This window comes from Hesperophylax consimilis, chromosome 18 (assembly GCF_061612785.1).
Source record: "Hesperophylax consimilis isolate HC1 chromosome 18, BYU_Hcon_1.0, whole genome shotgun sequence".
Lineage (NCBI taxonomy): Eukaryota > Metazoa > Arthropoda > Insecta > Trichoptera > Limnephilidae > Hesperophylax > Hesperophylax consimilis.
The window spans coordinates 2,225,992-2,514,349 of NC_142853.1; the positions used below are offsets into that span (position 1 = coordinate 2,225,992).

General features: G+C 34.6%; 5 protein-coding genes across 5 annotated transcripts; 2 read left to right on the top strand and 3 right to left on the bottom strand.

Annotated features, from left to right (window-relative positions):
- The first annotated feature begins 2,558 nt into the window (after positions 1–2,558).
- LOC149415227 (putative methylmalonate-semialdehyde/malonate-semialdehyde dehydrogenase [acylating], mitochondrial) lies at positions 2,559–18,684 on the top strand. The gene is made up of 9 exons (XM_089642394.1): positions 2,559–2,832; positions 10,197–10,333; positions 12,021–12,131; positions 12,587–12,693; positions 13,083–13,196; positions 13,599–13,765; positions 14,430–14,550; positions 15,911–16,201; positions 17,272–18,684. The coding sequence occupies exons 1-9, from the start codon at positions 2,797–2,799 to the stop codon at positions 17,754–17,756; spliced, it is 1,569 nt and encodes a 522-aa protein (XP_089498520.1). The 5' UTR covers positions 2,559–2,796; the 3' UTR covers positions 17,757–18,684.
- A 9,309-nt stretch (positions 18,685–27,993) lies between these two features.
- On the bottom strand, positions 27,994–184,677 carry Unc-76 (fasciculation and elongation protein Unc-76). Its single transcript, XM_089642395.1, has 7 exons — positions 184,186–184,677; positions 40,803–40,911; positions 38,089–38,220; positions 36,928–37,051; positions 35,173–35,423; positions 34,201–34,276; positions 27,994–32,830 (listed from the first exon to the last, which is right to left on the bottom strand). The coding sequence occupies exons 1-7, from the start codon at positions 184,641–184,643 to the stop codon at positions 32,748–32,750; spliced, it is 1,233 nt and encodes a 410-aa protein (XP_089498521.1). The 5' UTR covers positions 184,644–184,677; the 3' UTR covers positions 27,994–32,747.
- A 518-nt stretch (positions 184,678–185,195) lies between these two features.
- On the bottom strand, positions 185,196–189,637 carry LOC149415229 (peptidoglycan-recognition protein LE-like). The gene is made up of 4 exons (XM_089642286.1): positions 189,634–189,637; positions 188,407–188,502; positions 187,279–187,498; positions 185,196–185,701 (listed from the first exon to the last, which is right to left on the bottom strand). The coding sequence occupies exons 3-4, from the start codon at positions 187,452–187,454 to the stop codon at positions 185,476–185,478; spliced, it is 402 nt and encodes a 133-aa protein (XP_089498412.1). The 5' UTR covers positions 187,455–187,498; positions 188,407–188,502; positions 189,634–189,637; the 3' UTR covers positions 185,196–185,475.
- Positions 189,638–194,732: 5,095 nt separating this feature from the next.
- Positions 194,733–196,463, top strand: LOC149415230 (uncharacterized). Its single transcript, XM_089642828.1, has one exon. The coding sequence runs from the start codon at positions 194,733–194,735 to the stop codon at positions 196,461–196,463; it is 1,731 nt and encodes a 576-aa protein (XP_089498954.1).
- Positions 196,464–219,573: 23,110 nt separating this feature from the next.
- LOC149415231 (peptidoglycan-recognition protein LE-like) lies at positions 219,574–229,439 on the bottom strand. Its single transcript, XM_089642249.1, has 4 exons — positions 229,203–229,439; positions 227,726–227,836; positions 223,610–223,826; positions 219,574–221,718 (listed from the first exon to the last, which is right to left on the bottom strand). The coding sequence occupies exons 1-4, from the start codon at positions 229,243–229,245 to the stop codon at positions 221,511–221,513; spliced, it is 579 nt and encodes a 192-aa protein (XP_089498375.1). The 5' UTR covers positions 229,246–229,439; the 3' UTR covers positions 219,574–221,510.
- Positions 229,440–288,358: the final 58,919 nt, after the last annotated feature.

Genomic DNA, 288,358 nt, shown 5'->3' on the forward strand with positions numbered 1-288,358 from the left:
AGAATAATACCACCATAATATTATTATAATAGGTTACTATGTTTACTGCATGCAATACTTAAATCGTCGATAATTTTAAGTATCTACCTACCTCCCTGACGTAAGGAAAGATGGCATGGAACTGAAATGAGATTCCTGAGGCACACGAGCGTAAATCCGTGTTTGACCTAAAGCGTAGGTATATAAGACGTATATTATATAAAGGGTTTAGGGGTTTCAACCCCTCTCCCATCGGCCTCAGTATTGCGTAGAAAAAAGGTAATAGTTCTTGCAAATTTAATTTCAGAAAAATACAACAGTATTATTTGTACCATCTCTTTTGTCAATGTCCCCCAGAATAACCCCCCTCCCCTGGGGTTGAAACCCCCCCCATGTGAAGAATGCAAGGCTAATATAAGCGTAATGTATGGCTAGCATTACACTTTTAAGTTTTTTCGTAAATTTACAACTTCTAGCTAATGGGCGCATTGGATTTTCAAAATGCAAGATGCCCATTGGCTAGAAGTCGTAAATTTACGAAAAAACTTACAAGTGTAATGCTAGCCTATAAGATTATAAAAAGTTTATAATAATATGTACCTATACAAGTGAATGGTAGAATAAATTGGGAACGCTCGAGAAAGACGACAAAACAAATATGAGACGATGTATGCATGTGAATGAATCTGAATGAATATGAGTGTGTGCCAAGGCAGTGTTTTGTGTATGTTCATTCTTTATTTAAAGTAGTCTCGTAAAATGTATAGTATTCTATGTAGGTACCTACTTTATCACTTGTCTGGTTTTGAAATGATTATTTTTTAAATTTGATAATGTTCACAACAATACACATTATTATTATCAGTTTCAAATTTGAAAATGTCACACTCGTAACTAGTAAGCAGCAAACATAAAATTGTTAATATTATATATTGTGTATCTATCGATTCAGGCTTCGGACCCTGGTTTTTCACCGCAGAATGGTGATGAAGGGTGCTAGTTACGTACTCTACCGGTCAAATGAATAAATAATTTAAAACTTTGTTATAAAAGCGCGTCGGTAAAACAGAAAATTCCAACCTGTTGAATTTAACGCAGTTCGTACAACGGAATAATAACATTAAATTCATTTACTTGTATTTAGTGCCTAGCTCGTATTTTTATTTATTCTTAATTATTTTAACTTTTATTCAAATTGAGAGCTTAGATAAAACGTTTAGTGGGCATATAAACATAATCGGATATTTGTCTGCCCGGCCTATTAACATTATGTAAATTATCTAACAGCCAAAATGTTAGGGGTCAATATGGCTTCATTTTACTTTATAATGAAACTTCGTTACATCCAATTCATTGACGAACTACTCTTTAGATTTTATTTGATGTAATAAAACTCATATTCATACTGCAATATAGAAGTAGAGATGGTCGATATATCTGTCGCGGTTATATGAAGCCGGTTCCTTTGCTGTCACTGGAACCGTCGATATTATCTCGCTGAGAATAGTATACAAGAAAAATATTAGAAAAATTGTAAAACGCGAATCAGAACACGAAAATATTATGCGGAACCGGTTAACTTTTCTTAGAATGTTTCTAGCCACTCTCCGCCCCAAGATTAAAATTTTTCGGTATTTAAAGATTCTCTAGCAGACCCTCATTAGTCATTACTTTTATTTTAGAGAAACCAACCGGTTACAATAGTAACTGAATAAATAACACATCTGTCTCGGAACCGCTTTCAGGTATCAACCATCACTAATTTCTAATAATAATTATGAAACAACTTTTTCTTTTAACTTATTTTAAACGTTATTCCTATCAATGAAATATATCATCGAGGAAGAAGATAATACTACTAAATCTAAACGACACATGAAACAGTACAAGACACAGAAAAATTAAAAGATAACGGTCGCAACTAAGAATCGAACCAAATATCTCCTTTCTTACCGGGACAGTAATTGGTTTATTGGTTAAGACGCCTGTCCGGTTAAAACAAGAGATCTTGGATTCGATTCCTAGTTGTAACCGTTATCTTTTTATTTTTCTGTGTCTTGTACTGTTTGATGTTTCGTTTTGATTTTTTAGTATTTTCATCTTCTTCAATGATCTAATCGTTATTATTACAAGTGCGTATTTTTTACGTCGCGTTATCAATGATTTAAATTTTCAAGGGCATCATAAAGCGCGGTATTTCAAAAAGCATCAGTAAAATAACTCATCTCTTTCTAATGCACATCTTGATGAGAGCTTAGAAAGAGACAAGTAGCCTAACAAAAGTGTCCACAAATTTTCACAATCCAACCCTTTGGAATAACGAAGCTCCACAGCTATCTCATGCGATAATAGACTCTACAGAAAAAGGGTAAAGTCTATTATTCCATAACATTAAACTCCTTTGAATAACAAAGTAAAATCTTATACAGATATTCCATGCGATAATAGGCTTTAAACTCATGTATTTTAAGTTTATTATATCATGACATTGTTGTGTCGGATGGAACTTTTTTTATTAGAAACGGTCGAAACGTCAAAGTCAAACGTCACAGATAATTTTTCTAACCTCTACAATCTACAGGTTAATTTGTTTGCTGGTTTTTGTTTTTGATGAACACGCCGGGCGGCTAGCGATAGTAAATTGATAGCGCGAAGCGTACAATTTACTTATCTTCGCGATATATTATATTCGCATATAATATTATGCAAACGTAACGGGCCTCCGCTTTATCGGTTTTATCAGGCCATCGCCGTCATTACAATATTCAGTTGGACATTTGCGTATCGCGGGCTGGACTGTCGAAAACTATCCGTGACATGGCTTCATCACTTTTACGCGTTCTCCGCAAGGAAGTAAGTACATTTTATGGAAATTACACGACTTTTGACTTAAATGAAGACAATTCTGCATAGATTTAACCTTTGCCATTATTTTATGATCTTATTATTCGTGTTTTTTGTGCAAGCTTAGATTCCCACAACGCAGTTTGGTTGATTTGTTTACCACCTACATATCTAACTATAAACGTGTAAAACTATATAAAATTATTTTCTTTTTACTTCAGGAGCCACGTTTATTTTGTTTATTATAGTGTCATTCGACAACAAAACTAATAACTTAATATGTTCATAAGAAGTCCATCTGTCAAAAACACTATGTAATAAAAAGCAATTTCAATAAATAAGATTCTACTGCCAAGAGAAATTTTATATTTTAGTTCCTCCGGTAGTAAAATATTGTAGTATTATGAGCAAGTATTAAGTTTTTTTTGATAATTCCTCAAATCACCGTAATCTAGTGGCCATCACATCATAACAAGCTCATAAAACATTATTTGATTAATTTAAGTTACTAAGATTACTTGACTTTACGAACCCACTCTCTGCTGTCGGCAGTAGAACAAGAATTTGAATAATTTCAGTGCAAACCTTTTACTGTTGGTATTTTTATATATTTTCTTTTTTACAAATAAAGAAAAACATTCCCACGTCACAAATATCATGAATATATTTGAGTCCCTCCTACTCCCTTCGTTATAGTGAGAAAATGTTGGTTGTACAATGATGTAGGACTTAGCTGCCAGAGGGTAAATCTCACAACGCTTGGGCGGGAACCCAACTCTTTAGAATACTCGACCTACTAACTAAACAGGTTTGATTACATAAAAAGTTTAGGTTAATTAAAAAATAAATGAAAAAACTAGCCTAAAAACATATTTTATTACCGTGTCCCACTTTTCTGTATAAACGGTATATCCATGAATACACATACTTGGCTTGTTCAGAGAATTCACGGACTGCTACAAGCTGTCGATGCTAACAGCTTCAAGCAGTCGATGCTGACAGCTTCAAGCAGTCGATGCTGACAACTTCAAGCAGTAACTCCACAGTTCTCATAGAAAAAAAACATTGCAAAACAACACCGCAGTTTGTATTATTATTTTTTTTACACTCCACACAGGAAAATAATTTTCCTCAGGGTCTGTGTCGTCTTTGGGGATGCTGTGTGAGGGGTCTATTTGAGGAGAGGAAGGAGTGAACATGGGTCTTGAAGAAACCCATATTGTAGGGGGGAGGAAACACAGAGGCCGGCAAATCGTTCCACAGCCGAGCTGTTGAACTCAAGAACGGGTCATAGAAACAACCCATTCTCACGTGACAAATGTCATTCGTGTACTTGGGCATATGTTTGGCATGTTTCTCGACTAAACACCATTGCCGAAGCGATCACTGACGCGTGTATCTCGATATTGACCGCTTGTAGCAGTCTGTGTATTCAAGGGCTATATCGCTTGCTACATGCTTTTTATATCTAATGCCGAGTTGTTGTTACTAATCAAAGAAGTAGATATGAAGAACTAAATTTTAAGATAAGATTTAGTTAAGCATGATAGATTGACTTATAATGTTCACAGGGGGGCATTAAAATATAATATATATGCGGCAGTTTAATGATTGACGAGCCGGTTTTACGAATGAAGATGTAATTCGTAACGTGTTGCCTCCGTAAAGAGATAACATTTTTAAGATAATTTTGCCAAATACCGTGTTTGTCTAATGATAAAACAAAGAACACAACATATTTTTGTAAATTCAAGGCCGATTTTATGCTAATATAATTTAAAATTAAATTAAATTTACTTAATAACGGGAAGTCTCGGAATGTTTTTCGTTCCGATCGATATTGCCATATGATCTGGACTTTTTTGGCTCTAGAAATGCAAAATCAGATTGGCTACAACCGCAACACATTTTTAAAGCAAGATGGAAACATTTTCCACATAAAAAATGACTCCTTAGCAGCTCCTCACGATTTATTCCCTGAAAGAGTAATTAGTCGCTGAGGATCAACTGGCCACCGAGGAGTCCAGATTTAACGCCTGCTGATGTTTTTTTCTATGGGGCTACTTAAAAAGTAAAGTTTTCAACCCATCAACTAACTTGAATGTTTTAAAATGAAGAATCACAGACGAAATCAATCCAATTTCCCAGAACAATTTCTCCAGCAAGTAAAATTGTTCTAGACTTAACAAGTGTGAATTAGTAGATGGTGCCCATTTATGAATGTTTGTTTTTCATATATAAAAATTCTAAAACTGCTGTGTAATTTACCAGTAATTAAAACGAGTTTGAATCCATTATGGTGTTTTATTTTTAAGTAAAACCAAAAACATTCTGAGTCACTGTTACAAAAGAATTTAATTATAAAAAAATATTTGTTTTCAGTTTTCATGCCCTTTGAATGATTTTCAAATGTCTGCAATGACTTTTAAATGACTGTTGCTTTAATTTTATTGTTTCTTGTGACTTGAAAAATATGGTAAATTATTCAATATTTGCTGTTCGACATACCTTCTTCAATATGGCCTGCTTTTTATTGACCTATTAACTGAATTACAAAACAGAATGAAGGCACAGTGATACTTCACCGATACCAACTTAAATTTCCTTTAAATACCACTTTACAATGCTACAAAATAACTTAATACTTCTATTTTATAACTTTTTTTCAATAAATAGTTGAACAAACGCATGCTACGAATAACCTGACGATGTTTGAATTTCTCGTACTGTTATCAAATGTGAATAAACTAATAATAAGACACGGAAGATATAAAATTAATGTGAGCCCAGCAATTAATCTAATATATAATAAATCATTATTGTAGAGAATTCAAGAACTATGGGATAGCTCTGAAATAATTTTTTTACTAACTTTTTCAGTGGCTGCTTGAGCACTTTTCGCCTAAGTTTTTTTTACTGAAATCTCACTACTCAAATTATATGTAAAATTTCTCAAATAAAAATGTTCATGGACAAGTCATGCGTCAGATCTGACGTCTAAACACAAATAAATTGAAATCTATTTGTAGGTATAGATCAATTTATATAGTATGATAAAAAATTAAAGTTTTTTTGTTATAATAAATCTATTTTAAAACTAGAAAAAAAAAACTTAGAACCTTCCTTTCCAGAGACTGGAGTCAACCACGCTAACAACCTCTCCAAATGCCGATCGGGTAGGACTGACATTTATTTCGTATTAACTTCTGTAATGTCATCCGATTTTAGAGAAATGCGTATATGTCTGCCTGTTTGTAAGTGATTGCCATCAAAAGTTGTCGTCGACAACGAGTCTATATGGCGAGTTTCAGCTCGATCGGATGTTGGGAAGTGGGTTAATTTCGACTCGCATTCATTAATTCCCAAAAACAAGTGAATTTCCAATATATTCATTTAAAAATAATGCAATGTCTTGCAAGATTATCATGGAACTTAATTTAAATGCATACAATTCCCGCCCAAAACTAAAAACCGGTCCAATAATTAATTTGTCACAAGGGGATTAAAAAGTTTGTCCCCAAGTTTTATGAAATCTACATACAAATACGCACGCGTGGTTTTGCGAAGGACCTAGGAGACATACTCAAAGCACTTAAAAATATGAATTTCAAATAAAAAAGTTCAATGACGTCCCCTGTCTGCATAACGCAGACAGTCACTTGAGGACTCGGGCTCAAATGTGTCGTCCATAAGAACTGTTCAAATTTCGAGCTAAAAAATGATCCTAAATTAATTTTTATATTATATTCTGCAAATTTTAATTGCTTTATGTTTAAAGAATTCATTTATTTTGATGGAAGATCGGAAAAATCAAAAAAAAAAAAATGGAAAATCGCCACTGCTACTATTTATTTGCCCTTTTGAAGTTATGATTTGTATACAAATATTGTTTCAAAGACAAAACTTCTTTTTAGCTTTGATAAAACTGATTTAGAAATAAAGCAATTGATATATAATTCCGAGTCTATAAATAAATCGCACAGTAAGCGTTCATTTGGCGTTCACGGAGAGTTTCCTCTGAAATAGCTGGAAGTGTTTAAAATGCTTCCGGTGAAACTAGGGAAATTTATTCAACAAACCAACGGATATTCAAATGATGGAAAGTTAAAAAATATATTCTTTGTTCATTCAAGATTATTTTTAAATCATTTATGTATCCCGCATATTACGACATTTGGTTTAGCATCCAGTTCCGCATTAGCATCAGATGTTTGAATTATTTATGGAGAAAAGTGTTGAATGTCTTTGTTTTGCCCATATTATCTTTCACATCACATTTGGCATAATATGTATATCATTCATGAAACTGTTATTGCGTAATTCCTATTTCAGTTGTGATACTTAGCATAATGGAAATATATCAAACACAAGAATAATTAGCAATCGTTGCCATGCAGCGTCAAGTTAGCCTCGCAGATGCTGGGCGTACTGTACAGAGCCCTCGCATACTTTAATAGTACACAACTGTTAACCCTGTACAAATCGCAAGTGCGCCCCACTGTTGAATTTGGCGGCCACCTCAGTTCTGGAGCCCCAAAATACTTGAAAAAACCCCTGACTCTGTGCAGAATGGGCGGTGCGTTTGTTAGATTCCCCTGTCTTAACAAACAGATTGCAGATCTTTAGACCACAGGCGTCAGTTAGGTATGCTGTCCTTGTTCTACCGGTATTACAATGCAAGATGCTCTGACGAACTCGCACATACTCGGGAAACACGCCAAACGCGCGCCTATCATATGTACATGGTTGACATTTGTCACATGAGAATGAGTCTCTTATACGAGTCGTTATTGAGTTCAACAGCTCGGCTAAGTAACGATTTGCTGGCCTCTGTGTTTCCTCCCTCCTACAACATAGGTCTCTCCCGTGTTCACTCCTTGCTCTCCTCAAAAAGGCCTTCCACACAGAAATTATTTTCCTCGGGGCAATTTTTCTGCGTAATGTTAAGAAAAAATGTATCTGATAAATCAAACACATTGCTGAAAAGTCCTGCTTTAAAATTATCACCACAATGTTTAATTTCTTTTTTGTTTTGGCGAGTTTTTATATAATTATAAATTACATAATATTTTTAAATACCTCAAAGATTGTGTTTCATCCTTTATGTATTTGGAGAGCACTAAAATGTTTAGTGTTTGCTGAAATGCACAATATATGGCATTGCAGTGTCCCTTTGGATAAATTAACTCAAGCAATGATTGCTATGTATATTTTTAAGATTATCACTTTCTTGTTAGATTCTTATGCGCCAGTTCAGCATTGGTATAGTGCGATTATAAGTAAGGGGGCTAATGATTAAACTATGGTTTTATTATAATTAAGATTTAATTAATTCGGTTATCTGTAACTTGTATTGCTCTTAGCAACAGGAAATGCCACCACAATCATGATAATTTTTCCTAGACTCTGTTCTGTAAAAATATCTATATTTTTTCTTCATTCATTTACTAACTCAGTGTCTTATAAAACTTATCTTCAAGGTGCTTTTGTGTTTATGCTGTCTTTTAATTTCTGTGTGTTATCTCATTTTGCCTAAGTTGCAGATTATAAATATATTATGCATTACTATATTCAATTGTAATTAATTAACAAATCATCCACTGATTCTCCCCTCGGATAGTCAGAAAGGATTGATCGCCACACATACTCTGTCTCAGTTCATACTCCTTTATGACATCCTGACTTCTTCCATCCACTTATATTCTCGTGACTATCTAACCATCACTGTCAACTGTGGATGGGACACCGGAGTCCTCCATTCAAAAATCGATGAAAATTTTTTAAGCGGTTTTAAGTCTTATGTACAAAGGAACTGTATGAAAAATAAGTTAAAAATATTACTTTACAAAATACTTTTTATTAGATGTATGTAGTTTCTCTGACGGTTTTGAAATAAATTATCTTCTATTTTTTCTCAAGGTCATAATGCGTACATCGCTCTTCTAATTTTTCATAACTTTGATACGGTCTTACTTTCCTTACACATAGTTACGCCTCATCTTGTTTGTCTTCTTGTCACCAGCCATGTCTTTCTGCAACATTCCTTTACCTGAGGGAGTATGTCTACTACCCGTGGCTCTATCCTACTGACTTTCTATTGGGGATGCTCAGTATGAACCATCTACGGGTCAGAAGAGATGATCAAACTGATTCGTGGATGGTTTTAAAATCTGACTATCATGGAGAGTATTAGTCTATATCAGAGGTTCCCAAACTTTTTTGCCCCGTAGACCCCCTGCCTGCCGAATATTGAATTTTCCTAAAACTATTAACGTCCCATGTGATAATCATTTATTTTTTTCGTAAAAAGATTCCCTTCCCTTGCCTGTCAAACAACCGGGTGGCGGTATAGTTCCTCTGTCTTTACACTGTGCAGACAGGGGCGCCCTTGTGAGGTATTACACCAAATGAAAATAAAGCAGAATAAGCAATGGGAATTTCTTTCTGTAGCTAGCCCTACAGAAATGCCCCTTAAGTTCTTTGACAGTGCTTATTCCGATCAGTTCTTCTTGTCACATGATAACCGATTCTTCAATGTTCCATTTCCATAGTCAAAATGTCCTCAAACTTAGTTTTGAAGTCTGTGTGAAGTGCATTTAAATGTTGAACGTCATTATTACCCTGGACGTTTTTCAAAAACAAGTTGGGGAACTAGGAAAATTTGCGGCTTCCAATGTGCAATGTTTTGCTTGAATATATTAATTCTGACTAGAAAAGGAACGTGGATTCTATTTGTATACCTCAATTAACAACTTTAGGAAATATAAAAATACAAAAATCAAATAAGTAATTTCTCAGTCTATTATATTTGTGTTAATTCTATTGTGTCATTTACGGAACTCCTAAATGTTGACTTCAGGTAAATGGAGGTTCGCTCGTATGTACCCCCATTTGAATTTCATGGACCCCCAAATTTTTTTCTCGCTGACATAGACCCCCAGCATGCCGATATCGACCCCTGGGGGTCTATATAGACCACTTTGGGAACCTCTGGTCTCTATGTTCCTGATGGTTATCTCCGTCACCGACAGCATAGACTGTTTTATCTCCCGTCTGCAGGACTAACTTGCCTGCAGGTCATGCCGGTGGGGAGAGCAGTCTTGCTGTTGAACAGAATCAATTCAGATATCGACGTATTTAGCATCGGTGAATCTGCCTTTAAAAGGCAAGCTCTATTGATGCTGGTATATTTGATACACCGCTTACTTATTATGTAATACCATTTTACAAATGTACTTAAAAACAAATTAAAATGTAATTTTGCAATGTTTTTAAAGGAATAAACAAATTGTATTGAATTCCTAACTTCTTCCATCTACACTTAATGTAATTATGTAACAATGTCTGAATATTGTAATAATTATTACTTGCAGGTCCCAAATGCACTCCGCAGGCCTTATTCCAGCTCCGTGCCGACCACGAAGTTGTTCATCGATGGACAGTTTGTGGAGTCCAAGGCTACAGAGTGGATAGACCTGCACGACCCGGCCACCAATGAGATCGTCACCAGGTTATTATACTCACTTCTTGTATTTCTGATATGCCAATATACATTGAGATGATTCATTAACTAAACACATAATTTTGAATTTGTTTTGCATGAACGAATGCAAATCTTGAAATTGGAAATTAACACACTTCCCGACATTCGATCGAGCTGAAAATCATCAGATAGACTCGTTTTCAATGACAATGCATTCTATCTACTTTTGATGCCATTCACGCATACGCATGCGGACATATACGCATGTCTCTGAAATTGGTTGACAATACAGCAGTTCATAAATGAAATAAATGCCTACCCAACATAAATATATAAAAAAGTTCTACCAAATCGAGATTTGGCGCAGTTGTTGGCGCGGTTGACTCCATTCCCTGGAGTTCAAAAAAAAATTCCCTGGAGTTCTAAAAGTTCGCATCGGTTCAAGAGCCAGTCCCTGGGGAGGAAGGTTCAATCCTCAGTCAAACCAAAAAAAAATCATCTTTGTAATTGGCTACTAGCTGGTTCAAGAGATGGACCAAGTCGAAAATTGAAAATAAATGTATTATAGTAAATAAATCTTTTTTTTTTTAATTGATGTTGTTCCGCAACATGTCTCTTCAGAGTATCTAAGCCATAAGCCTTCTTCCCATCAAGACAAAGCATTGCCACCATAGACGAATCTTAAACTCTTTGTCCTCTCCACATTTTATCGTTGTCAGGGAACGTATGTCTAAATGTTTGAAAGAGACAACCTAGTACATTAGTGGGTATAAAAGACTATGCCTGTTGTGTCGCATCATCTTTATTACCCTACCTTCCCAGCATGTACTTATGTACTTCTTGTAGTCTTACAACAGTTAAATTCTACCCACTAGAAGTATTATTCTCTATCTATCAACAATTAACCCAAGAAGAACAATCGCCACAATAGTTATTGGTGCTTTCCATTCCTAGCTGCTGCATGTGTCTCTAGAGGCGGCATTGTTCCGCTAATAGTCCTACTAGCGCCCTCATTGATTAGTTATTGATATTTGAATTATAAAACCGTTTTTAAAACAATAATGAAATGAATTGTTTTTAATCATCAAGTGACCTATGTTCTGGTGAATTGAAATACGTACCCACTACTTCGCATTATTAAGTTTGAATGTTGTAGAAATGAGATATGTGTGGTAAAACCGTGTATGATCATCTAAGAAATGTGGAGATCCACACAGAATGCAAGGCTGATTTTAGCACAATGAGTAAGATTAAGAAAGGGACCTTCAGATGGTTTGGGCATGTAGAGCGAATGAACAAAGAAAGAATAATATATAACGCAAATGTGAATGGTAGAAGAAGACGAGGACGCCTGAGGAAGACATGGCACAATCAAGTAAATCAGATACTTGAGTCGGACCATGTCAAGAGTCAGAATAATATAAGATAATGTATGAATGTGAATGAGGCAAGTGTGTGCCAAGACCGAGTTGTTTGGCGGTCCGTTCTCTCTGTCTACCCCTGCGATAAACGGCGTGATGGTTAGTTAATTAATTATGAACTTATTCTAGCTCATTCGATGCATACCTCATGCTCATGCTGTCTGGACTAAGCTAATGTACCTTATAGGTTATCTTCTAGTTTCATTATAGCATTATGTATTGCTATTAGGTGAAACTGTAAATTTAACAAAGTTTTCTTCTAACAAATGAATGCTTTTTTTTTTTCCTTCCAGGGTACCAAAAAGCACCCCGGGTGAGATGCAGGCCGCGGTAGACTCTTGCAAGGAAGCATACAAGTCTTGGAGCCAGACCTCTGTGCTTACCAGGCAGCAGGTGATGCTCAAGTAAGTACCTTCAACTTTTTTGTAAAAAAAATGCAGCCAAATAAGGATGCCATGTGGTCACATTTGCAAGACAAGTTTATATCAATTCCATAAGTTAACAGTGTATAAAGCCTCGAATGCACATTCATTCTTACTCATCGAGGCGATGTCCACATACAAGCTTTTACTCAACAAGATTGGCTCGATGTTTAGTGTATTGCGAAAAGTTTGAGCCTTAGCGTGTCTACAACATGGAAGAAGCAATGGCTTTGTTGAGCGAGTCTCTCACAGTCTCACACTCTAGACCCCGGTTCGGTGGCTCGATGACGGTAAGTATGAAAGAAATTAGGAGTTCCAAAACGCTGTGAGCCGCACAAAGCGAGCCATGAGTTTTGCCATCCACACGATGATACTTACTCAAAATCAAGTAACAACAAATGTGTGTACTAGGCTTAATGTTTGTTTTGTTTTTTCAGATTGTCCCACATCATCAGGAATAACATGGGTCTGCTGGCACAGAACATCACCAGGGAACAGGGTAAAACCCTCATCGATGCGGAGGGAGACGTGCTCAGGGGACTGCGTAAGTTATTTTAGCATTGTTACCTTTCAGATAATTTTTAGTTGACTTCCATCTTGAGTTGCCATTGTCATACAATTTGGCTCAATTGGAGCAGTACACTACGGGCTCCAAGGAGCCACTGATAATACCTAACATCTAATACAGTGCTCTTCGGGAGTTTTTCAGGGCCAGCCCTGACAAGCACTTTGTTGATCCCTTGAGTAATCACTGTCATTTATTTTGTATGACAAGCACATCATTCACACTTTGAGTCATTACTGTCTCATCACTAATTGACAAGCACATTGAGTTCTCGCTGTCACATAATATTTTCGTTTAATAATGCCAGATTACTGAAGTGCCGGATCAGTAAGATTTTACTGTACTTATGAATATTTGTGTATTTGCAGAGGTGGTGGAGCACTGTTGCAGCGTGACTTCTCTGCAGATGGGAGAGTCCATGCAAAACATTGCCAAGGACATGGACACACACTCCTATAAGGTGCCACTCGGTGTGACTGCTGGTGAGTTCAAACAACCCTACAAATATTTCATCTCTGTTATTATTGACGGCTGTTTAACCCTTGGAATACCAAGCTAAAATGCCGAGCGGCCCGCTGTGTGCCATTTTTCAAAATGACATTTTTATAAATTGTACCATCTTTCTTGATAATGTTTTAATATATTTAAAAACTTGTATGTATACTGTTTCTTATCTATGGGTAATTTTATGTTTCTATTTCCCGACCAATGATACGATCCGATGGCATTGAAATTCCAACGGTCATCTTTAAGTAGTGCTATGTGAATAGCATATTCCCGCTCGAGACTGAAGATTTTGTCGGCCTCCTTAGACTTGCTCCTTATCTACTCGTCTTTCTATCTTGCTAGGAAGTTAATTTCAAACACACATTTTTGCTTTCTAGGAATCACCCCCTTCAACTTCCCGGCCATGATTCCCCTGTGGATGTTCCCTGTGGCTATGGTTACTGGCAACACCATGGTCATCAAGCCCTCTGAGCGGGATCCCGGGGCGACCATGATCCTCATGGACATGCTTAACGAGGCTGGGGCCCCCAAGGGAGTTGTCAATGTGAGTCACCTTCTATCCCTCATCTGTGGGTGACTTCTAATTCTCTTTCCTATACAAAAGTGTCATCTTTTACGCCACATGTCTAGCATAGTTCAAATGCAATGTGAGCCAAACAAATTATAACCCAAAAAAGTGAAAGATTTATTATTTTCTCCCCCACTCTTTTTTTTTTCCTCTCCTCACAAGAGCGCTCCTGTCTGTTTAGTTTAAAGGCAGGGGAACTATGTCGCCACCCGGTTGGGCAACATTGTGAGGAGGATTAAGGTAGGGGCTTTAGGAAGGAATTTATTAATGCGGGTCTTGAAGAGGCCCGGATAATCCTGGATATGAAGGATGAAAAACAGACGCCGGTAGCTCGTTCTTATACAAAAAACGAGTCGAAGAAACGGCCTGATTTCACGAAGCCAACATTAACTGTGAACGGGTGTCCGGTGCACCGGGGATCAATGCTGCTAGCTCTATTAAAATACCTGTAGAACAGACTCCGCACACAGCACGCCCGCATCAGTCTGATAACAATGACTTGTTCTTCTGCTTTTTACCTTTGAAAGTTATGACATTTTATCTCTTTGTGCAGATTGACACGAGCTTTCACCTTTTCCTAGCTAATAATAATGCTATTTGTTTGGATCATAATAAAATCTCATAATATATTTGTCTGCAGGTGATCCATGGTGCTCAGGATTCTGTCAACTTCATCTGCGACAATCCAGACATCCGGGCAGTCTCGTTCGTAGGCTCCGACCAGGCAGGCAAACACATCTATGAACGTGCCAACAAAAATGGTATGTATAATTATTGCAATGGTGACTCCATAGTCGACCTAACTAGGGGCTGGCTAAATGAGATCTGAAAACACCAAGTTTGTCTGGGAGCATTCTCACTGGCCCTGGCGACTACTGGCCACTAGCTGCCATCTTGCGGACTTCCATGCAAGCTCTTTGCACTGCCATCTATGAGTGCATCTGTGAAGCTCTTAGCTAACTTACTTCCCAACACATAGTAACAATTACATAAACAGTTTTTCATTACTTTTTATACATAACTGAAATGCCCCAGTAACAGTCTTTTGTATTTATTTATTGATAAATTGAAGACCACCGACTCGGCATAATTATTTCCCTCCATTAGTATTCTGCTATACTTGTTCTTCTACTATTTCCATGGAAAGTGATTCGAAGAGCTAATGTCATTGATCCCAATGCATGTAAATATTTGTTGACAGCTGGTCCTTTTTACGACTCATTCCTATATGTACTCAATGGCTCGGATGTGGAATGATTTGCCGTCTTCCTATTTGTTTCCTCCCTAATGCAACCTTCCTATCCTTTAAAAGAATCCACTCAGCATCACCAGATATTAGGTAGGCTTTGAGAGTAAAAAATCAATTTGAAAAAAAAAATTATTAACAGAGTGATAATAAATATGTAATACATATTGATAGAAGTAAGTAAGAACATCAGTAAGTGTACAGCAGACAGAGGGTTAATAATAAGAAAATTAAATTAAGAAGTTATAACGAAGTATATACACGGTGTCCGGAAACTCGTAGTACAAGCGGAAAACTGGAGAATCTACACCACATGGGGAACCCAAAAAAACATAAAGTTTTTTGATTTGAACATTTTCAAAAAAAAAAAAAAAACCAAAAAAAAATATTTTTCGGCTATTTTAGGGTTAAAGTTTTTTCTGGTGTTTAGGGTTGAATAACAGATGTTTTAACCCTGCAGAGCAGAAATATTTTATGATTACACCGGGTTAAATGAAGGGTGATTTCAAAATAATGCTTCAAATCCGAGTTTCTTCATTTGTTTTACTTTCAAATAGTTTTAATTAGTTGGGTACTTTGATCTTCAGTAATAATTTATAAGAATTTGATTTAAAAAAAAAAAAAAAAAAAAAAAAATCAACTTCAAACTCGATTTACTCGATAACGAAAGCTCAAATAAAAAAAAAATATACTACAAAATCGACTCCAAATGTGATGTAGATTCACCAGTTTCCCGCTTGTACTACGAGTTTCCGGACACCCTGTATACCAACCGTCCAATGACGGCGTACAACAGTATGCTATTTCAAACTGTTAATTAATACCTCCCTAATTGAGAATAACTATTATCAATGTTCATTTCTCTTCTTTTTCAGGCAAGCGTGTTCAGTCCAACATGGGTGCCAAAAACCACGGCGTTATCATGGCGGACGCCAACAAGGAGAATACCCTAAACCAGCTGGCCGGAGCGGCGTTTGGCGCGGCAGGGCAGCGCTGCATGGCGCTCAGCACGGCTGTGTTTGTAGGCGAGGCGCGCCACTGGATCCCCGACCTGGTCAAGCGGGCGCAGGCCCTGAAGGTCAACGCGGGCCACGTGCCCGGAACGGATGTTGGCCCCGTCATCTCGCCGCAGTCCAAGCAGAGAATCCTCGGATTGGTGCAGTCAGGTAATAGTGTACACCGGTTAGTGGCTGAGTTGACGAACAAGTCTGGTTCCCATTCAGACATAGTGCGTAACATCGCTTTATGATGTTAGTAGCAGTTTTCCAAATATTGTCAGGTTAGGTTAGATTAAGCTGTAATTCATATTTTATTGCGGCATCTAGAAATACTATCCCAATTCAATTTACATCAAATTTTCTGTTTACGAAAGGAATAAGCAGAAAAACTTAGTTTTGCGTTATATTCAAAGTAGCCCTTATATACATGACTTGCAAGGAAAAATTATAAATTTTATCCTGTTCATCCTGACCAAGAAACATTGGTTTTGAAGCATGTCGATTATTTTGGTTAAATAGTGGTGTATGCAAAGTTACTTATTTTCAATTTAAAATAAAAAATTATAAGGCGGAAATTAAAATCATGTGGAATTTCATTGAAGCAAATGACATATTATGCTCCATATACACTTGCGAGCTGAACCACAAATTATGAGAAAGGAACGAACCAACCGCAAGCCTTTCCCATAATTCACGATTCGGCTCGCAAGTGTACACGCAGCGTCACACAGTGCAGTATTTCAAAACCATTTTTTTTTAAATATTTGAAGGACAATTTCACATAACGTACTTAATCATTTTGACACATTTCTGAAGCTCAAACTGAAATATACCATAACCTCATCCTTCTATGGGATCTGTGAAGAAATGACTATGCATCCAAGACTATATAAAATGTAGTTGTTATTCTAAGGCACACTTAGAAAATGATTATTTTAGCACAAAGCTTTCATATTTGTAAATGACAATAAAATTGAATTTGACAGGAGTTGTAATCCAGCATTTTTTATAGGTGGGTAGTAGACAGTTCATTATTCTAAAAAAATTATCCTTAAACAATGATTACATACTATTTTAGAATTATAAAATTTTAGGAAACAAAAATGGTATTGATCATTTTAACACTGCAACTCAACTCTCTTTGTATGCTCAAATTAATGACACCAATGTTAATGTTGTCTGTACACAAAAAAGTCCCGAAAATTTCACTTGACTTATCTTGTTCACTTTGTTTCTAGGTATCGATCAAGGCGCCAAACTGGTTCTCGACGGCCGCGATATCGTTGTAGCAGGCTACGAAAAGGGAAACTTCGTTGGCCCCACCATCCTCACCGACGTACTCCCCTCCATGAAGTGCTACACCGAGGAGATCTTCGGTCCTGTCCTAGTCTGTCTTTCTGCCGAAACCATCGACGATGCCATCGAGCTCATCAACAAGAACCCCTACGGAAACGGAACCTGCATCTTCACAACTAACGGAGCGACTGCCAGGAAATTTGTCCAGCAAATCGATGTGGGACAAGTTGGAGTCAATGTTCCCATCCCCGTTCCTCTTCCAATGTTCTCTTTCACCGGATCGAGGGGCAGCTTCCTTGGAGACTCGCACTTCTACGGAAAGCAAGGAATCAATTTCTATCTGCAGACCAAAACCGTAACGCAGCTGTGGAGAGAGAGTGATGTGAGCCATGCGAAGGCTTCTGTCGCCATGCCTACTATGAATTAAGCCCGTCATTGATGACAAAACAGAAATCCAATATTATGCCGACAACTACAAACTCAATTCACGTCTATCCTAGTTTTTAAAAACGTACCAAAACTTTGGCATATCTACGTAATAACGTTGTATGCTATTTTTTTTTTATGAAAATATATTATGTACATATATTTAAAGAGTTAATAAAAACAGTAGATTAGTTTTCGATATTTCCAAAAATGATGAACTGATGAGCTTTCGAAGTGAACATTGGTAACATGTATGCCATTGTGTCTCATTACTGATAATTATAATATAATCATACTCATAATTCGAATGGCAGTGCCGCAGTGTTGCCGTGCATGTCCCTCGATATCACACGCTTCTGAATGATGACTTATACCTTCGGTACTATTTGGTATTTTAAAAAAATTATAAAAGTTCAAATATTTAGCGTACTCTAAATTATATGATACATTTTGTAAATAATGTGAAATTTCGCTGCAGGAGACGACCACATTGTTTTGTCCCATATTTTGACTTGTGAATACATATCTTTTTGGGCTATTGAATTATTTAGAAGAAGTACTACAATTTCTACAATGTTGTTGAATTTTGAAGAATATATAAATAAATACGTTATTTACTTCGTAATTATGAATACCGTGAAGGTGTTAATATATTATACGTACTTTTTAAGTATTTATGACAGATTTATCCTTTTTCGTTCAACACGATTTTTTTACAAAGCCATTTCCGCTAAACGCAGCTTGAATATTTAAGATTTGATAATGCCTTTTAGAATTGTATTTATAATAAGAATAAATAGCTCATTTCTATAAAAAATATTTATTTACGTTGAGAAATGTTGTGATCAAAAAAAATTTACCAAAAAAAAAAAAAAATAGTATATTTATGAATACAATACATAATGCCTGATGATGTCTTCCAATATTGTTGCCATAACTTTGTTACTCGATTTATGTAATAAAGAAACTATACATATGTTTTTTATTAATTTGTTTCATTTGCTCATCGACCCTGGATAGCAGGTAACTTGGTATAGCAGCAGTCACAAAAGCTATGTGTTACTACCATAGAATGAAGAAGAATACAAGAAATGCAATTCAGGCAAGTTTCTTGATCCAAAAGTTTTATTACGGATTAGACCGGTTATTGGACCCCGGTTACATACAAATACGAGGCGTATCCAGAAAGTAAGTGTACTGAGGCTCTCACGACCGAATGAATTTTATTTTCGACATGTTGGCTACATTTACGTGTAGCCTGACTCTTCCCCTCTGCAACGAGACCGGTTCAAGGTCAGTACGTTGAGAAGTGTCTACGCGACAACACGTTTCGTGAAAAATGTCAATCCAATCTCCCGCCAAATGCGAAATACGCGGCGTCATCCGTTATCTCGTTTGGAAGGGAAAACCTCCGTTTGAGGTTTATAATGAGGTGAAAACTGCATATGGTGATAAAGCTATGAATCGTACAAGTGGTATCGCGAGTTTAAAAACGGTTGTGTACGTCTGTGCATGATGATCAGAGGAGCGGAAGACCTTCAATTGTGATTGACGAAATTGTGGAAAAAACGCTCCGTGACGATCGCAGATTGACTGGAAGAACTTTCTGCGATGTTTCTGCAAATCTCCAGATCTCTACTACACGAAACCATCACAGAAACCCTCGGATATCGGAAACTGTCCGTGAGGTGGGTCCCAAAACAGCTGACAGACCAACACAAGTTGAATCGAGTGGAATCCGGACAAGAGTATTTGAGGCGCTGCAAACTCCATGGAGATGAATTTCTCCGCTCCATCGTTACTGGAGATGAAACTTGGGTTGCACACTACACGCCTGAAACCAAAAGGCAGTCTCAACAGTGGCGTCACACCTCTTCACCCTCCGCCAAAAAGTTCAAAACCACAATTTCAGCCAAGAAAATCATGGCATCCGTGTTTTGGGACTGTCAAGGCATTATTTTGATTGAATATCTGCCTCAAGGGGAGACCATCAACTCTGCAAGATACTGTGAGACCCTAAAAAAATTGTGGAAGGCGATTCAAAACAAGAGGAGAGGCATGCTGACAAAGGGAGTCAGCCTGCTGCACGACAATGCCAGACCACACACGGCCAACGCCACGAAGGAACTGCTTGCCTCGTTTAAATGGGATGTCCTGAACCACCCCGCGTATTCCCCTGACCTAGCACCTTCAGATTATTATCTCTTTACCTCCAGGTTTTTAACCAACGAGGAGGTAAAAGAGGAGGTGGAGAAGTGGACGAAGGGGTTGGCGGGAAACTACTTCTAGGAAGGCATCAAAAAGTCGATACACCGCTTCACCACCTGCATTGAGAGGAATGGCGACTATGTCGAAAACTAGCTTACATATGTACTACGGTAACCATGTAATTTTTTTGGTTCAATAAAAAATTTAGTAACCTACAAAAATTCAGTACACTTACTTTCTGGATACGCCTCGTATAGGGGGGAATCACAAATTTCCTAGCTAGCCGTTAACAGCTGAGACTCTGGGAATCCAGTAGCATAGTGACAGGATTGTGGTTCAGACTCACAGCAGCGGAGAATTCTGTAAGATGGCGAACAGATCGCAGCTCGTGAGTTCAATTCAACATTCATAGCTTCACTATAGTTTCTATAATTGGTTTACCTTTCCATTAAATTTGTTCATGACTATTATTTGTAAGAACTGGCGCCCTTTTTAAATGGTTTAAGCATCATTCTTATTCTATTTACCGATGGTTCTCCTACCCACTTAAATTTAAAGTTAGGAATAACAATGATGACTCAAATTTTTATGTAACTATCTATTTTATCTTAGAGACTAGACACCCCTGAGTTTTTATTTAAATATTTTCTAGAGCCGGAGGATAGTGTAAAATTTGAATTAAAATAAATAGATTCATACTGGTTGAAATCCGTCTTTTAATTTACACTTTTGTCACTTTGCAGATGACCTTTTTTTTGCATTTGAATTATAACAGAGACCTTTAACCTTCCAGCGGGCGCACTGTCGTAAAATTTACGACAGACGCGCCTTATCGCTTCCCCCACTCTTACCACTTAGTCGTAAGCGTCGAGCTTCGAGATATGCTAGAGTCAAATCAAATGTCAATCATTTACCGCAATATATAAGTGCTGAATTACGGGATCAAAGTGAATTACGGTCGGGCAGTTGAACCGATAACAGAAGAAGAAAATAGAAGCTTTCCAAAAGGCGGTGTTTGTCGGTTATGTTCACTGGATAAGAAAAGATACTCAACATCAATGAAGTATTGCCGTAGCCAGTCCTTTACATGCAAGAACCATTATTCAGATGAGGTGGTTTGTAACAATTGTAAGAATGAGAATTTTGATTCTGACTAAATAAGTCGATAAAATATTTGTTTTGAAATATTAACATGTTTAGAGTGTTGCTTCGGTTTTTTTGAGAAAGTAAAATAATTTTTGCGAGAAAGTAAAATAAAGTGCTGCCTATTATCATTTGTCATAACCTTAAAGAAATTCCCTAACATTTGTATAAAGAAAACACCACTTACATGGAGAAAACTCGATGACGTAAAATTTACGACAAGCGCCCGCTCAAGGGAAATTTCTCAACGCGCAGGCTGGAAGGTTAAGTAATCTATGGATGCCTGAGATTATTGTGTTAAAGTCTGACCGATAAATACAGAACTGTGATTTATCATCATTATGAAACTATTTTCATTTTGAAAAAATGTAATACATATTTAGTGATTTAGAGGTATACGATGTCAGGCAGAGTAAGAAAAATAGGACGTGTGCTAAATGGGCTAGAACCAAAAGGTACAAAATCAGTAGTGAGGAATTCAAATATTATCGAGGTTATTCGTAACCTTTTAACGTCTGTACTTTTATTTTTTTTATTTTTGTTAACATAATAATTATTATCACTTTGTCGCTACGTCGACAAGAGTGCAGTTAGTTTATGTGCAAGGTTATTTTTATGCAAGCGAAAAAAAAGAGTAACCATTTAAATTGAGCCATGGTATGGTTTACCGGGAGGCACACTCATGAAGGACTCATCGCTACTACCTAGGCTTTGACAAGGGGCGTCAAAATTGTTCTCGCTCCAGGGCCCAGCTGCCGTTTGGCTCAGAGCCGGCCCTGCTGAGGTTGGAAGTAGGTACCAAGGCCAATTGGACACATTTTATGAGTAGGTAGGAGAGTATGGCCAGGTCTAAACTACAGGTGTATGTTTTCTTGTACTTAAATAAAATTCATTATTTTGGTTGGCCTGGATTGTATGTTTGTTGAGGTTGACTATTTAGTTGTCTATGATTAAAAATATCACCATAAGATTAAAAATATCTTCTTACTATGTGGAAAGGATTAATTTGGCAGCCACCTCTGGTGTGGAGCCCCTAAATATCTAGAAAAAAACCCTTGACTTTGGGCAGAAACAGGCGGTCCTTTTGATAGATTCCCCTATCTTAATAAGCGGATTGCAATCTTTAGAGCACAGGCATAAGGTAATCTCTTCGGATTAAGGTTCAAAATATGACAGACAACTAAAAATGTTTAATATTTTTTTTTTTTTTTTTTTTTTGTAATTATTTTTTATTTTTAATAATATGTTTACATAGTACATAATTCATTTTACATCTTGGGTCTTTTTACTACTCTTCCATTGAAAGCATTTGCTTGTGTATGGAAGGGGAGTGTACATAAATGTTGTTGTTAGTTAGTACTTAAATAGTTCATTGTACATACATGTATGTTTTCTGTAGTATTTTTTGATAATAGTGAAGGATAATATATTAAAATAATAAATTTAAAAAAGAAAGGAAGTTATGGAAAACTAAGGATATTTGTGAGATTAATTAAGTGACAGTAGTTTTTTTTTCAGAATATTTTTAAAGTGTCTCTTTACAGAGAGCGGTATTTGGGTTTTATCATTAATGCTTCTGATTTCTTCTGGTAGACGATTGAAAAAGGTTCTTCCCTGGTAAGTATAATGATGTTGTGCAAGAGACGTATTTAGTTTTGGGCATAGAAAAACATGTCTAAGTCGCGTTCTGTTTTCATTTAAAAATTGATATTTATCTTTTTCTTTTATAATTTGGATTATTGAGTTTTTAATATATAGGTCTTTAAATGTAGGTACTTGAAATTCTTCAAACAGGCGTTCTGTTGGGTAGTCAAAGGGTTTTTTTAATATAATTTTAATAATTGTTCTTTGTATAATTTCAATTGGAAGAAGGTTACATTTATACGCGGATCCCCAACTAATAATAGCGTATTGTAAAGTGGATTGAACTAAGGCATAGTAAATTAAATATAGATTTTTTATCGACAGAAAGTTTCTAATTCTTAAAAATATATATATGAATTTTCTAATTTTGTTTACTACTTGACATATTTGTTCCTTCCATTTCAGATTTTTATCAATAATTACTCCTAGATATTTAATTTTATTTGTTGTTTTTAGTACTGTACAGTTTGATTTGCAATAGTTTTGGCTGTGAATTTTAGTATTATTATGTATGACAATGTTAAAATTTTTAGGAGTATCATTTGTATGGATTGCAAATGGAATTACAAATGTCTTTTCATTATTAAGTGACAGTAAATTAGTGTCGAAAAAATTCTTGAGCGTGTTGATGTCTTCTGTGGCCTTTAACTCTACTTTTTCCCAAGTCTTATCACTTATTATTAATACTGTATCATCAGCGTATGACGTAATTTGACCATGTAAAGGTTGAAAAAAAATATCGTTTACATATATAGTAAATAAAATTGGTCCAAGCACTGTACCTTGGGGGATTCCAAAGCTTGTAATCTCTTGATCACTATTAACACGATTGATTTTTACTACTTGAGGACGGTTTTTTAAGTAGTCGGTGATCCATTTAATCGCGTTGCCTTTTATGCCGATATTATTCAATTTTTTTAATAGCATCTCATGGGATATGCTATCGAATGCCTTTCTTAGGTCAATAAATATACCCGCACATTTTTTACCTTTATCTAATGATTCGTAAATGTATGAAGTTACGTTAGCAATAGCATCTTGTGTGCTGAGAGATTTTATAAAGCCAAACTGGTTTTTGTGTAATATTTTATTATTATCTAGAAAATTTACCAATTGTTTTTTTACTATTTTTTCAAAGATCTTTCCTATATTAGAAATTAGACATATTGGGCGATAATTCGTTGCTTGATGTGGATCTCCAGATTTGTAAATAGGTGAGATTATTGTGGTTTTGTAGTTCATTGGAAAAATTCCAGTTGTTAAACTTAAGTTTATTAAATGAGTGATAGGTTTTATTAAGTGAGGTTTCATAGTTTTTAACATGTGTGTTGTAATAGAATCAAAACCGGGAGACGAACCTCCTTTCATATTTTCTATTATTTTCGAAATTTCACATTCTGTTGTTGTTTCAAACATTGAAAGTATATTACGTTTCTGTATATTTTTATAATTATGGTTTGCTTGGTTTGAAGGCTTATGAATATTTTTCGCAAGATTTTTCCCAACATTTGCAAAGAAGGAATTAAATATGTTTGCACATTGTTTAGGCTGTATATTGGCATCTATAATTTTTTTATCATGTTCAATGTACTTAATGTTTTGTGTTTTTTTTGTATTTTCTATGGCGAAATTAACAGTTTTCCACATTTGTTTATGGTTATTTTCTGAAGATAATATTTTATTTTTAAAATACTCTTCTTTATTTTTTTTAATATAAGATGTTAATTTATTTTTATATTTTTTATAGAAAATATATGCCTTTTCATCTTGGGGATTTTTTAAAGTTATTTTGTAAAGTTTTTCTTTATTTCTGATAGATATAATAAGTCCTTTGGTAATCCAAGGCTTTAAACATCTTAATTTTGATTTTATGTGTGTTGTTATCTCAGTTGTCGAATTTTTAATGTGTTGTGACATAATATTTTCGAAGTTAGTTGAACAAATTTCAGTATCATCACTGTTTAAAACATTATTCCAACCCTCCTTTTTTAATTTTTCAGAGAGCATAGTCATATCTATTGTTGATTTTTTGGTTATTAAATTATGTTTTTTATGTTTAATATTATTATTATACAGAAGTAAGCATGAGTGATGATCAGTTATGTTAGTTTTCCAAACAATTGATTTTATTTTGTGAAGATCTTTAATGTTTACATTTGTCCAAATGTGGTCTAAACAAGATGGAGTATGTTCTTTTATTTCCCTTGTATTTTTATTTATGCAAGATATAAAATTTTGTTCAGTCATACAATTGATGTATTCATTTTTGTTATTATTTTCTATTTTTTCATTAATATTAACGTTAAAATCTCCTACGATGAAGCAAAGTTTATTTTTTAATTTTAATAATATGTATTTGAGGTCATTTATAAACGTAATAATACTCGAGCCATGCGTTCTATAGATAGCTATTAGATAGTATATTGATTTGCCGAGTTTGAATTGTACTTCGATGCAGTTTACTAAGTGTATTGGATGTTCTATTATGTTAACAATACTAAATTTACTGCTTGCAAATATTATTATTCCCGAATTTTTATTGATGTCTACTTTGGTAGAAATATAGTTGTACTCCGGTAAGTGATAAGACGGTGAGTCAGCGTTCGTAAATGTTTCGGATAACACTATAAAGTCCGGTTTTTTAATTAAACTATTTATTTTTAGAATTAATTCATCTAAATTTTTTTGAACGCTACGGATGTTTATGTGCATAATAATTATATCATTGATGTTTTTAGAAATAATTTTGTTACACGAATCGGTACATATACATTCGTATTCTTGAATTTTAATATTTAACTCTAATTCGTTACTTAAGAAATCATCCATTTAATGCATTTTCGGTTGTATTTTACAAAATTATTTATAAGATTTTTATTCAATGTCGTAGTTAATTCTTTCTTTGGCTAATTTAAGCATGTAAGATCGGAACTTACATGTTTCGCTGTTTGTTCGGTGGTCTACTTCATTCATTTTACTGTTCAAGGAGTTTATTTCTTTCTTCTTGTTAGCTGAGTTGCAGTTAGCGCATTTGGGTGGCAGTTCCAGGGATTTACACTCGGAGATGGGATGATCTTCTGAACAGTGCTTGCATGTTGGTTTATTCATTCTATTGTAGCATTTTTGTGCTGTGTGTCCAAATCTTTGACAGTGGAAACATTGGGTAAGAGGACTGCAGTCTTCTACATAGATTCTCATGAATCCTAGATGAATTTTTTTTTTATTAATAAGATGTAGTCTCATTTCGGGATTTGTTTGTAGTATTAAGTTTTTGCTGTTAGTTTTTTTGTTTGTAATGATGGCCTTAACTTGTAATATTTCTTTGTCTTGGTATTTTTCACATATCATTTTGATGTCGTTGTTTTGTTCAATGATGTCTTCTAAGAATTCTTTTTCGGTATAGTCTTTGTCAAGACCTTTGAATATTACGCATGGATCCGTTTTCAGAAGTACCTCCGCTATTATGGTTTTGTCGACTTCATTTATCTTATCTTTTAATTTTTTTGCGTCTTCTTTTTCTGGGCATGTTATTATAAGGTTTTTTTTTGTTTTTTTAATTTCGCATACTCGAATTCCCAACTGCGATATTTTAATCTTTTGTATTTTCTCTTTTATTTTTTCAGTGTCTTCTTCTTTTAAGCTTTTAATTATTATGGGAAATCGTTTTTCTTGCGTTTGTGATATTAAGTTTTTTACTGCAGAAGAGTATGAAAATGGGTATTTTTGTGCTTGGTTTTTTTCTTGAATATCACACTTTTCTTGTAATTTAGCTAATTCTATTGCCATGTGCGATATCATTTCCATGATGTTATTTATTTCTTTCATCATTTTTGATTTGGTTTCTTTAGTAAGTTTATTTTCTTCTATGATTGTATGTAAGTCACTTATGTTTTGTTTCGCCTTTGTTATGAAGGCATGCGGATCAACCGCTTCCTCCATTTTTCCAGGTTAAAAAATATATATTTTCCGTAAATTTATGTATTTATATAATTTGTCTTGGATTGAAGGTGTTATTTTATTTATTCACCGCTTACGGCGCTCACTCGCGTCCAACACCGTTGGAGGTTTGGGCGACACTGATTATATGTGTGTAATACGTATGTAATATTTATGTATGTAGGTACTGCAGGAATTTGCATTATTAATCCCATTTCATCCCACATTGAATTCATAAAACATACCTACAACACAATCTAAAAAAATTGTGTTTGTAATTTTATTTCATTTTTGTAGCGCACTTAGTTCATAATAAAGAACTTATTTTCCTTTAAAAATCTTTGGAGGGTTTTAACAACGATAAAATTTTATAAAAAGAACATTTATTCGACTTTTCATCGATAAATTTGAATGTTATTTGCATAGATATGGCACTTATCTATGTTTTGTTTTTTTCGACACATTTATATGTGCAGTTTCAGTATCGAGGCGTCGCCAGCTTCCAAGCTAGGGAGGGGCAGCTTAATTTATTTTATAGAGCTTACGGGGAAGAAACAAAGAAGTAGTTAGTATAAACTATAAATATTTACATACAAGCATACTTGTACCCAGTGTTGTTCGGGGCTATGAACAGGGCCGTTTTTAGCCTTGAAGGGGCCCAAAATATTATTTTTCGTTGGAAAGGTCTAATAAAAATTGTATTTATTGTTTTTGTGGAGATTACCAAAATAGATATAAAAAAGACTTAGAAAAAAATTTCGAATACTGCATTAAGTCCCAATTCCTCAATGATCTCGGAGCCCTACGGTACTATGACATTCCCAAAGCACTGCCTGTGCGTGGGTAATATAAAAAAAAATCGAATAATACTTAGATTATTCGATTAATAATACTTAATTTTGACCGGTCAGTGGTTGAGTGGGCATAGCGCTTGGGTCTCACCCGAGCGTCGCGTGTTCGATTCCTCGGCTGGCTAAGTCCTCCATCACAACACAAGCAACATTTTCGGCTTTCTGTGGTGGTAGTAGGAGATTTTCAAACATTGTTGGGTTATTCGTAACCCGGGAATGTTTGTCTTTCTTTTAAAAAAAATATATAAACATAATAAGACAAGAATTTATACTTCCATATCTATCTCCTCTCGTATCCCTCGTTTTCTTCAGCCTTACTTTATTTTTATATCCTCCAATTGGTATGCCATAGTTCCAATGGCTACGGACAGTTGGCACTCTTGCGGTATCACGTAATATTTAATTTTAAAGAATACAGAAGGGAATACAGAAAGAAATTATAAAAAAGTCAAGAACTCTCAGAGAAGCATATTTATTTTTATAAACAGCAAGCTGTTGCATTTACAGGATAATTTAAATTCATATAGACAATCTTACATTACACAATTCGTAGACTTAAGCGGTGACATTAGACCGCCCTTAAGAGGTGTTCTTTGATGCGTGTGCACTTTCCTTAATATTATGACTTCTTAATCCTAAAGGCAAGATGAGAACAATGAAAGACAGGGTGCTTTAGAACAGTCGCATTAAGCTGCATTGGGTAGCTACTTCCATGGCACACACTGTTGGTAAATTCATAGATAAAATAAAGAAAAAAACAAAACATAGATAAGTGCCATATCTATGCAAATAACATTCAAATTTATCGATGAAAAGTCGAATAAATGTTCTTTTTATAAAATTTTATCGTTGTTAAAACCCTCCAAAGATTTTTAAAGGAAAATAAGTTCTTTATTATGAACTAAGTGCGCTACAAAAATGAAATAAAATTACAAACACAATTTTTTTAGATTGTGTTGTAGGTATGTTTTATGAATTCAATGTGGGATGAAATGGGATTAATAATGCAAATTCCTGCAGTACCTACATACATAAATATTACATACGTATTAGATCTCTGAGAAATACCAATGAAACGACTTTCTAATTATTATCTGTTTGGAGGAGAGCTGAATTATTATTATAACTTTATGATTCCTCAAATTATCAAATAGTTTTTTCCACGTATTACAATAAGATGCCTTAATTAATTGCTACAATTTTCTACCAAAAGCATTTGAATCATTTTTAGATGTATGACTCTATTTTTAAGTAAAAAAGAAAATGGATATTTTGAATTATTTTTAAAACCTGTTTCATTTATTTTTTAAGTGTCAATAATATGTAGATACAAATCCTTTTGGTAGGTAAATATAAGGTACACTAAGTGAAAAAATTATCATGTAAGACTAGAGACATATTACACATTCGCCACACTTTATTAAAAAGGCAACGAACTTTGACAACTAAGCCCTACTAAATTAATGAATTAATTAAAGGTTGTAAATTCAATCCTCTTCCATGATACATTTGACAATTTAACCATTAATATGTGTATACATAGTTCACATTCATTAAGCATACAATAGTTACATAGTCATAAAAAATATATAGATTTGAATCAATTCAATCATTTTGCAAACTGTGCTGCGACATTAATAACATTACTGAAGAGATAAACGTGTTTTAGTGTGAAATTAAAGACCCAGGGGCGGCCCTGAGTCAAACGGCAACTGGTGCGAGTAAAATTTTGGCGCCTCTTATATGCCTAGGCTCCAGGATGATTTGTATTTTTGTGTAGCGCGATTTTTATGAAAATTAATTTCAAAGGCGATGTGTTAGGTTAGGTATTATCAGCGCCTTGGAAATTAGACGCCCGGAGCGGACTGCTCCAATTGCGCCTGATCCTGTCGAGACCTATGAGTGGATAGGTCGTTTATACATAAATTGATATGAGGTGTGAATCATGCAAAATTTGCGTACAAGTGCTGACAAAATTGCCCGGTTTTATAGTTATAACTGGAAAATTGTGGGCTTACAAAGCAAAAAGATGAATGTCACAAAATATCAATTTCATGGTGGGTTATCACCTCGATCTATTCTTTGATCTAATTCATGTAATCTAAGAAATAGAATAGTGATAACAGGCTATCTATGCCGTAGAACGCCCAACTACAACTTTCGTTTTATTCTATATTGAATCGACCATAGAATAGAGCAAGTGTGAATGCGCAACAATTCCTTTCAATTTTTAAACAGTTCGTTCTATAAAATAGACCATAAAATAGATCGGGTGGAATACATAAGAGCAATGTTTAGAATTAATTTACAGTACATACATTGCATAAAAATCCTCAATTTTTTTGTAATTGTGACTTTTTAAGACAGTCCTTTGAAATTTTTGAATTTTTTAGTTTGCAATAAATAGCTTTACTGTATTTGTAATCCATTTAAAATATCAAATTTAAAATGATTAAAACCAAATGAGCTAATTAATGCCATTTTCAAAATGCTTAATATTTATAATTCCCTATCGTCATATCCTATGTTATAATGGCAGTGTCGATTCTGGTTTTCTTTAAACAGTTTACAAAATGAGGAGATTTTATTAAGCTATGCATCACAATATGCCATAAAACATTTACAACTTAAAATGTAACCTTAGCAAAAAATAATGTACATAAGAACTTATAAATTAACACATTCACAGTAATGTTGAAGAAGGAAAAATTGCAGAACTGGCTCTGGGAAGCTATATCTATTGCTAAAAATACAATATATTGTATAATGCTATATTTACATTATCAAAGAGAATCGCTTGCTGTCAATTGCGTTGATCAAAAACAGTGCAAAAGGATTAACATGATTATGATCTTGAAAAACTATGCTCACCTTCCGTTGAAATAACGGTAGAATAAACATCATTAAAAAATAAAATAAGAGCTAACTTTTCAACTCCCGATCTCAGCATCATTCTGGTGAAAGACCACTATTAATCGAAAAGTTGTTTGAAATGGCTTTAGCCGTGTTCGGTGACCACATCTGAATAGCCAGGCACTTCCCCATCTCCTTCCCCTCCTAGCAATTTTAAGCCTCACAACATACCGATTAGGAAGTCATAGTCTGGATTTAAATGGTTTAGAGTTGTTGGTTCTTTTTGAAATATTCACTTTAAAAAAAATGAACTGCGCAATAGGGCATTTTCATGTTAAACACTTTTCACTGTTTCAATTAGAGTATTCCAATTCTTTTATCTTTAAGTTGCCGTTAAAAATGCAATGCGTCTGCCGTCTAATCTAACGGAAAAGACTTAATTAAATAGTAGCTATACTCGCTCATACAAATTAACATATACATATTTACAAAAAAAATTCATCAAACAATTATACAAATGAACACATCATCATGATGTTGTTTCATCAAATGATTATACAAATGAACACAACATCATGATGTTGTTTCATAAAATGATTACATATACAAATGAACACATCATCATGATGTTGTTTCTTTAATTGATTATACAAATGAACACATCTGATGTTGTTTCATCAAATGATTATACAAATGAACACATCATGATGTTGTTTCTTTAAGTGATTATACAAATGAACACATCATCATGATGTTGTTTGGTTTGCAATAAAAAGCAATAAATAAATTTAAAAAATACTATAATCATATAAAAATATCAGATCTCAAACTTTCATATCACTTCATAGCTAATGACATTCCAACGCCATCTATAATCAATTTACAATAATCACTCCCGATTCATTCTTTCCAATATTTTAAACAATACTCTGTTCACCGAGAAGGAAAAACACAAAATAATTGATGATCAATATTCCGTTAAACTTTTACCACTGTTGTAGATGTATCACAATGTTGCAACATCATTTAGGATGCGTTCGTTTCACAGAATTTGAACAATTCATCAATGTTGATTTTCAAGCTCTGAAAATGTTCTATTTAAGTTCTGAGAAATATTTCAGTTTTGTGAAACAACTGCCTAATAAAGATATGAAAACAGGACTTGAATAGAACCTTCACAGAACTTGACAATCAACTTTGAAATTTGATGAATTGTTCAAATTTTTCGAAACAACCCGTCTTTAGTTTGTTTTCTTCTCGGTGAATAGAGTACAGAATTATCATAATGCTTCTTATTAAAAGTAGGTTACAATAATGTGAGTAGGTAATAGGTAATTGTCACTAAATTACAGGTAGCAACCAACAAAACTTTGAAGGGTAAAGGCCAAAATAGAAATTGAAAGAAAATTTCTTTGCTGTTGTGTGGAGATCTGATAAGTGGAAAGTAATTTGTATGATTTTTAAACAATTTTTAGTAATATAAAACAACATTAAACACATTCAAAGCAATCTAAAGATGCTGTAGCATCCTTTGATAGCATGAAATTGATCTAACTAATAATAAAATTATTAAAAAATGATAAATTCATTCACTAATCTCAGAGAAGAAATAGTTTCAAATGTCTATCGTTCAGCAGTCACAATGTTGAATAAATTAATATTATCTTGATCAATTTTTGAGTTATTATGCCGTGTTGCGTTTCCTGCTAATCTAGCCAGAGTTTCGTCGGCATTACAGTGTCTATCATCAGGGCGGATGAGTATATGTGCTACACGTTTTACAAGCGTTAATCAGCTTAATGTTGTTTTCTGTACATATTAGGTAAACAGACAATTCAGTCAAATATACACATATGCCCTCATGATGGACATTGTAACTCTGTCCGAATTGTTGGCTAAAGACGGAGAAAGTGCGACACGGCACTTTTGGCCGTGAAAATCTCAATATATCATAATATTAAATAAATATTAATTCATATAGTTAAGTATGTTATTTATATTTCTACCCATCGGTGGTGTTATATTATTATGTTTGGAGTTTATGCTTTAATAATATAATATTGCTGTTTTGAGATAGTGAAATGCCTCTCAATGATTGCCATCTTTTATAAAGGAAAAATTAAATATAAATCTTAACATATTATTGTTAATCATTTTCTACTGTTAGCCCTAAATATTAATTTTAAATAGAGTAGTATGTTTAAACCACATCATAAAGAGCAACGGGATACAGAAGTGGTTGTCTGGTGTGAATGAGGTGGGATTGGGTGGTATTATTGTAAGGGAAATGAACAAGGAGAGAGTGTGGCGATTGAAATAATTAAAGTAAATTGTATTGGTTTAAGTTAGCGCACTCCTTATGTGGGACAGAGCACTTTGAGGATATAGTCCGTCAGGAGGGTTGGAACTGTGGGACTGTCTTCATTTATTGCCTTCAGAACTGGAAAAATAAAATAACAACACATTAACATAATTGTAAATAAATGTTTAAAAAATAATGACTGACCGTAGCCTGTTTTAAATCGACCACTGTACATTTCGTCTGTTTTATTTCCTGTTCAAGATGGTGGCCATTTTAATGAGAAATTTGCAAGAAGAGGTGAAAAGAATAGCCAAGAAGAGCCAAGAAGAGACGAGCAGAGACAAGAAGACGCTGTAATACGTAAGAATATACAAGAAGAGACGAGATGAGCGAAGAAGGGGTGAGAAGGTGCAAAAATATACAAGAAGTTCCAAGGCAAGCCTAGAAGAGGCAAGAAGAGACAACAAAAACTAGAAGGAGCAAGAAGAGACGAGATAAACCGGGAAGAGGCAAGGAAATGTAAGAAGAGGCAAGAAGAACGAGAAAAATAAAATAATGCTCAAATCAAATCCCATATTCCTGCCCAACCTAAATTCCAATATTGGCTTTTTAGGTTGTCGGTATGTATACCGGTTGGTTAAACTCCAACCTTCTTCCCATCCTAATAGCATGTATTCCAAGTCCTAACAGAACAGTGCCCCTGGTGTACCGGTCGCACCGGGACAGGAGTGCTCCTGGCTGGGGTGCTACAATCGTATTATAATGTATTGTATAAATATGTAGTATTGTACCTGGTTAAAATCTCATGACTTCAGAGTATGTATAATAGAATAAGAAAGTTCAAATAAACAATAACTATTTCAGATTTGAAAAATATATTTTTAGTGAACCATTAAAATGATCACCATCATGTTCTGTTGAGGAAATTTTCAGAGTTTCCAAAAGTATTGGAAAAATTAGGAGAAGAATCTATGAACTACAACAAAGACCCAGTTTTTCTAGGAAATTCAAATATAGTATTGTGAACAAAATGTTAACTGTTGAATGAAATGCCGATTTTTGTGATCAGCAAAAGAGGACAACTATCATGTTAGGCCAGTCAGTGGCTGAGTTAGCATCGCATTTAGGTCCCACCCGGGCGTAGTGTGTTCAATTCCTCGGCTGGCTAAGTCCTCCATCACAACACAAGCAACATTTTCCGCTTGCATACTTGTCAGCTTATTACAATTTTATAGAAAGCTGAAACGCACCTAACAGGGATTTTTCAAATGTCCAAAAAAAACTGTTAGTCCACTTGCTCACGAGGCAACTGAAACTGGTTGGCAATAGAGCTTCTCTCACGGCGCAACTCAAGTTTACAATTTCACAAATTATCTAAGCTTGTTTAACCATAGAATGAAGAAGAACACTTCAGCTGTCATCTGTCACTATCATAATGCGTTAAAAAATTATACATAAATGCAGTATCTACATATGCTAACAAAACATATATTTGAGTAGAGACTTACTTTTGATGAGGACTTGCAGCGCCTGATTGTCAGGTGGTCCGCTGTCCAGGTGATAGGGGATCACGGTAGTCAGGTACTGCAATAATACAATAAATTCAAGTTAAGTACTGACTATATACCATCACCCTTACTAATAAAAAAACACCTATTAATAAACGCATTTTAGAGACCGTAGTTAAAAAATATTGTAGCCTGGCAACGGTGCTTTTGGCGAATTATTTCAGCGAAAACAATTTGAGAGTCAACACTAAAACACAGCTAAACAAGCCTTTTCTGCTGTGTGAGCAATGTGTAACTTTCCATGAGCTCTATATATGGCTGTTAAACATCAGTTGAGTCTACGTAACGATTATTAGTTAGGTTAAATAAACGATTGTTTATTAGTTTATGTGAGATCATTAATCTAAATTATGGAAATCAAATATTGGCCTCACTGGGTTGTTTACCCGTGGGGGCCTCAGCACGGGTAAACAACCCAGTGAGGCCAACATTACTAAATTGAAATATAAAATATTGTAAAAAAAAATGTATCAATAATAAAAAAAAAAAAAAAAAAAAAATTACATTGGGTCAATAATATAAATCAGAGGTTCCCAACTTTACCTTTATTTTTTTTTAATGTCTCTCTCCGTTAAAAAAAGTACAACAGCATAAATCTAAAAAACTCCACGAACAAAAAATTGTTGAAGTGAAAATTACCTGTTTTGAAATATCACGACCAACCGGTTGGTAGCGTGGTAGTTATTGGTTCCCACTCGGGGGTTGCGTTCGATCGTCTACTAGTTTAGTCCTCCATTATTGCACAAGCCACATTTTACGCTTATAGTGGGTGGATTTTCAACACTCTGAGATTATTTGTAACCTGGAAACGTTTCACCGCCCCTGGTAGCCTTTCATTGTCCCCCATGAAATAGATGATTAGCCTCAGAACTATTGTGACACTCAGACAATGTCAATATGAGTCTGGCTCACCTTAGGATCGCTTCCCGGATTGGGTTTCCCGACAATAGCCCCCTTGGTCCTCTTGCGCTCCACGTGGTGCTGGCGCCGCTTGTTCTGCACGGCCAGCAGCAGCGAAATGAAGGTGTTCTTCAGCTCCTTCTCGTACTCCAGCTCGTCGCGCAGGGCAAGCTCCGAGATCAGCGTCTCGCTGAACTCGCGGATCAGCACCTCCAGCTCCAGGTATAGCTCGTTGAGCTGGGCCAGGGATAGGGTCTTGAGTTCTGGAAACAAATAACATAGGTAATTAATAATTTGTCTATTCTGTGACCTACCATTATATTATGTTATAATGTATGAGATTTTGACTTGCATTGACAGAGAACATGCCAAACTCTTTTTTAACATTAAAATTAAATAAATGTTTGCAATTCCTACGGTTTTACCCTAGTGTACATACAATGTCATGCTTCTCTGCTAAAATTGGTTTTACCCTAGTGTACATACAATGTCATGCTTCTCTGCCAAAATTGGTTTTACCCTAGTGTACATACAATGTCATGCTTCTCTGCTAAAATTCGGACTATACCAAGTGCCCAAAAACATTTGTTGTTATTTTGAAACGAGTTTTTATTTATTACTAGCTGTACCCCGCCACGCTTTGTTGTGATTGTCTGTATGTGCAGATAGAGAAACAATAGCGCGTATTGCTTTTACGTCCAACAGATGGCGCTATTTTTTCAAAAAAACGTGTTTTTACCTGCCACAGGTGACATCTATATAATGTACGTATGTAAAACACACACACATATTAAAATAAAACATTGTGCAAAAATTTCAAAGCAATCGGTGAAGAACTTTTGGGGATTTAAGATTTTGAACAAACGAACATTTTTATTTATATAGATAGATTATTATTATTTAATGAGCAAGCAGAATTCTGCTGATACACTCACATACTCATACATCCACCATTCTATTTACATTAAGAAATTTCCTAGGTTTGGATGCAAAAGGTATTTTGTTCATTTTTTTTCTTGAATACCGGGGTAACTGTTATAATGTAAAGATAAAATTTTGAAAGTCTTAATTAAGACATCTTCCTTTTATTGAATATAATTTTAGTTCCTCGAGTCTATCTTCGTCTATCGTAGTCTATTGCTTGTCTTTCAAAGCTCTAGGTATTTTTGTGAATTGTCTCTGGTCTCCCTTACCGTAATAGTTAGAAATATGAACTAAACAGCGTTAGAAAGTGAAAACATTAAGCTTTATATTCAAACATAGAAGTTAACCACAGAATAAATAAAACGTACACCTTATTCGAAACCAAAGATTCCGACCGCAATTTGAGAAAAATTTAAGAATTTTTTATTAATTATTTTTATATGAAAGGACAAAAAGTGAGGTGGCAGTAATGTTTATAATACATTTGTCTAATAAACTAGTTTAACTAGTTTTTTTGTTGTTGTTATCAGTAATTTTATTCTAGTGTTTAGATTTAAAAAAATACGTAAGGTGAGCGATTAAAACTTTTTATATTTGATTTAAAAATTTTAGTATTTCAAAAAGTAGATGTGTATAATAAAATTTAAAAGTGTATTTCATCACTTTCAAAAACAGTTTTCATTTTTCAGATACGTTCAGAAATATCCCATTTATTTGGATTTAATTGAGAAGCGGAAATACAAACAGATTTTCCGACTTTCTGACAGCATCTTTAATAAATATAACAGTCAATATGCCAGAAGCCTGATGGGTTAAAAACGAAAAGGAAGTGCTGTGACTCACTGTCTTCGTATAAAGGTGAGCTGAGGACCTCCTTCCCTTTTTCCAGTGCCTCATTGTGCTCCGTCATTTCCTCATCACAGCTCGGGGAGGAGTCCTGCATCATGTCGTCAATCTCTTGAATTACCTAAGGACACAAAATAGACCAGACATTCATTCTATATTCACCTGGTAATTTATTTTAAAATATTTTTGCTGCTTTATCAAAAGCAATGTCTGCCCTGATGACAGACCCTGTAACGCTGCCCGAAACTTTGGTTAAAGGAGGAGGAAGCACAATATAACACAAAGAATATTCACGCTAATACTTTTTGCCGTGAAAATCTCAAATCAGCTTTCTAGGATGTTAACACACTTCAGCCGGGGAAGGTAGTTCTACCCGTTCGGTTGATTGATGCAAACAGATTGAACAGCGGGAAGGGTAGTTCTATCTTTTGCGTCAGCCTCATTTCAATGACAGAAAAGACAGAAATATTTAATGTTTTTATATGAATATTGTATACCAATCTCTCTGTAAAGGTCCAAACTATGTGTACATAATTATCTAATCGTAATGCAAGTCTTCTTTTTATATTTATCGTCGTGTCTTTTGTTTACATCAGTATTTCAACAAAAGGATAGTATATTATTTGTTATTGTAATAATGCAATTCCTGGAATGAGGGTTTTTATGACCGTGAAACCCGATTTGAATCTCTATCTCTGTTCCGCCCCACTCAACTCCTATGTGCAAGAAAGCGAGTAATAAAAATATAACAGGGTTAATTAAGTTGCATTTCAAATAATATTTGATTTTCGTTTAGTACTTTTATAGCTTGGGTATGCTGAGTTACTGAGTAAAAAAATTTATTAAAATATTTGAATTATTTTCGAAGATATAGTGATTTAAAACAAATTTAAGAAATTCGGGAAGGATCTTTATTTTCGCCCAGAGACAGCGTAGCGCCAGCGCAAAAAATACCCTTCAGAAATGTGTTAAGATCAAACCTAGAGAAATTGAATAAAAATAGTGGTCCATATAAAGTCTAGGGATACCTCAGTTGTAACCTCTTCCACTTTTAACTGATTTCATATATAGTCATAGAAAGAAGTGACAAAGGAGCACTAAACGGCAGGTGAATAGTCACCATGTCAATGGTAGAATAAAGTCTGATGAGTTAGTTACCTCATCAGCTGTTTTAACGGGGCACTCGTGGTCCAGGTGCAGCCCCCCCAGGATGAGAGCGTGCATGTCCAGGTCGCTGGCCACAGCCTCATCCTCAGAGCTCAGCAAGTCGTCTTCTGGGGTCTGACCGTCCTGAAATAAGAGGTCAGGAGGTCATTAGTCATCTGTTTGCAATACGGGAAACAGGATGTGGGGCAAGCATCAATTCGAAAAACATGAATAAATTGTTGCATAAAAATGTGCAACTTAAAATTTGTCTGAAACATTGGCTAAAGAAGAAGAAAGCGCAACTTAGAATAATAATAATAACCCGAAAATAATCTCGATAATATTTTTGGCCATGAAAATCTTAAATCATTTCAAATAGATAAATTCATAGTCTAATTAAGCCTAAAATTTTCAAGCTCTGATAGATTATAATCTCTTGTTATGATGTTATATGTTTAATATTATGGTTCTCCCAAAAGAATCCAATTGCGATTATTTATGTTGGGTATGTGTTTGTCACTGTGTATTTATGCTGGGCATGTGTTTGTCAGTGTGTATTTTATGTTGGGTATGTGTTTGTCACTGTGTATTTATGCTGGGTATGTGTTTGTCATTGTGTATTTATGCTGGGTATGTGTTTGTCACTGTGTATTTATGCTTGGTATGTGTTAGTCACTGTGTGCTGGGTATGTGTTTGTCAATGTGCATTTTATGCTGGGTATGTGTTTGTCATAGTGTGTTTTTTTTTTTTTTTTAAAGAAAGACAAACATTCCCGGGCTACGAATAACCTGACAATATTTGAAAATCTCCTACTACCACCACAGTAAGCAGAAAATGTTGCTTGAGTTGTGATGGAGGACTTAGCCAGCCGAGGAATTGAACACACTACACCTGAGTGGGACCCAAGCGCGATGTCAACTCGGCCGCCGACCGGTGTTTATGCTGGGTATGTGTTTGTCACTGTGCATAAATAAGTGGTTATGATATTAATAACAAGTGATTGAGAGTTGAAGAAAAAATGCCAATCTCAACTTTACCACCAAAGAAGAAGAATATTTATAAAAAGTTTCAGTTTGGAGAAAAATACATTTAAATATGGTTCATATTTAATGACATGATTCATTTTCAAAATCTTGCATTAAAAGTGCACATATTACTAGTGAATTTTCTAATATTTCCCAGAGGTATTATCACCAATACTGATCACCTAGCTTCAGCCATTGAACCCTGCCCAGTGTAAGTTGATATGACACAGCCATTATCACTTATAAGTATAAGTTATAGGCCTAACCACATAGAAATTACATGTGGCCTTGATATCAATATGGAAGTCTGCTTCACGTTTCACAAACAATCAGCCATCAACTAATGTGAAAATAATCATTTTATATAATATTAGTGAGGGCAGGAATTTTTTATAACAAAACCTGAAATTCACTATTTTTTTTTACCAGATTTAACAAACTCAAATTTGCTATGAATGTATCATTTTTTTAATTTTCAAATAGTATCTTTGTTTTCAGTGGTGTATCGTGTATGGTGTAAATAGTATCGTGGTTTTCAGTGATTGGAAAATATGACATTATTGATGTTGTTGTAGGTGAAAATTTAGATTTATTTATTTTATAAATTCAATTTTTTATATTAAGATTCTCAGGATTCTTCCAGTGTAAGGAAGAACAGCGTCCCCAAAATGAAAAATCTTCATACCCAAAATTTATAACAAATTTCTAAAAAAAAAACAAACACATTTTCAACTACAACATCAGAAATGTTGTATATTTTAATCTTACCACTCTAGCTTACTGAAAAGTTACGGACCGCCACTGCTAAAAAGTATTTTATTTTATTATTTTAATTGGCGTTTTCAAAATAGGTACTGATTTGTCAACAATTCAGACCATCCTGTGATTTTTCACGGGTCTGCGCTAGTTATCGTCAAAATTTTAACAAGAAGAGAAAATAAAATCTAAAATGGTAGACATAGCTTTTTGAAAAATTGTTTTCTAATATACATCACCATCTAATTGTTACCTAAATACAGAATTCGATTTTTTTATTCGAATAAGGCACAAGAGTCCCAACTGCTCCTAACCGTCTAAGCCAGTGAGACTATTGCATCCCCAATTGGGGTATGTTGTGAGACTGATGGTAGGAAGGGAAGAGATGGAGAAAAGGAAAGTGGGGGAGTGCCTGGCTATTCAGATCTGGTCATTTCAAGCGACGTTTTAATTCTGAATGGTGGTCTTACACCAGGGCGATACTGAGAGTATCTTCCACTCTGGAACGCGCCACAACTATACTATATATTTTTTTAAATGAATAAATTGCTTGCAGAGAGCCTTACCCCTTGACAACACAGGCCGTCAAGTTACTATCTTAAGTTGCAAATACATAAGACAAATCTGTTTGCATTCACACTCACTGTTCTTTATGAAACTAAAGAGTAACTTATTTTAACAGTAAAACCACTGAAAAGATAAACTAATATAATTTAGTGCATTGTGTATTTTTTCTCATTTCTAGTGAAATTGATTGAACAATCTTTCTTGAAAAGAAAGCCATTTTCATTTGCCCGATTGGAGCTTAGGAGTAGAAAGGTTTTCTGTTAATTGGCGACAACTGTTTTCTTTCAAAGTGGTGTAGATCACACTTCTAGGTATTTTTGTACAGTGGATAAAACTTTGACAACATATGGAGAGCAAGATTTGGGAAACTGTCTTACCTTCCTCTCGCTGAGATTGAGCGCTGGCATGTGCATCTTCCTGGAGAAGGACTTGGTCCAGTCGATGGGGAGGATGTTGCCAAAGTTGCCCGTGATGGTCCACCACATTCTGGAAGAAAAGAAATCGATAAGAAAAAAGGTTCAGAAAAAAACCAGGTGAGCAATGAAGTAAATAAACGAAAAAAAATCAAAGACTTAAAAAATAAGTAATGTAAAAATTGAACTAGAGTTCAAAATGCCAAAAAGCCAGTGGGAATATGATATCCCCAATTTGTTGTAGACCAGTGCTGGAAAGGCCCAACACGCATGGACCGAGCCTAATTACGGAGACAATTGAAATCCACATAACCCCATAAATATTAATAAGGACGACGGGGATAAGCTTAATAGTTGTCCTGTATTAGACGGCTACACCAAAACTAAACCCAGAAAACCACATTAAGAGGATTAATGCTTGCAACATGTTATCACTTATACATACTTAAAATATACTTCACACAATTTACAAATCTTCCTTGATGATGGATACTGTATTGCTGTCCAAAATAATATTATTATCGTTTGATAATTATTATTTTTAGGTTGATTGAAATTTTAGGAGTGTGTTTCTCCAACGCTCCTTAGAGCTAGCCGCCACTGATTCTGACTACAAACTAACAAACAAGAACAATAATCAAAGGCAACCAACCTAATAAAGCTAGGATTAAAGTTGTCATTTAATCTCATTGAGAGAGAGAGAAGGGTAATTTAATTAAAAATTAATTGATGGTTTCGTTGGAGGAAGGCTTAGTTAAAGGCTGTCAGGGTTAATTAATGACACAGGATGAGGGGAAGTTGAGAACAATGGGATGTCACTCAAGATGGAGAGTGGCAAAATTTTGGAAAATGCGAGAGGAAAATCAGTAAATAAATTGGTCCATTGAAAAACAAACAATTTTGTCTGTAACATCTTCATTATATCAACTAATGTAACAACTAGATAGTTAAAACGATACGATAAATTTTTTCAGGAATATATTTAACCATTTTTGTCCACTTTCAAAAGATTATGAAATAATGACATCGCGAAACTATGAACTATTGTAATACTTAATAGACCTTATATACTCATCGCAAAGAGTGCAAGGCGATTTAAGCGTAATGAGTAAGATTAAGAAAGGGACGCTTAGATGGTTTGGGCATGTAGAGCGAATGAGCGAAGAAAAGAGTGTAAAGAGAATATATGACGTGAATGTGAATAGTAGAAGAGGTCGGGGACACCCAATGAAGACATGGCACGATCAAGTAAACCAGATACTTGAGTAGGGTCATGACAGAATAATAGAAGAGTATGTATGAGACAATTTATGTATGTGAGTAAATTTAGAATAGTGAATTTAGATTTTTAAAAATAGTTAGTCAATGAAACTGGCAAACAATAATATTAGGAATAAATAGAAATATGAGATTGATTAAAATGACTGAAAACAATTAGATGGCAATAGGTCAGTAGTTAGAGTGTTGTCCTGACAAAACAGAGGAGCTAAGTTCGATTCCCAGTTGCGAGTGTTACCTTTTCTGTCTTTTTCTGATTATTTTCATGGAATATTTAGTTAATATTATTATATTCTTCAATGACTATTATAATGAGGTTTATAAGTTTCAATGGCTGTACCCCGCCAAGCGTTGCTGTGGCACAGTCTGTGAGTGCAGATAGAGAAACAATAGGGCGTTACTTCCAACAGATGGCGCTGTTTTGTCACAGGTGACAATCTGTATATAAAACACACGCTTATTCGAATGCAAAGTTGTGTCAAAATTTGAAAACAATCGGTGAAGATTTGAATCAAACTTTAGGAGATTTAAGACTTTGAATAAAGAACATTTACATTATTATTTAAATAGATTAATAGTTTCAAGAAAACGTGTTATGCCGATGGTAGGAAACAGGCGCTCGATACACATATTACATATTAGTGTTACGAGAATTGCCTATAAAAAGGCGCCAAGCGAGTTTGCGTGTAGAGCGGGAATTAAAATCGACATACGGACAAACGGACATGCCAGATACGCAAAAATATACCAGACGAAGAAAAGTATAGGCTTTAGTATATTATAAGATTTAAAAAAAATTATCTACGGAAAAACTGCAGATAATACGAAAAAAAGTATGTTTAAATCGAAATTTCCCCTCAATTTAAAGGCATTCCGTTAGTAATTCCTTTGTAACTTCTCCATCTTTTTTTCAATGATCGATTAAAATGTTTTAAAAGATAGGAAAAAATAAACTGAAAATGAGGTTACCGTGGATCACTCGGTGGTATAACCTTAAGGCTATATTCGTTAAAAATCATCACACAAGATCACAGATCGGATTGAACGACAAATAACTATGTAAAAACAAACACTATATTAGTGCCAACCCTTACGTAATTCGAATCACCTGACAATAAATTTTGACATTACTTGAACTGAACATTTGACCCGAGAATTTTTTCGTATTTCTTTTTAAATTTTAATTGGATTCACTTGATCGTGCCACGCCTTTCAGAAGAGTCCCCAACCCCTTCATATATTATTCTCTTCACACTCCAATGTCCATTTATAAGTTGGTCATACATGATTTTACAACACATACGCCAAATCCTAACACAAAACCATATTTGTGTAATACAGGGTTTTCCGATAAGAGGTGTTATTTTGAATAGCCCGCTATTTCGGTAGATATTACTTTTAAAGCTGTAATTTTTGACATTTGACAAGTAGAAACTACGCCATTAATAAAAATGGAACGATACACGCTTCAACAATGCATTGAAATTATTAAAATTCACTTGAGTGAATCAAATGCAAATCATCTTGAGTGATGAGGCCCATTTCCACCTCGGTGGCTTCAACAAGCAAAATTGTCGCATCTAGGGCTCGAAAAACCCAAGAGTTATTGTTGAAAAGCCTCTCTATCCTCAACGTGTGACTGTTTGGTGTGGTTTATGGTCAGGCGGAGTCATTGTACCTTACTTTTTCAAAAATGAGGCTGGAGCAACAGTTACGGTGAATGGATTGCGCTATCGAGAGATGATTAATGATTTTTTATGGCCGGAATTGGATGGTATTGATTTGGATAACGTTTACTTTCAACGTGCCACACAAGCAACGAAACCATTGATCTTTTACGATTGAATATCAAAATAACACCTCTTATTGGAAAACCCTGTACATCGCTATTCATATATAAATGCATTACTAAAATTACTTAGAGGCTCTAAATAACGTTCTAATATTATGCGCAATCTTAAATTCTCACATAATAATGCGCATAAATGTATGTAAATGCTAAAATGTTATCGTAAAGACGTGTGTTGTGAAAAATTAGCATCGCCGACGGGTCTATAATGGGGAGAATAAGGAGATAACCACAAGTCACAAGGCACACTACATTATACTTAACCCAGTTTCATTATGAAACATAAGTGCCGTTTAATCAACCCAGTGTTTCTCAACTATTCATATTAATAGAAAATAGTACGTTTAATAAAAATACAAAAGTCTAAGCAATACATACTGAACCTAGTGTGGTAGTTGAGAAAGTCACCAAAATTGCAATTTTTCAATATTTATAAAATAAACTCAAGCTTTTTAATATTTTCTTAACAAATAACTAATTAAGAAAAAATTTAACTCCTAGAAATAATCGCTTCGGTGGTTAAGAGGAAGCTACAAACCAAAATTGTGTATATTCTTGGTAATAGGCATTAAAATCGCTTGACAAACGTAGCTAGAAACGTTCGATTTCAAGCACAAAACTGGTTTTTATTTATTTAGCAAATAATTTAATAAGAAAGCAAAAAAGTTAATCAAGTGAAACTGTCACAGATAATCTTAGCTATAATACTGTATTTTAAAAAAGTTATTTCCTTTATACGTTCATACATTTCTATTGAAAAAATATTTTTTTAAGTAGTTCACATTTATATTTTTTTATAGATTAATTTATTTTTTTATTTGTATTCTACTCAAGCGAAACGATAGGAAAACCTTCAATTTATCTAAAGCATATTTTTGGTATTCATAAAGTACACCAATTCTTTATAAAGATTAACCAAAATAGTGATTTGGCATTAAGCTTCGCATTAAGTAGGTTAACAAAATAATTAAGACGTTATATTATTTATAAAAATTATTATTATTATATCAAATATCTTTTAATATTCATCGAAGCACGCTAATAGGAACGAATTCACGAAAAAGATTAACCTAAAAAAAACAAGTTTGTATAAAATATTGTGTAAGTTTGAGCGAATATATTATTCGCTATCGTTTTTGTAATTTACGAAACAGACCGTTTTTAAACTGGTTTATTTGAACGAACGTAGACGAATCGTAAGTCCGATAACTTTCGATTGGGAAACCAATTTACATGGAATTATTGTCGCCCTAATTAGAATTATGGTGTTGGAAATGGAAACCAGATATATAATATAAACACCATAAAAGGCCCTTATCGTAATTTATTGAGCAATAAACTGATTAAACTTTTGCTCAATCAATAAGGAAGTTGAGTCCATTTTTTTTATTTTTTTTTATCAATGTTCGCATTCAAACTTAAATACTGGTATTTTTTTTTTTTTTTAAAGTTTGTTTTCATAGTTAAATTAATTCTCAAAGTTTAAATTTTATTAAGCCCGCCAAAACGAGCGGAGTCCGAGCGGTAACAGGCGGGGTGTAGTGTGACGTCATTAGAACTGTGAAAACCACGTCGCTTAAGCATTATGTATGGAAAAAAATTTAATTCTTCAACAAGGAATTCCAGTAATTTTTTTACCAATGTTAACCGTCTATTATAATTGATGTTATTAAAAAAAAAAGAAAATTGATTAAGATTTCATAGTTAAATTAATATTTTAAGTTAGAATATTTGCTTTTCACGCCCGATACGGTACTTGTACGGTATCGCCGTCGCTACTTGTTGACGTTCCCCGCGCGAATTCAGGACCACCGCGCAGAAAAGTAAAGACCAAAAGTAAAATAACGGTTTACAGCCCAGTTCACTGTGAGACTTTTCTGAGCGGCCGGCGGCCTGAAGTGTATCACATGCTTTGTGACATGTATAATAATAAAAACATCTAAGTTATGCAATAAACAACATATTATTATAAAGCACTATACGAATATGTATCTTTAGAAATCCATTTCATATAATAATAATAACAAATACGTACATATATTTGACAAACCCAAATAAACCTTTGGCCTATACACCTCTCTCGTCTAAATCGACCATCTCTCATGTAATAGAAAGAGATGCACCATAGGTGTTCCGTTGTACGTACAAGTCACGACACATGTGACGACAGAATTCTTTCGACCAATCGTGGAGCGTATACAGTATATTGCTATTGAATGCTTTTTCAAGAACGTTTAACTAATTGTAAGAATAATAATATAGAAATATATTTATATATTTAGAATCGATATTTTTTGATCTACATGAACATATTTTTTATAAGTCAAAATATTTTTCACTCAACTTCCTTATTCCATGCATTAGTGGTTCGAGTAAAGTAGGCCTATCCGTAGTTAGTATAGTTCTGTTTGAGCCCCTCAGGACTCTGGCATTTTGAGTCACAGATACACTGTGATTTTTTCATACCTGTAACACGTTAAATAAGAGAATACAATGTGTTTTTAATAATTTTCGGATAACAATTTGCTTTTTTTTTTCCTATCGAAGGAATTTCATATAATTACAGTTACGGCTCTACAAATGTGTAGACATTATCTTCATATTTAATTTTTAAGAACTTAAAAAGTTAAATTGTTATTGAGAAATTAACTCGACCGTTTTGCAATTCGTCTGTCTGTAAATTTGTTTGTGCGTTCCGTTTCCATTTTCAAAATCTGCAGCATCCACTTTCTTATTCAAGCAAGCCTCACTTTGTCTAGATGGTAATTTTGTCTAGATGGTAATTTTGTCTAGATGGTAATTTTGACTAGGTAGCTAACTTTGACTGACTTTTTCAATATTACGGTACCTACCTGCCTGAAGTTTGAGAAAATAAGTTTTTTTATTGAGGTAGTGACGAATCTATGGATAAATTGTATAATTCCTTAATTGAAAATAAAAAAGCACAAAACTTACAGGGCTTATAATTAAATAGGATACCTACTTACAAATCTTATGATTTAAGAAAAAAATTTAATATTGATTTGAATTTAATGTTTGGTGAACAGATTCGAATAGCCAGATAATCCCACACCTTCCTCTTCCCCATCTCCTTTCTCGCTCCACTACATTCAGCCTCACAACATACTCCAATTGAGGATGCCATAGTCTCACTGGTTCCACAGACGGTAGTCCTCTATTATTGCACAAGAAACAATTTCAGCTTTGCATGATGGGATATGTTGATATGAATATGAATGTACCTTTTTCTACTATAATTTCTTAATGTTTCACAAAAACAGCGCTATATAAATTATCCACTTATAACGATGATTGTAAGCTATTACATCTCCTGACATGGAATGAACTTAACAATAAAAGCAGCAACAATTCTGATTGCTAACAATGCTTCCCAAATACTTCTAGACTCAATAGTACTTAATTGTGACAGGAAAATCAAACTCAGGCTATAATATATGACGCCTGTTTCAGGCCGAGACCTTATCGGACCCAGGCTTTATGAGGCCCAGACCATATCGAACCCATGTCAGCACGGCGACGGCCTGTGCTATTGTGATGTCAAGGCGGATTTAATAACCTGTCAGGAGATGAATTTCTGGTTCAGTACTCCATCATCTCTCCGAGTTGGGAAGAGATAATTGAGAAGATATCTGAGATCGATTAATGAGACGTATAAAAATCATTCAGTCATTCCGTTTAGAAATTGGAGGTCAGAGAGCAAAACCATTTATGGGATCAGCTTTACTATTACACCTAACTTTAAAGTATCGGATCGATAGACGTAACTACCGATTATTTTATTCCAATTTCCTGAGCACGGTTGCGCTGTTGATAGCCAGAGCGATATTAAAAATGCAAATCGATATACGCTGGTTACACTGGCGCATTTGTTTATAAATTGACTTTCCTAAACGACCGACGGCTCCGTAGAAGTTAAAAAATACAAATAAATTGACAATGTCGAATTGAAATAATAACTTTAATATACAATGGCAGTCCGCAAGTACTTTTTGACACTAAAAAAAGGAGTAAATTAATTCATGAGATCTTTAGTCATCATAACTAACATTTTTTTCTCCACACAGGTGCTGAATCAATTGAGTGAATCAATTAAGTATATGGGTGGTGTATACGATTTCTTTCAATTCTAAGAGCTTAGTTAGTTCACCTCCATTCATTAATAAGCCAGTTATTTTGCATAACGAATGACATTATCCAAAAAATGTGCATTTTGACAGCATATCCGTCACCTTGGAGGCCGCACTAAAAGCAGCGGCTTTTGTCTACCGACTGTCGGAATTATATTCTGACCGTGCTCGCAAATATCGCTAACTGACCATAGATGACGGATTTCATCAATATCGTATTGACATGTGGCTTTATTGATCGTCCTCCAGGGTTGGTAAAATAACTTCATTATAAACTGGCAGACTGCTGCGAAACTTTGTATTAGCGTCTATTGCCTTCCTAGTAGGTACTAATTGAATTTCTTTGAGCGAGGATAATAATCAACCTTTGCATAAAAATCCAACATTTATACTACTTCCTAAATAAACCCTACTTATCCACTAGTTCCAAAGATTCACAACAATATCACATCGTTTTATTTTCCTCTCTTTCAAACACAATGACTTTGAACGTACTTGATTCATAATCATTCGTCTTAGACACGAGATTGCAGATATAATACAGCCTTATCAGTCTACAACAAGCAACATAATTTAAGATTATTAATTTCCGTTCCTAGAAATACCCTTTTTTTATGGAATTTTTAGTGGCAACTTGGTCGTTTTCTTTTGTAATTCGAAAAAAGCACAGAAAATTTTCTGATTTTTAACAGATACTTATCTGTTGACACGCGCGAAGGGAAAACAGATAAACATGTTTCATTAATTTTCTGATTACATTAATATTATGGCGAAATACAAAGCAGGTAAGTTAAGAAAATAGATTACTGATCAAATTAAATTAATTCACGGTAGCGAGCACGATAGAGCGCAGACAGGTTCGCGTGTTTTGCATAAAACTTTTCATCATTATGAAAAGTTGAAAGATGTGTCGTGTAATGTTCGAAAGGGAAGGGATCCATACACGCCACGGCAGACGGTAGTTTTACGTAATTACGATAATTGTATCGCTTCACGGAAAACTGAAATTCACGAGAGACCAGAGCTGGTGGGGTAGTGATCAAATGTATTGAAGTGTGAACACGGAATGTACCATGTAAATATAACAAGTGTTTACGGAATGTAATCACGGATTTTACAAGGAAGGAACAGTATATCGTTATATATATTCTGAATTCTGACCCAATATTAACAGAAAATATCATGACATTCTTCACTGTACAGATTTTCATGAGATTATCAGAAGTCATGGACAAAAGCCAGGAGGTTGCCAAGTTCGAATTAAATCCAGATATAGTAAAGCTTAACTATATCGTCAATTCTTCTGCCGATTTGGGTTTGCCCCTCCACCCCCGCTTTATAACTCTTCTCCTAACGTTAATCTATATTTAAGAGGAAGCTACATGACAAAAATGTGTATATTCTTGGTATACCTTATATTGTAGGTAATATGCATTAAAATCGCTTGACAAACGGAGTCTAGAAACGTTCGATTTCAAGCACAAAACTGGTTTTTATTTATTTTGCAAATAATTTCCTAATAAAACAAAAAGTTAATCAATTGAAAATGTCACAGATAATCTTAGCTATCGTACTATATTTCTTTAAGATGTTTCATTTGCGCGTTTATACATTTTTATTGAAAAATATATTTTTTAGTAGTTTACATTTATATTTCTTACTGAGTAATTTATTTTTTTATTTGTATTCTACTCAAGCGAAACGATAGGAAAACATTCAATTTATCTAAAGCTTATTTTTTGGTATTCATAATGTACACCAATTCCTTATAAAGATTAATCAAAATAGTGATTTAGCACTAAGCTTCGCCTTGAGAAAATAAAATTAATAATAATAATAATACTTGGATGACTTGTATAGCGCCGTTTTTGTGCAAAAACACCTCAAGGGCGCTGTACAAACTTATAATACATTTGTACAGTGGTCTATGTTATTACTTAACTATTTATGGAGAAAATATACAGTTCAATACTTACCTGATAGGTCACTTGAGATTAACACTTAATTAACATTATCTAATTGTTTATTGGCGAAATTTAGATACAGGATTAAAATTGTTCTCGAAATATGAAGATTTCGTATAAAATAAAGTGGTGTAAACAAAGTAATTTTATTTAATTCATTAATTGACCGAACACAGCGAATTCCCGTTTTAACTCGAGAGCTTTGCACTTCGTCTGTCCGGAAATTTGTTCGTGTGTTCCATGTCCGGTCAATCCTATAAGGATGGTAGCCGTGTTAGATAGTACATTTTTACTCCACCAGATTTCGCATGGGCAATAGAGTCAATAATAGATATAGAGTAGACCTCGCGTAGTTATATTACTGTTCACAGAACTACTAGTCATGTCATCACAGAGTAAAAACCTACGTTTAGAAGAACTATTCTTAGAAAAATTCATTTCATACATTCGCCATATTTAAATAACTTCATCGTGTCATGTTTTCCTGGTATAATCGAATTCATTTAATGTTTTTCTATAACAACATTCAAGAAGCCTCCATTAAGATGCGATTAATTCAAACATACTGCCGTAATGGCACCGACATACACAGATTTGTTAAAAGTTCGCTGCAAATCAAGCTCCAAAAGTTCCCTTGCTCTAAGGTCAAGGATATGAGTAATGTGGGATCACTGCACCGCTGCTCTGTAATAACTGCACTTAAACCAGTTTAACACATGAAAGCGCCAGCTCCGTACCATAATATGTATTATATACCATAATACACTGCTGCATATGCACTGTATGCAGGTCGAGCCGGACTGCATTCTGCCTGCATGATTGTTACCTGCATATTATGTGCAATCAGGGAATCTTACAAATAACAATTATTATTCTGAACAAAGAAATGCAACAGAGACCTTGAAGTTGAGCATTTGTAAACATCGCCTAACTAGCTACGTGAACAATGAAGACATGCATTATATACAATGTATCGTTTTATGTTTCCTAATCATCGTTTTCAAAACAATTATAATATTACTTGCCACAAAGCGAAACGTTGGAAGAAAGTAGTTTAAATAACTTGCTACTCATAATGTAAAGTTAGAATTCCATTCAACTTATTGTCCATTGATTTAAAGTTGCGATGTTAGATGAAGAATGTAGATTATTTTAAAAACATGTGCAATTTATAACAGAAGAGGAATAACTTTTCTGCTTTTATGCAAAACAACACAATTAATACACACAAAGTTCCTTGCAACTGTGCGTGGATATTAATAAACCTTTTTAATAATATCAATAATTGTAAAATTTGCAATACGCCATTTTGAGAAAAACACCACAAGGGATGTATGCATAATGCTAATATTTCGTATATTGTGTGTAAATACTCATTTCCACCACTAAAATTCAAACTAGCAATGAATGTAATTCAACATCTCCGTGGTTGAAGAGTGTGATGAATGGTAAAGTTGAATATTTAAGCTATAGATGGCGCTAGTCATAAAGCTTACTCCAGAGTCAGATGTCGCTAGAGTGTAACAATTACTTGTGGGATGATATTGACAGGGAACAAGCTTCTCGAACCAGAGAATCACAGAGAATTACCAACCCTCGGGTAATGAACAATGTAGCTAAATCCAGACCTATTATTTGTATCATAAATAAACACAATTATAAGTAGAACCTTTTACTTTTTAACAAAGAGTTCTCAACACTTTGATCTGCAAAGTAAGACAGATATAACAAAGAATAAGACTTTCGGCTAGTAATCCGAAGGTCGCCATTAGAGAGTATTTTATTTAAATATTGAAGACAATATTAGTGATTTCTAAAGGAAATCTGAAACAGAAAAATCAGAAAAGGAAACGGTCACATCTGGGACTCGAATTTGTCGAATTTCTCGAATCTGGAACTCGGGAATAGGGTCCCATTGGCTCAGTCGGTAGAGCACTGTCCCGGAAAGACAAGGGTCCTGGGTTCGAGTCCCAGATGTGACCGTTTCCTTTTCTGATTTTTCTGTTTCAGATTTCCTTTAGAAATCACTAATATTGTCTTCAATATTTAAATATTACAATTTGAGGTTTTACTCAATAAAGTTATTCCGAAAAATAAATGAGTATTTTATTAATTTGTGTTATTTCACAATTTATTAGCCGAACTCCCCGGCGTTGCTCGGGCTTCACACAGAGTTTTTTTTGTAAATCAGACTTAAACAGTGACCTTCCTCTTGTTTTGAAGGTCAAGTGTGCAAATTTTCATCTACCTCGGAATAAAACTGTAGATTTGTATGCAAATCAAATCCACGCCGCCTGCCCGCCTGTCGCAGACAGTCAAGTTATAATAAATATTTGCATCACGTTCCAGAGTGGTAGATACTTTCAGTATCGCCCTGGTGAAAAACCACACTTCAGAATTGGAATGTTGCTTCAAATGGCTTTACCCGTGTTTGGTGACGAATGAATCAGATACAACCCCACCTTCCTCTCCCCCATCTCCTTCACTTCTGCCTCACTTGGGAGGTTGAAGGTAGTGGGGAAGGGTAAAGGAAGGTGGTAAAGTACTTGGCTATTCAGATCTGGACACCAAACACGTCTAAAGCCATTTCAAGCAAATTTTCAATTCTGAATGGCGATCTTACACCATGGTGTTACTAAGAGTATCTTCCACTCTGGAACGTACTACTAATATTGCTTTTACTATGTTAAATTGTTAAATAACAAAATAAAATGAAGTGCGCACCCAGGATTTGAACCCGAGACCCTAAGATTGCTAGACGAGAGCATTACCCCTTGGCCACGGAGGCGATTAAATCAAAATAGATTGCTTATTAAACAATGCTCACAAGAGTGAGGAATTTAAAATACTTGACACCTGAACTTCGACTTTTGAGGTACAGAGCTTTAATATGGCATTTCAAGTGTCAATGCCAATTAAGTTCTTATACAGACAGATCGTGATCTTTATAATTATTGCACAACTTCGTTTAACGTAGGTACTGTGTATTATATTCAAATTTAAACAATACATGTAGAAAGGTGTACCTATGTTAAATTATCCACTGTAATTATAAGTTATCTTTTCAGGCTTAATAACAAATTAAAATCAATTCCCACGCCGACATTTCAAATTGGGATTTGGCATAGATAAGATCTTAATTGCTTTATTCTGCACAAGTCGCGTAGGCAGACCTTAATTGAACTAAACATAATTAAAATTTTAATCAAATGGGTGTTCACAAGAAGCTGGTTCATTTCCTCTGCACATTTCCGGAACAGACGCTTTATGATTTAAAACGTAACAAGTATGGTCTACTTCCGATATGAGAAACGTAAAAAGATGGCAACTGACCGACACTTTCTTATTATTTTTTTACGTTAGCTCCACACAGGAGGTCCTGAGTAAAATAATCCCTCTCAGGGCCTATGTTATCTTTGGGGATGCTGTGTGGAGCCCCTTTTAAACATACACTCGAAAGTATAAAAATGCTTATTTTTGCAGTAAAATATATTACAAATTATAATTTGCGAACATTACTTCTAAACGATTACCATTGATATGAGGAGTTCCGTTGCAATAATTATACAGCTTTGCAACGGGATATTGTACTTACATGGTTAATTGATAAAACTGGTACATAACTGTCAACAGTAATTACTAATTGCATTACCTACTGATTCCTGACATACAATACTACCCGCGTCGCTTACTGCATCAATAATAATCTATCTATAATCTACTCAATCGTTTGTGATGTCCATTCTAGTTAGCGTCAACCCTTGGTACGGATATCTCAAGTCTATTCGTTTCGCTTTACTGCTGTTTGATGCTGAAACTAAAATATTCATAGCAATGTATCGTGTCTAGTCGGGCAGGGGAAATGGAACATCGATTTTATGGACAGTATATCAATTTATTACACGAGGACACGGGAAATGAGATTGTATTTCGTATTCGCACAGTAAAACGGAATGACATTAGACAGCTATTTGAGATTCAGAGTTCACGTCGTTTGATTTAAGTAAATAATAAATCGGGATGTCCTAAGCGAAGAAAAATGCTTACGGGGGGATAAGAACGGGTTAGTAGAAAAGTTACTCATAATTAAGCGCGGGCGTGCTGCGTATACCAGACGTAATACTGCATTATTAATAGTTGACAGATGTTTAAACCGCCCGATCCCCAGGAGTAGGAACGTATTACGATCGTAGTAAGACGGAAAAGACAGACTTTGTTAACAATCTAGTTCATTTGACAAATATCGATCGGTCGCGAAATGAAAGTGTAAAAAAGCAGTAATACCCATTTACAGCACTACCAGAGAAATATTTTAAATCGAAATATAAATTTACCAAAACAAATACGAAATGCATAATCGAATTGGCCGGATTTCAAAACAGACATGACAAATGTCATCTGAAGAAACGTGAAGTTAGCAACAAAACGCGAAATGCGAAAATGACCGTGTTTTTGAGGTTTGGAACAAAGTGGTGGCAGTCGAAAAAAATCTTGGCCCTCTTCCTCGTATAGCTCGGGTGAAACTCGGGTTCAATCACAGACATAGGAATTAATAGACGAGAAGATAAAGGCGAGGGGTAAAATCAACTGTTGAAGAACGAAGGGAGTGAAGATGACTGTGATTCGTCAATAAATCAATCTGACAGTAAATAGGCATCTCGCATTATAATATCACCATTTACTTCTTAAAAGTAAAATCTGCTTTGAATGAATAGACATTTTTACATGGGAGCGCAAATTACTCGCCACGTTATGAACAAATTTGCGAAGTCCAAATTCGGCAAAGTAAGGCAGCTTCTATATTCAGAGTCGTAGTTAGTTTCAGAGTATTTAGTTAAGACACTTTTATAAATGTTCATAATTTACTTCCCAGCAACCAACCAGCTTTGTGTTTCGCGTCCAGACGTTTCTCGATGTGATAGTAACAACTGATTCATATTATACGATGTGAATATGCTTAAAATAAAATAAAATAATGCTTATATATGGAATGTAATACGACAATTGGGTTTATTCTCTTTTTTCGCATCTATTTTTACCAGTTTTCATAGTACAAGTAAACATTTTGCCGTGTTATTTCGTAAAATGAACCGATGATGCCTCGACCATAGTTCGCACAAGAATGATGACGTCACGTTTTCAAATATCACTTGAGGCCGTACGCGAGCCCAGCCGGCTCAATGGAACCGGTATGGGGAGTGGGGATAATACGCTTTTAATCACTTAGGGCAGGTCTACTAATATTCATATGTCTATGGGTTCAATCTTAGATGCGACTGAATATTTTTCTGTTTCACATTTGTCGTTTGAGAGTTGTTAGTATAATCTTCGACGATTAAAATATTACAATTTTGAGGATTTACTCAATCAAATTATTCCACAATAAAAAAATATTTTTTATTCAATCAATACATAGATGAGATGGTCGAGCAGTTTTTTTAGACTACCACCACTTTATTTCGAACCTCAAAAACACTGTCATTTACGCATTTTGCGTTTTGTTGCTAACTCCACTTGCCATTCGCTATTTTGAAAAGACTAACCAAATCAGTTATAGTGCGCCTAGATGATAAGTCGGTCAAGTTTAATAAGACCATTAAAAAGGTGTAATTAAGTGCTTCGACTGGAATTTCTAATTTATAATGAATAAATCTTAGATATTTATGCTGCACGCTCTCGATTTTTAGTTGATAAATCTTATACAATGGAGCCCAGATTATCGAATTATAATCTCGATGGCAGTAGAATTTCAGGACGTTGACAGGTTTATTCCTAACCTGGGAATATTTGTAAAGCAGACAATTTAGTCAACGATATATTTTAAAGCGTCGAAAGCTACACACAAGAGGCTCCATGATTCCAGGTGGTTTTGATCAAGCTTTCGGGAAAAAATATTTATCTTAGCTGAAGGAAACAGAAAAATCCTACGCGGAGAGAAATTGATTTTTGTTCTAACGATAAATTATTAGGACTAATTAACAAAACGTAAATTTAAGAATGCTTTATGGATTTGTCTTGATAATTTAGCATGAAGATACAAAGAAAAATACCTTATAACAACATTATGTATGCACAAAATTTGATGACTGATAATTTGTTCTTACAATTTCCTATTTATATAACAAGGTATTTGCCCAAAATCTCTAAATAGTATAAAATAAAGTCGCTATTCGCGTCTGTCTGTTTGTGCGCTTAGTTCTTCTAAACTACGCAACGGATTTTGATGAACGTATAAACCCAACAAAACAAAATATTTATACCTACAAAATATTTGTTTTGGCATAAGAGCCTTAAATATCAATTTTGAGTTATGACATGTGAAAGCTCAAAGCTTAGAGCTTAAATAACCATTGAGGTAAATAACAACACCCGGGAATGATTCAAATCCCATTCGAGCTGTCCAGTTAAATTTAAATTTGAATCCTTTACCTCGTGCTTAGATAAACTTTTTATGCAAGATTCGTCATGTAATGGGTGTACGATAAAAATATCCTCCACTCCACAATAAGGAAATGCACGGGAGGGTGTGATGAGCTAATGGGTGCCACAAATAACCAGAGAGAGCCGCTCAAAATACGCGAGGCTGAGAAATACGCCGGTGACAACTCGGAAAAGAGAAAAAAATAGATTATATGTGAAAGAATGCGTTTTAATGAAAGCGTAAATCAAGATGTTTAGGAGGGAATGACAGTGCGTATTTTTGGACGGGTTTGACCACATTCAGAACTGACTCGGTAGTGTAATAGTGAAAGCTAAAAAAATAATGTTTTTATGTATTTATGCGAATAGATACCTGCCGAGCCTGGAATCATGACGGGACTAGGGCATCCCTAATTTGGGGTGTGTAATGTACTGGTATATTGCTAATTATCTTCATTGTAAGGAATAAATAATCAGTAAATAATTCGAGCCGTCAAAGATTACGAGCTATTTTATTATCGTAAGATAATTGCAATTAATATCTAGCAGGACGAACGTCCGTTCTATAGGAGACTGAGATATTCGAACGAGAGAAGCAAATCAAACTGAGCTGCCTACCCAGGGAGCAGCTAGCATCGAATGTATTCGAAATCATTCGGGTACAGCCGACATGTTGTCTCTGTCATGTGGAAAAACTACCGCCACCTATGGAAATATCTTAAAACTATTTAATAATAACTTACATCTACATACTCTACCGACATCTGGTTAGCGGTATTGAAACTACAACCAAATAGCAGCACTACAGGTTATATTGTGAAGTTTTAATTGTGGAGACAGTTCTTAATGAGACATGCACAGCACATCACCAATGTAAATATAATTAATAAATATGAAAAAAGAAGGGAGTGGAGAGAAGGAAATGAGGAGGGTAAGGAAGTTTGTACCTGGCTATTCAGATATGATCACCAAATACGACTAATTACTTTATAAGCGAGTTTAAATATATATATTTTGATAGATTGGAATTAACCTTTTTTATACAGTATGATTTGGTGATGTGAGCCTCAAATTTATATGATTTAATTTATTCGAAATTAAATGAAATATTAAGAAATAAAGTAAAATAAAATAAAGTAACATAAGAAAAAAAATAATTAAGGCAGTTATAAAAACTAAGCAATATGTATATAATTGATGGTCGGTTGTGTATTATATGTTTACTATATAGGTATATTTTTAAATTTATTTTAAGATAAATTTAATATAGCATTCTTTGTTCTTTAATCAACACCTGTAAAACTACTTTATACTGATAATAAAGAAATAAAAAATATTTATTTTTTTAAATCCATATCTTGATTTTGTTTGCGAAATTGCGATATTGAGAGTATATGCCATTCTAGGTGTATGTTTGAAATTTTGTTAGACATTCTTTTCAATTTGTGAAACCAAGTCCGTAAAAATCATACAATTCATCAAACGCCTTGTTTTATTAGGTACGTATTTTTACCTTTCTAATTAATACATGTGTAATCAATATAATCATAACAATATAACAAATTCTGTGATAGGGTGACTACAAAAAACTAATTTTGATGCGTAATAAGAATCTATTTAAAAAATATGTAAATTTCTGTCTAGTCGATCAACATAACTAGATTCTCTAAAAGATCATCAATCGGATTGTTTTATTATATTTATATAAACATCTCACAATAGTCCCAACTGCCCAAAACTAGTAAGACCATGGCATCTCAATTTGCGGTATGTTGTACGGCTGAAAGGATTGGGGAAGGGGAGGATGGGGACGGTTAGGGATTATCTGGATAGTCAGATCTGATCACGATACATGACTAATGCCAGGATTTCAAGTTCCAGTTCTAAATGGTGAAATTTGACCGGGGCGATACTGAGAGTACCTACTATCTAGCACTCATAACTAGTATGTAGGTAAAACGTATTAGAAACAATCCTAATTCGGGCAGTGGCTTAGTTATAACGCCTCACTGGAACACGTAACTGTCAGTACTATTAATGTCACCTCTAAATCGGCGTGTCAACGCGAGTTGACGCCATCAACACGAGCCCAGTGGCGGTACGCGGCCTGAAGGGGGGAGGCAGTGGTGGGTGGTGAGCAAGTACCGCGGGGGTCACATATTGGGAATAATGAGGCGATCCTCATCGGTATGCCTGGACACGCGGAGGATATCATTTATTCTTATTGCTGTATTAATGGAAATGAGACAGTGCAGGTACGTGCCGTATTAACACATTCTTTGCGGGAAACGAGAAAACTCGTCATACGCCTTCTTTACAGTAAGACGTGGGAGACGTGTTTACTCGTTTTGTTGCGCAAAGTGGTAAGGAGCGGGAAACTTGTAAACAAGGGGTTCTAAATGGGTGCGGGGTCATGTGTTTTCTATTGTCGGCGGTACCCGATCTATCTACCTGTCAATACAATGAGTTTGAACCACAACAAAAAATAAATAAAAATAAAATCACTGTCGCGTATATTCCGCTCACAAACTACGCAGTGAAACGCGGTACATGTGCAAGTTTTGCAATGTGCCCCTGCATAGAGGAAAGTGTTTCGAACGCTATCACACATTGAAGCACTATTAGGTTATAGTTTTTTTTATATGTATTGAAAATTTCTAAATAATCTTGTAATTTTGTATGAATAAAGTTATTTCGATTGTGAAATACTGTTTTTTCTATGATTCCCAAGAAAGTAGAATATTTTTGTTCATAAAAAAAATTAATTACACATACATTGCTAAGTAAATAAATAGAGACATATTTTTAAAGTAAAACATTGAAAGTTTCTTCGAAAAATATCAAATAGATTTGAATCTATCAAAGTCTAATTTTGGCGCTAAAATCTTAAAAAACACCCGCGCTACGCCGTGATTTGGCGGTAAAAAATGCCGGACCGCATAATAATAGATTGGTGTTTATTTAATGAAATTCTGTAAGACAAAACAGGACAATCAGGGCAGATATAGGGTGTTATGATTTTATATTATAGAATTAGAGAAGTCCCTATTTAAACGCAGGTTACCGGTCCGGCATAAGCATAACAACCCAACAAATCACCGTCAACAAATGACCAGAATTTGATAAAAAGCTGAAACGTGTCGAGAATGTTCAAATGACGAAGAATCAAAATGGTGCTGATCGGCGATTTAATTGTCATCAAATGTGATTGAAAATGTGAAATCTAATTATTTGAAAGAAAATTCAACAGTTTTCAGAAATTCGTGTAGATAACAAGCCGGATATAATAATATAAAATAATACGTGAAGTACACAAGTAGTTTGGAAAAATACTGTTTAATGTTTCAACTGTTTGTCGTCAAAAATGTGTGTCCAGTAAAAAGGCGTAATATCTATTTATGTAGATCGTCGAAAATGTTATATTAGAAAAAAGTCACCACTGGATATTTGAAGCCCACCATTTCTTTAAAGCTTATCCGGCGAAAGTGAAAAAGCCTCCTTTGAAATTAAATACAGATTATTTTCATCTACCGCCACTGAACTATTTCTGAACAGTAATTTGAAAGGACACCGTCATTACATTTGGTCACGCACGCGCATTGGCGGTACGTGGAAGGGGTGCTTTACCCAGACAATTCGGAACCGACAAACGCCGCACATACTAATACATTACAATATTGTCAATGGAGGACCAGAATTGAATTGTGTCAAGAGACTAAATTATAATATTTACCGCCAATTTACGACTCGAACCATAACAAAGACGGTCGTAGTGATATTTACAACAAGTTTCCATTTTCAAATTTTCCCTTTAAATTATTTTTGTGCGGAATCTATTCAGCAGATATACATTTGCACGTAGATTATAGTATATTTAAAATTAAAATGGATATATTTATCTAAGACACTATCTAGAATGCATTTAGTTCGGGAAGAATCTTGCAATCACACATAAAGATTATTTTTTAATGATAAACTAATGTTTATAAGACAATTTTTTTTATGCATAGCACAAAGGATAACAAATCATTATAAGCAATAATTAGTGGCCTGAAATATCCATGGATACATAAACATTAATTTATCATTAAAAAAATAATAATATTTGACAAGTCAAAATATTTCACCAACAAATGTAGATATAATATGTCTCGACGCCATCTAGTGGAAAATTTAGCACTAACAAAGCCTTTACTACAAAAATAAAGTTGGTTGTTAACAGGTGAAAAAAATATAATAAGCAGTAATTGTTGATTGAAGTACTAGTACATATTGAATTATTTGGCGTGTTGGGAATAAGCCGAAGTATCTCAGTGGTTCAGAGCACCTGACCGAACATTAGAAGGTGCGGGTTCAATTCCCGTTGGAGGCATTATTTTTACTTGGGAGATATTTTCAATTTGTTTGGATATTTCAGGCGACTAATTATTGTTTCTAATTATTAAAAAAATGACTTTATTGAAATATATTTCACGGGGACGCACAAACAACTGAAGATAGTATATTTGATGATAGGTATCAAAGACGTGTATCAAAACCTATCATTTTCTTTAATGAGCTCGTTTTAAGATAATGGGACTCCCACAAAGAAGAAAAAAAACAATAACAATCATACCATCCCACGAACACGTACTCCTATACGGCTCTATTGTTGAGACGAAAAAATAAATTAATGGATATTATCGTTGAATCCTCAGATCATAGAACTTATGATCTGAGGTTGAAACAGAATTCTTTTGAAGTGATATCGCCATCTTGTGAAAACTTGGTTATATCACAAGGTCAATGAAATTAGATACATTTCGACAAACAGTTCGAGAAGTTGTATGAAAATTATGTGGTTACTCCCATAAAGGCTTTTGAATATTATAAACCAATTATTTGGAGGTAGACATCAGTGATTTCGAAATTGGAAAAATGTTATGTAATAATCATATTACGTTTACCAATTCCTTAGTTAAATTGTAAAAGTTAGTTAAGATGTTTGTATTGACAGACGATTGTCTAAATATTTTTTCATCCTTATTCATTCTTAAATAATAAGATTTCATATAAATCCCATTTGCTAAAAACTGAATGTCACCCTAGCTGTCTTAATTATCTACTTTGTTTCTTTTTGGGAGTAATGATGAATGTATTAGTTAGTTATGGTTGAAATATTTTTACAATAGTCAAATTACACATCTGGTAACTCGTCTAATACATGTTGTCTTTTTTTAAAATATTTTGTTTTTGTAGGTAGTATTATTTTATGTTTGTGATTACTCTGTTTTCTTCACTCAAATAAAAATTGTTAACCTCGATACGGGCTTAGTCCTAATGAGGTTGATTTTTATGAGAAAAAACATGATTTCTGTATAGTGAGATGCAATAAATAAATAAATGTTATTAATTGTAAATTTTATAATTGAATTGGATTCACTGATTTTTTTCTCACAAAAAATAAACACATGGAGGAAAATTAGTATTGCTAATTTATTAAGAATCTTTCCAAATTATTCGCAATGCAGTTAAAAACTGGATTGCAGACCCTTAACAAAAGAATGGATAGGTTTCCCGATAAACTTTTAGTAAAATATGAATGCATTATCACGATGTTCTTAAAATTACTAATATGTTCGCATTTCATTTTTATACATTATTATCAAGGTAAATACAGATGCATAAACACGTGTTCCGATACATTAGGAATTTACTAAAAGTTTATCAGGAAACGGCCTGCAATCTCATTTTAACCGGATTACCATTAATTTGAAGAGATTCTTAATAAAATATAAATTCTCTAATTTTTTTCCGAGCATTGCTTTTTCACTTTAATGCTACTGCTTTTCTGTAAAATGTTAATTGGATACATGCCCTTGGGAATTGAGATGTTTGGTAATAAGTTGGGTTTTCAAGCGATAGATGGCACCAGTCATAAAGCTTACTTCAGAGTCCGACAGATGTCGCTAGAGTGTAGCAATTGCCTGTGGGATATTATTGCCAGACAACAAGCTTCTAGAAACAGAATTACAAACCCTCGGGCAATGAACAGTGTAGCTAAATTCAGACTTATTTATTGTAACGTACATAAACTCAATTATAGTAAAGATCCTTTTACTTTTTCAAAGAGTTCCCAACACAGAAATCTGCAAGTAAGCAGAGATATAACAGGAATCTTGGGATAGCTGTTTCAAATGTTGATTAATTAAACATCTGAGAATTCCATTCTATCGGTGGTTCTTTATTACTCTGTTGTATGACCTTCAAACTAAACAATATCTTCCTACCGGATTTCCTCTCGTTTATCATTCCTTAGGCAGTAGCTGCATGTTTGTATTAACATATAGTAGATACTAATATTTTAAATGAAACTTTGTAAATAATTGATCAGAAAAGATAATATTATATTAGGGTACGTATACATTTGCGAACATCATTACGCGAACCGTACCACGAATTACGGGAAAAGAACGAATCAACTGCAAGCGGTGTTTCGCGCCATAATAATTGATTACAATGCAGCGGGTTCAAATTCCGGCGTGCGAAGAAAATTTTATTTTAATAATTTGTGTTTCAAAAAATTTTCATTAAAAATAATGTGTAGTATATTTTCGGCCCGTTCCAGAGTGGATGAAACTCTCAGTGTCGCCCTGGTGTAAAACCACCATTCAGAATTGAAAAATTGATTGAAATGGCTTTACCCGTGTTTGGTGACCAAATATGAATAGTCAGGTACTTTCGCATCTTCCTCTTCCCATTTTCTTCCCATCCAATACCTTCAGTCTCACAACATTCCCCAATTGGGAATGCCGTAGTCATTGGCTCCAGATGGTTAAGACAAGTTGGGACTATTGTGCGGTATTGGTATGAAAAGACGTTAGAAACAATCAGAATTTTTTTATTATTACTATATGAGCAGGCAGCATTCTGCTGATGCGTTCATATCTCTTATTTCAAGATAATAATTAACAATGAGAAGATAATAAAAAAAAAAACAATATTAAGATAATAATATTCAATGATAAGATATTAAAAAGCACTCGGCAGTTAATAATAAACAATGGGAATATAATAATTAACAATGTTAAGATAATAAAATTAAAAAAAAACAATTTTAAGATAATAATATTCAATGATAAGATAATAAAAACGCCTCAGCAGTTAATAATAAACAGTGGGAATATAATAATTAACAATGAGAAGATAATAATAAAAACAATGTTAAGATAATAATAGAATAATAGAATAAAAGCCAGGTTTTTAAGTTTTCCGGTAATTGTTTGGTTTCGGTTTCCTCCTTATTGTACTTTTATGTTTAATGTCCACCTATTATATAATATTTTAATGTTTTCCTGTTTTATATAATATTTTAATTTTAAAGTTCTTATTTTTCGTGCACTGTCACTGTCTTTTATTGTTATCCTCTACTAAAATAGCACTGTTATTGTTAAATTTTATTCTCTGCTTTTGTGTAAACCGTTTATTCTTTATTTCATATTATGTAATTAATTTTTTTTAAAAGGAACACAATAGGAAATTTTATTTTAAGTTTATTATAGTTAAGCGCACTTGTAGTGAAACAACACAAAACTGCGCTATATAAATGTTATGTTATTATTATTATTATTATTATTCAATAAGATAATAAAAAGCACTCAGCAGCTAATAATAAACAATGGGAATATAATAATAAACAATGAGAAGATAATAATAAACAATGATAAGATAATAATAAAGAATGGGAAGGTAATAATAAACAACGAGAAGATAATAATAAACAGTGAGAAGATAATAATAAACAACGAGAAACAATAATAATGAATGAGAAGATTATAATAAACACTGATAAGATAATAATAAACAGTGAGAAGACAATAATAAAGGACGAGGAGATAATAATAAAACAGAAATTGGATGAAGATATCAAAATATATTCCAATCTAACGAATCATCAGAAATAATTACATCATTTAAATATGTACTGTCGAAAAATATTCTGTACATTATAAAAACGAGTTCATTACACATGAAAATGGCAAGAAATCATTTTAATATGCAGTTAAACTACTCGTAAATATGTCCTCGGTGTCGCGATGCTTTGAGCAGTCACCAGTACTTTAGTCCAGTATGGCGGGAATGTACGTGTTGGCCATTTTAATATTATCGTAGCTGAAGTTAATTTGACAACTGACTTCCTGTGCAGTATTTATGAAGCTAATTAATTGGATGGGTGGCTCCTGACGTCACGAAAATAAATAATATCATTAATAGATTTTAAAGAAGTGGTCAGAAGGTAGAAAGGTGCCAATTATAAAGGTTTATACACGGTTTCCCAATAAGAGGTGTTATTTTGATATTCAATCGTAAAAATCAATGTTTTCGTTGCTTGTGTGGCACGTAGCGCCGTCTTGTTGAAATTAAACGTTGTCCAGATCAATACCATCCAATTCCGGCCATAAAAATTACTGCCATTAATCATCTCTTGATAGCGCAATCCATTCACCGTAACTGTTGCTCCAGCCTCATTTACGAAAAAGTAAGGTCCAATGACTCCGCCGGACCATAAACCGCACCAAACAGTCACACGTTGAGGATAGAGAGGCTTTTCAACAATAACTCTTGGGTTTTCCGAGCCCCAGATGCGACAATTTTGCTTGTTGACGAAGCCACCGAGGTGAAAATAGGCCTCATCACTCAAGATGATTTGCATTTGATTCACTCAAGTGAATTTTAATAATTTCAATGCGTTGTTGAAGCGTGTATCGTTCTATTTTTATTAATGGCGTAGTTTCTTATTGGAAAACCCTGTATATTTCAAAGAGTTGTTAAAAACTGTAATTAAGGTTCAATGAACTCTAGAACTCTAATATTTGTTTCGAATTTAAGTCACATGTTAAAAAATTGGAACTGATTGTGTCAAGAGGCGAAAAAGTAGTTACTAGTTATTTTATTAAAATATGTACAACTTTTTCCCTAATAAACTAAAAAATGCAGAAAACTTTTTAATTCCATATTTGAAATGTGTATTTCTTTTTTGTTTAAATTTACTACCTATGGTTAAATCTTGACAAGTGAAGACATACATCGTGATTTTTCAAGGGTCTGCTCTTTTTAGCTAACATGCAATAAAATGATCAATCCTACAATTATCATTATAATACGCCGTGATTTTTCACAGGTCTGCGCTATTATAACAAGAAATACAGAGCACATTGAGCTAGGACTGCAGTAATTAATGTGAATACAACAACTGTGCTTCGGCGGGATGGCGAATGAATTAAATTATTTAGTGCAATCGTTTCGGGATACCTGACCCCATTGCGGGTTGCCTGTATAATCATGAACCTCCCGATCCGTGTTACCCCCGATAGTTCTATCGCATATTATATCGAAGAGAACAACTTGGCGGTGGTATTAAAACGTTGGTTTGCGAGATTATGAACTTTCTAGTTTTATCAGCGAAGAAGAAAATAGAAAGCGGGAAAACATCAAATAATAGTAACAATAATACGATCGTGAATTCATCCATGTTAAAATTATGTATTTTTATTTACAACTTTTATATGCCCATGGTGCTTTTACACGGGGTACACTTTTTACAATTTTTTTAACATAAGGGTTTTAAAAAATTGTGGCAAAAAATAATTTCTTAAATTACAGCGGCTTAAAATTGAAATAAAATTTAAAAAATAATAAATAATAATAGTAAACTGAAATCAGTTTAAAGTATGTTTTAAACATCAAAATTGTTTCATTAAAAATATCAAAATAGGCGAGGAATCGGCGAGTTTGCTATATAATTTGTTTGCGAATGGTGATATTGAAATAGGCCCTTATGCCTAGTGTGTCGAGTAGGTATTCTTAAAATGACTAGACTCCGAATTTACAATTAAAGAAAGCTTTGGTTGCTTATCTTACGCCGACCCTGAAGTGTGTGCATTTTTAAATACTTAATAAAAAAGTATGGTTAATTCGTTCTAAGGGGATTTTTAATTTAAAATTAATAAATCGTAAAAATTTTCACTCATTTCTTTCGACATTTTTAATGTGATTTTTATTTTCTGATATAACAATAAAAAAACATAAAGCAGTCATCGATTACACGAACAAGTAAAAACTTACGAACGATGCAATTTGGCATCTAAGAAATTGCACCGCCTTCTCAATCTGGAAAGAAGGAATGAATTTGAAGGAAATGACCTTCAAACTTAAACACCTGTATTTTTTTTATTGTTATAGTTAGTTTCAATTTTTTTCAAAGTTTTAATTACTCGGGTCTCCCACATCTATGGACGTGATGTGTGACGTCATAAGTCACCAGTATCACGACTGATCTAAAATAGCTTGTTTTCTTAATATTTTGACACTGATTTGAAAACGTCCGTTACTTATATATTTAGGGGAATTTTTGTAGAGAAAGTTTGTCGTCCTCTGGTCTACCACATATAAATATATCGAGTACACACATGCAGTGTTATTGTGGTAATCCCCCCAGGGCGTCGTCTCTGACGTCACCAGGCGCCGCGACGCCTGCCTCCTACGGGCGGACTTCATACGGGGGGAGGTTGTAACGGTGGCGACACACCCTATAATTTCTAATACTGTTATTACTATCACCCAGTAAAGCGGCTAATTAAGGCGGCGATAAGGAATTAACGGGAGTGGGAAGGATAAACGGGATACTAATGACATCCTAAATACCAGGAGCAAATGAGATAAAGGGGTAAACGTTTTTTGTTTAAGTTTGATGATCCTGCTAATTCAGATGATAAGCTAAATACAGCCAGCCCATTTTGTTTGATACTTTATATTTCACATAGTCGATCTTATCTTTCTGAAGTCAGCAGGACTGTGTGATGTGATCCATGATTTAATGTTATGTGGGTAAAGGAAGAGGGATGAGAAAGATATAGGTAAAGAGAATCAGGAAGTATTAAGCTATTTAGATTATGTCACTAAACATAGCTTAAGACACCTGGAGCAATGTTTCGATTCTGAACCAGTACCACCTACGGGTCACCTTCCACTTTGGAACAAGTGGAAGATTTAATACAATGTGCAACTACTAATTCACGAGGATTATAAACCTCTCAAAGGTTATTGGTGTGACCGTGTTCATAAGAGGTCACTTTATCTATCGTAATCTAACATGGTTTATTTTTAAGGTTATCTCAAAGTTGTTACTAGTTTATTTGTTTTAATTGCATTATCGTTTCATAGTGATATTATATTACTTCACAGGCAGCGTGCAAACTGTATCTAAAGGCCTAGGCTATAAAATTTTCTATTCTTAAGAGAGAGAAACGTTGATTTATTCAAAAATATCCCAAGGCGTTGATAAAAGACCACCTCAGAAGATTTAAAGATGCATGAGAGCAATAATTTACTCGAAATGGCCAGACGTAGGAGCCTGGGGTAATTCTTTGGACAGAAACCATTTAATAATTCAATAAAGGTAATTATAATTACAATATCAAAGGTGTAGGGTTATTTCCCGCGTGTCTTAATTAAAGATGTATAATTTGATAACATGGCGTGGGTTGTGGTCATACTTTCGTGATGAAAAAGCTTTGAATACAGACAGCTTGATTTTGCTGGTAACACAAGCATCAACTCTAGAATATAGCTAGGTAGCAACAACGTTCATTTTCAAGTTCTGAGAAAGATTTATTCAAGTTTTGTTTTTATATCAGTCCTGTCAAGCAACTAGCCTATAGTGATATAATAACAGAACTTGAATAGGACTTTCACAGAACCCGAAAATGAACGTTGAAATTTGATGAATTATTCAAATTTCAAACTGAATTGTCAAGTTCTGTGAAAGTTCTTTTCAAGTTCTGTTATTATTTTAGTTCTGTCAAGTAACTGGACTATAATGATATATTAACAGAACTTGAATAAGACTTTCACAGAACCCGTAAATGAACGTTGAAATTAGATGAATTATCCGAATTCTACGAAACAATCCATCCCTTAGTCAAGTAATAAAATGTACCCTTAGAGAAAGATGTATAGTAGGGTTACATTAAATTAAATTTCATCGACATTTTAATTCAATAGTCCCAACTGCTCTCAACCGTCTGGAGCCAGTGACACCAAGGCATCCCCAATTGGGGTATGTTGTGAGGCTGGAGGTATTGGGAAGGGAAATTAGATGGGGGAGAGGAAGGTGGGGAACTACCTGTCTATTCATATCTGGTCACAAAACAAGCCATTTCAAGAAACCTTTTAATTCTGAAAGGTTGTCTTACACCAGGGCGATACTATATACGAGAGCATCTTCCACTCTAGAACTGATAATATATTATATATTTTTAAACTTTAAATATATTTTTTAAATTTTAATCTTAACATCAGTCGTTGTAGTAAATGTAGTCGTAATAATAGATATCTATCTAATAATAGCATACATACTACTGCATATAACATATATTATGATAATATATGATGCGAATGCGAATGGTAGCAGAAGTCGGGGACGTCCGAGGAAGACATGAAACGATCAAGTGAATCAGATACTCGAGTCGGGCCATGTCAAGAGTCAGAATAATAGAAGAGTACGTAAGAGACGATTATGAATGTGAATGAGCCAAGAAGTGTGTGCCAAGACCGAGTTGTTTGGCGGTCCGTCCTCTCTGCCTACCCCTGCGAGAAACGGCGTGATGGTTATATAGTTAATACAGAAATATTTAGTACGTATTTATAACCGTATTAGAGTAGTGATTTAATGCATTAGTCACACGAATTTCTGGGAATAAAATAACAGCAACGGATATGAATCAAAATAATGATTTTCCCACGTCCATAACTTGAGGAAGGATTTTTAATTAACAAAAATTGCGGATGCTGAGATTTTAATACGATAGTAGCGCCCGGATAACATGACTCATTAAAAAAACAAATATATTGTATTGATCAGGTATCAATACAATATATTTGTTTTGCTGCTAATGTATTAATTATTTATTATTGTAGTAAGGCCACATCTCTATGGTGGGTTAGGTGGCCATCTTGGATTCTACACCCTGAATCAATTCTGCTTATTGTTAAGAAAAAAATGATAATGTGGGAATAATAATTATTGCAGGCTCTCGACTAGCAATCTGGGGGCCGCTGGTTCAAATCCCGACGCGCGCAAGTAAATTTTATTTGATCAATTTTTTTGTCACAATTTATTAAAAATATGTTGTATATTTGCGGCACGTTCAAGAGTGGAAGATACTCTCAGTATCGCCCTGGTATAAGACCAATATTCAGAATTAAAATGTTGATTGAAATGGCTTTTGTTGTATTTGGTGACCAGATCTGAATAGTCAGGTAATTCCCCACCTCCCTCCTACCCATCTCTTTTCCTCACAGATACCTTCAACCTCATAACATACCCAAATGAGGAATGACACAGTCTTACTCGATCCAAATGGTTGGGAGAAGTTGGGACTATTGTGCGGTATCATAGATTTAAAAAAAAATCGATGCCGATGACGATCAACGCAGATATCCCCAGCTTGATCACATCTCTAAAGTGCGTTGGGCAACCATCTTGGACGCTTCCCCCGCATTAAATAATAATAATAAATGTTTATAATAAAATTTAGGCGTATTAGATCTGTCAAAGAATTGATACATAAAAATGCAAAATCAGTCATTTTAAATACCTACATGTAGGATTACGAAATTCTTTTAAAAATATTTATATTGAGGGATCAGTAGGATTTATAGGTCCAATTAGAAGTTCTACTGAGCCGAACCCTCTGATATGAAAATATCTGGAGTCGGTGAATTATTTTCCCATTTGATCTCTGGTTAGTTGACGTGTTGTTCTTGTATTGTTTTGTATTTATTTTGCTTATATAATGCACTTGCATAATGTAGATTGACTAGATGATCATTTGTGGAAAAGTGTGTGGAAGGGTTTAGTTTTTCCTGTGGGGAAGATTTAACCCGGACATAATGTAGGAAATTATTATCATAATTTTTTGACATTGATATCTTCACTGGGATCTCGAGTATGAGGATGAGGATTTCATTTAAATATTAAAATTATGAATGATATGTAGTTATTGAAAACATTATGGCAGCTCCCTAGTCTGTTTGCAACATGTGTTGTAAATAATATCTTGTGATATTGATGAAAGTTTCAAATTTATAAATATTTTTGCCCTTTTTAGTAAATATTATTTAGCCGTTTATCTAATGCTATCAAGCTAGATAAACTTAGATAAAACCTTCACATTCAAGTAAAGCTACAAATTGAAAATTGTAACAAAGAAAAAGGTTTACATCGTACTCCGAGAGCCACATATTCCATTGTTCAGTTTTCTGTTACGTTTAGTTTTCACAATCCCTTTGTTCAAATGATGACGAAAAACGACGAGATCTTTTATTCGCTCTAAAATAATAACTTAAACCATTAAAATATTTTTTTTGTTATTTGTTTTTGGGTTGTTATGCCGTGTTGCGCTAACTCCTTCTTTAGCCAACGTTTCGGACAGCATTGCAGTGTCCATCATCAGGGCAGATGTGTTATTTGAGGTTGTGGTGAAATGTGAGCTTAAGTATGAGGTTGTGATACCGTGTTGCCAGCTCCAACCCTCTGAGCTAACATTAACGTATCATTTTTTATTTTTTTTATTTTTATTTATTTAAAGTGGTTTTCTTCGTTTAGCTCTGGTGTATCCGTCAATTACCGGATACCAAGAACTATAGAGTTTAGCTCCATCGTCTCTATTAATGTTTACGGGATTTTTATGGATTTCAATGGCCTCCGTAATCAGCCGTGCTCTATAAGTTTTGGGTCTCCCCAGGACTTCATAAAATTCAATCATTTGCCAAAGAATTCACACAACTCTCGAATTCATTTTTGTAAAAGATTTGAATCAAATTTAATTGTTTTATAATATCTCTAGATGCCCTACAAACAAACAAACAAAAAAGTTTTTTGGAGAAGTCGAATTTGGGACTCGTCGATGCAAAAAAACTGGATAAAATGCTCATTTGCTAATCCGTAAGTTGTGGGATGCTGTGCGGGATGATTTTAATGAGAGAAAGGAGTAATCCCTCTTGAAGAGACCCATGTTGTAGGAAGGACAAACAAAGAACAGCAAATCCGTCCCACAACCGAACTGCTAAACGCAGGAAAAAGTCGTAAAGACCTTTTATGGCTATTATCATGCGAAAAATATCAAACGTCATACTGGACATGAGTTTCACGTTTTTATTGATTGTGCACGTGTGCAGATCGAGGGATTAATGTCGCAAATATTAAAATAATATTTAATTAAATACGAATTATTTAAAATAGAGCAAAAACCTGTCGACCTATGAGTTAACTCTTTGTACTCCTTTGTCGCCGCCGCGGCGACATAGGAAACATAACTCCGAAGGCGCCGCAGCGGCGACATAAACGATGGGTATACATTTTATTGTTTAAAAAATAAAAAGGTCCTTTTACAGGTATACATATGATTATATTCAGTTGTATACAGCACCCACTTACGCTTGGTTGTGCATTTTGCTCTGTTTTTCATCCCTAAGAATAACTACGCATTCATTTTAATTGAATATTTATTACTGGGCAATAAATATTCTCACTCTATCGGAGACCAGGCTGGATGGAAAAGTCCATATTTTAAGGAAAGGTTCCAAGCGGGACTGTGTGGTCTGCTCGAAAAGGGCAGTAAAAGGTGGCAGATGGGAAACCAGTGAGTACTGTGACAGATGACCTAACAAGCCTCGTATGCATTTGGGCGTCTGCTTTCTAAAATACAATACGTTAAAATATTATAAAGATTAGAAAATTAATTTTTTTCTTTAATTAACAATCTTATATGATAATAAATATATATTTCTTAACATAACAATTTCATTTTATTCGATTTTTTTTTTTTATAAAAATAATTTATAAAAATATCGTAATTTTTCCTCATATTTTTTATATTACACTAAGTTTGGTTTCGGAGTATCTGGGCCGAAGGCATGGAATAAACTACCACCGGAACTAATATCCATAACAAGCCCTACAGAATTCAGGTCTAAACTAAAAACTTACCATTTTAAGCTGTTATAAATTAAATAATATACCATTCCTAAAAAAAAGTCCAGTTATATCAAAATTTTCCAATTATGTCCTTAATCCTATATCTAAATTTCGCTACTAAACAATTAGTTAATGTTAATTAAGTGTTAATCTCAAGTGACTTACCAGGTAAGAATTGTACCGTAAATTATCTCTATATAAAAACGAAATATATAACGTTTAGTCTTAATATTCCGAGTCAGCCTTCAATCAATCGTACACTAAAAATACATTCTTGTAGAGATAACTCTAGTTGTCTGTGCAATCCACTAGAACGAGTAGATTCCATTAAATATTTGGGTGTAATAATTGACAATAAACTACGGTGGGATGATCACGTAATAAATGTTACAAACCGTATACGGAAACTGCCATATATCTTCAGGTCATTACGAAATATTCTAAATAAAAATACACTAAAAACGGTATACTTTTCTTTATGCCAATCAATTATATCTTACGGTATAGTAGTCTGGGGAGGATGCTCTAACACGATATTAGATCCATTAATTAAAGCTCAAAAATTGATAATGCGGACTATTTACAAAGTACACTATATTCACCCCACGAAGGACTTATTTAACGACTTCAAAGTACTCAACATAAAATCCTTATACGTCAAAAACATATCCTCCTACTATAAATTCAAACATACGAAAAAATATATTTTTGAATCGACCCATAATACAAGATATTCCAACAAATCCAATTATACTATTCCCCCAATAAAAACCTCAATGGCACAAAGACAATTTAACTTTCTTGCTCCAAAAATATTCAATAATTTAACGTTAGAAATAAAATCAATAGCCAAATACGACAGTTTCAGGAAAGCGCTCGGGGATTTTTTGATGTGTGATTGTTATAGTGTTAGTAGCCTATTCCAAGTACTCAGATAGAGGTGTATATATTGTTTATATGCGTGAGGATGCGTCATATGGGTGTATGTATACATGTGTTGTTATATGTATACTATAGGTATGTCTGCTGCTATATACACATGTGTGCTTGCATGCACACATATTAAAAATTATATATATAATTATGTACATTTTTACAATCTAATGCTAATTTATTTCTTTCTCCTTTCTAATTTCTATCTTCTACTTTTTATTACAATTTTTCCAAAATTTTAGCTTCATCTATAGTTACTAATTTCATATGTTTACACTAGATTTCATATTTCATACAAAGTAATTACACTCAATTGGTCACCATGAAACAGGCAGCCGCCTAGTATGGTGATTCATTATATCTACTTTATGTAAATTTCAAAACAATGTAACATGTATTAAATAAATAAATAAAAATATAGTTAGTAAAAACATAGATCATTGTAGAAATGTGGTATATATTTGTACAGCGCCCTTGAGGTGATTTTGCACAAAAACGGCGCTTTACAAATCATCCAAACATTATTATTATTACACTCCATGAAGTAGCTGGTATACCGTATAAAAATAATTTGGAGTACAAAGGGTTAAAATAGCATTTAAAGAAACACTGTGTTTTTTTCATACCTTTGGAATTTTAAATAACAGAATTAGACGCGTTTTTATACTGTTCGGAGCATACTGAGCTTTCTTTACCGAGGGAATTTCTTATAAATACGTTTTCAACTCGGCATCTGAATAGAGATTATCAAAATAAAAAATAAATAAAAATATTTAAGAACATTAAAAACTTGAATTCAAGGGATATGATGTAATATTATGTAGGTAGAAATTCAGAATGCGGGATATAAAAAATACCTGTAAGGCCTCCGATGGCTTAACTGTTGCAGCAATTATAATAGCTAAATATAAATACATCTGATCTGCCTACATATCTTACAGGGCGAACATAACGATTAGCGAAAAGACCAGACAAAATTTTAATGATTTTCGTGTTGACCTTGAACCAAAGTGGTCCATCGAACAGACTCGAAGTCCTGTTATGTTGTTATGACGAGAACACATGAGTCATGTTGTGACCTACTGACTTATTCAACCCATCCTCACGGTTTGTTTCGAAATCAATAAATAATTTATATCTCCCCTCTGATTGGCCGCTTCCTCGACCAATAGGGGGCGACCTTCCGCAACCCATTATCCGTTCGCATTGGCATTATTAGTCATGCAACTAGACGTGAGTACAAATTGCAAATACGAGCAATATTTAGCACTGAGCAAAGCCGGTTAATCGAAGACAATTTAAGATTAGATGGATGAATACAAATACTTTCTCTGCTATGCATAACCTTTGTCGAAGAGATACCCAGATTTCATGTTAGTTTAATTAATTTGAATGTCTAAGGTTTTACCGGTAGATGAATTAATTTATACTGAAATGCTTGTTTAAAGTTCTGAATATAATCGTTTACAGTCAGGTTAGTTTGGGTTAACATAAGGCGAAGAGAACAGTTTGAAAAAATTATATCAAGACGACATATGACTCCAATAATGGTGGTTTGTTCGACGCTCACATTTTAATTATTTCTAATGAAAATAAAATATTAAATGTTTCTAGAGGGATCCCTACAGATGTAAGTTATTTATGTATAAGATAAATAAAAACAGGACCTTACCATTAAAATATTTTATACAAAACGTTTTGAAAATTTTATAAAACGTTATTCAACTATAAATTTAGCGCTAAGAACCAAAATTTATTTTTCTAGAAGATGAATTAGAAACTTCCCGAGGGATCCCTCTAGAAACATTTGAGATTTTAGTAATGCGTTCATCAGAAATAATTGAAATAAACCCCACGGACAGATTGATTTTCTAGTCTTGCTAGCGCAAAGTCGACCGTAAATCCGTCCATTATGCTGGGCCGCGCGAATATGTTTTCACACAAATTATGTCGGTAGGATTACCACTTTATTTTAGAGATTTGATAGGGCAAATTCAACCGCAAGTCTGTCCAATATACCAAGGACGCGCGCCGCATATATTTGTGCACGGCTTCTTCACTTACGTCGTTAAGATTGTAGCTTTATTTTACGGTATTGTCTCGTCAGCTTTATTTTCGACTTTTACAGAAACGCCTATAACTGATGGATGGGTTTGTGAAGATTGATGGATATCCAGAGTAAATGTTTGTTTTCTAACTAAACATAACGCAATTTCCCACGGGGGTGAGACGATGGGACGTTACACAAACCTGTTATTGTTGTTTATTTATTTATTAGATAGCCAACACAATACACTGCATAATTATTACAGTAATTAAATACACTTTTAACGTGGTTATAGCGATAATTTCAATTAGAAGTGAGCACACTAATCATTATACAGGGTTTTCCAATAAGAGGTGTTATTTTGAATAGCCCGCTATTTCGGTAGGTGTTACTTTTGAAGCTGTCATTTTTTGACATTTGACAAGTAGAAACTACGTCATTAATAAAAATAGAACAATACACGCTTCAACAACGCATTGAAATTATTAAAATTCAGTTGAGTGAATCAAATGCAAATCATCTTCAGTGATGAGGCCCATTTCCACCTCGGTGGCTTCGTCAACAAGCAAAATTGTCGCATCTGGGGCTCGGAAAACCCAATAGTTATTGTTGAAAACCCTCTCTATCCTCAACGTGTGACTATTTGGTGCGGTTTATGGTCCGGCGGAGTCATTAACCTTACTTTTTCTAAAATGAGGCTGGAGCAACAGTTACGGTGAATGGATTGCGCTATCGAGAGATGATTAATGATGTTTTATGGCCGGAATTGATCTGGACAACTTTTACTTTCAACAAGGCGGCGCTACGTGCCACACAAGCAATGAAACCATTGATTTTTTACGATTGAATATCAAAATAACACCTCTTATTGGAAAACCCTGTAGTATACTTTTTGCAACGATAAGTTTAAATTATAAGTGAGTACATAAAACAAAGAGGACCAAAATCACATATTATATAGTTAATGCATAAGTTCCATTAACATTTCCAACAAACATTTTCTTCGTATTACCGCACATAATACGTCACTGGTATTTTCCTCTCACTGCTATTTTATATCAGGACTGGAATCAGACTTTGGACTGATAGCCTCGCCAATTTATTATGAAAACTAGGAAAATTTTCGTACAATTTGAAAATGATTCTTCTCCGTGACAATCTGACTGTGCAATACGAAACAAGTCAACAATAATGTCTGTGGCACGATTAGCAGACACTATCGGAGTGAATAAATAATAATTGGCCGTGACATTTGAACCCACGTTCGCCTGGTTAGGAGATAAATGGATCGTCATAATATATACATGTTCATGTCACTAATGTCCACAAAGTACTGAAGTACTGCAAAGTACCGCCCACGTGAAGCGTGTGTAAGTAGGCGTACTTTACAGTACTTACTACTTTGTGGTTCTCGTAAAGCAATAGGAATCTAAATGACAACATTTTGCCGTCATAAATACATGGTACAGTCTTTTTTACATTAGGTAGGTAGGAATGTTGTGTCCAGGAGTGACGGATGTTTTAATCCGACCCTCCCACTGCGGTGCAAGGCGATGTTCCGAGATATTCCTGCTGGACTGCAGTATGATACCTGAAAGAGTGTCAGGAAAATATACGACGAGCTAGTTAATGCAAGAAGTAAGGGAAGCACCGGGAAGGCACGGGAGGATCGAGTGAATGCGAAACAACTATCACGTAAAGTTAAATATACACAGCAGATCTAAATATATGACGCGATAGTGGATGCAAGAAGTAAGGGAAGACACAGGTGGATCGAGTGAATATAAAACAACTGTTACAAAAGTTAAATATACACAGCAGAGCTAAATATACCCAAACAGTATCGGTGGGCTTTGTGTTTTAAACAAAACTACAGTTTTCATTCCAAGGTTGATGAAATTTTGAATACTTGACCTTCAAAACAGGAGTAAGGTCACCGTTTACACGAGATACACTTAAAGCAGAATTTTGCCCACCTTATGTCCAAAATAAGAGGAAAATTTACTGTCAACATGTAATTTAGAAAAATTCTGAGTTACGACCGGGCAACACGAGAGACTTCAGCTAGATATCAATAAAAAATCACGCTTTGAATAAAACGTTAAGACGAAATTACAAGCCAAAATTGTGTATATTCTTGGTAAACCTTATATTGTGAATGGTATACCTTATATGTTGAACCGATATCCGATCGGCAGATAGTCTCGTTATCGATGACAGTCTATTCATTTATTTGAAATTAGTTGACATTACATCAATTAAGAAGAAGCTACAAGCCAAAAATGTGTGTATTCTTGATATACGTTAAATTGTAGGTAATAGGCATTAAAATCGCTTGACAAACGGAGTCTAGAAACGTTCAATTTCAAGCACAAAACTGGTTTTTATTTATTTTGTAAATAATTTTATAAGAAAGCAAAAAAATGAATCAAATGAAACTGTCACAGATAATCATCTTAGCTATAATACTGTATTTTTTAAAAGTGGTTTCCTTTACGCGTTTATACATTTCTACTGAAAAAATATTTTTTTTAGTAGTTTACATTTATATTTTTTATTGGGTAATTTATTTTTTTATTTGTATTCCACTCAAGCGAAACGATAGAAAAACCTTTAATTTATCTAAATCATATTTTTTGGTATACATAATGTACACCAATTCGTTATAAAGATTAATCAAAATAGTGATTTAGCATTAAGCTTCGCCTTAATCGCCAAACATAAATACAGATGAATACTTTATAGGATTTGAATGCTATAAAATAAGCAATTTGAAAATAAAATCCAATAAAGTATTATTGCGAAAGATGTTAATTAATATTTTGCATATTATCATACATATTACACAGTAATAATATTTGGACGATTTGTATAGCGCCGTTTTTGTGTCAAATCACCTGAAGGGCGCAGTACAAATATATAATACATTTCTAATACACTTAAATTTGAAACTTTGATAGAAATATTTCAGACAATGAAGCCACAGACTAAATAATTAAGTGGTAAAAATAAATTTATTAAAAAAAATCCTAAAGTAGTAATTATGATACTAAATCGTAACAAGGGAGGCCGAAAGAAAATAGTTCAAAGTTTCACACGGTCGCAGTCGAGGCTGTGAGATATTATACCTAATTCAATTCATAAACGACAATTCTAGTTCATTGCTCCTAAAATATACAATGCAATGAGCACATATTTAAAGTCAAATAATTCTACATCCTTTTTTACTGACCATGTTCAACATTGGATTTTTGAAAGGGGACGAACTCTTTTTGAAGAATACAAGAGTTTCATTTCATTATTACTATCATTATTTTTTTCATTTCACTAAATTCAAATATGACAATAAGAAACATGGGTTCCATGATAACTCAACACAGTGACAATTCAACACACATTCAAAAAGTGATATAAAGTCATTAGAAACGATAAAAAAATTGTTTTTTTTAACCTAACCTTCTTAACCCAGTTAATAAAGTTTTTGTTTCATCACTTTCCATGTCTTATATAACTTTTTAAAGATGTGATGAATTATCATTGTGATGATTTATCCGGTCACCGAAAAATGTACTCTTAAATTAGTTTAATTAATTAATTAAAGATTAAATAGAGTTCAAATGAACGAAAAAAAAGGCAAATCGAAAATGGCACATCTTAAATCGTTATGGAAAATCTAACGTTAACATAAAAATACCTTCATAATCGTAAAAAAACAGTGAAAATATCCCATTTGGTTAATTTTACAATAAACAAAAACCAATGAATTTGTATTATTATACAGTGAAAAAAAAACATATGTGTAATTATACTGTGAAAATACTCCATTTGTATAATCTTATAGTGAAATTACCCTATTTGTATAATTTTACAGTAAAAATACTCCAATGGTATATTTTAACGGTGAAAATACCACATTGGAATAATTTTAATCTTTCTTTAAAAAGATGAAAAAAGTGCATTATTTGTTTTTTGTCTAACCCCAAATCACTCGTTCAACGGAATACTTCATGGGCATGGAAAGCGTCAATTCAAAATGACAGACTTATAAATAAGACAATAATATTAATAAATCAATCAAACTCTTACTTTTTTATTGTTTGTTTTTGGGGTGTTATGCCGTGTTGCGCTAACTCCTTCTTTAGCCGACGTTTCGGACAGCGTTGCAGTGTCCATCATCAGGGCAGATCCGGTAGATCCGAAGATGTGATCTACCGGATCTGCCCTGATGATGGACACTGCAACGCTGTCCGAAACGTCGGCTAAAGAAGGAGTTAGCGCAACACGGCATAGCACCCCAAAAACAAACAATAAAAATGCTTTTGGCCGTGAGAATCTAAAAACTTACCAAACTCTTACTGTTTATTAATTACACTGATCACTAAATGATAGTAAAAAAATCATATAATGTAATCAATTTTTAATGTAACTATGAATGTTAGTTATAAGTCTCTGGTTTTAAGGTATAGTTGTAAGACGTGCAGTAGTATTATGTATTAAGATCCATCATAAATATGAATTAGTTCTAAGTCACTTATTATAAGTCTTGGATGTAAATCACTTGTTAGGAGTCTCAGTACTTGGTTGCTATCCATAAATATTAGTTGTAAGTCACTAGATATAAATCTTAGCTGTAAGTTATTAGTCTCGTATGTCTACGTGATTCGCAGGATATATAAATGAAGTTGTAAAGCGTGATTTACCCACGAAAACGGCGCTGTAAATATCGGTATTTACAATGCATACAACTCAGAATAATGACGGCCTCTAAAGGTAGAGCTCTCGACTAGCAAGCCGAAGATCGCCGGTTCGGTTAATGTGTGTTATTTCACAATTTATTCATTTAAAACATATATACAGCATAATTGCGACACGATCCAGAGTGGAAGATACCCTCAGTATCGCCCTGGTGCAAGACCACCATTAAGAATTGAAACGTTGCTTGAAATGGCTTTAGCCGTGTTTGGTGACTAGATTTGAATAGTCAGGTACTTCCCCACATTCCTCTTCCCCATCTCCTTCCTCTCCCCACAACCTTCAGCTTCACAAAATACCCCAATTGGATTGGAATTACAGATGCCATAGTCTCACTGGCTCCAGAAGGTTACAGACGGGACTCTTGTGCGGTATTCATATAAAAAATGAAAATAAACCACAGAATGTTATTTACATCACAGTTTAAAATTTAATTACTGGACATAAGAAGTTTAAAAAAAGTTGTAAAACAACTTGTAAGTACGTTACAGTTTACAAATATAGTGAAGGATAATACACTCCCTGTCTAGCCTTACAAATAATTCAGCCACGATGCTAAGGCAATCCCTATCGATCTCAGAATCTCTGAACGTTCCCCTTTCATCTCATCTCTTCTCCACTTCTCTGCTCCTGATATCCCAGCCTCCTATCTAACTAACCGGTTTCTCACATCTCCCGGTATTCTGTTCGAATCCGGTCGGCGTATTCTATCATCTTGGCTATCCAGACAGATACACCTTGGCGGAATATTAGAGAGCTGTCAAAGGAAGGGCAATAGAAGGTTGGCTAGTTTTATTAACGGAGATAGGATGTTACAGTTAGGTCCAAATTCGTCTCTAACGTACATAATAAGTTGATTCACATTTCAAAGAATAAACTATAAAATATTATTTGTTTTGGCATAAATTGTCATTTTATCCATCTGCTACCTTTATGTAGTGTCTTGGGTTCAAGACCTAAATGTGACTGTATCTTTTTCTGTGTCAAATTTTCGTTTAAGAATCGCTAATATTGTCTTCAATCATTAAATATTACAATTTGAGGTTTTGGTCAAAAAGTTATTAAAAAAAATATATATTCATCCTAGACTTGCAGGAATGTCAATAGATGTCACACATTAAAATAATAATAATATATTTATCCAAGACACTGTGTCTAGATTGCATTTAGTTCCAACAAAAATATGTGATGAGAAAATGAAGATAATGTTGGTAGTTCCATAGGCTGCTAGAAAAATTTGTGCCGTTTATGTGGGAGAACACCATAGAACTGCTAAAGTTACGAAAGTAACTACAGGATAGCGTAAAATTACCTTTGTGCTTTGAGTAAATTATATATATTTGTTTAAAGTAAAGTATTCAAATAGGGAATTTAATTGACCTAAACGTGAAACATTACGCCATTACCGGCGAATGGTGGCCATTTTCTGCTTCCTACATTCCTGCTCTGTCCAATTTTCCAATCACCTAACAAAATTTCAGGTGTTATGGCAAGGATTTCATCGCGAAAATTGGTTTTCAGTTGGGGGATTGTCGCTGGCTTATTCATGTAAATTCATTCTTTGAAATAGGCCCAAAGAAAACAGTCGGGAGTGGTTAAATATCCGGTGAACGTGGCTACCAATTGACTTCGCTACAGCGCGAAATAATAATAAAGCGCGAAGATGTCCCAAATAACAGGGCTAATGATTTCTAATCGTTGTTCAGTTTTGTATCGTTCCATATTAAATTATACAAAAATATTATTAGAAAATTTAAAAAAATATATATTGAAATAGAAAATTTATAACGATTTTAAACCACAAAGGTCATTTTGCGCCACCCCGTACATTCACCCCATATTCTCGGGATCTTGCACCATCTCTACAAACCACTGAATTTCTTCCGAACAACGCAGGAGAAATTAATTAAACTACACAATATTGTGTATTTTATAATAATTTAAAAACATAATCTGACGCCCACTTCAATTATTCTTCCATCGCGCATCGCCTCGATAGCCTCTATCAGAATTATCTTAGAAAATTTTTAAAAAACATTCTACCAAAAAACACGAGTGTACGGAAGCCATCAAAAAGCAATCCCATGCATTTACGCTAAGTCAATTGGGCCATAAACTTCCTCAAACAAGACTAAAATCTGAGCGATCAACATTAGATCCCGCTGCACTCCGGAGTACACGAGTATGCAGTCGGAGTTTCAAAGGTAGATGGATTAACAAGAGAGTTTAATTTAGTGAACTCATCGTGGAGATAACGGAGATCCGGAGGTCAGCCTCTTCGGTCCATTCCCTTCTCTCGTCTCTAAATAGACTCCGAGAATATACGTTTATAAACAGGAATGAGATGACTATTTACGATGGCGGTATTTATAGAGGTAACAGGGAACCAGAGGAGATGGGGAGATGGAGCGATCCAATGCAACATCGTGGCGGACCAGCACTTTGATGGGAAAAGATTTAAACTTAGGTATTACGAGCAGATGTTTGATATGTTTGGACAGGAATAACGAGGGGCTTAATTAAAACTAGTCTAATCCGATGCGGGAGAGAATCAATTCAACAAGATTGGCAGTGTTCATTATCGATGTACGAGTATATAGTGTCAATTCTTACAAAATTAAAGGTTGAACAATTTTTTTCATTTTATTTGTGACTAGTCTAATTACCCGGAATAGTCCAAATTTAAATTGAAAAATATGGAAAAACACACAGAGAAAAATGAGTATTGCTACTTTATTAAGAATCTCTTCAAATTAATAGTAATCCGAATGAATTAACAGGTTTCCCGATAAACTTTTAGTAAATTACAAATATATTATCACGATGTAGAAGCACGTACATTTGCCTTAAAAATATATCATGACGAAATGCGAAAATATTCGGATTTTCATGGACACGTGATACGACATCGTGAAAACCTATCAATTCATTCGTAATTCCCGCAATCTCGTTTTCAACCGGATTACCAATGTTTTTAAGATATTCTTAATATATTAAAAATCCTCATTTTTCTCTGTGCAATATGGAATCTTAAATCCATAAGATCCACTATTCATAATATTGTGGACTCTAAATTTTCGCAATGACGTAAAATAAAGACATAATGCAGACGACTTGATCACCGACAATAAATAAATAATACAGACGACTTGATCACCGAAAATAAAGACATAATGCAGACGACTTGATCACCGACAATAAATAAATAATACAGACGACTTGATCACCGAAAATAAAGACATAATGCAGATGACTTGATCACCGAAAATAAAGACATAATTCAGATGATTTGATCACCGAAAATAAAGACATAGTGCAGACGACTTGATCACCGAAAATGAAGTCATAATGCAGACGACTTGATCACCGAAAATAAACACATAATGCAGATGACTTGATCACCGAAAATAAACACATAATAAAGACGACTTGATCACCATAGTATATTGATATCAAACAATTAATTATTACAAATAATTCTCTGATCAGACCTGATCACCAAACAAGACTAAAGCCTTTTCAAGGAAAGTTTTAATTGTGAATGAACTTGGACTATGGAATGTGATGCAAGCATACTGAATAATATTTTACACGAAATAAATGTGAAATAAAAATTGACATGCGCACCCCGGGATTTGAACCTGCGACCTTCAGATTCGTGGTCGAGTATACTACCCTTCGAACACGGAGGCCGTAAAAAATGTTATGTATATCTATACAAAAAGGTACTACGATTTCACGCTCAATATGCGATATATTAATGATATTATGAAACTTGTGATGATAACAATATTATGAATAAGTTAATAAGTTAAGGTTATTGCTTTTGTTTGCCTTACTTTGGCAGGTGAATTCGCCCATCTTATTATTATTGTTATTATTTTGACTCGTGCTATGTCGGCGTTAGTAGGCTTATTATTCCACGTGGCCGCCCTATCTTGCCGCCCATCATCGCCTGCTGAATACAGTATTTCACCACGTGCCTCGCACGTGCTCCGTTTGATAAACACCCAAGTTCCACCATCAAAGTATGAATAAGAAAAATTCATCAAAGCTATATAAAAAGATAATTTATCGATATTGTTTGAGTCAAAATAAAAGATTAATGTAAACAGAATGGGTAAGATCGCCATAAAGCTGAGTTTGGGAGATTTAAAGCCCCTATGTAAATATTATTTTTATTTTTTGAGCCTAAAGTCGCACACGACAACAAAACGTATTCACATTACATAAATGCAACACCTCATTTGCGCAACATCAATATACATTATCTGGGGAAAATTACCAACAGCCCAAAAGAAAACATGAAAAGAATATATTAAAGACGACATGACCAGTAAAACTAATTAAAGACCAATCCAACGAAAACAAAATTAACTTGATTCAAAACAATATTTTTTCTACATATTGATTAAATTAACTTATGAATATGTACACAAAATTAAAATGTTTATATTTACTTAAACATCTAACTGAGATAAAATTATACAGATTTTAGGGTGAATTGCCTAATACAAAAAAAAAAAAAATATACAGATCATAGTGATGCTTATTCCCCTTCTAAATACGTTCGCTTCCATACAAAAGAAAAACAAACAATATTTTAGTATTATTGGGTTAAAAAATACTTCGAACGTCACAGCGGTGCTGCTAAGGTCTGGTATGTGAGGATATTGTGTCAGCTCTTTATTAGCAGCAGACACATACCTGGACGGATGACGAACCTCGTGCTGGCACTGTTGGTGGACGCGGTGGACTCGCTGCAGCAGCTGGTGCAGTTTCTTCACCACCTAGGATTCTTGCTGCAGAGTCTCCATCTTCTATCTTCGTGTCACCTGTTCCTGTTCTTCATTTTAACTTATTATTAACTTGTAATATTTATATTTTTTGTAATACCTGCATCAACTGTAAAGGGCCCCTGAGGTGATATCTCACAAAAGCGGCGCTATACAAATTGTCCAATAACAGGGATAAGCAGCGTGAAAGGGTCGCCAAACAACTCGGTTTTGGCTTCGAAAAGGACTTGAAAATCATTAAACTGTGAATGGACAGATCGGTAATTATTCTACGGCTATTTAAATGGAAAGTGAAGGTTACGCCCTTGAGTCGAATTTTGATTGATCAAGGTAGATACTACAAAAGACTAAGTTGACAAGTTCATTGATTCTTTCAGAACGAAAAAATCAAACACTTGGGCATGTTTGAAATTTTCTAAGAGAAAGATTGGGTTGACAAGTTGTATGATGCGTATCCACTTCCAACAACATGGTTTCCCAACTTTCCTCTGCCCCCTCTCCTTACCCTCACCATCCCTTTCAGTCTCACAACATACCACAAAAGAAAGAATAGATTTCTAATAAGAAACCGTTGACAAACTGCTATCTATTTGTTTAACGGGACTGCGTTGTAATAATGTAACATTAATAAAAAAATAAGTATTTGAAAAAAAGTGGATGACATAGACCCTCTGGCTCCTTTCCCGTATCTATCACCATTATATGTGTTGATAGATTTTTTTATAGATGCGAATACGAACTGTTGGATGATATCATTTTATTGGCTGTTGTTTACATTAAAAAGCTATTTAATTCCAATTGAGATTGTAAATTGGATCAAGGTTTCCACGGCGGGAGCCATTTGAACAAATTTCGAATTGGATCAAGGCCAGAAGAAAGAGTAATCCATATTATAAAATGCATAAATAATGATCATCGATTTACGATTTTTAATGTTTCCTTTCCATAAACTTACAATTTCTATATCTTTGGTTTTCGTGAACACACATTTAAAAAAACCACGAATATCATCGAATATTAACGAGCATTAAAAGTTATACACAGAATTTGTAACTATAGTTCTGTGAACAGGTAGTAGACGTGTTAAATTATCCCGTCGACGATTTTCATCCTGATAATAGTGATGATAATGAACAGGCATAAATATTTCAAATACGGACGGATAGTTACAGTACAAAAAGTTGCTTTGAAAAAACATCCCAACAAAGTATTTTGCATATCAAACAAACTTCACCTGTCAGCTTACTGTCTGTTTCAATAAAATCACTCATCCGTCAAAAACTTTTGAGCATTCATTTTTGAGGGTTCAAACTCTCACAGGTGTCAAAAACTTTTGACAGAGAGGTGAAAGGGTTCTACAGAGGGTTAATTCATCACAAATTTAATTCAGTTTCAAAAGAAGTCTTTTAGTTCAGGTTCTAATTGAATTTTTTCTTCTTCCTTACAGAGCTTTGCCCCGCATATTGTGATTGATAGTTCTTGCGACGGAGCATTAATCGCGTTTGAGATGAAACGGATGATTCCATCAGGGGACCGAGTGTCCAAAGCACTCTATATGATAACAATACTGTATTCCGTAGAGGTGTTGCTCGCTTGCAGTGGTGGAAGCGGAAGAAAAAAGAAATTCCGACATGGGGGAAAAACACATTTGTTATTCATTGAATCGGAGAGATCCAGGTATCCTGGGAATCCTACACCTATCATGGGAAATTAATAAGTTTGCGATATTAAAGCGGAAAAACATAGACGCCAGAGGAACTGAAAAGTAAAATTTAATTTTATGTTGTCAGCATCAAAATTTAACCTCGATCAGAATACGGGTAATATCACTAATCAACTAAACGTCAGTGGTTAATTTGAACATCTCACCTTATCCCTAGCATACATCAGATCATCAGGATTTGTGTAAAACTAAAGCTTTTCAAAAATAACATCATTATTTAATATTTTATCTGTATATATACCAATGAGGTGCAGTAGCTCTGTTGTTATACAAATCTACAGTTTTATTCCGAGATTGATGACATTTTGCACACTTGACCATTAAAACAATAGGAAGGTTACTGTGGGTGAAAAGCCACTTCATCCTCCTTTCGTCCCCTAAATCAGAATTTTGATACTGCTTAACGAAATTTTTCCATATCTTTCAAAATAAGAGGAAAATTAAGGTCTTCATCGGATTTTGAAAAACCCTGCGTGAAGCCAGAGCAACGCCGGGGACTTCAGATTGTATAAAAAAGATTAAAAGTTTCGAGGGTATCTTAATATTACCCGCTATTCATTCATCACATGGGTTTGCTCTCTGAAACGCGCTAAGACAGTCTCCAATCTAGGAGGAATGGAGCTTTTAGAGTAACAGCGTTTAAAACTTAACAAACTACTTCATTGACAGCCCATACCTCTTGGAAAGCTAGAAATCGTTCGTACTACAACTACCGCCAAGGTCGACACCACGACTTGCTCTATATTCCACATGGCAGAAAGGACGTTCTGGCCCAACATAGCATGACAAGAGGTATGGTGATGCTAAATGAAATCTCCGGGTCTCTTGACATTTTCAACTTTGGCCTCAAAGGATTCGAGAGCCATTTTAGGCAAGGAAAAAATATTATTGTTAAATATATAAATATTATTGTTATATATAAAGTTATGTAAATTACGTCATGTGTATTGTAATAGGATTATGTAAATCTGTTATACACATTTTGAGAGAATTTTAAAGCAATCTAAGATAAATTCGAAACTTTGTAATGTATCAGGCAAAAAGAAGTAAGGATAGCTGGTATTTAAGTAAAAACGGACCACATCATATGTGACTTGGAGGTAATAATTGTGCTTTTCACAATCCGGGATGTATTTCTATTGTATTGTTAATTTATAATTTTTCATTGTACTTTTCACTATACACATTAGCTGTATTATATATATTCATATACTCATTTTGTTCCTACTTTATAATTACACATAAATTTACAGTACAATACAGATATCCTCCTATGTACATTGTATACTAGTGATTTCATTTTTTGAACGTGTACCTACATAAATAACTATCCACGTGAAGGACGGGAAAATCTGTACGTATTGTACAAAACATTATAAAATGTATTTTGATAAATGAGTTAATATCACGCATATAAGGGATCAAGGAATATTATTATTATATTTATAAAATTTCAAATTTAATGTCAAACCAAAAAGTAATTACTTTCCACGAATTATTATATACATTTCCAATTGAAGCACACCTTTTTTGCGTCCGTTGAGAATTAATAAGAATTTGGATCAAAAAGATGGTCGCACACCACCGGGTCATTAATCAGATAAAGAGAATGATTGATGATAAACTCATTAGGGGGTGAAGAGATAGAAAATCTTTTTGTTCAAATATGCTTGAAACTTACTGTTAAGATACCCTTAGAATAGAGGTACGAAGTAAGAAGGAAATATAGAGAGTTAAGAAAAGAAGGGCCGGTATAATGATGCCCAGATTTGGCTGCCAATAGAGCAATTAATAAAATAATTTTCTGTTAAAATTATACCATAGGTAGGTACTTAATGGCTTGTCTTAATTCTTCACACAACCAAACAAATAATTTTTTTTTTTTATTTCTTCCGACTTTATGTCCGGGTTAAATCTTCCCCACAGGAAAAACTAAACCCTTCCACACACTTTTCCAGAAATGATCATCTAGTCTAGTCAATCCACATTATGCAAGTGCATTATATCGGATTACACACTGCCCTGATGATGGACACTGCAATGCTGTACGAAACTTTGGCTAAAGAAGGAGGTAGCGCAACACGGCATAATACCCCCAAAACAAATCAGTATAATACTTTTAGCCGTGGAAATCTCAAATCATACCTAATTGTAAAGCTGAACATCTTGACACAGGAATGCCCTAGTGAGATGTTCAGATTATGTAAAGCTGAACATCTTGCCACAGGAATGCCCTAGTGAGATGTTCAGATTATGTAAAGCTGAACATCTTGACACAGGAATGCCCTAGTGAGATGTTCAGATTATGTAAAGCTGAACATCTTGACACAGGAATGCCCTAGTGAGATGTTCAGATTATGTAAAGCTGAACATCTTGACACAGGAATGCCCTAGTGAGATGTTCAGATTATGTAAAGCTGAACATCTTGACACAGGAATGCCCTAGTGAGATGTTCAGATTATGTTTTTTTAATGTTAAGAACTAATTTTTGAATAAATAAATGAGCTCCAATTGAAAAATATGACACTTGAATTCAGTGCAAATCCGAGTTCATTGAGCCAGAGTTACAATCACAGACACACAACTGAAATAAGTATTTTCGATATCCTCATTATCTTACAAAATGCAAAAATCTATTATTTCCAATGTTTAAATATTTATTCTTTCAAATTTCAGTACAAGTGTAATGTTTCGAGATGGCAGCCGACAACACTCACCACAATGCGTGCTCGGGATAAAAATAGTGGATTCAACACTAATATTTATATACCTATCATTTCTATTCATCAGCGGTATTTTACAATGGAATAATCCCAAAACAATAACTGAAAATAACTACAGGAATAACAGGAGAAATATCTCTAAATAGTATAAAATAAAGTCGCTATCCGTGTCCTTCTATTTATGCGCTTAGTTTTCTAAACCACGCAACGGATTTTGATAGGGTTTTCACTATCATTTAGAGAATTTCTTTTTCTTTTTCGAAAGATTTATATATATAATCAATGCATATTATATTTATAGGAAGTAGAGAAAAGTCGATGTTTTGTAATCAAATCGTAAAAATAATATTTTCGGACGCTTACATTGCTAACGCTGGCTAAACCTTATGAGATACCAAAATAATATACTACGGAATTGTATATTTTAAAAAGGCCTACAGAAAAGTCCAAGGAGGTATATGTTTATCTCCTAAGGATAATCCTAAGAGAAAGTCCAGTTATATTCAATTTTTCAATTATGTCCTAAATCCTGTATCTAAATTTCGCCAATAAACAATTAGATAATGTTAATTAAGTGTTAATCTCAAGTGACCTACCAGGTAAGTATTGTACTGTATATTTTCTCCATAAATAGTTAAGTAATAACATAGATCACTGTAGAAATGTATTATAAGTTTGTACAGCGCCCTTGAGGTGTCTTTGCACAAAAACGGCGCTATACAAGTCATCCAAGTATTATTATTTATTATTATTATAAATCAAAAAAAATCATCTGACTTAAACGGGCCAATACTAATCTCGTTAGCTTGTTTCCCATAATGCCCTGCGACTATATCTCCTCGTTTGTCCTTACCTATCTCAACTTCAGTTATTGCTTCTTAAACATGTCCTATTCAGACTATTCACGTCTAATTATGTTTATATTTTGTACTAATTTTAGTACCCGAAACCGGTTGGGATGTTTGTATAAATTAAGCGATGCTCACAAAGTATTTTGTATTCTACCTTGAGCTTGAAACACATATTTCTTTTTAAATACTTATGATTATGTTAATGCACATTACCAAGAGACGCTCACTGCAGGATATTAGGAAGTAGTGGTACTGAAAGGTGTGCTTACCTGAAACAAAAGAAAACAAACAATAAGTTTCATTACATTTTACAGAAACACAGCAGAAATAAATAAACACCAAAAGAATTATAACAGACAACAGTAGTCGAAGATAAACACGTGTGTATAATTAGTTCACAGAGATAAAAAAAAAACCAACAGAAGAACCTCTAATCCGCTTGAGATGATAGATTGTAATGTTATAATGTTAGATATAGGTAAGATTTTAGTGCTTTAGAAATGATACCATCGACCATTATTCTTGAAAATCGTTTATGAGTTAAGCGAAGAGAAAGCTTTAATTTCTAACGAGAATCCAAACACGAGAGGTCCCAGAACAAAGCCGTGGGGTACCCGGGTACAGTGACTGCACACATCCGTGGATTACTATAGACTTGTCTCATAAATACCCATATAAAGGAAGGCTGCCGTGGGAACGAACCCGGCTCTAAGCGGACATAATCCAGACGATTTGTTAGATTTAGTCAGGGCTTAGAAGAACACCCGCCGCCATGGTCAGTGTAAAGAAAATCCAACCAACAATAACAGAACCTTTAACTAGGAAAATGATTAGAACCCGAGAAAGCTGATACAAATATATAGGATTTGTGATATATGACCCCTAAGTGAATATAATGTAGATGGGATAAAGGATTATTGAAATGTAAAGCCTTTGAGGTGTGTAACCTCAATGTATAAAACAGGCTTTACTCGTATAATCTTTGTGTAAAAAATGTCGATGCAATAGGATGAATGATGGTTGAACGAGAAGCGAGAAGGCTGTTAACGACAATGAAAGAAGGATGAATGCAGGAAATTCAATTAACGAAGGACTGAATACAGAAGTTAGACTAGCAAAAGAAGAAAACAGAAAAATTAATCTAGTAGAAATAATGTTATTCCCGAGGTGTATGTGTGATAAATTAAGGTACGGCCGTATTAAGAATGTAGATTCGAAAAGAATACAAAGCCGGCACAAACGCAATGAAAAGAATTGAGAAAGTGGCGCATAATTGATTTGGACATGTTGATCGGAAGGAAGGAGAAATGAGTACTAGAAGAATATATAAGCACATGTGAATAGGCGAAGAAGTCGGGGACGTCTTAGTAAGACATGGTACAACCAAGTATATTAAATACTTGATTAGGGCCACAGTATGATATATGGAGATCTGATGAAGTATAAACATGAATGAGCAAGGAACGTGTGATGAGATATAATAGAATTATTTGGCGTTTTATGCTTTCTGTCTATTTTTTCTGGAAAAAGCTTGGGACTTGAAAAGGCCTGATGGCTGGTTAGTTAGTTAGTTAGTGTAAAAAAATGACCAAAGATTGTGGCTCCACATTATATATTCAAGTAAGATTACGTGTGCAGCGAAACGGCGAGTTTAACCAAATCAAAAACCTGTTGGATGACATTAGCCACCAAGCAAAAAAAAAACTGAGATAAAGCCGGTTTCTTTCTTCCGAAGGAGTCTGTACGTTACGCTCAGTTTAAAAATGGTTAAATTGTATGTCCCCGAATTTTGTCTAAAATTAACACAATGTTTATAAATTGGCTGGTATGGGCTCAAAGCTAAGTGAGGAAGCTCCTAAATTTTGTCGGTCGGGTCATAAAACTGAATCATTGCAGTAAATTTGCCGATCCCCAGGCTGAAGCCGAAATTAACCACGACAATTGCAAGAAAAATTGGCAAAAAACCAACAATCTCTGAATAACTTGAAAAGTATGCAGGTGAAAATGTGGGAAAATTTTCTGCTGTCGTTTAGATTAGAATATCTACACTCCTAGTCAAGAAATTATAAGAAAACAAATTTTTGAAAATTTCCACATTTATTTCTTACCGAGCGGACCGGTTTCAGACAATCATGTCCATCGTCAGATTGACATATTTTTGCCTAAAACTGTGGTATTTATAATTCAGTTGTTGAATTATTAACATTGTTGCCCACATTTAGGTAGTTCCTAAAAATATACCAGTGAATTTTTAATGTTTTTTTGATTCACATAGAATAAGTATGCACTCTCAGTATCGGCCCTGTGGACCACCATTCATAATCGAAACGTTTTTTTAAATGGCTTTGGTGACCAGATCTGAATAGCCAGGTACTTCCCAACCTTCCACTTCCCCACCTACTTCACCCACCACTCCCTTAGTCCGGTATTGGTATTTTAATATATGCACACTTGTCAGTCTTACCGCAAATCAGTGATTTACTCGCGTAAACTATATTGATTGCTTAAAAATATTATAGATCCTAAATTCAGAGAATAAACATGTAACACTAGAAGTGCCTTCCACGCAAATTTGTATGGAAACAAATAATGCTCCATTTAGAACAAATGTTCCGTCTCACTTAGACTCGCCTGAAATCGTTGAAATTTAAATTTCGAAAACACTATTATTATTTTGGCCTATATTTGGAAATATAGGCCAAAATTGGGCAAATATTTTAATTACAAAACATGTCCACAAGGCACTTTTGCGTTATTATTTATTCTATACTTAAATTAATAACTGCGAGTAGAACACATCTTGGCCTTTGCTAAAATGTCCAACATTTTCAGCAATTCTTTTTACAAGCCTAGAAAGAAATAAAGTATCAGACCTATAAAAATGTTTGAAGTGAAAAATTTCCTACTTACGAACCCTTTTAAATTAATAAGTTTTTATTGAACAGTGTGGCAAAATAAGATCTTTAGATTATGATCGGAAAATTTATAACTTAATAATATTTTATAACTTTAAATGTATGCCTGATTTTATTTGCATAATCCACAACGGAATTTCAACTTTATGTGCGGAAGAAGTGCGTGAATTCACTAGATTCCGAATGCTTCACGTCGAGGTGGTTCGCCTTAATTGCTTTCGTCTGGTAACTATAACGGTTGCATCACAAGTATTTGTGCAGTGAGCACGATACGCAGGAGTTTGGGGAAGACAGGGCCTCGGAACTGCATTCCGATGCAACCGAAATGCAGTTACACCGATAAAGACTTATATTTATTTAACTTCACTGAATTCGATGTCAAGGAATGTTGAAATGGTGAATTTTAGTAGAAATTCAAACCGAAAACTGAAGTTTTACACTGTAAATAATGCTAAAGGCCGGAGTTAACTAAAGAGTGCAGTAATTCGAAACACTTATACCCGTTTTACATGACACCTTTTTTCATCAAGTTTGTCTAATCCAGATAAAAAAGGGACGTGTTCTATTTTGGTAGTTGGTACCGTGAGTGACTTGTATTGGTATTACCGATTTTTGTACAGTTTAAGATGGCGGACATTATTTGACATCTGCCATCTCTTAGTGATTTACGTAGCTATATTACGTGAAAATGTTGCATTTTATTCAGTTTTATATTTAAAATATTAGTAAAAAGTTTGAGTATTAACTACAATATATATTTATTACCGATTGTAATAAATATTTTAATATTATTTCGGGTGTATATTTCATGATTAACATTTTGTTTTGAGGAAATAATACACGAGAACTTTGCATACGTACTGTTAACTCGTAGAATAAATAATATCTATGTGTGTTAACTTGATATTGTAACAAACTTTTTAATTAATAAATAGACACAAGGTTGTGAAAGCTATTGCTTTGACATTTTCAATGCTGTGTTTTGGTAGTTCCACCTGATATATTATACGAAAATCGTACCGATCAAGATACGATGATCGGTACGATATTTAGCAGGCAGTTTTGACAAGGCATAGTACCTATTAAAATCATTATGATAAAGGTTCAAAGATGAACGGGTTAGTAATAACATCGATTGGGTAATGACCAAGAACGTGAAAAAGATCGCAAATGACAGTGACAGATGCTTTCAGGGTTATTATCTTTGGTCATGTTCAAGTTATTGCCATTTTTTGACGATTTAGTACCGTCTCAAAATATTATTTCTTCTCTATTGGAAACTATCTTTATAAAATTATACATGAAATCGGTATCGACATCGGTATGAAAAAAAGTATCGTGTAAAGCAGGTATAATGGTCTTATTTCACTCATCTATATAAATCAAAATAAAAAATGTTCGTTTGTTCATAATCTTACATCTCCGAAAGCTCGCCACCGATTTCTTTGAAATTTTGACACAACGTTACGTGTGTTTGTATACACCTATATATACGATAGAATAAGCTACAGCAACGCGTGGTGGGGTACAGCTAGTCTCAAAATATATTTTTTTCCCAATTCAATTTTGGTATAGGTACTCAGCATGCTTGTTAAAGGTTAGTTTGGAACCTAATATAAGTCCTGTAAAGTTTTTCAGTAATTTTTCAATAATTTCAATCAATCAATTAATTTTAAATTGAATCTAATCGAAACCACCTTTTTCAACTTGTAGACGACATTTTAAAGGTAGTGGTTACTCGCACCGCTTAACGCGTGAATTATCGTAAGTGATTAGCGATCATTTGAGAATGAATACAGTCGGCGGGCTAACGAGCCAGTCGGGAAAATAAAATACTATTTTAGTACTATAATGCTTTCACGAAGTCGAGGAAGTTTTTCAAGCGTGAAATTAGCGTAAACACCAAGCCTGCCGATGAAATATTTGGCTAAACAAAGTGCTGACCTAACACGAGTCAAAAATAAGATATTTATATATTAGAAAGAAACCATTGCTACAAAAGAATATGAAAAATGGTAATAGATTGCACAAGCTAGAGCATTAGGTAAGATAATATAACTTTGTAGGGAAAAAGAGCTTTTAATGAAGAAGGAAATCAAAAATAATTAATATTCGTTTTCATACTGATTCCCATATGGAAACTATATCGAAACCAATATGAAATTTTTTTCACATCGTTTCATACGTTGCCATTCAAGAACAAATAATATTTTAGGACGATCCTAAATCGTCAAAAAATGGCAACACCTTAACAGTAATAACTCAATTAGGGAGGCCGGTTTGAATACCGCCGCCCCGGGAACCTTTTATTGGATAACCAACACCTCTGCCATATGTCACCCCAATCGGTTCGCTACGTTTGGTGATTTAGTAGGGGTGCCCGGGTTCATCGAGTGAGGTGTGTTCAGGATGCGCCTGCCCACCAGCTTCGTGGCGTGCGTGATCGGGAGAAGCTGGTTTGGGGTGACCCTTTGACCTCTCCAACTGGTCTGTCGACTCAACGACTTGGGGTATATTCATTCGTCCGTGACCCCTATGCTGCAATGCTGTCCGAAACGTTGGCTAAAGAAGGAGGTAGCGCAACACGGCATAATACCCCCAAAATAAATCATTATAATACTTTTGGCCGTGAAAATCTCAAATCATACCTTCGTGATCTTAAACTGAGAGTTAGCATTATTGATAACCAGGTTTACTCAGAAAGGAAACCTTGTAGAGTAGAAATCAATAGGTAAAGCGTTGAAATTAACCCTCATAAATCATAGCACTTGAAAAAATAATAAAAATGCCAAAATTTAAGCTGTGTGAAAATCAAAATGATAGCACTTAAAGCGATATTGCTGTGAGCTTTCAAGATACTAATCAATTACCCATTAGCTAGGGCCACAATCCATCACATACACTTATCATGAAGCGTACGTTTTCACAACTGCGGAGTTGAAAGCTTCAGTTCGATATCGATTCATCTTTCACTGCTGACATTAAGCTTAAGCGATAGCGTGTAGCTAATAGCTTCCTTGTATAAAGAAAACAGAACCAAGCCGAGTCCATATTTCAAATAACAAACAAACGTAGGCCCGGTATATCAGTCGGTCCGTATCCTCGCTACGTGCGACATTCCTCGCTCAAATTTAAGAGAGTAAATCTGCCGGTCAAGCCTTGATAAGCCGCAGAATAAGACGCCGAGGCGCTAACAGTAACAAATGTCAAATATGACATTTACGTATGTAATTACGTACTTTCATCTTACATAAATTTACGTAAATTGCCTAATTTTATCAGTGCGGACTATTCTATTCATCACGCGATGAGGAATGTCTACGTTGTTAACTCCTCGGGCAAATTTGTTAACTCCTCGGGCAAATTTGTTCGGTTTTGGGAACAAAGTTGTTCGCTTTTTTAACAACTTATATGGTCTTAAAGAAATCTCCTTACGGAAATATGAACTAAACGTTGTTACAAAGAGAAAATATCGAGCATTATATTCAAATATAGAAGTTTTTTTATTTTTTTTTAATTGTGTTTATTTCTTGCTAGAGCAATCCCGATGAATTACAGAACTCATTTTAGGACAGGAGGAACTTACAATTCATATGTAGGAGGTAGTAGGTACAATTTTACAACGGTATTTTGATATCAAATATAAGTTTCACATTCAATACAGCATAAAAAATAAAAATTAAAATAATGACACGTTAAGTAGAACAAACAACAATAGAAAACAAGTACAGAAAGAAAAAAGAAAAAAAAAACATGGATAAGATACAACAAGAAATGACAACACAGTTACATATTTTCATTTTTAAATGTAGTTAAAAAATATTCTTTTAAAGCATTGCTTTGCAATTTTTTATTATGGTGGATGTGTTTGTACATATCTAAGTTAAGTTAAGTTAACCACGTAATAATTCAAATGTACACCTCTATCAAACCAAAGGTTCCAACCTTGTGTACTATTTATCTTTGATTCCAACCAAGCCGAACTTATAATCAACTGATATACCGGGCTATAATAATACATAACGTATAGAACAAAAGTTATACGAGAGTCTGGATTTGCGAGGAACTGGGGCTACGGAAGGAGCGCAAGATAGAGAAGGAAAGCATTATCAGATCTCAGATAATATAATATAATTCTATGATCTGAGAAATAGATAGAGATGAGAAAATGTGAGTTAAAAAATAATGTCAGTCGAAAACATGTAAGAAAGAAACATAATAAAAACGCATTATTGGGTACAGCGGACATTTCAACATCCTATCGATACCTTATCCACAGGATAAAGTATACATTCGATTTATTTATTTATCAAGTCCGGGTTTACTATTCGGTACTCGAACCTATGGATAGTGGCTATTTTAGCCGAGTTTTCTACAAATCGCGAGTATTTATTTGTTTATCTCTATAAATAAAATGTAAATGTCCTTTTGGTCAAAATCTTAAATTTACGAAAGTTAATCACAGATTGCTTCGAAATTTAAACACAACACATCTATAAATCCCATGTTGGTCTTTTCTATAAGTATATTATGTATTTTTCACTGGATAAATTAATTTTGTCAAAGTGCACTGAGATTATCGACCTAGCAACAAGATACAATTTGGTGCTTTATCGGTGTATGTGGCTAACGAATATGATGTCGTAGATTATAAAAACTTGTTTGGATTTCGAAAATCACAATTTCGATACACGAAACTGCTCGTTTTTTATATGCAAAAGTGATCTTCAGTAATTAACTTATATTAAAAACAACTTAATCAAACACTATTCCGTACAAATTTGGGGTTAGGAAATCTCATACGCGTTGCGCACCTGTGTGGATAAGAGATTCCTAAAGTTTGCAAACTATGCAACCAGCAGGGTTTACCGCTGAAACGCCACGAGCATGTTTTGTATCAAGTCCCATACTCGCTGATTTTGAAACGCACGTATAAGATTTATTTCAGACTACTCTAGGCCAGTGTTAATATGCACGGGTGGATTTTTTAGCAAGGTATTTAAATAGCGAGCTATTTAAAGTTCGGTAAAATTGTAATAAAAGTTTGGCTAATTTTTTATATTTGAGTTCGCCATACAAACGCACTTTAGAGAAAACAGACTTGGTCAGGAGAAAGGGGATTTGAAAACAAAACTATAGTGCGAACAGTAAATCTGACAGCTTAGTAACATCTCGATTTCGACCGCAGAAATAAAAATTACGACGGCTAACACAGAAGTACCGCCAGGAATACATTGAACACCGCCCACATAATATTATTCTTTCAAATACAGAGAGACGTGACGTTTCAGTGTAACGGCTGTGTCATGAATCACCATAATACATATTTGTGTGAGCAAGCATCTAACGAATCCGAGATAATTGTTAGAAGGTACAAATCTTTTGACCCATCGTCTTAGATTAGTATTGGATGCGTCACTCCTGAATGACCCCTAGATTCCAACCTAACCCTTATACCTTTTTCCTTCCCAGAACTTCCTCTCCCTTCTTTCCTTAAAAAGACCCCTCACACAGCATCTCCAAATGAAAATTCCTCAGGACCTCCTGTGTGGGGTAAATGTAAAAAATAATATTTGTGTAAATTAAATGGGATCACGATCACAACACGTAATCCACAAACAGATAGCCGACAACTAGGAGTTGTTCAATATGAAATGAGGCTGCTTAGGTTGTTTAAACTTATCGAGAAAACGGCACTTAGTATGCTGATAGAAATCCAAGATTTAACTATCTCATGGATTAAATAATTATGTTTCAACGGTAGCAAGTTGCAATTTTACGACATTATGATTATGAGTGAGTGTATCAGCTTTCTAAAGTCGCCTACTCGGAAAGATAATATCCGAGATGTAAACTGCTTTACGCTGAACTGTGCAAATATATTACAGTAATGTTCCTCGGTTGACAGATGTTCCAGTACCTACGTGGAAATAAACAAACAGGTGGGTGGGAACATCGGATTAGGTGCTCACTTGTCCGCGAGGCCATTTAAGGGGTTTTAGCTGAAAGAGGTGTTGAGTTACAATAACTTAATAAAAATACATACAGTTGAAAAATCAAGTGAAGTTTTCAGACAAAGGTTATATCCATGTATGAACGAGTGGAATTTACACAATCAGGCTTACTTCCATAATCAAAGAATCAAATTGTTTTTTTAACTAAATTTAGCTACGTGTAAGACAAGAGCTAAAAATCCAGGTACTTCCAACTTCCCCTTCTTCTCATTCACTTCTTTCAGCCTCAACTCATTTCCGATGGGAGGTGCCATATTACCACTGGATCCGGGCAGCTAATTCTAAGGTAAAGCCTTCCAAAATATCAAATTGACAAACTTCAATCAGTGTTTAATGCAGCAGCACGGCTCATAACCGGGGTTTCAAAATAGTCGCACATTTCAGAACACCTTCGTAACCTTCACTGGCTCAAGTGCCCTGAAAGAATCCAGTACAAACTGTGCTGGATGGTGTTTAAATCCATCAATGAAATGGCCCCACCCTACATCTCTGAACTATGCGTCCCGGAAAGCACTGGTCTGAGGCAGTCAACTCTTAGATCAGCAACATCATCAGCTATAGGCAGACTGATAGAACCTAAGCGCAAGCCAAATACTAAGTTTGGTGATCGCGCTTTCGGAGTATGTGGGCCGAAGGCTTGGAATAAACTCCCTCCGGAACTAAGATCCATAACAAGTCCAACAGAATTCAGGTCTAAACTAAAAACTTACCTTTTTAAGCTGTCGTACCCTTAAATTAAATATACCATTCCTAAGAGAAAATCCAGTTATATTCAATTTTTCACTTAAATAACTAAATCCTGTATCTAAATTTCGCCAATAAACAATTAGATAATGTTAATGAAGTGTAAATCTCAAGTGACCTACCAGGTAAGTATTGTACTGTATGTTTTCTATTTATTTATTTATTTATTTATTTTATTGTTAGTTTGTAAATATTACATAATACAATTAATGAACTTAAAATGTCCAACTAGGCGATTGCCCGTTTTAGGACATTCCAATATGATAAGTTTTTACATGTAATATATGGTACATTATAGTGTTGACTATTCTGGTGTTAAAAAAATACATATGTATATTCATATTCTAGAATACTTCCAGTTATATCACGACATATTTTACTATTATTTAGCTGACATAATAACTGAATTAACATAACATAAGCTGAATTAATAGATAAAAACAAGAAAATGAATTTGAAAATGAAACTGAATTGAAGAAATTCTGTTGGTAAGGTAATACAAATGTATATTCATTTTTTTTTTTTTTTACTATTGTTTAGCTGATATATAAAACTAAAGAAATATTAATATATTAAACAAGGAAATGAAAAATAACAAAAAATAAAAAATGAAAGTAAAGAAGGAATTTTTCCTTTAAGGAAAAATATCACGAAGAATTGAACAATTTTCGAACTTTCTTTATGTAAAAATACAGTTCCTGTAATGCTAATATAATACCAATATAAGTTAAAATGTAAAGAAGAATGTAAAGAAAAACAAAATTAACAATTTAATTACTGTTTTTTAGCATATTCTCGCATTCAACTCTCCCCAAGTCCAGAAGCCAATTGTTTACCTGCATACGCAGAATATTAGTACTCTTTGCCTTCCATGCATCAGATATGAGATTGAGCAGTTTAGGGCCTAAGTAAGAGAATTGTCTCTGTGCTAAAGATGAGGAAGTGGTGGGCGGAACTGTTGGGTTTTTTTTTGCATGTCTTGTATTATGACAGTGGTTTACGGAAGCTAAGTAGTGCCTCTGTTTTTGAGTATGTAAAATGATTTTCCTTATGTATAATTGTCTTACATCAAGAACACGAAACTCTGCGAACAATGAATCGCTGAGGTACCTGAAAGGTTTTTTCAGTATGACTCTTATAAGCGATTTCTGGGATTTAGCTAAGGGATCGAGTATGGTTTTGGCACAACCTCCCCAACCTAATGAAGCATAGTCAAGTATGGAATTGCACATTGCAAAGTAAATTCGTTTCAAATCATTTAGACATAGAATATTTCTTATTGCTATAAACAGATGTGTAAGTTTCCTGACCTTTGTGGAAGTAAAGGCTATGTGTTTGTCCCATCTCAGAAATTTATCAATGATAATTCCTAGGTATCTTATATTGTCCACACATTCTAAGGTATTGCATTTACATGTAATAGTGTCGTAACAATGGTGTATTCTAATGTTAATAATTTCTTGTGGTTGACCCGCTTGAGTTGAACTGAAGCAGATGAATTTCGTTTTATCCGAGTTTAGAGTGAGGAGATTACTATCTAGCCACTGTTTAACTTTGTTTATGCCAAATTCAGCTTTAATGCAAGACTCATACCAGGTTTTGCCTTCGAATAAAAGTACTGTATCGTCAGCAAATGTAATAATGTGGTCTGCAAATGAAGTATTACATAAGTCATTTATATAAACATTAAACAATATGGGACCTAGTGTACTTCCTTGTGGTACGCCATATTTAATATTGGCTGGATCACTTAGAGTACCGTTAATATCCACTCTTTGGCTCCTGTTTTCTAGGTAACTAACAAACCACTTGAAAATTTGACCCTGTATCCCAATTCGCTGTAGTTTATTCAGCAGAATTTTGTGCGAGATAGTGTCGAACGCTTTAGCTAGATCTAAAAAAAATGCAATGCATTTACTACCTTTATCTAGATTATTAGAGATGATTTTTGTCAAATTAGCGATGGCGTTTTCAGTGCTTAAACCTTTGCGAAAGCCGAATTGTCTACTAAAAAGGATGTTGTTATTTTCGAGATAAAGGATGAGACGGTTCTTTACAATTTTCTCCATAATTTTAGAGACAGAGTTGAGCAAGGAAACAGGCCGGTAATTATGTATCAGTGATTTGTCCCCACTTTTATGCAGTAAAATAGTTATAAAATAGTTCTCCATAAATAGTTAAGAAATGTATTATAAGTTTGTACAGCGCCCTTGAGGTGATTTTGCACAAAAACGGCGCTATACAAGTCATCCAGTTATTATTTTATTATTATTATCAAAACAAAGACAGAAAGATCTACCTTAACTATATATGTTTAATGCTTTAAAAATCCTCGGTACAGCATCGCAAAACCTGACACATGCCCCGAGGGAAACCTCAAGGCCTCTGAGTGGAGTCAACATAAAAAAAACATAATAATTAGTCGTCGTAATGTGTGTTTAGTATCCCTGAAAATCTGATTAGCCCGACCAATAGAGAAATAATCCAATTTCGCCATTGTCATTGAGAAAACTCAATCCATCAAACAGACAAACAATAAGTCACGACAAGTGGCTGTACAATGACATTGTCAGCAAACTCGGTGAGCAGCCGAGTAGCTCAGCGTGGGCGGGCAGGAGACAGGGCGGCCTCTAAACGGATTAAATCAGGAGACACTGAGCGAGGCAAGAACTATACCTCTATACTCAATAGCCCACTTAGCGTTTGCCTACGGCAGCAATGAGTCAATACACGTCATAAACAAACCAACTGGCACCAGGTTTGCGTAACTATGAAATTGCGTAGAAAGTCGGGTGTTGTGAAGATACGAGTAGAAGAAGGCTAGATGAATTGACAAGTTTGAATACGTATCCTAACAATAGTCTCCTTGATTTAGGTGGTTAACATATTTCATTTTGGATTGATTATCAGAGAGAGTAGTCAAATAAGATAAAAGTTATGGACATGTGGTTTTGTAACTTATATGGTCGCATTATATGGAGTGACAAATAAAGGATTACTCCACCGATAATCCACGAAAGACGAGTACGGAAGAAGAAAATGAGGTGTTTTTACTAACTTCGAAGTAATAAGAAATCGAGAAGTTTTTCAGCAAATGGCCAAAAATTGCGAAATAGTTGGATATAAAAACCCGTCAAATACGTCACTGATACGAGTATGTTCATTTTTAGGGGTTGCAGCATGCAGGGTAAAGATTGGCCTGATGATAACCAACCTCCGAGAGAAGATAACACCCAGCAAAATAAGATAAATATGGTTCTGCAGCTGAGAGCTGCGATGTAACCTGGAATTCTATTACAGAAAAGTTACAATGAAGCTATCAATGTTATATTTTTACATAACGAAATATCTGAAACACTGATAGGCCATATCAGAATTATAAATCAACGAGTAAGTATAACACTGATAACACATTAAAGCGTTTCGGATAATGCAGCAGAGAGTGATTTGATAGTCTATAAAAATATGAAATCGGAGCTAAGGCTATAAAATAGCTAGCATACAATAAAATTCAAACAAGAATGAGAAAGCGAAGCCGACAAAATTAGAAGAAAGAAAGAATAATACAGGTAAGGTTTCAAAGGTTTGAGTCAAGGGTATATAGTGGCCACCTGTCAAAAGAGTATCAAATTTCAAGCAAGAATTTGAACATCATTATAATAATGCTTTCAGGGTTCCAGGGACAACTTGATACGTAATATTCCTGGACGATAATGGGATAATGTATAGCTTGGTATCAACACGGATGAAACTGTATGAGGAGATGCAGTAGTTATTTCTAGAATCTAGTAGCTCATAATGGATTCTGATAGCAGTGAGACACATAACATGTTACTAGCAGAGGAAGGACGAAGGAAGACTTAGTTGCAGTAGATGAAAGATCATTTAGGCGTATGGGTGATACAACCACGTGCAACCGTGTCACTAATATCCGAAAATGGTACAGACCGACGTAAGAAAAAAAAATAGTAAAGAGACGCTGAGATTATTTGAAGAGTTGGAGCAGAAGAAAGAAGAATATTATATAAAGCGCAAAACATGAAGAAGTCAGAAACGACAAAGAACGATATGGAATGTCCAAATACGTATTTCGAATCGTGTCAACAGCTCGTGCGAACGCTCAATAATAACTGGTATAACAATCGATTTACATGTTCCTGCTGGGAAATGGCGTGATAGTTAATTAATTAATTGTGTATATAATAAATCAAGGAAAGAGAATAAAATCACTGGAGCAAATCTTACAACACCGGATAACAATTCAGAGCAATTATTCAGTAATAACTCGTGAAATTGTACCATGAATTAGTCCAAATGATGTAAATAACATACCATAACAAAATGAACAATAGATAATTGAACACACGTACGATTCAATGAACCTTAATCACCGTGTCAAGCACACCTTCCCATGCAGTTTCAGATGGAAATTACCATAGTAGTCTAGCCCGGTGTCCGTTGACATGACAAAGGTGTGTTTTTTGTATCCTCCGATAGGTACAAGGTACAATAGACGTAATCTAATGACATAATAACAAATACTGGTCATGTGTTCTTTCTGTTCTGGTTCTCTGTTCACAATAGACATGGTCGCACTTGCTGTTGTAGTACGCCCACGGATGGACGGAAGTGCGCGCGTACTATGGGTCATAAAAAACTATAGTCCGACATATCAATGTCACTATTAGTCTGAAGGTAGACATAACATTATGGTTACTTCGTCATTACAAGACCAACGAAAGTAAAGAACCATAAATCTCAGCCTGTTTTTTGTTGTTGTTGATTTTGAATTCAACCATAAACGAGAGGGACCACTTTAACTGACATAAATCCGAAAATATCTGAGTGATACCGAGCGCGAGAGCTAAGTCAACGCGATAACTTCGCTTCGCCAGCGCTTCATCCCGTATCGGTTTTTGTACGAATTCAAAGGACGCAAGATGAACCATCACATGGAGAGAGAAATTGTGTGGAGGAGGTACTGGTAATAGGTTAACGTAGCCACGACACAACTAAATAAAAATCTAAATAAAAGAGAGTGAAGAGGTATCACTCGGGCTCCCTCGCTCCTGAGAAGGTCTTTCTGAATGTCTCAAATATAAATTTCTTGTTAGAGTGTGGAGCAGGCATAAAAACTCTGAAAACTGCTAGAAAATTTACTAAACGATGAAACTGAACATTCCAATAGTTTATTTTTAGCATTTATCTTAAAGCAAACACCTCGGTGGCTTTGAATTCGTTTAGTTCATTGACTCAAGACAAATAAAACAACTCTAATATGGGAATAACCAAAACACACAGAGGAAACGAACTTGTCCAAATAAATATCTTATACTCACAACAACTGGAATTCATAAATGCCAGGCAATAAAACCAAACACAGTATGTCTTCCGCCTTCGTACACAACCAGATAAACTCGTCACGTCACATCTCACACCATTAGAATAAAAGCACAATGAAAATAATTTAGGAAGTTGACAGAATTCCCACGAGATATTGTTTCATGTGCATCTCAATTTAATATACTTTAATGCAGAGGAATAATCACGACCAGACAATGTAACGAACAAAGAACGAACTGATTGTCAAAACTGCAACAAATGAATGGAAAGCGCCTTCAAACCCACGTCAATAGTGTTGCATCATTCAAGAATATCACTGAAGAATTGGTGCTAGAAGTATATGGTAAGTGTGGGTAAGTTATAACTGAGTTAAAACATCGAATTCGCCCACTGTGCGTGTCACAACCCAAAGGTGAACAAACAGAACATAATACTCAGGTGCTCATTAATGACGCTAATAACAGTTCGGATTACGCTCAATATGGTTAGAGCAAGCCCAGTCATCCAAAGATGAGAAAAATTGAAAACAACCGATTGATTCATAGGCCCTGATGATATTGTAAAATTGATATACATGTTTATGGGGGATTAAGACGTTTATTGAATTACAGGTACTATATCCGTACAAAGAAATGAAACAAGATTGAACAATTCGATACTCTATTTCAATAGAAACTTTATAAAATCACCGATTGCTGATAATCGCATTAATTTGAAGATTTTTTTAACTAAAATTTATAGCACTAGTGAATAAACAAACTGACACTTACCACAATTTTATTAAAATTTCATAATTTAAGTAATCATGGCTTGATAGTGATTCTTTTATATTTTAATAAAAACATATAATTAACACTATTTTAACATATTTCCATAAATTTTTGTTTTGTAAGTTATATTTATGACTTTCTTGCCAAACTGGACAATATTTGAGTTGTTTCGCTATTAGACCAGAGCACAATGTATAACGAAATGGCAAAATTGCCATTTTTTTACTTGTCTTCATGTAGAAATAGGCGATCGAATTATTGTCAACAAAAGTATTAGTATGTTTGAAAAACCGTAAAAAAATAGCTTTTAATTGTTGTAAAGAACAATAATAAAATTATTTGCGACCGTAAGTTTTCTACTTTTTTTTCAATTCTTTTTCAAGTTTTCGTTTAAAAATGGCAAATATTATTTTCGATCATAAAATATTACAATTTAAGATAATATTTGTTAGGTTATTTCAAAAAATAATTTTCAGGAACAAATTTTTCTATTTAACTTATTTTGAAAAAATACCTTTTTTTTTCAACATTCACGAAGAGTTTTCTGTTTCCGCCAACCAACAAATTAATTAGTATAAAATAAACTTACTCAAATATTTTTAATTACTCCTGAGTTTATGGATGGATGTTAGAGAAATGTTGCAACTAATCGGCATCGTGAATGTTTTCTAAATTTAGGAAAACAAGTTTATTGATTGTGATGTCAAGTAGCAAAGTTATGCTGGGATTAATTTTCGCGTGTGAAATACAATATTTTTGAACATTCCTTCCCATGAGGACGTTCTCACAAATCCAGACAACCTCCATGACAAATTCAGACCCAAAATGTACACCCACGAAACCTAATACATTACAATATGCTCATGCAAAAATCTTATTAAAAGTTCATTAGTTAAACATTATTCGTCCCACACAATAGCGCTAGTACGTACCGAATTCATAATTTAATTTCTATATGTGATACCGCACAAGAGTTACAACTGCCTGTCCGAATGGCATATTATCCATGGTGTGGGACAGAATGACGTGGGATAGGTGAAGGAGAAGTGTAGAGGAAGGTTGATTAGTATCTGGCTTTTCAGATCTGGTAACAAAGCTAAACCAATTTGAAGAAAAAAAAATCTTCTGAATGATGTTCTTGCAACGTGACGATACTGAGAGAAATAATAATATACGAATGATATAAATAGCGTTGTTTTTTGTAAAAGATCACTTGACGGGCGCTGTACAATTTCCTACTACTAACTAGGTATAGTTAATTTACTAAAATAACTTAGCCAACAGGTTAACAGATTGCATCCACCTGCTCAACCGTCAATAATATTTTTTCATTTTTTATTTTTATTTTTCGGAATATCTTTATTGAGTAAAACCTCAAATTGTAATATTTAAATATTTAAGACAATATTAGTGATTTCTAAACGAAAATCTGAAACAGAAAAATCAGAAAAGGAAAAATAAAAAATAAGATAGGTTTATCTAAAAGACGCTGTCTGGATTGCATTTAGTTCGGGTTGAATCTTGCGATCATACATAAAGATAGTTGCCAATAAAAAATGTGCGGTGAAAAAATGAAGACAATGTTAGTGGTTCTTATTCGAAGTATGATACAGTTAAAAGTGACCGAGGGGAATAGGGTCCCATTAGCTCAGTCGGTAGAGCACTGTCCCGGAAAGACAAGGGTCCTGGGTTCGTGTCCCAGATGTGAATGTTTCCTTTTCTGATTTTTCTGTTTCAGATTTTCGTTTAGAAATCACTAATATTGTCTTAAATATTTAAATATTTTTTCATCTATTTAAAAAATGGTTTGACCGAGAATTGTATCTTCCTTCACAGGGACTGGAGTCAACCACGCTAACAACCTTGCCAAATTCCGATCGGGTAGGACCGACATTTATTTTTTACACAATGTCATCCGATTTCAACGAAATGCGTATATGGTCGCGTATGTTGACGTGATTGCCACCAAATATAATGAATTGTCATCTGCTTAGTCAATCTACTATCGAGTTTCAGCTCAATCGGATGTCGGGAAGTAGGTTAATTACCGCTTATAACATTTGTATTCGTTCATTACCGAAAACAAAAGTAAAATTCAAATAGATGTGTTTAAAAACTATATGTACAATATATCACTAATGAACGCCATGCTGTATGAACGTTAATTACAGCATCTTCTACTCTGAATACTTACGTATTATTCTCTACGTCTTCCTTGTATCATCAAAATAGACGCATCTGTTAAAATAAGCCAAATGAGCAGTTATTTAAAACAGACTCATTATGAAGTAGTCAGCGTGCATTTTTGATAAATATAAAACACAATAGCATAATTCGAAACTGATGACTCGTCACTCTCGTTAGATTAATTCTAGGAACTTGGACGATATAAGCTGAAACTCAACTCTGAACAAACAAGATAATGTTGCAGTTCGCTTCTATGTGGAACTATAACGAGACCAAACAAATACACATTCACAACGTCACCTTAATAGCATTTTAAGTTGTAGTGTAATTATTTTTTTAATTAGAAATAATTAAAATATTATTACGCAATACGATAAACATAATGTTTTAACAGGAAAAATAATTATTGTATATTTAATTTACATGGGCTCAGCATTTATACAAATCTTATCAGAAATAAAACCTTTTTTTGACCGTCTTTCCGTACGTTTCACCAAATACCACCCATATAGATATATACTACAGATAGTATAATATACTGTTCTACCAGATATGGTAAAATAACACATATTCGGCGTAACTAACTCAAGTCATTGAGGTATGTTTAAAAATAGGTTGTTCCCTTCACTACTTTCAACCCATTTGTTCAGTTTGCAATATTTTCTGAATATTTCAAATGTGCTATCTAAATCTTACTTTTAATTATCTTTCTGGTGTATGCATTTAAAATAAATATTACTATTTCTAAATAATAAAATTTTAAAATTGAGAGAACTCAAGATTTCGAAAACATATTCGTTTTATTTGGGGAATTTGTAAGAAAACTGTACCTTCACTTTTTTCTCGTTCATATATTTATTTATTTATTAACGCCGATTATAGCGGCTTTTACAAAAGAATAACAATTGTTTTACTTATTATAAATACAGAATATACATAGATAAAAAAAAATATAAATACAAAATACATAAAAGAGAACAATAGAAATGGTTATTATAAATACAATGCAACAATGTGTATATATAAATATATAAACAATTAATTTACAATAAATCCCGGATAAACTAATACTTTAAAACTGTATTTGGTTATATTCAATCAGAGAAGCGCTGACATACAGTTTTAATTAAGTGGCGTTTGTATGAGGATAAACTAGCAATGTTTATAGATTCATCCAAAACATATTTATTACCAAGTACATGTAGGCGATTCATTATGGAATTGAGTTCAGCGTTAGATCCTGTATTGTTGCAGTGATAGGGTAATTTGAAACGAACTGATCGACTAGGTACACGGAAACATATTAGCGAAAGAAGTTCAGGGGAGTTCAACAGGTTGGTAACGATTTTAAATAAATAAAATAGGTCAAAACAAATTCTTCTTTCTTTTAATGTATCGAGTTCCAATAAATGTAACAGAGAGGGGTAATTAATGTTTTCGGTGAGTATTCCCAATTTAAAATTAATATAACGTAAAAATTTATGTTGGACGCGCTCAAGGGAATTCTCATGTACACTGTAGTAAGGACTCCAAATGGTGGTGTTAAATTCTAGTTGGCTTCTAACAAGTGAAGTGTAAAGTAATTTGACAGTTTTTAAATTTTTAAAATCCTTTGAAATCCGTAAGACAAATCCTAACATTTGCATTGCTTTACTGGTTATATTATTAATATGTTTAATGAATGTTAATTTAGTGTCAAAGGTTATACCAAGGTCTCTTATTTCATCAACAGATAATAAAAATAATAAAAAATAAGAAAATATGTTTTAAGTTAAACTGATTGTTACGATATCAGCGCGTAAATTGGATTTTATTTATGCCATCCAGTATAAATATTTGAGTCAAACTATAATTTCTCTTTCTACGTCAATACAAATTACGCATTTGAATGATAGAAAAAAAGATAAAAATGTTTTTTATTAAATATGGACGCCCGGTCATATCGTCGCATTAATTCGTAGACTGCGTAACTCCAAATTTTTCGAAAATACGTTTTTAATGCCATCTGGTGTTAAAATTAGACCCGCATCGACTAGAACTCGAAAATTTAAAAAAAAATTAACCTTTTAGATAAACACAAATTAGAAAACTGCGTAAAATTATGGTGCCATTTTTACTCGCGAATACTTCGTAACTCCTTAATTCAGTATTGGCCGGTGAGCCGTGCACGCTTGTTGTGTTTTTGACTGAGGAAATTTATTTACGGTGTAATAGTTTTACCGTGAAATTAACTGAGATAAGTTCATTAATTAATTTTGAACATTTTATAACCTTAATTTTAATTGTGAAGTCACGAATAGTGTTTTGTATCTGTAGTCTAAACTGACGTCTTCTGCACCGTGTGACGCTCTGCCGTAGCTCTCTTGTTTTATGTGCCTCTGCGGTTTCGTAAATACCTAATAGGTCCTTGTTCTGTGATTATCTCTTCTTCAAGGTCACCATCTCTTTGCAAGTGGATCTCCTCCTGATGCATACCCGGATCCGGTTCTTCACTGTCCTCTTCAAACAAACCTAAAATATTTACGGTGGAACGTGCGGCAATTCCATCTCGTCTCTCCTCAGACACAGTCCGTTCTCTGTCAGGCATCTTCCGCGGGTCAAGCACATGTCTTGGTATGCCATCTACTTCGATGTTGTTGACTGAAGTAAGTCCTGTCACCCTTCCATGCACGATGTGCATCTCCCATCTACTGGTTTAACCGCAAGAAGATCGCCCACTTAGAGCTCGGTCAATACTTCCTCTTCTATATTCACTTGCGCAGAAGGGTGTCTCCACGAGTGTGAAGTGTGAACTATACTAGACAGCGCAATACCTCGATCATCCTGACTTTTTGCAGCCAAAGATTGTACCGAAACACTGCCTGCAGGGGATCGCTTCCACTTCTGGCTGCAGTTCTCTTTATTGTTTGATGATGTCGTTCAACTATACCGTTTCCAGCTGATCGGTATGCCGCGCAAAATCTTTGACGAACATTCCATCTCTTACACTTATCTGTAACACTGTAGGAACAAAATGCAGTACCATTGTCCATGAGAACTACTTTGGGCGGGCCTCTTTCCCGAAACACTTCTTCCAAATGTCTGATAATCGATAACGATCACACGGCAAATCTACTTGGACCGCAATCGATAAATGTGAGTAAACATTTCCTACCGAAATGAGTAACATCAACTGCCAAGCGACTTCAGGTTGTCACAACATTAAGATTACCCGCTTCATGGGATGATGGTGGAGGGTCAATTGTCCTGCATTGTACGCAGGAACGCACGCATCTATCGACGTCTTTTCTTCTCGCCTCGGGATCGACCAGCCGGGCAAGATGAAGCGTTCACTTTACTCCAAAGTGATGCTGAGCATGAAGAGTTTCTACGCTTAAAGCACATGTTTGCTCACCAGTTCCACTTTCAAGTCTCTCCCACCTATCTTCACACTTTGAGGAGTCTCTTTCACAACGTTTCCTGCCATGGCTACTCTTTGCCCGGGTCTTGCAAACCCTAGTAAGTACATCAGTTTTATTTCTACAGGACAACAAGGGTGATCGACAATGTCAGATCAAATTCTTCTACAATCTCCTTCATCAACTCCAAGCGTCACTTAACGATCATCTCTGACACGACTACTCCCGGTCAGTATAGATCTCACCCAGCACAAAACCGTCGCCGAATCTGTAATGATCTCCAGAGTTTGAAGAGAGAGAGTCAGATTTAATCCCTTAAGGAAGAATAAGTACCAACATTTACAAGACTTAAAACAGACATTAGAAAAGGATTACCACTCCTTTAACGATAACCTTCCGCATCATTAAAATCATTAAAATGCATCTAAATAGACTGCCTCGACATACACATACATTGTTGTGTTTTATTTTGTAAATGTAAAATTCCTATCTCCCAAATTTTCCGCTAGGTTGTTCATAAAACTGTTCGCAGAAAAGTATGTATCTTTTGTAAAATGCGTATCTCCATTCTCGGTTTTTGCGTAAACTTCGTAACTCCGATTTGAAATAGAAAGCCTTAACTTACCAAAGTTTAATGATTGAAAATAAATTTCGAAATATATTATATCTTCGAAACATAAATAAAAAGAATAAGCCGTCTTTCATTTTTTTTCACTACGAGGTTTTTTGTGCCTCCTGTAAAATTTTACATTTGGGAGTTACGCATTCTACGAATTAATGCGACGATATATGACCCTCAAACGCTGAAGGGGTTAAATAGACTGGATAATTTCATCAGCAACAAGTCAAACACTGTACATATTGTTTGTGAAAATCCATTAATCATTGGTTTCGTGAATAATTCTAATAAAAAAATACTTTTACAAAACATAAACGCCCGGTCATATATGACCCTAAAACGCTGGAAGGGTCAAAAGCACTGAATTTACTTAGTCGATCTTACCCAAAGGCAACTAAGTTCAGGTTGGTCAAGGCTGATCCAACAAACTGGTTGAGCCTTCATGTTTTGGGGACAGAAATTAACATATTATTGAAGTTAAATTGTTGGAATGAATTTGAATGTGAAATACGATAAAACAAATTAATTAAAATCTGTAATACGCACGTCCAATCACACCTATGATAAAAATCATTGTAGTTTATAGGTATTGTTCGTCTACTATTCATAATGTACAGAAAAAAATCACAAAAATTAAGATGATTTTTATATAAACGGTGCTGTACCCTGTAAGCTTTTTCCCCAAAGCAAATAATGAACGACATATTTTTTATTACCAGAAAGTGCCCAGTTTTACTGCCGAAAAGATCAAAGGTTCGTTGAAACATATTTTTCTGTTGCACGCGACGAGAGTGATAAATTTAAGGCCCTACCGTTTGTAAAACTTTTTGAAGGAAATGCTTTCTGTCTTCATCATTCTTTTTAAAGTGTCCTCAACGCGAAGAATAAGTATTTGTACAGCGCCCTTGACGGGATTTTGCACAAAAACGGCGCTATACAAATCAACAAAATTTTACTATTATTATTATTATTAGTATAAGACCTAGTACATCAGGGAATATATGTATGTACCTAGATGCACCACAAAAGCTGCACAACACCATTACGAATACCTGGGCCCAAATAATAATAATATTTTCAGCGGGAGCAGAAAACGGGAACAAGAAACAGCGGTAAACGTAACATAAGAAGCGTTGGGAAGCTGGAAACGCTAAAGTCAAATCCTAAAATCAGTAAGCGGGAAGTAGGAAACGGGAAGCAGAAAGCATGAAGCATCGGGAAAGGGAACAAAAGAAGCAGAGGGACGCCGGAAGCCTGTAGCGGAAAGCATAAAATAACGTGAAGCTGGAAACGCGAAGCAAGAAGCAGCAGGAAGCAATAACCAAAAAAGGAAAAATGTATACAGGAAGCTGGAAGCGGGAGGCTGGAAGCGATAGCAAGAAGCTAGAAGCGGGAGAAAAGAGAAGCAAAAAGAAGCGGATAGCGAGTAACGAAAACCACAGCCCAATCAATTGCTTTATTGCCCATCCTACATTCCAATATTGGCTTATCAGGTAGCCATGAATACCGGGCCATTAAACTCCAGCCTCCTTCCCATCCTTAGAGCACTTGTTCCTAGTCCTAACAAATCGGTGCCCTCTGTTCTGCCGGTCGCACCGGGACAGGAGCGCTCCTTGCTGGGGTGGTACAATCGTATGATGTCGGCACAAGTGGTCATGAAAAGCTGAATACTTTTGCATTACATCATCAATTCTTGTATTAGTAAGGCCTGTTAATTTATCCTTAAAAATCGATTTCTCTGCGTGTAGCTCTCCAGTTAGACCCGAAAATATTTCTCCACTAACCATGTAATAAATTAGTTGATTAAGAATGTCAAGTAAGATATAATTATAAATTTTGTATCTTTGTTTAATAACTTCAATAAAAATAAATAAAAAGGGAGAGGTTACAACGCAGCTACGATCAGCTTTTTATGTTAGAGAAATTTATTCAATTATTTCTATTCAATATTATCTTACTCGTTATTAATAATATACTAAATACGTTCTGGGAACTTTGTATTGAATCGCTGACCCACGGTTCAGAGAAATCATATTATTTATAATAAGATAATAATCAGAGCTCGCAATCGAAAGTACATAGATACCAATTTATTATTATTATGACTTAACTATCACTTCGAATACGAGAATGAAGATTAAATGTTAGTGAATGCCTCAAACATGATACCGTGAAATTTCTATTCAATGCAAATGAATTAATTATTTGTATTCAATGCGAATGAATTAATAATACTTTGTATTCAATGCGAATGAAATGATACTTTGTATTCCATGCGAATAAATTAATACTTGGTCTTCAATGCGAATGAATTAAAAGAAAGAATTGAAATAATCGAAACTAGATTGGGAACACATTAGTAATTATTAATTTCACGTGTTAAACAATGGTAACTATTTGAATGAACATCAAAATATTATTTAGACAGAAAATTGCAAACAAATGATATATTAAGCACCAAAATGCTAACCAATTAATATGCCAAAACGGATTTCCGAACAACTTGGTTTTGGCACACACTCCTTGCCTCATTCACATTCATACATCGTCTCATACATACTCTTCTGTTATTCTGACTTTTGACGTAGCCCCACTCAAGAATTTGGTTCACTTGATCGCGCCATGTCTTGTTCTGTCTCTGTTACACTGCTTAACATCGTTTATCGCCATTCAATATGATCTAAAAGAAAATTTCTATATTTGAAATTTAAGTAAAGAATGATCACACTTTTGGATCACGAAACACACCCACAACAGATTTCTTATGGACTTCCTACTCTATTCAGTATCGAGAAATACTACATAGTGCATCCAACTCACCACACACAAACCGTAATTTTGTGGGCGTACAACCGTTTGTCAGACTTGCTGTAGTGATTGATTAATTGATTCTTAGAAGACAACTTGACAGAGCTGATCTTCGCAATACGAAGTGGGACACGAGAAAATCTTAAATAATTGGTAATCTAAAAGTATGTATGCTGCATGTTGTATACTGACGATTCGGTGCTGATTTCTTACGTCTACAGTCTCTCGTGTCTAGGGTGAACGAAGTATGTAATGAACCTAAAGTCTAAAATCAGGGTGTTTGAAAGAGTGACTGGATAAATCATCAAAATGATAATTCATCACATCTTTAGAAAGTTATATAAAGTCATGGAAAGTGATGAAACAAAAACTTCATTAACTGGGTTAAGTAGGTTAGGTTAGGTTTAAATTTTTTTTTTCATCGTTTCTAAAGACTTTATATTACTTTTGAAAGGTGTGTTGAATTATCGATGTGTTGATTTATCATGGAACCGTATCAAATATACCACCATCAATAGAGCTTGCCTTTTAAAGGCAGCTTCACCGATGCTAAATATGACGATATATGAATTGATTCTGTTCAACAGTAAGACTGCTCTCCCCACCGGCATGACCATTGGCAAGTTAGTCCTGCAGGCCGGGAGATAAAACAGTCTATGCTGTTGGTGACGGAGGTAACCATCAGCAACATGGAGATTAATACTCTTCATGATAGTCGGATTTTCAAACCAGCCACGAATCAGTTTGAAGAAGTGTGATACAACATGCACATCTCTTCTGACCCGTAGATGGTTCATACCAAGCATACCCAAGAGAAAGTCAGTAAGATAGAGCCACGGGTAGTGGCCATACTCCCTCAGGTAGAGGAATCTCAGAAATTAATCTCAGAAATCAAACCCCAAAGACGTAAGTGTCTTAAACCTTGTATGGTCGTGCGAGAAATGAGAAGATTGGCAATTGCAGACAAGGCTGTTGTAAGGGTAGTGAGTAATATTACGAAAGGGACGAAGATTACGAAGATAGATAGAGCTAATGTGGGTGGTAGAAGAATTCGGGGACGCCCGAGGAAGATAGGACATGTCAAGAGTCTCAAGGGTATGTATGAGACGATATATGCACGTGAATGAAGGAAGGCATATGTACCAAGATGGATTTGTTTGGCGGTCTGGTTAGGTAGTGTGATGGTTAGTTAGTGGGAAATTAAGAATTCACAACAAACTATCAAGAGCTGGTTCTGTAAATAAATCAATTGTTGCTTCACTAGAAGAAAAATCAAATCACAACTCTAACAATTAAACGTAACAATAACAAATTGGTGAAAATAATAACCGCGGTAATATTTGTGCTTCTTTTCATTTCATGGTACCTGTTAGTACAAGCAAATACACACGGTAATTTAATGTGATAGGTTTATGATGCCATTGTTTTGAATATGATTTGATTTGATAGCAATTATTTTGCGAAGAATAAAGCTCTCACGCCAGTACTGACTGCGGTAATACTATATGAAAATGATAAAAATCGAGACATTATTCATAAATTACGACGATTTATGTGGAGAGAGAGAGAAAATAAAAACAATTGGTACGATGCGCTTGGCTAGTTTTTAAATCTAATTGCGAAAAATTAATAAAAATATGCATAATTATTAAACCAGACATGTAAATAAGGTTAGATTGCCGGATGTGAGAAAAACAGAGTCACAGAACTGCTTAATGTGTGTATAAAGGACTCAAAACATACTTTAGTGTGGTACTTCTAGTAGAGATTAAGTGAGTAATATTCAGGATGAATACTAAATAATAACAGAGTGTGGCTACACTATTTACACTGTTGGTCGTCGCATTTATTGTACAAGTTACTTGAAGGAAGGTTATTGGTCAATATACACGCTAAGAAAGCAGACATACCCTTATACACCTCGGCACGATATGTATATAGATATACACAGTCATGCTGTCTCTTTCTGGATTCAGACCTTTCTTTAAAAAGTCAGGTAAATAAGACCGTTAGCACGGGGTTCTTCTACCTTAGACAACTTAAGTCAGTTCGTAGAAACCTTTCAACAGAGGCAACTAAATTACTTGTGAACTCATATATAGTATCACGTCTTGATTATTGCAACGGCATTTATGCAAATCTTCCTAAATGCGAAACTGATAAACTACAATCAGTGTTCAACGCCGCAGCAAGGCTTATCACCGGGGTACCCAAGTTTTCGCACATTTCGGAACACCTCCGAAATCTTCACTGGCTGAAGTGTCCTGAAAGGATCCAGTACAAGCTATGCTGGATGGTGTTTAAAGCTATCAACGAAATGGCGCCACCGTATATTACTGAGCTATGCATTCCGGAAAATACTGGTCTAAGGCAGTCAACTCTTAGATCAGCGACATCATCTGCAATTGGAAGGTTGAAAGAGCCTAAGCGAAATCCGAACACTAAGTTTGGTGATCGTGCATTCGGAGTATCCGGCCCCAAGGCTTGGAATAAACTTCCTATGGAATTGAGATGTATAACCAGCCCAACAGAATTTAGATCCAAACTAAAAACTCACTTTTTCAGACACTCATTTCCATAAATCCGTCATTCTATTCAAATATCTCTTTTTTTTCATTTTTTTATACCGTAATTGTTACATTATCTAGCGATTCCGTTCATTCAATTTTGCTATTGACTTGCCTACCAGTGGACAATGGACAATATCAGCGGGAACATAACAAGTTAATCGGTTTAATTGTTGGCAGATGAATCATCTAAATGCGTTTAAGATTGGCGATTGATTAATTTTATTCATTAATTTAATTCATTTAACATATAATATATCCAGCTAACAATAAATCCACCCTAATATAATAGAACTTCCTTCTTCTTCTGGCGTTAGTAAGATTAAATTGTTAATTTTAATTTTAGTTGTAAGTTGCCAAATATGTAAATACTCGTGTATATGTCGTTAAGATAGTAGTTATAGGCCTTAGTCGTAAGTCACTAGATATAAGTCTTAGAGATAAGTCAGTAGTTCTAGTATTAAATATTTAAGAAATATATTTGTACAGCGCCCTTAAGGTGATTTCTCACGAAAACGGCGCTATGTAAATTAGCCAAATATTATTATTATTATTATTTCATACATTTAGACATACGTTCATTACAGTTTTAACATAGGCTACCACAGAAATTGTGTTCAATTGTTACTTTCAGTCATTCAGTAAGGTTTAATTAAGAGTGGCAGAATTTCACAACTCTGTGACTTGAATCAAAGCCAAAGTTACAAAACTAATTTTGTGAGATGAAAGAAGACAGTTGAATAGTCAATATGAAGACAGAAGATAAAGGAATGGTCTAAAGCTTCGTTTCTCAACCTGGGGGCGCGATCAAGTTCAGAAAGGGGGGGGGGGTCGCAATTTGTCAAAATAAGTCACGTACACGAACAATCATTTTATAAAATAATCAATTTCAAGTTTAAGTTATCAGGTGTTACATATTACCCACTTTACCACAAAATAACAAAAAATACGTATTAATTAATTAACGCTTGATTGAGTTTTTTTTCACTGTTCACAGGTTTTCTATGAGTTGATCGACATTAACCGTTTGAGTGCCAATCGTCGATTTTCGTCGATTCGTGTTTTAACGAAGATTGCCGATCGTCGATTTCCGTCGAATGCGTCAGTCGTGTTCTGATTCGCGCGTACGTCTGTACGTAAAATTCTCATTTTTTCGAAACGCCTGGACTTCGGGATCCTCCTCCGCGTGATTCTAAACCAATATTCTTTAATAAACCAACGAAAAAATCATCGAAATCCTTGAAAATTCAAAGAATTTATGGGGTTTTAAAAAAATATATAGTTTCATAAAAAATAATGTTTTTTTGGTGGCATTTATGCTTAGCATGATAGATATTGTTTTTGACTTGTACTCTTTATGCTTAGCATGATATTGTTATTGACTTGTACTCTTTATGCTTAGCATGATAGATAGTGTTTTTGACTTGAACTTGTTTTTGATTGAAATGAATAAATTGTGAAATAACACAAGTTGATCAAATAAAATTTACTTGTGCATTCTGGGATATAAAAATTAACCTCGTGAGCCGCAAACTTCAATTTGGCAAGTTGGTTGTGAGTCTTAAGTAAAATCTAGGTAATGTAAAACTTTGTCAAGCATAAAAACATAAGGGGTAAAATATAAAAGGGGGTCGTAAGGTTTTTTTACTTTTAACCGTTTGAGTGCCAATCGTCGATTTTCGTCGATTCGTGCTTTAACGAAGATTGCCTATCGTCGATTTCCATCGATTGCGTCAGTCGTGTTCTGATTCGCGCGTACGTCTGTACGTAAAATTCTCATTTTTTCGAAACGCCTGGACTTCAAGATCCTCCTCCGCGTGATTCTAAACCAATATTTTTTATTAAATCTCCGAAAAAATCATCGAAATCCTTGAAAATTCAAAGAATTTATGGGGTTTTAAAAAAATATATAGTTTCATATAAAATAATGTTTTTTTGGTGGCAATTTACAAGCAACTGTATGAATTTTTTTGGCACTCAAACGGTTAAGGGGGTCGCGACACTAAAAAGGTTGAGAAACAATGGCCCAAAGGATGACCGGAAGCTGTAATGGGTACAAAGATCACATTTGAATCGTCACATTGATTTATCCGCGTGAAGGTAATTCGTCACTCCGCGTGCATAGCATACATAGTTATAATACTGAAGGCGAAAGTTAAGTTTGGAGAACGAAAGAGAAAGGCGCACGTGAATATATTAAATTTAAATAAAGAAAGGATTAAGCAGTGTGTGAAATAGATGAGCGGGGAAAATCATGTTTTATACCTTTTCGAAAATTTTTATATTAATGTGAGAATTTAGATGTTTATCTTTGAATTTTATTCATTACTAGCCAACGTGTACCCGGCATTGCTGCGGGTTATCCTTAGGAGATAGACAAATATCATGGTGGACTTTTCCGTAGGTCTTTTTAAGATATACAATTCTGTAGTACATAATTATGACGTATCTCATAAGGTTTAGCCAGCGTTAGCAATGTAAGCGCCTGAAAATATTATTTTATGACTTGATTACAAAATATCGACTTTTCTCTACTTTCTTTAAATATAATATACATGTATTATACATATAAACCTTCTGGAAGAAATTCTCTAAATGATAGTGAAAACCCTATTAAAATTCGTTGCGTTTTTTAGAAGTGCTCTAAGCGCACAAACAGACAGACGCGGATAGCGACTTTGTTTTGTACTACTTAATCAAAGACTAGCGCAGACCGGTGAAAAATATTACATAATAATTATTCAAATTTTTAAAAGACAAAAAAAATAATTTACTGTTCAAATTTAGTTTATTTTAGGTAGGAAACTAATTATTCACACAATCAGTTCCAATTTTAAAAATGACATTTAAATTATACTAATGTGAGAATTTAGAAGTTTACATTTGAATTTAATCATTACTAGCACAGACCTGTGAAAAATCACGGGCTATTATAATTATTAAAATTTTGAAAAAGACAACTAAAGAAAATGACTGAAGAACTGCCGAGTTTCAGCTTAATCGGATGTTGGAAAGTGGGTTAATTTCAGCTTCCAAGATTTGCATTCATTCATTGCTGAAAATAAAAGTGAAATTCAAATAGATTATTCAAAAAATATATTATATATCTGCTGACCAAACTTAGCGGGTGCTTAGACGTTTTGAAACTGGATACAAGGCCGAACAGAAGGGATGAAACGAAATAAATAAAAATCTAAACGGATTTCTTCGAAGTGTTAAATGCAGTTGTTAGCGGGAAAGGGGTTCTCTCACAAGCAGTAAACACACTCTCAGAAGTCTCCAAGCGTAAGATTAAATTACCCTAAATAGATTTTAGACAGCCAGCCTGTTGGGATAACCACAGCAGAAAAAAACCCAGTCAGGTATACGGGAGGTGCGGCTTGACCGATTTCATTTTTTACTTTTTTAGCTTTATCTTTCTCAAATAATATTTTTCGAAATTTAGGGTCGTGTCGACCACCGAACTAGACGCATGCCTGATGCTTGTGGGATGACCGAGACATTAGCACCTGCTTGTAAAATAAACACCTGTCTTTGGGATCAAAGTTAGCCGATTATACCCGATTCATGCGGGTTGGTCTTTATACATAGTGTTCAGACAATAAGACACGGACTTCACTGCGATTTATAGTCGCGCGATTAATCGCGGCGACCCAAAATCTAATGTGAATTGCAAGTGTGTGCCACTGTATTTGAAACTGTTATATTGTGGTTTGTAGGTTGTACCACTATAGTATAAGGTTCTGGATTATTCATATAAATGATGCTCCGGCCTTGATTACCGATTATTAGATGTGAGAGGGAACTCAAACTAAAACATGAGCTTTTATACAACTTCAATACATCTGTCTCGCTCTACATTGCCAGTCAAGCAACTGAGTTTATTGTCCCACAGAAACAATGTATTTTATTTTGGCGACTGAGCAGTCGCACGACTAGAAATCGCAGTGGAGTCGCTAAAGCTTCACTTGCGATTTCTATGAGGTGTATAGTCGCGGCGACCAAAAATCTAGTGCCAGTTAAGTCGCAGATTCGTGCCACTGTATTTGAAACAATGCATTTTTCTAAAGGCGATGCACTACGTCGTGTAATATTTTAAATTGAGCAGCTATCAATAACAACCCTTACGTAGCTGGCGATAAGGTTTAAATTCCCGCTTAACACCATCCGCCTGTTTTGATTTATGCAAGAAAAAAACATGGCCAAAAAGTGCCTTTTATTTTATTTTGTGGATGTTCAGGCATAAATATTTTTTTTTCGATCATTTTATAAATAACTTAATTTGCCACATTATACAATAAAATCATAACCGAAAATTGGTTCGTAAGTAGGAGATTTTGAACTTTAAAGCAGTTTTCATAGGCCTTTACATTATTTTTTTCTGGGCTTTTATAAAAAGACTTATATAAAAAATACTCGATTATTTCAAAGGCCAAGATGTATTCTACTAGCAGTATTAAATTAAAGCATCTGAAAAATTTCTAGGCGACCAAATTTTCAAACCAAAAACACATGATTTTGCATTACTACGTATGGCATCGCCTTAAGCGACCGAATAATCGCACGGGTAAGAAGTCGCCAGTGGGGAATTAATTCAAAGCATGAGATTGCAGGAATTTTAAACGATCCTGCATCTTGCACATAGGGGAACACATCTGACATAAGACTGATAAAATTTAAAATAACTTTTTTCAGGCTGCTATGTCGTTTCTACCAGGTGCGTAATTCTTCAATTATTTTCGAGAAAATATTTTTGTGTAGGGATAGAGATTCTTATTGATATGTTAATGTTAATGCATATTACCAACAGCTGCCGTTTGTTACAGGAGATTAAGAAGAGGTGCATAAAAAGTGTTCTTACCTGAAACAAGAGAAAAACGAATGATTAATGTCGTGTTAATAAATTAGAAAAGACATCATATAATAAAATTTGGTGTTTGGAATTTTTGAACGATCGACAAGGAAAAAAAGTGGAAATCTTGTGAAAATTGACAGTTAATTCTGCCAACACTGTCTATAATAATTTAATAAAATGAATTGAATCCACAAGACCTTTTCTAATTAATAACTGTCATAGGGCTTGGTCTAGGACTTCCCAATTAATTAAGGTAAAGTCGGGCGATCAATTGATAAATGGATTCCTCAATTCTTTAACCTTCCAGCGGGCGCGCTGTCGTAAAATTTGCGCCTTATCGCTTCCCCCACTCTTGCGACTTAGTTGTAAGCATCGAGCTTCGAGCTATGCTAGAGTCAAATCAAATGTCAAACATTTACCGCAAGATATAAATGCTTTTCTCAAAGTGAATTACGGTAGGGCAGTTGAACCGATAACAGAAGAAGAAAACGGAAGCATTCCAAAATGCGGTGTTTGTCGGTTATGTGCACTGAATAAGAAAAGATCCTCAGCATCAATGAAGTGTTGCCGTTGCCAGTCCTTTACATGCAAGAACCATTCTTCAGTTGAGGTGGTTTGTAACAATTGTAAGGATAAGAATATTGATTCTGACTAAACAGGTCGATAAAATATTTTGTTTTGAAATATTAACATGTTTAGAGTGTTGCTTCGTTTTTTTAAGAAATTCAAATATATATATTTTTTTAAGTACTGCCTATTATGATTTTTTATATCCCTAAGAAATTCCCTAACGTTTGTTTAAAGAAAACACCACTTACATGGAGAAAACTTGATGACGTAAAATTTACGACAAGCGCCCGCTCAAGGGAAATTTCTCAACGCGCCCGCTGGAAGGTTAAGCGATTTGGCTGTCACCAAGGTAAGCGACCAATCTAAGTTAAGATGGCGTTAATGATCCGCCCCACAGCTTTGACCATTTTAATTTAGTCGAGTTGCGAAAGGCTGATTGTAATTGACAGCAGATTGGGGGAAAATAAAACGACTAAAGATGAGGATTAGACGAAATGGAAAAATAAAAAAACACAACACTTGAATTGAATTCGCACGGAGAAAAATAATCCCGTTAAAAAAGTGACAGCATGGCAATTTCATGAGAAAATATTAATAATTCAGAATACATCGAGAACACGTGTCCTTTTCCTAGTAAATATCATGACGGAATGCGACCATTTCAGTATGTCAATATCAACTATTTATATAAACACGTGTTTCACCGTCCTCATAAAACATTCGCTTTTAACTGACACTTTGTTAGTAACTCTGTCAAGTCATTTGTAAAAGGCCTGCAGTCCCGTTTTTAACAGGAAAACGATTAATTTGACCAGATTTATATTAATAAAGTAACAGTAACATATATACGAGTACATATCAGTAAGTTGAATGACAATGAATCACAATTTCCTTCAGTTTAGGATATATCTAAGAATAAATGATATTTTTTTACATTAGCTCCACACAGAAGGCCGGCAAATAGGAAATTAATCTACCTCGGGGCCTATATCTTTTTTGGGGATGCTTTGTAGTATAATAAGGAAATGAGGGAGAGGATGGTACTGGGAAGGAAAAGGGTATGAGGGGTGGACAGGAACCTGGGAGTCAGTGTGTCTTGAAGTGACAAAAGTATGAATTCATCCCTCCAGTCAAGGCGTCGGGTCGAGAGAATCCGGCTGGAGAGGTCTGAGGGTCTCCTTCAACCGGCCTCTCCCAATCCGGTACGCCACGCAGCCGGTGGGAAGACGCACCAGCTGCACTGGGACAAACCTCACCACATAAAACCGGACACCTTTGCTAAGTCACCACACGTAGCGAACCACTTGGTGTACCGCACCTATGAATGGTTGCCGGAGCGGCCTACCCATACTTGCAATCCAAAATGAGCCTTTTTGGTATATTCCGAATCAAAAAGTTCATATTAATTCTACATAGTGGACCTGCGCGTATTTCAATACAGCTCCTCATATTATATGGTGCCTACAATGAAATAATAATAAAATTAAAAGGCTTCATTATTTCCAAGGTTCATTATTTTTCAAAGGCGAATCATACACCAGATTAAGAAACTACGAGAAATTATTTCAGTCAATATTTTTAATTCTGAAAGTATTCGATATTCTGTGTATTTATATATTTAAAACCGTAACCAATTAAAAACAATTTTCTCCACTAACTAATTAAACAACTCAAATATGTTATACCTAATAAATAACCATGTCGAATTCCACATCAGATGAGTGACGCAATATTTTTTCAACGCGTTATTTGTATAACTTGGTACACATTATTTAATGGCTTATTGGCCTATTAAAATCGACTATAAATCTGACACATCAAGTCAATTAACGAACACGAGCAAGTTTGAATTTTAAAAGCACTTTAGATATCAGCATGTGTTACAAATAATAATTTATTATTTGTGAAACGGGATGAGATTCGTTCCATTTTATTGGAAAGATCCACTGAACAGGAAATTCCAAGATGGATAATCTATACCGAATGGAAGGAAAATTAATTCCGCCATTATTTTTTTAAGAAAGACTAATATTACCGGGTTACGAATATCCTGACAATATTTGAAAATCTCCGACTACCACCTCAGTAAGGGGAAAATTTTGCTTGTGTTGTGATGAAGGAATGAGCAAGTCGAGGAATCGAACACACTACGCCTGGGTGGGACACAAACGCGATGCCAACTCAGCCACTGACCGGGCATGTAAGAACTTTCGACTCCTAGGCCCCAGACATGTCAATGAAATTGATTATCTGTTCAAGAGTGTATCACATTATTAACCTGGTGAAAGACCCACTTTTTAGCACCGAAACGAAGCTTGAAATTTTTAATGAGAAAAATCCGACTTATAAAAAAAACAAAGTTGAAGAAACGACCCGTTCTCATAAACCTTCAACGGGGATTCAGCTTGTGTCCGTCGAGTTTCAAGCGAGAGTCTTGTGTACAGGGGATCAATGCTCCTATCTCCTTCGAGCAGGCTCCATTTAAATACATGTAGAACAAACTCGCCTATCTATATTGCGTGTGTTGCATCAGAGATGGCTTTAGCCATGTTAGGCGATTAAGATATCTAGATACTTCCCAATCTTCCTCTTGCCCATTTCCTTCCTCTCCCCTCTCCTTTCAGCCTCACAGCACACTGCAATTCAATAAATCATCCCAATGGATGCCATAGTTATAATTGCTGGGAACAGTTGGGACTCTTACGACATTAAAAATTGTGCTTGTGTTTTTAGTATAAATTTTGTAAAAGGGAGATCAGACAATCGTATTATTCTATAAATTTTTGCAGAACGAAAGATTGTCTGAACATTGGCCATTGTCGAGAGTCAACTCTGTCTGATATGGTCCTCATCTCCCTATAAGGACTCGAGCCTGAGGTCCACCAGACCAAACTAGTTCTGAGAGACGTGAAGGGATGCAGTGAATGCTGGGAAGCAGAAAGAAGATAAATCAAACGTGAGAAAAATGATCTGTAAGCGACACGGTAAGATGAAACGTGGAATTATTAACGAGTGAAGACATTGAGATGAATTATTGCGGCAGGTCTAAAGTAAAAATCAACTCTAAAAAAACAATGTTCATAAATGATAAATATTTAAAAAGATTTTAATTTTTTTGGATGATTGAGGATTGCTGCTACCTGCTGTGTACTTTTAAAATGTCTTTCAAAATTTTATTTTTGTGGTTTTTCTGAGGATTGAACCTTCATCCTCAGCGACTGGAGTCAACCAAGTTAACATCCCAAATCCTGATTGGGTACGACCGACATTTATTTCGTATATTAACTGCTGGAATTTCAAGCAATTTCAGAGAAATTAGAATATTTCCGCGTGTGTATGCGTGATTGCCACCATTGATATAATGCATTGTAATCGACAGCGAGTCTATTTGCCGAGTTTCAGCTCGATCAGATGTTGGGAAGTGGGTTAATTTACACTTCCAAGAGTTGCATTAATTCAAATAGAGTTGCATTAATTCATTCACGAAAACAAAATCAAAATTCAAATAGACATATTTAAAAAAAAGAGCAAAATATAAGTATTTCAAACTAACCATGTATTTTTTTTCCATTATGAGGTGTTATTTTGAATAGCCCGCTATTTCGGTAGATGTTACTTTTGAAGCTGTCATTTTTTTTACATTTGACAAGTAAAAACTACGCCATTAATAAAAATGGAACGATACACGCTTCAACAACGCATTGAAATTATTAAAATTTACTTGAGTAAATCAAATGCAAATCATCTTGAGTGATGAGGCCCATTTCCACCTCGTTGGCTTCGTCAACAAGCAAAATTGTCGCATCTGGGGCTCGAAAAACCAAGAGTTATTGTTGAAAAGCCTTTCTATCCTCAACGCGTGACTTTTTGGTGCGGTTTATGGCCCGGCGGAGTCATTGGACCTTACTTTTTCGAAAATGAGGCTGGAGCAACGGTTACGGTGAATGGATTGCGCTATCGAGAGATGATTAATGATTTTTTATGGCCGGAATTGGATGGTATTGATCTGGACAACGTTTACTTTCAACAAGACAGCGCTACGTGCCACACAAGCAACGAAACCATTGATCTTTTACGATTGGATGTTAAAATAACACCTCTTATTGGAAAACCCTGTAGTATGTATGGAGGATGAACCACCAGACAAATCAGTATTGGTATGCACAGTGCACACCCTGATTTATTCTCATTCATAAAACGTTTCAAAGACATTAATGTCATAATATTAAGTAGCGAGAACCGTGAAAAATCACGGCATAGTCATAGAGGCGTTATTGCGAACTAATATCTCGCCGAAACGTGTTCCACTATTATCACGGGGAACTCATTAGTTCACGGACGTTCAGCTTTAGAGCGTTGTGGGTTAAATTGGACTAACTGGAGGTAAAAAAGTAGAACCAAATTTATAACTTCGTGTCTAAACATAATACATCAATGGGAATCTTGGAGAAATATATACCTATATATTTCCTACGTGATGGGATAGTCTGAATTCTCAACCAATCAGTTCCAATTTTGAAGATGGCAATTAAAATTATTTTTCTGTTAAAAATAGTATTATATTACGGGTAACCTTCAAATTTTGAAAATGACACTTAAATTCAAAGCAAAAGGTTCTAGAGTTCATTGAACCGAAGTTACAGAGAGTCACAAGCATATTATTATTTTTAAATGTCTAGTTCAAATACTGGCAATGATAAATACAAACTTACACAAACAATTATATTTTTATTTCAGAAGAAAATTAACAAGAGTTCCAACTGTCCGGTGATAGTGGGACTATGGCATCTCCAATTGGGGTAAGTTGTTAGGCTGGAGGGAGTGGGGATGGCAAGGAGTTGGGGAAGATGAAGGTTGAAAGTACGTAAATATAGATCTGGTTCCTAGACGTGGATAAAGATAATAACAAAAATTTGCACAGGTTTAGTCTGTACCTACATTTACGATGAATCCTGATGAGTGATCACAAATCAGAATAGAAACTTTGCTTGAAATGACTCTAGCTATGTTTAGTTAACAACATTTTAAACTTTTTACTCCGACAAAGCCCACCGGATCCGTGCTATGTGATTCGCAAAAGGCTGCGTCGCATAAAACTATCACGACCTTTAAGGGGTTAACATTTACATCGAAAGCCATCAATCTTTTACATCTACCCTTTCCCTTTATCGGGTGTAAATGCCAAACAAATGTCACTGCCAAAAAGGGTATAAAATTATGATCAAGAATCAACATTTTATGAGCGATTTTATGTCAAATATAGGTCCATAAATAAACGCGAATAAAAACATTGAATACATCATATTTTCGGTGTAAATAGAACGAATAAAAACATAAACTTATAATATTTACTAAGGCATATCCGTATATACTCGTAGTATCGCGGGTTATTCTGAATATTTCACATATCAGTTCCAATTTTAAAAATTACTATGAAATAATTTTCTGCTACATATTATATTATGAGTAAGTACTCTATCGCTTGTCTGAATTCTTGACCAAACCAGTTCTTTTTTGAAAATTTAATTTTAATAATATTCAATTGTTCTGCATTTCTTTTGTCTGTAAATTTGTATGTAGGTTCCATTTCCGTTTCAAGATGGTGGCCGTTTTAACGGTTCTGTAAAGATTTTTTTTTTCAATGTTAAATTGTCGTGTTTATTTAGAATTTCTTATTCGAATTTATTCAATATTTTGGTACCTACCTGCCTGAAAAAAGTTTGAAAAAAGAATTTAAGATAGTGACGTTTCTTTGAACAAATTGTATAATTCCATATTAAATTTAAAAAAAAAACGTTACGCAAAATGGTGTATAACTGACATTTATATAATCAAAGAACTAAGCAGGTAGATATTTAAGTAATATGTCCCTACATATAAATGTAATGATTTCAAAGGAAATTTTGGTTTTGATTTATTAAATAAGAAAAATTAAAAACACCCTTTTTTGGACGCGAGTTCACAGATCGCTATAAAGAGAGTGAGAACAAAATTTCAATGAGCTTTCTGATCAATAATACCTCTGTAACTTCAATCGGAATTGGCTCAGTTCAAATTCCAATTTCAAACTTCCATAGAAATATCATAAGGTTATCTATCTCCCAATCCTGTCTCTCTCTTTCTCGCTCTCTCTGTTTTCATATCAGTTCGGAGTTCCCAACCTACATCAACCCGGTGTGGCCAGATCGATGCTTGTTCCGGCGCAGTTCCCAGTTCCATCTCTCGGTATCTCGGTAATATCTGGCAATCTAGGTCACAAATACATTAGGAGTACGTAACTACACTATTATAGAGCTGCTCAACTCTAGAGTCAGTGGCGGCTTTGGAAATATTTGGTAAAAAGTCAAAATTCAAAAAAAGAATGAATATTTGAAAAAAATGGAAATAATACCTACACGGAAAAAAATAATTGGTATTCCGGTAAAAAACGGGATGGCAGGCCGTTTCCGGATAAACTTTTAGTGAATTCCTAATACATAATAAACACGTGTTCCGACATCGTAATAAATATATACATATTTTACTAAAAGATTATCGGTAAATCTATAAGTCATTCGTTAAGGACCTGCGTGCAATCCTGTTTAAAACCGGATTACCAATAATTTGAAGAGATTCTAAATATTTATTAAATGTTGAAATAGTGCCTATATACTTCACCAAAACCTACTTCATTTTTTTAATAATACGTCCCATTCCTTTTCTCATCAAATATCCCCAAAATCATAAACAAAAAACAAAAAATGTAATAATTTCCACACTACATCACTGTCATTGGCATTGCTTTTCGTGTTCAACAGCTGTTATAAGCAAGTATGTCGATAAGCGTCTTCGCTCTTTCGCACACACTAAATAATAATAGTTAAAAATGAGAAGAATGGTGCCGTGCCATTTCGTTGTGATTGTAAAAGCGCGCCAATATAGGTACACACGTACATTATTCAACGGAATTCGAATAAAATATTGCCAGATGGGTTTTCAAACGTTGACAAAGGATAAAACAGTGGTGACATGTGGTGAAAATATGAATAGTAAATTTTTTTATTAAAAAAAAAACGTTACCGGACAGCAAAGTGCACATAAGTTTTTTTACTCCAAATATGCTAAGGAATAGCTGGTTAAAGTTTGTCGGGTACGTGCCGATACACCCTGCATAATGTGCACAAAATGCACATTATATACTTACCTCCATATTACAATCATATAGCGATAAGATCAAACCGTGATTGATGATCAGATGAAAGTCTCCAAAAAGTAAGAATAAACGATGCTCCCATTATTCTAAAATTCTGATAGTACTGCAGTGATTTTTTTGATTAAACACTGTGAACGAACAACTTTTTTATTGCAATCTGTGGATTTCTTTCAACGTGAGATAGTATTCTTGAAGACGGTAGAAACCAATTTCACGCATCAATTAATTATAACAATCTTCTGGTAGGAATCGCTTCAGAAAAAACACTGCTTTCATATTGTGGCATGGAACAATACAGAAGCAGAATAAAATTAATTGGCCTTATTTGGTTTCAGTTTTTTCAGAATTCTATCTTCTGTGATGGTAAACATGAAGTAAATAAAACTGTGAAGTAAATAATACTAATTGTTTAATTATGGAAGACAATATTAGCGATTTCTAAACGAAAATCTGAAACAGAAAAATCAGAAAAGGATACGGTCACATCTAGGACTCGAACCTAGGACCCTTGCCTTGCCGGGGCAATAGCATCTATAATATAGTTCTATTGTAATAGTAATAACATCGATCATTAAAGAAATTTACTACATATTTTTCCAGCGCCCTTGAGGCGATTTTGCAGAAAAACGGCAATATACAATATATACATGTCATCGAAATATTATCATTATTATTATTAAATCACGAATATACTATCGGAACACGTGTTCCGACATCCGATAATACATTTGCAACTTACCAAACGTTTATCAGGAAACCTGTTAATTCATTCTTTAAAGGCCTGTAATCCCATTTTTATTTATTTATGTATTTATTGACGCCCTATTGGGCTTATAAGTACCTAACAATTACAAATTTCATTTTTAACAACAGTATAAAACAAACAATAGAAAATCGAAATAAAATATAAAGATATCTCATACATTATTTACATTTAAAAAGTGGTGGACTAATTTGGCTTTAAATGTATTGAAGTTTAAATTAAATATGTCAGCGACATCACTTAGTTCATTGCTCAACCTATGTATTCTTTCTAACACAGAATTCGTAGCGAAGTTGTTGTTGTAGAATAAAATATTCCGTCTAGTATATTTTGGAGGTATATGTAGAGATAGCAAGTTTATAGTGTCAGGGCAGTCTAACCTTGAATGAACAATTTTATATAATAAAAGGAGATCAAATATTTTTCGCCTTTCAGATAATTTCGATAAGTTAAGTTTACTGCGTAAATTGACATAATTGATTTCAATAATAGGAATACCAATTTTGTAATTAATAAAACGTAAAAATTTATTTAGATTTTTTTCAATTTGTAAACAGTGGGAGTTGAAATGAGGACACAAATGGTTGATTACCATCCGTTTTACAAGATTCTTAATAAATTATCAATATTAATTTTTCTCCGTGTCCAATGTGATTATTTTTTTTTATCCATTATCCATTCAATGTTTTTATTCGTAGTATAATGGAGTGAGTGTAAATATTATATTTTGAAATACAAACATAGGTAACCTTTTAATTCTAACGTCTTCGGTTAGGCTAACCTCTTTAATATACAGCCTATATAAATATTATTGGACACGTCACTTAAAAGGAAAAACACACATAACTAAAATAATATTTTACGCAAGTTGTGGTCGGTTTTAAAGAATAAACACAGGAAAACCTGATTTGAATGCTTGTATTTGAATACCATATAGGGAATTTGTATAACTTCGAAATATTGACAAGTCAGATTAACAATAGAACCATTGTTTCGTTCTCCTATAATGGAAATTGATTACTTTACCAGTTTACCTGCAAATCTAAATACCATCCGGCTGTGATGAAAAATCAGATAAAGTTCACGGTAACAATGAACTTCGAAAGTCTATCAGCATAAAACCGTGAGACACGTAGAAAAGTAAAGATGTATTCAAGGTAGGCTTTAACAATGGGAAAATCAACCCGGCAAGGTTGAGCAGATGGGGATTGGCAGTGGCGGTTCTTCAAGGGGGGGGGGGACACCCCCAACAGGTTTACTCGAAACCTATTTTAAGAATAATATATTCGATGGTTTTTACCAAAATGAATGAATTGTTTAACTTTTATGCAATTAATATTTTAAGAAATATAATACACGAAAATAATTTATTTCGATTTCGTAGCGTGCTACCAGCACTAGCAGTATCGAACACCAGCAAATATTATAGCGGGTACTCACGAGCAGCACGTATGCTACGCCCATGAAAGTCGAGTCGCTTGTAATTATTTCCATGTACGAAAGGCCTTAGATGCATTTCTCAGAGCGCAGAACTTAGCATACATGTGGGAATACTCCGAGGTGTCCCTTTACGCATTTGGGTAGATTACTTGAATTTATTTCTCGATCTAAGGTAATCCGCGAAATCTGCCGTGGTTGAACGAAATTAATTAAAATATAACATTTAGGAAATTACATCCAGACGAATGGAATTATATCTAACTAACTTAACACACGAGTAGTGGTGCTGGCAGTAAATCGCTAGTTCCATATTCGAAGGGAATACTCGATGTATTCAAATGTCATAAAAATATTAAACTGTCTTAAAGAACAATGAACGTTATTAGATATTCGTTTAGCTGTGTTTAGTAAGCAAATTCACTCGCACACACGTCATCGACGATCGCCCAGTTCCTTCTTATACTTCTTGCATGAAAAGGAAAAAGACAGAAAATACTAGAACGTTCATGTCGCTTTCGACCTTTTCCTGGAACTATAATTCCCATCCCCTACACAATTCCCTGCAAAATTTCTCAATATTTGGGTTCACTGGTTCCAGGCAGTTACAAATTTTGAGTGTCTAGCCATATTAAAACAAATGGACGCTCGTTTTGAAAGTATTGATCGAAAAAAACGTAGACAAAGAAAGGTCTGTAAATTTACGAAGGCAGTTTTAAATGAATCATAAAAAGGTTATAAACCTTTGAGAAAGCTCGCTAATAAAGTCTTGGGCATTTGATTAAAACATTTCCGAGGTAAGATACATACTGGTCCAGGCAATGAACAGAAAATTCCTATAAGTATAATCCATTTATAACGACTTGAAAGAAAAACAGAATTTCGATATCAGAAAATGGTTTAATGGTCAATTTTAACAAACGTAAGAAAAATTGAGCTCCCTTCGGTCACACAGACACGACTATAAGACCATTCGAATCCTACGCCACAGTTAGGCTTTAATTTAAGTTATGACTCCGTCTGTCTGTCTGTCTATAACTCCTGAATTAGAACCAATATTTGCATTTTCAAAATGCAGGCAAGAAATAAAGTACCGATAGAAAATTAATTTGATTGTTTTTTGTTCGAAATTATTATATATACCGCTTATCCCGGAATTAGTATTATATCCCGTGATTTATAAATAAAATAAACGCCAAAACGTGAACCTGCCAACAAGCATACCAGGAGCACAGAAATATTGAGTGTTTAAATTTGGTTATTAGTATAAATATTTGTTGTTAAAAATATTGTTAAATATTACATAACGAGGACACTATTTGTATTAAAATATATAAATATATATACAGGGTTTTCCAATAAGAGGTGTTATTTTGAATAGCCCGCTATTTCGGTAGATGTTACTTTTGAAGCTGTCATTTTTTGACATTTGACAAGTAGAAACTACGCCATTAATAAAAATGGAACGATACACGCTTCAACAACGCATTGAAATTATTAACACTTGAGTGAATCAAATGCAAATCATCTTGAGTGATGTGGCCCATTTCCACCTCGGTGGCTTCGTCAACAAGCAAAATTGTCGCATCTGGGGGTCGGAAAACCCAAGAGTTATTGTTGAAAAGCCTTTCTATCCTCAACCTGTGACTGTTTGGTGCGGTTTATGGTCCGGCGGAGTCATTGGACTTTTTCGAAAATGAGGCTAGAGAGCAACAGTTACGGTGAATGGATTGCGCTATCGAGAGATGATTTTTTTATGGCCGGAATTGGATGGAATTGATCTGGACAACGTTTACTTTCAACAAGACGGCGCTACGTGCCACACAAGCAACGAAACCATTGATCTTTTACGATTGAATATTAAAATAACACCTCTTATTGGAAAACCCTGTTTATACTTTTTACCTGTCTTTTGTCTGTTTGTTTGTTTTATCTGTCGGTTTGTGCTAATAACAAATAATGATCCTGTGAACGAAAAAGTTACTCGATCAATTTCAGCCGAAGTAAGATATTATTGAGCTCACTCCGGTCATGCAGCCATGCCCACCCCACGCTTCTATTGGCTTATCTCTTCAGTGTTCCCAGGGTACTAAAACAAGAGGAATATAATGGAACAATGTACAGTGTACACTGTGTATGGACGGTGTATATACGGGCTTTATTAGACTGGAACACTTAAACGTAAACGGGATGAAACGTCGTAAAGACACTTTTACGTGCTCTGATAGCGTGTGCTTTTATGTGCGAAACAAAAGAGGATTGCTATACACAGCTCGGTGCTATAAAATATTTACGTTTGGTGTAACTTTAACAGGGGTGACCTTTCTTTTAACTTTTGTTAACCTCTGTGACTTCTGCCTCCGTTGTCAAGGTGTAAATCATTCCCCATAAAACCCCTACCTGCTTATTTTAAGGAAAACAATAGAAAACTTTAGATAACTTAAGAAAAAGTAACCCTAAAAGTCTAAAGTCGTTAATGTACGGAGCAATTTACTCACCAAGTGTTTCGCTACGATTGGTTACTTAGCAGGGGTGCCCGGGTTCATGGGGGTGAGGATGGTCTAGGCATTGCCGGGCCAGATTTGAAGAGACTGGTTAAGAGAGATCTTTTTACATCTCCAGCAGTACTCTCTCGACCCATCGCATTGGACCGCAATGGGAGGGATGAATTCAAACGTCTGCCACATCTAGACACACTGACGCATAAAATCCAACCCAACCCACATACCTTTTTTTTTCCCAGATCTTAATCTCCTTCCGTTCCTTTAAAAAAATCTCCACACAGCTTATCCAAAGATGACATAGGCCCCGAGGGAAATTATTTTCATCAGAACCTCCTGTATGAGGAACTAATGTAAAAAAATAGATATATGGCAAAGAAAACATAAACAAATTAAAATTAAAATTACGAAAATACGTGATTAATTTACACAAATTTTTGTTTTTCAATTTTTATTATTTTTATATTGATAATAATAATAATAACATGGCATTTATATAGCGCAGTTTACTTCAAGTGCGCTTAACTTTGACAAACTTAAAAATTGTAATTCAGTATTAGTGGTTCAAATTATTCCTACAGTGTGCCTTACCCAATACAGATCTAATATTATAGCACTAAATACACTGTTTATACAAAGTGATAACAAAACTTAGAATAACAATAACAGCAGGATAGGACAAAACAAGAATATTAAAACCATAACATAAAACAGGAGGCAGTTTGTGCTCAGAAATGAGAATTTTCTGAGCAGACATTTTAAAAAGGTACAATAAGGAGACAACCGAAACCAAACAATTCCCGGAAGTTTTAGAATATGGCTTATTATAAAATATTGAAAAAAAGTTAATATTTATGAATGGTAAGATTTTTAAAATAATTTTGTTTTTAAAGCCCGTTTAAATTCAGCCAAATTATAAATTATAAAGATTGTATTAGGACATGTAACTATGTTGTATCTATTTAAATAAATCCATCAGATCATGTGCTCTCTCTCTTAGATCAAGTCCTGACCAATCGCAATAAACCATTAGTTAAAGAAGCTTTTGAGATGAGTTTCCCTGTGATATAAAGGGACCGTCTCTACTTTCAAGGCATAAATAAATAGGAATTTTCTGTTCTCACTAGCCAAATCCGCTTTTATCTACTTTAATTAATTCGCTATCCTATTCGCTCAAGTGGGGACTTGAAAGAAATTTATTTTACATAAATAAAAAAAGATATTATTCTCACTTGGACCAGTGAGCGAGTCAACCTTGGATAGTTAAGTAGATGGAATAAATTGCCCCATGCAGTTAGCCCGAAAATAAACAATCAATATTTAAAATTTGAAATAATAATAAATTGACACGTCTTTAATTATAACATTGTAGAAATTTTCATCCGTGTTATAACAGAATTCAGATTTTTTTTTCTAAATTCTGGATGTTGAAACAACAAAGATCGAGTTGAAAATTTAACATGAAAATTTAACTGGCGTCATGAAAATTTAACATGTATTTTAATCTGTAATTTCTCAAAGGATAATAATTTATTATAAGCAATAAATAGTCGCCTGCAATATCAATACAAATTGAAAATATCAAAAATTTTAAGCCCTCAATATCATTTACATCATGAGCTACGGAGCTTTGAAATATTATTTGCGCCATCAATATAAAACAAAACCTACTCCACAATGTTCACTACATATTATTAAATTATAAAAAATAGTGTTCTATCTTAAAACACCACATTATTTATCAAAAATACTAATTTCGGTTTTATGTCTGTCCTGCCTAACTCCGGTTCAATGAACTCTATAACTTAGATTTGCTTTAAATTTAAGTGTCATTTTCAAAATTGTAACAGTTTGTTTGAAGAATTCACACAGGCCATAATAGTATAAACCTTAAAATATTCTTAACAGTAAATTATTTTTATTGTAATTTTTGAAAGTGGAACTGAGTTGTTGAAAATTGATACTATCCCGCGATTTTTCACGGGTCTGCGTTAGTTTTAATAAAAGTACACGTTGTACGTAAATTTTACGCAGCTATTTATTTATATTTAACACATTCAAAATGAGTATTTATAACAAATAGTATGGGAAATCAGAATAATAAAATAAACTTACAGGAAGACTGCGATTGCCACGAGATTAACGGCAGTCCAATATACATTTATTGTTTGAGTACCTCGTTAACAGTTGAAATTACAATCGAGAATTAACCTTGTTCGCTTGTTTACTGTTTCGTAACGAGGTACGGAGTCATCCAAGGGTAAAGTGAACACACACGGGCCATAAAGCCTTTTGTTTGCAATTCCAACTTTCTTTTTTACCTTTCGTGTCGTGCGTGGTTTATGATCACGAGCACCGAGGGTACCTGCCTTCTGATTGAGTTTGAAACTGAAAAATGGCAAAGCAAGTGACCCGCGGGCCGAGACGAACTCACGACCAAAAAAGGTGCTAAACGAGTCTGAATCATCTGGTAAAAATACAACAAGCACCTTTGTTCGGCTCGATGGAAAGCACATATGGCTTTAAAGTCGTGACAGGACACTGAAAAGGTGGCAAAAAAGATTGTGTGATTTCTGTCATGCAAGCAGTTGCTACTAACAGTTGCTACGACTTGTTGGCTGCGTTGCGTCAAATACCTTCGAGACGTTGTTCAATTCAATTCGTGAACGAGGGGTAAGACTCTCACTGGCAAGCTGCAATTAAATTTTATTTGATTCTTTTGTGTTATTTCACAATTTGTTTAAAATAATATATTGTATATTTGCGGCACGTTCAAGAGTGGAAGATACTCTCAGTATCACCGTGGTGTAAAACCACCAGTCAGAAATATTGAAACGTTGCTTGGGAAGTATGTTTACGAGATATATGAAGTCTGATATGATTGCTTTGACCGTGTTTTGTAACCCGATCTGAATTGCCATGTTCTTCCCTACCTTCCTTTTTCCCCTTATCCTTCCATTCCCTCACAACATACTCTTGTTAGAGATGCCATAGTCTCACAGATCCCAGGTTGGGAGCAGTTCGGACTCTTGTGCGGTTTCACATCAAACAAAATTTAAAAAAAACAATCCAAAAGTTTATTTTAAGGCGTTTTTGAATAATATCATAAAGCAAAAATTATGTAAAAGCAAATATAAAAAGTACGTAAACACAATTATAAAAAGTATGTAAACACAATTATAAAATGAATGTAAACACAATTATAAAAAAAGTATGTAAACACAATTATAAAAAGTATGTAAACACAATTATAAAATGTATATTAACAAAATTATTAAAAGTATGTAAACACAATTATAAAAATTATGTAAACACAATCATAAAATAGACTAAAAAGCTACTAAACCTAATAATACTAGCAGCAACAAGGCTTGCCGTTTAAAAGAAGCCTCATGATGCTAAATATGTCGATATAAGAATTGATTCTGTTCAACAGTAAGATACCCCTCCCCGCCGGCATGACCAGTAGCAACTTATTTCTGCAAGCTGCGAAATAGAACAGCCCCTATTATTATTACTCTAAGAACAGCCCTTGCCTTGGATGAGGGAGATAACAATCGGGAACACAGAAATTAATGTTCTCTGCCAAGTTTTCTACCATCCACAAATCCGTTTGAGCAGCAATGTGCAGCAATGTGCACATCCCTTCTGACCCGTAGATGGTTAATTCTTAGCATACCCAAGAGAAAGTCGGTAAAGCTGCGGGTAGTAACCGCACTACTTCAGGTAGAGAACTCTCAGAAATTTCTTCTGAACCCTCTCCAACGTAAGGCAATACTTTACCTGATGTGGGCTGTAAATCAACCCACTCTCAAGTCTCTTACTAAGGAATTTAATAAAATTATGAGAACCCGGGTTGATCTATATATTTAGGGACGGTGGTCAATATCTGCTAGCTTCAATGGCAAGATTATAATGTAATTTTTGTAATATTAACTCCACAAGCCTATATCATCTTTGAGGATGATGTGTGAAGTTTTTTAAGGAAAGGAAGCAGTGAATTTGAAATAAGGACACACAGACCACGGCAAATCATTCCAGAGTCGGAGCCGATGAACATAAGAACGAGTGTGACAAATCTCAACGGTGTACAAATGTTGGTAGTTTCTGGGAGCATCTTCCATTGAAATTACCAGTAGAACAAGGATGTATGAATGAAGAAATGCGTACGGTCCGACTCCAGGCGTCGTGGATTCGTAACACAGAGATTATTGCATTTTTACGTTAAAAAGAACTCGAAAGAAATCAGATCATAATTTATTTCAGAAAAATACGCATATGAAAAGTAAATAGAGTTGGATCGTCTTTGATACCGAAACCAAGATAAAGTTAACATAATATTATTTCATTTATAATTTGTTCATTCGACAGTTTATCCCACAAGCCTGACTTTTTAAAAGCCCTCGATATCCATCATCTATTCGATATAAATAAAAATGTAAACGTTCGTTTGTTCAAAATCTTGAATATCCTAAAGTTCTTCACCGATTGCTTTGAAGTTTTGACACAACGTTGGATTCGAATACGCGTGTGTTTTTTATTTACATATATTACAGAGATGTCACCTGTGACAGGTAAAAACATGCTTTAAAAAAAACAGCGCCATATGTTGGACGTAAAACTAACACGCGCTATTTTTTTTATCTATCTGCACAAACAGACTGAGCCTCAACAAGGCGTGTGAGGTACAGTTAGTCTATATATAAATACATAAATAAAAAATTCTTTTGCTTCATAAATTATCATTTCATTCGTTATTTTTTATACCCTTTAAAATCTACGTAGAAAGGCGAAGTACTAAAAAGACAATTTAATAACTGTAAATTAAGGTTATTGTGATATAAATATAAAACCATATTAATGACAACATAAAAAGTTTAGCTTCACCATCACTTGTTAAATTGCCTTCATTTATTGATCAGTAAATATCGCAGCAAGCAACTTATGTAGTTGCCACATTTGTTATTCAACACGGGCAGACACAACATTTAGCACACTTGAGCACATAAGCAAATTGAGAGCTTTTGAGATGAACCTAATTAACACACAAACATACACACGACTGTCCGCTGTCACCAATATTTATATCGCTCTATTTCTTAGCGTCCGAGAGCTATTACTGTCGATGTGACTTGCTCGTATTTTGATGGAAATCTTAGGAGGTTGAGTTTAATTATAATGAAACAGTTCACAAAATTTTCACAAACACCACATTCTCTTTATTAATTATCTTCGAAGAAGAAGATAATAATATTATCGAATCTAAACGAAACAAACAGAAAAAGAAACAGAAAATAAAAAGATAACGGTTACAACTAGGAATCAAACCAAGGATCTCTTGTTTTACCGGGACAGTGTATTAACCACGCCACGATTGGAATCTAATTAGTAAACGTCATATTTATCAATCGATTCATTTCATATTCAGAATTAACAATATTATCTCCATTATTTTTTAAATGATAAACTAATCTTTATAAGACAAGGTTTTTATGCAAAGCACAAAGGATAATAAATTATTATAAGCAATAATTAGTCGCCTGTAATATCAGTACAAATTGAAAATATCTCCCGAGTAAAAATAAATGCCGCCGACGGGAATTGAACCCGCGCCTTCTGATGTCCGTTGACGCTCTGGACCACTGAACCACGTCGGCTTATTTCCAACACGCCAAATAATTCAATATGCACTAGTACTTCAATCAACAATTACTGCTTATTATATTTTTTTCACCTCTAAACAACCAACTGATTTTTATTTTCTGTTTCATGTTTGGTTTAGATTTATTATTATCTTCTTCTACAATAATATATTACATTGATGGATATGACTTTAACAAGTTAAAGAAAAGTTGTTCCAATAAAAATTAAATTATTAAATAAATGTACTCAAGGATGATTTGTTTATCTGAAGCTGCAAGACATCTCGGATGGAGAGTCTGGAGTCATCAAATTAGCAAAGCTCTATGAAAAACGTCTGGAATTTCTAGGCCATATCAACATGGTAAGGTTTTACTTACCATACTTTTAACAGTTCAATTAGAAGAAAATATTTAAAAGAAACGGTTTTGGACCGGGCGAAGCCGGGCTTAACGAAGAAGTCACATAAAATGTATGTGTAGACAGATCCCTATTAAAATAATAAAATTAATGCATATTACCAATAGCTGCCATTTGTCACAGGAGATGGCAAATAAGAAGTAACGGTATAAAAGGTTTCCTTACCTGTAACAAGAGAAAAATAAAGAATTAGTTTAATTTAATTTTTGTGCCACAAACATTAAGCAAATCACATTTGTTTGAAGACGATGAAGAACTTTGAACACCGAGTACTTACTTTAAACTTTAAAGCGGATGAGAGTTGATTAATACTACACAGAAATAAACAGCAAATAATTACTATAAGTTAGTATAAGTTACTATAAATAGCAGAAACACTAAAGACAGGAAACTGGTAAATTGAAGGAGAGGAAAATTTCAACTAACGGACAGGAAATTAAATGAAGAGATATAACTATGGGAATTTTGTAGGTAAGAGACACAATTTATATTATGAGAGAGATATCAAATTATTTCTACTGACTGTGGTTATTGTAAAGAAACTGTTACAGGGAAATACTACAGGGGAGTACTATAGAGACTGGTTGGCATGTATTTATTTTAAATCTAATATCGTGGATCATTATAGATATATATTATAGCTGTAGTATGCTGGTGTATGGATCCAAACAAAATACATAAATATACTCGAACAAATCCACAGGTATATCAATATGCGGACGCATGGAACTTATCCGAGGTTCGTGCACCATCTGGGCTTACTTAAGACAACGAAGAGATTTAGCCAGGAAACCATACATTATGTAAATCTTGCAGTACTTAGTTTCAATATAGAGCATAATTCTATTGACAGTCCATTCCTATTAGAATGCTATGGCATTCAAGTAAAAATCCAGTAATATTCAACACGACTTGTTCACGGCAGTACAGATGTTCTAGCACGGTATATAATACTATGAAAAGAGTAATAGTTCTTTTGAATAATCTCAAATGTAAATATAAATATACAACAAATTAAATAAAAATATCTGCAGGATATGTGCAGTGTTTTTTTAATACCACTCTACACAGGAGGTCCTGAGGTTTCCTTCAGGTTATATCTAGGATCTAGGTTTTGGGTTTATTAAGGAATGAATGTGGGGGTTCAAGAAACCTATTTGGTAATTGCGAAGAAACCCAAATTCGACGAGTCATTCCACATCCAAACTGTTGAGCAACAAGAAAGAGTAATAAGAATGATAATTTCTTATTCGGCAAATGTCAACTAATGGTTGTGCGTCGTTGCCGAAGGGATCACTGACGCTAGTTTTTGGAGCGTCTTGCTTACCGGCTGCGCCAATATTATTTAAAATGGTAGAGTGTAAGAATTATTAATAGTCTGCTATACGCGATACGAGTAACACAAGAGACGAGGAGCTCTAACGTCCATTCTAGCGGAGTGTTGGGTTGCAAAGAGGAAAGGTGTATGGTTTACAAATTAGCTTCTTTTTATCCCACAACAAAACACCGCAATCCCCATCCTACGTCTATGTTCTAAATATTGCAATCCGTTCGTTAATACGTGAGAATTAGTCTAACAAATTCCCGGTATTTGCAAGAGTCTAGAGTTTTTCAGGTGTTCAGGGACATTAGACCAAATATCGCTATAAATCGACAGCCAGGAGGCGGATTCCAGATCCTTGGATGAATGAGATTCGCTCTGGTTTATGCCAAAGTTAAAATGATGGGATAGGTAGGTATATTCATTAGCTAAGGATAAAGAACTGGAATTTGCCATCAGGGCGCACTTGCGATTAGTTCAGAGTCACCAATTCTGCGTATTCTACGTTAATAATTGGAGAATGAGACTTAATTACTCCACTAAACCACAATGATCTCAGTCTAAAATGGATACTCCCAAAGTTGAAGACATTTCTAAAAGCGGGAGAGTCGTAATAATTTTACTTAATGTTTTTTGCGCGGCCATGTGTGGAGCGTCATACAGATTCCCGATAGTGCTAGTACGTCAGAGAGTCAGAATGGTTGACTTTGTCAGTTGTTAGTCAGCCATGTGGTTTAGCGATGGAGTTTACACATTCAATCAAATAAACAGATGTTGCTGTGACAAGCCACAATACAAGAGACCCAGTGTGACAGACTGACAGTGTGACCGCACGCCGCATTGTTTGCGGGCGGGACAATGCAACATGGTGCAGATGTAGTAATGACAAGAGTTGCGGCCCGCGAGGCACTTAGATTCACCCCAGAAACAAAATAAAACTCAATTTTCACGGATAAATTTTGAACGAAAAAAGCTGAGGCTGATAAGACTTCAAAAAAATTCTGAAATAAATGCCAGAATGCAAAATTTAACACTGTTCATCAATATTTTTTTGTGAATTCGCTCAGAATCGGTCTGAAGCCATTGGGACTATGGCATTTCCAATTAGGGTGAGGGTTGAAAGAGGAATTCAGATTTTGTGAAGCTTTTTTTTCAATTTTGCAGGTATTTCTTAAACTAATATTATAGATGTGAAAGTGTGTTCGTTTGTTTGTCCTTCTTTCACGACGCAACGGAGCGACCGATCGACTTGATTTTTTTCCGATGGATAGATGGAGGACTGGGAAGTGAAATGGGCTACTTTTCACCATGGAAAAACATTTTTTTAAATAATTTCTTCCTAATACCACGCGAGCGACCCCGCGGGTAAAAGCTAGTTTCTTGAATTATTTTAACGTTTTACCTATCGTTATAGATAACTGACGATGAAACGAAATAAATAAGTTTGTACCATATTAAGGTTGTTTTAGTAAGGCGATGCACTACGTCGTGAAATATTTTAAATTGAGCCGCTATCAATAACAACCCTTACGTAGATGGCGATAAGGTTTAAATTCCCGCTTAACACCATCCGCCTGTTTTGATCTATGCAAGAAAAAAAGTGCCTTTTATTTTATTTTGTGGAGGTTCAGGAATAAATATTTAATTTTTTTCCGATCATTTTATAAATAATTTAATTTTCCACATTACAATAAAATCATAACGGAAAATGGGTTCGTAAGTAGGAGATTTTGAACTTTAAAGCAGTTTTCATAGGCCTATACATTGTTTTTTTTCTGGGCTTATAAAAAGACTTATATAAAAAATACTCGATTATTTCAAAGGCCAAGATGTATTCTACTCGCAGTATTTAATTAAAGCATCTGAAACATTTCTAGGCAACCAAATTTTCAAACCAAAAACACATGATTTTGCATTACTACGTATGGCATCGCCTTAACGATTTTTATCGAATAATTAAAGTGGGCAATCGCTGTCATTATTGTGGGTATCACTATGAAGAAGTGGGCAATAACTGTACATTTAACTGTATTGTTGGGTTCAATTTTCAATTTCAGTGCCGGCAACCCGGGCGTTTATTTATTATTAGTTATGTACATACATGATTTTTCTCCTTACCCTCCTCACTAGACAAAGTCTGTTCTGAGGCTGGTAACTAACAATTTCTAATTACATAAAAACAAATAAGTGGTAAAGAAAAAAAAAAAGAAATATCTATATTATAGTAAAAATAATAATAATAAAATAAGAGGAAAATCAGAATTTAAAAACAGAGTACAAAAAAGAAAATATATAATTTTAGATATTAAGAATATTACTTATCTCTCTTCTTTCTTTGACATTCAACCAGTTTAAAAATCTTTTGAATACCCAATTCAAATTATTAGATGCGACGTAGGTCTTTGTTTGGACTACAAACTTATTGAATATATGTGGTGCCAAGTAAGATTCATGTTTTTTTGCAAAATTCATGATAACTCCTCAAAATGTTGCATGATAATGATAACTCCTCAAAATGACAATTCAACACACATTTAAAAGGTGATATAAAGTCAGTAAAAGTGATGAAATGAAAATTATCTTAAATAGTTACATAGTTTTTGTTCACTTCTCCAAACTTTATAACACTTTTTATTGGTTAAATTGTCATTTTGATGAGTTATCCGGTCACCGTATTTTAGCGGTCATTTATAAAATTTTCATTTAGTTATGGTTTCGTTGGCAGGCTTTGCTAGGTAATTAATTAAACATTATGCAACTATTTAATGTTTTGTAATATGGTGGGTGGGACCAAACCAAAGACAAGATTTCCTTAAGCGGGCAATCATTACCTATTTTACCCCTACTGCAAATTAGTATGTAATAATATGTCCCTTTAGGAGATTGAGTTTGACACCCCTGCAAGTGCGTCGGCCACGGAATAATGCAACATGCAATATGCAACGTATGTGCAATGCGGTATTCTGGGACAAATATGGCCGTATGGCCTTTTATTGATCTAACCACACTCAAATGAATGAATTGCCGTTTTGTGATTGCAGTTTCTAAAATAAATTGCGAAACGAAATGGACGTCAGTTATCGACTGGATAAAGGTTGTGGTTTACCAACTAAAATATTTAATTGTTATTACATATTGTTACGTAAAATACGAATATTGTTATGTAAAATACGAATAGTGTCCACACGTATAAATTTGACTGAGCCTAGCGAAGTCCTATGGCATGTTTTAACTCGACCGTTTGGCAATTCGTTTGTTTATAAATTTGTATGTTTCAAGATGGTGGCCGTTTATATTATATTTTCAAATGTGAAATCGTCGTGTTTATTTGGACTACCCACCTGGTTACCTACCTGTCTGAAGAAATTTTGAAAAACTGTCATTGTCATTGAGAAAGTGCGGTTTTTTGGCCAAATTGTATAATTCTTTATTTTAAATAATAAATAAAAAAATTAAACATAAAATATAATATGGTTTATAATTAAATAAGTAGGTATCAAAGTAACGACTTACAAATCTTATAATTTTCAATGAAATGTTGGTTTTCATATATTAAGTAAGAGAAAATTAGAAAAATATTTTTTTATTTTTATTTCGCGAGGTCTACTGCTGTTAACATAACTTACTACATCATTCATACATATATGTAATATACTACAGCATACATACGTATATTTAACTTACTACAGCATACATACGCATATTTATCTTACTACAGCATATGTACATATATGTAACATACTACAGCATACATACGTATACTTAACTTACTACAGCATACATATGCATACATACATATATGTAACATACTACAGCATACATACGTATACTTAACTTACTACAGCATACATATGCAGACATACATATATGTAACATACTACTTAGTACAGCATGCATACGCATATTTAACTTACTACAGCATACATACGTATATGTAACTTATTATTATACACCTCACAGAAGTGTTTTTTATTCCAGGATGTAGAGAGGTTAGTGCAATCCAAACGTGCGATATACGAGTACACATTGAATTTTTTTATTAGTTACGTATATGAATTATATATTTTATTATTTACGCAAAGTTTGTACATGATGTAGGTATAAATATAAGTAGGGAATTGTACAATCATAAGTGTAAATAAATAAGGTGTAAATCTGAAATTGAATGATTTAGCTAAATGCAATTAACCGCTGATTAAACAATTCTACATAGAGTGAAACTGCTGCCGACAATCGTGAGGCCAAAGGGCACGGGGGGGGGGGGTGAGAGAGGATATTATAAGGAGGGTAATTACCTGGCTGTTCAGATTTGATCACCAAACACGGATAAACTCAAATTAAGCAATGTTTCAATCCTGAATAGTGCACGGAGAAAAATGGTTATTGCTAATTTATTAAAAATCTCTTCGAATTATTGTTAATTCCGTTAAAAACGGGATTGCAGGCCGTTACCTGTATGAAAAACTTTTAGTAATTTTTTGTTAAACACGTGTTCACGCACCTGCATCTGCAATTTTTACATAACATCGTGATAATACATTCGTATTTAACTAGAAGTTTACTAGGAAACCTATCAATACATTCTTTAAGGGCCTGCAATCCCGTTTTTAACCGGATTACGAATAATTTCAAAAGATTCTTTAATAAATTAGCAATAGTCATTTTTCTTTCACCAGGGCGATACTGAGAGTATCTACCTCTACGGATGTCGACAAACGAAAAAAAATGTTGAGATTTTTGAGAGTTAAGTACCTATCTAACGCATTTTATTACGTATTGCAAGTCAAAGAAGCGACACTTAGCTCGATGAAAATAAAATACTTATATATATATGCATTTATACCAAGGTCGAAATTATCATAAGAACAGCCTCCGTCACAACTCCATTGAAAAGCGATGGCGCATTATGATAAATTATCATACATAATTTAATGAGAGCCTTATTCATGTGTTATTGGAGCAGAAAATAAAATACGTGACCGGGAAGGAATATTGTTTCAAAAATATTGTCGCGAGATTGAGCTTCAAGAAGAAGTAACAGCAAAAAATATTTTAGGCTAAGTAAATTTCATACAGTTTTTTGTTTGTTTAATCGTCGGTTAATGGAGACCGTTCAAATGTAACCATTTAAAAAAAAAATCAAAATGATTTCCCGAGCACGGTTGCGCTGTTGATAGCCAGACTGATATTGATCATGCAAATCGATGTACGCTGGCAACACTGGCGCATCTGTCTATTGACATTCCTAAACATCAGACGGCTACGTAAAAGTTAAAAAAATACTAATAATTTCACATTTTTGAATTGAAATTAATAATAACTTTAATATATATTGGCAATCCGCATTTACCTTCTGACACTAAAAATGGAGTTAGTTAGTTAATGAGGTACGTACTCACAGCTTGTTATGTGAAAAAAATTCGTTTATCCAAGCCCGAACCAATGGATTCGGACTCGCCGCGTATACGACTTCTTTCAATTCTAAGAGCTTCGCGCGATAATATGCCAGTAATTTTGCATAACGAAGTGTATAATGACACGTAACCGAGGCTTGTCTAATACTATGGAGGCCGCGCTAAGATTTGTCTATCGGCTGTCGGAATATTTGTTGCATATCGTTGACCGTTCTCGCAAATATCGCTAACTGACCATAGATGACGGAATTAGACAATATCGTATTGACAAAGTGCTTTCGATGTCTTTTCGATTGCCTTGCTAGGCCTCCAGATCGGGTGCCAAAAGTTCTGCTTATTTACAAAAACCGAATATCGTTAGTAGTAAAAGTGAGGTATCCGTCTTTTCAATTGGTATCTTAAATACCAGAAGATGAATAATCAACAGAACAACCGTATAATTAATAGAGCACCACTGAAGCATCAGCCAATAGCTACTGGGTTACATTCTAATGTCAATTGGAATCTGCAAAAGCGATGAGGCTCTATTCAAATACGGAGGTCCGAATGACGTCAGACATAACAAGCAGAAAGGTCAAACTAATAACCGCCCGAGCTCAGCTGGGAGTAATAATATGGAGCAACGAGCAAATTGGACTTGGGAACAGTCAGACTTCTGATGGTGAGATGCAATTAGAACTACGCAATACTAGGCACCGAATTTATTAACATCCACATTCATTAAATATTCGACTAGAAATCCAACAAAAAATTTGTGATCACATTTTAAGAGGAATACGCAAGCCATACATGCACGGATAAAAACGAGTATTTCAAATTTATTATGAATCTATTAGTAAATAATTAATTAATATTTAAACCGAAACTCCAGATTTATAAATAGGTGAAATTATTGTGTTTTTGTAGTTAGTTGGAAATATTCACTTAACCCTTCAGGTTTTTAAATATTTTTACCAACAAGTCCCAAAGACATTTTCTCGGAATTTCGGAATGCGGTATCGCGAGGCATTTAAAATGTGATACATATTACTTACTTTTAAAGTTGTCGTTAAAAGAAATACTATTTTATAAACTAGATAAAATTGTCTTTGAAATGTTTACATTTGAAAAAATCATTGATCTTTCTAAAAAATTAATTTTTAATATCAAACATGAAAATGTTAACAAAAAACTTTCCAGGACATTTTGACTCGGAACGTCCATAATTTTGAAAGAATTCGATATTTATAAAACATATTCCTTTTGTGTAGGTAATTAGTAATAAAACTGTCACTTCACTTTTTATGCCGTTAATACAATGAAATTTTTTAAATAATTTATTAACATTCAGTATAGTACAGTAATAATGTATAAATATTTTATGCAATCTGTGAAGAATAATTATTTATCTACTATTATATTATTATTATAGAAAAAATATATAAAAATACTTCTATAATGTATTGACGCCCCGGTCAGATCTGTCCTTCAGAGGCTATAATGGAATATGATGTTTGTGGCTAGTAATGTCCTTTAGAGGCCTGAAGGGTTAAGTAAACTTATGTTTATCAAATGAAGTTTCACGGATTTAATAATATGTAACGTAATATAAAAATCCGGGTGATGGATTCTATTATTTTTAAGATTTCACATTCATTGTTGTTTCAAATTTGATAATATTTTTTGATGCTGTAAATTTTCGATTACTTGCTTTTTTGAGTTAGTGGATATTTTTTCCAATTTTGACAAAAAAAAAAAATTAAAGATGTTTGCACATTTTTTAGGTTGGATATTAGCTTGTATGATTGTGTTTTAGTGTTCAATGTACTTATGTTCTGTGTTTTTTTTAGCATAATCTGGCCAAATTAACCGTTCTCCACATTTGTTTATGAATATTGTCCGAAGAAAATATTTGATTTGATTCCTCTTTGCTTTAATACAGGTTGTTAATTTTGGTGATGATTTGAGATTTTCACGGCCTAAAAAATAAATCACTATTTAAAGGCTGATAATTTATACTTAAATTGTTGAAAAAATATGCCTTTTCATTTGTAGATTTTTAAATATCGTTTTATAAAATTTTCACTATTTAATTATTTACAAATTTCCAGTAACGCACGAATATATCTCTTCCAAAAATAACGGCATACAGTGTGTGGTAAAAAAGTTGACAATTAAAATAAAAACAGTTTGTTTTGATAGAGAAATTGGGTAACTCCGGGCGGTCGTTTAGCGTATCATCGTCATTAGACGTAATGCGAACAGTTATCTGCGTGTAATTACTGTAATAATAAGGAAGTTGAGTGAAAAATATTTTGACTTATAAAAAATATGTTCATGTAGATCAAAAAATATCGATTCTAAATATATAAATATATTTCTATATTATTATTCTTACAATTAGTTAAACGTTCTTGAAAAAGCATTCAATAGCAATATACTGTATACGCTCCACGATTGGTCGAAAGAATTCTGTCGTCACATGTGTCGTGACTTGTACGTACAACGGAACACCTATGGTGCATCTCTTTCTATTACATGAGAGATGGTCGATTTAGATGAGAGAGGTGTATAGGCCAAAGGTTTATTTGGGTTTGTCAAATATATGTACGTATTTGTTATTATTATTATATGAAATGGATTTCTAAAGATACATATTCGTATAGTGCTTTATAATAATATGTTGTTTATTGCATAACTTAGATGTTTTTATTATTATACATGTCACAAAGCATGTGATACACTTCAGGCCGCCGGCCGCTCAGAAAAGTCTCACAGTGAACTGGGCTGTAAACCGTTATTTTACTTTTGGTCTTTACTTTTCTGCGCGGTGGTCCTGAATTCGCGCGGGGAACGTCAACAAGTAGCGACGGCGATACCGTACAAGTACCGTATCGGGCGTGAAAAGCAAATATTCTAACTTAAAATATTAATTTAACTATGAAATCTTAATCAATTTTCTTTTTTTTTTTAATAACATCAATTATAATAGACGGTTAACGTTGGTAAAAAAATTACTGGAATTCCTTGTTGAAGAATTAAATTTTTTTCCATACATAATGCTTAAGCGACGTGGTTTTCACAGTTCTAATGACGTCACACTACACCCCGCCTGTTACCGCTCGGATTCCGCTCGTTTTGGCGGGCTTAATAAAATTTAAACTTTGAGAATTAATTTAACTATGAAAACAAACTTTAAAAAAAAAAAAAAAATACCAGTATTTAAGTTTGAATGCGAACATTGATAAAAAAAAATAAAAAAAATGGACTCAACTTCCTTATTGCGTTCATCAAATTGTGTCACCCTTCCGTTGTGGGACGTTGAACGCAATAGTAGAACTAATTGCAACATACCTAACAGTTGATCCAAAATTTAGTGCCATGAATACTTGAATAATAAGGAACTCCAATCGATTTATTTTATTAAGATATATAAAGAAAGAATAGAGTTTAAGATCTGCTTAATGACCTTAAAAGCATTGCAAGGAATGGCGCCAGCCTATATATCGGAACTATGTATCCGACAAAACTTAAGAAATAGACAGCTTACTCTAAGGTCAGCAGATCTAGATGTTAGTAATCGTCTAATCGAACTTTCTAGGTCAAATCGAGCTGTTTACTATGATCGTTCTTTTAGTGTAACAGGCCCGCTCATCTGGAATAGACTTCCCTCAGCTCTTACTAATCTCCAGAATTTGGCTGAATTTAAACGAGTTTTAAAAACAAAATTATTTAAAAAATCTTACCATTTATAAATTTTAACTTCTTTTCAATATTTTATAATAAGCCATATTCTAAAACTTCCGGTAATTGTTTGGTTTCGGTTGTCTCATTATTGTACCTTTTTAAAGTGTCTGCTCAGAAAATTCTCATTTCTGAGCACAAACTGCCTCCTGTTTTATGTTATGTTTTAGTTTTAATATTCGTGTTTTGTCCTGTCCTACTGTTATTGTTATTCTAAGTTTTGTCATCACTTTGTATAAACAGTGTATTTATTGTTATAATATTAGATCTGTATTGGGTAAGGCACACTGTAGGAATAATTTTAAGAACCATTGATACTGAATTACCATTTTTTTTAAGTTTGTTAAACGAGTAGTTAAGCGCACTTGAAGTGAAATGACACTAAACTGCGCTATATAAATTCCAGGTTATTATTATTATTATTATTATCCACCGTCGCCAGTCACCAGTCTCAAAAAGCCTTTGTTTTTTTAACCGGCGCTATATTTTAAATGGGAGTCGAGACGTTTTTTATAAGATTTTAACATTGAATAACTCTAGGTAAAATGTTAGCGTCTCGTCTCTAATGTTATTGTATTGAACCAAAGTGCAAAAATATATTGATGACCGCCCCTGAAAAATAATTTAACGGTGTTTAAACCTGAATTAGTAAACAGGTTTTAATATAATTTATAATTACAAAATAAATGGTTTGACTGTGGAACTTGCAGACCACAGATATATAACTCACGTAGACTGGTCGTGATATTAGAACGTGTCAGAATCAGCAGATGCAGTCGTACCAACGAAACAGTGTGATGTTGTTTTATTCGTTTTTAAATGACGATTTATAAATTCTATAATAATAATAGATAAATGTACATATTCAGAATCAGTGTTTATTGATCTATAGGAATATATATTTTTAAGCGATAATATTTGTCACTGGAGTTCCAAATTGGACAGTATATAGAATGATAACACGGATTCAATGAAATCACATGAAATGATAAAATATCCTTATCCCTGAAAACCTAAAAACCGTGAGTCAACCCCATTCCTTTAAAAAACAAATTACGAAATGGATCCTAACACACGGAATACATTACAACTACAATACCCATTCATTCTACACTCTATCAATTTAATCACCTTTCAGACAAAACATAATATATCCTTATTCCCTAACTTAGCGGTATAGTATGTACATAATTAATTAGTGTAATTATTTGAGAAATTATTAGTAAATAGATCTTTAACTTCTCCATTCTCTTCTTGCAACCCAAACTAGCTTTACATCATTTTTCTTTTTCATATTATAGTCATGTATAGATTCTGTTCAAACTGTAAAATTCACCCGCCATAACACAGGGTCATCCCTAGCATGGAGGGTGAAATATCACAAAAACCATATGTACCCTCTAAGTCTTGTATTAATAAAAATAAAAATAAATCAATGGACAATATACCCAATCCCAAAGCGAAGAAATGTAATTAGCAGATAAATTATTATAAGCAATAATTAGTCGTTAGAAATATCAATACAAATTGAAAATAAATGCCGCCGACGGGAATTGATAAAAATAATGAATAAATTCAGTTCAAAACTTTTCAAATAAAACATTATTATTTGAGCCAGATAACAATTTCACAAGCCAGAGTTTTGTGCTTACCCCGTAGGGAGCCCTGGCACTCTCACTCGGGTAAAATCACGCGTACCAATAATTGGGAACCGCTGTTCTAGCTAATTATTATTATGTACTTTACTTTTATCCTTTTACCAGCACTGTTTTACAGTTAATCTCTTCATTGGCAGATACAGTAGTTGTTATTATTGAGTGTGAGCATATTATAGTATAAGCCAATGTTTTGTTTGATTATGTAGGCAATCTATTTAAGTATTTTATGGACACGATATCAACCGTCCAATAAAGGTGTATAACATACAAAATAAAACGATAACGGCCTTATTAAACAACGAGGTGTAAATATTACGGAAAAGTGAAAAAATGACTTTTACCATGGCGTCTGTTTGGGTAAAACGGTCTTAAGAGGAAGCTACAAGCCAAAAATGTGTATATTCTTGGTAAACCTTATATTGTAGGTAATAGGCATTAAAATAGCTTGACAAACGGAGTCTAGAGTCTCAGCTATAATACTGTATTTTTTTAAAGTTGTTTCCTTTACGCGTTCATACATTTCTATTGCAAAAATATATTTTTTAGTAGTTTACATTTATATTTTTTATTGAGTAATTTATTATTTAATTTGTATTCTAGTCAAGCGAAACGATAGGAAAACCTTCCATTTATCTAAAGCATATTTTTGATATTCATAATGTACACCAATTCTTTATAAAGATTAATCAAAATAGTGATCTATTTATTTATTTATAAGAACTTGTTGAACATTTATACATATTTGTGATAATTCATCCGCCATGCTAGGGATGTCCCTGTGTTATGGCGGGTGATGTTACAGATTGGATTTATAAAATAAGTTAATTATAAGTTATAAAGTTATGCAAATTAGATTAAAATATAATTTAATTAGATTATACAATTAAATTAAATAATAAGTAAGTAATAAAACTATACAAATTAAATTGAATTAAAAGTTATTAAATTATACAATTTTAATTGCATTACAAATATTGAAATCATGGTTTCTAAATGTATTTATAGTAATAAAAATAGTATTAAATATTAATAATAATTGATAATTAGTTGATAAAATCATAATATAATTTAATTTATGTACCAATTTTTATATATTGTGGTCTCCAAGTGAACTTATCCATTTTGATATTTGGTTAGATGGTTAGTATATAAACCAACAACAACAACAGAAACAAGAGACAATGAAATGTGAGTTGTTATAACAAGATATTAAAGAAATTTAAAGTTCTGGGGGCTCTCGCTAAATATATCCGGAATTTTACCAGCAGAGTGGCTGTTATTTAGTCGACACATTCGCACAAGAGGTTGGGAGCAGGTTAAGTTGGTTTTTTGAAAATGAACAAGGAAAGTTTCGGGGTTTCTTAGTAGATGGTGATTGATATTGATTTTGAGACCAATAGGGAAGCTTATGTAAATACGGTTATTTAAAGTTTTGAAAAGAATTTTTATGTAATTTTTGGTGACCGGATAAATCATCACAATGATAATTCATCACATCTTTAAAAAGTTATATAAAGTCATGGAAAGTGATGAAACAAAAACTTTATTAACTGGGTTAAGTAGGTTAGGTTAAAAAAAATTTTTTTCACCGTTTCTAATGACTTTATATCACTTTTTAAAAGTGTGTTGAATTATCACTGTGTTATCATGGAACCGTAATTTTGATTACAAGTTCAATCAATGTTTCTAATTTTAAATATATAATAGGCGTTACTTATCCAGTGTGACAAGTAACTACTGATATGGGGTACCCACTGCGCATGTTAGCTATTTAATCTGTAAATAAAGGCAGCGCGTTTCCCGCGGCGGATGTAGAGGCATGCAGAGTTGATAGAGCCTTATCTGTCTGCAGTTATTGTACTATTTACAGTTACGTTATCAGGAGATATATGTCGCCAGTGAGAATATTATTATTGACGAAATGATAAGGAAAATGCAATGAAAACTGGACAAAAAACCAAACATAAAATCCTGTGTTGCAATAGGAAAAGTTCACTGCGCTATTGTATAAATTTATAGTGTTCTTATAGAATGTTTAAAAGGTTAGGTAGCAGATATGTGCAAAGTTAATTTTTGTTTTGTAGGGTCCTTGAAATAATAAAAACTCTTTTACAACAAATCACGTTTTTTATTTAGACTAAAAATTCTGAACGAGTGTGTAGGACGGCCTGGAGGCCAACATCCGTTTTCTCACTCTGATTCTCGGGGCGACCATACCTGATCTAACGAGTGTGTAGGACGGCCTGGAGGCCAACATCTGTTCTCTCACTCTGATTCTCGGGGCGACCATTCCTGACCTAACGAGTTTGTAGGACGGCCTGGAGGCCAACATCTGTTCTCTCACTCTGATTCTCGGGGCGACCATTCCTGACCTAACGAGTTTGTAGGACGGCCTGGAGGCCAACATCTGTTCTCTCACTCTGATTCTCGGGGCGACCATTCCTGACCTAACGAGTTTGTAGGACGGCCTGGAGGCCAACATCTGTTCTCTCACTCTGATTCTCGGGGCGACCATTCCTGACCTAACGAGTTTGTAGGACGGCCTGGAGGCCAACATCTGTTCTCTCACTCTGATTCTCGGGGCGACCATTCCTGACCTAACGAGTTTGTAGGACGGCCTGGAGGCCAACATCTGTTCTCTCACTCTGATTCTCGGGGCGACCATTCCTGACCTAACGAGTTTGTAGGACGGCCTGGAGGCCAACATCTGTTCTCTCACTCTGATTCTCCGGGCGACCATACCTGACCTAACGAGTTTGTGGGACGGCCTGGAGGCCAATATCCGTTCTCTCACTATGATTCTTGGGGCGACCAACCTAACCTAACCTAACAAAGTCCGTCAGATAACTCTATAATAATAATATTTTGCCAATTTATATAGCGCTGCTATCGTGAAAAATAACCACAATGATTCATCTGCACTAGAGCCATCTATTTCTCGAAATATAAAACTAATGTAATACTCTACAAGGGCATTACTGATAAAAAACGACTGAAACCATAACACAATTTTTTATTTAAATGATCATGAACAAAATTATAAAAATGTATAGGCCTAAGCAAGAATGAAACACGAACTCGAAAATCTAATTTAGCATGAGACACATGGACAAAAAAGAGTATTGCTAATTTATGAAGAATCTCTTCAGATTAATGGTTTTCGGTATAAAAACAGGATTGCAGGCCGTTTCCTGATAAAATTTAAGTAAATTCCTAATATATCGGAACACGTGTTCATGTACCTGCATTTGCCTGGATAATATATAACGACGAAATGCGAAAGTATTATGAATTTTACGAACACATGTCCCGACATTGTGATAATACATTCGTATTTTACTAAATCGGGAAACCTTTCAATTCGTTAAGGAAGGCCTGAAATTCCATTTTTAACCGGATTACGAAAAATTTTAAGAGATTCTTAAGATTCCGTGGGTAGGTCCCAAAGACTGCAATTGGGAAAAATAAACTGCAACAAGACGGAACGAACGCAGAGGCAAACAGAGTACGAGAAGGATTCAATACGTGGAAGAGTATTGAAACAGGAAGAGAAGGACTGATTACAAGAGGGGAATAGCCAGAAAAAAGCAACCAGAGAGATTGTTGGAGGACTTACTTGCAAAGTAAAAAAATAATAATAATAATGCGCTACTATGCAAGGCGAACAAAAATAATAACCTTTTTTTCAGCCGTGCATCTATCACAAAATTCAATTTACGCACAGGTGTTTTTTGCGGTGACCGGATAAATCATCAAAATGATAATTCATCACATCTTTAAAAAGTCATGACAAGTGATGAAACAAAAACTTTAAACTGGGTTAAGTAGGTTAGGTTAGGTTTAATTTTATTTCATCGTTTTTAATGACTTCATATCACTTTTTAAAGGTGTGTTGAATAGTCACTGTGTTGAGTTATCATGGAACCGTTTTTTGCTGTTGGCATGACGATATACCTAATGGCCAATTTGTCAACAAATCATGGATGATAATAAATTTTCACAATATGTATTTTTATCGAACGCTAAAGGAAGTGACCAATTTCTCCCAGGAATTTTCTGCCACTTGGGTAACATCATTATTATAAATATAGGACGGTGAATATTTTTTTAATTGGTCATCTATCGTCATTAAAAACACAACCGATGAGTCAATATTTAAAACACACTTTAAAAAATACTCAAATATAAACAAAATTAACATTTTGTTTATGTTGTGAACATCCTTGTAATAAATATTTTAATCAACAAACACATTTTGAAATGAGTGACATTGCGAAATGATTGCCCATGTCAATATGAGTGTTTTACTGTTTTCTCTAAGCAAACATTACTGTATGCATAAACCAACAGTTATATTTATTATTTCAAATATTTTTCAAACAAAACATGCAGCGATCTGCTGAACTCTTATATTATAAAATTTGTACGAAAATCATCAAAATTAAAATTTCGACTGAAATCTGGATCAACGAACTCAAATTACCTTTGAATTTAAGTGTAATTTTCAAAATTCGAACTGATTGTTTGAAGAATTTAGGCAAGCGATAAGTATCTACCTATAATACAAGATTCTACGTGATAGTTCAAATAAAAAAGATACATAACTTTTTTCGAAATTCCATCGTTCTAAGGCAGTTTTAAGGTTAAAAAATTGAAATGTTTGTATTGAAAAAAAAAAATTCTATGGAAAAATATCATAATATTTTATGGGAAATTTAGAAAGAAGGTATATATATCTTTTTTACTGCTACCATCATATACAATTACCTCCCAAAGTGTGTTTACGTTAGCCCATACACCCGTAAAATATTAACAGAAAATTAATTTATTTGCCATTTTCAAAGTGGAACTGATTTGACGAGAATTCCGACAACCTCGTGATTTTTCACGGGTCTGCTTAGTAAATCAAACTTACTAATTTCGGTTGTCTGTAATGTGAGTTAGTCATGCGTGAAATCTAGTTCATTGCTTTGAATTAAAGAATCATTTCAAAATTGGAACTGATTGTGTGAAGAATACAGACAAGCGATAAAGCAGGAATCTACCCATAATTTTACATTTTAAGAAAAAAAAATCAATTATCATTTTAAAAATTGAAATTATAATATCCCGTGATTTTTCACGGATCTGTGCTAGTATTGAAAGAATGTAAGTGTTTATTTAGCTTGAAGTTATTTAATTATTAACAATAAATAAGCCGTTTTAAACGAACAAATTTTCATGTTGACCATATCATACCTTTCGAAGACCGTAAATCGTCGTGCACCGCTACTATTCTAAAGATCGAGAAGATTATGCAATATTCGTATAAGTAGATGCTTGGAAAGGTGAATGACTTTCATTATAATTACAATTATTTTGCATACCGTCTGTAACGAACGGAAAACATTTTCAATATTGCTCTGCTGAAAGACCGCCATTTTTAATAATTGAAACGATCCCTGAAATGGATTTAATAGCCAAGTTCTACGAACTTTCATCTTCACCCCGTCTCTTTCCCTCCCCCATTTCTTTCTCCTAGGGGGTTTCGAAGGTAATGAGGGGTAGATAACATAAAATAATTGTATTTTTCCTCGATTCCTGTAATAATAATTTGCCTGGGTGAATAGAAACGTTTCATTTCCTTCTCCCTCCAATTCGTTCAACCTCACAGCATTACACATAAATTGAAGATTGCAAACTGAAAACTCTAGTACGGTATTTTTCAAAAATCTTGCATACTCAGTTTTAACTCTTATTGGTGGCCCATACATCTTGGAATGCTATGGCTTGTACATGCCTAACAACTTCGGCCGTAGTCGTAACCACGACTCGTTCAGGATACCACACGGTCTAAACATATGTTCTTGCACAGCATGGCATGAATAAAATAATTAAATGCTATGAACAGCTTCACTACCTTGAACCGGAAATGGGAAACATAAACAAAATTATAGACAGATGAAATGCCAAACGGTTGAGTTAAAACAGGTAATAAATAACAGCTAATAAATAAACTACAAGAACATCCTTTAATATCATCAGTTCAATCTCGTGCTTCTGAGTGCAGTTCAGAACAACTCACCGGAACTGAACTCGTACCAGTCATAATATTAGAATCCACACGGAGAAAAAAGAATATTGTTAATTTATTATAAATCTGTTCAAATTATTCTTTCTCCCGTTAAAAACGGGACGGCAGGCCTTTAAGGAATGAATTGACAGAGTTCCTAACAAAGTATCAGTTAAAAGAGAATAATTTACGAGAACTGCGGAACACGTGTTTGTACAAATATTGATATTGACATACTGATATTGTCGCATTCCGTCATGATATTTATTAGGAAAAGAACACGTGTTCTCGATATATATTCTGAATGACTATTATTTTCTCAGGAAATTGGCATGCTATCACTTTTTTAACAGAATAATTTTCTTCCGTGCACGAGGGTCGGCATATGAGGCGGCTACTATGTCTCCCGTCAATCTTTCCCTAGATTATCAATTGGGTGAAAAGAAAACCATTCTAATCAGATTAAATCCCCCCTGTCTGAATTGTACGAACAACACCCTCCCACTTTGCGAATTGAAATACATTATAATATTCAATGAATGTCCTTTGTTCCCTTCCTTCTTGCGATCCCCTCCCCTAAAATATTGATCCCCTGTCTACACACCCCTTACACCTCATCCCCTTACCGCTTGTTTACCAAGATTTATACCATGACTCATGAAAAAATTTACTTACTCCATGGAGGGTACTACTAAATAATTGGTACCCTCTCAAGACGGGAGCTATATTTACGCTTTGTAAACAAACATTGATTACGATTAAGTCAGTTTAGGAGTTGGGTATTGAAAGAAGTAATATCTGTTCATATTGGTAGACAAGCTCTCAGCGTATTTTTATACATAAGTATGAAAGACTGTTTGTTTCGTTCATCAGGAAAAGAGAAAAGTTTTCAGGAAGAATAAAACTATGCAAAGAATGCATGATTTGGAATAACAGAAGACCGAGTACGAGTCGTTGAGGTATATTAACCTCAATTGTACGAAATGATTCATGAATGTCGATAAGCATGGACTGTGTGACAAGAGAGTTGCATGTGAAGTACCATTCTCTCTGCCTACTCCTGTGGAGAAACGGCGCCTGGGTTAGTGAGTTGTAAACAATATAATAAGAGCGAAGGGGAAAGGGAGCACATTCAAAGAGTTAATCTTATAGCCGACACAAATACTAGCATAACAAAGAAAATTGGGATGCTGATACAAACTGATGTCGCCAATTTACATAAGACCTTTCGACTCCTAGGCTTCAGACAGGGCAATGAAATCGATTACATGAATATGCGAAACGTACCTAACATAATAGTAATAAGAATACGTATGTTTCTAATCTAACACAAATATGTCCCCATCACGGAATTCCGTCTGATTTCAGGACCGAGTATCCAAGAGCATTGGAGAAAGACATTTGTGCCAATAATATTCAATCAGACAGACCATTGAATTGCTCAATAAAGGATTTTTGTTGATTAATATTTTTATAAGTATGTATATAGTAATAGAGTCTACTTGTACAGGGTTTTCCAATAAGAGGTGTTATTTAGATATTCAGTGGTTTCGTTGCTTGTGTGGCACGTAGCGCAGTCTTGTTGAAAGTAAACGTTGTCCAGATCAATAGCATCCAATTTCGGACATAAAAAAAATCATTAATCATCTCTCGATAGCGCAATCCATTCACCGTAACTGTTGCTCCAGCCTCATTTTCGAAAAAGTAAGGTCCAATGACTCCGCCGGAGCATAAACCGCACCAAACAGTCACACGTTGAGGATAGAGAGGCTTTTCAACAATAACTCTTGGGTTTTCCGAGCCCCAGATGCGACAATTTTGCTTGTTGACTAAGCCACCGAGGAGTAAATGGGCCTCATCACTCAAGATGATTTGCATTTGATTCACTTCAGGAAATTTTAATAATTTCAATGTTGTTGAAGCGTGTATCGTTCCATTTTTATTAATGGCGTAGTTTCTACTTGTCAAATGTCAAAAAATGACAGCTTCAAAAGTAACATCTACCGATATAGGGCTATTCAAAATAACACCTCTTATTGGAAAACCCTGTACTTGTATATTATATTATGTATGTAATTGTATGTCCTTCTAGAGCTTGTATTAATTTTATACTTTATGTCGTCATTGTACGATGAAATGCCACAGTTAATTGTTGTTTTCATTTAAATTATTTATAGTATTTGATAATGATTGTGACATTATACTGTGACATTATTGTTTATGGTATATTTATACCGAAGACATAAAATAAATAAATATTATTTTCTCCTGTGATAACTCCTCTTGTTTTTGTTTTTAAACTTTACTTTTAATCTTATTTTATATGTTCTTATACTTGTATGTATCTATTTTTATGTGATAATTGGGATTTTTATTTTTTATTTTTTATTTTATTTTATTTGGAAAACCAACAGTTATAATAATTACAAAGTATGGTGTATTAAGTGTTAATTATTTAACCAATAATAGGTTTTCACTTAAGGGATTGCACTAACCTCCCCCACGTTCCGTAATGAAGAGTATTATTATTATTCCAGTGATATAACATTAAACTTACGGTGTATTAAAGATGACCTCAGTCAACATCAGAAGCTACCGACGTTTACCAACGCCAAACAATGTTATTCAGATATTGACACAATAATTAGTATCAAATTACATGTCCCACGAGAAACACGTTTGTTGCTGCTACCGGGATTTGAACCGCTAATTGAGAGACTATTTCTTCAAACATTTTAAAGCTTTTTCAAAAGAAAACGAAAATGTTTTCTTACACGTGCATTACACTGAATTTCTTATGTAAATGAGTCACACTCAACAATGTTATTTATGTACACGGTTGAAAATTGTCACATGAGAACGGCTCGTTTTGACGTCTAGTTCTTGACTTCAACAGCTCGGCTGCATGGAGAAAAAAGAGCATTGCTTGCCATGTTAGAAATCTCTTAAAATTATTGGTAATCCGGTTAAAAAAAGAATTGCAGGCCTAACGAATGAATCAATAGGTATCCTGATAAACTTTTAGTAAATTAGCCTGAACCTTTATAACATTTTGAGGCTTCATTTTGGAATCCTCTTCTATAAACCATGCGATTGTCATCAAGAATTAGGTCATGTTGTGTTGCGAGTAAAATCTCTATAGCATGAAAAAGTGTAAAGAAAAAATACGAATTAGGAAATTGAAGAAAGTGTGATTGAATAATGGTTGCTGTGCGAGTAGTCGTAGTTCCACTGGCTTCGTAGAGTTGGGAATCTTGCTGCTTGCTGCGTGCTGTTCAGTCAGGAGCACTCCTTTCACGATGCTACCAGGGGCACAGTTTTGTTAGGACTTGGAACACATGCTCTAAGGATGGGAAGGAGGTTGGAGTTTAATCGACCAGTTTTAATGCAACCCAATACGGCAGTATTTAAAGATTGATAAGGAATTGATTGAGGGTCGGTTTTTGTTTCTCTCTTCCCGTTTGTCTTTCTTTGAGTTTCTGAAATTTTCTTACCATTCGACAATATACATAATTTCAATAAAATAAATAAATAATTTCAGGATACAATAGATCGCTTGTTATGACGTGACAAGATATTTGATCAGGTAAAACCATTGTAATATTGCAACATGCAAATATTATGTCCGGTAATCAATTATTGATTCAACGCGCACAGATCCTTATGAAGTATGAGCAGTGAATATATAAACCGATAGAATTGTGTAGTGCGCTTATCCACTTGCTAAAAGTAAGCTTAATATTTCCTTACTTCGTAAGACAGATACGAAAACAGTATGCAAAATAGAAAGATGAATACTTGGAGCAGGTGGATGAGTTTGTGTTTTTGGAAAGCATGTTTACGAGAGATGGGAAGGCTGGTAGAAATATTGAAAGAAGAGTAAATGCAGGTAACTCCATTAATGGAGGACTGAACGCGTTTGACGCAAACAAAAATATGTCCAAAGAAGCGAAACAAGCAGTCAACAATCGAGAGCTGATGCCAACACTGATGTATGGCAGCGAGGCATGGAACTGGCAGATGAAGGATGAAAGTAGACTAAATGTTGTAGAAATGAGATCCCTGAGGTATATGTGTGTAAAACCATGTATGATCGTGTGAGAAATTGGCCTAACAAGAGCCTAGTTATCGAAAAGGTCTGACGGCCTCCATGGTCGAGTGGTAGGCTCTTTAATAGGAAACCAGAGGTCGCGGGTTCAAATCCAGGCGTGCGAAAGTTAATTTTTTTGATTAATTTAGTTTTTAAATTATCCATTTAAAATAGTATATATGTAGTATATTTGCGGCACGTTCCATAGTGGAAGATACTCTCAGTATCACACTGGTGTAAGACCACCATTCAGAATTGAAACGTTGCTTGAAATGGCTATGGCCGTGTTTGGTGACTAGATCTGAATAGCCAGGTCTAACCTTCCTCTTCCCCTCCCCACTACCTTCAGCCTGACAACAATACTCAAATTGGGGATGCCATAGAATCACAGTCGGGATCAATTGGGATTGTGCGGTTTCACAATAAAACAAATGTAAATTGGCGAAATCAGTTTTCTTTCAAATAGGTATAGACCACACTTCTAGGAATTATTCATTCAGTGGAAAGCATTAATACCTGGACAACCAATACTGTAATATATTCAATGAAATCGCATTCAGACATGGCGCTGAGTAACTTTTTTGAATAAAGAAAACAACTAGATAGATACGCACTTTCTCTTCACCATCTCCTTCCCCTCCCCATTACCTTCAGCTTCACAACATACCCCAATTAGGGATGCCATAGTCTCTATGGCTCCAGACAATTGAGAGCAGTTGGGAAACTAAATAATTCACATAAATATCAAAGTTATCATTTTCCAATGGTAACTTTGGTACCAAAGCAAAGTGGAAGATACACGGAGAAAAATGATTCAGCATGCCAGTCCCCACATAAAAAAAATAGTCGTTCAGAATACATCGAGAACACGTGTTATTTTGATGTTAAATAATGATAGACGTGACATGTCGGTATTTGTATGAACACGTGTTCCGCCGTCCTCATAAAACATTAGTTTTTGACTAATACTCTGTTAGGAACTCTGTCAATTCATTCGTTAGGCATACAGGCTTACAGTTCCGTTTTTAACAGGCAAACAAATAAATTACATTAAGATAGTTGCCAATAAAAATGTGCGGTGAAAAAATGAAGACATTGTTGGTAGTTCTTATTCGAAGTATGATAGAGTTAAAAGACGTTAGAGTTAAAAGAGTTAAGTGACCGAGGGGGATAGGGTCCCATTAGCTCAGTGGTAGAGCGGTGCCCCGGCAAGGCAAGGGTTCTGGGTTCGAGTCCTAGATGTGACCGTATCCTTTTCTGATTTTTCTGTTTCAGATTTTCGTTTAATAATCGCTAATATTGTCTTCAATAATTAAATTAACAGTATTTTTAATCAGTAAGTTTTCTCGCCGTGTTTGGTGACCAGATCTGAATAGCCAGGCACTTCCCTCTCCATCTCCCCCCCCCCCCATCCTTCTAACTTAACAACATACCCAACAATGCGGTATGCCATAATCTCACTGGTTCCAAACGATTGGGAGAAATTGGGAATCTTGCGGTACATGTAAATTTTTGATTAGACGAATTTATCGTTGTATTCGAAACTGTCTAGTTTACTCCTTAGACATATCGACAAAGAATAATTCAAACATTCAAAACATTCAAGTATAGTTAATTCAGTTTCAGGGTTATCGGAAAACGATGTAAATTCCCACGATGTAGCAGATAACCTTTTAAATATGCAAATGCTAGACACTATCAGAACAGATGTTCATATCTCATGCAGACGAAACTCGTGGCCAAAGCAAGTTGTAGGTACTTGGCGGTACCGGCTCTCGTGCGGCTAGACAGTTAAAAAGGAACAGGGGGATTACTCACAATGACAAGTACATCATGTCATGAACACGTATTATAGTTAGGCAGATATCAGATAGGAAGTGGCCAATAAGGTAAGCACGATACATGGGCGGCACGCGACACAGATGGACTATAGACACACGTCACGTCACGCTGTCATCGTTACGTAATGTCCGGTAAAACAAATAGATGTTGCAGAAAAGTAAAATGCGTGAATTTAAAAAAAAATTGTTTTGTTCTCTTACATACTTTCATTACGTATGAAAAGAATAGTTGGAAAAAACGTGGTCCTGCCGCCGAGAGTTCAGACGTTTCTGTCGAGTGCGATGTTTATGGTAAAAGGGGAGAGGTTGCGATAGATTATAAGCAGTATAACGTTACAGTATACCAGACACAACACAAGTGACGAAGCAACACGCGAGGCAACAGGCTTCGCATTAAACGGTCATCAGGTGAAAAGAAAGAGATAACCCGACTGACCTCTGATTAGATTAATGACCTCCGCTACAGAAGCCGACGATATAAATAACGTACCCACATCTTAACTTTGTAAATCTCCTATAATTTCACTCGTCTAAATCTAAATATTGACTGTGTCTGGGTAGATGCTGTGTAGACATACTAAACTTGAGGATCGGAGCAGGATAAGCGACCTATGCTTATTACAAAACTTGACGATCGGAGCAGGATAATCGAACTATGCTTTTTACAAAACTTGACGATCGGAGCAGGATAAGCGAACTATGCTTATTACAAAACTTGACGATCGGAGCAGGATAAGCGACCTATGCTTATTACTAAACTTGACGATCGTATAACTATGATTATTTTACAAAATTGTACATTTTTATTTTATATTGTTTTACGCCTAGATGGGCTTTTTACACGGATTATAAGAACAGAATATACCTAGTGAGAGATCGAAAATTACAAAGTTCTTAAAATAACGTTAAACCGATAAAATAAATTTGAAAGAATATTAGTAAAACATGTAACAGTAACATAAAATAAAATAGAAACTAAAACAACAATAAATATAATCAAGAAAACTATATTACCAACGTTACTATAATTTGTATTACGCTTAATTCTATAATAATTCTTAATTAAATATGATAATAGTACCACCAAACTTGTTGCCCAGATCGTGCATCTTATTGTTTAGTGGGTGTGTCTGATAGTTGGTTGTGTATGTATTGCAGAAGAATGTTACATGTAGTCCTATGTTCCTTAATTCCTTAAAAGAACTAAGAGAACAAACAGACGGACGCGGATAACGCATTTATATTATAATATTTAGAGAATATTATTATTGGCTATTATTGTTGCATTAGACAAAGACAATGGAATATGAGAGAGACAGCATGGAAGTCATAAATATTGTCACTGGAGAATAATAAGTGATGTGCAGAGGCGGATGCCGTGAGCATCTATAAATGCAGAGATGTCTAGGGGTATTTTTAACACCAGCTACAATAAAGCTTACATCTGTCATTCCGCAAGACAATTCAGATTTTGCATCGATTTATATCGAATTAACCCCTCAGGCTAATTTGTTCGGTTTAGCGAACAAACAGCTAGTACCCGTATAGTCTATTAGTTCGCTTTTGGGAACAGCTCATATGGTTTCATAGAAATCGTTGTATCTCCCTTGCGGTCATGGTGAGAAATATGAACTAAACGGTGTTAGAGAGAGAAAATACCATCCTTTATATTCAAATTCCGATGTTAACCGCAGAGCAATTGAAATGTATACCTCTATGAAACAAAAGGTTCTGACCACAATTTGAGGAAAAAACTACGAAAGTTTGTGATTTTTTTAAATAATTATTTTCATACGAAAAGCCATTAAAAGTGAGGTGGCAATAAAATTTAAAATTTACATACTAATTAAATATGTGTTTTAAAAAACCGTTTTAAGCTTTTCGATACGTTCAGAAGCAATCCATGTATTTGAATTTTATTGCAAAGCGGAAATACACACAAATTCTGTGACTTTCTGACAGCTTCTTTATGAAATATAACGGTCAATATGCCAGAGGCCTGAGAGGTTAAATTTATGATTTTAAGAAGAACTTTCATATTATTTTTACAACAGCAACCCAGTCTATACAGTGTAAAAGCAGAAGAACTATGAATGCAAACCAGAAGAAGAAACTCGCCATTATAGGTATAGGTAGTTACCGTTGGGAGCTCTGTTTTAACCTCTCTGTGTCTCTTATACATGCGTCATTTAGACGTGTTTTACGTTTATTGTACATATTTTAGCTGCAATATTGTTGACAAAAAAATATTTTGATCAGGATTGATGATATGGTGTATTTAAACTTTTGACAGATGAAAGATGAAAGTAGACTGAATGCTGTAGAAATGAGATCCCTGAGGAGTATGTGTGGTAAAACCATGTATGGACGTGCGATAAATGTGGAGATCCGCAAAGAATGCAAAGACTGATGCAAACGTAAAAGTAAGATTAGAAAAAGGAGGCAAGGCGATGCCATACGTAGTAATGCAAAATCATGTGTTTTTGGTTTGAAAATATGGTCGCCTAGAAATGTTTCAGATGCTTTAATTAAATACTGCGAGTATAATACATCTTGGCCTTTGAAATAATCGAGTATTTTTTATAAGCTCAGAAAACAATAATGTATAAGGCCTATGAAAACTGCTTTAAAGTTCAAAATCTCCTACTTACGAACCCATTTTCGGTTATGATTTTATTTTATAATGTGGCAAATTAAGTTATTTATAAATTGATGGAAAAAAAATTTAATATTTATGTTTTAACATCCACAAAATAAAATAAAAGGCACTTTTTGGCCATGTTTTTTTCTTGCATAAATCAAAACAGGCGGATGGTGTTAAAAGCGGGAATTTAAACCTTATCGCCATCTACGTAAGGGTTGTTATTGATAGCGACTCAATTTAAAATATTACACGACGTAGTGCATCGCCTTAAATGGTTTGTTGTAGAACGAATGAGCGAAGAAAGGAGTGTAAGGAGAATGAGAATGAGTGTGAGAAGGACGCCCGAGGATGGCAGGATCAAGTGAATCAGATACTTGAGTCGGGCCATGTCAAGAGTCAGAATAATAAGAGTATATGAATGTGAATGAGGCAAGGAGTGTGTACCAAGACCGAGTTGTTACGCGGTCCGTCCTTCTGGCTATTTAGATAGGCGTGATGGTTAGTTAGTTAGACAGATTGTAGATAAAGATGATGAGATTTCAAAATTGCTTGCGAATTTCATCAAAGATTGGTCACGAGCGGCTAGACCTTAACGACTTGGATTTACTTTGAATATAGGGATAAAAAATGACAAAAGCTAATATTAAAGTTTGGAAAAATACAGTTTTACCCTCGCATTTTCAGATAAAAAGTTTTGAATTTTACGCCGCGGTAAAAATATTCAGAAACTTTGCAAATGATAAAATAATTATAATTGGATTCGGCAATTTTCGTTTTAGTTCCATACTTAAGTGACACTAAAAGGTATACATACTCTGGGTGGAGACAAGGTGAATTTATAACGATTTCCGGGCACCTGTCCAATTAAGAAAATGGAAAAAGTTCAATTGACTGTAATTTTATCGGTCAACTATAAAAATGTGTCTAATACTGTCTGCTTTGGCGCACCTTAAAAATTGTGGTAAATTTTCCTACAAAAAAAAACAGAATTCTGAAAATTGAATTTTTACCTAGCCTAGATACTTATTGTATAACGTAGTATTGTATCCAATTATGTCCTAAATTATGTATCTAAATTTCGCTAATAAACAATTAGTTAATGTTAATTAAGTGTTAATAACAGTGGCTCGACTCTAATTCACTAACTCTGAATGTACCTAAAACAAAATACTTACTGTTTAGTCTCACCAATATCCCAATGTCAAACCTAACTCTAAAAATACACGTTTGCAAAAATTCTACCCTTGACCGGAATTGTGACTGCCCATGCCTAGAACAAGCAACCAATATCAAATATCTAGGACTAACCTTTGACACACACCTAAATTGGAAACAACATATCTATAACATTACAAACAAAATTCGTAAATCTATTTATTTTTTCAAACAAACACGTAATTTCCTTGACCTTAAACTTTTAAAATCAGTATATTTCTCACTATGTCAATCACACATAGAATATGGAATTTTAGCTTGGGGTAATACTTCTTCTAGTGCCCTCACCCCATTATTAAAGCACAAAAATTAATCATAAAAATAATTCTCAAACTCCCTCTTTCTACCAACACTGATACTATCTTCAATCTATCTATCAACGTTATGGACATAAAACAGCTCTTTGCAAGATCCATCTTGATTAATTTACACCAAAACAGCAAAACACTATACAAACCAACTCAAACGATACACAATACCCGAGCCAAAAATAAAGAACTTCTCCAAACTCCTTTTGCTAGAACCACCTTTGGGCAAAAACATTTTAAATACACAGCTTGCAAACTATACAATACACTACCAACCACGATTAGACAAACAGAGTCAATAACCAAATTCAAACATGAAATAAAGAAATGGATAACAAGTATTGGGCGTCCCATTATCGCAAACATCTGTAAACCAAATTACACGTAAACAATAATAACAATTCAAATACTAAATAAAATAGTAGAATCAATAATTTTATAAAAACCCCTTTGTAACTACGTCCTCCAATTAAATGCATTTATATTACATATTATATAATATTTACAATATTGTAATACCTGTACCTACTCTTTCTATTACCTATCTATTTACTCCATAATTTAAAATGTATACAACTTTGTAATTTGTACTTTGATTTTGATTTAGTCATGGATGTAAATATTCTATAATAAAATATTCTATGTCTCGACACAAGTGTACCCTAGTGAGACAGATGTCGATAAATACAAGTAAAAACCTTTATATTGATAGATAAATAAATTAAAAACAAAAAAAAAGTGACCTACCAGGTAAGTATTGTACTGTATATTATCTCCATATATAGTTAGTAATACCATAGTAGAAATGTATTATATACTTGTACAGCGCCCTTGAGGTGATTTTGCACAAAAACGGCGCTATAAAAATCATCCAAATATTATTATTGTTATAGTGTAGAGGGTTATAGTTGGTTTTACGGAGATAGCCGAATACTACCGAGTGCCTCCGAACGCTAGGCTGGCTCACACAAAGAAGAACATTACACTTATGTATACTTAGAAATATTATAAAACATGGCTAAACTATAATTAAATTCTCTTGCGAAGAAATTCCACTTGGCAAAATTAATAAAACTTTGTTTTGCACCACCGTTTGTTTATTAATTAGTCATTCCAATTGTATGTCACAATGACTCAAGCTAAAGTCACCCTGTAACGATTTTTTTAATAATGTCACACCACAAGTATTTTCTACGAAAATAGAATAAGCATTTTTTTCCATAATGGCTAAATTAATTTTTATGAATAAGTATTAATTCAATCAACTAATAAGCAACATGAGATAGGTACAAATATAATCACCAAACATACTAATTTTAGATGTCTGTGATGTGGTCCTGCGTGAAATCTGGCTCAATGAACTCAAATTTGCTTAGAATTTAAGTGTCATTTTAATAATTGGAACTGATTGTGCCATAAAATAAATAAGTAAAACTACAAGCGCCTTGTGCATAAATTTGAATGGAAACAAGTGTGCCATTGAATTAGTACCTTTTGGTTCGAGAACATTTTCTTTTACACTTGCCTGAAATTGTATGTCACCATCCCAATCATGTAATCATGTTTTTTATGAAATATAGGCCCAAATTGACCTTAAATTTTAAATCACGAAGCATGCCCTGAAAACTGAATTGAATTGAACTGGATTGAAAACGCCGATAAGGCACTACTTGTGTTATTCTTTATTCTATGAATTGTTTTCAATAAAAAATAAATTTGAAAATCGGAACTGATTTGTCGAGATTTCAGACTATCCTGTGAGTTTTCACGAGTTTGCGCTAATAATTACTACAACAGAAGGTACCTACCTACCAATGTCCATTCTTAAAATGATAATAGATTAAAGAATAAAGACGTGAATTCCTATTTAACTTAATTGTAAACAAAGAAAAGTATTGTAATGGTAGTAATATTCATCTATTCTATATGTGTATGTGTTATGTCCTTTCATAGAGTCTAATAGCTTTCAACAATACTCATTGGCTTTGTCTCCTTTCTGAAATCTTGGCACAAGAACCTTGAGGGTATCGATCCCAGGGAGGCTGTCTGTCCTGCCACTGAGGGGTGGTTTCTAAGGGTTGAGGACCGCAGGCTATTGCGCCGAGGGAGGAGGGCTGTCTGACAGTGTGATGACGCGCCCTTTGTTCCATCCCTTCACTGAGGGGTGAGAAAGTGCAGGCGAAGAGAAGAGGTTAACGATGTTTACGTGGATGCCTGTGGAAGGTCTGTGTTGAGAGTAATGAACTAAGGATAAAGATGAGCCTTTCAAATAAAAACAGAAGCTGGAATTAGCTAGAATTCAACAATAAATGTTATTTTTGTTTTTTGTTTTTGGGGTGTTATGTCGTGTTGCGCTAACTCATTATTTGGCCTAAAGAAGGAGTTAGCGCAACACGGCATAACAACCCAAAAACAAATAACAAAAATACTTTTGGACGTGAAAATCTTAAATCATATAGTAACTGTTATTATTTCAGATTACAGTTCTAATAACAAAACCACCTTTATAAATTGTTTCATATCAACTCAGCTAATGAGGTTTCCCTGTTATCATCGTTTAATATTTAAAGATCCTAGGCGGAGAGTCTGTGGCGGGCAGGAGGACGTACGGCGCGGCTTTAATTTTTACACAAATCTACAGTTTTATTCTGAGATCTAGATATTCTGCCGAAATCTTGCAAACTTGATCTTTTTTATTTTGGTACAATATTTTTTACATTTCAGAGTTATCCAGTAATGTTGGCCTCACTGGGTGGCTTACCCGTGCTGAGGCCTTCATTTATAACAAGAGGAAGGTCAATAAAATAAAGGAGTAAACCTACATCTTGAAGTCAGCCAGGTTGTAAGAGGGAGGAATCACAAAAATCGGCAAGTAATTTAACAGGGTCGAGCACAAGAAAGAGTGTCAAAAACAACTTGTTATACATGTGTACGCTGACACCGAAGTCTGAATTCAAATATCTTGAAAACACAATTTAAGAATATAAAAAAACTCTGATCATAGTAATTTTCAGAATAGTAATTGATAAAATAAAAATGCATCAAAATTCGCTGTGGTCACTGAACAAATTCACAGATAAGATTGCTTTACGAAAGGCATGTCGATATAACAGCATCTTTATTATACAGCGTCAGATAAAAAGAGCACGTAACGTCCCGAACGAAAAGCCGAAAGCAACAAAAGCACTATAAATCAAGTTCGTACATCAACTTTTAAACATTGTTTTCTGCGAACTGCGAGTTTGTATTAGTATATTCAAAGGTCTACTCGATGCAACGTAGTTTACACTCCCGGTATGTAAAAACTTTTTTTTTGTTCGTTGAGCTTCATTCGAGGGGTCGACACAGGCTTTCGCGCTGTGCGAGTGGTTAGGGGAAAAAACTACGTGCACGTGGGGGGAGGCTTCGACGCTACGTTGCCAAATCAGAGGGTAGGGGGCGTCTGGTAACTACCTACAGAGGGTGAAACGAGGTGTACACAGTAAAGGGAATGAAACCAAAGCGATTTGCGCCTGTGCCGGGTTGACAGCCAGTAAAAAGCGAATTATATCAACGAAGAAAAAGGCAATTTTCAGACCCAGACCTCAAGAGTGGGGAAGTCTAGAGGTAACGAGATATTTAAATTTCACCACCGCGTAAATACAATTTCAGTCGAGAACGAGTAAGATATCTAGAAGTCAAAAGCTTAATTTTTTTTAAATGCTCTGTTTTTGACAAAGACACGAAAATTAAAAGTAAGTTTGTTAACCGAGGTTTAAATTACGCAAATGTGTGTGCGAATGGACGATGAAACGAGTGTAAGGAGAATATGTGACGGTATGTGAATGGTAGAAGAAGACGGGGTTGGCCGAGGAAGTCATGGAACGATCGAGTGAACCATTGAGTCGGGACATGTCAAGATTCGGAGAAGGGAAAGAAAATATGAGACGATGTGTGAAGGAGTATGTCCCAAGACCGAGTTGTTTGGCGGTCCATCCTCACTGACTACCCCTGGTTAGTTAGGTGTGGGAAAAGAGCAATATTATTTCCTTAGCGAAATGAAAAGAAAAAATAAATAGTCCTTTTAACAAAGTTGCAAAGCTTAACTTTAAAAAGCTCGCCAAACCGGGGAGGCATAAAAAAAACAAATTTATATATATACTGTTCTTTTCTCCCGAACTTTGGGTAGAACTAGCCAATCATTCTCAGTAACCCTCCCCACAATGAGGGCTCAGTGAGAGTTTCTGAGGGTCGGAACTTGGACCTCGACTCGAGAGGGTTGTGTAATCCTACCATCGCCTTAAAACTTGCACGAATACACGCCCGAAAGTCGGAGCGGTAAGTTTGCAAAATTTATATCTTGTTACTCGGGCCAAAGCAATTTGCGGAGGTATTTGTGTATGAAAACTTTTATGGGAGTCGTAAAAATATTTACAAAATGTATGACGCAGGTAGTTCTCCGAAGTGCCGGTAAATTAAACTGAGGATGGCCGAGCCAATACCTGCAGATGGAGAAGTATAAATAATATTACTACAGTGTTATGTAGCCGGGTGAATAGAATACAATTATGTAATAAATAATATTATATAACTACAATGTTATTTGGCCGGTCAAATAGAATACAATTACGTAATACATAATATTATATTAAATTATAACTTCTAGACTCCTCGGGCTATATTTTCGGTTTTGGGAACAAACAGTACCCGTAGAGTCATTTTGTTCGCTTTTCGCAACAGATTATATGGTCTCATAGAAATCGTTGTCTGCCTTACCGTCATAGTTAGAAATATGAACAAAGCGGTGTTAGAAAGCGAAAACACCACGGTTTATATTCAAATATATAAAATAACCACAGAATAATTCAAATTTACACCTCTATGAAACCAAAGGTTCCGTATGCATTTGAGAAAAAAAGAAACTTTTTTATTCATAATTTTTATATGAAATGACAAAAAGTGAGATGGCAGTAATTTTTGTAGTACATTTGTCTAAAAAAATGTGTCCTTTTTTCATAATCGGTACTTTAGGTCAGCGTTTAGACAAAAAATGTTAACAATTTTTAAAACTTTTTATGTTTGATTTCAAAATTTTAATATTACAAAAAATATGTCTATTTCTAATAATAAAATTTGAAAGCGTATTTCATCACCTTTCAAAAACAGGATAAGGATACGTTCAGAAATGTTCCATTTATTTTGATTTTATTGAGAATCAGAAATACACAAAATTCTCCGATTCTCTGACAGCATCTGTAAGAAATATAACGGTTAATTGAACTAGAATTCCCTCACCAAACACAAGAGCATTGTCTCTTTATGGTGAGGAAAGGCTACTTTAATTTCTATTGTTTTATATCTTTTTTATATCCTGTATAGTTATCTATGTAAAAAAATATTTTTTTCAAATATTAAATAAAAAAAATAAAAAAATGAAAACAAAATAAAAAAATAAATAAAAATACGCCTGAGGCCTGAAGGGTTAAGACAGAGAAGATTTTGAATGCGTAGTTTTTGATGAGGCGAATACAAACTACCACACAAGAATCGGTGGAAACTTCACCTCACGGAATTCACACTAATCTGTGGAATGTTGTAAGTTTGAAGGAAGTGGCTGAGAGGAAAAAGAAGGAATTTGCTTTTAAGATCTGGTCGTTAAATAAATCTAAAGCTAAAGCATAGATTTATTGATGAAAAAAGAATGAGAATATAACTTGAAGAAATTTCCATGACCAAGTCATTTCATTATTTGACGGTTCAAAAATGTGTTTTCCAACCATTCGAACACCCTCACATATACCACGAGGAACAGTTCTCTTTGAACACAAGGGACAGCCGATGAGTATGAATAATTAATAATTACTCCAAACATTATCATAGCCATTTGAATTAGGTACTGACTTTTGTGGTGAGAGAACACCATTAAAAATGGGAGCATAACTTTTTTCACTTTGACAAAGGAGGGATTATGATTCCTCAACTCCACAGTTGAAAGCTTATCACCACTTTCCAATCACCCTGTATACGTATATTTTCTATTCATTAAAATTATTCGTCTTCCGTTTTTGGATGGTCAACATCCAAATGACCTCGAAGGAAAGCCGCCACTGCTTTCACGTGAGTATCGTAAATCCGTCCTGTGCCAAAATGACTTGCTTCATTCACATCCATTCATCGTCTCACATGTAGTCTTTGTTATTCTGACTAACATTTCGACTCAAATAGGTAGTGTACCTACATATTTGATTCCCCGACTAATTCTGTCAATCATTTCGCGTCATGTATTCCTATTTACTACAATTTTATCAACAGGGAAAGGAACCAAACGAAATTTTCGGATGAAGACGAAAAGCTTTTGCTAATCTATCAATAAATCAGAATGTTCTGATGAGAAGAAGCAGATCAGGAAATGGGCAAATAAATATTCGGCTTTTATGGCGTTGGATCTGCAGACAGACACCAGTCAGAGACCGAGGAATTAATACTAGCCAGGTACCAGTCAGAACCTTCAATATCTTAAATTAATTGGTGTACGCAGCAACACAAAAGTTTTTAGTTTCCAAGGCAACAGTACATTGGAATCAGAACTTAACATCTACACTGGTAATCCCAAAAACACAGATTTGAAAGAAAAAAGATTTGCTATAAAAATATGTATTCATTTTCCAGCTATCAGGAAATCTAACAAAATAACAATTTGATATGATATGACAAAAACCTCAAATCTACAAAAACCTAAAATTTACATAAACCTTAAATACACTTAACATTCAAAATATAAGTACATCTTTTGATCATAAAAAACCAGAAATTCTATGTAACAAAATTATATAATGCCCTTCCAAATTAAATTACAAATACCACGGAGATAAATAAGTTTAAAAATAATACAAAAAATGGCTAAGTAAATTGGAGATGACGAAATTACAAAAATTATAAAGACAGCATAAGTGTTAAGTATAACACCAATACAACAATCTACAGTCGCATAATCCCTAGTGAGGGAGGACTGTGAATATAAATTCTAACTAGCAGATTAAAACCAGCTGTAGCGGTTTGAAAACTTCGACGGTTCTTTTTTAAAATAACAGAGGGCGCCACTTCTGTTTACAACAATCCTAAATTGTACAGTCATATAAGATAATCATACTATCTTATACAGTAGTTCCAGAGAGAGGTCGTAGGTGCGTGACGTAATATATTTTTTTTAAGTAAAAGTAATAAGACGTGTGTCAGAAGGGAGAATGGGCGCTTTTAACATTTCCAAAGCGACGGCACTACAGCCTGAGAAGAGCATAAAGGGTACGTTCTATAACAAAATAATGCTGTATTGCTTTCTTGCACATTAAATAATAGTGATACAAAAGATAAACGTATGTCTTCTCACCCCATAGGAAAAATGAAATCATTATCATTACTAACTTCATTTAATCTAGGTACGAGTAATGTAACAAATAGTCATTAATTACAAAATATATACGTATTTATAAAATGTCAATTTGAGCCATAAGTAAAATCGCCCACAATTATGAATGCTACAAACAATTCGCGTTTAGCAGATAATTCAGCTCCATTTTCTGTAACTCGTTGACAGGGGGATACCATTAGTACATGGTATCAAGCCGATAGTCTTCGGATACCCTGCCTTTCAGATCATTAACACCATTTCTTATCTTATCTCATTCCTTGCGCAAGAATGTGACTTTTTTCTTTTCATAAAGAAGTTGTCTAGTTTGTTGAATAAACAGTGCTGTACGTATTACGTACGCATTTAAACTACTTTAAGTGCATTGAGATGACACATTTTTAAATTTTTAACCATGTACAGCACTGAAGTAGGGCTAGCCCTGGGCCAAATGGCGCCTGGTATAAGTAAGATTTTAGCGTCCCTTGTCAAACCAAGTTAAAGCGTCAACATTTTCTAAAACCATTTTTTGCCTAATTAGGCGTCTGTTAAACGCGCCGAGAATGATCACTGTAATCAATAATGCCTATATGGATGATTTGTGCTTTTGCATGAGGCCGTTTTTTGTGGAAAATAATCTCAAGCAATGTGTTAGCTATCCATCATCTCGGTGCCTTGACAATTCGGAGCCCGGAGCGCACATCTACAATCTCGACCGCATAGGGCCGGCCCTGGACTAAAAAATATTGATAATACTTGGATAATGTGTAAAATCCCTAGTACAACGTTGGGCCAACGCATTGGGTCGACGTTTGCGCCAACCCGCCATCGCGTGAACGCTTTTGGCGCCAAGATCATTTGATATGTGCACGAAAAACAGACAATAATTGTGTTAAAACGTGTAGCGTTCAATATACGCCAATTGGTCTTGTCCACGTTGAGCCAGCGTATTGACACAACTTGTATTGGCAGAAATAATAATACATTCAATAGCCCATGGCCAATGGTGGTCTCTCAAAATAACTGCATCGAGATTATCTTCCATTCGGTCCATCCTTTCTGTCTACCCTTGCAGGAACAGCTCGATGTTTAAGCTAGAAACCTAACACGTTTCTAGCTTATGCAGAAAGGTCATAAAACTGCGACGTTGAATCTTCGAGCTGCTTCCATTTTCCGTTAAATGGCAACATTTACGATAATCGCCTGTAAATGGCACGTGTGCAGTAATGTGCAATGAAGTATATGTGCAGCTATGATGCGTTTGCACAAATATAGAATGCGGGAGACAAGAGCATCGATTAATAGTGACAGTTGTGATTTGCTTAGATGGTGCGACGATTTGCATCATGCGATGAAAGGAAGCCATTCGCATGCGGAAAATGATGAATGGTGACCACGTAGCGACGAAGGCAAACAGTTGATGAATTTATTATTAAAAAAATCAGATAAAAAATGTAAGTTTAAAAAAAATTATTTCTCTTCCGGGGGAGCCTATAATGAATGCATAAAGCATATTTTACTATTGTTTTATTAACTCAAGGATAAAATTTGTTCCGTTTTGGGAACAAACCGCTATTACCCGCATGGTCAATTGGTTCGCTTTCGTAACAGTTCATAGGGTCTCTTATAAATCGTCATAGTTATTAATCGAAATATCAACTAAACGATGTTAGAAAGAGACAACACCAAGCTTTATATACAAATAGAGAAATTAACCTCAGAATAATACAAATTTACGCCTCTAACACTGGACGGCCGGCATAGTCCAGTGGTAACGCATTAGACTGCCATTCCGAAGGTCGCGGGTTCGAACCCGGCGTGCGCAAATAAATTTTATTTGATTAATTTGTGTTATTTCACAATTAATTATTTGTGTTATTTCACAATTAATTAATTAAAAATAATATATAGTATATTTGCGGCACGTTCCAGAGTGGAAGATACTACCAGTATCGCCCTGGTGTAAGACCACCATTCAGAATTGAAACGTTGCTCCAAATGGCTTTAGCCGTATTTAGTGACTAGATCTGAATAGCCAGGTACTTCCCCACCTTCCTATTTCCCTTCCCCACTTACCTTCAGCCTCACAACATCCCCCAATTGGGGATGCCATAGTCTCACTGGCTCCAGACGGGAGCAGTTGGGACTCTTGTGAGGTATTCACTATAAAAAAAAAAAAAAAATATCAAACCAAAGGTCCGACCGAAAATTGAGAAAAAAATATGAAACTTTTTGTTAATTATTTTAAATTAATTTGAAAGCATATTTCATAACATTTCAAAAATAGTTTTAAGTATTCGGATACGTTCAGCAATAATCCATTTATTTGGATTTTATTGAGAAGCGGAAATACACTCAAGAACTTTCTGACAGCATTTTTAAGAAATATGTCGGACAATATGCCAGAGGCTTGAATACAAGCATTCCGGGTTGGAATATTAAAAACAAAATTGAATTCCTCGTACTGCCAACATACTAAGCCGAAAGTGTTCTGAATAACCAGGTATATAGGCATCCAAATGCAGTACCTTATTCCCTTATTTTCTTACCCCGGATTCCACCAACTTCGGGCAGTTGGGACTCTTCGTAATTCACGTAAAAATAAATGCTGCGTCCATAAAAATTCTCAAACAACAAACGAGATTTGCCGTTATCGTTTAAATTCAGCGTTTGAATAATGTCATGCAAATAAACGATAAAAGTGACCTAGTTTTAAACATTTTGAATGTGGTTGAATTTACATAATATCAGGCATTAGCTGAAATTGCATTTATTCGTACCACAACGGAAAAAAATATGTATTAAAAAATAACCCGGTATTTGGTTCTATATATATTTTGACAGCTAAATACAAGAAAAATCCACAGCCAAAGCTCAAAATAGTAGCAGTTTTTTTAACCCCATTCACAGAATCGCCAAAGATAGTATAAGCCCCGAGGGATATGATTTCCCGTGTGGAGTAAAAAGAATTAAATAAAAGAAGTGTGCAAGAAAATGCAGATCACCGTTCTCACAGTATCTGTTTCATAAAAAAATAAGATGTCGGAGTACGTTCATTGACTCGTAATAAATAATCAATTAACCTAAACTCTTGTTTATATTCGGCATTCGTCATACATACGATTCGAACTGCGTAGGTCCGTGAAAACAAGAGGCAAGTACCAACCCTACTACGAGGGGGTAGAGGACTACGGGAGACGGTAGGTACCTACCGCAGAAAATATTGATTCTTACCATCCCTACGCGGAGGGAGCGGTGCACCACGCATGCGCGGTGATACGCCATCTTTATTTTACCTCTAAAAGGGGCGGGGAAATACGCAGATATCAAAATATTGTCCACTTTGTACCTACTTCCACTTTTTGATTACCAACTTTTAAATAGTACCTACAGGCTCAAAACGTTTTTTTTACATATAGTAGGTTAGGTACCTACCTAACAACTTTTCGAATGCATTTGAGTTTTATGTAGGCACCAGCGGCGTAGCTACGTAGGGGCTACGCGGGGCAGTGCCCCGGGGCCCTCAAGCTCAGGGGGCCCTCGAATCCTTACCAGAAATCTCGATCGAACTGAACTTTTGGAAATTTCACCCATTTTCAAAATAAATATGACAGGTTGCAACTTGCAACCCCACTTTAATCATGACAACTCAGTTGAGAATAAATTCAGCTAAATTCAGGAAACAGCATCAAACGTTGGGATCTACTGTCAAAATTCACTGGCGAATCGGACCCCACTCTAAAAAAACTAAATCCGACTAGATGGTCCAGTAGGGTCAATATATGGATATTATCAAAGCATTATCAGAAATAGTTCTAAATAGTCCTACTAAAGATGAGCGTAGTGAAGCAGAGAGTATTAAAACAAAAATGCTAAATTTCGAGTTCGTGTTGCTTTGCAAATTCATGCACAGTCTATTCTACTAAAGATGAGCGTAGTGAAGCAGAGAGTATTAAAACAAAAATGCTAAATTTCGAGTTCGTGTTGCTTTGCAAATTCATGCACAGTCTATTGAACGACATCAATTATGCATCCAAAACTTTACAAAAATGCGACATCAATTTGGGCGAGGCGAGTAAAGTTTTAGCAGAGACCAAAGCAAAGTTGCAAATTTATAGAAATGATTTCGAACTATCCAAGTGCAAAGCTAGTGAAACTGCAAGAAAATATGGTATTGATACCCATTTTCAAGAAAAAAGGTAAAGAAAAGTTAAAAAAACATTTTGATGAATTAGCTGCTGATCACCGATTTCCAAACCAAGAAAAAATATTTATAATTGAGATTTTCTATAATGTACTAGACACAGTAATATCTCAATTAGATACACGTTTTATTGGTATGAGTGCAGTCTGTCATATATTCGATTTTCTAACACCAACGTTTTTATTACATGTTGATGAAGCAACTTTATTACAAAAGTGTGACAAATTCCAAAGAAAATATTCAGATATAATAGGCCCTAGTTTTTCACTTCAATTTATTAATATTTACCATCTAGTTTTACCTCAACTAACTCAAGCATGAACTGTTCACCAATTATGTAAGGAAATAATGAGCAAATATGGAGTGCTAGAATGCGACCTAACGGAAGTATTTACAGCAATGTTATTATTCTTTACAATTCCTGTCACTTCTGCAGCAGCTGAAAGGTCATTTAGCAAATAAAAATTATTTAAGAAATAAGATGGGCCAAACTCGACTCCGACATTTATCGCTAATAGCAATTGAAAACAAAACCGCATCAAGCCTGGATTTAAACGAAGTCATTGATACTTTTGCGAAAACTAAAGCTAGGAAAAAATTGTAAATATAATTGTTATTTAGTCAGTTGGAAGGCCCGACCTTTATATAATAAACCCTTGAATCTTCTCTATTTCGTTTTATTAGCCAAACCTACACCAAGTATTAATTGTAATTTATGTTGTTACTTGTTCTTGTTACTGTTTATTACCTGCACAAAAAAGAGCTTAAGTAGCTTAGCATTTTTAAAGTGTTTGTATATTTCATATTTTTATTTGATAAAACCTAATCAGTTTACATAGCAGTGGGGCCCCATTTTTTAATTTGCCCCAGGGCCCTTGGTTACCTAGCTACGCCACTGGTAGGCACGTCTCTAGAATGTTTTGAAGGAAAATTCTTCGGCGTGAAATGTTGTTAACAGTTGTTAGTAAACATGTTGAAAAGTGAAACAGATTATATGTGACTGCTGAAGCTGACAAACATTGCCATTTGACAACGTTTATTACATTTAACGTGTAGCAATTTTTTACAACGTGGAAAAATGCAACAAAAACAAGACATCAACGTATTTTTGTTTGTTTTCTATATCACCTACAAAAAAACATTTCACGTCTACGACTAACGCGTTTCACTTATCGTATTTTGTCTTTCCATGGGGCGTCCCCGACATTATTTGATACACACGGGAGTCGCATTACACTCTCCTCACACTCCTTTCTCGGTCTATCCGCTCTACATTAAGCTGGGTTCCCACCTCATCTAGAACAGGCGAACAGGATTTCTATGTAAAATAGATCGTAGAATAGTAGATGGGAATGGCAGCCCGGCTTTATTGACAAATATTTTTGGATAGGTTTTAATGTGGGATTTACCTACGCTCCTACACATAACAAATAACAAAAATTATTCGGTTCATAAATCTTCGAAACCAATAATTAAACATAACGTATCTCAATAATTAAAAAAAGGTAAAAATGGTAGGCCGTTGAGTGAATGTAGACATAAATATAGATATCGCCGCCAGAGTTGACACGAACACAGATGGATTGCATGCATACATCCTGTTTCAAGCTTGTTATCCGAATTCAATAAAGAAAATTCCAGCGAAATTGAAATAACTTATTTTTAATGCTGGCAATAAAAATAAAACATTGTCAAAAATTGTGGAATACAGAGGTTAAAAATTCAATTCGAGCAACATTATTATGTGTGGGTTGTTTTTATCAACTCTGCCATAGGTCACCCTTAAGTGGTTTGCTACGTTTGGTAACTTAGCAGGTATTCGTGGGGTGAGGTTTGTCTATGTCTTGGCTGCGGATGATGGTGGATCGGATCGGCAGAGATTGGTTGAAGGAGACCCTTTGACCTCTCCAGTCGGACGCTCTCGGCCCATCGATTTGCACCGAAGTGGGAGGGATGGATTCATACGTGACTCCTGGACACATTGACCCCAGATTCCTACACACCCCTCATACCCCTTTCCTTCCCAGAACTTAATCTCCTTTCTTTCCTTAAAAAGACTCTCCAAACAGCATCCTCAAAGATGACAAAAGCCCTGAGAGAATTTGTTTTGTGAGTGTAGAACTAATGTAAAAAAAAACAACTCTAATTATTGCGAGTACCATAATATGTATATGTATATGGCCAGGCATAAGTGATGCACATAATACAATAATTATTATTTATAAGCAATGTGGTCAGGTATACGTATGTATGGGTAAGAAATTAATAATAATATCTTGGGTCAAGAACTTTCTTTTCTAAACATCGCCACGCCTCCCCAGTGTAGCAATATGCTACGCATTATTTCTTGATGTATGATGGATAAAAATACAAAATAAACAAAGCATTCTCATGACGGTATTCGGACAACGAAATAACAATAATGAATACCTTAAACCTTAAATAAATATTAGAATAAATGGGCAATGTTTTGAATAACAAATAACACCAAAGGACCAAAAACATTTCTTGATTCTATGATCTTTTCGAAGAGTCAAAAAAGGCCAGTGAGAATAAAGAATACAACAGAATATAGTAAAATTATTGATTTTGATAATAATGCATCAATTCATGTGTTTAAAAAAGTCTAATTATGAAAAGAATCTTTCAAATCAAAACAAGCGATAAAATAAGTACCTATCTAAAATCTAGAATACATTTTGCCAGATGATTATTTTCATTCTATATTTGAAATATTTAGGTAAAACAAAACTGACGTCAAAATAAAAGGGAATAGTTTTGGATTCATACATAAATTCTTATTTTTCATCTTGGAAAATAAAGTTAACACTAGTATAATAATAGTTATCAATGTAAAATTAATATAATTTTGCCGTTAAATTTCGGAGAGGTGCATTGCATAATTGCATTTCAAAAAGTTCAGTTTCGTTCGTGCGCTGTCAGTGTGACAGTTCGTGCGGATGATTTTCTAGTCCGAACACATCCCTCGGATACGAAAAATCGATTTTTCTGACGCATTGTCCACGCCAAAAATATTTATTGCACATTGTTTACATTCATTCATGTTGAATTAATACCGAAAAGGTCAAAGAGACTGATTTCTCGCGACAACACGCTAATTATTCAATCAAAACAATCCGTTTGACAGATGAAGAATTCCGCTGTCATTCTAGAGATATTGGCAAGATTGACAATGGGAATTGAATGACAATGTTAAATTGGTGTATAAACATGAAAAGGGACTTACTGGCATTCGTTCATGATCTCCTCCTGAGTGCGGACTTGAACAGGAGCCAGCTTTTCAACTGATTCCTCGTAGTTCCCGAAGCACTTCGTGATCTTGTCGTCGAATGTGTTCACCAAATCCTCCAGAGAACCAGAGAACGTCTCGTTGAAGTTATCGGACACAGCCCCGGCGTTATCCAGACGAGGTTTAACGATATTATCATTTTTAAGATTGTTAATACAATCGTTGTCGTTCAAAATATTCGAATCACTTTTCATGATCATCACATCTAAGTCACAGGCGCGATCCTTCATGTTATTTTTTATGTTGTTCAGGTTTATCGCGTCGATATTGTTGTCGTTTATGGTTTTTGCGTTGTTTGATTGGAACTCGACAGAACCCCAATCGTCCGTTTCCTCGAATTGGGCCAACGGAGCTTCGAATTTTAGCTCAGCCATTTTGTTCGCGATGTCCCTCATTATAAGACCAAAAAACACAACCTGCTCGAGCGAGCGCCGCGCGCAAACTGACGGCGAGAACTTCGCACGATTTTACCGGCCGGCAATATATCCAATGAGCGAGTACAAAGCAAATGCGCGTGGCACTTTAGCAAAAATATTAAATGAATATTTAACATGCCTAACTTTTCGACGTTCCTTTTGGTGTTGTGCCTATACTGTTTTATACTCCACTTGTCCAGTGAGGATTAACCAATAAATAAATGACGATAATGCGCATGTGTACCATTTTACGCGCATTTTCTATAGGGTTGTGACTGGTAGATTAGGGGTCGATGTGAAAATCGTTATTTAAAAGATATTATTATTAACCAGTAACCACTTTATGATTATTAGTGATTTTATAAGCTAACACAATAAAATAAAATGTTTTACAGAAGATATAAGCCGTGAGCCGGTTTAAATAATGATTCTTATGAAGATGACCAAAACATATTAAATAAATTAGCAATGAGATAAAAGAAGGGGTAAGCAATAAAAAAAACAAGTTAATTTACATTTTTAATAGTTAGGTTTAAAAATCACAAATTCATAGTTTTACAATATCACAACAAGAAATTTTTTTTTTCTTAAAATTTTTCGAAACCATAGCCATGTATTAATACATTTTTGTTAAATCACAGCGGAGCACAAGTTGAATTTCTCCGGCAGAGTCAATTTTCGATGATTTTGTATGCTTTTTCCTTCCCAGTCTCTTTTCGCACAGACTTGCCATCCCAAATTTGTCTGAGGCGGCCCACTGAGTTGTAATATAATATTATTTCTGGATACAGGTAAGTAATTCATAATAGAATCAATGAGTCAACGTGAGTAATGAAGGAGGTTTAATCGGCTGCGGCTCCCAGCGAGGATGCTGCTTGATGACCTCGTAGATGGCACCAGGGCTGAGGGAGGGACTGCACTGGCAATGGCCGAGGAGCTTGTAGTCCGCAGCAATGTGCTTCTCTCGCACCCCGAGATCCAGAAGAGACCAGAGCGCCTGAAAGCTGGCTTCGGGGGGCAGCTCCATTATGTAGGTCCTGTAATACAAATCGTTCATTATGTTCACAAATAATTAAACCAAGACATTATCTACTTAAATTAATTCATGCAGAATCTAGCAATCATACATAAAGACAGCAGCAAAAGATTATGCATTACGTAAATGAAGACAATGTTGATAGCTCTCATTCAAAGTATGATACATTTAAAAATTATAGAAGTTCAAATGGTTGAATTAGATCAATGGTCAGAGCACTACTCCGGCAAGGCAGAGGTCTTGGGTTCAATTCCCAGATGCGACAGAATCTTTTCTGTTTCACATTTTTCATTTGAGAGCGGTTAAAATTTTCTTCAAGGATTGAACACAACATTTCCTCTGTGAGTACGATTTTCCTAAGAGTCAAAGTGATTTTTTTCAAAATTGGAGATGAATTTTGAAATCCAGACAAGCAATGTACCTACCTACTTATAATATAATATTTTAGCAGACCATAGACGAAAGAAGAAGAATCTCTTTAGTGTAGCAGACAGATACACGGACGGTGTCTGGAAACTCGTAGTACAAGCTGGAAACTGGTGAATATGCATCACATTTGGAGTCGATTTTGTAGTAACTTTTTTTAAAATTTTATTTTTTTTAAAAGAAAGACAAACATTCCCGGGTTACGAATAACCTGACAATATTTGAAAATCTCCTACTACCACCACAGTAAGCTGAAAATGTTGCTTGAGTTGTGATGGAGGACTTAGCAAGCCGAGGAATTGAACACACTACACCTGAGTGGGACCCAAGCGCGATGTCAACTCGGCCACCGACTGGTAGTATTTTAATTTTTGATCTGAGCTTTCTAAAAATTTCTCTAAAATGGTTAAGTTTGAAAAAAAAAATCAGTCGCTAGGGGGTTAATATCAGCTGTCTTAAAATGTGTCGAAGCATAGACCCGGCTCCAAAAGCCTTTAACCCTTTAGTTGCCAAAAAAATGAAAAAAAAAGTAAAAACAAAAAATCGAAATGCTCGGATTGAAAAAAAATTGAGATTTTTGGATTCTCTGTGATGTAGATTCACCAGTTTCTCGCTTGTACTATGATTTTCCGGACACCGTGTATTTTTATTGATGAAAGACTAATGCTATCGTTTATTGTTATTCGTAGAACTTTAAATTATGTTTTCAAACAGCTTCACGATAATAAATAACTAAAATATTTGCAGAATCTAATAATAACATTAATAAATTTGAATCACTTTAAATAAATAAAAATATTGCAGCTATCAAATGGCATTTCAGGATGGTAATGATGTATTCTCAGCGACTATTATTTCTTCATCATCTCCATGAAACGGTTATACACCAATATATTCCGGAGAAGAACATGTAAGTACAAAAAGGTTACGGGGCATTTTTACTATTTTGTGACATCCTTCAAAAGATAGTTACTGAACTGTCTGTAAGTGATGTTGAAAATGTCAATGATCAATGCAGCATCATTAAGCAGTGGAGTCGTTCTGTTGATTGGCGCATTCCGATAGGCAGAAGTCCTTGCTTTCGAAGTATAAAAAAAATGCATGGGATCTCCCACGAGTGTACTTGTTGTAACCTCTCTTTGTATAACTCACCCAACAAAAGATATTCCGATAGCACATCTATTGTATCCGAATGTGTGTGCTCCAACTCTTTTCCAGCCTCTTCCATCATAAACCGCACCATCTTCTCCAATGAGGAAGTTATAGCCCACATCATTGAAGGTTGCCGTCCCGATATGTTGCTGCCGGATGTCCCGAATAATGGACATTGTTTCTTCTGGTGTAGAAGCATTGTTTTTCGAGCCTGTATACGCTGGAATAAATCATTATTATATTGTAACTCCGGTGCCTCGAAACTCTTCAATAAAAACTCTGGTGTCAACAAAACACTTTGAACTTTTATTTAGTGATAGATTATAAACAAGCTAGGCCAGTGGTCTGGATGGTCCTGGATATACTGCAGTAGTAACGATTCTGGGCCCTTGACAGACTATTGTTACCAGTGCCATCTATGAATAATCTCTGAAACTACCATCTACGTAATATACTATACATCACAATTACATATATAATAGATATCACAGTTATGTACATGTGCAATCATGTTGATGACCGTGATCTGTAAGGATCTCGCTTTTTTTGTTACATTAATAAGAGAATCATCATGTTCACTATGTCATCTTTGAGGGAGCTGTGTGAAGGCTCTTTATGAGGAGAGGAAGGAGTGAAAGTGGGTATTGAAGTGACTAATGTTGTAGGAGGGAGGAAACACAGAGGCCGGCAAATTGGTCCACAAAAGAGCTATTAAACTCAAGAACAAGTCGTAGAAAACAGTCATTCTCATGTGACAAATGTGCGCGATTGGCGTGTTTGCTGACTATGCGCCGGTGCCGAAGGGATCAATGCTGCTAGTTCCTCGGACCATCTTCCATTGAGGTACCGGTAGAACAAGGACAGCACACCTACATGACGCCTGTGCTTTAGATTGCAGTCCGTTTGTTAAAATAGGGGATCTATTAAACGGATCGCCAATTTCTGCAGAGTAAAGGGTTTTTTCAAATTGGGGGCTCCAGACCAGAGGTGGCTGCCAAATTCAACAGTGTGGCGCATTCCCACCATAATGCTCTAGTTTGTGTCATTTATAATAATCACTAGGCAAACGATCATTGAAACCAACTTGAATAAACATGCAAAATAGTGCCATATTAGTTAGGTACCCACAAATTATTACAAATATAGGTGTTGATCTGAACTCTTCATATTCTAACCACACTTTTCTTGGAATAATTTTCAGAGATGTAGTAGATGAACTAGGATCTGTAACAATGACAAAAATAGATTATTTTGATTAAATAATATTGTTTTTTTCTAAAGAGAAAAATAAAAATGTACACATAAGTAATGTTATTTCTACTATCCTCAGAGAAGCATCAAGAGGGCCTACACCCAGACAAGGGAGTATATAAGGAGGGGGGGGGGGGGGGGGGGGGTGAATGTGAATGCAATAGCTACGCCACTGCGATACAGGCAATCGTGGCATTAAAAATTGTGTTATACTTCAAAATTCATACCTTCATATTTCCCAACAGTCATATTTTCATCCGATTCATTCATTTGATCCGACTTCTTTAATAATTTTGACTTGCCCTTTTCAATAGTGGCCTTTACCTTATATATATTAACATTAGTAACATTTCCGACGTAAACTTGATCAGAATTCTCTATTGTGATGTCTTTAAAAATATTTCCATTAGAATCAGCGAAAGACCCGTCTTCTCTTTTATGTAACAGTTCGGTTAGAGAATATTTCTTTAGTAATGATAGCTGGTCAATCGCCATTGCTCTAACGTCGCTATCAGTGAGTGAAGAAGTGTCATCTGTATTATAAATTTCACTGGAACATTCGCTTTCATTTGGTTTAATCGCATTAGTAAAATCTGTTTCCGCCAGCCATTTCGAAGAGTATTGCATTGAAGGTTTTTGAAATTGATTTAAAGATCTATCAGTACTAGTTAGTTCAATTTTTTGATCAGTTATATCCAAATTATCAATGTTTTCTAACAAACTTATTGCCTCTAAATCACCAGTCATGCCGCAGTTTTGATCTTCAATCTTTAAGGATAGTAAATCAAGTGAATGGGAATCACTTAAAGCTTCGTCTACTTCCATTTTATAGTTTTAATATTCTAATAACTAAGTAATTATCGTATGAGTCATAGCATATCCAGAATAATTCTTAGAAATTTCACATCCTATTGTTCTTGAAATCTGTATCAAAGGGCTTCCGAAACATCCATATGCAACTGAGATGAATTTTGACTTTTTTCGCAATCCAAAACAATATTTTTTGTTTAAAACAAGCCTGCTAAATTGAAAAATAGAATTTCGTCAACAAAACCATGCAAACTGACAGTGTAGCTGTCATTAGACCATAAATAAACCACCTACTTGTTCAGACTTCTTCTTCTTTTAAATGTTTGAAAATGGCTATTGGCTATAGAATGAACTTCGCCTCATGGAATTTATATTCAGTACCTACCTAAATACGATGCATACTTTTTTCTAGTGATTGAGAGATTTTTCAAAATAACTGAACAATGTCCATGAAAACAAACCAAAAGCACATTATTTCCGATATCATGCTGAGGTTAACCTTTTCAACCTGAATTAAAACTGGCAGTGGTCGAACATAGTTGATGCCTGATAACGGTATTTTTCTTAGATAGTTTACTAATTATTATCGTTATTGCTAATTTAATTTGAAAGAATATTAGGTCACAGAGGGTGTGTTTCACGTAAACTGACAATTCGTACACTGTGCATTAAATATTATCTTTAAAACTTACATTAAAAAAAATCGGTAGAGATTGAACACAAAAAACACTTCAACAGACAAAGCAAGACACTGCAAAATATAGAAATGGGTACCGCCCACAGTATTAATTTTTATGTGAAACCGCATAAGAATCCCAACTATCTGGAGACTAAGGCATCCCCAATTGGTATGTTGTGAGGCTGAAGGTAGTGGGGAGGTGAATAATATAGAGAAGAGTCAGGCGGGGAATTACCTGGCTATTAAGATCTGGTCACCTAACACGGCCAATACCATTTTAAGTAATGGTACAATTCTGAATATGGTCCACCTGCCCGCATATAAATAGATGGACTAGTTTCTTATAACAGGGATCAATTTTTCATGCATGTAGTTTTTCTTTATTTCTGTTAAATATTTCAAAAATAAATATATGTTCAAATTTGAGTAGGAATGCAAAACTGACTCGGACAGTAGCCAGACAATATTGTGGAAACATCTTTGGTGAGAATCGCCCGGCAGCCGGTGCAAGTGTGTCACGTCGTGGAAATAACCAGCCTGCAAGCACGCTTATAATTTTTATATTATACTAGTTGAAGTCCCGGGCTTTATGCAATGTTTTACGAAATCAGATGTATACCTTTTTTCTTATTTTAAAAATCAAGTGTGAAAATTTTATCAAAAAGTATCAAAATACTAATTTAAGGGGTAGGAAAATGGGGTGTGGGTTGTTTTTAGAAATCTCATGTACACAGTGACCTTCCTCTTGTTTTGAAGTTCAAATGTTCAAAATTTTATCAACCTCAGTATAAAACTGTAGATTTGTATACTAATCAAATCCACACCGCCCGCCTGCCACAAACAGGCAATCAACTTTATATATTAGACTAGCTGTACCCAGTCACGCGTTGCTCTGGCTCAGTCTGTCTGTACAGATAGAGAAACAATAGCGCGTGTTGCTTTTACGTCCAAAAAATAATGTTTCTCCGACAGATGGTAGTGTTTTTCTAAAAAGCACATTTTCACCTGTCACAGATAACATCTATATAAAAATACACCTGTATTCGAATGCAACATTGTGTCAAAATTTCAAAGCAATCGGTGAATAACATTCGGAGATTTAAGATTTTGAAACTTATTTTTATTCAGACAGGATATTCCACAGCAATTATAAGACAATAAATAGAGCCAAGAACATTGAAATAAAACAGGAAATATTACCATGCAAGTTTATTAAACATTATCAAAGTAAAATAATTAGAAATGCAGAAATATATTATATATTATGTACATACACATACTACATTTAATTGGTATAACATGGCATCTATTGTCATGTATATAGAAATAGCAGTATCAAAATAAAAATGCATATTTTATTTTTATCAATAATGATAATTAACATGCTTTTATACTTTTATATAACTATATTATCACAAGTTTGTAAAATTTAGGAACACACAGTAACCAACATTCTTTTAGATTAAGACAAAAAAAAACATCATTAAAATATTATAATGTTACATTAAACATACCTAGATAAGAATATATTTTTCTTTTCTTAAACATATATTTTTTAAAAGCAGTAAGATTAGTAGCACAAACTTAAAAATAAAATTTAATTCCTCGGAAGCCGAGACGGCGTGATAGATATTATGCATTACATGATACATGTAAAATACCCTGTTAAACCCTAAAGCTCAATGTTTTTATTTATTTTTTAAATTTTTATAAGACGAGGTTTGTTTATGCATAGCACAAAGGATAACAAATTATTATAAGCAATAATTAGTCTGACCGGAAATCAGAAGGTACGGTTCCAATTCCCGTTGGCAGCATTTATTTTTATTTTCAACTTACATATTGATATTTCAGGCGAATTGCTTATAATAATTTGTTACTCAATGTTTTTGTTAGTTTAGTTTATAGATAATATTAATAATAATGTCACAATAGACTCCATAATATTATTATTCTTAGCTTGTTGTAAATATCACATCAAGAGAAATGAAAAAACAGCGTTTGTTTAGAAAAGACAGAGATCAACAGATTTAACGAGGTTTTGTCATGAGAACAAATGGAAGCAATTTGGAGACTAGGGATCTATATATGGTCATTCCAAATGCCTTGAACACCTATGATACTACAGAGCAATATTGCAGGGATTCCCTCAGATCTGTGACCCACTTTAGTATAATAAATTATAATACAATTTTCATTATCCACACTCAAAAACTTTTGGTAAAAAAGAGTAAGAGGGACAAGGTCTTTTTAACCGTATAGAACTGAATAGACAAATTCTTAAGGTAATTCTTAGGGACCACTGGAACCACGTATGCAATACATTAATATATATGGACAACTTAAGATCCTTACATTTTCTATGACAGTAGATGCTTCAGAAACACACTTGTCATAATGCAATCCTACGCTGATCTGCACTGTCTAGAGATCGGCGTGGGAAGTGAGAAAGAAAGATGTCAGTGGAAGGCAATGAGTTGATTTGACGGCTAAGGTTATGTTTGTTATGTTTTGGCGTTTACTGATATTTGTTGCTGGTTTTGTTGTTGTGATGGGAGATAAACAAGTAATAGATTTAGTAAGACGTTGCGAAGTGATATATGTATAACATAAAATCCATCGAATATCGAGATACTACGATTCAAATTTGCATTGCACGCTTAAGACGGGTGTTGGCCCAGAAACGTAGCAATGCACACGTTACGTATGTTTTTTTTTTTTTTTTTTTGCAACTGAAGGAGATGGAGAACCTTCAAGCAATCGTGCAGGTGCAAATTGCTTTCGTTTAAATTATGGAAATTGCCAAGTTTAGGGGGAGATGGGGTACATTGATACATGGGGCACATAGATACAGTCAATATTCATGGAAAACAAAAGGCGTTAAGACGAGCCGTCCGCCACAGATAAAATGGTAGTTAAACACCCTACATGCACACTAGCACGTTCACTCGACGACTAGCCGCTGGCACGTATAAACCTGTTTCTGATTCTTCTAATTTATTAAGTGTTACCTGTGTTATATTAAGAAATTTGGTAAGTACATATCTGTCATTACATTATAAACACTTCCATTTTTTTATTATTTATTGCTTTAATTTTTATAAAATATTTATTGTGATTGTAGTCGGCAGGGGCACATTGATGCAAGTGCTCTCGGAGCACATTGATGCGTATCAATGTGCCCCAATATTTTGTTAAATGTATGTGTATGTAAGATTTAATATATTTTTATTTTCTTTATAGAAAAATGGTTCGAACATTTAAACGCAAAACGAAGAGAACTTCCATCGATGAAATTTCTATGGCTTCTGCGATATCTGACGTGTTGGAAGGAAAATTATCAATAAGAAAAGCAGCCGATAAATATAATTTAAAACCTGCAACTCTACAGCATAGAATAGAAAAAAAGAAGAATAAAGACGGCGAAGGCGTGAGTTTTTCATCTAAGTACACCTCCCAGCAAGTATTTACAACCGAACAAGAAGACCAACTAAATGCTTATATAATTAAATGCATCATGGGCTTACATTAACTAAGGTGCGGCAGCTTGCTTACGAATACGCTAAAAAATTAAATTGCAGCTATCCACCATCTTGGGATGTCAATAAGAGTGCTGACTTAGATTGGACCTATGGTTTTCGTAAGAGAAATAAAAATATTAGTTTAAGGAAACCCGAAAACACTAGTGTTGCCCGATCATTTTCATTTAATAAGACTGCCGTTGAAACCTTTCTTAATAATTTAGAAGATGTTCTAGCAATTTTACAGCTGACCGTATTATTAATTTCGATGAAACTGGCATTACAACGGTGTGGTGATATGCAAGTACTGCAAAAGCAGTGGCAGTGAACGCAACCGTTCTGCGATGTGAAAGACAATTGACATTCAATTAGAACGTCCAGTTAGAATACAAGCTATTTCGGCAAGATGTCAAATATTAAACTCGGAGATTTATTAAGGTGTTTTAATGGCGAGGGCGACGTTATTCAGTGGATAACAAAAGTCGAGTTGGTTTTAAAAATTAAAGAAGTAAAAGATGTGTGCGCGATCATCCCGATGTTTCTGGAGGGACCTGCATTTGCTGTGTACAATGAGCTGAGTGCAGAGGATAAGGGCAATGGTGACGCCATCGCGTTGATTTGTGCCTTCGCAACAAACCCGTTTCTGGCCTATGAGGAGTTCGTGAGGCGCACATGGCGTGATGAGCCGGTCGACGTCTATATGACGGACGGTTGGCAAGGCTAGCGGGTGTGACGTCGGATGCTCTCCTCATGAAAGCTTTCATAGTGGGTCTGCCTTCAGTGGTATCACGTGAATTGCGCGCGCAGCCAAAAGTAGAGACAATGCCGCTGTCAACAATCATGGAGCGTGCTAGAGCTCTTATGGCAGAGCTCGTGGATCAGCCTGTCGTGGCGGTGGCTCAGGGCCAACAGAAATTTTTCGCAATATCTCCAAATGCAAGACGGCGTTGTTTTAAATGTGGTGGGCCACACATGGTCAAATTCTGTTGTGAGCAGCTGAAAAGTGTCTGTTGGAACTGCGGAAAAGATGGTCACTTGGCCAGGCACTGTGAGAAGGGAAACGGAAGCAGGAGAACTGGTGCGCCGGCAGCTCTTCTGAATCAGGACTAAAGGCGCTACTAATAATCCAAGTTGCAGTCAATGGAAAACAGGTGCGTGCACTCGTTGACTCAGGGTGTTCTCGTACAGTAGTGATGAGTGGGCTGTGTAGTGTACAAGGTCCTGGTTGTGATGTGATTGCTGTTGATGGCAGTCGTGTATTTTGTGAGGGGCGAGGTGTCGCCAAGATAGTAGTGCATGGTGTGTCGCTACTGGTAGACTGTGTGGTGGTGAAAAAACTATTAAGTGCAGTCGATGTTATACTGGGCATGGACGTTATCGAAGAACTGGGAGGTGTTACGATAATGCGCGATAGGGTAGAGTTCGTAAGAAGCAGACTAGACGAGTACAGTGCGAATTGTGTCGAGTCTGGTGAAACCTCGGCAGACAGAATATCTGTTGAGAACAAGGACTTTAAAGCTACATTCAACGGAAGAAACTGGTGCGTGAGTTGGGTGTGGAGAGGTTCTCCTGCTGAATTAGAAAACACTGTAGAGTGCTATAGAAGCACTAAGTTACCAGAAGCGGAGGCAGCTTTTGAAGAAGAGATTCAAAGGTGGATCTCCGAGGGCTGGCTCAGGCCATGGAAGGGAAGCTCCGGTGGTATCCTTCCTTTAATGGCTGTGATCCAAAAGAACAAGGGAAAAGTACGTCCTGTCTTGGATTATCGTGAACTCAACGAGAGTGTTCAGTGCCATACTGGTGAGGATGCAGCAGTGTGTGATGAGACACTTCGGAAGTGGAGGAAGCTACGTGAACCTCTAAAGTTGCTTGATCTCCAATCAGCATATTTACAAGTGCACATTGAGGAAAAACTTTGGAAGTACCAACTCATTAAGTATAAAGGCAAAACATACTGCTTGACAAGATTAGGTTTTGGGTTAAAGTGTGGTCCCAAAATCATGACACGGATTGTAAACGAGGTGCTCTCGCTTGACGAAAGGGTGCGACGGGGCACAGATAGCTACATCGATGACATTATAGTGAATGAAAACATAATATCAGCTGAAGAGGTTGCGGCACACTTGCATACTTACTGTCTCGTAACTAAGCCTCCCGAGAAGCTGGAGTGCGCAAGAGTGCTCGGATTGCGTATTGAACGTGATAAGGTCGGACGTCCTATGTTCAGAAGAGGCAATGACATTCCCATAATGCAAGAAGGATCGCACCTGAGTAGAAGGGAATTATTTTCGATCTGTGGCAAGCTGACTGGGCACTATCCTGTGTGTGGATGGTTAAGGACAGCCTGCAGCTTCATGAAGAGAGAGTGTCAAGGCCAGGCATGGGATGATTACGTTGGCGACAGGGCCCAACAAATGGCTGAAGAGCTTCTGGTGAGAGTGAGAATTGACGATCCTGTAAAAGGGGAGTGGCTAGTGCCTGAATCATTAGGTGATGCCAGAGTTTATTGTGATGCGAGTAATCTGGCCCTTGGAGTTACCTTGGAAATTGAGGGAAGAACTGTTGAAGACGCCGCATGGCTGCGTAAGTCAACCGATGTAGCGCATATTAACATAGCGGAGCTAGATGCTGTCCTGAAGGGATTAAACCTAGCTCTCAAGTGGAATCTTCAAGTTGTGGAAATAATTACAGATTCGGCAACGGTTTTGTGCTGGGTGAGATCTACACTTACCGGGAGTAGTTGTGTAAAAGTTTCTGGCATGTCAGAGATGCTCGTCAAGCGGCGTCTGGGATTGGTGAAGGAGATCGTAGAAGAGTTTGATCTCACATTGTCGATCACCCTTGTAGAGTCTTGTAAAAATAAAGCCGATGTACTTACTAGGGCGCGAAGGCCTCCGGGCTGGTTAAGTCAATTTGCACAGTGATGACGACATCAGGAGGGCGTGTGGTGATATGCAAGTACTGCAAAAGCAGTGGCAGTGAACGCAACCGTTCTGCGATGTGAAAGACAATTGACATTCAATTAGAACGTCCAGTTAGAATACAAACGGTTATGAATACTCCAAAGATACTGGCAGAAAAAACTCAAAGTCAAATCGGCCAAATTGTTTCAGCGGAGAGAGGCGAGTTGGTGACATTCGAGGGAATCATTACTGGAACTGGCAATAGTATTCCACCTGTATATGTGTTTCCCAGGGTTCATTACAAAAGCCATTTTTTAAATGGTGCTCCTGAAGGGTCTTTGGGCTTATCGTCTAGATCTGGTTGGATAAATAGTGAATTATTTATAGAGGTTCTTAAACATATCCAAAAACACACAAATAGCACAAGGGAAAGACCGATTCTTGTAATTTGTGACAATCATGAGTCACATATTTCAGTCGAAACAATTAATTATTCACGTGAAAATTGTGAATTGTTTACTTATCGTTTCCTCCACACACATCCCACAAGCTCCAACCTCTTGATGTCGGTGTTTTCGGTCCATTTAAAGCAAAACTCAAAGTAGCCTTCAATGACTGGCACATTAATCACCCTGGGAAAGCGTTAACTATTTATGAAATTCCAAGTCTTTCTAAGTTGGCTTTCTTTGAATCTTTCAACGTGAAAAATATTACGAGCGCATTTGCTAAGCCTGGAATCGTGCCATTTAATAGATTGGCATTTTCTGAAGAAGATTTTTCTCCTTGTGACGTTTATAGCAACCAAGAATCACAAAATAATCCTACAAATAGAAAGCGAGCAATGTGTAACGCCACCCCCTACTAGAGAGCTACAAAATATCGTGAACGATTTTGAGTTACATAATATGCCTTCCACGTCAAGAGCTTCTGATGGAATTAATAAAACACTCGTAACCAAATCATCCATAACTCCTGAAATTGTACGGCCTTATCCAAAAATCTACCGAAACAATCCAACCAGAAAAGGAAAAGGAAAGGGTAAAACGCAAATTTACACAGACACTCCAGAAAAACAAAGAATTGAAGAACTGCCAAGAGCTAAGGATGAAGCAAACCTAAAAAAAGAACAACGAAAACGCGCAAAAGATCTAAAAACTGCTCAAAATTTGCTAGGTATAAGTGGTAATCCCATCAAGAAACCAAAAAAAAGGACAAGGGCTATATCTATAGAATCTAACTCTTCAAACTTTTCTGCTAATATGGCATTACAGGAATCATTTGATTCTGAAGGATCTTCCATGGAATCATCTGATGATGACATTATTACTGCACCACCTGCAGCAAATGATCTTCACGATGGTGATTATGTTATAACAAAGGTAATTAACACAGGAAAGAAGCAACCTTATAAGCATTTTGTTGGAAAAATAGTGTCAAAATACCCCGATAGCCCAAACGACTTTCTAGTCTCTTTTTTAAAGCTTAAACCGACTGGAACTTTTGTGTTCCCTGATAAAAAAGACGAAGCTTCGGTCAATATTTCTGATATTGTGCTGAAGTTACCAGATCCTATAGTTAAGAAAGGAACTAGTAGAACAGCTTCTCTATTCAATTTTAAGATTAATTTTTCTACTTTTAACATTTCAATGTAAGCTAATTTATTTGTTCTATTTTTATATGAATAAATGTCATAAAAATCAAAAAAACTTGTTTAATTGTAGAAATATTTCTATGAATCAAAGTGCCCCCAGTATATGTATCAATGTACCCTGGATGTGGGGTACATTGATACAAATTTCATTTTTTAGTAAATAGGCTCTAATTCCTTTTTTTATTAGATCTAAGGGCCTGTCCGCACAGCGGTTTTTCACCGCGCGTTTTTTTTTCGCAAATTCTGTGACACATGGGATCTTATAGGGCTATCCGCACTGGCGGTAAAAAAAACGCGCGGATAAAAATTCTGTGGTTTGCTGCAAATTGAACGCGATGCGGTGCGGATTTATTTCCACGCGAATATTTTGTGCAGTATGAAATAGTATGGCCATGGCCGCACTGCGGAATAAAATTCGCGCGTTTCACATCAGTTGTGCTACGTCGCTGCTACTGACAGGATGTCGCGCGCTTCTTCTCCCACCCGATCGGCGAGCGCAGAGGAATTACCAGAAAATGACGAAATTGATGTGGAGCAATTAATCTCGCTGATGCACAGGAGGCCTCCCCTGTGGGACAAGTTTGATCAAAAGTACCACGACAGAATATTAAAGGCGAGATTGTGGGAGGAAATATATCAAAACTTATATTTTAATTGGGAACACTGCAGCAATGCCGAAAGAAAACAAAAAGGTAAGTAAATTTTTTATTTTTTTTCTTTATTCATTGGATTTTTGTTACATGCATTGTGGGATTTTTCGACCACCATGCTAGGCACATGCCCGTGTTATGGTAGTCGAAATACTTTATTTATTTATTTACACATCTTTAGGTAAAGTATATAGTACGTATGCGGCATGTAAGTAGAATTAAAATGGCCGGCTTCAATCGAAGTGCGATATGCGGGGATACGGCGTCATCCATATTTTTTGAAAATAAGTATCGTTAATTTTTCTCGGTCTTTGTGTAGGTATAGGGTAGATGTTTAGATATTTATATTCTTTCATATTGCCATGAAATTGACCCTTTCGATGAATCAAAATATTCTGCAAAATATTGTCTGTTTTCAATGCTGGATATTCTAGATCTCACAGGACTAGGGCGCAAACTTTGTAACTCTGTCCCATACAATCTGTCGCTAAACCGAATTCCATCATGTTTGCGAACGTAATTATGTAAAATGCAACACGCTTTAATTATTTGGTAACAAGTTGTAAGTTTTACATCTAAAGCTCGATGTAAAATTCTCCATTTATTAGTAAGTATGCCAAATGTGCATTCTACAAATCTTCTTGCTAGCGTGAGTCGGTAATTAAAAACTCTTTGATTTACAGACAGGTTTCTTCTAGGGTATGGTCTCAATATGTGTTCTGAGAGAGCGAACGCTTCGTCTCCAACAAAGACATAAGGCATTTTTTTCCCATTTTCATCATTTGGCAGGCAATTTGGTGATGGAAGTAATAACTGACCACCTTCAAGCTTCTTCCCAAATGCAGAATTTTTAAAAATCGTAGAGTCACTACCGCTGCCGTAAGCACCTATGTCAACACTGATAAAACTATAATTTGCATCAGCAACCGCCATCAAAACTAAGGAATGATATTTTTTGTAATTATAAAATTCAGAACCCGCGCCGTTAGGCTTTTCGCACCTTATATGCTTTCCATCCACCGCTCCCAAGCAGTGTGGAAAATGGGTTCTTTTATAGAAAATTTCGGCAGTATGGGACCAAGTTCTTTCATCAGGTTCTGGCATGTATGAAGGTTGTAAGCATGACCATAGGTGTTTACACGTGTCTTCTATAATTTCGCCAATTGTAGAGATACCAATTAAATATTCATAATATAGCGAATGGTAGCTATTTCCTGAAGCCAAGTACCTGCAACAGTCGTAAAAAATATGTAAAACCAATAATATAATAAATATAATATGAAAAATTAACGCAAAATTAAATATCTATATATGTATATATATGTAAATATGTGTATGTACGTTTTAATTGAGTATGTATGTATTTAGGTATATGTAATTACGGTTTATGTTAGTATATTAACCAGCACACACGTAACATTTCCTCTCTCAGGCCTACAGGAAGAGATTTCTGTAGTACCTAATATGTAGTGCCTTTGTACAATGTTGTAACAATTAAATTACTTTAAAATAAAATCATTTATTTTCTTTGACAGGAGCTGATGTACAAAAAAAATGGAAAAATCTTAAAGATACGTACTTCAAAGAGGTAGCAGCGGATAAAGCGGTAGTTTCCGGTCAAGCCGCAAAGAAGAAAAAACGACCATACATACACATGAGTTCACTTTCATTTTTATCCAGTCAAAAATCAATCAGAGATACGACAAATAATATTAGAGATACAGAAAGCACCAACAGCAATGCCGAAAACCATACTAATCCATCCGACGAGGACACTGACACAGAAGTTACACGAAATAGAAGAAATAAAGCGAGCATGCGTAAAAAGACCAGAATTCAGAATAATAGCGATGATGAATTATTGAAATTATTGCAAAATAAGACATACGACGAGGATGTTTCATTTTGTGAAATGATCATACCAATGCTCAAAAATCTTTCAACAGAGCAAAAACATTACGCTAAAATTGAAATTCTCAATGCACTTAACAGAGCAACCAAATATTCACAAGAAAATTTTATGCCACCTAGAGCCAGTTCCACTCTGTCTCAGCATCGATCTTCATCACCATCCTATTCATTTTACAATCCAAATATGCCGTCACCCTATCCAAATACTATCCGTCAATCTCCTTCTCCCCAAATTTCATCTCGTAATCCAATTGTTATTTCTCAGTCTCAGCGTGATCCATCCCCTCAAACCCAATACATGCCATCTCGTAATCCAACTGTCGTTCTTCAATATCAGCGTGATCCATCTCCTCAAACCCATTACACGTCTCGTAATCAAACTGTCGTTTCTGAAACTTCACCTGAACCATCTCCTCAAACCCAATACACGCCATCTCGTAATCCAACTGAAGTTCCTGAAACTCCACCTGATCTATTTCCTCAAACCCAATACGAGCCATCTCGTAATCCAACTGTCATTCCTCAATCTCAGCCTGATCAATCTCCAACCCAATATGCGCTCTCTCTCGATTCAAATTTTCCAAATAGTCGATCTTCATACGTAGTAGAGGGGAGTGGTTTTGATATGAAAAATTATGTTTTATTTAAATGAAAGTTAATTTTTGTTAAATATTTTTTTTATGTAAATTTTTGTTACCTAAGTAATTTTCTTTATATATGTAAAATTTTGTTAAATTTATGTAAATTTTTTTTTTAAACAAAAACTTAAAAAACATTTTACTATTAACTAGATTTAAGTATGTGTAACGATGTGCCAACTTATATTTCCATTATGAACAAAAAAATGCCAACTTATAATTTCTCTATGTATGAAAATTCACATTATGTTTCATTATGTACCAAAAAAATGCCAATTTATTATTTTTTATGTATAAAAAAAGTAGTTCTACATACATCCAAATTGTAACAACTGTTAAAAGTATGTACAGTACTGTCAATCTGATAGTGCTCCCTCTCTAAACACGAGAATTTCTCAATTAGGGAGGTATGGTTACCACTAATATTATTATAATATTATAATATCATATTGGTTAAAATGTATTGGTTAAAAAAAATAAATAAAATAAAAAAATGATGCTATATGACTAATTATTGTTTTATTAACCTCTGTCGGTTATTAAATATTCATTGGAATGTTACAGAAATATAGGTACGGTCAACGGCACTTCAGACTACCCAAAACTGTCAAAACGTCTTCAACCGAATGTCTTCAATCGATTGTATTAACTTGTTTGTAGTAAGGCACATAGTCGATTGAGTTGGTAGCCTGATGTGCTGTTGACTGTACGTAATATGAATATCTTACCTTAGAGTTATCGAGAGTCTCTCTTCAGCTGAAATTGCTTTTCTCCAATTCGAATCTTGATGGGTAATAGCCGGACCAACTAGTAGTAGTAAATTATCAAATGATTTTTTTGTCATTCTGTAATACCCAAAAAACTTTTTATTGTATTTTCGCAGCTCTTGATGTTTTATAAAGAAAAATCCTTTCATAGGTCTCAATGCTGTAAATGGGTGAATCCAATGTTCGTGACATCTTTTTCTGTTACACCGCCGCCGTAGAATTAGATACATTAAAATTTTAGTTCTGTTATCCATTTACAGGTGCGTCTTAGCCGAGAACTATATTATACTGTCAAAAATCGCACGAAATTTTATTCGCAGTGCGTACTAGTTGTAATTCCGATCGCGGAATATAATTCGCACGAATTTAAAACGCGCGAATTTAAAACGCTGTGCGGACAGGGCCTAACAGTTAATTTGAATTTAACAAGTTAGTTGAATATATTATGATTATTTAATTGGATGTTACTGTCAATAGATCGTCTTTTATTGGGTCTAAGTAAAAATCGTATCAAGGTGCCCCAACTCCCCTTACAGCTTTTTCTTTTCGTAATTAAAATTAAAACAGGGTATTTATTTATGCAGCTTAATATTAATTTTCAGGTGGAGATCAGACAATTCCAAATCACAGCTATTCATACGACAGCGATTCTTCAGAACTTAAATGACGAACAACAATTGATTACTGAAGAACTTGAATCACTCTTTGGAGACGATTTTTCAGATGACGACCCATCCTTCCAACCTCATGACTCCTCCACAATTTCTGATAGTTCTAAAGACAGTTTAATTACTTTGGGGGACTTTGGATTACTACCGGAACGTGAAAAACAACCGCTCATGGATGAAGTTGAACAAATAATTGGTGATGTTTTAAAAGACCTCCTGGATCGAGTATTAACGGATGTTGGGCCATTAAAGAGGTGGCGTGATGCGGACCCTCGTGAATGGGCTGTGAATCGAGCCAAAATGAGAAGGGATGAAGGTTTAACATATGTGACCCAAAAAAAAATTAAGACCTTCTAAAGTACCCAAGCCAGCTAATTGTGATAAGTGCCAGTACAGATGCAACAAGAACTTTACTTCAGATGAACGTAATATACTTTGTAGACACTACTGGCAGCTTGACTTCGAAAGCATGAAAAATTTCTTGTTAACAAATTTGCACATTCAAGAACCAAAGCGCATTTTGGCTATCAGACCCCAAAAACAAAGATTGTATGCAAAAAAAAATTTTTTTCCCAAAGGGAATGACAAGATAGCAGTTTGCCAAAATTTCATGACCAAAACTCTCTGCATATCACCAGACGTTATAAAACTTGCAATCAAGAATAAAAATGTACAGGGATTTTACACTCAAGACGACTCAAGAGAGGTCAAAAAGAGCCTCCACATAAAACTAAGGTGGACATCTTTAATCATGTGAAATCACACATTGAATCATTTCCAAGCATGGAGTCTCACTACGTGAGAAAATCGTCAAATCGTAAGTATTTGGACAGATCTCTTTCCATAAGAAAAATGAATGCTTTATGCGTGGAGCATTGCAAAGAAACGGATATTACCGAACCTGTTACAGAAATAACATACCGACGAATATTTTCAAAGAATTACAATCTAAGTTTCGTACCAAAGAAGGATCAGTGCCTAATTTGTTCAAACTATGCAAAGGCTAGTGATAAAACAAATTAGAAGAAAACTACAAAGAACACATGGAAAGAAAAGATATTTGCAATATGGAAAAGGAAAAAGATAAAGAGAGGTTTAACAATGAAAACAACTTCATGTCGCTAACATTCGATCTACAGGCAGTTTTACAAATCCTTAGCGGAAAAGTCGGCCTTCTCTACTATGTAAGAAAATAATGTGTGTATAATCTTACATTATATGAGGCATCTGCCCCCAACAATGCGTACTGTTTTCCATGGTCCGAAATAAATGGAAAGCTTGGGAGTTGCGAAATAGGCTCTATCCTGTACTACTACCTCAAAAATTACTTACCGGACAATATTAATGAAATAAGCTTGTTCTCCGACACATGCGGAGGGCAGAATCGAAACCAATATGTAGCAGTAATACTACTTTGGGCCGTTCAACACATTGAGCACATCAACATAATTGAGCAGAAATTTCTAGAATCTGGTCACATATGGAAGCAGATTCAATGCATAGTAGCATAGAACATGTTAAGAAAAACTTTTCTGTGTATACTATGCATGATTGGGTTAATATCTTCGAACGAGCTAGATCACAAAAAAAGCGCAAAATTGACCAAAAAATAGTTACCGTCAAGCCATACAAAGTTAAAGAGTTCAAACATGATGAATTCATCGACTTGAAAAACCTCGCTGACAAGGTTATGATAAACAGAACGAAGGATGACCAAGGCAACCAAGTTAGATGGTTAAAAATAAAAAGATTGAGGTATGTGAAAGGAGAAACGGAAAAAATCTTCTTTAATTATGACATGTCTGACACATTTCATCACATAAATATTGCAGAAATTTTTAAAGCACCTAACAGAAAATTAATTACAAGTTCTTCTCTTAATTCACCTGGCCCACAAATAAAAAATAATGTTTCCAAAGTTATTCTCCGAGACTTAAAACCACTCTATGCTGAACCACTGGCGATAAGTCAGGCCAAGAAAAATGACCTACTGAAACTGTGTCAAAAGGGAATTATCCCTGAAGAATTACATGGATGGTACAATGTCAAAAGGGAATTATCCCTGAAGAATTACATGGATGGTACAATGTCAAAAGGAAATAATCCCTGAAGAATTACATGGATGGTACAATGTCAAAAGGGAATTATCCCTGAAGAATTACATGGATGGTACAATGTCAAAAGGGAATTATCCCTGAAAAATTACATGGATGGTACAATGTCAAAAGGGAATTATCCCTGAAGAATTACATGAATGGTACAATGGACTCCGCACTAATATCGATCTGAAGGATCGAGTTCCGGAGCCCGCTAATGATGAATGTGAGCTTGAAGATAATGGTACTCAAGAATAATTCATTCTTGCCTTAATTAATGGTATCTTTAAATATCGAAATAGTTTCATTATTTTATTTTTTCTTTGAACGCTTTTTATGATTTACATAATTAAAAATGCCATTTTGTTTTAATACACAATAAAATTCTCTGAATAATGGTTTAATTCCTCTACAAATTAAATCCTCTGAAGCTATGTAACGTTTTCTTGAGCATTAAATTCAAAGTACTGGCTTATATCATGTACTGATAAAACCAGTTAAAATCCCACCATTTTATCTTTAGAAATTTTTTTTGGGGTTAAACAATTTATTAAGTTGAAATGATTTATGAAAATTATAAGTTAATTAAACTATAAATATAACAGCATTTTACAGAATTGAAAATTTAGAATGCGAATATGACTTTTACACAGTCAAACTTTCAAATTGATTTTTCTGAAAATCGTCAATCATGCACTTAGTGGGTTTTATCAGTATACCGACGATATATTTATATAAATACAGTTCTTGATCAAGCCACCATCTTGTCTCATCTATTAATTATAAAGCTTTAAGCAGGTTATATCTCTATTAACACTGGAGCGTTGTTGGCCAAATTGCAAACATTTAGATTTTTTTTATGAATCCTAAAAATATGGGTTAAACGGTCAAATATATGTGAATTCAATGGCTCTCTAAGGCTGATTTTAGTGTCACGCCGACCGCACGCGCACCGTCGGCGCTGATGGTCGAGATATATGAACTTTTAGGAAGCCTTTTTGAATGACGCGTAGCTATCAGCGCGCAAGGTGGTCAGCGCTGATGGCTACGCGGCCGTACGCGTCGCGCGTCAGCGCCGTGTAGCTGTCGGCGCTGACGATCGCACGAGCGCCACTGCTTTCAGGGAGCGTTCTAGTGTCGAGCGGAGCAGGCATCATCGCGTGTACAGTCATTGCGAATCGCGAAGTCATTGACATTCGAAAGTAATTAAAGAATTTGCTTTCGTCAGCCCTCAAAGTGCCATATAACAAGAAAAAAGTCTCCAGCAACGGCTCTCTGCTCAATCAATGGATGAACATGGAGTCTTCGTCGTCGCCGGTTTTTATTTTTTGGGATAGGTAGTACAAAGCAGCAATAACTAATACACTCCGCATTTTGGTCTTCGACTGTACAGTAAGGAGGTCAGTAGTGTCAGTACGATACTGAAACGAGCCACGCTGAGCCTCAGCGCTGACGAACTACGCGCTGATCTATGAGTGCTGACGGTGAGCGTGACACTAAAATCAGCCTAACACGTCGTTAAAATATTAAAATTCAGAGGTATGATTTTTTAACACATTGTAATCGGATCACGTATTAATACGTTTTTAGCAAATTAATGCTAGAGAGCGGATCACGTATTTATACGTTTTTGATAGATTGTTAGTGGAGCGCGAGTCACATTAAAATACGGGTTCCAATATACTTGAGTTTTCGCTATATAGCGTCTGTAGGGTTGTAGCCATGCAGGTAAAAACCTTTTGAGAACAATAGATGGGGTGTACGGTGGGTACCGAGGTAGTGTTATTCATCACAAAAATAGTCAAAGATAACGGTACATATAACGGTCTACATGCAACACTAAGACGAAGAATAATATTTTTTTTTAGTTTATTTCACTACTCTTTGGTGGTCAGACGCTGCTAAAAGCTAAATATCGAGTACATAGATATTACATATATATATTACGTACATATTTACATTTTATTTTAGTGTTTAAAAGTTAAAATACTTTTGATAAATTTTCGATGAAACAGACATTTTTACCACGATTGTGATTGAAAGTTTGTTATTTTTTTTAGTTAGTTATATTATTATATTGTGTTTTATCCCATAAGAAAAATGTCTCACCACAATGAAGATAGTGACCAAGAAATATACGCCGACAATTTATCCGACATATCGTGTGAAAGTGATTTTGATAGTGATGATAGCGATCTAGTTAATGATGAAGATATTATTCCACTGCTTACAACATTTACCCGCAGAACCATTTCGTCCAGTTCTGACGAAGAAGAGGTTGATGGTTGGTCTATAAATGATAATCCCCCAGTTCTTGAAGATTTTTTGGGTATTTCTGGAATTACCTTGAATAATCCTCCAAAAACGCAGATGGATGTGTTGAAATTGTTCATAGACGACGATTTTTTTAAGTTTTTGGTTATCGAATCCAACAGATATTATTATCAAAACATCGACCGACTAAAATCACAAACCAAAGGTATCAAATGGAAGGTTATCACCATTCCGGAAATGAAAAAGTTTGTAGGTCTCATAATATTCATGGGGCTAGTACGGAAAGATAGACGGAATGAATATTGGACCACAGATCCTGTTTTAGAAACGCCGTTTTTCGGTAAAACAATGTCAAGAGATAGGTTTAACCAAATATGGCGCGCTTGGCATTTCAATAACAATGAAGATATTACTGACCCATCTGATCGTCTGGAAAAAGTAAGACCTATAATCAATCACTTCGTTGAAAAGTTCAAAAACATCTACAAGCCAAAACAGCAAGTCTCATTGGATGAAGGCATAATACCATGGAGAGGAAGACTATTCTTCAGGGTGTACAATGCTGGAAAAATCATAAAGTACGGGATTCTCGTGAGAATATTATCCGAGAGTGATACAGGATATATCTGTAATTTTGAAATTTACGCTGCGCAAGGACTACGATTGATTGAAACAATCTAAACTGTAGTTTCGCCATATACTGATGTCTGGCACCATTTCTATATGGATAGCTATTATAATAGTGTCCACAATACTGTTGCGCTTTTACAAAAGAAAATAAGGGTTTGTGGAACCATTAGAAAAAATAGAGGTTTACCTGAATGCCTAAAAAAACGGATTTACAGAGAGGAGATACAATATTCCGTCGGAAAAATGATATATTGTTACAAGTTTGGAAATACAAGAAAGAGGTATCTCTCATATCTTCTATTAGCCCAGTCAATGAAGGGAAAAAAAGACCCAATGTCGGAACAAATCCCCGGAAGCTGAATTTTTCACAGATATTAGAAGACCTTTAGACATGTATTTTTACAAAAGTCCCCGACTTTCCCCCTAGTGCTTCCTTCCCCACCCCCTCTTGAATATATTTTCCAAAGCCTTTCAGAATACGCTAATATCTACTTAATGGTTTTATAAAATCATATTATTTATTTTTTGTTTAGTTTCTGATTAGTTATTCTAAAAAATTGTATTCTTTCATTTTTGCGAGAAAAGTTATACAATCTCTACAATTTATTAGTAAAGGAAAAATATCAGTTTTTAAAATAGTATTTCAGAATATATTTGCACATAACTTTTTTCTGAGCCTGTTAACGAAAAAAAATAAATCAACAAAACTTGTAGACAATATTTTTAGCTATAAAATAATGTATATAATGATGGGTTTTAATTTATAATAAGGCACGTAGGCTGTTAATAAGGAACACGGCGCGCGGCGGCTCGAATACGCAGCGGTTCGCGGCGCAGCGAGAAATTACAAAAACCTAAGGAAAGTAATGACTAATTCATGGGTTTGCTTTTTTTATAACAAATTCATTTAACGTTGAAGAGTTTTATTGTTATTTACCAGTTTTAGTTCGGAGGGGAGGGGGGTAATATAAATATTTTCCCCTGCCCAATGAAGCGCTTTCATTATCCACCAACCGCCGTGCCCCGGTCTGGCTAAACAGTCATATGAGTCGTGTAATTTCTATACCCGCTATATCAACTTTCATTGATTTGGAGAAAACCGCAAAAAACTGTCACATCTCTAGCGTACATAAGTAAATGCATTAAATTTTTTTATATAATGAATTGGAGTAATAAAATTTCGAAAAGCATTTATTTTTCTATATATGTCTAGCAATAATTAAGTAATTTCGATAAATAAAATGGATATAGCGGATTTTGATACTCACTTCGTGATTTTGAAAGTCAACTGAGGCGACATGGCGGGTTTAGAAACTCACGCGTAGATCATTTTGACACACGAGCGTGGCGTCAGAGCGGCGGCCATATTGTATTTTGGCAAAATAACTGCTTGTGATTCGTTGAATCCGATATAGCGGGTTTTGATAGTGACTTTCTGTATGATATAGCGGATTTGGTTTCTCACTCGCAGTTTTAACATGGTTTTTGGTCATGATAAGGAGGGTTTTGAAACTCAATTTTAGGCTCCTCTTGTTGCTCGCAAAAATGTGAACAAGATGTCATACTCAGATCATTTTGTCAAAAAATCGGATATAGCGGGTATAGAAATTATAGGATTCATATTATTTTGTATGATTGTTTGTTACTTATTATTTAAATAAAGGTATGTGGGAAATTTGTGGGAATCAGTTTACGCGTCCTCAACAGTAACCCACATGCTCCAGGGACATGAATATTCTCGGGCAAACAGAGCCTACACTTTAACAGCAGCGTCTCTTGTCCACGTAATGAGAGAAGAATACCAAGATATTGATGGTAAATTAAGACAAATAGAAAAAATGTATCAAGATTTAGTTACGTGGAAAAAAGATATGGAGGAGGTTAATAATGATGACAATCTAAAAGAGACGATTCCATATACTGAAGCAAGTGAAGACAGGATTAAGGAATCATCGAGTAGGACTGCCAAGTTGGGGCTTTACCTTCTACATTGCACCGACCTCATGCTTAGATTTATATTTGCAGAGAAGTCCGGGAATCGGAAAATGCACTTAAATACTATTGTTGATATGCTTCCATTTTTCCACCCGGCAGGACATTTACCATACGGAAAATCAGCACATATACTATATAGCACTGCGTTTGTATATTTCTACAGAAAATCCACAAGAAAATTTTGTGACTTTAGCAACGTTTGTCGTAAAATCATACGCTCCTGTCTGGTTTGCTATCAGAACACATTCATCCGGCAAAGATGGTTCAAATCATTTATGGAAGCTCATTAACAGCACTAGATATTTGTACAACGAGTTGTTTGTTAAGGATGATGCTGATGTTGAGACCATCTGGATTTCCTTATATTCTCATATAATTAAGGAAAATAGAGGATTCGAGATAGAATATTCAAGATAGTCCTAAGTGAGATTATAAAAACAAGAAATTTCCAAGGAATAGTTACCAATCCCTATTCCCTTCCAAATTCAACACCTCCTATCGGGAAAACATTATTGATTAATTTCATAAGAAATCGATTGATGAATATTGTAGAAAATAAGGAGTTTAAAAAACTCTTATCCAAAGATAACCCGATCAGTAGAGCCAAGTTCATTCAAGCTCTTTGTGATGTTGATCCCTTTCCAGCAAAGGCAATAAGTTTATTGTATGAAACAAGTGCAGCTGGACAGATTGATGAGTTTATAAAGAAATTTGATAGTTCAAAATCAGTTGGAGGATTAATATCAGGAAATTTTAAATCAATTCGTAGTGTTAAAATTTTGGTAAAAGCTAAAGAGCTTGATTTAAAAAAGATTGATTATCTCATTGAGAAAATTAAATCAAGTAACACTTTACAACATCATCCTATTTTTAAGCAAGTTAAAGATCCACTTGATATTTGTCCAGCACATTTAATGGATGAATTGAGATATTGGCGTTATAACAAAAGGATTGTAGGAATCACTTATCCATGTATTGTTGATTTGATTAAGATATTCAAGCCTGATTGCTCAGATATTAACTCTGACAAATCAGTCTTTTCAATATGGATTGATAATGTCAAAGGCAAGGATATTAACATGTCTCACGGATCAAATCAACTCTTTTTAGGAGCTAAAACAAACCTAAAAATACTCCAATCTGAATTTAATCCATCAACAAATTCTCCAGGGATTCGAAGAGTGATGAAGATTTTAAGTGTCTACTCAATGCTATCAATTCTTGGAGTTCAAAGTGAGAAGATTCTGCAAAAAAACATATCTGATTTGACTGGACTTGATGGCAGCAAGCTTGTAAAACTTTGTGGTCAGTATTCAGGTGTATCTATATCTCATAGAGTTCCAACAAATCATTGGTCACCTCTTGTTGGACCTAATAGCTTAAATAACAAATCCACTTATGTAAAGACTACGACTAAGACAGAAGTGCTAACTAAAATTATGCAAGGAGATTACACAATTAATCATAACTTGATTCGAACTGCTTTATGTGAAATTGTGCTCTATGGTGCTGAATTTCAGAAGTTCATTGATCCATCATCTCAAATTAATTGGTGTGAGTTAACAACTTGTCAAACGTGTTTAAGAGAGGTTACGGATCATCCAATTGTCTGGAACCAACCTATCCCTGACATAAATTATGGATTGAGCATGAATATTTACGTGTCAATGACATCTGATGATCAGGAGATCTTGATTAAATTAATTAACCAACAAGTCCTTGATCAAGAAAAACATTCATCATTCTTAGAATCAATTTCTATTGATGATCGGATGTCATATAGTAAAAGAATTATTTGTCAAATGTTATTTAAAGAAACACTCTCTATTCCTAACTTAACCTCACTAGATGACTTAACAGATTACGCAAATCGAGAAGATTCAGAGATCTCTCAACTTATTGGACTTACAGGATTATTAAATTATTCAGATATCCACTCCGTAACTCCTAATATGCTGACAGATGAACTTATAAATCATGCCATTTAATGGATGATGAAGAATTATCCAAGGAACATCTTAGAGAATCATGGGTCAATATTAATCTTGAGTAAGGACAAACTTCCTTTTTCGATGTTTAGTCAAATTTTGATAGAGAGTGGTTACTTACCCAAAATGATGAATTATCTCTTGAGTATTACAGGATTTACTCCTCCTAATGCTATAATTAACGATGTTTCCAATGTTCAGTATTATCTTCTCAAATGTTTTCTTCACTTGATACAACATGATAACTCTGATTACTTTCGTCGAACTGTTTACAAGCCTATTAACTATATTTGTGAGGAAGCCAAACTTCTTCAAAATATATCTCATAATAACAAATTACTGTGTAATAGAGCTTATTTTCTTTGGTTGAGCACATCATTGGGAAAGATTTTCAAGCAAGCAATTGAAAGGAATGACTTAAACTCAATTAAGGACTATTTAATCAGCTTATCTTACCTCCGAGAGAATCTTCAATTAATACATTCAGATCCTCAAATCAATTATAAACTTTTCAGTTTGGAATCCACTGTTCAAAGTATGTATGTCGTAAGAAAATATTTAGGAATATTTAATTATTCATTGGATATGATTGATTTAATTATTGAAAAAATCACCCTTATACATTGTCCTCTCAATGCTTCAAACTTATTGAATTATTTCTGTCATTCAAATGTCCAGTATATATTCATCCCCCTTGATCAAGCATTAGCAAATCTAAGATGTGGTTCACTTCCAGAGTATGAAACATTTATTGAAAAACTTGAAACACAATCAAATCAATTCCAAGTAATTGAGACAATACTAGATTTAGAACTTAGTAAAAATAATAGTAATATTCATTATTCAAAGACAGCATTAATACGTGGAACAAGATCAGAAGTTTTGATGGGGGAAATTGTAGGATATTTAAATAGAATCAAAGAATTTTCACAAACTACAACCTTAATTAGAGATAATACATACTTCTTACAATTCTCAGATATATACTGGATAACTAGATTATTTGGAGGTTCTCTTGGATTATGTCCAAGTTGGATTTTAACTTATAAGGAAATCTTACCATTTGACACCAAGAAAAGATTTCATTTTGTCACCATTAATGATGATAAGGGTATTCATATCTCCTCAATTATAAGAATTTGTCCTTTAAGTAAAGGGTTCAACACAAGTTTTAATTATAATGATCCTTTTAAATACAACATATTGTCTGAGTCAATGTTCTTAACAAGATCAGAATTAGGTCGAATTAATACTAGCATAAATGCTAGTGGAGTTGGAGACTTAAGATTGGACTTCCACTTAAACACCATTATCCAAGAAATAATGAGAGATAATTTAGGAGAGATGTCAAACGGAATTATATTAAATATTAATGATTACCTGTACCATTTTCTGAAGTTTCCTGATTTAGAAACAATTTTGACAAAGCTTGTTAATAACTGCTTAAGGAAAGATAGTTTCATTATAATACATGTTCCTCTATGTATCGTTCAAATCACATAGTTTTTTGCACATATTTTATTCGATAGTTTTTAAAACCATATTTAGTAGCTAAATGCTTGGTTTCGATTAACGGTACCGTAAACAATGGCGGCTCCTGGCATTAAGCTCAGAATTTACACACGGATTTGGCTCTGTCCGGCGCAGAAATACACGGGCGGATACGCGTGTGAATTTTGGACTTTAGTCTAGTTGTTCATTCAAACACAACGGTAGTGCTTTTTACTAAAACTGAAATTTGATTGTGTTCTAATTATTTTTGTTATAGTTTTATTGAAACTTTGGAACATAATATCATATCGATATGAGTGGTCATAGAAATCTTACCAAGTCGGATATAATGGAAGAACTAGCAAGACTTCAAAACATTGCAAAGGATCAGTCAGATGAAGAATGTTGTGCCAGTGAAATTGATGACACCGTTTTTGTTTTGGAGCCCAACATTTCTTCATCGGACGCTACAGAATCAGATGAAGATCTTTAGATGACATCGACATCTTTTCCTAGAAATCCGATTTCAAATCATCATTGTTGAGGGGTTAGAATAAGAGGCAGCTACACAATCTTGGAGGACGTTTTTCTGCAAGAGTAACAGAACTTCCGGAAATTGAAGATATTCAGGTTGCAATTGACGGTACAGAATGAACGTGTACATCACATACTCAGAGTACTTCCAGCCAGCAAGGACGACGTAATCGACAAAATGTACTCAGAGAAGTTGCAGGCCCAACACCTTATGCGAAGCGATATGTTGAAAACAATAAAGTTCTAACTGCTTGGCGATTATTCATCGATGAACCGACCCTTCGATATATAAAAATGTGCACCGAGACAGAAGCTCATCGTCAGACAAACAATGATAATTGGGGCATATCTTTGGATGAGCTTGATGCATTGCTGTTGTTTATGCTCGCGGGGCTTATAATGCTAGCCACCTGGATATTGACTTATGGTCGACATTATGGAGACCCCCATATTCAAAGAAACTATGAGTAAGAACAGGTTCAAAGAAATTATGAAATATTTGCGTTTTGATTTGCGAACTACAAGATCTTCACGACTGGCAACTGATAAATTTGCACTAGCATTGGCAATTTGGAACAAGTTCATTGAAAACTGTAATCTGTGTTACGTTCCTGGTGAAAATTTGACGGGCGACGAACAGCTATTTCCTAGCAAAACTCGATGTCCGTTTACTCAGTATATAGCAAATAAGCCTGACAAATTTGGAATAAAGTATTGACATCTGGTGGACGTAGATACTAAATACCTATGTAATGGATTTCCATATTTAGGTAAAATTGAAGAACGTTCAAATGAGTCATTACCAGAATATGTAATAATGAAACTATTACAACCGTATCTCAAAAAGGGACGAAACATCACAACTGACAATTTTTTTACTTCGATGAAGCTGGCAGAGAAATTACGAGCTGAACAAACAAGTATTGTCAGAACGATGAGAAGGGCCAGGAGAGAAATACCAGCAGTTTGCAAAACCATTTGTACTTCACGTTATGAATCATTTATTTTGAAGGCTAACAATGGTACTACACTAACTGTTTATCAAGGAAAACCGAAGACAAATGTACAGTACATCCAGATGTTCAATTTGGCGACGGAACAAAGAAAATTCCCGAAACGATTGAATTTTACAATTCCTCAAAATATGGTGTCGATATAATGGACCCAATGGCTCGTAAATATTCAGTAAGAGCTGGAAGTAGAAGGTGGCCTGTGCACGTTTTCTACAACATACTTGATCTAGCCGCCATAAATGCATGGATAATTTATAAAAAGATGACAAAAAAAATATATCTCGTCACAATTTTATTCTACAGCTTGTTGGAGAACTAAGGTCAGCATATACGAATACCAGAGCTGGTCCAGTTGTGTTTGCTCCAGAAGAATTGACAGAAAGGGAACCGGAAAATAAAACTTCTAAAAGATGACAGTGCCAAATTAATAAAAAATGTAAGCAAAATAAAACAACTGACACATGTGATAATTGTAAGAAATCTGTTAGCGGAAAGTGCCAGTTGTACTGAAAATGGAACGAAAATTGAAGAATTGTGGATAAAATCTTCTATTCCAATTGTCACACACAAACGAATCTTAGGACGGGTTGTTTCGGAGAATTTGAACAATTCATCAAATTTCAACGTTCATTTCCGGGTTCTGTGAAAGACTTATTCAAGTTCTGTTTTTATATCATTGTAGGCTAGTTGCTTGACAAAACTGAAATAAAAACAGAACTTGAAAAAATCTTTCACAGAACTTGAAAATGAACGTTGAAATTTGATGAATTGTTCAGATTCTCCGAAACAACCCGTACTTACAGTTACTAAAAAGTTATCACTCAAAGTGTTATAATTTGAAAAAGTCTTTGAAGAAACTTAAGGAAGAAAAGTGAGAAGAGTTCAGAGTACAAAGTAGAAAACTTTTTGACATAGCTGCATGTAAATGCAAAGAATTTGTAAGTTGTACTTGTTTGAGAGAAAAAAAAGTGCCAAAAGAGAAACAGTTTTTAGAAGACCAATGCACTAACAGACTAATGGCTTAAGGAAGAATGGATCTTATCCAGAGTAAAAAATCCCTGAATAGAAGATTACGTGCTCTAAAACAAGAAATCAGGCATAATTCAAAGACACGAATTGAAGAAATTCCCTCTACTTCATATCTGCTAAATAGATCTGAAGTTAGTTCTAATGCCGACTTTCCTTCTTGTTCGTCGGCCGCAGATGGTCTTCTCAACGCTGACATAGTGAATCATAAGCCTATAAAGCTCACGGATGCCGGTCTTCATAGTTTGACGACTGTATGCGATAGATACGGATTATCAGACCGAGCTACGGCGGCTATAGGTGGAAACTTGAGTGGCAAACGGCCAACGTGGGAAATGCCCATCTCATACAGGACCCCACCGAGAGACAGCCTGGGTTCTCACTGCCTCGCAAAACCTGGTCCGCCATCAATAGGTTAAGGTGCTCCCATAGCCGCTGTGCCCACATGATGCACAGATGGGGCCTTAAAGAGTCGGCGATGTGTGAATGTGGTGCGGTGCAGACTACTGAACATGTGGTCAACGAATGCCCGCTCCATTCATTCCCCGGCGGGATTGATGAGGTCCACATGGCGATGCCTGAGGCCCTAAAATGGCTCGCAGATCTAGATGTCCCCCTCTGACCCCCCACCATACGAAAGAAGAAGACGGCGGCTATCGTATCATCTGTTTTATGTTCTGCTTCCGATGCCGACTCTGGGGCGCAGTCGACTAACGTCGTAGATAGGATGAAACTAAAAAGAATAAGACTGAAAGTACGCGAGCAAATTTTAACCGAAGAAAGAGTAACAGAAATTCCTGCATTGCATTTCGATGGAAGGAAAGACAAGAGGGCTAAAACTGTTTTAAAAGGATCGAAAAGGTTTAGAGTGATTGTACAAGAGGAACATATTTCAATTATAAAAGAACCAGGTTCTGTTTATGTTGGGTATGTGGTTCCAACATCAGGCAGTGCAAGAAATATTGAAAGAGCTATCCACAGCATTTTAACGACTGAAAAGATATCACTAGAGGGTTTAATGGCTGTTGGCTGTGATGGAACAAACACAAATGCAGGGAAAGTGGGAGGCGTGATTCGTCTTTTGGAAAACAGACTATCTCGACCATTGCAATGGATAATTTGTCTCTTACACGCCAATGAGATTAGTTTACCTATTTGGATGGCCCTTCTGCAGGAACTAAATCATTTGCAGGTCAAATTGGTAAAGCATTAGAGATATGGGAGACGCTGCCGTTGGCCAATTTGAGAAGATAGAAGGTGAACTACCTCAGTACAGACCAGAAATTACTACTGCTGTCATAAATGGATTCTGCTCTCCTGATTTATTACAGAGAAGCCCAGGTAAACTATCCCATGCCCGCTGGTTGACAAGAGCTAATCGCATACTGCGTTTGTATATTTCTACAGAAAATCCACAACAAAATTTTGTGACTTTAGCAACGTTTGTCGTAAAATCATACGCTCCTGTCTGGTTTGCTATCAGAACACATTCATCCTGCAAAGATGGTTCAAATCATTTATGGAAGCTCATTAACAGCACTAGATATTTGTACAACGAGTTGTTAGCGATAGTGGACCCTGTTATAATTCGAAACAGTTACTTTGCTCATCCAGAAAACTTGTTGAGTATGATAACAGATTCACGTAAGCACATTAGAGAACTCGCTGCAAGATGCATTTTAAAGGCTCATCTCGACGAGTTAACTTGTTGATAAAAATACTGTTTTGCGCATGTTTAAGGTGCAAAAGTGGACTTAAATGCACATTCTTACATAGACATGATTGAATGGCCACAAAATATATACGAATGAATGAATACTGATGAATATTTCCGATGAGCAGTTACAAGATCTTATTGAAAATGGAGAAGATACAGTGTTGGAGTTTATGAGACTGCCTTGCCAAACCCAGGCTGTGGAAAGATCTGTAAAAGTTGTGACAGAAGCAGCTCTAAGTGTATGCGACAAGACAAGACGAGAGGGATTCATAAAATCTAAATTAGGATCTCGAAAGCTCATGCCAAAGTTTGAGACGAAAAAGGATTTTTGTTATAAAAAATGATGTTATTCATACCAACATAACTTTCTGAACTTGTGTTTACTTTTGAAATAAATGATTTTATTAATTCAAATCTACTTTTATTTTATCATTTAATGCATAGCATAGGTATTATATTTACTTATTATTTTATTTATAGGGTGTATAATACATATGTCTTTAAAAACTTCAAAAATTAAATTTCAAGTCTAGAACTTCCAAATTGACCAGTATTATTTACATTTACATATAGCAACTTTTACCTGGTATTCCAATTCAAATTTCGAAAAAAAAATTTTTTCATATAAAAGTGTTCCACCCTAATGTATACCCTGGAAGAAGTTATTTATGTATGTACTGTTGGTGAAGTTACTTTACCTTGTACATAATTGTGTGTAGCCAAGTCCTGTTTTGAGTAGGGTCATAGGGGGCACAGTGGAACGCGGGGCAGAGTGAAACACCCACAATAACTCTGTCCCTGTCTTACATTTCGATTGTTTTTATTAACAGCAAAATTAAGAGCACAAGTGGCCATTTTTATTCAGTTGTCAAAGTAAAGTTGTTTGGACCGCGCGTTAAATATTTTGGGAAATCGGTTTTTCGGAATTCATTTCTTATAAATTATTGTGTAATCTTTTTCGATCTACTCAAAATATCGTAGCTACTGGTAAGTGACATTTAAACTGTATATTAGGTATGTAATTTATGATGTATTTTACAACAAAACATAACCTCAAGGTTAACCTAAAAATTTTGATAATTTTTGTTTTTATGAAATCGGGTGTGGGGCACGGTGGAACAGGGCACAGTGGAACATGTTCCACTGTTACCGCGTTGTTCCAGTGTGCCCCTAACCATATTTGCTTTTTCAGAAAACGCTTCAAAATGGTTAGAAACTGCATAAGGAAGACTGAAATAGGTCTACACGACGAAAAAGCTATGAAAGAGGCTATTAAGCTGGTTGAAAAAGGAATGAGCTTCAGAAAAGCGGCTGAAATGAAGAATGTGAAACTTGCGACACTCCATACATACGTCAAGAAGAAAACAGAGTCTGGAGTTGAAAACATGGAAGATATGCGTGTTACTCTGAAATATGCTTCGCGCGTAGTGTTTTCAACGGAATTAGAAGGTGCTCTTAAAATATATTTGATCACTTGTTCGAAAATGTGCTATGGACTAGACACTCTGGAAACAAGAAAACTCGCATACGAGCTAGCCAAGCATCACAAACTGACTATGCCTCAAAGCTGGATTCATCACAAAATGGCTGGCATTGATTGGCTCTACGGATACCGTAAAAGACATCCCGAATTGACATTGAGAAAACCGGAGCCTTGCAGTTTTTCCAGGGCGACATCATTTAATAAACATAATGTAAAAACATTCTTCGATAATCTAGAAGAAGTCATGAAGCGACACCCGGGATTTGCTGACGGCACAAGGGTCTACAACTTAGACGAAACTGGCACTACTACTGTGCAGAAGCCAAAGAAAGTCATAGCGCTCAAAGCAACTAAATAGAGTCACGAGTGGTGAGCGAGGGACCCTTGTAACGACTTGTTGTATAGTATCAGCTACGGGAGCAGCATTGCCATCAGCAATGGTATTTCCTCGAAAGAAATTTCAGCCACACATGCTTAATAAAGCTCCTGCAGGTACATTGGGCCTCGCCCAGCCCACGGGCTGGATGAATACCGAATTGTTCCCACATGTTGTAAAAGTCACTGGATCATCAAAGGAAAATCCTTGTTTATTGATTTTGGATAATCATGAGAGTCATTTGGCTCCACAAGCATTGAACATTGCCAAGGATAATGGTGTTACTATTTTGACGATCCCACCGCATACAAGCTCAAAGCTACAACCGCTGGATGTTTCCGTCTATGGACCCCTAATGACATTTTACAATGGAGCAGCAGATTCATGGATGTTAAGAAACTACGGAGTTCCACTGACTATTTACAACATATCGGAAATACTGGGAGTGGCATTTGAGAAAGCAATGACGCAAGCAAACATAAAATCGGGGTTCCGAAATACTGGGATATTCCCTTTTGACCGAAATATCTTCACCGAAGACGATTTTATGCCGTGCGAAGTCACAAACCGGCCTATGCCTGAACAATTGTAGGACAGCAACAAAATATAGTAGAAGACGATGATGAAGCATATGTTGACCGGACAGCACAACCTTCAACAAGCTCAGCAGCCCAGATACAAACACAGGATCACACGGTTCAAGAACCATCAATCGACCTGACTCATGAACAACCATCTACAAAGGCACCAACTCAGATGCAACATGTCGAGGAGGGAAATTTGACAAGTCCCATAGCATGTAGAGGATACCCAAAGACTAAAGAAAGAAAGAACATGAGGAAAGGTAGAAAACTAGGAAAATCTTGCATCGCCACTGATACACCTGTTAAAGAAGAATTTGAAAGAAATGTTGAAACTAAAAGTAAACGTAAAATAGCAAAAATATCTAAGGAAAGAAAATACCTTGACAAAGTGCAACAAATCACAAAGAATATTTTTGATGACTCGGAAGAAAATATGAGCTCTTCTGAATCAAATGATTCAACAGACACAGACAAGGACATCCCACTATCCTGTTACGAGGCACCGAAAAAAGATGATTTTGTGGTGGTCCAATTTCGAGGGAAACATATCAAATATTTTATTGGACAACTGCTAACTGACTGTGACAAAGAAAATGATGAATATGATATCAGCTACCTCAGGAAAAGTGGCAAGTTTGACGGATTTTACTTTCCTCTTGAACCTGACATGGCAGGTGTGTCCAAAAATAACATAGTTCTCAAAGTATTGCCACGGATAAGACAAACATCAACAAAACGACAGGCCAACATTTTGTACTTTCCACAACGCATCTTAAGAATGTATAATTTCGTGGATAATTCCTGAGTTTCTGAATAATTATGTAGGTATGTTCCACTGTGCCCCTAGGGGTGTTCCACACTACCCCAGACCTGGGGCACAGTAGAACAAAATTCTGATCTCGGAAAAATGCCTGTAATTATTTTACTATGAACATTTTTTCATATTTTTTGTTTTGAAATGATAAATCAAAGACCACTTAAGATTTTATAAAAGATTTTAAACTAATTGAATAAAGGTTTATTTTTCTAAAAATCGAAATACTTTTTTCGTTCCACTGTGCCCCCTCCTACCCTAAACCACTTTGTATTTCATCTGTAAGTTTGTTTGTGTTGTTCCGTATCCTGTCAATCCTGTCAAAATGATAGCCGTCATTGATAGTACATTTTTATTCCGCCAGTGCGTATGAGTTTTTGTTATCTACTTGAAGGATTTTTGGCATACTATGGCAAGTTTGCAAAAACGTCTTGCGGGATATAATATGGGATAGAGGGTGAAATCTGGGTGGAGTCATTGGCTTGCAGCATTAAGCAATTCATATATGTTTCCATATTAATATTTTGAAGAATGATATTAATTAAATCCAATAGCCAAATCGAAAACCGAACACCCATTGCACTGATTATGCAAAGTCTATTGTTCACAGAAGTACTAGTATTGTGTTTAGAAGGCATTTGGACAAATCGTAGACAGTTAACCTTCACGGGAAAAGCTAATTATCGCAGATGCAGGATGCTGTACAGTTTAGGAAGTCATCACACCGAGAGATCACAATCCTCCATTATATAATTTATCAGGTTATTCCGGAGGGAGAGGATCGGCGATCCAGTGTGGGTGCTCCTTGAGAATGGCAAACAAAGCCTTGCCGGGGCTTTCGACGGGGGAGCATTGGCAGTGCCCGAGGAGACCGTAGTCGGCGATGATGTGTTTCTCCTTCACGGCCACTTCCAGCAGCAGGGACAAGGTGCGCAGGCTGCGATCTGGAGGGGTGCTTGTCATGTAGCACCTAAAAATAAAATAACCCAAAGTTATGTATTGCTTCACAATAACGGCTTGTTTGTTTTATTACAGATTCTCTTAATATTTTCCTGGATAAGGAAGGTCCCTTAGGAAATTATGAAAATAAAGTGGTTTCAAACAAATCTACACACGTGTTGCACCCCGCCACGCATTGTTGTGGCTCAGTCTGTCCGTGAAGATAGAGACACAATAGCTATCACATTGCTTTTACGAACTGGCGCTCTTTTAAAAAAAAAAAGCATGTTTGTCTAACAGATAGTGGTGTTTTTACCTATCACAAGTGATATCTATATAATATAGGTATATTGTAACGAAGTAGATCTCTCAAACGGATTTCAAATAGCCCCGCGAATCCAAAATTAAACGGAGATTGTTGGCAACACTAGCGGCTTGCGCACATCGCACGGCGCAACCCACGCCAAACTCCAACGGCTTTCGGCTGCCGCCAGCCGCCATCACTCGGAATCTAGCTTTGTTCTAAACAACAATTCTCAGACTTAATAGTTATGGTCAAAATCGTAATTGGTAGTATAGGCAGCCCTAATTTACTTAACCTCAATGAATTTCATGTTTTTGCGAGAGCTACTCGTTCTAAAATAATGTTTAAATGTATGAATACCAGGGTTGACCATTGAAAACACTCACTTATACATAAATTACATGAAGTTAGTAATGGATAAGCAGATGTGGCGGATCTATTTAACTGCAAGAAGGCTATAATATCATATATTTTCAAGAAATATTAATTAAACCTAGAAAGTCTACTTAGAAGTTTTGCGTGTACCTGCATCTCTTTCTTTAATATCATTATAGAGTTTCTGATCATTTTATACTTTATGATGTCATTGTATTTGATTTATTGTTTATGGTATATTTATACCGTTGTTATCAAATAAACATGTATGCGCGGTTTGCTACCAAACCGGACTCGGCTGCAGAGTGCACGCTACAATATTGAAGCCTGGTAGGTGCGCGATGGCGCGTATGGACAAGCACCACCTTGGTTATTACTGTGAGTAACACCTCCATGGCCTCACAACTCCTGCATCTCCCGGAACGGCTCATGTAAGCGTATTACTTAACCTTTGCCCCATTCTGTGCCTTCCTTTAATGTATGTTAAACACGCTTGCCAGCCAGTACAAATACGAGAGATAGGTTATTCAATTCTAACAGCCAGGAAATAATTTAGGATGTATACTGTGCCCCCATTTGTGTTATACAATGTACCTGTTGACTGTAAATACAACCATTTATCATCCCCATAGGAGTTTCATTTGACGAGAGAAGTGTAGTCTAGATTGTTGAAAGTTCCCCGTATAAAGGCGTTTGCCGACCCTTCCTGAATGATTGATACTCATGATTCTACGCTGAGCTAAATTCCTAACAATGCCGCCCTACATGGTTCATATCGTGGGGGGAACTCCATTCCTAACACTGGCGCCCTACGTAATTCCCCACATTCCTAACAATACATACAAAAACACACGCATATTTAAATGCAAAGTTGTGTCAAAATTTCAAAGCAATTGGTGAAGAACTTTCGGAGATTTAAGATTTTGAACAAACAAACATTTAATTTTTATTTATATAGATAGATTTTGATATTTCACAATTCATTCATTAAAAATAATGTATGGTATATTTGCTACAAGTTCCAGAGTGGTAGATACTTTCAGTATCACCCTGAGACATTGCTTGATGCCCTGGTTGGTGACTAGATTTGAATAGTCATAACTGCCCCGCTTCCTTCAGCCTCATAAAATACCCCATAACATAGTCCCAATGACTCCAAAAAACTGGGAGCAGCAGAAACTTGTGTGATGTTTGTATTAAAATAAAAACCTAACGATTAAAAGTAGAAAAAAAAAATCCATACCCGATGAAAGAAATCCCAATGGCCACTTTATTGTACCCCAGCGTGTGAGCGCCGACTCTCTTCCAACCACGACCTTCGTACACATTGCCGTCCTCCCCAATCAGGAAGTTGTACGCAATGTCACTCCACTTGCGGGACTCGATGTGGAAGGACTGGATGTCACGCACAAGGGGTACGTTTTCCGCTATGGAGGAAGCGGGCTCAGTTGCTGTGTGGGCTGTAATAAAAAAAAAATAATTATATACATTAGGAGGTTATATATTTATAAAAACTGCAAAAATATGCAATAAAAACAACAAAAGGGACTCATATATTCATTTGCAGAGAGTTCAATGTCAGGTTATCATCGGTGAAAAATTTAATGAAGTATTTTATATTATAATTTTAGACCTCAACCATTCCTTGCCGGTGCTGTCAACTGATTTGACATGTCCATAATTATTTCAATATCTTTTTTTTTTTTAAGTTGGGAAAAAATTTGTTCATATATATGTATATCTGCAAGCATTGATAATTTGCAGAGTGGTTGCGGTAGTGAGCGAGAGGGGTATGGGGTTTCACTCACCGTGCCACGATGCAGGATTGTAAGTAGTAGCTGGCGGTCTGATGGCTGAAATGGATGTACCAATGTTTTTTCCCCATTTACAGAAATAATACATATGTGTCTTTATGGGCAACGTACTGATGATAAAATGATTTACATAAGTAATAAAGGTAAACTACCTATTCATTTTTATCCAACTGAATTCTAAATGTGTACGCTTTGAGTTTACAGAACAGGAGCAGTGTCAGCTGATGGGGTCACTTTTAGCAGACATTAGGCAATTAAACAAAGTTACACAAAAAACATTTTCTCAATTTTTTTTTGTGTAACTTTGGCAGTACGCTATGTTCTAAGCTATTTTGTTTAGGTTGGATGGAATAGATCTGCATCAGTCAATAAGTCCAATAGTTAAAATGTACATTTTAATATCTCAGTGACGAAATTACCTTACCACTGACATACCATATCTGTCCGTAACTAAAAGCATTTTTCCCACGTCCCTTAAAGAAGCTACTGTTATACCCATATATAAACAAGGATGTAAAAATGATATCAATAACTATCGACCGATAAAGCTTCTAAGTAAATTTTCTGAATTATTGGAAAAGTACTAAAAAAACAACTAATGATGTATTTAGAAGATAATTTGGAAAGAATGTTTACGAGAGATATTGATATCTCTGTCAACCTTCCCAAAGAAGGGTAAATGAAGGTAAATCAATTAATGGAGGGGTGAACACGGTTGGCGCTAACAAAAAATTGTCAAAAGAAGTGCAGCTAGCAGTCCAAAATCGAGTGCTGTGACCTACCCTGATGTATGGCAGTGAGGCATGGAACTGGCAGAGGAAGGATGAAAGTCGACTGAATGCTGTAGAAATGAGATTCCTGAGACGTACGTGTGGGAAAACCATGTATGATTGTGTGAGAAAGAAAAAAGATTCGATGTAATAATAATAATAATATTTGGATGATTTGTATAGCACCGCTTTTGTGCAAAATCACCTCAAGGGCGCTGTACAAATATACAATACATTTCTAAAATGATATATGTTATTAATATTATGTTATAATATAATTATTTAACTATATATGGAGATAACATACAGTACAATACTTACCTGGTAGGTCACTTGAGATAACACTTAATTAACATTAACTAATTGTTTATTAGCGAAATTTAGATACAGGATTTAGGATATAATTGGATATAACTGGACTTTCTCTCAGGAATGGTATATTTAATTTAAGAGTATGACAGCTTAAAAAGGTAAGTTTTTAGTTTAGACCTGAATTCCTGACTTTTTATGGATCTTAGTTCCGGAGGGAGTTTATTCCAAGCCTTCGGCCCAGATAATCCGAAAGCGCGATCACCAAACTTAGTATTTGGCTTGCGCATAGGTTCTATCAGTCTGCCTACAGCTGCTGATGTTGCTGATCTAAGAGTTGACTGCCTCAGACCAGTGTTTTCTGGGACGCATAGTTGCGTAAGCATAGTTTAGTAAGCGTAGTGAGTAAGATTAAGAAAGGGACGATTAGATGGTTTGGGCATGTAGAGGGAATGAATGAAGAAAGGGGTGTAAGGGGAAATTATAAGTAAAATGTGAATGGTAGAAGAAGTTAGGGAAGACATGGCACAATCAAGTATCAAGAGTCAGAATAATAGAAGAGTATGCATGAGATAATGTATGAATGTAGATGAGGCAAGGAGTGTGTACGGGACCAAGTTAGTGAAGCCCGCACAAATACTGCAAATTCAATAGGGCACCGGCACACATTGACACCTTGATCTGAGAGTTTTGCAGTGGCAGTAGGAAAACATTAAATTAAACAAGTATTACTTTCCCGAGTACTCTCGGATGAGAAGTGACTGTTTGTACCAGTTACTTCTCTATTGGACAAAATTATACATTAAATTTCACACATGTTCAATGAGAGTAGGGTTGCCATCTCTAAAATTTGGCAACCAGGACAAGAGGCGTGAAAACCCCGGATTTTAGAGCCCATAACCCGGACATGTCAACAGGTTTTTTTAAACACAGTCAGTGTAATAAAAACAGTTTAAAATGTCATAAATCACCTTTTTATTTATTTTCAGACCTTAAAATTGAATGTTGTCATCTTTTATCATCATTTTAAATGTACCTAACAAAACAGAATCTTATTACAGTTTGTTACACATTGTTTTCATAATCAGTTAGAATTTTTTCATTCTTAAAATAAAACAAAAATTATCAATATACTCTGTTATGAAAACTAAACCTTATTAAAATATTAAACTTAACAAAATTCAATTAAATTTTTAAACAAAAATCTTAAAAATACTGAGACCATTTTAGTATTCAGTCTTACAATTTTTGAGGTAACTCTTTTAACTGAATAATAATTATCTTCTTTAAATTTGTATCAGCAGCCATTTACACAACAAAATACCTCTTAACATAATATGAACTAAATTCAGTCTTCTTAAATCTTAAGCAACAAAACTGACCCTTTTTAAAGTTTAGACTTACTGGAATGTAAGTTACATTATTAATTTTTTAAAACATAAAATATCCAAAACTATTCTAATTTATATCACCTTAAATTTTAATCAACAGCCATATTACCTTAACACGGGCCTAGTATGGTTGTAAAAAAAACATAACAATTGTAATTTCAAGAAATTTATGAAATAATAACAGTCCGTGTGTGGCGGGCGGCCCAAGTCTTTAAATTTTTAAACCCGGTCTACAAATGAAACCCCGCCCGGACGCTCCCCGGACGCCTTCTAAACTAGGACAAATCCGGGGAAACCCGGACGGATGGCAACCCTAAATGAGAGTAATTAGCGATCACCCTTATCTCTTCACTGTGTTGAACAAAACAAAAACATTAATTTTTAAAAAATATTAAGGACACCGTAAAAACTTGAGATCTTGTTATCTCATAATGACTTTGGCTCTGCACGTCCGATATAGAGTGTGTGCCAAGACTGAGTTGTTTTAAATATGTCTAACTCAACATGAAGATGTGGAAATCATTAAAATTATGAAGTAGCACCAACACAACCTACAGTCAACAAACATGAAGACTTTATATTTTGTAGAAATCAGGACATCAGGAAATCAGAACATACAGGAAGATTAGAAAATGATGAAGTAACAGCCATATGATTCCCTAGTGAGGAGAACTGTGGTTAAACTAGAGATGAAAAGAATAGTGATTTGGCTGAATACCGAATATTCGGCAGCGCTCTCGGCCGAAGCGTCGAATATTCGGCTGCCAAATAACCATTCGGACGGAAAGGACAAGACAAAGAATTCTTTTAGAAGCTCTGAAAATTTGTTGTGTTAAGCCTGATAGTACCAAATCCGATAATGATTTTTCGCCACCTAGGAAAAAAAGAAACACCAACGAGGATGATACAACGCTTGAAGAAATACACAAAAGTTTCTTCTAGAACTGTTAGTCGCTACTGCCAATACGAAATATCGAATATTCGTCGCATCTCTAGAATAAATTATTTTACTTTGTTATCTTAAGATAGTCAATAATAATAAATATTATAAATAGTATTAGAGACATGTTCTTACATATCACAACGAATTTCGGAACATGGTTGAATTCCTCAAAGTCTATAGCTCTTTGAGCGAGCCATCTCACTCTCGGGATGATGTAAAGTGGACGGATCGTATTGTCGGATACTGAAAAAGATAATAGTTGACAGTTAGACGATAATGAAACACTAATACAAGATAAAAAATACAGATATTAATAACAATTATTGGGAACTTATTTAAAAACCTTTTGGTGCAATATGTTACGCAGATGTTACAATTTTTCAAAAAAGGATATTTTAATGCCATTAAATTCGTAAAGATAAATTTGTTCATTAAGGAATGCCTAATATTTGTTAAAATGTTAGTTATTTGGTAGTTTCCTAACTTCAAATTATTGAAATAACACTTTGTGTAGACTCAAATAGTACAATAAACTAATATTTGTCAGGGGAGATAGAAAAACATGCACAATATAGGTTATTAGGTTCTTAGTTTGAGTTATTTAAATAATTTGAAACGTAACCTTTTGGCAAACGTCACATCATACCATGAAGCTAAAAAGCATTTTGAATGCCAAATCTAGGGTGAGGGGAAATTGCCTGGCAGCCATTTTGTATGACTAACTTTTGAACTGATTTGTATAAAAGTGGTGCGTAGTGAACTATTATAATTTTATTTTTGTGTTGTTAATACAGTTAGTTATAACGGCTATGATTTTTTTAGGGTATTTGATGAGACAAGGAATGGGATATATCATTAAAAAACTTAAGTAGGTTTTGGCGGCATCAAATTATTCTCGAATTGCTCCGTCCAGGGCTTTTAGGTCCATGGGAAATTGCCTGGCAGCCATCTTGTATGACAAAGTTTAAAAATAATTTGTATGCAAGGTGGTATAGCTCCCTTGAGGTGTTTTTGCACAAAAACGGCGCTATACAAGTCATCCAAGTATTATTATTATTTTATTATTATATAATGAAATATTTTAATTTTATTTTTGTATTATTAAAGCAGTTATAACTGCTTATGATTTTTTGGGTATTTGATGACACAGGGAATGGGATGTCATTAAAAATTTTTAGCAGGTTTTGACATTTTTCATACATCTTCCGCCTCACCCCACGGCTTCAAATTTTCCTAGTATAGTTCTGTTCAGGGCTCATTAGGTGCAGACTTCATACCAACAAAATCAAAGATGGCGCCAAAACTTATGTTGACAAATCTTGATTCAAATTGATCTTTGATATGTAAATAGTTGTTTCTTGAAACTAAATTATGTTGAAGAGAGGTGAAGTAATCAATTTGAAAGCGGAGCAAGGAAACTTAACCTTAACTATTTAACACAGCAATGTTAAAAGCATTTAAGGACAATATACACCAAGTGTTGTTAGTTTTCTCTCCCATCAACAATTAGTTTCAGGTTTTATATATCGTTGCATGTCACCATAATCGCTATCAAATGTGTTGAAAATTTATAAAGGTACATGTGCACATTGAATAAAACCTACATTACCTTTTGATTTAAGAAAAATGTTATCCGGAATACATTCCTCCATTTCTACTGTAGATTCTTCCCTCTTTTTCGGTTTCTTACTCTCCCTAACTTTATAAATATTAATATTGGTAACATTTCCAACATACACTTTCTCCGAGTTCTGGACACTGATATTTTTAAAAGAATTTCCACTTGTGTCCACGAATGTGTTGTTTACATTCTGATCTTGTGTCAACTCTCCAACTTGCCTGTATTTTTTCACTAGGGCAAATTTCGGATCACTAGCTTGATTAATATCACTATCAGCAATGGAAGACGCTTCGTCAGTATCATAAACTTCACTTACAACAGATTCTGAATCCATTGAATCGGCTACTGAAAAATCAGTCTTCTGTAACCAATTTGCACAATGTGCAGCTGATGGCTTCTTTTCACCATTCATTACATTATTTACACTTCCAACTTTTTCTTCAGATACAATATTATTGTCGAGTTCATGATTATTCGGTACAATTTCATCATTATTTATTTCTTCAATAGTACATTTTGAGTGAGGTTTTTCTTCCACAATAGAGAGTTGAGAGAGTTTCAATTGATTTGGATCGGTTACAAGGACAACGGAACTCATCTTGATAATTCAAAACTATTTTTAATCGTAGAAAAAGAAATTTTAAGCATTCGAAAAACTTTCACGTATTTGATAACAAAGTTTATATTTAGACACTTTGTCCCAAACGTCACTCCGACGTATAGATTAGATAATAATAGTTAAAGCCTCCGCACTAGAGGTGAAGCGTATTTACTAGAACAGATGTTTGGAACAGATATTTCAAAGAGACTTTCGTACTTAGTATTTGTTCTTAAGTATTACGCGTCTTGCGAGTCTTGCGCGTCTTGCGAGTATTGCACGTCTTGCGAGTCTTGCGAGTATTGTACGTCTTGCGAGTATTGCACGTCTTGCGAGTATTGGACGTCTTGCGAGTCTTGCGAGTATTGCACGTCTTGCGAGTATTGGACGTCTTGCGCGTCTCGCGTCTCGCGTATTCATACCGAGGGCGGGGCATATGTATAGGCATCTCGTTACTCGCTTACATAAGAAGAGTGTTTCCCTAATCTTTGAATATTAGGGAAACACTCTTCTTATGTAGGTGAGTAAGCGAGAAAGGATATGATACTGAATTTAGAAGATCGCGATCAGCGCGATCTCGACTGGTATTGTCAATAAATTCCGACAGTATGCGTCCACCAGTTAAAAAAGGTTTTAGCAAGAGTACAAAAGCATCGCCGGAGACGAGGTCCGGCCGGGCGCTTCCTACCTAGTGCACGTAATTAGTGCACGGCTAATGTATTATTTCTCGCTTTCGAAAATTGGAATCTATCTTGTGCGAACTGTGAACGAAAGTGGCGCCATCTAAAAATAAAATAATAGGGCTTTATAAAAAAATATTTTCACTGTGTTCTTTGTTGGCATTTAAAATATTTGTTGTTGAGATGCACCACCATAATAAAGCTTGGCTTGTGTATGTGGGGGTGTAATATTATGTTCGTTATTTTTACTATGAGTATTCTGTTTATATTTTCAGTGTATTTTTATGGTGGTATTTAAAATGTTTATTGTTATTTTTAATACTTTCTGATAATGTATTAAAAAAAATTCACTCCAAGATATTTATAGTTGAATTGCACTGTTTTTTTAATTACTTTTTCGAGTTGTGAGAGTTGATGTTTATCTGGGTTTTCTATTATTAAGGTGCAGTTTTATTTAGACTATTTTCTTTGTAAATTTGTAAAATTACGTGATATAAAAATAGTGCATTTAGTTTTCTGACTTTAAATTCTTTGAACAGAAGTTCTGATGAATATGTACCTATATGATTTAAGTGGAATTATTTTTTTGAATCTATGATGTATCTTAGTTTCCTCACTCTGTCTTTGAGTACGTTAATGTGTGTGGACGATTTTATGCATTAATTTGTCTACTGTAATGTATAGGTATTTTATTTCGGTTTGGCTTTCTATCACTAAACACGAGATATTGCAGTTATGTTGTTGTGTATTTGCTTAGAGTTGATTATAATTTATTTTTCTTTAGTGTTCCTTGTTTTTTTATGCAGAATTGCATATAATAATTTTTTTTAAAACATAGTGTTAAGTAGTAAATTTATGTCAAACCACTTCTTTAGCTCATTGATATATCTGTGTTGGCCATGTTGTTTATTTCCGTCTATGTTTAGCTTTTATTAGTAGCACTGTGTCGTCCTTTTGTTTCACCTTAATTACTATAAAAGGCAATCTGCTCTGCATCTGGGAAATTTAAATTTTAACATTCTAATTTTCATTTAAATAAAATGAAAATTCGCTTTCGTTGTATGGGATGACAGACATTTAATAATTTAACTTCTCGGGGCCTCTTATTTAGGTAGCAAGTTTTCCGTGCTAAGACTCATTTATCAAATTAATTAGGTTAGGTAAGATGAGAATCTCCGAAACCGGTTCGTTCAGACAGTAATAAATAAAGTTTTAAAAATTTATTTTATTTTGCTTCATTGAAATTGAAATCCCATGATGGATTTGAAATGACAATTTTTTTGGGGGAATTACTTTTTTAGAAATTCTCTAACAACCCCCCCCCCCCCCTCATATAATGAGTTATAAGTGAAATACTAGGGAACAGGTATTTGGACTAGGTATTTATTCATACTTGTACCAATTGTTCCGAGTATCAAGAAGAGCTAGTACGACTCACCTCTACTCCGCACATACCGAAAATAAAACCATAAATTATTATTAGAACTCGAGGAAGTTATTTGAGTTTTGAACACCATGCAAAACACACAAAACCATCACGCTTTTTCCATCCAAGTTCAACTAGAAACTAGTTCATAAATGAACCACTCACAACGAGTTGTTTTTCTTCGCTGGTGTTGCCAACTGGATTTTTAAAATAAAGCAAGATGTCCCCGATAAGAGTGGCATAGACAATCATGGAAGTAAAAAACCTTGAAGAGAGAATTACAAACGGATTTCGCTTCATAAATCCTAGGAAAGATTTCAAAATATCATAAATAAATAGCGCGGTAGAGCCTCAGGCACAAAATTAAGACCCAAACCTTGCAATTGTTCCAGTAAGATCAATGATTTTTCCAATAAAGCTTCTAAGTGCAGTTTTTTTTAGCTTTAGATGATAATTCTTAGTACGATTCCAATATTTTCAATTTCGATTAAAGATTTTTATTTTTTAGAGATACGATTACAAGATATAAGTCCTTTCGGCGCCATAAGGTATGAGAAAACAGCTTTCAAAATCCAAACCCAAGACTTAAGAATGATCGTAAGAATGGTGATTTTTTTCAAAAATGTTGCTTTATGCTAATTATGACAATGATTAAGAAAAAGACCAATAATGTTAGTGGGTCATTCCGCCGTTTCGTTCAAATCGCATGTTCTTGCAAAAAAGTCATATGAAAAATAATGTTTTTCAAGAAAGTTTTATTGGAAAATGTAGTTATTTAAAAAAGGAAAAAGTAGTATTTACCGGATTAGGCATTTGTTACTTAATAACTTTATGGTATACAAAAAACATGCTAAAATCTCATTACCTTCCCCGTGTAAATGAGGGACCGGTAAATTGATCAATAAATAAGAACATTTTACACTAGTAAAATCACTACATTCATTAATCGACCTGAATGTACAACTAATTTTGCATATTTATTGGTGTTTAATTTATTTTTAAAGTTACTGTATCATAGAAAGAATTGAGATTTTGTTTTTGTCCAGAAAAAATCGCTGTCGTCTTCCGCCAAAGCGGTAATTAAAATTGTGACCGTGTTTGTCACTGTTCGTCAGCTGTACCCCACCCCGCGCCTCCGTTACTAATCAGTGTACCGCTATATCTGGACGGGGGAGGACATGCGTCGCTGAATAAAGAAATATCTGCGATCTCCGTGCTCGAAAACGACTTTGTCACCGACCAGGCATCATTACCTTCCAGCATTTTTTAAAGTAAGTACATGTTTTAAAAATTCGAATCGTGAACCTATAAACTATAATTAGTCGGACTATTTTTTATTGAAACATAAAGATTTGTAATGTCATTATTAAACGAGTTATTAAGGAAAGATTGTCAAAACCTCATTACCCTCCGTCTCATTACCTTCCGTATCGTAAAATTTTTTGCCGGATGGTAATTTAGAGGTGTGGAGGGTAATGATAAATTTGTAAGGGTTATTTTTACGTGCATCTGGGACCATGTTTGGGGGTTCATAAAAGTTAATATTATCAATAAAAGCAGTTTCTTGCGTTCTAGCGTCGGACAATTTCAGTTTTGGTGAAATACATATTTTAATTATTATTTAATTATTTTGGTGAAATACATATTTATTGATTTTAGCGAGAACTATTGGTTGAAATACCATGAAGAAATTCAGTCCTTTCATTTTGGTGGCAGCCGAGGACAAGTCTCTCTTCATACAGGAGTACTTTACTATGTAGACAGCCAGATGGGTCTTCCTTCAACCAAATCATTTTGCACGATGAGTCGGTGCCTCAATCATGATGCTTCAGCTATATGGGCACATCTAGTACCTGTTCTGAATATGGCGCAGGATTTGGTTCCATCACTTGCAACGATTCACTTCTTATCTGATTCGCCATCTAGTCAATATAGGAACCGCTACATTTTCTATATGATAACGAAGTTAATAGATCAAGTTCCTAATATCGAGAGGGTCACATGGAACTACCAAGAGGCGGGACATGGTAAGGGGGCCCCAGATGGCATCGGAGCGGTTGTGAAGAGATCTGCAGACAACTACGTGAAATTTGGCGGAGACATCGGTTCCTTTGAAGAGTTTGCTGAAGTTGTCCGTCAAAATGTTCAAAACGTCGAATTGACTGTCATTGCAGAAGACGAAATATATCGGAATAAATTTCCAGAAAAACTTCCCGGATTTAAAGGAACAATCAAAGTACATCAGGTGATTTGGTCTTCGTCGTTGCCATACAGTGTTGTTTTAAGAAGCCTCAGTTGTTTCAGTTGCCAACACAGCAATCTGTTATGTAAGCACAGCAAACATCTGGGAGTACTGAATGTAGAAAATGACGAAGCCTGTATAGATGTCACAGTTGACATGAATATTGAAAACTTAAGCCTACAAATTGACTCGCCTACTATTTTCAATAATATTGATGACAATATGCTATTGAGCGAATTCGACGGCTCCATGTTTTTGGATGATACTATTGCTTCAACGCCAGAGCCTGCTAAAACTATAGAAAAGAAATGTAAAGTGAAAATACTCTCAAACGTCCCGTTCGACTATCAGCATTATATCCTTTATAAAAATAGTACGCAAGAATTCAATCCTTTCGATCAATGTGAGTTCGAGAAGTTCATCCGATCCCTAAGAGTAGAATATCCTGATTTCGATGAATCAAAACAGCAGTCCCCCAAAACTGTGGAACTCCCACACATGGACATTGACGAGGAAACCAACAAAGAGGATAAGGAGGCGCCATTCAAATACTACTTAGATGACTGGATAATGGTTCAATATAAAATAACTAACACGACACATCATTTCATTGGGAAAATTATTGGAAAACATGAGTACACACTAGAGTACAAAGTAATTTTTTTGAAAAAAGCTCAAGGGAATTCCAAAAAATTTGTCTGGCCAACAATTAGTGACGACGATTTCATTTTGGAATCACAAATTCTTCAGCGCTTGCAAGATCCAGATGAGAATGAAAGAGGACAATTCACTTTCAAAAATTTGCCGAACTTTGATTTGAAATAGTTTTCCAGCAAAAACTTTCACAAGAATGATCTCAAGTTCCTTAAATATTATGTTCCTATTTAGATGTAAGACCTTTATCTTGAACTTATTAGTTACATATGTTGTGTTTGTTTTAAGTATCTCTGATTTTATTTTAAACTGCATTTCAATTGACTTCTGATTTTTTCTTATTTTTAATTATTATTTTTATTATTTCTATTTTTCAAATATTACAATGTTTGCTTAGGAATGTGAAAATTTTGTATTTCTTGTGTACAAACCTACTTATAAAACGTAATTATAAAGAATTTGACTATTCCTTATAATTTCTGGGTAAGTAGTATAATAGGAAAATTTTAGTTGTGTTGGGTTTGATGTTCCAGCTGCCTTTTCTTAATTTGTATTTTGATATTTTTTTCCATTATTTTTTAACAATTCATACAGATATTGCAATAGCATAAGTAAGCAGAACTGATTACGTATGAAAAAATGTATTTCTTGTCTCCAATGTTCAAAAGTCTGAATAAAGCATTTAGTTTTTCACTATAATAGGTTTTTCTTCTTTTTCCTAATCCGCTCACCACGTCAAATGATACTTAGCATGATTTGAAATCTATTTTATTATTCAATTTCTATTCAAATTTCATTATTCACAGACATTTTAAGAACCTTAAACATGTTCACTACCATCTATTAATATTTCATTACCAAACTTCATTTCCATCCAAATTTTTAAATTACCATCCAACAGTTTTTCATTACCATCCGCACCTTCATTACCTTCCATCAATTTTCTTCGAATCCAAGTGTCGCACAAAGGTGCCCTTTTCACTTTTATACATCTGATAGGTACGGGAACCCATTTCTATAAAAATATATAGTAAAAAGGCAAAAAAAAAAAAATCCGCGGAAACAGGCAAATTTGAACGAAACGGCGGAATGACCCTAGTACGATTCAAAATATGTTCCTTTTGGTGCTATAGAGTCCGTGAAAACAGCTTTCAAAGTCCGGCTCCAAGTTTTGCATTTGTGCCCATTAGAATATATTTAATACAAAACTTGTAATTATTGTAGTAAAGAATTCGCTCATGTCCATAATTTTAAGTACCATTCCAATCTTTTAGTCCGTTCGGTGCCATAGAGTCTGAGAATGCAGTTATCAAAATTCAACCCCATGCAACCCCGTCTTGAATAAGGCCCGTAAAAATTATGATTTGTCCAAAAATTGTATTTTATGCTGATTGGATTGGATATATTGGATTTCGCTTGAGACCATAATTCAAAGTATGAATCCAAAATTTTAGTCCGTTTGGTGCGATAGAGTCCGAGAAATCAACTATATCGAACCCAAGTCTTGCAATAAGGCCCGTAAAAATGATGATTTTTCCTAAAATGGTAGTTGATTGAGTTTTTCTAATGGATTTCAGTTCAGACCATAATTCTCAGTAGGATTGCATACTTTGAGTCCGTTCGGTGCCATTGAGACTGAGAAATTAGTGGCCATTTTAAATACTTGGTTTCGGAATTTCAAAGCCAATTTCTCAGACTCTATGGCACCGAACGAACAATAATTTTGGAATCCTATTAAGAATTATGGTCTGAATTGAAATCCATTAAAAAATCTACATTAACGCACATTTAAAGAAAAATCAACATTTTTACGGGCCATTTTTGATGCTTGGGTTCGGATTTTCAAAGCAAATTTTTCAGACTCCATTGCACCGAAAAGACTTAAATTTTAGAATCCTTCTAAGAATTATGGTCTGAATTGAAATCCATTGTAAAATTTCAATTAATAAATAATATCAATAACTAACATTTTAGGAAAAATCAGTATTATTATTTGCCTTATTGCAAGACTTGGGTTCGGATTTAAGAAACCTATTTCTCAGACTCTGTGCCACCGAACGGACTCAAAGTATGCAATCCTACTTAGAATTATGGTTTGAATTGAAGTCCATAAGAAAATCTCCAAAAAAATCAAATTTAAAGAAAATTCAACATTTTTAGTGGCTATGTTAAGGACTTGGTTTCGGAATTTCAAAGCCAATTTCCCAGACTCTATGGCACCAAACGGACATTAATTTTGGAATCCTACTAAGAATTATAGTCTGAATTGAAATCCATTAAAAAATCTACATTAACGCACATTTAAAGATAAATCAACATTTTTATGGGCCATTTTTGATACTTGGGTTCGGATTTTCAAAGCAAATTTCTCAGTCACTATGGAACCGAACATACTTTAATTTTGGAATCCTACTAAGAATTATGGTCTGAATTGAATTCCATTAGAAAATCACCATAAACTCACATTTTAAGAAAAATTAACATTTTTAGTGGCCATTTTTTGAACTTGGGTTCGGATTTTCAAAGCAAATTTTTCAGACTCTGTTGCACCGAAAAGACTTTAAATATAGAGTCCTTCTAAGAATAATGGTCTGAATTGAAATCCATTATAAAAATTCAATAAACTACCATTTTAGGAAAAATCGTAATTCTTATGGGCCTTATTTTGTACGCAAGACTTGGGTTTGGATTTGAGAAACCTATTTCTCAGACTCTATGGAGCCGAACGGACTCAAACTATGCGATCCTACTTATAATTATGGTCTGAATTAAAATCCATTAGAAAATCTCCATAAGCTCACATTTCAAGAAATATCAACATTTTTACGTACCATTTTTGTGACTTGGGTTCGGATTTTCAAAGCCAATTATTCACACTCAATGGCACCGAACGGACGTTAATTTTGGACTCCTTCTTAAAATTATGGTCTGGATTGAAATCCAATAGAAAATCTCCATAAACTCACATTTTAAGAAAAATCAACATTTTTAGTGGCCAATTTTTGAATTTGGGTTCGGATTTTCAAAGCAAATTTTTCAGACTCCATTGCACCGAAAAGACTTTAATTTTAGAATCCTTCTAAGAATTATGGTCTGAATTGAAATCCATTGTAAAATTTCAATTAATAAATAATATCAATAACTACCATTTTAGGAAAAATCAGTATTATTATGGGCCTTATTGCAAGACTTGGGTTGGGATTTAAGAAACCTATTTCTCAGACTCTGTGCCACCGAACGGACTCAAAGTATGCAATCCTACTTAGAATTATGGTTTGAATTGAAATCCATACGAAAATCTCAAAAAAAATCAGATTTAAAGAAAATTCAACATTTTTAGTGGCTTTGTTAAAGACTTGGTTTCGGAATTTCAAAGCCAATTTCCCAGACTCTATGGCACCAAACGGACATTAATTTTGGAATCCTACTAAGAATTATAGTCTGAATTGAAATCCATTAAAAAATCTACATTAACGCACATTTAAAGATAAATAAACATTTTTATGGGCCATTTTTGATACTTGGGTTCGGATTTTCAAAGCAAATTTCTCAGTCACTATGAAACCGAACATACTTAAATTTTGGAATCCTACTAAGAATTATGGTCTGAATTGAATTCCATTAGAAAATCACCATAAACTCACATTTTAAGAAAAATTAACATTTTTAGTGGCCATTTTTTGAACTTGGGTTCGGATTTTAAAAGCAAATTTTTCAGACTCTGTTGCACCGAAAAGACTTTAAATATAGAATCCTTCTAAGAATAATTGGTCTGAATTGAAATCCATTAGAAAATCTCCATAAGCTCACATTTCAAGTAATATCAACATTTTTACGTACCACTTGGGTTCGGATTTTCAAAGCCAATTTTTCACACTCAATGGCACCGAACGGACGTTAATTTTGGACTCCTTCTTAAAATTATGGTCTGGATTGAAATCCAATAGAAAATCTCCATAAACTCACATTTTAAGAAAAATCAAAATTTTTAGGTATCATTCTTAAGACTTGGGTTCGGATTTTCAAAGCCATTTTTTCACACTCTAATGCACCAAACGGACGGTTTTTTTGGAATCCTGCTAAGAATTATGGTCAGAATTGACATCCACTAGAAAAACGCCATCAACTCACATTTTACGAAAAATCAACATTTTTACGGGCCATATTTTAGACTTGGGTTCGGATTTTCAAAACAAATATCTCAGACTCTATAGCACCGAACAGACTTAAATTAAATAATGCTTCTAAGAATTTTGGTCTGAATTGAAATCTATCATAAAATTTCAATTAATAAATAATATCGATAACTACCATGTTAGGAAAAATCAGTATTATTATGGGCCTTATTGCAAGACTTGGGTACGAATTTAAGAAACCTATTTCTCAGTCTCTATGGCACCGAACGGACTCAAAGTATGCAATCCTACTGAGAATTATGGTCTGAATTGAAATCCATTAAAAAATCCCCAGAAAATAAAATTTAAAGATTATTCAAAATTTTAGTGGCCATTTTAAATACTTGGTTTCGGAATTTCAAAGCCAATTTCTCAGACTCTATGGCACCGAACGGACAAAAATTTTGGAATCCTACAGAAAATTATGGTCTTAATTGAAATCCATTAGAAAATCTCCATAAACTCACATTTTAAGAAAAATCAACATATTAACGGGCCATTTTTAAGACTTGGGTTAGCATTTTCAAACCAAATTTCTCAGACTCTATGGCACCGAACATACTTTAATTTTGGAATCCTACTAAGAATTATAGTCTGAATTGAAATCCATTAAAAAATCTACATTAACGCACATTTAAAGATAAATCAACATTTTTATGGGCCATTTTTGATACTTGGGTTCGGATTTTCAAAGCAAATTTCTCAGACACTATGGCACCGAACATACTTTAATTTTGGAATCCTACTAAGAATTATGGTCTGAATTGAATTCCATTAGAAAATCTCCATAAACTCACATTTTAAGAAAAATAAACATTTTTAGTGGCCATTTTTTGAACTTGGGTTCGGATTTTCAAAGCAAATTTTTCAGACTCTATTGCACCGAACATACTTTAATTTTGGAATCCTACTAAGAATTATAGTCTGAATTGAAATCCATTAAAAAATCTCCATAAACTCACATTTTAAGAAAATTCAAAATTTTAGTGGCCATTTTAAATACTTGGTTTCGGAATTTCAAAGCCAATTTCTCAGACTCTAAGGCACCGAACGGACATTTATTTTGGAATTTTACAGAGAATTATGGTCTGAATTAAAATCCACTTAAAAGTCGCCAAAAACTCACATTTTATGAAAAATCAACATTTTTACCTACCATTTTTATGACTTGGGTTCGGATTTTCAGAGAAATTTTCACACTCTGCACCGATCGGACGTTCATTTTGGAATCCTACTAAGAATTTTGATCTGAATTGAAATCCATTAAAAAATCTACACTAACGGACATTTAAAGAAAAATCAACATTTTTACGGGCCATTTTTGATACTTGGGTTCGGATTTTCAAAGCGAATTTCTAAGACTCTATGGCACCAAACATACTTTGATTTTGGAATCCTACTAAGAACTTTGGTTTGAATTGAATACCATTAGAAAATTTCAATAAACTAGCATTTTAGGAAAAATCGTAATTCTTATGGGCCTTATTTTGTACGCAAGACTTGGGTTCGGATTTGAGAAACCTATTTCTCAGACCCTATGGAGCCGAACGGACTCAAACTATGCAATCCTACTAATTATTATGATCTGAATTTAAATCCATCAGAAAATCTCCATAAACTCACATTTCAAGAAAAATCAACATTTTTACGAACAATTTTTATGATTTTTGTTCGGAATTTCAAAGCCTAATTTTTACACTCTATGGCACAGAACAGACGTAAATTTTGGAATCCTTCTAAGAATTATGGTCTGAATTGAAATCCATTAGAAAATCTCCATAAACTCAAATTTTAAGAAAAATCAACATTTTTATGGGCCTTATTGCAAGATTTGGGTTCGGATTTGGGAAACCTATTTCTCAGACTCTGTGGCACCGAACGGACTCATAGTATGCAATCTTACTTTGAATGATGGTCTGCATTGAAATCCATTAGAAAATCTGCATAAACTCACATTTTAAGAAAAAACAACATTTTTTACCTACCATTTTTATGACTTGGGTTCGGATTTTCAGAGAAATTTTCACTCTCTGCACCGATTGGACGTTCATTTTGGAATCCTTCTAAGAATTATGGTCTGAATTGAAATCCATTTAAAAATCTACATTAACTCACATTTGAAGAAAAATCAACATTTTAACGGGCCATTTTTGATACTTGGGTTCGGATTTTCAAAGCAATTTTCTCAGACTCTATGGCACCGAACATACTTTTATTTCGGAATCCTACTTAGAATTATGGTCTGAATTAAAATCCATTAGAAAATCTCCATTGACTCAAATTTTAAGAAAAATCAACAGTTTTATGGGCGTTATTGCAAGACTTGGGTTCGGATTCAAGAAACCTATTTCTCAGACTCTGTGCCACCGAACGGACGCAAAGTATGATATCTAACTTAGAATTATGATTTGAATTGAAATCCATAAGAAAATCTCCATAAAATCAAATTTAATGAAAATTCAACATTTTTAGTGGCTATTTTAAAGACTTGGTTTCGGAATTTCGAAGCCAATTTCTCAGACTATATGGCACCGAAAAGACATTTATTTTGGAATCCTACTAAGAATTATGATCTGAATTGAAATCCATTAAAAATCTACATTAACGCAAATTTAAAGAAAAATCAACATTTTTAAGGGCCATTTTTGATACTTGGGTTCGGATTTTCAAAGCAAATTTTTCAGACTCTATTGCACCGAAAAGACTTAAATTTTAGAATCCTCCCAAGAATTATGCTCTGAATTGAAATCCATTATAAAATTTCAATAAACTACCATTTTAAGAAAAATCGTAATTTTTATGGGCCTTATTTTGTACGCAAGACTTTGGTTCGGATTTTAGAAATATATTTCTCAGACTCTATGAAGCCGAGCGGACTCAAACTATGCAATCCTACTAATAATTATGGTCTGAATTTAAATCCATTAGAAAATCTCCATAAACTCACATTTCAAGAAAAATCAACATTTTTACGTACCATTTTTGTGACTTGGGTTCGGATTTCAAAGCCAATTTTTCACACTCAATGGCACCGAACGGACGGTTTTTTTGGAATCGTTCTTAGAATTATGGTCTGGATTGAAATCCAATAGAAAATCTCCATAAACTCACATTTAAAAAAAAAAATCAAAATTTTTACGTACCATTCTTAAGATTGTGTTCGGATTTTCAAAGCCATTTTTTCACACTCTATGGCACCAAACGGGCGTTAATTTTGGAATCCTGCTAAGAATTACGGTCTGAATAGGAATTCACTAGAAAATTTCCATCAATCACATTTTAAGAAAAATCAACATTATTACGGGACATTTTTTAGACTTGGGTTCGGATTTTCAAAGCTCATTTCTCAGACTCTATAGCACCGAACAGACTTTAATTAAATAATCCTTCTAAGAATTTTGGTCTGAATTGAAATCTATTATAAAATTTCAATTAATAAATAATATCAATATCTGTTATCAAATTTTAAAGTACTACAAGACCTACAAAAAGATACACAATCCTTACGTGAAATAAATACTAAGAATGACTTAAGAATTTCAAGCCTGGAAACCAGGCTAGCCACCATGGAACAAAATAATCTCTGCGACTGTGTGGAAATGGCGGGTGTTGAATTGCGGCCGGGAGAACAACTAGCTGAAGCCGTTCTTCGGGTAGCCAATTCCCTTGGTATGCCATTGTTGCAGCAGGATCTACGCCTTGTGACCAGGAAACCAGGACCGCAGAACTAACGCCCCCGATAAACTGCAAGTAAATTTTTACAACCAGAAAACGAGAGATATGGTCTTATCTTTCAAAAATACAGCCAAAATACTTAACCCAAAATCACCTATTTATCTTAGTGAGGTGCTTACGCCTTATTATAAGGAATTGCTGTGGAAAGCTAAACAAAAGGCTAAAGAAACAAAATTCGAATTTGTGTGGTTTAAAGCCAATAAATTACTTGTTCGTAAGGGTTAGGGGAAAAAATCATTCAAATCAAACATGAAAGTGACATTAAAAAAATGGTATTGTAGATTTTTATTTCTAGAGAAAAACCCTTATTGTAATGGATATTATTAAAAATGGACTGTATTACCAAATGTACTACAAACACACTCATCCTCTCTTCAAATCTTACAGCAAAATATTAGATAAATTTCCAAGAATTTTGACGAATTCTTGCTACAACTTGAAAATATTGGAACCTCTTTTCATATAATTATTCTTTCTGAATGCTGGATACCAAAAAATTATGCTCCTAAAATTTTGAAAGGGTATGATCACTACAGCACTTCAATACATACTAAACAAAATGATGGAGTTGTTGTCTATACCAGAACTGACCTGATTGGTTTATCTTTCAAGGAAATCCAAGTCAGCGGTGCAAACTGTTTGCAAATAACTCTCAATAATGACACATGTATCTTAGCAATATACCGTTCTCCATCCTCTTATAATATTTCACCATTCCTAAAATCAATTAATAACTGTTTAACTGAATTATGTAATATTAAAAATTGTATTATTGCTGGTGACCTCAACATAAATATTCTGCCCACAAACGAACATTCTCAGTGCCAAGAATACTTAAATACGCTCACATACCATGGATTCCAAAGCACCATAAACACTCCCACACGTGCTTCATTAGACTCCATTTCATGCATTGACCACATCATGGTCAAATCCAACTGCCCAGTTATATCTATTGTATATTAATCTACACTTACCGACTACTACACCACTATTCTTTCCATACAAACATGCAACAGAAAAGACAAACATAAAAACACAACAAATAAGAAAAAAATCATTCAAATCAATTATGATTGTGTTCGTCAATCTCTGATGAGTAAATCGTGGTCAGAATTACTTAACACCACAAATCCAGAAGACGCCTGGACGTACTTTATCAATTACTTACAGACTACCATTAACGAAAATACAAACATAATTATAAAACATATACCAAATAATATTTTACCAATTAAGCCATGGATTAACCACACTATTATTAAATCTATCCGTAAACGTAACAAACTCCACAAAAACGTTATTAACAATCCTTATGATATACAACTTCGAAACTTTTATAAAAGATATAGAAACATTTGTACCCAAATAATAAGAAAGGCTAAAGAGATATATTACAAACAGAAAATAGAAAACTGTAATAATGATCCTAAAAAACTTTGGAAAACACTTAAAGAAGCCACTCACTCTCAACCTAATCCTACGAATGACTTAAAAAAACTAAAAGTAAATGATAAAATATTTAGTTTTTCTAGTAATCCCGATATTATTGTTAATCATGCAAATAAATACTTCTCAAAAATAGGTGAACAACTCGCAAAAAATATCGATGTAAACCATACCAACTCCAGTTCACTAAGCTGTAATACAAATTTGCCCAACAATTTGCATTTTAGTCTAAAACAAATTTCAAATGAAGATACTAGATTGATCATAAACTCATTAAAAAACTCGTCTTCAACTGGCTTGGACGGTATATCAAATATTGCCTTAAAAAAACTTGTATCAGAAATAACCACTCCCTTTACATATCTTATTAACCTAAGCATCCTAAAAGGCCGATTCCCTGACAAACTAAAACACGGAATCATAATCCCAATACATAAAAGTGGCTCTAGAGCGGACATAACTAACTATCGTTCAATTACATTACTAAATTCACTATCTAAAGTCTTTGAAAAAACTATTAATAATCAACTAATCGAATACCTTGAACAAAATAACATACTATCACTCAACCAGTTTGGATTTAGGAAAAATAAAGGCACCTCCGAAGCCCTGGCAACAGTTACCGATTTTCTAAATGAAAACTTAGACAAGGGATCAAAATGCATATCAATATTCTTAGACCTGTGCAAACCATTCGATACTATCTCTCACTCTAAACTTTTACAAAAACTATCTAATATTGGTATAAATGGTGATGAACTTACTATTATTAGCGATTACCTGTCAAACCGAAAGCAAAGTGTGAAAATCAACAACTGCAATAGCAATCAATTACCAATTAGCTACGGCGTGCCTCAAGGAAGTGTTTTAGGTTGAGATGACTCTTCCTTTCACCCTTTGAATTTAATTTTTTTGTAATACCTAAGTGACCTTAGGCCACTGGCATTAAAATATCCTCAGAACTCTTTCTCCCTTCGGTAGCTACGAAGGCTACTCATGGTTCTCAAGTAATATATATACATTTATATAAAGACAAATGTACTTAGTTAATTAATACGCCGGTTACGACCTTCAACGTAACTCCCTCGTATTTAGTTGTAATTAAATCCCACCAAACGTTGTGTGATTTTTTTTTCTTTATGGTATCGGGTTTTTAATTACTTTGTTTGGTAACCCCTAGTTCTCTTTAGGACAGGGATGAAGTCAGAGTTGTTAATTTCAAAGTTAACGAATCGAAATTGGATCAAAATACCTAAAACCCCCGCTTTCTCCATACTGTCTACCTTCCCTAATCTGATCTCCTTAGAAGTTCATCTAAGCCGTCCTCCCGTCCTGTCATAAAACCTTAATACACAAAACGAAAGTCAAACATAATTTGTTAGTACATTACAATCATAATTTGTCCTCCGGGACCTCTGGATCGCCGACCTCTCCTACTAGATGGGATAACATGGGACTAATTTCAAGCGTGTTAGTACGATTCGGTTATTGCATATATGACGAACTCGGAATATTACTTTGCTAGCAAAAATCTGGCTCCTTCCTCCTGCAAGACGTGAAAATGATCCGTATCGATCTGAGTTTTGCATGATCATTCGACCCAATCTCCTAGTTGGTGCCTCAGTCACCGTGTCCTAGTAGATCATTCCTGTGGTCGTCACATACTACGCCCAGATCTCAAACAGAGTCTCACGCTCCCAGATTCCAACTCCTCCGAGAATTACGTCTACTTAGTACGAACCGGTTTCGTTCTATATGCAAAAATATACTTGCGGTTTTCGTGGAAAGCAGTTTCCTAGGCTGGTTCCCATCCTCTGAGAGGGCGTGTATGCAGCCGTAGTGTATCATCCCGATAGTTACCAGACCACATACATCCCCCCTGCAGACAGTACATATCAAGAAATATATATAAATTTACTTTGTTTTGTTTTTATAATCTGCAATGTACTATTTATACAGTACATCCCAGACCAAGCATCGCCGAGAAGGAGTTGTGAATTCCAACCAGTTCGCTTGATACATAAATACTAATATAAATGCTAATAATTACGATACACATAATATATTACGGTTTTGTTTGTTTGATGATTTTATTTATAGAGATCACCAACTCAGATATGACCTTTAGCCATGTCCCCAGTCTCCCCCTTCTCCTGGCTGCCACCCTGCTTATTCAAATTTTCCCACAGGCACCACCTGATCTTGGGATCCTCCCGTTAAGTGAATTTAGCTATGTTCGTAGACTTCCAATCGCAACTCAAAATTTACTTCGATTATCCCTCAGGCACTGTCTGATTTTGGGATACTCCCGTTAAATGAATTTAGCTATGTTCGTAGACCCTCGATTGCTGCTCAAAATTACTTCAATTATTCTCAGACACTAGCTGATTTTTGGCTCCACCCGTTAAATGAATTTAACTATGTTCGTAGACTTCGAAGCAAGACTTTAGTACCCAAGTAGCCATTCATCCAACCGCCGTATCTTTTTTTCGAAACCAACTCCGCATTCCAGACTCAGCTGTTTCTAATGTCTCAGTTAATCTTCAAGGCCGTCTGCCCCTTCAGACCCTAATAAATCAACCTGTTTTTCAGCACAACTCGGGTCAATGCCCTATCCATTTTAAAGCCGGTTTGAAATGAATATTTTTTTTTTCTCCTTTGTATTATCGTGTTACAAAAGTCGGTTCGGTCGACCCACTTATTTGAATTGTCCCCACGATAAATAGGTACTTTACCTACAATGAACTATAATGACAAATTCCGGTTACGACCCTAGTCCATAGAATAATTGGTAATTGTTTTGTCATGGAATAAATGTTATTTATTTTATCAGCTTATGCATTCATTCGTACATACACATACATATGTTATTTGATAATACGTACATAATTACGGTCCCAACTGGCGTCTTCAAAATAACTGCCGGATTAGCAGCCTCCATCTTTGTCCTGCAAATATATTATATTCGTGCAATTTACTTACCTGAGCCCCTCTCCTCTAATCCACCGGGATAGCGACGGCAAACAACCTGTTCTTATGCATTCATCCACCTATCAATAATTCCCCTGAATTTATTTCTTTAATCTCAGCTATTTTTGGGTTCTTACTATTTCATTATAACGAGGTATGGTTATTATTTATCGAACGTTAATCGAGTAAGCGATTTAAATTTTTCCCTTTTCATACCAGCATTAAATGTATTATTATTATTTCTATCGTTTTTCTAGTTTAAATTCGTAAATCGTCATGAACACCGAATCTGAATAATTCCCCGAAGTTCTAAATTCTCTGGTTCCGATATTAATATTATTCTATCTTTAATTATTATTATTATCATTCTTCTAGTTTAAAATCGTAAATCGTCATGAACACTGAATCTAAATAACCCTCCGAAGTTCGAAATTCTCTGGAACCGATATTAATATTATTTTATCTTTAATTATTATTATTATCATTTTTCTAATTTAAATTCGTAAATCGTCATGAACACCGAATCTGAATAATTCCCCGAAGTTCTAAATTCTCTGGTTCCGATATTAATATTATTCTATCTTTAATTATTATTATTATCATTCTTCTAGTTTAAAATCGTAAATCGTCATGAACACTGAATCTAAATAATTCTCCGAAGTTCGAAATTCTCTGGATCCGATATTAATATTATTTTATCTTTAATTATTATTATTATCATTTTTCTAGTTTAAATTTCTGGCAACGAAAGATCGCGTTAACCTCGAATTTCAGCCGTCTCCCCTCTCCCTTTCAACACTTCGTATTAACAACTCGGCTTATAACGCGACACCGTAGTGTCGTTTCTAATCTTTTTTTTCACTGAATTTAAATTAATTAAATTTTTTCAACCTTAATTTATTATTACGCCAAATACTGTGTTTAACTATTTCCTTGAAATTCTAAAATCCTCTAAGGTCCGATGCTAATATTATTTTTTTCCAAACACTGAATCTAACTGTACGTTTTTGACTAGAGAATTTTCCTAAGTCCACAAATAGTTACCAAGTGACGTTAGGGCGCGGCGCGACGCGTTTGAACGGCTCCCGGCGATTTTCAAACTCCGTCAAAATTCACGAAAAGACTTCTCGTTTTTTCTAAAATCAGCCCTTTTATAGTCCCGTTTCCTCATTAATCACGTCAAATACATGCTATTCTAACCTTTATCGACTCGTATGTTCTTTTCTATTTAGTCCATAGTCGCATCATGCTAATTAGGCCATTCTGATCATTTCAAGAAAGTTAACACCCTGGCATTCGTCTCATGTGACAGAAAGATCAGACGCGGACTGGGAAGCGGTCCCGTATTCCCATACGGCGTTTTCTATATTACGCTCTAGTGCGAGCTGTCTTTTTGTAATGTGAATTCCGGCCTTTTATTTTTAAATGCTACCGTGTCCGCACAATTTATTTAATGGCCGTCGTTCATGGTGTGATACGCTTTGTCCTTAACGCTTTCACGAACTTAGTTTTGATCTTCTTCCCTATGCCTTCGACAATTTAAACGGTGTACACGTCCGTTTCCCCCTCTACCTTCCAAACCAATTCCTCCCGACAATTCAAACGGTGTACACGTCCGTTTCCCCCTCTCAGTGTGTTAAATCTCCCGCGTACGATCGTCTCCTACTTCTAACATTTAGATCTCTTCCCTTACAAACGGTCTAATATAGCTATTCTATTTTTTTTTCGATTATTTCTATTTAAGGCTCCCATCGATACTTGCTTTTAGTTAAGACGTCCCAGTTTACATCGTCGTTTATGTTTTTGTCCCCCGTCCTAGATCGCATCGGTTTGATATCCTGTCTATTCTTTCGGTCAGTTTTTTTTTTTCAAGAATTATTACTGGATTTTCGCGACCCCTCCCTGTAATTTTGGGCGTCGCCTCGGTTGGTACCTCTATACGCCCATCTCCTGTCTTTTTCTCCTACTTCATCTCGCATCGATCAGAGGCCTTAATCACCTGTCACAACAAACCCGAACGTACTCTCTCATAATTTCCCCACTAATTGTTTATACATTAATTTTAATGTATTTTCGTCTCCATAAGACGCGGGTTAATTTTATCACCTCGTTGGATCGTTATTAGCGTCCTAATGGCCCAAAACCATGTCCGTATTTTTTTTCAAAATCAGCGCTTTCAAGTGTCTGACATCGCCAACCTTTTTTCCCTTGGTATCCCTTTCGCAACTAACTTCGCGCCATCATTCTCCTGTAACCTCAACGCTGTTTCTTTGCGGTTCCACGTCATGCTTACGATAGAAGTTCAATGTTTGCTTTTTTTTTCCACTTTTCTTACGTAATTTGCCTGTTTTTCCCTTATTTCTGTTGTTTTCTTTTAAGTGACGCGTGTAACTGCCCTCTCCCCCAATGATTTCCACTCCCGGTACGTCTTAACGTAGGATTCTACCAATTTCTCTCAGTCCCCAGTTCGTTTCGCGTTATGTCCCTTACCCTTCTTGAAACACGTCCCCCTCGTTCGTCGATGGTTTACGATCCCGTTTCCGCCACACCCTTGCATTCCAAACCCATGACGTCATCGCACTACCCTCTACCAAGGTTCCCGTTTTTCCTGTAATAAATCGAGATAGCCCCTCCCGGTTCAAAGTCCATTCCTTTGTCTGCTTCGGTAAACCACTCCCACTTGCCGCCCCGCATCCTCTGGATCCTCTTGATTGGTGGGAGATTAAATCGAGGCCTACGATTGGTCCATCTCTCTACCTCACAGAGACATCTGCCTTCGACCCTGTAAAGCTTCATCCACCCATCCATTTGATTGTAATTACTTATTTTTCGACTCTGCCGCTAGAGGTCTCCGCCTGTATTATCTCAGTAAAAGTGCATCATATTACAAGGTTCTACCCTGTTCTTAATATACATAAATGAATTATGTAATCTTCAAATAGATGCCAAAATTGTAAGTTTTGCTGATGATACGATTCTCCTCTTCAAATCAAGCAATTGGAATGATGTATACATAAAAGCTAACAGGGGCATAACTGTGGTTAAAAGATGGTTAAACAATAATACACTAACAATGAATGTGACCAAAACTAAATACATTGAATTTAGTATTAATCCTTCCTTAAGAAACCAAGAAAATCAAATTAAAATATGTGCTTGCAACCTGACAAATACGATAATATGTGATTGCCCTTATTTAGAACAGGTAACTAAAATTAAATACTTAGGTATTATTTTTGACAGCAATTTAAAGTGGAAACAACATATAACCACTACAGCAAACAAACTTTACTTTTATTCATTTACTTTTTTAGATAAACTCGCAACTTTCTCAACCTAAGCCAGCTCAAAACAATCTACTATGCACTTTGTCAATCTTTAATAGAATATGGTATCATAGCATGGGGAGGAGCAAACGCTGCCGCCATTGATCCAATATCTAAAGCTCAGAAACTTATAATAAAGATTATCCTCAAACTACCAATCACAAGCAGTTCGGATGAAATCTTTAGGAAAATCTGTGTTATGGACATTGGGCAACTTTATGCCAAAAACATACTAACATACCTCTTCAAACACAAAACTACTTTTGACAATATCCAAACTGCTCGTGATACTAGAACCAAAGGACATAATTTCTTACAAATCCCTTTCGCTAAAACAACTTTTGGCCAGAGAAATTTTGGATATTTTACAACAAGGCTATATAATGCTCTCCCACTAGCTATTAGACTGAAGGAATTTTTTTTGAAATATAAAACAGACATCAAGTCTTGGATCATCAGCCAAGACAGATCCATGATCAAAAATTTTATAAGAATCCCTACATAAGTATGTACTCCAACTAGATGCTGATTAACAAATGTATCATTTATTATTATTATTTATTATATTGTATCTTTTTCACAATGTCATTTAATGTAATGAAATATTTTATGTATCAAAAAATATGTAAACATTAATTCATGTATCAAATATGTCTGTCTCGACACAGGTTTATCCTAGTGAGACAGACTTCGAAAAAAAAAACCTGTAAAAAAACTTTATATTGATAATAAAAATAAAATAAAATAACTACCATTTTAGGAAAAATCAGTATTATTATGGGCCTTATTGCAAGACTTGGGTTCGGATTTAAGAAACCTAGTTCTCAGACTCTGTGCCACCGAACGGACTCAAAGTATGCAAAACTACTTAGAATTATTGTTTGAATTGAAATCCATAAGAAAATCTCCATAAAATCAAATTTAAAGAAAATTCAACATTTTTAGTGGCTATTTTAAAGACTTGGTTTCGGAATTTCAAAGCCGATTTCTCAGACTCTATGGCACCGAACGGACATTAATTTTGGAATCCTACTAAGAATTATGGTCTGGATTAAAATCCATTAGAAAATCTCCATAAACTCACATTTTAAGAAAAATCAACATTTTTACGTACCATTTTTGTGACTTGGGTTCGGATTTTTAAAGCCAATTTTTCACCCTCAATGGCACCGAACGGACGTTAATTTTGGACTTCTTCTTAAAATTATGGTCTGGATTGAAATCCAATAGAAAATCTCCATAAACTCACAATTTTAGAAAAATCAAAATTTTTAGGTACCACTCTTAAGACTTGGGTTCGGATTTTCAAAGCCATTTTTTCACACTCTATGGCGCCAAACGGACGTTTATTTTGGAATCCTGCTAAGAACTATGGTCAGAATTGAAATCCACTAGTAAGTCGCCATCAACTCACATTTTGAGAAAAATCAACATTTTTACGGGCCATTTTTAAGACTTGGGTTCGGATTTTCAAAGCCAAATTTTTACACTCTATGGCACGAAACGGACGATCATTTTGGAATCTTACTAGAAATTATGGTCTGAATTGAAATCCATTGGAAAATCATCAGCAACTCACATTTTAAGAAAAATAAACATTTTTACGTACCATTTTTATGACTTGGGTTCGGATTTTCAAAGCCAAATTTTTACACTCTATGGCACCAAACGGACGTTCATTTTGGAATCTTACTAGAAATTATGGTCTGAATTGAAATCCATTAGAAAATCTCCATTTACTCACATTTAAAGAAAAATCAACATTTTTACGTACCATTTTTATGAATTGGGTTCGGATTTTCAAACCCATTTTTTCACACTCTAAGGCACCTAGCGGACGTCATTTTTGGAATCCTACTAAGAATTATGGTCTGAATTTAAATCCATTAGAAAAGCTCCATAAACTCACATTTTATGAAAAATCAACATTTTTAGTGGCCATTTTTTAGACTTGTGTTCGGATTTTCAAAGCAAATTTCTCAGACTCTATGGCACCGAACAGACTTTTATTTAAGAATCCTTCTAAGAATTATGGTCTGAATTGAAATATATTGTAAAATTTCAATAAACTACCATTTTAGGCAAAATTATTATTTTTTTGGGCATTATTGCAAGACTTGGGTTCGGATTTAAGAAAACTATTTCTCAGACTCTATGACACGGAACGGACTCGAAGTTTGCAATCTTACTAAGAATTATGGTCTGAATTGAAATCTTTTAGAAAATCTCCATAAACTCAAATTTTAAGAAAAATTAACAGTTTTAGACTTGGGTTTGGATTTTCAAAGCCATTTTTTCACATTTTATGGCACCAAACGGACGTCAATTTTGGAATCCTACTAAGAATTATGGTCTGAATTGAATTCCATTAGAAAATCTCCATAAACTCAAATTTCAAGAAAAATCAACAGTTTAAGTGGCCATTTTTAAGACTTGGGTTCGGAATTTCAAAGCCAATTTCTCAGACTGTATGGCACCGAACGGACATTCATTTTGGAATCCTTCTTATAATTATGTTCTGAATTGAAATCCATTAGAAAATCTCCATAAAATCCCATTTTGAGAAAAATCAACATTTTTACGGGCCATTTTTTCAGACTTGGGTTTGGATTTTCAAAGCAAACTTCTCAGACTCTATGGCACCGAACAGACTTTAATTTTAGAATCCTACTAAGAATTCTGGTATGGATTGAAATCCAATAGAAAATCTCCATAAACTCACCTTTTAAGAATAATCAACATTTTTAGTGGCAATTTTTAAGACTTGGGTTCGGAATTTCAACATTTTAGTGGCCATTTTAAACACTTGGGTTCGTAATTTCAAAGCCAATTTCTCAGACTCTATTGAACAAACATATTTTAATTTTGGAATCCTAATAAGAACTATGGTATGAATTGAAATCCATTAGGAAATCTCCATAAACTCAAATTTTAAGAAAAATCAACATTTTTAGTGGCTATTTTAAAGACTTGGTTTCGGAATTTCAAAGCCAATTTCTCAGACTCTATGGCACCGAACGGACATTAATTTTGGAATCTTTCTAAGAATTATGGTCTGAATTGAAATCCATTAAAAAATCTCCACCAACTCACATTTTAAGAAAAATCAATATTTTTACGTACCATTTTTATGACTTGGGTTCGGATTTTCGAAGCCAAATTTTTACACTCTATGGCACCAATCGGACGTTCTTTTTGGAATCTTACTAGAAATTATGGTCTGAATTGAAATCCATTATAAAATTTCAATTAATAAATAATATCAACAGCTACCATTTTAGGAAAAATCAGTATTTTTATGGGCCTTATTGCAAGACTTGGGTTCGGATTTAAGAATCCTATTTCTTAGACTCTATGACACCGAACGGACTCAAAGTATGCAATCCTACTAAGAATCATGGTCTGAATTGAAATCCATTAGAAAATCTCCATAAACTCACATTTTAAGAAAAATCAACATTTTTAAGAATTGGGTTTGGATTTTCAAAGCCATTTTTTCACACTCTATGGCACCAAACGGACGTCAATTTTTGAATCCTACTAAGAATTATGGTATGAATTGAAATCCAATAGAAAATCTCCATAAACTCAAATTTTTAGAAAAATCAACAGTTTAAGTGGCCATTTTTAAGACTTGGGTTCGGAATTTCAAAGCCAAATTTTTACACTCTATGGCACCAAACGGACGTTCATTTTGGAATCCTACTAGAAAATATGGTCTGAATTGAAATCCATTAGAAAATCTCCATTTACTCACATTTAAAGCAAAATCAACATTTTTACGTACCATTTTTGTGAATTGGGTTCGGATTTTCAAACCCATTTTTTCACACTCTAAGGCACCTAGCGGACGTCATTTTTGGAATCCTACTAAGAATTATGTTCTAAATTGAAATTCATTAGAAAATATCCACCAAGTCACATTTTAAGAAAAATTAACATTTTTTTGAGCCATTTTTATGACTTGGTTTCGGATTTTCAAAGCTTAATTTTCACACTCTATGGCACCGAACGGACGTTAATTTTGGATTCCTACTAGAAATTATGGTCTGAATTGAAATCAATTAGAAAATCTTCAAAAACTCACATTCATCAAATCATCCGTAAAAATGTTGATTTTTCTTAAAACGTGAGTTTATGAAGATTTTCTAATGGATTTTAATTCAGACCACAATTCTTAGTAGCATTCCAAAATTAATGTACGTTCGGTGCCATAGAGTCTGAGAAATAGGTTTCTAAAATCCGAACCCAACTCTTGCAATTAGGCCCATAAAACTTTTGATTTTTCCAAAAATGGTAGTAGATTGAAATTATAATGGATTTCAATTCAGACCATAATTCTTAGAAGGATTATGAAAAGAAAGTGTGTTCGGTGCCATAGAGTCTGAGAAATGAGCTTTGAAAATCCGAACACAAGTCTTAAAAATGGCCCGTTAAAATGTTGATTTTTCTTAAAATGTGAGTTTATGGAGATTTTTTAATGGATTTCAATTCGGACCATAATTCTTAGAAGGATTCCATATTTTGAGTCCGTTCGGTGCCATAGAGTCTGAATACTTGGCTTTTTAAAATCCGAACCCAATTCAATATTTAGTCAATAAAGTAGTAATTTTTGATTGATGTGCTGCAGCATACTTAATTATTTCCCTTCTTGAAAATTAGCTGACGTAACTCAGTGGTCTCAGATCGCCTGACGGGATTAAAATCACACTTAAAATAAATAAATATATATTTCGGAATGCCCATGACCAGAGTGGTTGAAAAATATTTGCCACTTGCCTGGAGTTTAGCTCTTTCTGTGAGGTTTTTCCCAAGAAATCCATTGATTCATCATAAAAAGGCATAATAGTTTTAAAAAATGCACACAACATGATAGCAATAGAGTGCTTAGCGATTATTAGTTGTGAGAGATCCCTTGTAAACTCCATTTCTGTTTACGATTGATCTGTCAGCGGTATGCTTTATTTTAAAGTACCCAGCCAACAGCCAAATGGTATTATTTGTAAAAGCCCTAAATAATACCATTTGGCTGTTGGCTGGGTACTTTAAAATACTGTTGTAATGATAAAATGTACAATACTAGCTCATGTTTACTTATATTGCTATTTGAGTGATTGCATATCAATTTGTCATCAATATGTAGTAATGTGTTTTTATCTCATAACCTACAGCTAATAAATAAGTGGTTGCTACCATTATCAATGAAACATTCAGTGATTAAAACTAAATAAAACCATAGTGATTTTTTTTTGCAATATCAAACAGAATGTTTGAATATAAAAATATCTGACATCAAATTCCTTCACAGATTGTAAATCATATTATGTTTATTAAGAAATAAGTCAATTAATTTTAATTATCTACGCAAGATGTCACTAAAGTTTTAATCTTTTTCTAATTTTTCATTTTCAAATTTTTCATTTCTTTATTGATTAACATTATTAATTTCATCGTGTTTTATTATGCCATCGGAAAGCGAAACAGCTGGCAAGTGTAAAAGTAACCATATAGCAGAAAAATATTAATAACATCAAGCGATCTACTTTCCAAAACCAAAGAAAAATAGAAATGAAGGTAAGAAATTTTCTTAGTATAAGGTAGGCGGCCATCTTGGCTGTTTTGGAGGGAATATAGAATATTTAGCTCCTTGATTTAACCCTTTACGAAAATATTTGGCGTTTTGCAAACGATAGCCACAGGCGCAAAACACCTCTTCCTAGAACTGATTGATAAACAAGTCTTTATTGATTTCCAATAACCCTCGAGCACTATCCGGGCTAAACAGATTGTCGGTGGTTTGCAACTAAACTGGAACACCAATCACCACAAAGGGTAAAGCACTATAAAGTTACCTTTGATAGTATACGATGTGATTGGGGTAATCAGGTACCTTTTATTGCGTCGGTTCATAAAAGGTTACGCGACGTAAAATCTCACCAATATACAACCTGTGTTATTTTTTAATCCCCCTTATATGTTTTAATTCCGTTAATGGGGGACTGAACGCAGTTGGCGCTAACAAAAAAAATGTCCAAAGAAGCGAAGTTAGCAGTCCACAACGGAGTGCTGGTACCTACCCTGATGTATGGAAGTGAGGCATGGAACTAGCAAAGAAAGGATGAAAGTAGATTGAATGCTGTTGAAATAAGATCCCTGAGGCGTATGTGTGGTAAAACTATGTTTGATCGTGTGAGGAATGTGGAGATCCGCAAAGAGTGCAAGGCTGATGTAAGCGTAATGAGTAAGATTAAGAAAGGGACGCTTAGATGGTTTGGGCATGTAGAGCGAATGAGCGAAGATAAGGAGGATATATGATGCGAATGCGAATGGTAGCAGAAGTCGGTGCGCCCGAGGAAGACATGGCACGATCAAGTGAATCAGATACTCGAGTCGGGCCATGTCAAGAGTCAGAATAATAGTGAATGAGGCAAGGAGTGTGTGCCAAGTGCCGAGATGTTTGGCGGTCCGTCCTCTCTGCCTACCCCTGCGGGGAAAAGGCGTGATTGTTAGTTAGTTAGTTATGTTTTAATTACAGTATCTCTGCGATAAATAATGCAGATTGAAAAAAAAAAATCTAAGTTAAGCCCCCGTATTGTGAATTTCTACCTATTTAGATATAACATATTTCTCATGATGACTTTAAGTTGGTTACTAAAATAATACATGTTGTTTTGAATATAATAGCTGTACATTTATATAGAAGAAACGGTAGTTATATGAAATTCCCTCGAAAGAAATAATCGCATTGTTCTGTTATTTAATATTTTATAGTACGAAAAAAATGCACAGTGTATCTTTAAATGTAACTTAGGCATTGGTCGAGCGATTTTTGCTCTATTTTAAACGAGTCTTATTTTATTAATTAATTTCATTATTCTCGCTTAATTATTATGGTTGTTTTAAATATTAGCAGGCACTATCTAAAATTCGTATTGAAATAGCTCCCTTTCAAACATCGACCAAAATAGCCCTGGACGGAGCAATTGTAGAACAATTTGAAGCCGCGATGTGAGGGGTAAGATGTATGAAAAATTCCTTAAAAATTTTTAACGACGTATCCATTTCCTTGTTTTGATCAAATACTCAAAAAAATCATAATTCTTTTTCTTTTCCAACGCTTACTACTAATATATTTTTCCCATGGTAGTAGTACTTACTCACATAATACGTGGTTGACGCCTATCAAATTGAATTCTGCAATCAATGTAACACCAAAGTAACTACTTTTGCTTATTGGACTAGATTCAAGGTGTTTATATATACATGTACGGGCAGATGTTGTCCTGTCACAGACCGCCTTCTATGTAGTCCGCATTTTATATAGACCGCATTTTATGTAGACCGCCTCTTATCTGTTGTTGCTGTTGTCGGATATTTATGCATTTGACATACGGTTCCATGATAACTCAACACAGTGACAATTCAACACACTTTTAATAAGTGATATAAAGTCATTAGAAACGATGAAAAAAGAAAAATTTAAACCTAACCCAACCTAACCCAACCTTACCTACATTACCCAGTTAATAAAGTTTTAGTTTCATCACTTTCCATGACTTTATATAACTTTTAAAGATGTGATGAATTATCATTGTAATGAAAAAAAAACAATATTTTTTTGTTTAAAACCACGAATTTTTATTAATTTTAAGACCGACCGGTTTCGCTACACTCGAGCATCGTCAGGGTTCAAAATTAAACTATCAATATCTTCTTAATTTCTAGTGTTTCTAGGTTATTCAATTTGTTACTATGGTCTTTTCTATGGAGAATCTTAGCACCGGTGCTTTTATTGAAGGTATGATCTTTTTCAATAAGATGATTGGCAAACTCTGAAAAGCCATTGCTATTTATATATATATATATATATATATATATATATATATATATCTTCACTGCTCCGATACGTGATTTGCCGATATGAGCGATATCTGTCTCGCTCAAGTCACCGTTCCGGCGGAGCGAGTTGTCTCGATGCCATCCGATACTTTATATTTTGTGCACAACGAATTATACACGACTGATTTGATAGATGTCGCTGTAAGTGATATAGAGGCTTATGACAAGCAGGGCGATTCACAAATGCACATAGCAAAGTACCGCCTGTGGTAGGAGCGGCTTTTCAGCCTTTGTGAACTGCATGCCACTTGTAAACCAGCCATTATAGTTTAAAATAGAGAATCATAGACAACTACAACACTGATCAACTTTAAAAAATACGGTCCCTCGTAATTACAATTCAACCTTGCAATGGATTACGAAAGTATTCCCAAGTGAAAATTACGCATAAACAAATCGGATGCTGTAATAATTACGTATAACTGATTATTTTTTCCATTTATAATAATCTCTCTTGGGAAATTGAGGCGGTTTTTCACAGATTTTCCTTAGAAGAAGTTAGACTTGTGTGTATTTTGTATTTGTTAATAATGTATTTCAAGTATTTGAAACGAGGTATCATGCCCTTAGTTCGTGTAATAACAAGTTATGTGTGTCGATAATTCCAAATAAAGCCTCAAAGACCGTTAAAAAAATAATTGTGTTAATTACATTATTATAATGAGATTAGCGTAGACCCGTGCTAAATCACGGAATACTAAAATTGTAGGATTTACGAAGCTGAAAATATAAAATGTAATTTCCTAAGTACCAATGTATTCAAAAACAAAAACAAAAAAACAATTTTCTCAATGATATAATTATATTTTTTTGTCAGATTAGAAAAGCTATCAGAAATTTACAGATTTTGTAATTTACAGATTTGTAGTTTTTGTTATTTAATCAACATTCCATGCACAGATAACACATATTAGTATTTTTGATGACATTAGAGATATAAAAACTTTGAACATACACAAGAAGATCAAATTCAAATCAAAGTATTATAATATAATATTCAGTAGGTTCAAAAGACTGGGATGAGCTGGACGTGTAGAAAGACGACGCCTATATTTTTTATTCTGCATATTATGCAGAAAATCATAGATAAGGAAGATATATACTCTACGCCGAAAATCAAAGAATAAGGAAGATCTTTATTGTACGCCGAAAATCATAGAAAATGGAAGATCTTTATTCTACGCCAAAAATCATAGAATATGGAAGATCTTTATTCTACGCCTAAAATCATAGAATATGGAAGATATTTATTTTATGCCGAAAATTATAGAATAAGGAAGATATTTACTCTACGCCGAAAATCGTACAATAAGGAAGATCTTAATTCTACGCCGAAAATCATAGAATAAGGAAGATGTTTATTCTACGCCGAAAATCGTACAATAAGGAAGATCTTCATTCTACGCCAAAAATCATAGAATAAGGAAGATATTTACTCTACGCCGAAAATCGTACAATAAGGAAGATCTTAATTCTACGCCGAAAATCATAGAATAAGGAAGATATTTACTCTACGCCGAAAATCGTACAATAAGGGAGATCTTCATTCTACGCCAAAAATCATAGAATAAGGAAGATATTTACTCTACCCCGAAAATCGTACAATAAGGAAGATCTTCACACTAAGCCCAAAATCATAGAATAAGGAAGATATTTACTCTACCCCGAAAATCGTACAATAAGGAAGATCTTCACACTAAGCCGAAAATCATAGAATAAGGAAGATATTTACTCTATCCCGAAAATCGTACAATAGTGAAGATCTTCATTCTACGCCGAAAATCATAGAATAAGGAAGATATTTACTGTACCCCGAAAATCGTACAATAAGGAAGATCTTCATTCTACGTCGAAAATCATAGAATAAGGAAGATATTTATTCTGCCCTTAAACACACTGATCCCTAGATTCCTCTCAATTCTTTATACCCTTTTCCTTCCCAGAAATTCCTCTTCTTCTTTTCCTTAAAAAGAAACTCCACACAGCATCCACAAAAATGACATTGGCCCAAAGGAAAATTATTTTCCTCAGGGCCTCCTGCATTGGGTAAAAAAAAGACGACGGGGCTGCTCATGGTGGATCTTTTTGCATCTTCTTGCCCCTTTATGACTCATCTCATTTCTGCATGGCTCTTTCCAGATCTTCTTAATTCTTACCACCCCTTCTGGTCCTGTCTCTTCTAGCCGACTTCTTCTTCTTGCTTCTTCATGCCTCTTTTTTGGCTCTTCGAGTATCAAAGAAAATAAGATTTATAAATACGTGACAATCTATTCAAATCTAGTGATATAAATGTTTTTATTTTTCATTTACTTATGCTCATACCTATTTTATGTGAATGCTGCACAATAGTCTCAAATGCTTAGAGCCATTGGGTCTATGGCACCTCCAATTGAGGGGTATAAAAGCAAATCTACTATTATCCACCAGTGCAAAATGATCGCGATCTAAAAAAAAAACGCTTATAGATCAGAATATTCAAATCAATCATTTTTAGATTTGTTTGTGCTTTAAAAACAAACGTATGTTTTGCTTGGAATTATTTGAATAAAGGAGATATTTTCCATATTAATAGACTTTATAAACCAGATAATCAGGAATTCGAAAATTGTATTTAAAGCATTTTGACATTTTGCCGATAAAACGCGCAGCAAAATTTCTAGCGATAAATCAACGTATCTACGGAAGAAAAAGGTTCTAAAACTATGCTGTAAAATGATATATTACTTATAGTCACATACTCGGTTTCATAAGAATTTTAACACATTTCTTTGATTTATTTATTTTCTCGTGATAAGATATAAACACGTGTTTTTGATGTGTCTAATTCAATGCCAGATATTATTAGCTGGAAAACCAATAAAATAGGAATTTTCTAAGTAAACAGTTCAGACATTATAGCCACTTCAACGACAATAATAATTACACGTTTTACTACTCGTAAAAACGATGAGAGAAATAGCGCCTGTATCCAGTAATTATGTGTTTACATTTTTGCTCAACAACGGCATACTGAATAGCTGGCTCATTGTTTGCATAGCGATAAAATTTATCAGCTTTGAAAACATAAAGCTGGACATAATGAACTAGGGAAAGACATCTCAATTTTTCCTTAAACTTTGGCCCTCGTTGATTATTGATTCCCAAAATTATGAATCAATAATCGGTTAAATTCTTTAGTAGTCGAGTGGATAATCCCTTCAAGATGTCCCGCGTTTAATCCTCTGTTAGCTAAACTCTATCTCATTGCACATTTTTGCCACCATAATAATGGACTAACTAACCATCAAAATGAGGTTTCCCCAGCAGGGGTAGGCAGAGAGGACGGACCGTCAAACAACTATGTCTCGGCACACACTACTTGGTTCATTCATATTCATACATCGTCTCATACATACTCTTCTATCATCATGACTCTTGACATAGCCCGACTGCAGTATCTGATTCACGTAATCGTACAATATCTTCCTCGGGCGACCCCATTTCTAATACTATTCAAATTTACGTCATATTCTCCTTACACTGCTTTCTTAGTTCTATTTCTTTACATGCCCAAACCATCAAAACCTTTCTTTATTTTACTCATTACACCCGACTTACATTTTTTGCGGATCTTCTCATTTCTCCCACGATCATTCGTAGTTTTACACACATAAGCCTCAGGGATCTCATTTTTACAGTACAATAATTATGATATAACAAGCATTATTCAGTATAATAATGTCAGTCATATGTCTCGACGCCATCTAGTGAGAAATTTAGAAATTTCAAGCGACTAATAATTATTGCTTATAATAATTTTATATTGAACATGTCTGTTTGGCGCCAAATCAAAATTGTTTTCGTCGATATAAAAATAATACGAAAATGACATGACTATATTGACAATAGTACTTTATAACATTTTTTTCCGGAATAAAAAATTAAAACAGTGATAATTTCCCAATTTAAGGTTGTCAAGTTATTTCTAACCATTGATGTATTATATTTAGATGAAACATGAAGCAAAAAAATAGGTTCCGCTTTTTGACCTCCAACTGACCTCTATCTCTCGAGCCGCTTATCTAATAGTGGAACAAGTTAAGACGAGATGTTAGTACGCAATGGCACCTCTAGGGTTTCTAACCCGGGAATGTTTGCCTTAATTTATTTTTTGAATATTTGTAGAATGGATTATAAAAATTATCGGTCTTTACACAAAATACATTTTTAAGAGAATTTTTTCTATTTTCTATACAGAAACAAAAATGTTATAATTTAAGGTGTTGTTGTTATTTTCGTGGTATATATCAGGCACCCTTTTCAATTTGACTAATGAAAGCAAAACAATCGCAAAGTTTGGCAATCATAGCTACCTTTTGTACAGAGTGCCCACCCCGGGGCATAAACAACCCCCGGTCACCTTCCTGCGGGGGCAGGCGGTAGGAGAAGTGCAGGGGGAGGGTTGGGGTGGACCAGGTAAAGGCCCGCTACCTCTGGAGCCTTTGCGAGAATCCTTTCATGAAAGCAAGGGCGGATCCAGCTTTGGCGCCAGGGGGGGGTCACGTAGTCGTGGTCAAGTTTTTTTTTTTTTTAAAGAAAGACAAACATTCCCGGGTTACGAATAACCCAACAATAACTCCTACCACCACCACAGAAAGCCGAAAATGCTTGCTTGTGTTGTGATGGAGGACTTAGGTCCGGTCAGTTACAGTTACAATAAGTTATAATTTAATTTTGATAATAATATATACAAGTAAAAAGTAGGTATTGTTGGATATGGTAACACTAGGTATATCATTAAGATTGTCTTTTGCTCCGCAAGCCCGGGCCGCGTAGGCTCGTGTAATGTCAATTGTCAACCAATACAGTACAGATTACAATTATTAATCGTGTTCTTATTTCACCACAATATAACATGGTGTCAGGTGTGTCTTCAACATAGTAGGAATCTTGCAACTTTTTGAATTTCCTTTTCCTCGTTGTAGTTATTCGCCATCATATATAAAAGGGTAAATATTTACCTACGACTACCGTTTTTACTACTACAAAAAATTGCCCCTTTAATAACGCCTGCTCGCGTCCCCTTTAGAGTTATATCCCAGTTTTCAAGTAGTTTGTGGGCTACGCTAGGTTTGTATAGACTGGTTTGTAATTTAATTCTACCTAATCCAACCTAACCTAACATGTACGGAATATTTTCTCAAACGGTAGTCGTAGGTAAATAATTACCAAAGAAATGATTGCTTAAAACGTTTCCACTCGCCAACCATATCCGTAGCATTCTGCATTTGCAGAATTTGACTCGACATTATTATTGTAACACTTTGCTTGTCACGACAAAATAGACAAATAATAACAGCTTGTTGACCGTTATTTCTTTGTTAAGAAAGACAAAAAGGCCCAAATAAAGTGTTGAAATAGATTTTGGCTTTAATTAAACAATTATCTATGCGCTTTTGTTCCGTCAAAGGCGACAATTAATTTCGTTTTATCCGAATGACAGCTACCTACCTGACATCTGCTGACGGCAACCGGCTTCGTATTCAAAATTTCAAATACGTAAATGTTAAAAACAGAAACATTAGGATTAGAAAGGATTGGACCGATAATAGGCCACATGCATCACATTTAAAAAAAATCCGGTTTAGGCAAATATTCTAAGACGTTCCGTATTTTTTTTTAATCGTATTTTTGAAACCCTGGTGATTTTTTTAAAATTTCAACTCGAAAAATCAGACCATTTTTTATAAACCGGAAAGACGGGACATAATTTTATATGTGCAAAAAAACGGTAATTAACTAGCCGAAAGTCATTTAAAAAAGAACGTTTTCCACACGAATGTCACAAAAATGGCATGAAATTGTACGGAGTTCTGTTCATAACATCTGTCAAAACACCGCCATCTTTAGCAAAAAGCATAAATATACCAAACCACCTACTCATGCAAAAAGTCAAATCAAAGGTTAAGTGGTTAAGTTCGCAGAGAACAAACAATAAATCTAGTGAACGCTAAACGTCAAATTCAAAAATTCGCCGGATATCAAAGTGTTGCCGTATAAAAAAATAATCAGTGTGGAATTTTACAAAATTAAGGGAACATAATCGGAGACGGAACATTTTCATGTAAATCATTCAAAATCCATCATTAAAAATAATACTATACATTTCTAAAAAAAATTACTAACGTTTTCGTAATCTTAGTAAAAAAATCTATCCACACTTTTAGCCTTCATTTTAATTGATTCTGAAAAATTTGTTACAAATATTAAAAATGTGTCCACTTCCGAAGTTATTAATTCATCATCTAGAAAAATAAAATCTGGTACTTACCGCTAAGTCCGCTAACTTTATAGTTATACACGGGTTATAAAGTTTTAAAATCGTTGAACGTAAAATATATTAATTGTAAGGTATTGTTTTATTAATCTAAAATATAAATAACTTGCATCCCTCGTGCGGCATAATTTTATTTTTTTTAAATTCAATTATAATTTCGCCGAAATAAATTAAAATGTTAGCCTTGGGCAAAACCTCGATGAACGAGGTTGTGTCTCTCCTTAAGAATTGCTTTAGGAAGTATAGGAAGGCTGGTAATTCGCGCGGGTGCGTTAGACCTGTCCAGACCTGTCAAAAAACTTCCGAAAGAATAAGTTCTGTAACTTACTAAAATTACGTTAAGTGACTTTTGGTGTCGTTTACATTGGGAATTTGGCCAAACTCGCCTTCAAGAGCGATTTACAGGAAAAAAAACTTACGAGTCTAACCCCAGCCTTAGAACATTAACAAATAACATTTGAGTTTAAACACACATACACTGGCATAATGAAGAAACTGATTAGATTACTTACCATTTCTTGTAATGAATTGAATTTGCAGCAACAATTTTTAAGAACACTATTACTTATATTGGAACTTATTTTTTTTAACTTAGTAAACAAATAAAAGTAAACACTTTATTAATAAAGTTTAGTCGTTCCGATTGAGGTTAGGTTTTGCTAGACGCTAGACGTTAGTCGAAACAAGGCGCGCGTAAGCGTCACACGTGGTTACACGAAATGTGTCATAATAATATGAAGGCCGAAGCGCGCGCCGGTGGCGGTGCGCGGTGACGCGGTAACATTCGAATTTTCGATGCGTTCGTTCCCGAATAATGCGTTTGCCGTCAAACAAAGCATTATATTAAATTAATGAAATATTGAAAGTACTTAAATAAAATTTATATTGTGACAAAAAATATATAAAAACATTATGTTTAACAATTTTAATTAGTGGTCCACCTAGGTCCTGGATGGGCCCAGGACCTAGGTAGTCATGACCCCCCCCCTGGATCCGCCACTGCATGAAAGACGAATGGATTTTAATTACTGCTTGAAAGACGACGTCTTTTCTCCTTTACCGTTGGACAGTTTCAAAAGAATCTCATTTTGAAAAGAGATACTTGACATGGTAGAAAAATAAATTGTTAAAGAATGTATGTGCTCGTATCAGTGACATGGAAAATGCTAGATGACCCCAGCACTCGGCAATTTCAAACTAAAATCATCACATCCTTCTCACGGAGAAAACTTACTGATATAAACTGCTATCAATTTATTAAAAATCTGATCAAATTATTCGTTTTCCCGTTAAAAACGGGAGATATTTTCAATTTGTATTGATATTTCAGGCGACTAATTATTGCTTACAATTATTTTGAAGAATATTTATTTACCCATACAATGAATTCTCTTTTTTTTTCATAAAAACTACCTTAAAACTATAGAATTACGAAAAAAATCATTTTTCTTCTTTACTTGTACTATCATGTAGAATCACCCCCCGATGTTAGCGCACTTTACCCCCGGAAACCCTGTATAAAGGTGATCTGCCAACAGAGATATACTGAGAGTATTTTTAAATATTTTGTTTGTATTTTTCTATTAGAACAAACGCGTTAGAGAGAAACCAGAACCCAAAAACTTTATAACTGTGATACTCAACTTTGAGTTATTTGAACCATAAATAACAGCAATCAAATTTTCAGAATATCTTATTAAACTTTTTTAAGTTTGCCCCGGATAATAATCATCTCTTACCTCTAACCAAAATCCTCTTAGCGTGATTCGTGACACCGAATAAACAAGTCACTCAGCGTGTCCATTTCCCGGTGACTGTCACTCCCTTCCTTCCATACCGGAAGTCGCTGGTTTAGGCGGGAGATGCTGCTTCCTGTCGGGATTGGAGGGAAAGCCCAGTAGTTTCCCGCGCGTCGCTATTTCCGGTCGAGTTCACGGAGTTTCCCATCAGAAAAATAGATAATAACACTTTATAATTTATCTATGGTGTTTTGAATAGTGGTTTAAATTTAAAACAATTTTTTGGGTGGTAATCAGAACGTCCTTTAAGGTAAGTCTATTGTTTTATGACTGAACTTTACACCACAGAGGATTGTTATTCCACAATATAAGTAGTGTATTCGTACACACTATTTAATTTGGAGGATATACGATGCAAATGCGAATGGTTGAAGAAGTAGGGAACGAGGAAGACATGGCACCACCAAGTGAATGAGATACTTAAGTAGGGCCATTTCAAGAGTCAGAATAATAGAGGAGTATGTATGAGACGATGTATGAATGTGAATAAGATAAGGAGTATTTGCCAAGACCGAGTTGTTACTCTCTGCCTACCCCTGCGAGGAAACGGCCTGATGGTTAGTTAATTAGTTGTTAAGTAATTTATCATACTCGAGTCAGTGACGGTTCGGGACCTATCTCATTGGGAGTTCAATCGGAGATTAAAAATATCAAATTTTTCCTTTACATCTAAAGAAATTTCATCATATCACTACAACAGAGATTAGCGACTTAGCAATAATATTAAATTCAATGATTCATTAACGTCTGTGGTAAAAAATAATGCACTTTTTCAAGTTACAAAACATAATTTTAACTATGAAAATCACAATTTAATCAAGAAACTGTTCGTTTCTTAAGATAAAATGTAACTTATTCTCTAATAACTTATTTTAAAAACAACATACAATACAATAATTACAACAATATAAACTATTGATTCTTAAATATTTTATTCCGCAAACATTTGGTGTTAAGGCGATGCACTACGTCGTGTAATATTTTGAATCGAGCCGCCATCAATAACACTCCTTACGTAGATGGCGATAAGGCTTAAATTCCCGCTGAACACCATCCAACTGTTTTCATTTAGGCAAGAAAAAAACATGGCAAAAAGTGCCTTTTATTTTGTTTTGTGGATGTATAGGTATAGGCATAAATATTTAAATGTTTTCCGATCATTTTATAAATAAATTAAAATGCCCCCATTATACAATAAAACCATACGCGAAAATGGGTTCGTAAGTAGGAAATTTTGAACTTTAAAGTAGTTTTCATAGGCCTTATAAATTATTTTTTTCTGGGTTATAGAAAGACTTATGTAAAAAATACTCGATTATTTCAAATGCCAAGATGTATTATACTCGCGGTATTTATTTAAAGCATCTGCAACATTTCTAGGCGACCAAATTTTCAAACCAAAAACACATGATTTTGCATTACTACGTATTGCATCGCCTTAACAAATCTCATAGGTTCTGAGCACTAAGCAAGCTAGTAGATTCCAAAGGTTTGCAGGTCAACTGTTCTTGCGCCACTACTATATTTTGTACGAGTGTGTACCTAAAAAATATGCTGGAAGGTCCCATAGGTGCTGATATTCATAACGCACCTATGGGATTTGAAATTTATTTCTCTTGGGAAGTACGAGTATCATTCCGACGGTTTGATTTTTTAGCACTGAATTAGAATGGCACGCTGTTTAAAGTATGTTAAAACTATAAAACACGAATCCAATGCACAAACACTCTTTAAAGGAAACCGCGACTGCTCAGATTGATAGACATTCTTAGTGTCGTCGTGATGACGACCACCATTCAAAATCGAAAATGTACTTAAAATGGCAATAGCAAGGTACTTACTTCGTAACGTTACTCTTCCCTATCTCCTTTCCTCATTCCATCCAGCCTCACAATATAACCTAATTGAGGATGCCATAGTCCAATGGAATTGTTTTTACACTAAACCCACACAGGAAGCCCAGAGGAAAATAATTTCCCTTTGGGCCTAGTCATCTTTGGGAATGTTGTCTGGGGGATTTTTTAATGAAAAAAGGAGAGTTTGTTCTGGGAAGATAAAAGATAAAAGGTATAAGAGTTGTGTAGGAATCTAGGGATCAGGGTGTCCAGGAGTGACTGTGGCGCAATGCGTTGGGTCGAGAGACCAGTTGGAGTGGTCAAAGAATCTCTCCTAAACATCATGAACTCATGTGATCTAGGAGGTTTTGGATAAACCCGGACATCTCTGCTAAATCACCAAACGTAACGAACCAATTAGGGTGACCTATGTCAGAGGTGTTGGTTATACAATCAATGGTTCACGGGCGGTGGTACTTAAACCCGCCTGCCAAATTTAATTTGCATTAAAAAACAATAATCTGAGTATAAGTTTTTCACTGTCGTAACAATATAAATAATATTCGATCATTTTGGATTATAAAACATTCATTTAAAAAAATAATGTTAAATCTATAAAACGGAACACATTACGCACATTTTATTTGAACAGATTAAAAAGGTATGATTTAAGATTTTCACGGCCAAAAGTATTTTTGTTATTTGTTTTTGGGGTGTTATGCCGTGTTGCGCTAACTCCTTCTTTAGCCAACGTTTCGGACAGCATTGCAGTGTCCATCATCAGAAAAAACATCATCCAAATAACACATCTGCCCTGATGATGGACACTGCAATGCTGTCCGAAACGTTGGCTAAAGAAGGAGTTAGCGCAACACGGCATAACACCCCAAAAACAAATAACAAAAAAGATTAAAAAGGTTATCGTTATCACAAAAAAACATAAAATATAAAGCAACCATTTGTACTTCATACTATTTTTCATAAATTAGGCGTTTAGTTACAATAAAGTTCTTATCAAAACTGACATAAAATATTTCAATGCGGAAATTACATAAATATAATGTTTTCAACTTAATTATGAAATGTTATACAGGGTGTACGGGAACCGAAAAACCGTTCTTTACTCAGGGTAAAATATATCCTTATACAGATAAATAACATTACAAAAAAATAGTATAAAATATATTAATAGATGTTGAAGTGGGGTGGAGGAGTGACTAGGGATTAATAAAGAGTGGGGAAAGAATATAGAGCGGACGATGAATGTGATATTACTAGTCAATTCAATTCCTCGGCTGGCTAAGTCCTCCATCACAACACAAGCAACATTGCCCGCTTTCTGTGGTGGTAGCAGGAGATTTTCAAATATAGGTTATTCATAATCCGGGAATTTTTGTCTTTCTTTTTAAATAATAATAAAAAAAAAACATTTTGTCGAAAAGAAAAGAAAAATTATGGAAACAAGTGCAACAAATCAAGGATATAAGAAATAATTAATAAAAGTTTCATTAAATGGGACACCCAAAGAAGACATGAGTCCAGCCATGTTGAGAGTCGGAATAACAGAAGAGTAGGACGGAGGAACTCGTCCTAAGTGTGAGACGATGCATGAATGTGAATGAGGCAAGGAGTGTGTGACAAGATCGAGTTGTTTGGCGGTGTGTCCTCTCTGTCTACCCCTTCGGAGAAACAGCGTTATGGTTGTTTAGTTAGTTAACTTACAATAATTGCCGAAGTTGTCTCTAAAATCATGAAATATCGATTTCTTTAATTAATTCATTAATTTTTTCATGTTCTCCATAAAACGGTTATACGGTTAAAAGATAATAAATTTGTGAATACTGAGATATAACATAACATTCATATATTCAGTATTATTCCGTATTGCGTGTATCTTCTCTAAATAACAATAAAGACCAACGCGTCTCTCGGTGGGGGATGATTTATTTTAATACTTCGTTCGAGCTTTACTAAAACAGAAGCTCTCATGAAATAAACTTACAGAATATTACAGCTTATTATAATAAAAGCTTTGTTTTGTGTCCCAAACGGCTCGGCTTCTATGCTGATGTGATTAATGATCTGGTGGAGAGAGGTACTTTACCAAACAAACATTTTATTAATTTAAGAGGAACGGTTGCGCGGTCTTTTTCATACAAAACTTAAATTTGGATTTGAAGCCAAAATACAAAACCAAAATGAAATTTTTTTTAATCAAAACGTGTAGCAATGGTTCCATGATAACTCAACACAGTGACAATTCAACACACTTTTAAAAAGTTATATAAATTCATAAGAAACGATGAAATTTTTTTAACCTAACCTAATCTAACCTAACCTACATAACCCAGTTGATAAAGTTTTTGTTTCATCACTTTCCATGACTTTATATAACTTTTTAAAGATGTGTTGAATTATCATTGTGATGATTTATCCGGTTACCGTAGCAATATCTAGTACGGCTATGTGTTACTTTATTTATTTCGTAGATGCAACCGAATCTTTTTCTGATTTATCTGTTTCACATCTTTAGTTTGGGAGTAGTTAATATTTTTGTTTTTATTTATTTACTTTGATTTGTAATGACATAATGTATTTTTATATTTAATATTGATGGAATGCATAAAAGGGGAACACAAAGGCTAAATACATATGCAAAATACAGTTCTTTGACATGACGAAGTTCGTGAGTTATTTTGTATTTCTTGTTATTGATCCAGGCATTTCGGCTGCTTTGTTTATTACGATATTTATATTGATATTTACTATAGTTTTCATTAAACAGATAACTGATTTACAAATATTTGTTATTTTTTTGTCATTTCTTTAACCATATATAAAATAGCTGGTTATTCTGACAGCAAATATACAAAATTCAAGTAATTTGTAAATTGATAATTATTTAGGTTATTTATTGTTGGTGTAGATTGGCATAGTTGGCAAATAATTCTTTTAAGTCATACTTTTACTATAATACTTTTTTTCTTATGTTTTGTAGTTGTTTTTTATAATTTATTTTTTATACTTAAATTAACTTCATATTTAACCTTTAAACTTTATACAGTATATGATTTTTTATGCTTTTACACTTTATACCATATATTATACTTTGTGGTTTACACTTTATACCGTATATTATACTTTATACTGTATGCTGAACACTTTACACTTTCTACCGTATATTATACATTGTGCTCTACACTTAAGCCGTATATTTTACTTTGTGCTTTACACTTTATTCTTTATTCTTTATGATTTATGCTTTATACATTATACTTTTTTACTTTATTTTTTTTCGGTCGGTGGCTGAGTTTTCATCACGTCTGGCTCCCATCCAGGCGTAGTTTGTTCATTTACTCGGCTGGCTAAGTCCTCCATCATGACAAAGCAACATTTTCCGCTTACTGTGATGGTAGTAAGAGATTTTCAAATATTGTCAGTTTATTTGTAACCAGTGAATGTTTATATTTCTTTTAAAAAAAATATGTTAATGGCACATATTGTGCCGTTCGTATTTAAATAAATAATTTAATGAATATATTTTATTTTATTGTATTCAATTTAAATTTTAATAAAATCTAATACCTATTACACTAGAAAGAATGCGTGCTACAATTTTTTGTATTTGTTAAAACTCAACAGTTTACAATGTAGTATAAAAGTTAAAATAGATTGTTTTGATTATACTTATATCACTTGGATATTAGACAGGTTGTCTCACTTCAATCAGTCTGTGTTTGATTGCAATATTCTATCAATTTCGTCTCCCTGTGTCTCAGATCCATTGTTTTATGAACCATTTTGAACATATTGATAATAGTAATTTTTTGTACGAGAATGGTAATCTGTTGTATATATTTACTTTATACCTACAAATGTTATGTTATTTTTTGCTTGTTGGATGTATTTCTGTTTGAAGGATCTAGTGATTTTGTTAGGTTAGGTTAGGTTTTTGTGAGCACAAATAAGTATGGTTTTGACATAAATTTGTTTAAGTGATGATGTCATGATGTTAAGATTATTAAAAATATGTTCAAATCAAATTTTGAAAAGTACTTTGAGTAGTATTTTTAAGATGGCTGTTGCGTTATAATTAGGGGTTTTAAAATGGCATTATTCGCACTTCCCCATCCAATTTGTCTTTGACGATGATCTAATTAAAAATTATAATTATTTATTTGTGTTTCAAATTATAAAATCTGCCAGAATGCGCCAATAAACAGAGCGGATGCTGCATTGACCATTAACATGTATCAACGTTCTTTACAGACAGTTGCAACTATCCTATTAACAGTAAAACTGTCCCATGAGCTTTAAATACATGTACCGTGAATTTTATTCCATCCATGTCATTCCATGATGTAATCTTCTCCGTAACATATTGGTGTATAATCGTTTTATGGAGAACATGAAGAGATACATAAATAAATAGTTTCCATATTGGGATCGGTATGAAAAAAACCACCGTGTAAAGAGTCCGTTACCGAGTACGTTAACACCACACAATGCTCCAAATAGCCCACAGATAGTGGTGTGATGAAATCCACAATTGGGATTTATTGTGAGGCTGATGAAGTGAAAAGAAAATGAGATGGGGTAGTGGAATTTTGCTAAGTTCTAACCTATATATTCAGATCTGATTACTAAACACGGATCTAAAAACATCACCACAATGCTTTTCCGTACATTAAAACCATATTATGAAGGAAACTTGAACAAGCTAGATGTTATACAGAATAGAGCTATGAGATGTATACTAGGAAAAGGAAAATACGCAAGCATAGATCAAATGAGAGAACAGCTAAATTGGATTTCTATAAAAAAGAGACTATTATTTAATGTGTTAATTTTTGTACATAAAATCATTAACAACCAAATGCCAAAATATTTTAAGGATGAAATTGTTTTTAATAGAGATGTTCATAATTACGAAACCAGAAATGTAAATAGGATTAGATTGCCACATATGAAAAAAACAAAATCACAGAACTGCCTAATGTACAAAGGACTAAAAATGTATGATGAAATGCCTGAAAGTCTGAAGAATGAAGGAAGAATGAATGTATTTAAAAAGAAATGTTATATTTATTGTAAAAATATGTAAAATTACAAAATGAAATATGATCTTGTTTATATTAGTTTATATTCAAATGTATAAACTAACTCAATAAATAATAATAAAAAAATAAATATTTTTCACATTTAATTTTGAAATTAATAGTATTAACTCTCAAAAATGTATGTAATGAATATGCAGAAAATTCAAATGGCATAATTATACCACGCTATTATCATCAATATAATTCCACGCTATTTGACAGTGAAAAAAACATTGCATGATATTTTATCATATCCCCATAGAGATCTACAATTAGAGGCGCTATTGCGTAATATCTTATGCACTGCGTATAGACCGGATTTTGTATTTTCCTGTCGGTCGGCTAGCAGTCGGTCGGTAGAGCGTTGGGAGAGTTGGAGACCAATTTGGACTAATTGGACGGACAAAAGTGGAACTTATTTTTTCACTTCATGTCTCATCTAAATATGATACATCAATGCATAATAATGTCAGAATTAAACTTGATATTACGTTCGAAGGACAGGACAATCGAGTTGCAAATACTCGTATGTATTCCTACCAATGCATTTGATATGTGTACCCCGAATACTGAGAATTGCGTAGGCACGAAGAAGTGAATAAAAAACCTTTGTTTATAATATCACATGGGTTTAGTTCAAGCAATTCTAATTGAATTGATTCTGTTGTGTTTTTAAGTAGGTACCGCGTAGTTATCAGTGAACAGGATACTGACATAATCACATATCTACAATCATCCAAAATACCTACTAAATTCGGTTGTGTCTTTCCGTGTTTATGTTTTAAGTCTCGTTTTCAAAATTAGAACTAATCCACTGGTTCACATTTTTAATTGTTTAAATATTACATGTAGTTTGGTTATTCCACAATAAAAATAATAGAACCCTAGACTTGTGAAAAGGTCAATAGATGTCGCACATTAAAATAAAAATTAATATATTTATCCAAGAAACTATCTAGATTCCAGTTATCGAGAAGAATATATTAAAATAGTAATAAAAACTGTAGCCTAAAAACGTGCGTTAAGAAAATATATTTATTTGTTTAAATTAATGTACCCCTAAAATAAATATACAGTTAAAAGTATAAGGTATGAAGAATAAAAATAAACTAAAAGTAATAAGGAATAAAGTATAAAATATAAAGTATAACGTAGTAAGCATAAATTATAATGTGTAGAGTAATTCATAAATTGTAATGTATAGAGTAATTCATAAAGTATAATGTATAGAGTAATTCATAAAGTATCTGATAGTATTATTACGCTAGCGTCTGGACGATCTAGGCCCTCTCATTGGTCGAATTAAAATCATATGTTTCGGGTAAATCCCGAATAGGGGGTCTGCAGGCAAAATTCTACCACTCTGCCCCTCTGGCGGTATAAAAACGAAGCAAATGACTGGCGCAAATATTTAAATATGCAGCTAACAATACGCATAGTTACGCAAAATTACATGACCATTAAGAAGCGTTTAATAAGAAGATTTCTTCTGGAAGCTTATCACTTTGTGATGGCATTATTTATTTTATTAAAACACAAATAACTTTACATACAACCTCTACATGTTTCATGAACGAAGTTCACCTCATCAGGAGTAAGTATACATTGAAGTCAAAAATTAAATATAGATTACAATTGGAAAGAAAAAGTGGAAGGATGGGGGAGGGGTAAGAGTGGGTGGAGTTTATCAGAATTAGGAATTACAATATCGCTAGACGGGGAAGACCAGTTGAGTGGGAAACTATTTAAAAGAGGGTTTATATTTTTTTTGCTTATTAATTATATCTGATTTTATATTGAAATGTTTTCTTATTTCTAAAATTTCAAAATGATTTATTTGCGATGCTTTGTATCCTGTGTGAAGTATTTTAAGAACTGAATTTTTATCAAAAGTGTGATCATTATTCAAAAGATTATCAAACTCAGATTCACTATTTCCCTTTGGAGCTCCGAGATGTTCTTTAGTTCTGACTTTAAAGTTTCTATTGGTTCTACCTTTGTAAAAGAAATTACAATCATCCCAATTGAGTTTATTAACTCTTTTTTTACTATCGCTATCTTTATTACTAAGAATATATTTCTTCATTTTGTTATTAGTGTAAAACGCCGGTTGAATAGTACCAAGAATATTTGTATTTATAATTTTGGAAGTATAGTTATCATTGTTTATTTCTATCTTTAGAAATAGGGTAAATATACCATTTGAAGAGATAATGTTTAATTTTTTTATTTAGTATTTCAACTATCAATTTCTTAGAATAACCGTTATTTAATGCTATTTGTTGTATGAATATATTGTTTTATGGTAATATGCTATTTGTTTTTCAGGTTTTACAATACTTCACACAGGATATAAAGCATCGCAAATAAATAATTTATATTTTTAGAAATTAAAACATGTTAATATAAAAGCAGATATAATTAAGAAGTATTTTTTTTTAATAAACTTTCTATTAAATATTTTAACGATATTGTAATTCCTAATTCTGATAAACCCCGCCCACTCTAACCCCACCCCCCTCCTTTCGCTTCTTCTTTCCAATTTTAATCTATATTTATTACTCCTGATAAGGTGAACTTCGTTCATGAAACATGTAGTGTTATATATAATAAAGTGATTTTTTTTAATTTCAATTTTTTTTTTATTAATGATACCCGCTAAACTGCCAAAGCAGTTAAACAAAGTGATTTGTGTTTTAATGAAATCAAGTTTAATGAGATTACATTATTTTATCTATTTCCGTTGTATATCAATGCATATGTATGCAATAAAATGCAAACATTATATTTATTTATTTATTGGACAATTTATATAGCGCCGCTTTTGTGAGATATTACCTCAGGGGCGCTATATTGTAATAATCTATTTACAGTATATACTCACCCTTTCTCTGTGAATGACCTAATATCTACCTATTAAATGTAACTGTTGTTAGAATCACTTAAACTGGGCGAAGGCCAAGCAAGTGCCGCCCGCAGGGCCTAGCAGCAAAAAAACCGCGGAGCGGGTTTTTAACTGCTAGTAAAGCATAATATACGGTTTAAAGAGTAAAGGTTAAATATAAAGTTAGGTTTAAGTATAAAGATAATGTTGGTAGCTCTCATTCGAAGTATAGTTAAAAATGAAGCAAGTAAGTTTATATGGTCGCATTAGCTCAGTGGTCTGAGCACTTTCCTTGCAAAGAAGAGGTCTTGGGATCAAGTCTCTGAATCAAGTCTCGGATTAAGAATATGATAATTCTCACTCCACTCACTTCACCCACACCGCATACGGTGACCGGATAAATCATCACAATGATAATTCATAACATCTTTAAAAAGTTATATAAAGTCATGGAAAGTGATGAAACTAAAAATTTATTAACTGGGTTAAGTAGGTTAGGTTAGGTTAAGTTTAAAAAAAAATCATCGTTTCTAATGACTTTATATCACTTTTTAAAAGTGTGTTGAATTGTCACTGTGTTGAGTTATCATGGAACCCTAATCAGCATCTCAGATGGATACCGTATGGACCTAAAAGACAGTTTTTTGTATGTTTTTAAATGCAGGTAATTTATAAATATGTCTAAACGTAGCGCTACAACAATTATTAGCAATCTTAATAATTATTTTTTAATGAACCAAGACCTACATTTATAAAAATGAATGTTTCTTAGTTTGTACCGTTCGCGTTCCTGTACCATTTATCCAATTTCGCTGAAAATTTCAAAGTTTATTCTTATTAGTACCAGAAGTATTCAGAGAGTGGTTTTAATGGTAGAAGACTTGTGGGACGCTCTGAAAACACTTATTACACGCTTTATGAGGAAGTAATCGCACGATCAAATGATATAAGTCTTATTACAATACAATAATATTATTTCCATCTTAAAATGTACCCAGTAGTTGGCTACTCTGGAATTCACAACCTTCACATTAACCATTTCACACCCGTATTATTGTTTCCACATATATAAAATATGTTATGCTTGATAACACTTCATCACTTTGACGGCCGGCATAGTCCAGTGGTAACGCATTGGACTGCCATTCCGAAGGTCGCGGGTTCGAACCCGGCGTGCGCAAATAAATTTTATTTGATTAATTTGTGTTATTTCACAATTAATTAATTAAAATAATATATAGTATATTTGCGGCACGTTCCAGAGTGGAAGATACTACCAGTATCGCCCTGGTGTAAGACCACCATTCAGAATTGAAACGTTGCTCCAAATGGCTTTAGCCGTGTTTAGTGACTAGATCTGAATAGCCAGGTACTTCCCCACCTTCCTCTTTCCCTTCCCCACTTACCTTCAGCCTCACAACATCCCCCAATTGGGGATGCCATAGTCTCACTGGCTCCAGACGGGAGCAGTTGGGACTCTTGTGAGGTATTCACTATAAAAAAAAAATAAAAAAAAAAAATTATTTGAAAATTTTTGGTCAGAGGGTATTTTTTAAATAGTAAGGTAAAATAAACATAACACAAAAGTAATACAAAAAAATGTTTCATGACAAAAATGCACATTTACAATGTAGTGATGATCTCTAAGGTAGAAACATAACATTTTAACTCAAATTCATTCTGAAATAAAGACATAATCAAGGAAAATAAATCATTAAAAATTCGCCGTACAAGTCGAAAACATGTCCGTCACTATCAGTGTTAATTTGAATGAACATTGAAATTCATTTACAATATTCTGCCAAATTACTGTGATCAGTGAATTGAACTGATGTTATTATTATAAAACACATCTTAATGCGTTAAAATATTTGTAATTCGAGTAGAAAATATTGATATCTCACCTTAAATTAAGTAATCAATGACCGCAGAAATTCGATGAAACTCACAATCAGCAGATGTCAAAATATTTATCGTTATTGTGGCGGGAATAAGGATTTTAACCGAGTGAAAAAAATAGACGCCACAGAAAAGATTACAAGCTATAAGAAAAAAACATGGCTTTTCTAGTTACGGTAAAAAAATTGACAATGTTAATATTAATTTTAATTAACACTGGGGATGAAATGGTTAAGTCCCCGAGCATCGCCGGGTACGCGTCACCTAGTAATAAAGAGTATCCATTTATTATCGGAAACGTGTCCAAGTAGTTAATTAACCATGTTTTGTGTTTAAAGATTCCAAACCATTAAACATGATGCACGTAAAATCATGAGCAATCACGTAATTTTTAGTAATTACGTAATTATGTGTGTATATTTTCTCGGAAAGATCTCTCTTCAGGAAAATACGTAATTATGGAAAAAAATGTTCCATTTGATTGGCCAAAATTGACTTATTTACAAAAAAATTTCAACTTTTTTTTCACCCTTTCTAAAATATGACCAATTTTTACGTAAGTTGGCAGATTGCTATAGAACAAAGTTAAATTTAAAAACTTTTTTTTTTATTATTTAACTTAGTTATATTTGAAGTACTTTATACTTATTCTTTAGAACATTAGCAAATTTATGGTCAACTTAATTCTTTCTGTCATCGATAAAACATTTTTGGAGCAACATGATTTCACTCGCTTTGTACTTCGAGCTAATTTCTTTGGGTCAACAATGTTCCATCTGACAGTTGCTTGAAACTGAGAAAATTAATAAAATACAAAATTTATCACAAAATATAATATTTAAAGCATATAGTAATTGAATTATTTTTACTTTTAAGAGTGTTCTATCATAAAAAAACATGGCCTTCAATCAAAAAAGTGATGAAAATAATCAGATTTAACCCTTTGAGTTTAGCTGATTTTCAATGCAACGAGGTTCTTTCCATTGTTTTTTTTTGCTATATTTGAGTTTTTTTACATATAATGTGCTGAACCCTAAATATAGTTTAATAAAAAAACATTTTTTACATTCGCTTTTTCAAAAAATGCAGTTTTTCTTTTTTTATTTGTGATTCAAACTTTCAAGATCAATATTTTAGTTTCATGCAAATGGCAGTTGTTATAACCTTTTGGACCCAAGGGCACAGAAAGGATATAAAGCCAAATTCCTAACATATTTCTGACTCAGCGTCATTGATTGGGAACGCTATTCATAGATACATCATTTCACATGAAGATTTTTATTAATATGATTTATAAAAATTAATCCGCTAAGGCTGGCCGCATACATACGTTTTCCGTATTCGATTTCCGAATTCGTTTTCCGTATTCGGAATTCCGTGAGACTAGCGCAAACGTTCGTTTTTCTTCATTCGGAATGTATAAACGTCAGTACCAGTGTTGCCAACAAGGGCGATATATCGCCATTTAGGCTACTCAGAACGAGAATCGGCGCCGAAAAAATCTAAAAGGCGACTGGTCGCCAATTCATCTACTTTAAAAACATCAATTTTAAACTAGCCACCCCCCCCCCCACCCATGAAATTTATTTTTCTGGGGACAAATTTTATATTTTCTTGAAATTCTCTAGCCACCCTCCCCATGATTTTTTTTTATTTTCTGGGGACAAATTTTATTTTTTTGAAATTCTCTAGCCACCCCCACCCCCACGAAATTTTTATTTTCACGTAAAAACATCAATTTTAAACATGTCCCACCTAACAGCAAATTCGGCTACTTTACGCTACCTTATGTATGAGAAACGGCGATATTAGGTCAAGATCTGTTGGCAACACTGAATTACGAACGGAAATTTCCGTACGTTTGCGTCGGCACAAACAAACTGTATGCAATAGCTGAGTTCCACATGACGTCATTAGGTTTTTTCCATTCGGTTTCTCCGAACGCGCCGGCTCGCATTCGGAACGTGCGTAAGGAATTTGTTCCGTTCGGAACTAAAACGAACGTGTGCGGCAGTTAATGTATTTTCTACTGATTCCGTGCATTCGGATGTCCGAATACGGAAAACGAATTCGGAAATCGAATACGAAAAACGTATGTATGCGGCCAGCCTAATCGTGTCATCCTGGGTCATCACCGAATTCTTTTCCATTAACAACTTACGCGTCATATATCATCCTGACACTCTTTTGTTCGTTGATCTGTCGTTCACATCCAAGCCATTTATTATCTAAAAACCTATCTTAATCATTACGCTTACTTCGAATTTGCATTTTTTCTGGATATCGTCATTTACAAATCGATCATAAATAGTTCGATAACATATTAATCTCAGTAATCTAATATCCATGGCACTTTGTTTATTTTTGTTCTTTGTCTATCAATTCCAAGCTTATCTGTCATGTACAAGGGATGGTATCAGAAATCTTTTAATCGTGATTATTTTTTCTCCTTACAAAGTTCAACATTAAAGCCTTTAGCTTTTTCGCAAATTCAAAGATGCACATCACAACGTAATGAAAAAACGAGATTAACATAGGTAATAAAACATAATTATGCTAAAAGAAACTGGATGTAGAAGAGAATGGAAAAAATTGTATAATGTATGGTGGTATTCGCAAATTTGTTTTGTTTCATTATCGTAGTCGTGACAATGAAAATTATTGTTTTACTTAAGTACTTTTTTTACTTGTTTAAACAAGTATTTCCGCCAGTTTAACGCCAATTTGAAACGATTTAAACGGTCATGAAAAATGTTAAAGCTATAAAAAGTTATAGCAAAATAAGTGAAACGCATAGCGTCCTAACAAACGTCATTTTACAATAAAAATAATGGTGGCACAGAGCTATATACGGTGTCCGGAAACTGGTGGTACAAGCAGGAAACGGCTGAATCTACAATCTACATAAAAAAGCGAAAATCCTGAAGAGTAATAAATATAAATCATCACAGAAAAGGTGAACGATTTAGATATAATGTGTGCTAAACAAATCATTTTCTGTTATGTTTTACTTTAAAGACACTACTACAACAAGGATATCCACACAGACCATACAAGACGGAAAGAACTAAAAAACAGGCTAAAGAAATTAACAAAATAAAAACACAGAATTGTCTACTGCACAAAGGATTGCAGATCTATATCTTGATTCCTAGTGAAATTAAAAATGTACCTAGATTAAGAAAATTCAAAGAAAAATGTTAAAATTATAGACGTGATAAATATTAAAAGGGTAAATAGTAATTCAGAATATACCTACGTTTATATTAAACCACATGAGTGAATCTATTCTAAGCATGACACTTTTTTTTTTTAAATTCGATCTGAGCTTTAGATTATTTTAGAACTATTTTTCCTTTTTCGGCAACTAAAGGGTTAAAAAAAGCTTTTGAACGCATTTTAAAATACAAAAAAACTGCTGATAGAAACAGATTATACCTTAAAAATTCTTACTTCAGACGTGATTTACTCGGAAAAGAAAGTTTAAATCAAAAAAAGTTATACCACAAAATCGACTAAAACTGAGACGTAGATTCACCAGTTTCCCGCTTGTACCACTAGTTTTCGGACACTATGTACAAAATTTATGTTATAAGTGTCATAATAATTGCTACTATGAATCATGACTGACTTATTCAAATACGTTGATATTTGATATAGAGCTCGATAGTAAGGATATAAATATTTATGACTCAATTCGAGCGCGAACTAAATATTCAGTTAGCGTCGAGAATATTAGATTTTTTGTAACTTTCACTTGCAAAATAAATAACCTTACTTGTTTTAATTTTTTAATGAGAAACACCTTTCTGATAAAATTTATTAGTATTGACTTAAAGTCCATACCATTTAATTTTGTATTAGGAATAATTGAATTTTCAACCTCATAATATTATTTAATCATTGATGAAGATAATATCAACAACACTGAATGAAGACAAGAAAATAAAAAGGTAACGGTCACAACTCGAACTCGAACCCTAAGATCCCTAAGGCCCTTCGTACATTGGAGGGGACCCACCCTTTCCCGACGGCTGTGTGAGGAAACTGATTGTTTAACCTCCTTAGCCGCACACGTCAGGACTCTAATTTTTTTTTGTAAAAAGAAGCTACATTTATTTTAAAACGATTCTAGACCCTCCAATGTCCCTGCATGCATGATTGTTAGTACGAAATAATGTATGCATACTTACATTAATAGTAACACAAAATAAGAACACATATGAAATGTGTTCGCCTGGTGGTTTGGCATCTAAAATTAAATAATAAATAAGGAGCACAAATTTTATAAGTGGAAGTATGATTGAGACATAAAAATATACAAGCCGCGTATCGAGGGCAGTTTACCCCACTATCACGGGGCGGTCCCGGCAAGAATGAGCGTGGCAAGCGGCCTGGCCACATCGATCCCAAGCACCCGCGTCCCGCGAGCCAGTTTTCCGAGATTACCCTCGAAGAAATGTAAATGGGGGGAGGGGCCCTTCGTACACATATGTATTTACAAGCGACGTGACTGACGCTACCAGAAGTAACCCACCAAATGCCCGAATTATATACCTAGATAATTAAGTGCAGCCGTGGAAATATTGCGATGTTAAGTGACAGTTTTATACTACCTTCGTCAATGATTCCATACCATTTTTATAAGTACAGGTTTTTCTGAGTCATTGACTCATTGCTAAGGATCGTGACACTGTTCCAATTGGCAAGGACGTTCCGGATGCCTGTGCCACTTAACATCACTTATCAACTTAACGCACCGGTGATCTTTTTCAGCTTTTCTTGAATTTCCCTTTGCCAGTAGCCACGAGCTTTTTCAGATTCAAGTTTTCAGTTTGGCAAGCAACGTGACCAAAGTATCTTATGATAATATGTTGTAGGCAGACACTGTTATAACTTACGTTACAACTCATAAGAGCCGTACAGCTGAACAGGACGAAGCAATTGAGAAGATTGCCCGCACAATATGACGTCTATTGACAAACAAGGGGAGATGAGAAACCAACTACCAGCACCAGGTAAATAGGTACTCCATGATCCTGAGTACGCCATTGATATTGCGCAAGTAAACAGTAGCACACTTAACGGCGGACTGTTAAAACTTAAGAACACAATAGAAGCCAGATTAATTACTTTGCGCACTGAAGAGATAATTCCCAGAAATGTGCTCGATACCAATTTGGTAGAAAATTTATGTCGCCATTTTACATAAAGCCTTTCAATTCTTAAGCCGCAGATAGGCTAACGAAATTGATTTTCTGGTTAAGACAGACTTCCGATTTTTTTTCAATATTAAGTAGATTTTGTGAAGATATTAGGGCTGGAAGTTTCGCCCTCTAGAAATTTATTGAACAGTCCAGAACATTCGAGAGTATTCTATAACATTCCAGAACATTTCGGAACATTCTGGAATATTGTGGAATGTTCGGGAATATTCTGAAACTTTCGGGAATATTCCGGAACAACCCAGATCATAATAAACTAAAAACGAGATTACAGGCCGTTTCGTGATAAACTTTTAGTAAATTCGTAATTCGTAATACATTGGTATCTCTAAATATTATAAAACAAAGTCACTATTCGCGTCTATCGCGACTGTTGAAAGAATGAGGTAAAATGGCAGATAGCACAATGGTTCAATGGCCTTAATGCTCACGGAAACTACATGTAAACCATCTCCGCTCTATAAATAAATAAATAAACACACAGATAATATTACAGGTGTTTCTACAACACAGAATGCGCAAGGCAAAGGTAAAGCCACTAAGGCAAACTCAAGTTCAATTTTATTAGGTTATCTCTTGGGTTATCTTCACGATAAAGATATTGTAAACAATTTCATGGACGTTTTATAGGAAGTGTTAAACCTGCATCTGGGTTAAGTTAAGCAAACATCATTAAGATTGTACTTTTGATTGAGAACCGGGGACCAAATAGAGGACGAAAATTTTCGTGATAATAAGATTCGTAATGACTTATATTTCAACAAAAACAATAAAAAAAATTGTGTTGCTTTAGAGATCAGTCTTTCCCGAAGTTGGTGAAATCAAGAGGAGGCGGTGGCGGTCTCGACGGGCAAATAGAGGGCGGTGAACGGCTGAAATGGAATCAAAGAAATCTGAAAAAAGTAAAAGTAAAGTAGTCGTAGGTACACCATTGCATGTATCTTACAGATGAACCGTTCAATTGCATAGAAATTAGGTATTATTAATGTATTCAAATTTAAAATACTTCATAAAATACGTTGAGAAAAGAGCTTCTCTTTAAATTTAGAAATATAGTATTCCCGGGTTACAAATAATCTCGGAATATTAAAAACATACCTACTTTCGTTCTTGGATTTTGGATTTCACTTATTTAAGCAAAAAATGCTGTTTGTGCAATGATTTAGGACCAATCTAGTGGAAGATCAAACCCGTAACGTCCGGGTTAAAAAAATGGAAATTTTAAAACTACCAGCATAACCAGTGGTCGTGATCTTCCAACGTGTGATTTACACGTTTTTCACAAAATTTTAGCCTGCTGCGCTTCTTTTTACTCCGCTGTCATACAGACATAGGTTGATACATTTGATGGTGCCATATCTTCATCGGGTTTCCCCAACTTTTTATAATATTTACTTCATGTGCTATCATGAAGTCCACATTGTTACCATTAAAAAAATCTACAATATATCGACTTTCATTCCAGTGCAACGATAATGAGTAAAGTCTTTCTCAGGGGTCCCAAACATGTTCTACCATTCACTTCTGTAGCGAAATCAGTCCAGTAGTTTTTGAGTCTGTAAAGCACACACATACAATTACATTTATTTATATGGATACATATTCTGTTTTCACGATCTGTGTTAAATCAATTGAAGTATTTATTAATATTTGATTTTTTTAGTAAAAAATCCAATAAAAATTTGAACAACTTACACTTACACCTTAATCTTACACTTACAACTTAAAGTTACACCCACCAACGTAATATATCATTGATGAAGAGGATAATATAAGGCAAAAAATAATCGTAAGGTAATAGTTTTAATTCTGAATTTGAAATTTGAGATCGACATATATGACGTACAATGACTATATCCCAATGTTTCACTGGGTTCGATTTTTAGTTGTGACCGTAATCTTTTTTATTTTATTTTTCATTATTCTTTTGGATTTGTTTTTTTTTTCATCTTCACTAATTTAATAACTTTATTTATGTCACTGAGTTTGTTGAACCAAAACTGTGATCTAGGAGGTTTTGGTTAAACCCGACCACCGATTAAGTATGTTTTTTATAGTCTCTGCCAAATAAATACATTTTCTTATCTCACGATAAAGAAACAAAATTCAGCGCTGAAAAAAAGACGTGCAAAAAAATGGACGATTTGTGAGATTTTTTAAATGTGACGTGAATTATCAAAATAGAAGTACCATAAATAAATGTTCATTAAACAAACCACGATCTGGCGTTGTGAATTTTTATCTTCATTTGCAACTGTTTGTTTTTAATGTTTTATTTTATTACTGACACAAACCAGTGAAAATCACGGGATGTTTTAGGATTTGTGAAGCTGAAAGTATTTATAAAAAAATTTCCTGAGGGTATAATTATATTTTTTGATGACAAATAATTAGAAAACGACCAAAATTATTATATCGTTAGAAAATTTAAAAAATGATTTGTGATTCATATTTAGATCTGGCGAACATTTTAACAAAAAAATACACACATCGAATAAATAATAATTATTTTATAAAATGATTTTGATAGGTACCTATTATTTTATCGGTTGTCTGATATGATTTACACTCATCAGTTCTTATTTTAAAAATTAAATTTATTAATTAAATAGAACGTATTACGAATAAGGATACAATTCAAAACCAATCCAAAACCACCGATGCAGCGACAAACAAAATAAGTATTTCACAAACCATGAGCGCGAATAGCGTAAACTGAAAATGTCGCATAAGTAGGTAAAAACAACTCTCGGTTCTTATAGATTTATAAAATATTTTGGAAATAAAAAGTTTTAAGCTCTTAAAAAATAACGTAATTTAATAATATAATCTCCATGCAATAAAAAAAATGATTATTTGAATATCCCTTGATATGAAAAAATGATTGGTCATCTATTTTAAATAATTTATGCTTTTTCAAATATTTTCGCTAACACCTGTTAATTATAATCGTTTAATATTAGCGTTTTTTATATTAGCGCGCTCCCTCTAACATTATATTTACATATCTCCCTTTCAAACCATCTTCTTCTTCTTTTTGAACGCTTACTATATGGAGCCTTAATATAAAATTCTTGAAAAACACCGATCTGTCACTTTGCCGTTTTGGTTTGGAACTTGAAACAGTCCACACAATTCCAGAATGTCTGGGCTTGTTTGCCAAGCGCGAAAACTTCAAGTTTACAGTAAAATTTTCACAAAACTCAGTGAACTGAAGTAACAAACTATTAACAGCGTCTATTCCTGAACCAAATGGGAACTTTGTAAATACATCGAGGCCGAAGCAGTCGTCAATATATTTCCCACTGAATAGAGGTAAACTGACAGAATTCTGTTGTGGGCGTATCTATGTGCCGGAAGAAAGATACATTTTTTCTTACTTAGGATATAATTGATCAGTTTTAAAAATGCTTTTTTTTCCAAGTGTGTAAATTATATTCATCTGTCTGGGTTTAAGGAGAATTTTTACAAAATTCTAAAAGAATGTGATCTTACTGTGGTACCCCATTCAAAGGTCACATTGTACATGGTTTTTATGCATTGGCGACATCTCTTTTTTTACAATTCGTTGTTTTTTTCAACCCTTCCCTCACGGTGCTAGAAAATCCCTCGAGGTCCGGTGCTGTGTACTCAGTACAGATATGAAGTTAACCTCTTTTTAATAAAGCTATTGATTTTTTAAGATTTACCCAACTTATTAACAACCACTTTCTTTACATTAATGCAAATGTGCATGATGCGATAACCAGCATGAGCGAAACCGCGAAACCCTGTCTGGCACTACCGCACAACTCTACACAACAGTCGACATGTGAATTCTATACCTACTTTTCGACAAAACGTGTTTTGTGTGTATGTGTGTGTGTGTGTGTGAGGGTGTGTTTGTGTGTGTTTGTATGCGCATTGAACAGTTTAAATTATTGACATGAGGCCACGTTTGAATTTGTGCAGTGAATCTGAAAAAATGTTAATGTTAGACTGAGTTACTGACCGTTTTACTGAGGAACATCTAAAATATGAACTCTGTGCTTAGTATTTTTTAAAGAGATATTGATATATTTATAGCCATGTCGAATCAGTTGACATGATTCAACAATTCAATTCTGATGAACGTATTACTAAAATCTCTGATGTTTCTAGAAGGATCCCTCGGGAAGTTACTAATCCATCGTCTAGAAAAATAAAATTTCATGCTTATCTCTAATTCAATTTTATGGTTGAAAAAGGTTTAGAAAAATTTTAGAACAATTATACACAAAATATTTTAATGATAATGTACTATTTTTATTGAACTTACATATAAATAACTTACATCCGTAGGGATTCTTTTAAAAACATATACAATTTATCGTTACGAATTCATCGGAATTAATTTAAATTTTAGTTTTGTGTCACCTTAAATAGCAGAAAATTGAACCTGTGGCGCTAATAAAAATTTTCTATTCGGTGATATTTTCTTACATCACAATTAAGAACATCTCGATATATCGAGTTATTGTTCGATTCAAAAATGTTATTTCCAGAGTGCGATATGAAACTATGAGCTATTTATGACGTGAGTAGCTCACTCTCGTCGTATCACTACGATAATTCAGTGTGGATCGGTCGCGTCTCTGTATCGCGTGTAATTTGAATAATCGTATTTAAATAAATAAAATTTATTCAAACACTTGTGAAACGTGACCTTAAAGTAACTCATTCCGTCGGAAAAGTTGCTGGTGACAGTTAAAAATTTTCTTAAATTTTCAAAGTTTTATTTTGTTTTATGGATAGTGTCGCTAAAGTTTACACCACAAAAGGATTTTCACCACAAAATTTTACCTGCTAAAAGGTAAGTTTATTTTTTAAGTATTTTTATTAAAAGTGCACTATTATTAAACAATATAAATTCAGATGTTTTGTACTTAATTAGCATTAAAAAATTCGAAAATAC

What these genes read in the sequence shown, in the direction of transcription:
- LOC149415227 (XM_089642394.1), top strand. Translation starts at nt 2,797, where the DNA reads ATGGCTTCATCACTTTTACGCGTTCTCCGCAAGGAA. An exon ending in GCCACTCGGTGTGACTGCTG is followed by an intron (nt 13,197 to 13,598) that starts GTGAGTTCAAAC and finishes TTTGCTTTCTAG; the next exon opens with GAATCACCCCCTTCAACTTC. An exon ending in CCTCGGATTGGTGCAGTCAG is followed by an intron (nt 16,202 to 17,271) that starts GTAATAGTGTAC and finishes CTTTGTTTCTAG; the next exon opens with GTATCGATCAAGGCGCCAAA.
- LOC149415230 (XM_089642828.1), top strand. Translation starts at nt 194,733, where the DNA reads ATGAGTGGGCTGTGTAGTGTACAAGGTCCTGGTTGTGATGTGATTGCT.
- LOC149415231 (XM_089642249.1), bottom strand. Translation starts at nt 229,245, where the DNA reads ATGGAGGAATGTATTCCGGATAACATTTTTCTTAAATCAAAAG. An exon ending in CATTTTTCTTAAATCAAAAG is followed by an intron (nt 227,837 to 229,202) that starts GTAATGTAGGTT and finishes TATCTTTTTCAG; the next exon opens with TATCCGACAATACGATCCGT. An exon ending in ATTGGGATTTCTTTCATCGG is followed by an intron (nt 221,719 to 223,609) that starts GTATGGATTTTT and finishes TTTTATTTTTAG; the next exon opens with GTGCTACATGACAAGCACCC.
- Unc-76 (XM_089642395.1), bottom strand. Translation starts at nt 184,643, where the DNA reads ATGAGGGACATCGCGAACAAAATGGCTGAGCTAAAATTCGAAGCTCCG. An exon ending in ATCCGGGAAGCGATCCTAAG is followed by an intron (nt 34,277 to 35,172) that starts GTGAGCCAGACT and finishes GTATTATTGCAG; the next exon opens with TACCTGACTACCGTGATCCC. An exon ending in GCTGCAAGTCCTCATCAAAA is followed by an intron (nt 32,831 to 34,200) that starts GTAAGTCTCTAC and finishes TTATTTTTCCAG; the next exon opens with TTCTGAAGGCAATAAATGAA.
- LOC149415229 (XM_089642286.1), bottom strand. Translation starts at nt 187,454, where the DNA reads ATGTCCATTATTCGGGACATCCGGCAGCAACATATCGGGACGGCAACC. An exon ending in ATCGGAATATCTTTTGTTGG is followed by an intron (nt 185,702 to 187,278) that starts GTGAGTTATACA and finishes TTTGTATTACAG; the next exon opens with GACCTACATAATGGAGCTGC.